This window comes from Triticum urartu, chromosome 5A (genome assembly GCF_056163025.1).
Source record: "Triticum urartu cultivar PI428250 chromosome 5A, HENAU_Tu73, whole genome shotgun sequence".
Lineage (NCBI taxonomy): Eukaryota > Viridiplantae > Streptophyta > Magnoliopsida > Poales > Poaceae > Triticum > Triticum urartu.
This window is the reverse complement of record NC_141877.1, coordinates 206,080,211-206,368,568: the sequence shown is the minus strand read 5'-3', so window position 1 is coordinate 206,368,568 and position 288,358 is coordinate 206,080,211. Positions and strand designations below refer to the sequence as shown.

The following is a 288,358-nucleotide window of genomic DNA, read 5'->3' as shown; positions in this document are numbered from 1 at the left end:
AAGACATCAAAGGGAAGGAAATCCTTGAATTCATTACACATCCTTACCTTTGGGAACATGTCTATATCCAATGGGGTACTTAGTACTCACTCTCTACATGTCATCCCAGTCTTGGTACTCTTGTGGTTTCTTTTGTTTGCTCTGGCTAGTAGGTGCATCTGTGTTATCTAACCTTATTTACTCAGGTTCATTCCTTCCTAAGCCAACTCAAAACCACAAGATAAGTATATGCATCATAGTCATGTGTATGAGGATTTCTTGCTGATGTACATACTGTTTGCAAGAACGACTCATGAGCATGAAGGTACATTTCCTATATTCACATCATTTTCTCTGATGCATATAGCCAAGATACATGTAACACATTGCTTACTTTGTCATGCTTATGCATTTACATGCTCCTATATTCCATATTTACATGATTGCATACATGTAGGGGGGACCTATGCATGTTACATGTCTTTCCAAAGCTTTACTTATTATTCTCTATATCTTTATCTAAAGCTTTGATGTATGTTGTCATCAATTACCAAAAAGGGGGAGATTGAAAGCACAAGTGCTCCCTAGGTGATTTTGGCAATTAATGTCAACATATCTCTTGTTTGACTAATGCTTCTACCTAGTATGTTTTAGATAAGTTCAACAATGGAGTGGCATGGACTAGAGGATGTGGAACCCCTTAAAGATGCTGAGGACAAAGGATTGGCTCAAGCTCAAAGCTTAGGATTCTACATTTTCTATTTTAGTGATCCAAGATCACATTGAGTCCATAGGAAGCCAATACTATTAAGAGGGGATGAGGTGTTGCTTAATGAGTTTCTTGCTCAAAGTGCTTAGTGATATGCTCCAAAGCCCTCAACCACTTTCTGACATCCACATATGTCCCAAACCAAAAGTCAAACTCAGCCCCACCGAAATTTTATATTCGGTGCCACCAAGTTCTCTTGACATAGCCACTGCCAGAAACCCTAATCAATTCAGTCTCACCTATGGGATCTTGGTCTCACCGAGATGGGCTTGCAAACTCTCTATTGCCTATTGCAATAATTTTGGTCCCACCGAGGTATGCAATCGGTCCCACCGAGTTTGTGTAATCGGTCAAACCGAGTTGAGGCTTTACCCTAACCCTAGCACACCGATCCCACCGAGTTGATCATGTCGGTCCCACCGAAATTCCTAAAAGTCACATTATCAACCAAATCGGTCCGACCGAGTTGTATGATTCGGTCCCACCGAGTTTGGTGATTTGTGTGTAACGGTTAGATTTTGTGTGGAGGCTATATATACCCCTCCACCCACTCTTCATTCGTGGAGAGAGCCATCAGAACTTGCCTACACTTCCAACATACATTTTCTGAGAGAGAACCACCTACACTTGTGTTGAGGTCAAGATACTTCATTCCAACCACATAAATCTTGATCTCTAGCCTTCCCAAGTTGCTTTCCACTCAAATCATCTTTCCACCAAATCCTATCCTATTAGAGAGAGTTGAGTGTTGGGGAGACTATCATTTGAAGCACAAGAGCAAGGAGTTCATCATCAACACACCCGTTTGTTACCTCTTGGAGAGTGGTGTCTCCTAGATTGGTTAGGTGTCACTTGGGTGCCTCCATCAAGATTGTGGAGTTGAACCAAGGAGTTTGTAAGGGCAAGGAGATCGCCTACTTCGTGAAGATCTACCTGAGTGAGGCAAGTCCTTCGTGGGCGATGGCCATGGTGGGATAGACAAGGTTGCTTCTTCGTGGACCCTTCGTGGGTGGAGCCCTCCGTGTACTCGCACAACCGTTACCCTTCGTGGGTTTAAGTCTCCATCAACGTGGATGTATGATACGTCTCCAACGTATCTATAATTTTTGATTGCTCCATGCTATATTATCTACTGTTTTGGACTATATTGGGCTTTATTTTCCACTTTTATATTATTTTTGGGACTAACCTATTAACCGGAGGCCCAGCCCAGAATTGCTGTTTTTTTGCCTATTTCAGTGTTTCGAAGAAACAGAATATCAAACGGAATAAAACCTTCGGGAACGTGATTTTCTCACCGAACGTGATCCAGGAGACTTGGAACCTGCTCCAAGGAACAAAAGAGGCGGTCACGAGGGTGGGGGGCGCCCCCCCATAGGGCGCGCCCCTGCCTCGTGGGCCCCTCGGAGCTCCACCGACGTACTCCTTCCTCCTATATATACCTACGTACCCCAAAACGATCAGAACAGGAGCCAGAAACCTAATTCCACCGCCACAACTTTTTGTATCCACGAGATCCCATCTTGGGTCCTGTTCCGGAGCTCCACCGGAAGAGGGCCGTCATCACGGAGGGCTTCTACATCATCATAGCCTCTCCGATGAAGTGTGAGTAGTTTACCTCAGACCTTCGGGTCCATAGTTAGTAGCTAGATGGCTTCTTCTCTCTCTTTGAATCTCAATACAAAGTTCTCCCCCTCTCTCGTGGAGATCTATTTGATGTAATCTTCTTTTTGCGGTGTGTTTGTTGAGACCGATGAATTGTGGGTTTATGTTCAAGTCTATCTATGAATAATATTTGAATCTTCTCTGAATTCTTTTATGTATGATTGGTTATCTTTGCAAGTCTCTTCGAATTATCCGTTTGGTTTGGCCGACTAGATTGGTAGTTCTTGCCATGGGAGAAGTGCTTAGCTTTGGGTTCGATCTTGCAGTGTCCTTTCCCAGTGACAGAAGGGGCAGCAAGGCACGTATTGCATCGTTGCCATTGAGGATAACAAGATGGGGTTTATTTCATATTGCATGAATTTATCTCTCTACATCATGTCATCTTGCTTAAGGCGTTACTCTGTTTTTAACTTAATACTCTAGATGCATGCTGGATAGTGGTCGATGAGTGGAGTAATAGTAGTAGATGCAGAATCGTTTCGGTCTACTTGTCACGGATGTGATGCCTATATACATGATCATGCCTAGATATTCTCATAACTATGCTCAATTCTGTCAATTTCTCAACAGTAATTTGTTCACCCACCGTAGAATACTTATGCTCTTGAGAGAAGCCACTAGTGAAACCTATGGCCCCCGAGTTTATTCTCATCATATTAATCTCCATCACTTTAATCTTGCTTTGCTTTTTTACTTTGCCTTTACTTTTTACTTTGCATCTTTATACCAAAAATATTATATCTATCAGATCTCACTCTCGTAAGTCACCGTGAAGGGATTGACAACCCCTAATCGTGTTGGTTGCGAGTAGCTATCGTTTTGTGCAGGTACGAGGGACTTGAGCGTGGCCTCCTACTGGATTGATACCTTGGTTCTCAAAAACTGAGGGAAATACTTATGCTACTCTGCTGCATCATCCTTTCCTCTTCGGGGAAATCCAACGCAAGCTCAAGAGGTAGCAAGAAGAATTTCTGGCGCCGTTGCCGGGGAGTCTACACAAAAAGTCAACATACCAAGTACCCATCACAATCCCTATCTCTCGCATTATATTATTTTCCATTTGCCTCTCGTTTTCCTCTCCCTCACTTCACCCTTGCCATTTTATTCGCCCTCTCTCTCTCTATCCTCCCTCTATATTTGCCTCTTTTGCCCGTTTGCCCTTGTTTGCTCGTGTGCTAGTTTGTTTGCTTGTCATCATGGCTAGTCTCTTATCTTCTCCGTTGTCTCCCGAGAATGAAGTTCTAAATTTTAAACAAAGGGAGGGAGAAAATCTAAAAGATGCTTGGTATAGAATTTGCAATGCTCAAAATAGATCTACCAGGAAACAATCTACTTCAGTTCTTCTCTGCAATTTTTATGTAGGTGTTAATCCTTGGTATAGATATACCCTTGATACCATTACCGGAGGAAACTTCTTGGGTAGCCATACTTTTGACTCTTATAAAGCTATGTTAGATTTATTTGGATCACCACCTCTTTTGGTTAATGGAACTATGTTAACTTTGGAGCTTGTTATGCAAAGACTTGAAATTATTGAAAATAAAGTTGCTACTATTGAATTAATTGAAAATCTAGATAAAAAGATCCACAATCAAATTACTCAATATGGATCTAAGGTAGGAATGACTTTGAAAAATATTAAGGAAAAGGAACCCATAGTTAATGAGTCATTACAAACTTGGGAACCGCTTTTTCTTCTGTAAAGAACACTCCAAGTCCTCCTACTAAAATTGCCAAGCTTACATATGTTCCTAAAAATAAGGGTGAATCATCTAGTAAGGAAACTGCGGATCTTAAATCTATAAGTGTTCATCCCAATCTTTTTGCTATCATTAAGGAACCATTTGTTACAAATGATTTTTTTGATCTTGTACCTAGAAGCTTGATAATTAATAAAAAGAAAGAAACTCCTAAAGATGGTAGATGCCTCATTGAAGAATTGCCTACCAAAGATGGCAATACCTAAATCTATCCTCGCTTTTATGCCTAGCTAGGGGCGTTAAACGATAGCGCTTGTTGGGAGGCAACCCATTTTTATTTTTATTCCTTTCTTTTTGCTCCTGTTTAGTAATAAATAAATTATCTAGCCTCTGTTTTGGTTGTGTTTTTTGTGTTTAATTAGTGTTTGTGCCAAGTAGAACCGTTGGGAAGACTTGGGGAAAGTCTTGTTGAACTTGCTGTAAAAAACAGAAACTTTAGCGCTCACGAGAACTGCTGTCATTTTTATTTGGAGAGTTCTATTTAGTTAATTATTTTTTTAGATGATTAATAGATAAATTCCTCACGTCCAGCAATTTATTTTAGAATTTTTGGGGTTCCAGATCTTGCGCTAGCTACAGATTACTACAGACTGTTCTGTTTTGACAGATTCTGTTTTTCGTGTGTTGTTTGCTTATTTTGATGAATCTATGGTTAGTAAAATAGTTTATAATCCATAGAGAAGTTGTAATACAGTAGGTTTAACACCAATATAAATAAAGAATGAGTTCATTACAGTACCTTGAAGTGGTCTTTTGTTTTCTTTCGCTAACGGAGCTCACGAGTTTTCTACTTTAAGTTTTGTGTTGTGAAGTTTTCAAGTTTTGGGTGAATTCTTGTGATGGATTATGGAACAAGGAGTGGCAAGAGCCTAAGCTTGGGGATGCCCATGGCACCCCCAAGATAATCCAAGGACACCAAAAATTTCAAAGCTTGGGGATGCCCCGGAAGGCATCCCCTCTTTCGTCCACTTCCATCGGTAATTTACTTGGAGCTATATTTTTATTCACCAACATGATATGTGTTTTGCTTGGAGCATCTTGTATTATTTGTGTCTTTGGTTGTTAGTATACCACAATTATCCTTGCTTTACACACCTTTTGAGAGAGCCATACATGAATTAGAATTTGATAGAATACTCTATGTGCTTCACTTATATCTTTTGAGCTAAGTAGTTTTGCTCTATGTGCTTCACTTATATCTTTTGAGCGTTATAATTTTGCTCCATGTGCTTCACTTAGATCTTTTCGAGCACGGTGGTGGATTTGTTTTAAAGAAACTATTGATCTCTCATACTTCACTTAAATTATTTTGAGAGTCTTAATAGCATGGTAATTTGCTTAATAATAACATGCTTGGTATTCAAGATTTGTGAAACTTTCTTTTGAGTGTGTTGAATACTAAGAAAAGTTGGATGCTTGATAATTGTTTTGAGATATGGAGGTAGTAATATCAAAGTCATGCTAGTAGAGTAATTGTGAATTTGAGAAGTGCTTGAGTTAAAGTTTGCAAGTCCCGTAGCATGCACGTATGGTAAACGTTATGCAACAAATTTGAAACATGAGGTGTTATTTGATTGTCCTCCTTATGAGTGGCGGTCGGGGACGAGCGATGGTCTTTTCCTACCAATCTATCCCCCTAGGAGCATGCACGTAGTACCGAGATTTTTGATGACTTGTAGATTTTTGCAATAAGTATATGAGTTCTTTATGACTAATGTTGAGTCCATGGATTATACGCACTCTCACCCTTCCATCCTTGCTAGCCTCTTTGGTACCGTGCATTGCCCTTTCTCACATCGAGAGTTGGTGCAAACTTCGCCGGTGCATCCAAACCCCGTGATATGATACACTCTGTCACACATAAACCTCCTTATATCTTCCTCAAAACAGCCACCATACCTACCTATTATGGCATTTCCATAGCCATTCCAAGATATATTGCCATGCAACTTTCCACCATTCCGTTCATCATAACACGCATTCATCATTGTCATATTGCTTTGCATGATCATGTAGTCGACATCGTATTTGTGGCAAAGCCACCGTTCGTAATTTTTCATACATGTCACTCTTGATTCATCGCAATCCCGGTACACCGCCGGAGGCATTCATATAGAGTCATCTTTGTTCTAGTATCGAGTTGTAATCATTGAGTTGTAAATAAATAAAAGTGTGATGATCATCATTAATAGAGCATTGTCCCAAATAAAGAAAGAGAGAAAGGCCAAATAAAAAAATAAAGGCCAAATAAAAAAATAAAAAAGGGAAAGGCCAAAAAAAAGAAGGCCCAAAAAAATAAAGAAAATAAATAAAAAGGGGCAATGCTACTATCCTTTTTCCACACTTGTGCTTCAAAGTAGCACCATGTTCTTCATATAGCGAGTCTCATATATTGTGCTTCAAAGTAGCACCATGTTTTTCATATAGAGAGTCTCATATGTTATCACTTTCATATACTAGTGGGAATTTTCATTATAGAACTTGGCTTGTATATTCCAACAATGGGCCTCCTCAAGTGCCCTAGGTCTTCATGAGCAAGCAAGTTGGATGCACACCCACTAGTTTCTTTTGTTGAGCTTTCATACATTTATAGCTCTAGTGCATCCGTTGCATGGCAATCCCTATTCCTTGCATTAACATCAATCGGTGGGCATCTCCCTAGCCCATGGATTAGCCTCGTTGATGTGAGACTTTCTCCTTTTTGTCTTCTCCACATAACCCCCATCATTATTCTATTCCACCCATAGTGCTATATCCATGGCTCATGCTCATGTATTGCATGAAAGTTTATGAGTTTGAAATTATTAAGGTATGAAACAATTGCTTGGCTTGTCATCGGGGTTGTGCATGATGAGAGCATTCTTGTGTGACGAAAATGGAGCATGACTAAACTATATGATTTTGTAGGGATGAACTTTCTTTGGCCATGTTACTTTAAGAAAACATAATTGCTTTGATGGTTTGCTTGAAGTATTATTATTCTCTATGTCAATATGAACTTTTGTCTTGAATCTCCCTAATCTGAATTTTCATACCACAATTAAGAAGATTTGCATTGAAATTATTCCAAGTAGCACTCCGCATCAAAAATTCTCTTTTTATCATTTACCTACTCGAGGACGAGCAGGAATTAAGCTTGGGGATGCCTGATACGTCTCCAACGTATCTATAATTTTTGATTGCTACATGCTATATTATCTACTGTTTTGGACTATATTGGGCTTTATTTTCCACTTTTATATTATTTTTGGGACTAACCTATTAACCGGAGGCCCAACCCAGAATTGTTGTTTTTTGCCTATTTCAGTGTTTCGAAGAAACGGAATATCAAATGGAGTCCAAACGGAATAAAACCTTCGGGAACGTGAATTTCTCACCAAACGTGATCCAGGAGACTTGGACCCTGCTCCAAGGAACAAAAGAGGCGGTCACGAGGGTGGGGGCGCCCCCCTGCCTAGTGGGCCCCTCGGAGCTCCACCGACGTACTCCTTCCTCCTACATATACCTACGTACCCCCAAATGATCAGAACAGGAGCCAAAAACCTAATTCCACCGCCGCAACTTTCTGTATCCACGAGATCCCATCTTGAGGTCTGTTCCGGAGCTCCGCCGGAAGAGGGCCGTCATCACAGAGGGCTTCTACATCATCATAGCCTCTCCGATCAAGTGTGAGTAGTTTACCTCAGACCTTCGGGTCCATAGTTAGTAGCTAGATGGCTTCTTCTCTCTCTTTGAATCTCAATACAAAGCTCTCCCCCTCTCTCGTGGAGATCTATTCGATGTAATATTCTTTTTGCAGTGTGTTTGTTGAGACCGATGAATTGTGGGTTTATGTTCAAGTCTATCTATGAATAATATTTGAATCTTCTCTGAATTCTTTTATGTATGATTGGTTATCTTTGCAAGTCTCTTCGAATTATTCGTTTGGTTTGGCCGACTAGATTGGTAGTTCTTGCCATGGGAGAAGTGCTTAGTTTTGGGCTTGATCTTGCGGTGTCCTTTCCCAGTGACAGAAGGGGCAGCAAGGCACGTATTGCATCGTTGCCATCGAGGATACCAAGATGGGGTTTATTTCATATTGCATGAATTTATATCTCTACATCATGTCATCTTGCTTAAGGCGTTACTCTGTTTTTAACTTTTTAATCTTGCTTTGCTTTTTTACTTTGCCTTTACTTTTTACTTTGCATCTTTATACCAAAAATACTAAAAATATTATATCTATCAGATCTCACTATCGTAAGTGACCGTGAAGGGATTGACAACCCCTAATCGCGTTGGTTGCGAGTAGCTATCGTTTTGTGCAGGTACGAGGGACTTGAGCGTGGCCTCCTACTGGATTGATACCTTGGTTCTCAAAAACTAAGGGAAATACTCACGCTAATCTGCTGCATCATACTTTCCCCTTCGGGGAAATCCAACGCAAGCTCAAGAGGTAGCAATGTACGATAGCACCACCTATTGGAACCACGCCAAAAATCTCCGTGTCTCCAATTGCGTTTGCACACTCCAATCCCATCCCTTTACATTCTTGCAACTTGCATGCTTTACTTTCCGCTGCTCATATACTCTTGTCATGCTTGCTTGATATGTATTGTGAATGTTTAAACTTGTGCCAAAACTCCACTTCAACTTAAAGAGATTAAAAACTGCAACTTTTCTTGCTAAGAGTCTATTCACCCCCCTCTAGACACCTCTTCTTGATCCTTACAATTGGTATCAGAGCTTTGGTCTCCATTGCTTTGGTTTAATCACCATTGGAGGAAGAAGGATGAGTATTCGTTGGGGAGTCTTAGACATAGAGTGCCTATTCTTGATGAAGAGTTCTTTCATGAGTGGAAAAATGAGATGCTTGAGATTTTCAATGAATATCATTTGAACAAGTACATTACTAGCCCTTGTGCATCTCATGTTGATCCTTTGCATCCTACCCTTGATGAGTCTATTGACATGATCCGCAACCTTAGAAATGTTAATCTTATCACTAGAGGCTTGCTTAGAAACTTGATTGGATGTTTGCCTACTCTTGATTGTGCCTACACTATATGGAGATTTCTTGAGGAAAGATTTCCAAACTATTCCTTGAAAATTCTAGATGAAATTCTTCATAAGTCTATTGCCTTGAGTAAGATGAGTTCTAATGATCCCAAGTTTGGTGATTGCTTATTTGAGCTTACTAATCTTACGAGTGCTAAAGGAGATGTTGGAATTATTAGCAATATCATTTCCGAAGTCATTAGAATCCATAGAGATGAATAGTGTTATGGTCATACTTCTAATGAATTACCCTCTCTAGGAGTTGATCCATCACATGACAATGTTGAACATGGATACTATGATGAGGATGATGATAGTGACTATGAGCTTGATGATGCGATGAGACACTTTGGTCTTATGTGTTGGAGCTGTGTCGAATATAGTGTACAAGGTAGGTTACAGTTGGACTTGTAGTAGTATTGTGTTTAGATAGGATACAAAGTCGTGTCCTAGTAGGGCCTCTCATATATAGCGGGGGTACACACGATGTAACCTATGCCAACATAATAGCACATGCGCGCAAGGGGGAGCCGGCGGCGTGTGCCGGCGCCCGGGTGGCCGGTGTGCAGTATTGTGACGGTGTCACGGGGAGGAGCGCCCGTAGTTAGGCCCCGGGGATATAGCCATATCGGTGAACCTCATTAACAAATCTTGGTGTCGTGCTCGTGTGATTGCTTGGTCCTTGGATGATCAACGGTATGCCTCGGATTTATTCTAACAAGTGGTATCATGAGCAAGGTTACGAGGAGGCTGCGGATTGTTGATCTAGAGGAAGTATTGAGTTTGAGATGCAACCGACTACGACGTGGTTCTCGGCGAGATTGGAAGAAGCAATTGGAAGCGGGCAGAAGTTCTCGGCGGCGGTGCGATGTATGGCACAAGCAGTAGTCAGATTGGATGGATCGATCTGATCGGAACCAGGAGCAGCAACGAGACATGAAGGTCCAGTAGCGTCGAGGCAGGAGCAAGCGCAGGCGGATGGCAGCCGCCCGGACCGAGGCACGGGCTGGCGTGAGACGTGCGGTCGCATGCGCGTGGAGCAGCTGCGTGCGTGGTCGCTAGGGCACAGGCAGTTCGTGACTATGCGCGTGCATTGTGCAAGGTTGTTGCTGTGTTGTGCTATGAGTAGGGAGCCGAAGGAATCAGGACCGAGAGATTTGTTTGGACAAAAAAAGGACACGTGCGTTCAGGCAAGAGGCAAATCAATCAAGCGAAGATAAAATCAGCATGATACGTGATCATCGAGGAGAGAGCAGGGCAAAGCAAAGCTAGCATTGGTTCGTGCCTAACAGGTAGAATATCGAACCGGCAGTCCAAAAAAGTTTTTTGGTGAAGCATAAGTACTAGTACAGGAGCTCTCGTGAGTAGAAAAATTCAGTCAGTCTTTGATTTGGTGTTTCTGCTGCTTGCACACGAGAAGTGTACCAAGGAAGTTTGTGCTTTGCTAAGTGCACCCGGATTGCAGGGCATCGTGTCTGGAAGCTTGTATATATTTTCTTTCGCAGGGTCAGTCATACAAAGAACCATGAAGCCAACGGGTACTAGGTTTGAGATGGAGAAGTTCGATGGAACTGAACACCTTGGGTTATGATAGACAAGGGTGAAAATTTTGTTGGCACAACATGGATGCTTGAAGGCGTTGCGGGAAGTCATGTCAGCTATGATGGAATTATCATGTGATGGATGGAAATTCGCGGAAGATGATTTGAGAGCCTGGAGCTTGTCGTGCAGTCGAACAAGTTCGGCTTGGTCGGACTAGGTAGTCTGACAGATCGACGCAAGTCGGTTGGTACAGAAGATGGTGGTGGGGTCGGCAACGACAACATAAGGAGCATGATGCTGATGGTGACCGACTTCTGGGGCGTGGAAACACGTGGCATAGGCCCGAGGGTTTGTGTGGCTTTGACAAGACTATGGCGCGTGGTTGATTCAAGGTGGTGTACACACGGAGCTTGAAGACGACGGGGCGCGAGGGTGGACTGATCATCTACCATGGAGTCATGTTGAAGGTGGAGCTGGATTGAGGGGCTACGGCGTAAGTGCACAGAGAGTCGAAGCCTATTCAGCTGGGAAAAAGCAAGGGACACGTAGTTCGGACTAGAGCCCAGTGGTCTGATGGAAGCATGAAACTCGTCATCGGTCGGTGATGATCGGTGGTACTCTGCAGTGGGGGTTGAGTGGTGTTGGTTCACGACCCTTGAGACTCAACCGGGACAGCAGAGGCTCGACGCGGTAATAGCAGCGAGGCGTGCGGTACGCACGGGGCATGGAGACGGGTCAGGGCTCTGGTGGTCATACATGTGGTGAGACAGCTGCGAATTTGACTCGAGATGACTAAAAGCAACGGTGAAATTCCTTCAAGTTTCACACAGACGGTCAAGAAAGGAGCGGTGATGTTGAGTTCAGGTAACTCTTATGTGCGACACCCAATATGTGAGTTGTTCATTTTCATGCACGTCAGTGATTAGTGTGTGATGCGTTGAACGAAGCTCTGGAAGTTGGGAGCATACACTAGAGTATAGAGGAACTTAATTTTGCTCGAGTGTTGATTGTGGTCAAGAAAAGAAGGGATTACAAATTGCAGGTGGAGACACATGGAGTCTTTGAAGTAGCAGCGGTACTCATGGGATAAGTTCAAGTCCAATGTACATGGAAGTTTGACACATGGACAAATCCAGAGTGACGGAGTATATTCGCCAAGGTGGAGTTTGTTGGAGTTGTGTCGAATATAGTGTACAAGGTAGGTTACAGTTGGACTTGTAGTAGTATTGTGTTTAGATAGGATACTGAGTCGTGTCCTAGTAGGGCCTCTCATATATAGCGGGGGCACACACGATGTAACCTATGCCAACATAATAGCACAGGCGCGCAAGGGGGAGGAGGCGGCGTGTGCCGACGCCCGGGTGGCCGGTGTGCAGTATTGTGACGGTGTCACGGGGAGGAGCGCCCGTAGTCAGGCCCCAGGGATGTAGCCATATCGGTGAACCTCGTTAACAAATCTTAATGTCGTGCTCGTGTGATTGCTTGGTCCTCGGATGATCAACGGTATGCCTCGGATTTATTCTAACATTATGGCTAATCTTCGCGGCTACAGGGCTGTAGGAAAGGAATGGGTCCTTGATAGTGGATGTACTGATCATATGACCGGAGACAAAGATATGTTCCGTGAGCTTGCTGAAAACTACGGCCCTCGAAAATATGTCACTTTCGGTGATAACTCAAAGGGTAAGGTAGTTGGCCTCGGTAAGGTGGCCATCTCACATGATAGCTCAATACAAAATGTCATGCTCGTTGAACCTCTTGGGTACAATTTACTTTCAGTATCTAGACTTGCTGATTTCGGTTTCAGTGTCCTATTTACCGAAGTAGATTGCCAAGTGTTTCGAAGAGACAATCATAAAATGGTCTTTACCGGTATACGTAGAGGTGATCTCTACATTGTTGATTTCACTAAAAAGGATCAACCTAGAACTTTCTTAATTGCTAAATCTTCTAAAGGCTGGTTGTGGCATAGAAGGCTAGGTCATGTGGGCATGCGAAATCTTGATAAGATTATTAAAGGTGATCATATCCTTGGAGCAAAAGATGTTATATTTGACAAGGATAGACTTTGTAGTGCTTGTCAAGCAGGAAAACAAGTTGGAGGGAGTCACCCCGTGAAGAACATCATGACCACGGGAAGACCACTCGAGCTACTTCACATGGATCTCTCTGGTCCCAATGCCTACAAGAGTCTCGGTGGTAACTCATTTGGTCTAGTCATAGTCGATGATTTTTCAAGATTTACGTGGGTGTTCTTCCTTGATGATAAATCGCAGGTCCAAAAGATCTTCAAAAACTTTGCTAGGAAGGCCCAAAATCAATTTGAAGTGAAGATCAAGAAGGTTCGGAGTGACAACGGAACAGATTTCAAGAACGCAAATGTGGATACCTTTCTTGACGAAGAGGGGATTTCACACGAGTTCTCGGCTACGTACACACCTCAACAAAATGGAGTTGTTGAGAGGAAGAACCAGACTCTTATTGAGATGGCAAGAACGATGCTTGATGAGTACAAGACTCCAAAACACTTTTGGGTGGAAGCGGTTGAGACAGCTTGTCATGCAACAAATCGCTTGTATCTTCACAAGCTACTTGGCAAGACGGCATATGAGCTCCTCACCGGTAACAAACCCCAAGTTGGATACTTTCGAGTATTCGGCTCAAAGTGCTACATTTTGATAAGCATCGTCGTTCTAAATTTGCTCCTAAATCTCATGAAGGTTTCCTACTTGGTTATGGCTCAAACTCTCACACTTACCGTGTCCACAACAATTTCACCCGAAAGGTTGAAGAGACGGTAGATGTGAAGTTTGATGAATCTAACGGCTCGCAAGTAGAGCAATTGCCAATTTATGTAGGAGACAAAGACCCTTCGGAAGCAATCCAAGACTTGTCTATTGGCAAGATTCGTCCAACGGAGGTGAAGGAGAGTACCTCGTCCATCCAAGTGGAAGCTTCCACCTCACGACAGGGTGAACCAAGAGTTGATACGGAAGCATCCACAAGTGGGACACACCAGGACGAAGAAAACGAGGAAGTACACCAAGATGAACATCAACAACATCGTTCTCCACCATGATAAGAGAACGACAACGTAAACAATGAAGAAGGCCAAGAAGAAGAACAAGATGAAATGGATGTTCCACCCCGAGCCAAGCAAAAGCTCCCACGAGTTCGAGCAAGAGTCGCCAAAGACCATTGAGGGAGTCCTGGATTAGGGGGTATCCGGACAGCCGGAAGATTGAAGACTTCGTCCCGTGTCCGGATGGGACTCTCCTTAGCGTGGAAGGCAAGCTTGGCAATACGGATATGTAGATATCCTTCCTTGTAACCGACTCTGTGTAACCCTAGCCCCCTCCAGTGTCTATATAAACCGGAGGGTTTAGTCCGTAGGACCAACAACAACAATCATACCATAGGGTAGCTTCTAGAGTTTAGCCTCTTCGATCTCGTGGTAGATCAACTCTTGTAATACTCATATCATCAAGATCAATCAAGCAGGAGTTGGGTTTTACCTCCATTGAGAGGGCCCGAACCTGGGTAAAAATATCGTGTCCCCCGTCTCTTGTTACAATCCGCCTAGACGCACAGTTCGGGACCCCCTTCCCGAGATCCGCCGGTTTTGACACCGACATTGGTGCTTTCATTGAGAGTTCCTCTGTGTCATCATCGTTGGGCTAGATGGCTCCTTCAATCATCGATAGCGATGCAGTCTGGGGTGAGACTTTTCTCCTCGGCAGATCTTTGTATTCGGCGGCTTCGCACTGCGGGCCAACTCGCTTGGCCATCTGGACCAGATCGAGAGTTACGCCCCTGGCCACCAGGTCAGGTTTGGAAGCTTAAACTTCACGGCCGACATCCACGAAGACTTTATCTTCAATGGAATCTAGCACTTGCCGAGTGCGCCACACGGTCATGATGAGCATGATTTAGCTCTACCATCGGACAGTGTTCGGGAGATTGCATCGGCGACCGCTCCGACCCTCAATTCAGAGCCAGTTGCGCCATCCAAGGATGGTGGATAGACCCCGCCACGGAGGCCGCATCTTCAACGGCGATCGAGCCAAATACCGACCTTACCCTTCACGGGAGCCATGACGCCGAACTGCCGGATTCTTCCCTGGCCACGGACTCCGAACCACCTGCGCCCGTGCCTATCGAATCCGACTGGGCGCCGATCATGGAGTTCACCTCCGCGGATATCTTTCAGCACTCGCCCTTCGGCAACATACTGAACTCATTAAAGTCTCTCTCCTTGTCAGGAGAGTCCTGGCTGAACTATGTCCGGCAGGATTGGGATGCGGATGACGAAGAAATTCGCCGCCCACCCACCACCCACTTAGTAGCCACTGTTGACGATTTGACCGACATGATCAACTTTGACTCTGAAGACATCGACAGTATGGACAACGATGCAGGAGACGAACAGGAGCCACTGCCCACAGGGCACTGGACGCCCACTTCATCATATGATGTATACATGGTGGACACACCCAAAGAAAATGACGACAAGGAATAGAAGGACGCAGCGAAGGATCGTTCCCTCGAGAAGCAGTCAAAGCTACGGCATAAGCGCCGCTCCAAATCCCGCCTCGGCGGAAACATCGATCATATAGACCCAGCGATAGAGCAGGGTGAGCCAGCGGACGATAAACACGGCATTGAACCAGCGTCCAACCACGGCAACACGGAGAATCAAACCGAAAAACCTGACTCCAGCAAAGATAACAATCCGGATGACATCACACCGGACAGACACCCGGAGCAACAGAATACCCATCAAAGGCTTGTTGCCACTGCAAGGAGTCTGAAAAAGCAGAAGTAAAGGCTCAGGGCTGCAGAGGACACACTCAGAATTATATGGAATGAAGTACTCAACACTGCAGCAAAGTACGGCGGCAGTCGCCACACAAAGAGCTACCCGAAGCGAAAGCTGCTACCTGAATTCGATGAGGAGGCCTTAGATCCTCCGCAATCAAAAAACGAAACAGCCATCCGGCCGGATAGACGACCTCATGGCTAACCTAGAGCAGCAAACGATGCCGCACACAAGCCAGTACGCGATCCACGTGAGGGCTCGCATCAACAGGACGGCGCAACCAGATCCATCTACGGGCCAAGCAAGCGCGGTCCAGCATGCAATGCAACACAACAAAAATCCGAACACCACGGTACACCCAAATACAGGGGTGCCGCACACCCCCTATGTTTCACCGATGAGGTGCTGGACCATGAATTTCTAGAGGGATTCAAACCCGTAAACATAGAGGCGTACGACGGAACGACAGACCCTGGGGTCTGGATTGAGGACTACATCCTCCATATCCACATGGCTCGAGGAGACGATCTCCATGCCATCAAGTACTTACCCCTCAAGCTCAAAGGGCCAGCCCGGCACTGGCTTAAAAGCCTCCCTGAAAACTCCATTGGAAGCTGGGAAGAGCTCGAGGACGCTTTTCGAGCAAATTTTCAAGGGACCTATGTCCGACCACCGGATGCAGACGATTTAAGTCATATAACTCAACAGCCCGGAGAGTCAGCCCGAAAGCTTTGGAACAGGTTTCTCACTAAAAAGAACCAAATAGTAGACTGTCCGGACACCGAAGCCTTAGCAGCTTTCAAGCACAGCGTTCGAGACGAATGGCTTGCCAGACACCTCGGCCAAGAAAAGCCGAGAACAATGGCAGAATTAACAAGCCTCATGACCCGCTTTTGCGCGGGCGAGGACAGCTGGTTAGCCCGATGCAGCACCAGTGACCCAAGTACATCCGAAGTCAGGGACGGAAACGGGAAGTCGCGACGCAGTAAAAACAAGCGCCAAAATAAAGAAGATAGCCCGAAGAGCACGGCGGTAAATGCCGGATTCAGAAGCTCTCGGCCAGGTCAGCATAAGTTGCCCTCCAAAGGCGACAGAGACGAACTGTCCAGCCTGAACAAGATTCTGGACAAACTATGTCAGATCCACAACACCCCCGATCAACCTGCAAATCATACCCATAGAGAATGTTGGGTCTTCAAGCAGTCCGGCAAACTCAACGCCGAGCACAAGGGGCTGGAAACACCAAGCGAAGCTGAGGACGAGCCTCGCAAGCAAAGCACTGGGGAACAGAATAAATTCCCACCAGAAGTCAAAACAGTAAACGTGTTACACGTGAACACGTGATGAAGGGGAGAAACAAAGCGGCACTCCTAGAGACACATGCCCTAGGGCCTATCACCGCGGAGTTTTGCCACTGGTCGTCCAAACCGATCACCTTTGACCATCGGGATTACTCGGCAAGTATCCGGCATGCAGGATGGGCTGCCTTGGTGTTAGACCCGATAATTGACGGATACCACTTCACACGAGTCCTGATGTACGGCGGCAGTAGTTTAAACCTGATATATCAGGACACAGTCCGCAAAATGGGGATAGACCCAACAAAAATCAGCCATAGCAATACTACCTTTAAAGGAGTAACGCCAGGCCCAGAAGCCCATTGCACGGGCTCCCTACTACTAGAGGTTATATTCGGCTTTCCCGATAACTTCCGCAGCTAAAAGTTAACCTTCCACATGGCTCCGTTCCAAAGTGGCTATCAAGCACTACTCGGACGCGAAGCTTTCGCTCGCTTTAACGCAATACCACACTACGCTTCTCTCATGCTTAAGATGCCCGGTCCACGTGGCATCATTACAGTAAATTGAAATATTGAGCGCTCCTTGCGCGCCGAAGACCGTGCGGCTACCTTGGCGGCCGCACACTAAACGACCTCACCAACTAGAGCATCTGACATGTCGTTAAGACCACGGACACGGTTAGACGAATCCGGTGCAGCTATATATAATTGATACAGGTTTGATGTCTATACCCCTATAACAATACAAGGGGCTCAACGCGTGTAAACAAGTGACAATTAGGCCCAACTTTACTCATCTTGAACTGTATATGGTTTATTTAGTATAACCTACCTTTTGCGCGACAACTTTTCAACTAAGTTCCTCTCTTTTACAGATGACCATCGTGCTACACCCATCCAGGATACGGCACAATGGAGACACAGGCGCAGACGTGCAGCAGGGACCCGTTCCAAGGATTCCTTTTAGATTAAGACCCTGCGTAAACCTTTTTTACTGTCTCTTGTTGATACACATCCTCCGGATTCTTCGTACAATTGAGAAGGATGCTGACGTATTGGCATGTGGCCACGTCAGAATATTGCACATACCTGGACACCAGGAGCTTATTACAAAGGGCACTATTTAGCCCAGTTTATATCATAAAGACCGAATACCTTAGGGAGTGTTCGGCGTCGCAAGTTTGGCCTTATATGCATCAGCTCCGAATCATGTCTTTGGTCAAATGTTGGATTTGCCCGGCTCCTGTGTTTTGCTGCCTTACGTTCTGCTCTATCAGCTAAGGCGGCACCAGGAGAACTACTGCGATTGTGCCCTGGTTCATCCGGAAGAGCACCTCAGTAGAGAAAGCCAAAAACTGACTGTCATGATATAGCGTGAGACTGGTCAACCACTCGATGACCTAGCGGAATCTTTGGGATTCCTCCGCCTTGACAAAGGGCCGTTTCCCGGCCAGGCATGTACACGCCCCGAATTCGGATGAGCGCGGAGCCACCAGGGACTATATAGTAGCCCCACTGTCAAACTCCTCTAGCTAAGTTTAAGTGTTAAAGCATTATAGTCCGATTGCCTAGTTCGCTGCGCTATCACCTCCTTAATGGACCAAGACGTTGGATCAAGTGTGAACATACGTCTTCTGCGAACACCCCCGCATTATATGCGTGGGGGATGAAGCCGACGACTGCCATCTTTTAGGTTATATACATATATACATACACAGCCGCACAGGAGGCATCATAGTACTTTCGGGCAAAAGTATAAATACAGCCCTGATAAACTCAATAAAACATTGTTTTTACAATGGGAATACATGTCACTCAAACATAATATTCTTTGAGCACTGAGCCTCTATCGAACGAGCGCCTTCAAGAACTTCTTCAAAGTAGTGCTCAGCAGCCACTCGGCCTATGGGCGAACCCTGTGCCGCAACAGTGGTGGCATCCATCTCCGCCCAGTATGTTTTGACACGGGCAAGGGCCATCCGCGAGCATTCTATGCACGCCAACCTCTTTACAGCTTGATGTGTGGCACAACACCAAGGAATTGTTGCACTAAGCTAAAGTAGCTATTCGGCCTTGGCCCTCTCGGCCATAGATGATCCACAACATACCTCATGGCAAGTACGGATAATCTATGGAGCTCGGCCCATTCGGCCATTTGCTCATTCAACAGCAGCGGACGGGCTGGAGCATGAAACTGTGACCAAAACAGTTTTTCCACTTCGCGATCTTTTTGATCTCGGAAGTATTCAGCCGCATCGGCAGCACTCACCGCTAAGTCCAGATATGCGTCCGAAGAACTCCATAGCCGGTCCAGAGGTGCATACTTCGGATCCCCGAACTTAGTCCGCAACAAGAAGGGCTTCCCAGATACAATATCCGCAGCTTGATGCAGCTCCTCCTTCGTTGCTCTAATTTTGGAGTGGGCTTCCTTGGCAGCCACCCGGGCCTTCTCCAGGTCCGTCGCCTTCGCCCGGTTTTCTTCCTCAAGAAGCTGGTAACAGTCAGCAGCATCTTTTAACTCTATAGCCATCTTGGCTATCTTTTCTTTGTTCTCGCAATGTGCGGCCTGTTCGGCCCTTAACTCTTCGTCCGGCTTTAAAGCGGCCGCATTTCTACTCCTTGCTTGCTCCTTGGCCCGGGCAAGCTCCGCCCGAAGGGTCTCCACGGTGGCAGCTCCATCTGCAGTCACAAAATATTAAAGATACTGACATCATGCTTCTCTTATTATGTGACAATCACCAGAAAAATCACTTACCCTGTGCCTCGTCAAGCCGCTTGTTAACAAGTACGATGTCGGCATCTGCTGCATCCAGTTGCCGCCTTAGTTCGGAAAACCCATCAGTCTGGCTAGCCACCGGAGCTTCAACCACCTGCACATAAAGGTGGTCCGGTTACTACCTGGGACTATGATCCTCTGTTTGCCACTGTTTTCGATGACAACCAGAGTCTCAGGGGCTACTATCTACACAGGGCACATCTAAAAATGTGCGGTAGTGTCAAATATGTACATCATTTTGCGTACCTCAAAACCCGTCAGTAGACTCATAAAGGCTTCATGCAACCCGCTTTCGGCGGATGAAATCCTTTCAATCATCGTACCCATCAACGTGCGGTGCTCTTCTGAGATAGCCGCTTGCTCTAGCAGATCCCTCAGTATGTCCGACCGCACACCAGACGGTGCCGGACTCTTTCGATTGCTCTCTTCAAGAGCCGGATACTGAGGACTTCGGGTGGCCATAGGATTACCTTCTGGCCTTGCCGGATCAGGAGAAACCCTCCGCGACGACACCTCGGGGTCGCCCGCCTCATGAGGTGGTGTGGTAGGGGGAGGCGTTTCGCTCTCCATCATCTCTGGAAGAAGATCCCCTGAAGACGAGCTCTGCTAAGAAGGGCTAAGATCCGAACTACAGGACAAATGCTTCAGTTATTTTCCTCAGAAGTAAGACGAGATATTTTCATTATTAAGTACCCTTTTACTTACATCTCGGTGGAGGGCTGATCCCCTTGAGGGCGTAGTGAGGCCGGGGTAGCCCCCAGGGCAGGACCCTCCAACGAAGATTTCTTCCTCTGTTTGGAGACCATTGTCTCCGGGTCGTCGGAGGCGGTCCTCTTCCTTCCCTGGGGAGAGGAAGTTTCAGTCCCTCCTCCCCGGCTAACCTCCTTCGCGGAGGCGCTAGCCTCCTTGTTCCCCCTTTATCTTCTCCCGAGGGCGCTTGATAAGGCGCGATCTCCAGCATCCTGGTTAGCACGGGACTTCGTGATGTCTCAGGGAGGGGGACCGGACACCTGATCAACTTTGCCTTCGCTATCCAATCCTGGTCAAAGAGCGGCTTTTTAGGGCAACGTTGTGATAAATAAACGGACAGTGTGTTCGGATGCGGGGCTACTTACTTGGGTATCCAGGCGATTGCAGCTCAGACCTGCATCCTCAGTGATGTCCGGACACATTATTTGTGGTCCGGGGAACAATTTGTACATCTCTTTGTGCGTCATGCCGAGGAAATGTTGAATAGCTTGCGGTCCTTCCGGGTTGAATTCCCACATGCGAAGGGGCCGGCGTTTGCAAGGCTGGATTCAACGAACTAGCATAACTTGCACTACCATAACCAGACTAAAATCTCTCTCAAAGAGATCTTGGATACGGCTTTGCAGTATTGGCACGTCCTTGGCTGGACCCCGGCTCAGCCCCCTGCTGACCCATGACATCAGTTGTGGTGGGGGCCCTGAGCGAAAGGTGGGGGCAGCTACCCACTTGGCACTTCGGGGAGCCGTGATGTAGAACCACTCCCGCTGCCACAATTCGGACACCTCTGGGAAGTTACCCTCAGGCCATGGAGCGTCGGCAATTTTTCTTATTAAGCCTCCGCACGCTGCGTGCTGCCCCTTGATCATCTTCGGCTTCATATCGAAGGTCTTGAGCCACAGGCCTAAGTGAGGGGTAATGCGGAGGAAGGCCTCACATACGACAATAAATGACGAAATGTGAAGAAGGGAATCTGGGGCCAGATCATGAAAATCTAGCCCGTAATAGAACATAAGACCCCTAACAAAGGGATCCAGAGCGAGGCCTAGTCCTCGGAGGAAGTGGGAGACGAACACGACGCTCTCGTTGGGTTCGGGAGTAGGGACGACCTGCCCTTGGGCGGGCAGCCTATGCGAAATTTCGGCGGTCAGATATTTGGCCTCCCTCAACTTCTTGATGTCCTCCTCTGTAATGGAGGAAGGCATCCACCGGCCTTGAAGACTAGATCCGGACATGATTGAAGGTCCGAAGCGCCTGACCTGAGCTTTGTGTATTAGAACTCGAGGCGGGGGAAGGATTTGATTGAGCACGAGAGGGAAAAAAGAAAAAGTCTTGTCCCCTTTATAAAGAGGGTGAATATCAAGCATCCTCCGCGTGGCCGTTTGGGACTTGCCTAAGATCTAGGAGTCCTACCAATAGGCACGGTTGGGTTACCCACGTCCGTATTGATGAGAATCTTGTAATAAAGGGGACACGATCTCTGCTTTGACAAGACGTGCCAAGGAAACCGCCTCGCGAAATACGCTGAGATGGGTTATGAAAAACGATTCGAATAAAGGCCTGGCTGTGGTGTGATGTCACACTACGAGGTACGTCAGCAAATTAGATTTGTGGAAATATTATTCTCTCTACGGTTGTATGTGGAACTTGTTTTGCACAGCCAGACATGATCCTCGTGTTCAAAATCTTCTATGAAGTATTCGGAGGAGGAACCCGCCTTGCAATGCCGAAGACAATCTGCGCGCCGGACTCATTATCATTGAAGCCTGGTTCAGGGGCTACTGAGGTAGTCCTGGATTAGGGGGTATCCGGACAGCCGGACTATATCCTTTGGCCGGACTGTTGGACTATGAAGATACAAGATTGAAGACTTCGTCCCGTGTCCGGATGGGACTCTCCTTGGCGTGGAAGGCAAGCTTGGCAATACGAATATGTAGATCTCCTTCCTTGTAACCGACTCTGTGTAACCCTAGCCCCCTCCGGTGTCTATATAAACCGGAGGGTTTAGTCCGTAGGACCAACAACAACAATCATACCATAGGCTAGCTTCTAGGGTTTAGCCTCTTCGATCTCGTGGTAGATCAACTCTTGTAATACTCATATCATCAAGATCAATCAAGCAGGAGTAGGGTTTTACCTCCATCGAGAGGGCACGAACCTGGGTAAAAACATCGTGTCCCCCGTCTCCTGTTACCATCCGCCTAGACGCACAGTTCGGGACCCCCTACCCGAGATCCGCCAGTTTTGACACCGACAACCATCCCGTCGAGCAAATCTACAATGATATCCAAACCGGGAGAATCACTCGCTCTAAAACTCGTTTGGCTAACTTTTGTGAACATTATTCATTCATCTCTAGCATTGAACCTATGAAGGTTGAAGAAGCATTGGAAGATCCAGATTGGATAAACGCCATGCATGAAGAGCTACACAACTTTGAGAGAAATCAAGTGTGGACATTGGTTCAGAAGCCTGACAACAACCACAACATCATCGGTACCAAATGGGTGTTTCACAACAAGCAAGATGAAGATGGACAAGTTGTTCACAACAAAGCACGTCCATTCACCCAAGGCTACACTCAAGTCGAAGGTATGGACTATGATGAGACATATGCCCCCGTTGCTAGACTTGAGTCCATCCGCATCTTACTTTCTTATCCTAATCACCACGATATCACCTTGTACCGAATGGACATTAAAAGTGCTTTTCTAAACGGTGAAATTGAGGAGGAAGTTTATGTTAAGCAACCTCCTGGCTTTGTCAATCCTAAGAAACCTAATCATGTTTACAAACTTCACAAAGCTCTTTATGGTCTTAAACAAGCTCCTAGAGTGTGGCATAAATGCTTGACCAAGCTCCTTATTGAAAAGGCTTTGAAATTGGAAACATAGATTCTACTCTTTTTACTAAAAGGGTTAATGGTGAGTTATTTGTATGCCAAATTTATGTTGATGACATCATATTTGTCTCACCTAACCCTCATTTTAGTGAGAAGTTTGGAAAGCTAATGTCGGAGAAGTTTGAGATGTCTATGATGAGTGAACTCAAGTTCTTTCTTGGTTTGCAAATCAAGCAAACTAAGGAAGGCACCTTTGTTTCTCAAACAAAGTACACCAAGGACTTATTCAAGAAGTTCAACATGCAACAAAGCAAAGGTATGAAAACTCCCATGCCTACTAGTGGACATCTTGACTTGACTAAGGACGGTGAACCGGTTGATCAAAAAGCTTACCGCTCTATGATCAGTTCATTGTTATATCTATGTGCCTCTCATCCCGATATTATGCTAAGTGTGTGCATGTGTGCACGATATCAAGAGGCCCCCAAAGAATGTCATCTTAAGGCTGTGAAAAGGATAGTGAGATACTTAATAAATACACCAAATTTTGGCATTTGGTATCCTAAGAGGTCATCTTTTGATCTTGTTGGCTATTCCGACTCAGACTATGCCGGAGAGAAGGTTGATAGAAAGTCCACTTCGGGTACTTGTCAATTTCTTGGTAGATCTCTTGTGTCTTGGTCTTCCAAGAAAAAAAACTCGGTATCCTTATCCACCGCCGAAGAGGAATACATTGCCGCTGGTTCATGTTGTGCTCAATTACTTTGGACGACCCAAACTCTTAAAGATTATGGGATCAATGTGAAACATGTTCCATTGCTTTGTGACAATGAGAGTGCTATTAAGATTGCTCACAATCCCGTGCAACATTCTCGAACTAAGCATATTGAAGTTCATCATCATTTCATTCAAGATCATGTTGTTAAAGGGGACATTGATCTTAAGCATGTTCGTACCGATAAGTAATTGGCGGATATATTCACCAAACCGCTTGATGAGAAAGTCTTTTGCCGTTTGAGAGGTGAATTGAACATCATTGATGCTTCAAACTTGGAGTAGAAACTCCATATGGATACATGCAAGGCATGAATCTATGACAAATCCTTGATATTTCTCTTATGATGATATTCATATGTCTTGGATATATTTGCACCCTTGCATGCTATCTAACCCTTGTAGGTACTTGGATGAATCTAAATCTATCAGAATGCAACCCACTCACATCATGAGCAATTTCTACATCACCAAGTCGCTACACAATGGTGGTTGAAGACAAGGAAGCACGAAACCCTTCAAACATATCCTTTGACAAATTCTATATTAAGTTTTATGATTGTCATTTTGGATACACAAGTGCACTTCCTTGCAAGACTAACCCATGTAGATAGATGAACTCAAATTCCAAGTGGTGCTCCCAACTCTTGATGAGCTACATCAACCTTGAGCAACCCACACAAGTCCAACTACATGATCAAGATCAACACCACCACCCAAGGTATGTCAGTCCATCTTAGAGAAGTTTTACTCCAAGTCATGGGTCAAAGCAATTCAACAAGATGTTAATACATCAAGATGCTTAAACGAAAAATGGTAACCCCATTTTGAGCTTAAAACTATGAGTATGACCTATGATCAAGTGATCTCACTTGACTCCTAAGTCAATATACTTGTGACGCCCCGAGACCGATGCTCTAGTTACCTTCCTTTTATTTCGTCGAGGTTGGGTGTTCCAATTGTTTGTTGCCGTGATCTTGATGGTGCCTTTGTCATATTTTGTTTTCTTGCATCATGGTCATCTTTGGTTATATTGCATTGACATGCTCACCATTGTCACATTGCATTTGTGCCTCTTGTCATTTTGCATTCATCATGTGCATTGTGGTATCCATCTCGTTGTGCTTGCATTATGTTTGTAATGTTGTTTGGCTATGCATTTGACCCATGCATCATCACCTCCCCATTACTTCTTATTCCTTCCTTGATGCAAGTGCCATTTCTCCCTTCTCCTTTAATGTTCAATCTTTGTCAATGAATCATGCACCATGCCTTATACCTCTCAGTCAAGATTCAGCCTTTTGGGAGTTGTTTTGGTTAGGTTCAAAAATGCCTCAAGTTTGAATTTTATTCAAACTTGTTTTATTTTTCTACCTCTAAAAATGGCCAAACCAATTTTATAAAATGGTGCTTAATTCCAGGAGTCCATATGTATCCTTACTTCTTTCTATTTCTTACCCAATATCCCTGGCCTTTCCCTTTTGTTGGCTGTTTATTTAATAGGCAGAGAGATATATAAAAGGAAATAAGGGAGCCCAGCAGGCCATGTAGGCCCAGCTGCACCTAAACCTAGCCGGCTCTAAGGCCCATCATTCCTCCAAGGCCCACCTTACCCTTCTAAACCTAGCCCGTTCGATCCCCTCCTCCTCCCGTCAGCGCCGCCAGGGAGAGCTTTGGCTCGATCCCATCTCCCTCTCCATCTCGTCCTCATCCACCGCCGCCAGCACCAGCACGCACGCAGTTCCCAGGAACCGCTCGATCTCCTCTCCCTCCTCTCGCTATTTTTCCTCACGCCCGATCCCCTCATCCCCTTCCTAGCACCGCCGCCAGATCACCACACCCGCCCTTGCCTTCGTCCCCGGCCGGCCTCTCTTTCTCCTGTTCCCACGCCTGTGCCTCCCTCTCCTGCGAGGTCGCCCACCGCAGCGCCCTCCTGGCGCCGCCCGCCGACGCCAAGCTCCGCTGCCGCGACTTCTGGCTCCAGCCTCCGCCGGCCGCTCCTTCCCCGGCCTCGGCCTTGTCCCCAACTACCCAGGCCGGAGTTCCCACCGCTGCGCCCTAGGACAGGAGGTCCCTCACGGCCGCCCGTCGCCATCCTTGTCCGTGCCCAGAGGAGCGTGCCCGCCGAGCTCCGTCACGCCCCTCGTCGGCCCTCCTCCGCGCCGTCGCCTCGCCAGGACGCTGCGCCCGCGTCTCTCGCGAAGCCACCAGAGGTAAACTCCGGCGACCCCGCACCTGCATCTTCGCCGACGCCGTCCATTTCCGTCGCGCCCTTCTTCCTCTACCTCGACCATAATGCCCGGAGGCCGCCCCTCACTGCGGCTGCACCCTGCAGGAGCTCCCGCTGGACCCTGCTAGCTTATACCGCATGGTTGCCGGAGCTCCTCTGCTCCGTTCGTCCTCTGCCAACAACCAGCAGCTATTGCCGCTTCCCTGCTTGCCTTGTCCGCCGTAGTGGACGACCGCGACGCCCCACTGTCATCTTGTACATCCACTTGTTGTCGAGGTTGACGCCAAGTTCGACCACCGAACATGGATTAGCGCCAAGTACCACGGCGGCCCTCCAAGAATTTGGATTCGACAAGTTCGACGATGCTCTTGTACAACTACATTACCGAGACCGGCAGGACCGACTACACGAAACCCCCAAGTACCTCTACGCACGGATGCGTCAAGGTCGCCTTGGATATCGCCAAGTACACCACCAAAAAGATCACACGGATGCTCGAACGAGTACTGAACGAAACGCCGAGTACCATGACACGACCATCGACATGTACCCCACCACTGCACCGAAATGCCGAGTTTGACTACCACCAACATGTTCAACTACCGTCGTGAGAAACACCTACTTCCCTCTACGAACTCGTTTCGCCCGAAATGCATGCTTCAAAGGTATACCATCGAGACGACGACCGCGGATGAATGCTTGCGATGTATGAGTTGGACTGTGTGTTGCTCCGTGTCCGAGTTGTTCATTGCATGAAGCCCCTCTTTTGCCTTGCCACCGTCATGTGGGAACCCGGAACCCGGGAGCACCCCATCTTGTTGCATGACACAGTCGCACCCACTTCCTTTTGCACCGGTATCCCCGTGAGCTACCGGATCATTGGAATGTTGCCGCGGCATCATTTCCGTTTCGTCGCCGTGGCACTCCTTTCTTTCTACCACGGTGACACAAATGCTCTCATCATGCTCATGCCAACTTTTAATAAAACTTGCATAAAACTTGAACATGTCATCCGCATCATGTTAACAACTTTAAGATGTTCAAAATTGGTGTTTGCATTAAATTGCTAATGCACATGAGGATTTACCGGAATTGTTGTTTGTTATTTCCGGCCTCATTTAACCTTGCCTAAATGTTTAGTTTACTTATGCTCCACCTCTTGCCATGTTAAGAACATTTAATTATTGTTGGGTACATAAATGAGAGGACTAAATAATTGACGTGGTGTTTCGTCAATATGCAATTCGTTGCATATTGAGCTCCACTTAACTTGTAGTATTTGTTTGTGCTCTTTGCCATGCCATGCCTCATTAAACCGACATGCATCATACTTGATTGTGCATCATGCCATGTTTTTGTGAGGGTTGTTTAATGTTGCTTGCTTCTTTCCGGGTCACTTCTCTCGTTAGCTTCGGTTTCGTTCCGGAGTTGTGAGGATTTATTCGACTACATCTGTTTGTCTTCTTCATGGACTCATTCTTCTTCCTTGCGGGATTTCAGGCAAGATGACCATACCCTCGAAATCACTTCTATCTTTGCTTGCTAGTTGCTCGCTCTATTGCTATGCCGCGATACCTACCACTTGCATTATCATGCCTCCCATATTGCCATGTAAATCCTCTAACCCACCTTGTCCTAGCAAACCATTGTTTGGCTATGTTACCGCTTTGCTCAGCCCCCCTCTTATAGCGTTGCTAGTTGTAGGTGAAGATGAAGTTTGTTCCTTGTTGAAACATGATTTTTGTTGGGATATCACTATATATATTGTTTACTTTAATGCACCTATATATTGGTAAAGGGTGGAAGGCTCGGCCTTATGCCTGGTGTTTTGTTCCACTCTTGCCGCCCTAGTTTCCGTCATACGGGTGTTATGCTCCTTGATTTTGCGTTCCTTATACGGTTGGGTTATAATGGGAACCCCTTGACAGTTCGCTTTGAATAAAACTCCTCCAGCAAGGCCCAACCTTGGTTTTACCATGGCCACCTAGCCTTTTTTCCCTTGGGTTTTCGGAGACCGAGGGTCATCTTTTTTTTAAACCCCCCGGGCCAGTGCTCCTCTGAGTGTTGGTCCAAACTAGAGCACCGTGCAGGGCCATCCCTTGGCAACTTGGTTTACGTCGGCTCCTGTACTCTTAGCTTATCAGGTGTGCCCTGAGAACGAGATATGTGCAGCTCCTATCGGGATTTGTCGGCACAGCGGGTGGTCTTGCTGGTCTTGTTTACCATTGTCGAAATGTCTTGTAACCGGGATTCCGAGTCTGATCAGGTCTTCCTGGGAGAAGGAATATCCTTCGTTGACCGTGAGAGCTTGTGATGGGCTAAGTTGGGACACCCCTGCAGGGTTTTGAACTTTTGAAAGCCGTGCCCGTGGTTATGGATAGATGGGAATTTGTTAATATCCGGTTGTAGAGAACCTGACACTTAACGTAATTAAGATACATCAACCGCGTGTGTAGCCATGATGGTCTCTTTCGGCGGAGTCCGGGAAGTGAACACGGTTCTTGTGTTATGCTTGAACGTAAGTAGTTTTAGGATCATTTCTTGATCACTTCTAGTTCACGACCGTGCTTTGCTTCTCTTCTCGCTCTTATTTGCGTAAGTTAGCCACCATATATGCTTAGTGCTTGCTGCAGCTCCACCTCACTATCTTTACCTACCTATAAGCTTAAATAGTCTTGATCTTGCGGGTGTGAGATTGCCGAGTCCTCGTGGCTCACAGATACTTCCAAACAGTTGCAGGTGCCGATGATACCAGTGCAGGTGACGCAACCTAGCTCACGTGGGAGCTCGATGAAGATCTGGTTTGTTGTGTTGTTTCGTTTCTAGTTGTTCAGTAGTAGATTCCAGTCGGGGCGATCGGAGATCTATTGCATTAGGGGTTGTCTTTCTTTATTTGGTTCCGTAGTCGGACCTTGATTGTATCTGGATGATGTAATGCTATATTTATGTATTGTGTGAAGTGACGATTGTAAGCCAACTTGTCGGTGTCAAAACCGGCGGATCTCGGGTAGGGGGTCCCAAACTATGCGTCTAGGCCGGATGGTAACAGGAGGCAGGGGACACAATGTTCCCAGGTTCGGGCCCTCTCGATGGAGGTAAAACCCTACGTCTTGCTTGATTAATATTGATGATATGGGTAGTACAAGAGTAGATCTACCACGAGATCAGAGAGGCCAAACCCTAGAAGCTAGCCTATGGTATGATTGTATATTGTGATTGTTGTTCTACGGACTAAAACCCTTCGGTTTATATAGACACCGGAGAGGGTTAGTGTTACACAAGGTCGGTTACAAAGGAGGAGATATCCATATCCGTATTTCCTAGCTTGCCTTCCACGCCAAGTAGAGTCCCATCCGGACATGAGACGAAGTCTTCAATCTTGTATCTTCATAGTCCAACAGTTCAGCCAAAGGATATAGTCCGGCTGTCCGGAGACCCCCTCCAGGACTCCCTTAGTAGCCCCTGAACCAGGCTTCAATGACGATGAGTCCGGCGCGCAGTATTGTCTTCGGCATTGCAAGGCGGGTTCCTTCTCGGAATACATCACAGAAGAATTTGAATACGAGGATAGTGTCCGACCCTGCAAAATAAGTTCCACATACCAACTTAGAGAGAATAATATTTCCGCAAATCCAATTTGCTGACTTGTTTTGGTAGCATGACATTATGTCATGACCCGGTGATTATTCGAACCGTTTTTCTTTAACTAACTCCACACATAACGCGAGGCGGTTTCTTGACATGTCTTGTCAAGCAGAGATCGTGTTCCCCCAATTACGGGATTCTCATTAATGCGGTCGTGGGTAACCCAACCGTGTCTAGGACTCCTAGATTATAGGCAAGCCTAAACGGCTACGGAGAGGACGCTTGATATTCACCCTCTTTATAAAGGGACAAGGTTTTCGCTTTTCCCCTCTCATGCTCAATCAAACCCTTCCCCCGCCTCGAGTTCCAACACCCAAAGCCCAGGTTAGGTGCTTCGGATCTTCAATCATGTCCGGATCCAGCCTTCAAGGCTGATGGATGCCCTCCTCCATGACGGAAGAGGACATCAAGAAGTTAAGGGAGGCCAGATACCTGATCACCGAGGTTTTGCATCGGCTTCCTGCTCGAGGGCAGGTCGTCCCTACTCCCAAACCCAACGAGAACTTCGTGTTCGTCTCCCACTTCCTCCGAGGCCTAGGCCTCACTCTGGATCCCTTCGTCAGGGGTTTGATGTTTTATTACGGGCTAGATTTCCACGATCTATCTCCAGACTCCTTTCTCCACATCTCGACATTTATTGTTGTGTGTGAGGCCTTCCTCCGCATTACCCCTCACTTCGGCCTGTGGCTCAAGACCTTTGAAGTGAAGCCGAAGATGATCGAGGGGCAACATGTAGCGTGCGGGGGTGCATCAATAGGCAAGATGGCAGGAGCTCCATGGCCGAAAGGTTCTTTTCCAGAGGTGTCTGAATTATGGCAACGGGAGTGGTTTTACGTTACAGCTCCCAGAAGTGCCAAGTGGGCGGCTGCCCCCGCTTTCCGCTTGGGCCCCCCACCACGACTAATGTCATGGATTAACAGAGGTCTGAGCTGGGGTCCAGCCAAGGACGTGCCTATACTGCAAAGCCGCATTCGAGATCTCTTCGAGGGAGATTTTAATTTGGTTGTGGTAATACAAGTTATGCTGGTTCGTCAAGTCTAGCCTTGCAAACGCCGGCCCCTTCGCTTGTGGGAGTTCAACCCAGAAGGACCGCGTGCCATTCAAAGTTTCCTCGGCCTGACCCACGAGGAGATGTACAAGTCATTCTTCGGACCTCAAATAGAGTGTCCGGATTCTACTGAGGACGTGGGCCTAAGCAGTAACCGCGCTGCCGAACAAGTAAGAAATCCTCTAGCCGAACACACTGTCCTTTATTCATCATGAAGTTATTTCTGAGAGTTTGCTCATTGACCAGGACTGGCTAACAAAGGCGAAGATGATTCGGTGTTCGGCCCCCCTCCCTGAGGGTCTGGAAAATCCGGTATTGGAAAAGATGCTCGAGCTCGCACCTTGCCCAGAGCCCTCGAAGGAAGATACAGGGGAAATAATATGGGCGGAAGCGGGCCCCCATCGCTGACAGTTCCAACCGAGGGAATGAGCGCCTCCTTAAAGGAGGATAACCGGGGGAGGAAGAGGACTGCTTCCGAGGATCCGGAAGCCGAGGCCTCCAAATGAGAGAAGAAGTCTCCGACAGAGGGTCCTGCCTCAGGGGGTGCTCTTACCGCACAAAGTCCGCGGGGGGATCAGCCCTCCAACGAGTCGTAAGTGATCCAAAAAATACTTTAATAGTGAAGGTATACTATCTTTCTTCTGAGAAAATAACCGCCGCATATATCTTGCAGTTCGGGTCTTAGCCCTTCTCAGCTCAGCTTGTCTTCGGGGGATCTTCTTCCGGAGATGATGGAGAGCGAAACGCCTCCCCCGGACTCCTCCGCTCAAGAAGCGGGCGACCCCGAAGTGTCGTCATGGAGGGCCTCTCTGGATCCGGTGAGGCCAGAAGATAATCCCATAGATCCCCGAAGTCCCCAGCGTCCGGCGCCCGAAGAGAGCAAACAAAAGAGTCCCGCACCGTCTGGTATGCGGTCGGACGTTCTGAGGGAGCTGTTGGGGCGAGCGGCCATCTCAGAAGAACACCGTACGCTGATGGGTACGGTGATGGAAAGAATTTCGTCCGCCGAAAGCGGATTACATGAAGCCTTTATGAGTCTACTAACAGGCTTTGAGGTACGTTAAATAATATGTGATAGTACCGCACATGTTAGGTGTGCCCTGTGTAGATAGTAGCCCCTGAGACTCTGGTTGTCGTCGAGAACGGCGGCGAACAGAGGATCATAGTCCCAGGCAATAACCAGACTGCCTTTATGTGCAGGTGGTGGAAGCTCCGGTGGCTAGCCGGACTAGTGAGTTTGCCGAATTAAAACGACAACTGGATGCGGCGGACGCCGACATCGAGCTTGTTAACAAGCGGCTTGACGAATCACAGGGTAAGTAATGTTTTCTGGTGAATGTCACACAATAAGAGCAACATGATGCCAGTATCTTTAATATGTTGTGACTGCAGACGGTGCTGCCACCATGGAGACCCTTCGGGCGGAACTCGCCCGAGCCAAGGAACAAGCGAGGGTTAGTAATGCGGCTTCTTTGAAGGCGGCCGAAGAGTTAAGAGCCGAGAAGGCCGCCCATTGCGAAAGCAAAGAAAAGATGGCCAAGATGGCCGTAGAATTAAAAGGCACTGCCGACCGTTGCCAGTTCCTTGAAGAAGAGAACCGAGTGAAGGCAGCGGACCTTGAGAAGGCCACTATGGCGACCAAAGACAGTCGCTCTGCTATGAGGGCGAAGAAGGAGGAGCTGCACGAAGCCGGGGATATTGCGGCCGAGAAGCCCTTTCTGCTGCGGAGGAAGTTCGGAGATCCGCGGTATGTCCCTCTGGATCGGCTGTGGAGTTCGGCAGACACATATATGGACTTGGCGGCGAGCGCCGTCGATGCTGTCGAATACTTCCAAGATCAATCAGATCATGAATTGGACAAGCTATTCTGGTCGCAATTCAACGTTCCAGAGCGTCCGCTTCCCTTGACTGATTAGCTAGCCGAATGGGCCGAACTTAATAGGTTGTCCGGACTTGCCATGAGGTCTGTTGTAGATCATTTGTAGCCGGAGAAGCCGAAGCCGAACAGCTATTTCAACTTAGTGCAGCAGTTCCTTGGTGCGGTGCCGCGCATCAACGCGATGAAGAGGTCGGCGTGCATAGAAGGCTCGTGGATGGCCTTTGCCCGTGTCAAGGCATACTGGGCGGAGATGGATGCTACCACTGTTGCGGCGCAAGGTTCGGCCATAGGCCGAGTAGCTGCCGAGCACTATTTTGAAGAGGTTCTTGAGGGTGCTCGTTTGATAGAGTCCCAGTGCTCGAAGAATATTATGTTTGAATGACATGTATTCCCATTGTAAACACAATTTTTTTATGAAATATAGTAAGGCTGCATTTATACTTTTGCCGGAAAGTAATGTGATGCCTCCTATGCGGCCGTTTGTGTATATATGTATATAACCTGAAAGACTGCAGTCGTCGGCTTCGACCCCCACGCATATAATGCGGAGGTGCTCGCAAAAAATGCATGTTCACACTTAACCCAATGTCTTGGTCCTATTAAGGAGGTGATAGCACAGCGAACGAGGCAACCGGACTATAATGTTTTAACACTTTCACTTAGCCATAGGAGTTTGACAGTGGGGCTACTAGATAGCCCCTGGTGGCTCCGCACTCTCCCGATCTCGGGGTGCGTACATGCCTGGCTGGAAAATGGCCCTTCGTTAAGGCGGAGGAGTTCTAACATTCCGATTGGTCATCGAGTGGTTGACCAGTCTCACGCTATATCATGACAGTCAGTTTTCGGCTTTCTCTACTGAGGTGCTCGTCCGGATGAACCAGGGCACAATCGCAGTAGTTCTCCTGGTGCTGCCTTAGCCGATAAAGCGGAACGTAAGGCACCAAAACACAGGAGCCGGGCAAACCCAACATTTGACCAAAGACAATGATTCGGAGCTGATGCATATAAGGCCAAACTCACGACGCCGAACACTCCCTAAGGTATTCGGTCTTTATGGTATAAATCTTGCCTAAATAGTGCCCTTTGTAAGAAGCCCCTTGTGTCCAGGTACGTGCATTATTCTGACATGGCCACATGCCAAAACGTCAGCATCCTTCTCAATTGTACTGAGAATTCGAGGGATGTGTATCAACAAGAGACAATAAAAAAGGTTTACGCAGGGTCTTAATCTAAAAAGAATCCTTGGAGCGGGTCCCTGCTGCACGTCTGTGCCTGTGTCCCCGTTGTGCCGTATCCTGGATGGGTGTAGCACGATTATCATCTGTAAAAGAGAGGAACTTAGGTGAAAAAGTTGTCGTGCAAGAAGATAGTTTTTAAAGAAACCATGTATAACTAAAAATGAGTAGAAATTGCCACTTGTCTGCGCGCGTTGAGCCCCTTGTATTTGTAATAGGGGTGTGGCCATCAATTCGGTACAAGTTACATATAGCAGCGCCAGACTCGTCTAACCGCGTCCGTGGTCTTGACGACCTATCAAATGCTTTAGTTGGTGAGGCCATTTTTAGTGTGCGGCTACCAAGGCCGTCGCATTCTCTTCGGCGCGCAAAGATCGCTTAATACTTCCGTTCACTGTAATGATGCCGCATGGACCAGGCATCTTGAGCGTCAGGGAAGCGTAATGTGGTATTGCATTAAAGCGAGCAAAAGCTTCGCGTCCAAGTAGTGCTTGATAGCCACTTTGGAACGGAGCGATGTGGAAGGTTAAATGTTCGCTATGGAAGTTATCGGGGAAGCCGAATATAACCTTTAGTAGCAGGGAGCCCGTGCAATGAGCCCCTGGGCCTGGCGTTACTCCTTCAAAGGTAGTATTGCTATGGCAAATTTTCGTTGGGTCTATCCCCATTTCGCGGATTGTATCCTGGTATATCAGGTAGATACTGCTGCCACCGTCCATCAGGACTCGTGTGAAGTGGTATCCGTCAATTATTGGGTCTAATACCAGGGCAGCCCATCCTGCACGCCGGATACTTGCTGAGTAATCACGATGGTCGAAAGTGATCGGTTGAGACGACCAGTGGCAGGACTCCGCGGTGATATGCCTTTGGGCATATTTTTCTGGGAGTGCCGTTTTGTTTCTTCCCTTGATCACGTGTAACACGTTTACTGTTTTGACTTCTGGTGGAAATTTCTTTTGTTCCCCAGTGTCTTGCTTGAGAGGCTCATCCTCGTCTTCGCTTGGTGTATCCTCCCCCTTGTGTACGGCGTTGAGCTTGCCGTACTGCTTGAAGACCCAACATTCTCTGTGGGTATGATTAGCGGGTTTACCAGGGGTGCTATGGATCTGACATATTTGGTCCAGAATTTTGTTTAGGCTGGACGGTTCGTCTCTGGCGCCTTTAGAGGGCGGCTTTTGCTGACCTGGCCGAGAGCTGTTGAATCCGGCGTTTACTGCCGTGCTCTTCGTGCTGTCTTCTTTATTCCGGCGTTTGTTATTGCTGTTGCGCCGTGATTTCCCGTTTCCATCTCTAACTTCAGATGTACTGGGGTCGCTGGTGCTACATCTGGCTAGCCAGCTGTCCTCACCCGCGCAAAAGCGGGTCATGAGGCTTGTTAATGCTGCCATTGTTCTCGGCTTTTCTTGGCCGAGGTGTCTGGCAAGCCATTCGTCACGGGCGCTATGCTTAAAAGCTGCCAAGGCTTCGGCGTCCGGACAGTTGACAATTTGGTTCTTTTTAGTAAGAAACCTGTTCCAAAGCTTTCGGGCTGACTCTCCGGGCTATTGAGTTATATGACTCAAATCATCCGTGTCCGGAGGTCGGACATAAGTCTCTTGAAAATTTGCCCGAAAAGCGTCTTCGAGCTCTTCCCAGCTTCCAATGGAGTTTTCGGGGAGGCTTTTAAGCCAGTGACGAGCTGGCCGTTTGAGCTTGAGGGGTAGGTATTTGATGGCGTGGAGATCATCTCCTCGAGCCATATGGATATGGAGGATATAGTCCTCAATCCAGACCCCAGGGTCTGTTGTTCCGTCGTATGCCTCTATGTTCATGGGTTTGAATCCCTCTGGAAATTCATGGTCCAGCACCTCATCGGTGAAACATAGGGGGTGTGTGGCACCCCTGTATCTGGGTGTACCGCGTTGTTCAGATGTTTGTTGTGTTACATCGTATGCTGGGGCGCGCTTGCGTGGTCCATAGATGGATCTGGTTGCGCCGTCCTTTTGGTGCGAGCCTTCGCGTGGATCGCGTATTGACTTGTGAGTGGCGTTTTTTGCCGCTCTATGTTGGCCGTGAGGTAGTCTATCCGGCCAGGTGGCCGTTTTGATTTTTGGTTGTGGGGGGACTGAAGCCTCCTCATCGAATTCAGGTAGCAACTTCCGCTTTGGGTAGCTCTTGGTGGGGCGATTGCCGTCGTACTTCGCTGCTATGTTGAGTACTTTACTCCATCTGATTTGGAGTGTGTCCTGCGCAGCCTTGAGCCTTTGCTTCTGCTTTTTCAGACTCCTCGCGGTGGCAACAAGCCTTTGACGGGCATTCTGCTGCTCCGGGTGCCTGTCCGGCGTTATGTCATCCGGACTATTATCTTTGACAGAATTGGTTTGTTCGGTTTGATTCTCCGTATTGCCGTGGTCCGGCAGTGGTTCGCCCTGCTCCAACGCTGGGTCTATATGATCGTTATTTTTGCCGAGGCGGGATTTGGGGCGGCGCTTGCACCGCCGCTTTGACCGCTTCTCGAGGGAACAAGCCTTCGGTGTGTCCTTCCGTTCCTCGTCGTCGTCTTCTTTTGGTGTGTCCACCATGTATACGTCATATGATGAGGTGGATGTCCAGCGCTCTGTGGGTGGTGGTTCCTCTTCGCCTCCCGCATCGTCGTCCATACCGTCGATGTCTTCGGAGTTGAAGTCGAGCATGTCGGTTGAGTCATCGATAGTGGCTATTAAGTGGGTGGTGGGTGGGCATCAAATTTCTTCGTCATCCGCATCCCAATCCTATTGGCCATAATCCGGCCAGGGATCTCCTGACAAAGAGAAAGACCTTAGTGAATTCAGAATGTCGCCGAAGGGCGAGTGCTGAAAGATATCCGCGGCGGTGAATTCCATGATCGGCGCCCAATCGGATTCGATCGGCAGGGGCGCGGGCGGTTCGGTGTCAGAAAGAGAGTCCGGCACCTTGGAGTCATGGGCTGCGCAAAGGATTATGCTGGTGTTCGGCTCGATCGCCGTTGAGACTGCAGCCCTTGAGGCGGTGTCTAACCACCCGTCCTCGATTGGCGTAGTTGGCTCCGAGCTAAGGGTCGGAGCTGACGCGGGCGCGGCCTCTGGGGTACTGTTCGGCGGTAGAGCTAGGTCATACCCATCGTGACAGTGTGGCGCGCCCGGCTGTGGCTCGAATCCGTCGAAGATCAAGTTTCCACAGATGTCGGCCGTGTAGTTCAAACTTCCAAATCTGACCTGACGGCCAGGGGTGTAGCTTTCAATCTGCTCCAGGTGGCCAAGCGAATTAGCCCGCAGTGCAAAGCCGCCGAATATGAAGATCTGTCCGGGGAGAAAAGTCTCACCCCGGACCGCATCGCTATCGATGATAGTAGGAGCCATCAAGCCTAACGGCGACGACACAGAGGAACTCTCAATGAAAGCACCAATGTCGGTGTCAAAACCGGCGAATCTCGGGTAGGGGGTCCCGAACTGTGCGTCTAGGCCGGATGGTAACAGGAGGCAGGGGACACGGTGTTTTACCCAGGTTTGGGCCCTCTCGATGGAGGTAAAACCCTACGTCCTGCTTGATTAATATTGATGATATGGGTAGTACAAGAGTAGATCTACCACGAGATCAGAGAGGCCAAACCCTAGAAGCTAGCCTATGGTATGATTGTATGTTTTGATTGTTGTTCTACGGACTAAAACCCTTCGGTTTATATAGACACCGGAGAGGGTTAGGGTTACACAAGGTCGGTTACAAAGGAGGAGATATCCATATCCGTATTTCCTAGCTTGCCTTCCACGCCAAGTAGAGTCCCATCTGGACACGAGACGAAGTCTTCAATCTTGTATCTTCATAGTCCAACAGTCCGGCCAAAGGATATAGTCCGGCTGTCCGGAGACCCCCTAATCCAGGACTCCCTCACAACTCTTTATCCCTTTCTTATTCAGTACATGGGATGTGTAAAGATTACCCCTCTTGCGACATGCCTACTATGCTGCTATGCCTCTAAGTCATGCTCCGACACGTGGGAGATATAGTCGCATCGTGGGTGTTACAAGTTGGTAATCAGAGCCTTCCCCGACTTAGGAACCCCCTACTTGATCGAATCGCTGGCGTTGTTGAGTCTAGAAAAAAGTTTTGAGTCTTATAGGATTATATATATCGGAGAGTAGGATTCTTTTTACTCCTCAGTCCCTTCGTCGCTCTGGTGAGGCTTCCTGACGTAGAGTTTTGACTCTTCTCTTCTCAAATTTCACTAATTTTTTTTTTACTTTTTTAGGATCACGCGGGTATCTTGGAATCATTTTGATGGTTTTGTGACGAGAACATTGTTCTTGGTGCCTCCTGACATTTAGGGGTTGTGGCAGTGTCCCGGGGAGTTGAGCTCCGAGGTGTTGTCGTCACAATTTTATCGTTGCAGTTCTGGAATAACTGAGTTCGCCGACACCAAAAATCTCCTTTATGCAGTTGTTGGTGAGATAACCTCGACGCCACCCAGTACTGGGGCCGGAGTTTGGGAGTATTGCCATAACTCGTATAACAGATGCTTTTCGAAGGTTGAGGTAAACAATTTCCGAAGGTTTCTTGGTTATGTGTTGAAGGATGGTTACAACTAGATGTAGGATTTGCTAGTTTTGGGTGAGATATTATGCTTCCCCTGTATCCCCAACACCCGATTGCATAACCGGAAAGTTTTGGGAGTTTATAAGTGGGAATTCAACTAGCTCCTAGGATATCTTTCCGACAGATGCATGATACGAGATTGGGGTTCGACGTCTAGTGGTCCGCCTATCGATGATTGGTTTTACGGTGGTCTCGTTGTGTCTTAAAGAGTCCTTGGCTATGCTGACTCGGGGACGCTTCGTATGTCATGTGCACTGCCTTGTACATGATGGTGCTGTATGATCGAGCCCGTGTGGGCCCCACCATGAAAACTTCGGACGAAATCTCTATCATATGTTTGTTCCGGCTTATTTTGCAAGCCAATCCTTTGTTTTTGTTTCCAGTTGTGGTATTCGAGTTGCTTCAATGTCAAATGTTGATTCCATAACTTCCCTAAGTGGTGTTATCATACTCCTATGTGAATACCAATCCTTCATGATAATCGAGATTGTCATGTCAATCCTTTTCAACCGGCGTGTCTCTCTTCAAGTGGATCCGTTCATTTTCAACATCCGCAAGATTCAATCTCAGTTTTCTCAACGGTGTTCGTTTCATCAATCCCAAGTTGTCTTTGTTGTCCCTCCCTCCCACCCTTGTTTCTTCAAGGACTCAGATTTCTTAATCGAGTATCCATCTTATTGATGTGAAGTCTCTCCATTCTTTTCCGTCAATATTCTTATCCGGTGATTATCAGGAAGATACTAGCGAAGTTTCAAGTTATCATTCTTTGTTCTCTTATCTTCTCCGGTGGATTCAAGGCAATATTTCGGTGATGACCATATCCTTTTTCTTGTTTCAAATGTCTTATCTTGCCGATGCACCTCTTAATCATTTCCCCTTTTGCTATTCATTTGTTCCGGAGTGCTAAAGATATCTCAAAAGGCTCGTATTCTCATCCAAGATCCGTTCAACCTATTTTGAGGTTATTACCTCATTCAAGCCATTTAAATCAACCGGTGTAATCTCTCTTCAAGATTGTTCAACGGTGTTTCTTTTGAGTGGGCCCTAACCCACAGGTCTTTTCCCAGGATCTTACCTGACTCTTCTAATTTTTCCCGGAGTTACTCCCAAATTCTTTTCCAAGTTTGACATAAGAATGTGTTATCATCAGTCAATTGCCTTTCTCCAAGATCCTTCAAATTCTTTTCATCGTCGGTTCAACCTTTCTAATATTCATCTCGGAGTATCTCAACGATTCACAGTGGTGTTTCTCATCGTCATTCTCAACATTTGAAGACCGAAGAAGAGTTTCTCTTAAATCTTGCTCCATTCTCTTCAAGATTCATGGTTCTAGCTTGATGCCATCCTCTCATAATTGTTTTTGATTGTGAGAATTCTATTCACCCATCCGGAGCAATTCAAGATTATTTTCAATTTGTTTCTCCGGAGCCCATCATTTTAGAAGACTTATTCATTCTCAGCCTTCAGCTATCATTCTCCAAATCTTACCGGTGCATCATTCGAGTATTCTCTTATCAGCTCTTGATCTCTTCGTTCTTTTGTATCTAAATTTCCCCAAGTATCTTTGTTCATTTTCAAATTCTTACCGATGATTCATCTCTTTTCTTCGTTCATTTTCAATTCTTATGGTGGTTCATTCAAGATTTCTCTTCCTTCATTATCTTATTAATTCGTTGTTTCAATCCTACCGGTGGATCGTTGAAGACCGTCTTAAGTTTGCTCCATATCTATCTTAATCCTTTCTATGAGAATAAGTAGTATGCCAAATCCATTGCTTGTCATCAATCTAAATTGGTGAAGGATACGCATAACATAATTCTTATTCTTGTTTCATCCAAGCATTCTAATTTCTTCTTTTTGGAGTGGTTCATCATATCACATTCTCGGTTTGAGATGCTTTATCTTTTGTTTTCCAAGAGTTCCAAGCTCTCGGAACTATATCACCATGGAGATTCATCTAAATCATTGCAAGGATTCATGTTGTGTTTTCAAATTCTCTTTCCTTTCATTTGATCATTCTTTTATTACCGGGGTTCTTCATGGAGGCTCTACATGAGGGTTCATCAAGGATTTAATTCCTTCTCAAAGTGTTCATCAAGATTCCTTTCAGAGGAGCTCAAGCATTCTTCATCTTGCATTTCGTAGTGCAATTCTTTTTACCGTATCATTTGAGGTGGTATTATGTCATTCTTGATAATTTGTGTCCATGTTTCATGATTCACATGTTGTTAAGAACGAGGAATTTTAAGTCCATCAATCTCTTCATTGGAATTATCTTGGGTTATATTTCACCTAAAGCCTTCCCTAAGGATTGTTGCTATTTATGGTGCTTATAAATGACCCAAGTTCTTCATTTATTCTCCCGGTGAAATAAGTTTTCTTGTCTCCTTGTTGATTTCAATCCAATCTATTTTTTTCCGTTAGTGGCAGAATTTCACCTCAAGATATCGACGTGTCTTCCATGAGTCCACTTCAAGCTTATCCTTTCGTTGTTGGTGTTCCAACAACTCCGTTTGACCCTTCTCCTAAAGATGCTTTTCAAGCGCATTTGAGGTAGAAGATGTTGTTTTCTCCTCCGTTCTTTTGAATCCATTCTTACTCTTGTTCCAGAGGCATTGTGATGTTGCTCTCTTCAACCCATCATCTTGTTTGTCAAGATCATGTTCTTTTCGTGCTTATCCACTTAACCGGAGTGTTGTGTCCTCTGCTCAAGTTCTTTCATCTTATCAAGTCTTGCATCTCTTTCCAACCGCAGTGCTGCCCGAATTGGTTCTTCCTTGCTCCTCTTTTCTAAAGGAGAGTTATCAACTTTGTTCATCTTTGTTGTACTCTTTCTTTCAATTTGTTCAACCTCGCAAGGTTCTTTGGTTTCACTCATTGGTAGTACTATCGACTACAAGATGAACCATAAGAAATACTAGTGAGTATGTACTAGAGAGTTAAAGAAACGAGAAAGAACATAACATAGTTCTGTTGGGGGCTCAGCACAACACACCCCTGAAATAAAACTAAGCACCCTGAAATTAAACTAAGCAACTTATCCGGTAGACACTGCATTAGAACCACCATGAGAAATGACACTGCCACCTTACTCGGACTCCTAATCCACGTCCTCGACTTCGTCCTTCTCCCTCTTCCTCTTCGCCGATACTTCTTTGCTTGAACCGCACACTAGGCTCTCGCTCTTCATCCAACCCTTGTAGATATTGAAACAAAGGTAGGCATCCATTGCAGCGTACTAGATGTGATCTTTATCTATTTCATTCCACTTCCATGCATGATGAAACCTGTGGTGAGTTTTAGTCAGTTTATCATACGAAGGATCAACCATGGCTCCTATCAGGGTCAGCATTGAACACTGATGGGAGGACACCAGCCTATTCTTCTGGAGGTTGAAGGGCTGGCCTACAACGAGGCCTATCCAACCCAGGACTTCCTTGTCGTTATTAAAGTCTACAATAATGAATTTGACTCTATCGTTTGCGAGGAAGTTCTTAAAATCCTCGCACTTAACGTCGGCATGGCATATGCGATAGACCAAGCACAATTTATGCATGCAAACCTGGATCACGGTAGGCTTCTTCTTCTCTTCCTCCTTTAGATTCTTCTCTTCTCCTAGGATTGTGGTGTACTCAACATCTAGCCCAACAACCCACTCATCACCATTTGACTTTTCGAACATGCGTTTGAAGCGAGCAAGGCATCCTTTCGCCATCGCAGAAGAACGACTGTAGATGACGTCGAACTCATCGCCAGTGATGGTTCTAATCGTGTACTCACCGGCGATCATGGAGATTTGGGATGCCATGGATTTTGGAGGAGGGTTAGGATTACTGGAACTGCTATAATGTGAAAGGACGGGACGACTAGGAGCGAACTGTCGTAATGTTAAAGGACAACCAGGGACGAGTAGGAGCGAACTGCGAGCGGTTTTTCGATCATAAAAATGTTGAGTGGGGCATGCGAACGACATTGTAGTGGCTTGCACGGTCGATAAATGGCTTCATGCATAGTACTATGGGGGCCCAATTAGATGTCATGTCTACTAGACCCACTTTGCAGGCCTGCCAGTATAGCATCTGCGTGTTCACACGTCAAGCGTCGGGAAAATTTAAGGTGATACGAAGCTTTCCATTCTCCCATGATACGGGCTTCCGAGAGCCCTTGGATCTGAGATCGAATGGTTGCATGGCGTGATTATTGACCTATGCGTGAATATCCTATCCTGGAGGGTTTTCTGCAAATTTTTAGCAACTTAGCATGCGACCGTTCGATCTCAGATCCAAGGGCTCTCGGCAGCCTGTATCATGGTCGCGGCTACCACGACCATTGCCTCGCTCGCGTGGTCGCGCCATTGGAGATTTTAAACGGCTATAAATGAGTAGTTTTTTTGCCTACTTCGCATGCATGAAACTACTTCCTCCGTCTAGGTGCGTTAGGCTATGTGATGTTGGCATGTCATACATAGTCATCACTTATACTCACTCATACAACAAGGTTAGCTATTAGGTTGGATGTGAGAGTATTTTTTCACTTCTCTTTATCTCTTTATTTGTAGAAAAGTATTTATTGCATTTGCCAAGGAGTAAGTAGCTAGGGTCTTGCACGAGAGCCCATTTGCACCATTTTTCCATGCCTCTCTCCTCCAGATATAAGCAAAAGTTCCATGTAAGCGGTCTATAAGCCCATTATTGTAGAGTACTTGTTCTTAGCACCTGTATGCCATGGAGGGGATCAGGGGAGACTCACCCCGGTCATAGCAGCGCATAATAATGATAATGGATAGTCAAATCACATGGCCCCACCTGTCCAGTAGTAACGAGTAGTCGAATCACACAGCCCTACCTCTCCAGCAGTAAGTTGAATTCGCTACCCCCTCATTTTCTCGCCTCCCTGTCGAACCGACTAGGCGGAATTGCCTCACCTACCGCGCGGGAAAATCCCCGCCCTCACTTTTAAATATAATTTTGTATCCATGGATTGCTCCATTGAGCAAAGCGAGAAGAAAACAATGGTACACATGTATACAACATGCCCGTCACGTTCGCATCGCACCCCAGACGGTCGGTAGGTCTGGCACACCGCTCACCAAATGGAACGCGCGTCATATTGCGTTTGCACACACATGTGGGACCGCAATTGAGAACCGACCATAGGCACACTCCCCCGTCCCTGCAAGTCGGCTGAGTTAACAGGAGAGAGAGACGAGGATAGTACTGAAGCAGTGCTATATACATGTCGTTGCCTGGACGATCCCTGCACGACACGGGAGATCAGTTCGTCCATGCATGTGACCAGACTCCAGCAGACGGCCGTATTGGCTATCGTCTACATATCGTGCAGGCTGTGTAGTACAGGGCTGTAGTTCTGATGAGAAATCTAAAAAAAGAGTACCAGGTATATTACATTAGCAATAAAATTCGAATCCATTTTTGGTATAAATACAAATCTACTCCAGTCACCATAGGCGGCTAGGGCAATCTCTCCCCTCCGTGCTTCACCGGTGAGCTCGTGGATTCGCCCCTCCCCTCTTCCCACCGCTCCGTCGGCCGGTGGGGGGGAGGGGAATCCTGGTCCTTCCGCTCGGGTAATTAGTTTATGTTAGGGTTTTTAGTCCTGGCATGCGCAGAGCTCACGCAGATGTCGGTGGTTCTTGATACAGCTTGAAGCTACGTCGGTATTTCCCCAAAGAGTAAGGGATGATGCAGCACAACGATGGTAGGTATTTTCCTCAGTGATGAGACCAAGGTTATCGAACTAGTAGGAGAACCAAGCAACAATACGTAAATGACACCTACACACAAATAACAAATACTCGCAACCCGACGTATTAAAGGGGTTGTCAATCCCTTTCGGGTAACGGCGCCAAAAATGGGCAAACATACGTGAATAAATTGTAGTAGATTGATAGATCGAACACTAAATAAAATAAAGTGCAGCAAATTATTTTTGTATTTTTGGTTTAATAGATCTGAAAATAAAAGGCAAATAAAATAGATCGTAAAGGCAAATAATATGAGAAAGAGGCCCGGGGGCCTTAGGTTTCACTAGTGTCTTCTCTCGAGAGAAATAGTAAATGGTGGGTAAAGAAATTACTGTTGGACAATTGATAGAACTTCAAATAATCATGACAATATCCAGGCAATGATCATTATATAGGCATCACGTCAAAGATTAGTAGACCGACTCCTGCCTGCATCTACTACTATTACTCCACACATCGGCTGCTATTCAGCATGCATCTAGTGTATTAAGTTCATGGAGAAACAGAGTAATGCAATAAGAACGATGACATGATGTAGACAAGATCTATCTATGTAGAGATAGACCCCATCGTTTTATCCTTAGTAGCAATGATACATACATGTCGGTCCCCCTTCTCTCACTAGGATGAAGCACCATAAGATCGAACCCACTACAAAGCACCCCTTCCATTGCAAGATAAATAGATCAAGTTGGCCAAACAAAACCCAAATATCGGAGAAGAAATACGAAGCTATAAGCAATCATGCATATAAGAGATCAAAGAAGATTCAAATAACTTTCATGGATAAAAAGATAGATCTAATCATAAACTCAAAGTTCACCTGATCCCAACAAACACACCTCAAAAAGAGTTACATCATATGGATCTCCAAGAGACCATTATGTTGAGAATCAAACAAGAGAGAAGAAGCCATCTAGCTACTAACTACGGACCCGAAGGTCTACAAAGAACTACTCACGCATCATCGGAGAGGCACCAATGGAAGTGGTGAACCCCTTCGTGATGGTGTCTAGATTGGATTTGGTGGTTCTGGACTCTGCGGCGGCTGGAATTATTTTTCGTCGACTCCCCTAGGGTTTCTAAAATATTGGGGTATTTATAGAGCAAAGAGCCAGTTCAGTGGGCACCCGATGTGGGCACAACCCACCGGGGCGCGCCTAGGCCTCCTGGCGCGCCCTGGTGGGTTGTGCTCCCCTCGGAGCACCCCCAGGTGCTTCTTCGGCCCATTGGTTGTATTCTGATCTGAACAAATCCACAAAAAGTTTCGCTGCGATTGGACTCCGTTTGGTATTGATTTCCTGCGATGTAAAAAACATGAAAAAAACAACAACTGGCACTTGGCGCTATGTCAATAGGTTAGTACCAAAAAATTATATAAAATGACTATAAAATGATTATAAAACATCCAAGAATGATAATATAACAACATGGAACAATAAAAAATTATAGATACGTTGGAGACGTATCAGCATCCCCAAGCTTAATTCCTGCTCGTCCTCGAGTAGGTAAATAATAAAAACAGAATTTTTGATGTGGAATGCTGCCTAACATGTCATCTCATATTCTTTTCTTTATAGCATGAACATTTGGACTTTTGTATTGTTCAAAGCAATAGTCTAGTTTTGACATGATAACTTAAATACTCAAGCATATCAACAAGCAACCAAGTGTTTCAAAATATCAATGCCAAAATAAACTATCCCTAGCTTATCATGCTCAATCATTGATCCATTCATGAAACACACTCGCATATTAGCTACACCGAATTCTCAAGTACGATCATAGTGCCCCCTAGTTGGTGCTTTATAAGAGAAGATGGAGACTCACATTCAAAAATAAAAATTGCATAAAGTAAAAGAAAGGCCCTTCACGAAGGGAGGTAGGGATTTGTAGAGGTGCCATAGCTCAAAGCAAAAAATTAGAGATAAAAACATTTTGAGAGGCATACTTTTCCCACCAACGAAAATGACTTAGAGTTCTCAACACTTTCCAAGATAGATATATCATAAGCGGTTCCCAAACAGAAATTAAAGTTTATTCCTTTTTCCACCATACTTTCACTTTCCATGGCTAACCATATCCACGGGTGCCTTCCATACCAACACTTCCCAAGGAATTTATTATTTGACAACATAAAGTAAATTCATTGTTCATTTAGGGACTAGGCATCCCTAATACCTTTGCCTTACTCTCGTGCAATGACAAGTGAATAAACACTCATCATGAGAATAACACATCTAGCATGGACAATATTAGCCACCTCTCACCGCCTCACGAGCGGTACGAGCACACAAAAGAGAAATTTATTTTGAATATTAGAGATGGCACATACAAATTTTCTTAGAACGACAAAAGAATACCGCATATAGGTAGATATAGTGGACTCATGTGACAAAACTGGTTTAAAGGGGTTTGGATGCACAAGTAGTGATCATACTTAGTGCAAAATGAAGGCTAGCAAAAGATTGAGAAGTGACCAACCAAGAAACGAGTAATCTCATAAGCGAGCATTAAGCATAATTAACACCGAATAATGCACCACAAGTAGGATATAATTTCATTGCATAATTATTGACTTTCGTGCTTGCATAGGGAATCACAAACCTTAACACCAATATTCTTACTAAAGCATAATTACTCATCAAGATGACTCACATATCACATCATCATATCTCAAAACTATTACTAAGAATCAAGTTTATTTTTTCCAATGATCTTCATGAAAGTTTTTATTATATCCTTCTAGGATATATCTATCACTTTGGAACTAATTTGCATGTGTTGCTTTTGACAAGCTCAAACAAATATAAGTGAAGATCATGAGCATAAAACTTCTTTCTCTCAAATTAATTTAAGTGAAGCAAGAGAGATTTTCTTGAAAATTTTAATAACTCTCAAATAAATCTAAGTTAAGTAAGAGAGCATTTCTTCAAAAATAATAAAGCACACCATGCTCAAAAACATATAAGTGAAGCACTAGAGCATATCCATAACTCATAAAAAATTTAAGTGAAGCATAGAGAGCAATTCTAACAAGTCATGGCATAATTTTGGCTCTCTCAAATAGGTGTGTCCAGCAAGGAATCAAGACTTAACACACAAAATAAAACAAGGAAAGAATCATATCATACAAGACGCTCCAAGAAAAACACATAGTATGTGACGAATAAAAATATAGCTTCGAGTAAAATACCGATGGTCGTTAGAAGAAAGAGGGGATGCCACTCGGGGAATCCCCAAGCTTAGTTGCTTGCTATATTTGGATAATAGCTTGGGATGCCAGGGCATCCCCAAGCTTAGGCTCTTCTCACTCCTTATTCCTTCATCCGTCGTAAGATAACCCTAAACTTGAAAACTTCAATCACACAAAAATCAACAAAACATTCGTGAGATCAGTTAGTATAAGAAAACAAATCACTACTATAAGTACTGTAGCAAACCAATTCATATTTTATTCTTGCATTATATCTACTGTATTCCAACTTTTGTATGGAAAAAACTCATCAAAGAAAACCATAGAATCATCAAAGCAAAGCACACAATGCAAAGAAATAAAATCTATCAAAAATACAACAGTCTGTAGTAATCTGGAAATTTCGAATACTTCTGTAACTCCAAAAAATCTAAAAAATTAAGAAGACCTGGGAAATTTGTATATTAATCTTTTTAAAAAATAATTGGTATTTTATCGTACTCTGGTTAGAACTGAGAATTGTTTTCGTGAGCGCGAAAGTTTCTGTTTTTCAGCAAGATCAAACAACTATCACCCAAGAAGATCCTAAAGGCATTACTTGGCACAAACACTAATTAAAACATAAAAGACACAATCATAACAATAGCATAATTATGCTAACACTCAAGAACAAAAAGCAAAAAGCAAAATAAATTTAATTCATTGGGTTGCCTCACAACAAGCGCTATTGTTTATGTAAGTGCATCTAGTGCCACCCTTAGTTGGTTTTGGAGTATTGACGACAAACTTGGTTGAGGGACTAATATGTTTGTGAGAATTGCAGGATAACACAGGTAGTAGTCCCATATTGATTTGGTTTACCTACCAGAGATGACCCCTAAAAATGTGTGAAGACATTGAAGATAATGGTGGTCTGTGAAGATATTCACATTGAAGACTATGACATGAGAAGACATCGAATGAAGAATATGGAGTGCGAAGACATAGTTGTTTCGTAGTTTCCTTTTATTATTTGTTGAGTCATAGGAACCACCGCACTATTAAGTGGGGTCTAAGTGAACAAGGTCAGAGTGACTGATGTGATGATCAACCAAATCCTATGTCTTCGAGCGAAGACAATGAGAGCAAATCTTATCCAGAGCTGGATGAGTCAGCTTTACATGTAGCCCAAGTCAAGCTGCCGCATGTGTTTGAAATCTGACCGTTGGACACGTGTCAATTCCTTAGTGAGCCAGGGTCATTTCGGACATATCAGGTCGGGTTGCCTCTTGGCTATAAATAGCCCACCCCCTACACCATAAAAATTGGTGGCTGCTTAGAGTTAGTGCACGACTTTTGTCATTTGAGAGCAACCCACCTCTGAAGCATTTGATAGAGAGATCCTTGTGAGGACAAAGCCCAAAACACCCAGAGCCAAAGAGTGTTAGGCATCACTGAAGTCTTTCTGTCCGTGTGATCTGAAGACTTGTTACACTTGAGGACTATGAATCCTCCTGCCGGTTAGGTGTCGCGTTGTGAGCGTCCAAGAGTCATTATGGATCGCCGGTGAACGAAGTCATTGAAGGTTTGGACGTCTACCTTGAAGACTTACCAGAGTGATTGGGCGAGGACTGTGTGTCCTTAGCTCAAGGGGAATAAGGTGAAGATGCGGTCTTCTGAGTTAAATCTCAGCCTCCCTAACCAGACGTACAGTTGTCACAACAACTGGAACTGGTCTACCAAATCCTTGTCTTCACCAAGCTACCGGTTCTATCCTTCACTTCCCTTTACTTTACAGTTTGTCTTCGTTAAGTCATTGCCTGCCTGTATGATCTGATTGACTTCACTGAGTGAAGACTGTTTGCTGTTTGGCTTCGTATTGTCTTCCATCCTGATCCTGACTACCTAGCTGCTGGTAGTCTTCGTGCTTTCACTTCACTGCTTACTTGACTACGGCTTGTCTAGTGTAGTCTACTATAACATCCCAAATTTTCAATTTGGAATGTTATACATACATCATTCATGCATATCATATTTTATTGCATTTTCGTTTCGCGATCCCCGAAATCCTAAGCAACTCAAGGACCCTTGGAGAGAGTTGGGGATTTCCCAGTTTTCGTATTTGTGTTTTATCAAATAGTGAAACGAGGATTTTGGTTTTAATTATTTTCTCTCTCCTAAAATATTTCATATTAAAATATATGAGAGGAGATAATATGACTTCTCCAAAATAAATGAAATATTGGAGGAATAATATTAAAATCAAATATTTGATTTTATTTGGATTTTATTGCAATTTTATTTGCATTAGAAAAATTGCACGTTTTCAAAGTTGCATTTTAGGGCCAAGAAAATGTTCATCTCGTTCTAAATATTTTATTTAGACGGTGAAAATTTGTTTTGGCATTTTTAGAATTTTATTTTATTTTCTAGGATTTTTTTAGTTTCAGTGGAATCTTTAAAAAAAAGTGCGCAGTGGCTAACTAGGCCGAAGCCCAGCCGCCGGCCCACCTTCCCCGCGCGCCGTCTCCCACCAGGAGACCGAGACTCCCCTTGCCGCCGCCTTGGCCCCTCCTCCGAGCCGCCGCCCCCCTCTTAAATACCCCCGAGCCCCGCCACCACCACCCACCCCGCCACCCGCAGCCCCACCACCGCAGCCGCGCCGTCGCCTCTCGCCGCGCCGCGCCGCAGTCCGCCGCCCCGCCACCGCAGCCCCGCCTCGCCGGAGCTTCGCCGGAGGTACCACTGCCGTTTGTCACTGCAGGTTTTTTTAAAAAACCGCTTTGGTTTTTTTAAAGAAAAACCCTAGTTCATTTTTTAGATCGGTTCGCCGGTTTTTTTCCCGGTTCATCTTCTTGGTGGACGTTCGTCCGTACGTTCGTTTTAACGAACGTTTTTCGTTCAATAGTTACAAACAACGAACGTTCATTCGTTTGCTTGTTCGTCAGTTTTCTTTTCCTCGGATTTTTCCGCGATTATTTTCAATCACGATTTTTGATCCGATTTTCGTTTTAGTTTATCTTTTCGCTCATTTGTCGAAATCGGGCGATTCAAGCGCCTAGATCTTCGTCTCGAAACCCTCTTTCCGTTTAACCAACTTGATCAAGCTTTTGCTACTGTAAAAATTTGACTTCAGTTCATATTAGTTAACGGATCTTGTTTCTTTCGCCGTTTGAGTTTCGTTGCTCCGTTTGATTTGATTCTTTTTGCAAACCGGAGTTCTTAAGTTGAGCTTTCTGGTTAGATCTTCTTATTTGAGATTTACCCGTGTTTCTTTGCTTTATTGCTTATGTATGCTATTGTTTGTTTGTGATAGAACACCCGGAGTGCGAAGCGTGCTACTATGAATCCCTAGGTTTTGCAGATCATCAGCAAGGCAAGTAACACTTTGATCATACCCCTTTATCACCCAGTTTTTATGCATTAGTTCCAAGCCTCAAACATTGCATGGTTAGGACTTGATAACATGTGGGTATTGGGAACTAGTTGATGAGGTAGAACCTATTGCCCTGTTATATTCAAACCCCTGGGAGTTACTTCTACGTGTTGCTTATATTGCTATGCTCGTAGACGTGGTTTGGGTGAGTGAAATCCATGACAGATGTGAGATTGTTAATTAATGGTTTAACTTAAGGTGGCAAATTGAATACACATCTGGGTGGATTGTTTGTTGGGCACCTGGAGAATCCAGTGTTGTCCTAGGATATCCCGGAGTACCCATGTGATAATCCTATGGTCTGCCACCCAGGCTTAAAGGGATCATAAGATTATTCATGCTAGAAACTTCCGTGTGCAGCCACAAGCCATTATGGGCTCTGGCATAGTTGAGTAAGTTGCGTGAAGCTCTTGAAGAGGTGGATCAGCAGGTAGAGGGATGTAGGTTGGTATGGTCTGCCCGGAGTAAAGAGTTAATGTTTCTGAAAGACTGTGTCTCGGTCATCCGTTTATCAAACACCATGTAGTGCAAGAAATCCAACGGAGGAGATCGAGTCTTGTGGGGAAAAGTTCGCAAACCTCTGCAGAGTGTATAAACTAATCATGGTTAGCTGTGTCCCCGGTTATGGACAATCTTGAGTCTCTGGTACTTGGATTATCATATTGATCTCATCATGTTACTTAAATAATTTGCTGGGTTATTGATGTTAATTTGGGATTGAGTTGGAGGAACCTTCTCAATATTTTCAACCAACTTTGTAGTTAAATAAAATATATTCCTTTGGAGTAGGGAAAAATTGGCTTTTCGCAAAAACATTATGACCGTAGAGCTTTCCACCAGCCATATATGCATGTAGTGATAGTTATCTTTCTTCATTAACCTATGGTGTGAATTTGCCAGTACATTCAATGTACTGACCCTTTGTGGCCGCAACGTCTCATGTTGCAGGACTTCTTACAACGAGTAAGTGATACATTAGGGTTACGATTTCTACACTCAACTTTGCCGTTGGTGTTGATGGGAATCCACAACCTTGTTGTTACTTCCGCTATTTGGATTGAGGTAATAGTATTTACGTCATTTATACATGTGATTTACCTCTGTTATAAATCCTCGAGTACTCTGTTTGTCAGCATACCGACCCAGGGATGACACTTAAGCACATAGACTTGACCGTCTGAGGTCGGGTCGCTACATCTACCTTCCGCTGCATATCAATAGGTTCATTTCTATCGTTTGTCTTCAAAGCCCCGTGTTTTGAAGACTTTCATAAAAATCGCCTATTCACCCCCCTCTAGTCGATAACTAGCACTTTCAATTGGTATCAGAGCAAGGTACTCCCTTGTTTTGTGTGATTCGGTTTAACCACCTGGAGTTTTAGCTATGTCGACTGCAGGGATAATCAAAGTCTTCGCTGCGTGCCCTGTCTTCGATGGAACAGATTACCCCTACTGGAAGAATAAGATGCGCATGCATCTTGAAGCCATTGACGTCGATCTCTAGTATGCCATCAAGAACGGCGTTCCCAAGGTCAGTGAAGGTGTCACCGCTGCCGATGTCAAGAGGTTCATTCAACTGGACTCAACCGCCAAGAACATCATCTGTGGTCACCTGACCAAAGGACAGTACGGCCGTGTGAGTGCACTGGAAACTGCAAAGCTAGTATGGGACTGGCTCTCCAAGGTCAACGAAGGCGTCTCAACCCAAAGAGACTCAAGGATCAGTGTTCTTCATAACCTCTTAAACCGCTTCAAGAGAAATGACAATGAGAATGTCCAGCTCACATTTGATCGCCTGACTGATATCACAAATGAGCTTCATGCACTCGGCGCCACTGAGATCACCATGCACGAAATCGTCAAGACACTTCTGAGATCGCTTGATAGCTCATTCGACACCTTGGCCCTGATGATTGAAGAATGCCCTGACTTCAAAACTTTCGATCCGTTTGACATACTTGAGAGTCTCAACACACATTCACTTATAGCTATGTAGTTGGTAGTCCTCTACAGCATTCACTTATAGCTATGTCTTCTCATTTAAATCTTTTGATCTAAGTGAATGTGATCAAACCCTAACCTCTCTATGCTTCCTTCTCAAATCCATCTATCCAAATCATATGCATTGTATTGAAACCGTCGAATGTATTCTCTGCGTCCTTGTCAGCAGAAGATACAGAGAAAAACATTAAATCTGTTTTAAATGCTCAATCCTTATTGCCTGAAACCCGGAGAAGCTAGAACGACCACCCGACAGTCCAGGCGTGGGTGGGAACATGGAACAACTTCCAATGTGTTGCATGTTCGCCATGTGTCCCTCAGATGTGAACCGCCAGGGGCACCTACGTAATTGCGTTGTGCTGTCCCTCTCCCTATAAATGCACATCACATCGCATTCAAAATCTTTCTTCCACCTCTCCACCTCATACAAACCCTAGCGCCACCGCTATCTCTCGACAAAGCCGGCGACGAAGTGCTTAGCTGCCCCGACCTCACCAACGCCGTCCTCACGCCGGCTGCGGACATCGTCTTCTCCGCCGCCGCCGTAGGTGTCCTTTGTCGCCAAGTTAGGGCACGGAAGATCGAACTGCTCGGCCTCATCTTCTACTCCGTCTAGCAGTTCATCATGTGGTAAATTAAAACTCTCTTTTTACTGTCTTTTTGATCCGATGGATTCATATTTCCTTACCAAAAGTAGTTCCTGCCTCCACAAATTTGGATCTATCCTGTTCTGCATCTCATAATATGCCTAGTATATTCACTTATGCTTCACACGTAGTTATATTCCTCACTTGTACCAATTCTTGGATTCGTACAAATTTGGAATCAACTCTCAACATATAAGTGAATGTCTTCACGCTATGAGGTCAATGTCTTCTAAACTGATTTATCTTCAAAATCTTCTGAGAATGCATATGACCTCTTCCCCTTCCCTCGCATCTCTAATGCTGTCACAGGTACATGTCCGTGGGAGAATCCCTTGGTTCTCATAGTCTGCATTCATTTGCAGAATTCTTACAGCATCATACCAATTCTCCCGAAGCTAGTTCCTGTCTAACCAGCAGACGGAAGCCTTTGACAGTTTTGAAGCCATTCAGTCTGAACTACATGGCCGCAGATAAGTCAGCAAGGAAGGGAGGCAGGAAGCGCCATGGGGATACATCAAAGGAATTGCTCGAAGATCTCTATGAGCTGTACAAGACTGATCCCGAAGAGGATTACAATCAGCGCAAAACACGAATCCAATGGATTCGAAGATATTGGGCCGAACAATGGTTCAAATACAAGTTCGTGACCAAGGAGTATGCTGAGAAGAATGCCATCAAGTGTCCTTGGGGTGATATTCTCTTTCAAAATCTTCAACCCAAGAATAGACCTGAAGCTATTGCTCAGGGTTTCTACCCTTGTATGGTTCGTGGACCACAACCTGCAAATGCCGACCCATCATAACTGCTATGGTGTCGCGATGACAATCTGTTCAAGAGCAACCTTCAGTTTGCCAAAGCATCTGCCAAAGAGAACAAGAAATCTCTTGGATTAGACTTCAACCCAGGTCCATCTGCTCCTCGGGATGATGGCACCCGTGATGCTGAACCCAATATTATCGGGCCCTTCTACAACCTCGAAGGTCTCATCACACACATTGCTGTTCAGGGGGCAGCCGTGGAGCACTCTGTAGATGACGCTGATTCTGATGAAGCACCTACTCCTCCCAAGCCACAGAAGCAGAAGAAACCAAAGGCTTCAAAGCCCTCGGTTGCATCCAAAGCTTCGCATCTAAAGCCACTGGCCACTGCACCACCTGAAGCAAGTGTGTAGTCTGAAGATCTTTCTCGCATCTCCAAGAAGACTAAAAAGTCTTCAAAGCAGATGAAGCCTATCCAGCGCTCCGGACAAGAACTGACCCCAGCTGATATCTTGCAAAATGAAGAAGCCACCATTGATCTGTCCAGCGATGATGATCTTGATGATGATGCTCTTGAGATGCTCATAAAGAGCAAGGAAGAGGCGGAGATCTTCAATGATCTACCCCTTTTGACGTGGATATCTTGAACAACTTCATTGATGAATGGTTTGAGAACCCTAGCATCAACCTCGATGACCTTGAGCTTCCAATTCACATCATTGTCTCTTTCCACAGTGACATTGCTACTCAGTTGGCTTTGGCTCAGAATCTAGTTGAACTGAAGAATAAGATTGATCATGAGAAAACTCAGTTCAAGAGAAACATGGCAAATCTCGGCGTGGCGGATGTTCAAAGCTTCAAGCAGATGCTGCATGAGCTCAAGGAGCAGTTTCACCAGAAACGCCAGGAAGCTAAAGGTTCAAGAGAGAGAATGAAATATTTTGCTGAGAAAAGTGTGCAAGCACACAATGAGGCTGAGAAGCGTAAGGCACTGGGGTGCCCTGGCATCGACCCCAGAATGGCTGCCAAGAAGAAGAAGCCTACTGTGGCCCAAGCTGAAGCATCAAGGCAGGAAGCGCCAAGCATTGTCTTCCCTGCCAGCATGATAGGCTCGAAGCCTAAGGTCCCCACAACTGCTTCAGAACTAAAGAAGACAAGGGCAGTTGAGGCTGAAGCCAGAAAACGCAATAGCGAGAATGCCACTGACGATGTTCCTCAGGCCAAGAAGAGGAAAACAAAGAAGAAAGGTCGGGCTGCTACCATAGAGCCCCTTGTCGTTGAGCCAATCTATGTTGCTCATCCTACATCCGAACACCAAGAGCGTCAGTTAATTGTTCACGAGCCTGCTACCACAGAGGCTCCTGAAGCTGAAGAAGATCCAGCTATCGACCCCACCGCAGCTGAAGACATTGGTCCCCAAGACAATGTAGAAGATGATGAAGTCCTTCCTCAGATTGAGCACAACATGGTATCATCGCCTGTTCTCACGAACAGCGAGCTCATCAGCATTAGTCGTCCTTTGACGCCAATCGCTCAGGATGATTCCTGGGCTGATCACCCTCAAGTCTTCCCCCGTCAAGAAGAATCACCACGTACTCCCCCAACTCAAGTCACCACTCCGGTGCTTGATGATGAAGACTTTGTGGTCCAAACAACTCCATCTCCACAAGCGTCGCCAGCATTTCGCATGCTTCGCAAAGGACCAAGGCCACAAGTCACTCTTTCATGTGTTCCAGAAGGAGAAGAGCACCATCACTCAGTCTCACGACAAGTGTTTCCTAAAGCCTCTCCAACTGCGAACATCTCAGAGTCTGAAGCCAATACCGCTGAAGACATTCCGGCTGCATCAGCTGATGAACAAGAAGAACGAAGAGAAGAAGAAGAACGTGTTGCTACACCCCCGTCCAACCCTGAAGTTGTTCTCAAGGAGAACGTGTCCGACCCTCCAACTACTCAAGTGGAGGCTGACAATATTGAGGCGGCCACAAACAGCTAAACTGAAGCCAATGACATTGTCATGGCCGAAGCTAATGTGGCGCCTGAAGCTAATGTGGTGCCAGAAGTGAATGCACCTGAAGCCAATGCTGCACCTGATGCAAATCTGCAGCCTGAAGTTAATGCCACTGCCACTGCCACTGCTCCTGTACTGCCTCCAAGGCCAAACACCATCGAGCAAGCATTTGATCGTGGTCAGTTGGTTACTGTCAGATGGCCCATTCTGGTTCCTCCACCTGCTGCCGGTCCGCAATTTGACTATCATGTAGAGCACATGCCCCAGGTCCAGAAGCCGAAGCCAAGGCTGCCAAGGTTTCCAGGTACTGCAACTTCACCAGGATCTTTCAATGCAAATGGCTTAATTGCACACTGAAAGTGCTACTGATCGACTAGAGGGGGGGGGGGTGAATAGGCGATTTTTATGGAAGTCTTCAAAACAAGGAAGTTTCAAAGACAAATGATAGAAATGAACCTATTACCACGCAGCGGAAGGTAGACTACACTAAGCAAGCCATAGTCTAGTATTCAATGAAGTGAAAGCACAATGACTAATAGCAGCTAGGCAGTATAGATCAGGTAGGAAGATAGTGTGAAGCCAATCAGAACAATCAGTTACTTAGTGAAGACAAAAGATAATGCAATCATACAATGACTTCACGAGGGCCAACAGTAAGTAAAGGAATGGGAAGGACGAAAATAGTGACTCGTTGAAGACAATGATTTGTTGGACCAGTTCCAGTTGCTGTGAAAACTGTACGTCTGGTTAGGGAGGCTGAGATTCAACTTAGAAGACCACATCTTCACCTTATTCCCCTTGAGCTAAGGACACCCAGTCCTCGCCCAATCACTCTGGTAAGTCTTCAAGGTAGACTCCCAAACCTTCACAGACTTCGTTCACCGGCGATCCACAATGACTCTTGGATGCTCAGAACACGATGCCTAACCGGCTGGAGGATTCACAGTCCTCAAGTGTAATAAGTCTTCAGATCACACAGACAGGAAGACTTCAGTGATGCCTAACACTCTTTGGCTCTGGGTGGTTAGGGCTTTATCCTCGCAAGGAATTCTCTCTCAAAGGCTTCGAGGTGGGTTGCTCTCAAACGACAAAAGCCGTACACTAACTCTGAGCAGCCAACCGTTTATGGTTGTAGGGGGTGGGCTATTTATAGCCACTAGGCAACCCGACCTGATTTGTCCGAAATGACCCTGGGTCACTAAGGAACTGACACATGTTCCAACGGTCAGATTTCAAACACACACGACAACTTTACTTGGGCTACAAGCAAAGCTGACTTACCCAGCTCTGGATAAGATTTTCTCTCATTGTCTTCACTCGAAGACATAGGATTTTGGTTAAGCATCACTTCAGTCATTCTGACTGGTTCACTTGGACCCCACTTAACAGTACGATGGTTCCTATGACTCAACACAGAAGAAAAAGAACGATGAAACAACTAAGTCTTCGCGCTCCATAGTCTCCACGCGATGTCTTCTCTTGTCATAGTCTTCAATGTGAATGTCTTCACATCCCACCTTTGACTTCAATGTCTTCATACATTTTTAGGGGTCATCTCTGATAGGAAAACCGAATCAATGAGGGACTTCTACCTGTGTTATCTTGCAATTCTCACGAACACATTAGTCCCACAACCAGGTTTGTCGTCAATACTCCAAAACCAACTAGGGTTGGCACTAGATGCACTTACAATCTCCCCCTTTTTGGTGATTGATGACAAACTGGTTGAAGTTTTCAACGGGGAATAAAGTATGTGAAATTGTAAAGGATAGGGTATTGTCTTCATAAGTTGCAAGGGCTCCCCCTGAAGATGTGCATATAAGTAATTTGCTTTTGGAATGCAAATGCACATGGAAGGTTGTACTTGTGGAGATCCTTTTCAACCTGTGACGACAATTCATCATGCATGATATGATATAACGAAGATAATGACATGCATAATGGAAAATGGGCGTCTGCAAAATGATCTAAGTGCGGAATTTATCATCGCACATGCGGAATTTATCATTGCATCACAGAATAGAAAATGAGTAGCAGAAGACCATCGAGTTTAAGTGTTACAACTCAAAGAACCAAATGTATCAAAAAGCGAGAGTTGTAAGCACTTGGCAAAAGTAGCAAAAAGTAAGCAACCACCCATATTGACCCACTTGAAGACTATCAACTCATATGCTTCTCCCCCTTTTGTCAGTGAGGACCGAAAAGGTTTGAAGACATAGAGCGCCTACTCGTTCCCATGCGGTGCAAGCTAGGCAGCAGGGTCGTCATTGAGATCCGGTGGTGCAGAAGAACTTGGTGCAGTGTCGACACACGCTGAAGTTGGAGGAGGTGAAGTTGCATCATCTTGGTCATCGATGACTCTGGCATTTACGGTCGCAGCGGAGGACGAGTAGTCAGAGTCTTCAAGTGAGGGATTCCGACGCAAGTGAGCATTTCTGGGAGGAGTTGAGTCAAACTTGAAGCGTTCGGTGAAGCCATCGTCGTGCAGATCAGCTTCAGCACTAAGTAGGGTCAAACTCTTCCACGACCTCCGACAGGTTTCATGAGTGACAAAGGCATTCTTGGTGGCAAGATTGCGAATGCGGTTGACATCCACCAAGAGGCTTTGCATCTGACGCTTAAGCCAGTCGTGATGTTTGTCCTGTTTCTGATGCAGCGCAACGAGAAGCTCCCGGTCATTTAGGACACGAGATCGTCTTTGAGACATTTGCGCAATGGTGCTGCCAGTGGCGTCAGTTTGAGCGCGAGGGACACGTGTGTTTCCAGCAAGGGGATAAACACGAGAAACTACTGGAATCCCTTCAATGGGCTGGGTGAAGCTTTGGTGATTAACATTGTGAAGATAAATGGGATCCTTAGCAGGCTCTAGTTAAATGGCTTCAACTGACAGATCAACCTCGGGCAAGAATATAAGATGATTGCGCGCAGACGGCTGATAGTTGAAGGCTGAGTGACGCTTGATCAGACGCATGACCCATGGAGCATAGAATTTCAATCGAAAGATGTCGGAGCCAGACGCAGCCAACTGCCTGATGAAGAAGTCTTGGGCATTGAAGCTGATGCCATTGAAAATATAGAAAACCAAAGTCTTCATTGCTCCTTCAAGCTTCGCTGCAGATGAGTGTCCTTTGACAGGCCATAGTGTCTTCCTGATGATATGGTAAATGGTGCGAGGCAGGTACTCTAGGTCTTCAACAAAGAACTCAGATGGGTATTCAGTGTCGTGAGGCAGAGGCTTCATCATGCTCAGCATTTGGCTCATGTTGGGTTCTGGCTTCTGAAAGATGCTTTCCAAGGCATTTTGGTGTTTGTTGACAACCTGGTTCATAGTATTCACCAGGAGTGGGCAGGCCTGTGAGCTCAATGATATCAAGAGCTTTAGCTTCATGATGGACATTGCCTGTCATCCACTCAAGGACCCAAGTCTGTGGATCCCTGTTGTAGCCTCGAATGTGGAGAGTTGCATAGAAATGGAGCAGAAGCTCTTCATTCCAGTCCTCATTGTCAGTGACAAACTGCAATATTCCAGCATCTCTAAAACAATCCAATGCTTCTTCAAGGCAGGGCAGTCCAGCTATAGCTTCAGAGTCGAGGCGCATATGTGGAAATATGCGCCCTTGATTGTATAGGACACAGGAATAGTAGCTGCGCTGCTGATAGCTCCAGAACCGATCTGAGGAAATGCGTGGTCTTGTATAAGGGTTCTTGGAGTTGTTGAAGAAGGTATTATGTGCCACGAAGCCATTTGCATTGAAGACCCCAGGTGAAGTGGCAGTGCCTGGGAATCATGGAAGTCTTGGCTTGGGCTTTTGGACTTGAGGCATGTGCTCGGCATGGTACTCAAATTGTGGACCAGCAGCAGGTGGAGGAGTCAGAATGGGCCATCGGACCATAACATGCTGACCACGATCAAATGCCAGCTCCATTGTGTGAGGTCTTGGAGGGGGGACAGGGGCATTGGCATTGTCTTCATGGGCTTCAGGGGCCACATTTGCTTCAGGTGCTTGGACCTCAGGTGCTTCAGCATTGACTTCTGGTGTTGCATTGACTTCTGGTGCCTCATTGCCTTCTGGCGCCTCATTGGCTTCGGGCGCCGCATTGGCTTCAGCCATGACAACGTCATTGGCGTCAGCGGTGATGTTGGTGGCTGCCTCAGGGTTGTTAACCTCCACTTCAGAAGCTGGAGGGTCAGTCACGTTCTCCTCGAGAACAACATATTGGTGGGACGGGGGTGTAGCAACTCTTTCAACTCTTGGGGATTCTTCTTCATCGGCTGATGCAACCGGAATATCTTCAGCCATTTTGGCTTCGGATTCAGACACGTGCATTATGGGAGTGACTTGGGGCCTTGGTCCTTTGCGAAGCCTGCGTAATGCGGGCGACTCTTGTGGATATGGAGTGCACTGGGCCTCGAAGTCATCGTCATCTTGCACTGATGGGGTAGCTTGCGGTTGGGGAGAGCTTGGAGTGTCTTGTCTCTGTGGGTGATCAGCCCACGATGCATCCTGAGCAGTTGGCGTCAGAGGACGACCAATGCTGATGAGTTCGTTGTGCATGAGCACACGCGATGATACCAATTGGTGCTCGATCTGAGGAAGGACTTCATCATCTTCAACATTGTCGTGAGGACCAATGTCTTCAGCTGCGGTGGGGTCAACAGCTGGATCAACTTCAGGATTTTCTTCAGCTTCAGGAGCCTTTGTGGAAGCAGGCTCATGAACTATCAATTGGCGCTCTCGATGTTTAGACGCAGGAAGAGCCACTGAGATTGGCTCGACATTAAGGGGCTCTGAGGGAGCAGCCCGATCTCTCTTCTTGGTTTTGCGTTTCTTGGTTGGAAGAGCATCATCAGTAGTGCCCTTGGTTTTGCGCTTTCTGGCTTCAGCTTCAGCAGCCCTTGTTTTCTTCAGTTTTGAAGCCACTGTGGGGACCTTAGGCTTCTTTGGTGCTTCGGGTTCTGCCACAGCTGGCTTCTTCTTCTTGGCCTCCATTCTGGGGTCGATTCCTGGTCGCCCCAAGGCCTTGCGCTTTTTAGCCTCATTGTATCCTTGGACACATTTAGCAGCAAGATCCTTCATGCGCTCATGAGAACCTTTGGCTTCTTCGCGCTTGGTTCGGAATGCTTCCTTTAGCTCATGCATCATGGTCTGGAAGTTCTGAATGTCTTCAACATTTAGCTTGGCCATGTGCTTCTTGAACTGAGCCTTTTCATAATCTATCTTATGCTTCAGTTCAACAATCTTCTGAGCTAGAGCCAACTCAGCAGCAATGGCTCCATGGAAGGCGACGCTGAGGCCAATCGGAAGCTGAAGATCATCAAAACTGACATTTGGGCTGTCAAACCACTCATCAATGAATGTGTTGATGATTTCAACATCAAAGAGAGGAAGGTCATTGAAGATTTCTGCCTCTTGCTTGCTCTTGATCAACTGCTCAAGAGCGTCATCGCTAAGATCGTCGTCGCTGGACAGGTCAATGGCGTCATTACGCAGAATAGCAGCAACAGTCAGTGCTTGGCTAGTGGGTTGCAAGGGCATCTTCACTTTGGAAGGCTTGGAGATGCGTGACAAATCTTCAGACTTCACACTGTGTTCAGGAGGTGCAGTGTCCAGAGGCTTCGCCCGTAAGACCTTTGGTGCTGGGGCAGGCTTTGAAGCTTTAGGCTTCTTCAGCTTCTTTGGCTTCGGTGGTGCATGTGCTTCGTCAGATTCAACATCATCTGCATGTTGATCCATGACTGCCCCTTGAACCATAATATGAGTGATGAGACCTTCCAGGTTGTAGAAGGGCCCAGCAAGATTGGGTTCAGCTTCGCGTGAGCCATCGGCACGAGGAGCAGAGGGACCTGGGTTGAAGTCTAATCCCCGCGACTTCTTGCTTTCTTTGGCCGAATTCTTGGCAAACTGGAAGTTGCGCTTGAACAGATTGTCATCACGACACCATAGCAATGAAGATGGGTCTGCATCTGCAGGCTGTGGTCCACGGACCATGCAGGGATAGAAGCCTTGTTCAATGGCTTCAGCTCTGGACCTGGGTTGAAGATTTCTGTATAGGATGTCTCCCCATGGTCGTTTGATGGCATTCTTCTCAGCATACTCCTGGGTCACGAACCTGTACTTGAACCATTGTTCTGCCCAATATCTTCGAATCCATTGGATTCAAGTTTTCCGCTGATTGTAGTCCTCCTCCGGATCTGTCTTGTACAGCTCATAGAGGTCAGGAGGCAAATCTCTTGAGGTGTTTCCACGATGCTGTCTTCCACCCTTCCTTGTAGATTTCTCTGGTGCCATGAAGTTTAAACTGAAAGGCTTCAAAACTGACAAAGTTTTCAAAGGCTTCCGCTTGCTGGTCAAACAGGAACTAGCTTCGGGAGAGTTAATGTGATGTTGTAAGAATTCTGCAAACGAATGTAGACTATGAGAACCAAGGGATTCTCCCACGGACATGTACCCGTGACATCATTAAGGTGCGAGGGAAGGGGAAGAGGTCATATGCATTCTCAGAAGATTTTGAAGATAAATCAGTTTAGAAGACATTGACCTCATAGTGCGAAGACATTCACTCATAGATAGAGAGTTGGTTCCAGATTTGTATGAATCCACGAATAAGTACAAGTGAGGAATCTAACTACTTTGTGAAGCATAAGTGAACATACTAGGCATATTATGAGATGCGGTATGAAATAGATCTAACTTGTGTGAACAGAAACTGCTTGTGGTAGAAAGTGATGAATCTATAAGATCAAAGGGGCCATAAAAAGGAAGTTTTATTTACCACACGAAGAACTGCTAGACGGAGTGGGAGAGGAGGCCGAGCAGTTCGATCGTCCGTGCCCTAACTTGGCGATGGAGGACACCTACGGCGACGGTAGAGAAGACGATGTCCGCAGCCGGCGTGAAGACGGCGTCGGTGAGGTCGCGGCAGCTAAGCGCTTCGTCGCCGGCGTCGTCGAGGGCTAGCGGTGGCGCTAGGGTTTGTGCGAGAGTGGAAGAAGGGATAATGACTGTGGTGAGGCGTGTATTTGTAGGGATAGGGACGGCACAGTGTTATTACACAAGTGCCCCTGGCGATTCACATCCGAAGGACACGTGGCTATCATGCAACACATCGGAGGTTGTTCCACGTTCCCACGCACGCCTGGATTGTCGGGTGGTCGTTCCCACTTCTCTAGGTTTTAGGTGAAAGGATTTAGCATTGAAAACAGATTAATGTTTGTCTCTGTGTCTTCTGATGACATGGATGCTGAGAAGACATTTTGACAGTGTCAATAGAATGCATATAATTTGGATAGATAGACTTAGGAAAGAAGCATAGAGGGGTTAGGGTCCGATCACATTCACTTAGTTAAAAAAATTCATCAAGAAGCCATAGCTATAAGTGAATGCTGTAGAGGACAGAAACCAAATCAGTAAGTTGAAGATAAACAGGAGAACATTTTAATCACTGAAGACAAACAAAATGCGAAGACTTTGCAAATGTAACGCCATGAGATAGACACTTCAAAGGAAGAATTTTGGTGGTGGCGTTACCCACCGTATAGGAAATATTATACCCATACACGGCGCACAATTATCATGGCGCTCCGAAGTCAAATTCCACATTAATACATTCACACTCAGAATGTAAGTCTTCATTGATTGAAGATATACTTTACTTCGTGTGTTGCACATCTATGTCATAAAACATGCTTAAGCGTTAGGATGTGTGCCTGATCATAGGACATTTGAGGATTCCAAGATATTTAGCTCACACCATAACTTGCAAAACCTCTTCTCATCCAAGGGCTTGGTGAAGATATCTGCCAATTGCTCTTCAGTGTTGACATGTATGATATCAATATCTTCCTTCATGACATGATCTCTGAGAAAGTGATGACGAATTTCAATGTGCTTTGTCTTCGAGTGCTGAACTGGGTTGTTGGCAATCTTGATGGTGCTTTCGTTGTCGCAGTAGAGTGGCACTTGCTTCAGATGAATGCCATAGTCTTTGAGTGTTTGCTTCATCCATAGAAGCTGAGCACAGCAAGATCCAGCAGCAATGTATTCAGATTCAGCAGTGGAGAGAGATACACAGTTCTGCTTCTTTAAAGACCAACATACAAGTGACCGTCCCAGAAAATGACATGTGCCTGACATCCACCTTGTCACCAGCATAATCAGCATCCAAGAATCCAACTAGATCAAACTCTGAGCCCTTTGGATACCATAATCCTAGTGTTGGGGTGTGAGCCAAATATCTGAGAATTCGCTTCACAGCTAAGTGATGCGATTCCTTTGGTGCCTCTTGGAACCGGGCACACATGCAAACACTAAACATGATATCTGGCCAAGATGCACATAAATAAAGCAAGGAACCAATCATGGAGCAGTATACCTTTTGATCGAACTCTTTACCATTGTCGTCGGGACCCAGATGATGTTTGGCTGGCATTGGCGTAGTGAAGCCTTTGCAGTCTTGCATCCCAAATTTCTTCAGGCAATCTTTGAGGTATTTCTCTTGATATATAAAGATGTCGTTGCGTTGCTGACATATTTGAAGACCAAGGAAGAACTTCAGCTCACCCATCATGGACATCTAATATTGCTCTTGCATCATATATCCAAACTCTTCACTGTATTTCTGATTGGTGCAGCCGAAGATAATGTCATCCACATATATTTGGCACACAAATAGTTCACCATCATAAGTCTTTGTGAAGAGAGTGGGGTCAAGGGAACCAGGTTTGAAGCCTTTGCTCTTCAGGAAGTCTTTGAGTGTGTCATACCAAGCCCGAGGGGCTTGTTTGAGGCTATACAGTGCCTTGTTGAGCTTGTACACCATGTCAGGATGTTTTGGATCTTCAAAGCCAGGCGGTTGTGCAACATACACTTCTTCTTCAATCTTGCCATTGAGAAAAGCGCTCTTCACATCCATTTGATACAGAAGAATGTTATGATGATTTGCATAGGCCAATAGTATGCGTATGGCTTCAAGCCCAGCCACAGGAGCAAATGTTTCATCGAAGTCAATCCCTTCAACTTGAGTGTATCCTTGAGCAACAAGACGAGCTTTGTTTCTGACAACTTGACCATGCTCATCTTGCTTGTTGCGATATATCCATTTAGTTCCTATTATATTGTGCTTACGAGGATCCGGACGCTTAACCAGTTCCCAAACATTATTCAGCTCAAACTGTTGAAGCTCTTCTTGCATAGCTTGAATCCATTCAGGTTCCATGAAGGCTTCATCAACTTTCTTGGGTTCAGATATTGAGACAAATGCGAAGTGCCCACAGAAATTTGCTAGCTGTGTTGCCCTTGAACGAGTGAGTGGACCTGGTGCATTGATGCTATCAATTATTCTCTCAATCTGTACTTCATTTGCAACACGAGGATGTATAGTACGAAGATTTTGCTCTTGCTGATCATTGTCATCGTTAGAAGGATTGTCTTCAGGCTGAGCATTGTCTTCAGGTTGATCAGGTGCGGAGATGATAAGTTCCTCTTCAGGCTGAGCTTCAGATGGTATGATTTCTCTAGTTCCCATAAGTTTGATTGATTCACTGGATGGAACTTCATCTAGCACATTTGGCAGGTGCTCTCTTTGCGAGCTGTTAGTCTCATCGAACCGCACATCCACAGTTTCAACCACTTTATAGTGAAAGAGGTTGAAGACTCTGTAGGAGTGCGAATCCTTTCCATATCCAAGCATAAAACCTTCATGTGCTTTCGGTGCAAATTTTGAAGTGTGATGTGGATCCTTTATCCAGCACCTGGCACCAAATACTCTGAAGTAACTGACATTTGGCTTCTTGCCAGTAAGGAGCTCATAGGATGTCTTGTTCAGAAGCTTGTGAAGATAAAGACGGTTGATGATATGGCATGCAGTATCAATGGCTTCAGGCCAGAACTTTCTTGGAGTCTTGTATTCATCAAGCATCATCCGGGCCATCTTAATAAGTGTTCTGTTCTTGCGTTCCACGACGCCATTCTGCTATGGCGTGTACGGAGCTGAGAATTCATGTGTGATGCCCAAAGTATCAAGATACGTATCTAGGCCAGTGTTCTTGAATTCAGTGCCATTGTCACTTCTGATGTGCTTTATCTTGATGCCATAGTTGTTCATGGCTCGATTGGCGAAGCGTCTGAAGACATCCTGCACTTTAGTCTTGTAGAGGATTATATGCACCCAAGTATATCTTGAATAATCATCAACAATGACAAAGCCATAGAGACAAGCAGTAGTAGTAAGAGTTGAGTAATGAGTGGGACCGAAAAGGTCCATGTGGAGCAGTTCAAAGGGTTGAGTTGTTGTCATGATTGTCTTCGAGGGATGCTTGGCCCTCGTCATCTTTCCTGCTTCACAGGCACCACATAAGTGATCCTTCTTGAACTTGACGCCATCGATGCCTATGACATGCTTCTTTCTTGCAAGAGTGTGCAAGTTCCTCATGCCAGCATGCCCTAGCCTCCGATGCCAGAGCCAGCATTCTGAAGCTTTTGCTAGAAGACATACGACAAGTTGTGGTCTTGCTGAGAAATCTACCACGTACAAATCATCTTTCTGATACCCTTCAAACACTAGAGACTTGTCAGATTCCATTAAAACAAGACAACGATATTTTCCAAACATCACAATCATGTTTAAATAGCAAAGCATTGAGACAGACATTAAGTTGAAACCAAGGGATTCAACAAGCATGACTTTATCCATGTGTTGATCCTTTGAGATTGCAACTCTACCTAGACCCAATACCTTGCTTTTACCAGTGTCAGCAAATATGATGTGAATTTTGTCAGATGGACGTAAGGTTGAGTCCATAAGAAGGCTTCGCTTGCCAGTTATGTGATTAGTACACCCACTATCAATGATCCATTCTGAAGCAGCTGGTGTCGTACCCTATAGTGCAGTTAGGGGGGTAGGCTTCATGAAGAGAATTGTGAAGCATAAACATTTGACGAGCAAGTGGATTATGAAAGCTTGGATCGAGGTTAGGACTGATAGGGCAAGTAGCAAGCGACTAAGGAACAAAATACATAATAAGACCATTTGGGCATTTGATCTTGCGCCCTACAAGATGTTTAAGGTCCCCAGCAATAGCTTCAGACGATTTTGGTTTTCGGCTGGAGACCTTTCTCTGCAAAAGAGAGTTAAGCTTTCTTAGCCACCCACATCTTCAAGGGTGGTTTCGAAGCAATGAGTCTAAGTGCAGCATCTGAGAACTTTGGCTTTGGAGCCCTAGCAAAAAGTCTTGCAGGTGGACAATAGTACTCATAAGAATAAGCAGAATAGTTCTTGGTCTTATGAACATGGCGGTTTGATGAAACACGCTCATATTCATAGGCCTGAGTAAGGTTTCCCTGCAAAACATTTGCGTTAGTGTGACTCAGGTGAGTCCTCTATCTATATGAAGCCTTTGGACCATATGAAGCCTATGGTCTGGGGTTTGTCTTCTTCACTTGTGGCGTCATGACAACATTCACAAGAAGATTCTCCAAACACCTTTTCGGCACACAGACTTTCTTCATAGGCGGCCCATTCCTGCAGTTAGTACCAATATACCTGGCAAACATTTCACCATTCTGATTCTTAAACAGTTTATAGTTTGCATCAAAGGATTCATCATTAACAATGGGATTAGCACAAGTGAAGCCAGATAGGGTGGATGGATCCACTGAAGGTCCCTTTGCAACAACCCATGTGGTTTTGGGGTACTTCTCAGGTTTCCAGTAAGAGCCATCATCATTCATTTTCCTTTTGAACCCAACACCCTCTTTCCTAGGGTTTCGGTTCAGGATCTGCCTTTTGAGGACATCACATAGTGTCTGATGCCCTTTGAGACTTTTGAACATCCCTGTTAGCAATGTCTTCAACCTAGCATTCTCATCAGCAATAGCAGTGGAATCCTTAGCAGAGGGGTTAGTTACCACATCAGCAGTTGAAGATATTGCAATAGTAGCAGCAGTAGAACACCCAGCAACAGAAGTAGCATTGTCACGCTCAATGCATTTAAGACATGGTGGTTCAAATCCTTCCTGAGCAGAACTGATCTATTTGGCGCGAAGTGACTCGTTTTCCTTTTGAAGATCTTCATGAGCCGCTCTCAATTTCTCAAGATCTTGCTTGCTTTGAAGATAATCATAGGAAAGCTTTTCATGAGTTGTTGAGAGCGTTTCATGACGACTTTCAAGTTCCTCATACTTAACATGAAGATTTTTTATGTCTTCAATTAAGGACTGAGATCGAGTCATTTCAGTGTCTAACAGGTCATCGCTTTTGTCTAACAGTTTTTGAATATGTTCCATAGCTTTCTGTTGTTCAGTTGCAATTTTATCAAGTGTTTTTGTGACACCCTGAGAGCGAGGCTTCAGACGTCTTCCATGTTTTCCGTTGTCGCCGGGTGTTTTATTTGTTTGTTGCATTTCGTCATGTCATCATTGTTTGCATTGCATCATGCCTCTTGCCATTTTGCATTTCATCATAATCACCATGTGCATTGCATTCTTCATGATGTTGTCTTGCTCTATTCTTGTCATTTGTGTCAACCCCTTCCCATCTCTCTCAAATCTACCCATGTGTCGTCACCGCCTTCTTCCTTCTTTTTCCTTTCATTTTTTTGCGAGTGCCATTTTCTGTAATCCATAAATGTTCATTCTTTTCCTATAAACCAGACACCTTTCCTTCAACCTCTCTGCCAAATTTCATCTCATTTGGCGTTGTTTTGGTCAGGTTCAAAAATGATTGAAGTTTGAGAATAATTCAAACTCTAATTATTTTTCTACCTTCTAAAAAAAGCCAGAGCAATTTATTCAAACCCTACATAAATCCAGGGTTCCAGATATATAATTATATATCTCATATCCCTAACCAAAAACCCCTGGATTTTCCCCTTTGTTGATTGTTCATTTATATAAACAAAATTTAAAAAAAGGAAATAAGGGAGAGAGAGCCCAGCCAGGCCTCTGGCCACCTGGGCCTCCCAACCTCTTCCTCTGGCCCATTTGTTACTTTAGGCCCAGCCGGCCCCTGCCTTCTCAACCCTAGCCGCCCTGTCCCGATCCCCTCCTCATCTCCCTTTCCCTGCTAGCGCCGTCAGGGAGGAGCCCGATCCCATCCCGTGCGCTCGAACCCCCCTCCCCCCATCTCTCGATCTCCCTCTCGTTCCTACCGTGCGCCGCCTCCCTTCGTTCTCCTCCTAGCGCCGCCACTTGCAGGGAGAGAGAGAGAGAGAGCTGCACCACACCCTCGTCTCGTTCCCCTTTGCCCCCTCCTCGTCGCCGGAGTCTAGCCACCGGACCAGCCAGAAGCCGCCGTCGCCATGGACGCCCGTAGGAGTGCGAACACCGTCTTGCACCGTCCCGCGCTCAAGCTCCTCCGCGCCCTGCTTCTCCTCCGGTGCGCCCCAGCTCCCTTCTCCTCCTCGCTGCTAGCTCAGCCTGCGCTGGAGCACGCGAGCAGTAGTATCCTGATATGCTCCCTGCTTGCACCGCGTCATGGCCCTCCCGAGGCCATCATCGTGCAAACATCTCGTCGACCTCCTGTTCCGCCGTTCTGCCTCCCCACGCCGGCAGCGAGCCCCGCTGCTGCTGCTCTTCGCCAAGCCCCCATGACGAGCACCGCCGTCTTGCGCCATCCCTCTCATTTTGTCTCCTTCATCTTCAGCGCCTCGACGCCCCTCTGCTCGCCCGGCCATGGAGGCCACCACGCAGGCCTGCAGCTTTGCGTGCGCTGTCGTGCCATGCTGCTGCTACTTCGTCCGACCACGGACGACCTATGTCAAGCTCCCCCGGCCACCTTCGACCTCGGCGTGGCCCTGCCTCTACTAGCAGCCTCCTGCTGCCGGCCGTTTCCGTGGGTTCGGGAAGCCCCAAGTCTTGTCCGTGGCCTTGTGTCTGTTCATGCTCCGTTGTTTGCTATCTCCATCGTCTCCCTAGGCTTGTCAAATCTGGAACCCGAAGCCCAAGTCGGAAGACTACGTGGATGTGCATCTCACTTGTGGCATTTTGGATTGTCAAGAACGTTTCGGGATTCGCCAAGTACCACTACGTCGGAGTCCTCAGATCCGTCAAGTTCCACTATGAGATGTACAACTACCGTCAACCTCGAAGACCTCGGATTCACCAAGTTCCCACGACGACAAGTGTAACCCGTCGGAATGCCAAGTTCTTCTCTGATACGTGTACGACAATACGCGGGAGATCGACTTCATGGACCGACAAGTCACACGACGATCGTTGTCCGCCAAGTACCCCTTCGGAGCGTCAAGTTTGACTGCCATCACCGAGATCGCGAGAACCTCTACTTCCCCTTCAAAACATGTACCACGACCGTCGCTGAAGACCCCGTGGACGTCAATTTCCGTATCGTGACCCCGAACATCTACGGACATGAACGACTACTTCCTCTTCGACTCTTGAACCACTACTTCCACTACGGCTTGAGTACAACTACTACCTTTACGAACATGGCAAGAACGCCTACTTCCTCTACAAACTTGATCCGTTCCGAAAAGGCATGCTTTGAAGGTATAACCCCGAGACGACCACTCGTGGACCGTATGCATGAGTTGTATGAGTTGCATGTTGGTTGTTGTAATCCACCCGTGAACATTAGTTGTTCCCTCGTTTCACACCGTCATCGACTCATGGGACACCCGGTATCCGGGAGCACCCCACCATCTTTTGCACGCATCCGCACACTTCTCCTTTGCATCAGTATCTCAATCGAGTTACCAGAACCGGAACGTTGCTGTGGCACCATTGTCGTTATCGTTGCTGTGGCACCCCTTTCCTTTCCACCACAATGACAAATGCTTCACAATGCTCTTGTCAACTTTTAATAAAAAATTGCTTAAAACTTGCACATGTCATCCGCATCATGATAACAACAATTAAAATGTTTAAATTGTTGTTGCTTTAAATTACTAAGGCATATGGGGTTTTACCGGGTTTGTTGTTTATTGTACCCGACCCCATTTAAATTGTTTAGATGGTATAGTTTTGTTATGTATCATCTCTTGACTTGCTTAACAACATTTAATATTAGTGAGTACATAACCGAGAGAGAACTAAATAATTGATGTGGTGTTCCGTCAATATGCAACCCGTTGCATATTGAGCTCCACTTAATTTGTAGTGTTGTTTGTTGCACTTTGACATGCCATGCTTCTTTAAACCGGACATGCATCATACTTGTTGTGCATCATGCGATGATTATGTGATGGTTGTTTACTATGTTGTTTGCTCCCTTCCGGGTTACTTCTCGCGTTATCTTCGGTTTTTGTTTCAGAGTTGTGAGGATCCGCTCATCTACGTCCGTCTGCCTTCTTCATGGACTCGTTCTTCTTCTTTGCGGGATTTCAGGCAAGATGACCATACCCTCGAAATCACTTCTATCTTTGCTTGCTAGTTGCTCGCTCTTTTGCTATGCCTATGCTGCGATACCTACCACTTGCTTATCATGCCTCCCATATTGTTGAACCAAGCCTCTAACCCACCTTGTCCTAGCAAACCGTTGTTTGGCTATGTTACCACTTTGCTCAGCCCCTCTTATAGCATTGTTAGTTGCAGGTGAAGATTGAAGTTTGTTCCTTGTTGGAACATGGAGATGTTGTTCCTTGTTGGAACATGTTTACTTGTTGGGATATCACAATATCTCTTATTTAATTAATGCATCTATATACTTGGTAAAGGGTGGAAGGCTTGGCCTTATGCCTCGTGTTTTGTTCCACTCTTGCAGCCCTAGTTTCCGTCATATCGGTGTTATGTTCCCGGATTTTGCGTTCCTTACGCGGTTGGGTTATAATGGGAACCCCTTGATAGTTTGCCTTGAATAAAACTCCTCCAGCAAGGCCCAACATTGGTTTTACCATTCGCCACCTAGCCTTTTTCCCTTGGGTTAGGCCAGCCCAAGGGTCATCTTTATTTTAACCCCCCCGGGCCAGTGCTTGTCTAAGTGTTGGTCCGAAACAGAGCCACTTGCGGCGCCACCTCGGGGAAAATTGAGGGCTGGTTTTAGCTATACATAGTGTTCATCCGGTGTTGCCCTAAGAACGAGATATGTGCAGCTCCCATCAGGATGTCGGCGCATCGGGCGATCTTGCTGGACTTGTTTTACCATTGTCGAGGATGTCTTGTAACCTGGATGCCGAGCCTGATCGGATTATCTTGGGAGAAGGAATATCCTTCGTTGACCGTGAGAGCTTGTGATGGGCTAAGTTGGGAAACCCTTGCAGGGTTATGAACTTTAGAAAGCCGTGCCCGCGGTTATGGGCAGATGGGAATTGTTAATGTCTAGTTGTAGAAAACCTGAAGTTGACCTTAATTAAAATACATCAACCGCGTGTGTAACCGTGATGGTCTCTTCTCGACGGAGTTCGGGAAGTGAACACGGTGTTGGAGTTATGCTTGACGTAGGTTGTTCTAGGATCACTTCTTGATCATAGTTTTATCGAACGCGCCTTGCCTTCTCTTCTCGCTCTCATTTGCGTATGTTTAGTCACCATATATGATAGTCGCTTGCTGCAGCTCCACCTCATACCTTTTACCCTTCCTATAAGCTTAAATAGTCTTGATCGCGAGGGTGTGAGATTGCTGAGTCCCCGTGACTCACAGTTACTTCCAAAACCAGTTTGCAGGTGCTCGTCGATACCGTTCAGGTGACGCAACCAAGCTCAAGGAGGAGCTCGATGAACATCTTGTCCTTTGTGTTGTTTCGTTCTAGTTGATCAGTAGTGGAGCCCAGTTGGGACGATCGGGGATCTGTGTAGCATTTGGGGTAGTCTTCTTTTATTTTTGGTTCCATAGTTGGACCTTGAGTGTATTTGGATGATGTAGTGCTTTATTCATGTAATTGTGTGAAGTGGCGATTGTAAGCCAACTATGTATCTCTTTCCCTTATGTATTACATGGGTTGTGTGAAGATTACCTCACTTGCGACATTGCTTTCAATGCGGTTATGCCTCTAAGTCGTGCTTCGACACGTGGGTGATATAGCCGCATCGAGGGTGTTACAGTTTTGTAGCTGGGTTTGGAACCACAATCAGAGTCATCTTCACTGGATGTTTGATACCAATTTGCCATCAATCACCAAAAAGGGGGAGATTGTAAGTGCATCTAGTGCCATCCCTAGTTGGTTTTGGAGTATTAACGAAAAACCTGGTTGAGGGACTAATGTGTTTGTGATAATTGCAGGATAACAAAGGTAGTAGTCCCTCATTGATTCGGTTTACCTACCGGAGATGACCCCTAAAAATGTGTGAAGACATTGAAGATAATAGTGGTATGTGAAGATATTCACATTGAAGACTATGACATGAGAAGACATCGCATGAAGTCTTTGGAGCGCGAAGACATAGTTGTTTCGCAGTTTCATTTTCTTCTTTGTTGAGTCATAAGAACCACTGTACTGTTAAGTGGGGTCCAAGTGAACAAAGTCAGAGTGACTAAAGTGATGCTCAACTAAATCCTATGTCTTCAAGCGAAGACAATGAGAGCAAATATTATCCAGAGCTGGATCAGTCAGCTTTACTTGTAGCCCAAGTCAAGCTGCCGCGTGTGTTTGAAATCTGACTGTTGGAACATGTGTTAGTTCCTTAGTGACCCAGGGTCATTTAGGACAAATCAGGTCGGGTTGCCTAGTGGCTATAAATAGCCCACCCCTACACCATAAATTGGTGGCTTCTCAGAGTTAGTGCACGGCTTCTGTCGTTTGAGAGCAACCCACCTCCGAAGCATTTGAGAGAGAGATCCTTGCGAGGACAAAGCCCAAAACACCCAGAGCCCAAAGAGTGTTTGGCATCACTGAAGTCTTTCTGTCCGTGTGATCTGAAGACTTGTTACACTTGAGGACTGTGAATCCTCCAGCCGGTTAGGCGTCACGTTCTGAGCATCCAGGAGTCATTGTGGATTTCCGGTGAAGGAAGTCTGTGAAGGTTTGGAAGTCTACCTTGAAGACTTACCAGAGTGATTGGGCGGGACTAAGTGTCCTTAGCTCAAGGGGAACAAGGTGAAGACGTGGTCTTCTAAGTTGAATCTCAGCGTCCCTAACCAGACGTACAGTTGTCACAGCAATTGGAACTGGTCCAACAAATCCTTTGTCTTCACCAAGCAACTGGTTCTATCTCTTCCTTCTCTTTACTTATAGTTTGTCTTCGTGAAGTCATTGCCTGCTTGCATTATCTGTTTGACTTCACTGTGTGACCACTTGTTCTGATTGGCTTCATACTATCTTCCATCCTGATCCATACTGCCTAGCTGCTAATAGTCTTCGTGCTTTCACTTCATTAAATACTTGACTATGGCTTGCCTAGTGTAGTCTACCTTCCGCTGCATGTTAATAGGTTCATCTCTATCATTTGTCTTCGAAACTTCCATGTTTTGAAGACTTTCATAAAAATCGCCTATTCACCCCCCTCTAGTCGATAACTAGCACTTTCAGTCATTGTTGATGATTACTCAAGATGCACATGGGTACACATAATTCTCTATAAGAATGAAGTGCAGGATGTCTTCAGACGATTCGCCAATCGTGCCATGACGAATTATGGCATCAAGATCAAGCACATCAGAAGTGACAACGGCATAGAATTCAAGAACACCGGCCTCGACACTTATCTTGATACATTGGGCATCATTCATGAGTTCTCAACTCCATACACACCTCAGCAGAATGGCATCATGGAGCGCAGGAACAGAACCCTCACTGAGATGGCACGGACGATGCTTGATGGGTACAAGAGACCAAGGAAGTTCTAGCCCGAAGCCATTGGCACTGCATGTCATGTCATCAACCGTGTTTATCTTCACAAGCTTCTAAAGAAGACGTCATACGAGCTACTAACTAGTAAGAAGCCAAACATCAGTTACTTCAGAGTATTTGGTGCTAGGTGCTAGATCAAGGATCCACATCATACCGAAAGCACATGAAGGTTTTATGCTTGGTTACAGAAAGGATTCGCACTCCTACAGAGTCTTCAACCTCTTTCACTATAAAGTGGTTGAAACTGTGGATGTGTGGTTCGATGAAACTAACGGCTCGCAAAGAGAGCACCTGCCAAATGTGCTAGATGAAGTCGCACCAAGTGAATCCATCAAGCTCATGGGTACTGGAGAAATCATACCTTCAGAGGCTCAGGCTGAAGAACTCATCATATCTGCACCTAATCAACCCGAAGACAATGCTCAGCCTGAAGTCAATGCCAATAATGAAGAAAATGATCAGCAAGACCAAAGTCTTCGTCCAGTCCATCCTCGTGTTGCAAATGAAGTGCAGATTGAGAAGATAGTCGATAGCCTGGTCCACTCACTCGTTCAAGAGCAACACATCTAGCAAATTTCTGTGGGCACTTTGCATTTGTCTCTCTATCTGAACCCAAGAAAGTTGCTGAATCCTTCATGGAACCTGAATGGATTCAAGCGATGCAAGAAGAGCTTCAACAATTTTAGCTGAACAATGTGTGGGAACTGGTTAAGCGCCCTAATCCTCGCAAGCACAATATCATTGGCACCAAATGGATCTACCACAACAAACAAGATGAGCATGGTCAAGTTGTCAGAAACAAGGCTCGTCTTGTTGCTCAAGGTTACACTCAAGTAGAAGGAATTGACTTCGATGAAACCTTTGCTCCTGTGGCTAGGCTTGAAGCCATTCACATACTGCTAGCCTATGCCAACCATCATGACATCCTTCCGTACCAAATGGATGTGAAGAGTGCCTTCCTGAATGGCAAGATTGAAGAAGTAGTGCATGTTGCACAACCACCTGGCTTTGAAGACCCAAAACATCCTGCATGGTATACAAGCTCAACAAGGCACTGTATGGCCTCAAACAAGCCCCTCGCGCTTGGTATGACACACTTAAAGACTTCCTGAAGAACAAAGGCTTCAAACCTGGTTCCCTGTACCCCACTCTCTTCATGAAGACATACGATGGTGAACTGTTTGTATGCTAGATCTATGTGGATGACATTATCTTCGACTGCACTGACAAGAAATACAGTGATGAGTTTGGACACATGATGCAAGAGCAATATCAGATGTCCATGATGGGTGAGCTGAAATTCTTCCTAGGTCTTCAAATCCGTCAGCAGAGCAACGAAATCTTCATATCTCAAGAGAAATACCTCCAAGATTGCCTGAAGAAGTTTGGAATGCAAGACTGCAAAGGATACACGACGCCAATGCCAACCAAAAGTCATCTGGGCCCCGACGACAATGGTAAAGAGTTCGATCAAAAGGTATACCGCTCCATGATTGGTTATTTACTCTATTTATGTGCATCTAGGCCATATTATAATGCTTAGCTTTGCATGTGTGCCCGATTTCAAGCGGCACCAAAGGAGTCACATCACTTAGCTGTGAAGCGAATTCTTCGATATTTGGCTTACACCCCAACACTAGGATTATGGTATCCAAATGGCTCAGAGTTTTATCTAGTTGGATTCTCAGATGCTGATTATGCTGGTGATAAGGTTGATCGCAAGTCCACATCAGGCACATGTCACTTTCTTGGATGATCTCTTGTCTGTTGGTCTTTAAAGAAGCAGAACTGTGTATCCCTCTCCACGGCTGAATCTTTATACATTGCTGTTGGATCTTGTTGCGCTCAACTTCTATGGATGAAGCAAACTCTCAAGGACTATGGCATCCACCTGAAGCAAGTGACACTTTACTGCGACAATGAAAGCGCTATCAAGATTGCCAACAACCCAGTCTAGCACTCGAAGCAAAGCACATTCAGATCCGTCATCACTTTCTCAGAGATCATGTCATGAAGGAGGATATTGATATCATTAACGTCAACACTGAAGAGCAATTGGCAGATATCTTCACAAAGCCCTTGGATGAAAAAAGGTTTTGCAAGCTGCGGTGTGAGCTAAATATCTTAGAATCCTCAAATGTCATGTAATTGGACACACATCCTAACGCTTATGCATGTTGATGACTTAGATGTGCAACACACAAAGTAACGTATATATTCAATCAATGAAGACATACACTCTAAGTGTGAATACATTAATGTGGAATTTGACTTTGGGGCGCCACGATAATTGTGCGCCGTGTCTGGGTCTAATACTTCCTGTACGGTGGGTAACGCCACCACCAAAATCCTTTTGAAGTGTTTCATGTGGCATCATAATCACATAGTCTTCGCATTTGGTTTGTCTTCAACATTGATTTGACTTCAAGGTTTATCTTCGCAATGTTGAGTTGGTCTGACACACACACACACACACACACACACACATATATATATATATTTGTGTTCTTTCCTCTACATCATTCACTTATAGCTATGTCTTCATGCTTGAATATTTTCTTGATCTAAGTGAATTTGATCGGGCCCTAACCCCTTCTGTGCTTCCTCCTCAAACTCTATCTGTCCAAATCATATGCACTCTATTGAAACCTATCAATTGTCTTCTCTTAGTCCTTGTAAGTAGAAGACAATGAGACAAACATTTAAATCTACTTTTAATGCCATATCCTTTTTGCCTGAAAACCAGAGAAGCTGGAACGACCACCCGACAATCCAGGCGTGCATGGGAACATGGAACAGCTTCCAATATGTTGCATGCATGCGACGTGTCCTTCAGATGTGAACCGCCAGGGGCACCTGCGTAATTACGCTATGCTGTCACTATCCCTATAAATACACACTCACCACAGTCATTATCTCTTCTTCCACCTCCCCACTTCGCACAAACCCTAGCGCCACCGCTAGCTCGCATCGACGCCGGAGATGAAGCGCTTAGCTGCCGCGACTTTTTCGACGCCGCCCTCACGCCGGCTGCAGACCTCGTCTTCTCCACCACCACCGTAGGTGTCTTCCATCGCCAAGTTAGGGCACGGTAGATTGAACTGCTCGGCCTCCAACTCTACCTCGTTTAGCAGTTCGTCTGTGGTAATTAAATCTTACTTTTTACTACCTTTTCGACCCGTCAGATCCATCCACTTCAACCAAAAGTGGTTTCTTCACTTCCAAATATGGATCCATCCTTATCTAAATCTCATATCATGCCAAGTATATTCACTTATGCTTCATAACTAGTTAGATTCCTCACTTGTACTTATTCATGGATTCATACAAATCTGGAATCGACTCTCTTCAAATAAGTGAATGTATTCGCGCTATGAGGTCAATGTCTTCAAACTGATTTATCTTCAAAATCTTCTGAGAATGCATATGACCTCTTCCCCTTCCCTCGCATCTCTAATGCTGTCACAGGTACATGTCCGTGGGAGAATCCCTTGGTTCTCATAGTCTGCATTCATTTGCAGAGTTCTTAGAGCATCATATTCGCTCACCTGAAGCCAGTTCCTGTCTGACCAGCAAAAGGAAGCCATTCAATGTGTTGAAGCCTTTCAATCTGAATACAATGGCAACAGAGAAATCAGCTAGAAAGGGCGGCAGGCAGCGCCATGGAGACACAGCTAAGGATTTACTTCCAGATCTGTTTGAGCTGTACAAGTCAAATCCCGAGGAAAGCTACAACCAGCGCAAGACCTGAATCTAATGGATTCGAAGATATTGGGTAGAAGAATGGTTCAAATACAGATTTGTGACTTCTGAATATGCTGAAAAGAATGCTATCAAGCGCCCATGGGGAGATATTCTGTATAGAAATCTTCAGCCCAAGTCCAAGTCTGAAGCCATTGCTCAAGGTTTCTACCCATGCATGGTCCATGGACCGATGCTAGAGAATGCCGACCCATCATTTGTGTTATGGTGTCGCGAAGACAATCTATTCAAGCGCAACTATCAATTTGCCAAGGAGTCAGCTGTTAAGAACAAGAAGGAGTTTGGCCTCAACTTCAACCCTGGCCCATCTGCTCCAAGGGCTGATGGCACACGCAATGCCAATCCAAATGTCATCGGCCCCTTCTACAACTTCGATGGCCTTCTCTCTCATATAGCTGTATAGAGGGTTACGGTGGAGCAGTCTGGTGATGACACAGACTCTAAAGATGCGCCCGCACCACCAAAGCCGAAGCCTAAGAAGTCAAAGGCTTCAAAGCCCTCTGCCTCACCAAAAGCTTCGCGTGTGAAGCCATTGGCCACTACACCTCCTAAACCCAGTGTGAAAATCTGAAGATTTATCTCGTGTCTCCAAGAAGACCGAGAAGACGAAGAAAACCAAGAAGCCCACGAAGATTTCTAGGCATGAACTGACTCCAGCTGCTGTTCTCGGGAACGAAGAAGACACCATTGATCTGTCCAGTGACAAAGATCTTGGTGATGATGCCCTTGAGTAGCTGATAAAGAGCAAGCAAGAGGCGGAGATCTTCAACGATCTTCCCCTCTTTGATGTGGATATTCTGAACAACTTCATTGATGAGTGGTTTGACGAACAGAGCATAAGCATCGATGATCTTCAGCTTCCTCTGGATATCAGCGTCACCTTCCACGAAGCCATTGCTAATGAGTTGGCCTTGGCTCAGAAGATTGTTGAGCTCAAGAACAAAATTGATTATGAGAAGGCTCACTTCAAGAAGAACATGGCCAAGCTCGGTGTGGCAGATGTTTAGATCTTCAAGAAGATGTTGCATGAGCTAAAGGAAGAGTTTCACAAGAAGCGTGAAGAAGCTAAAGGTTCAAGAGAGCACATGAAGTACTTTGCGCAGAAATGTGTTCAAGCACACAATGAGGCTGAGAAGCGCAAGGCTCTTGGGCGTCCTGGCATCGACCCAAGAATGGCTGCCAAGCCAACAAAGAAGCCTGTTGTGGCCCAAAATGAAGCATCAAGGAGAGAAGAACCTCGCATTTTCTTCCCTACCAGCATGACAGGCTCGAAGCCTAAGGTCCCCTCAGCAGCTTCAGAACTGAAGAAGACAAGGGCAGCTGAAGCTGATGCTAGGAAGCGCAAGCACAAGAATTCTTCTAATGAGGCCCCATCCAAGAAGAAATTGAAGACGAAGTCTTCCAAGAAAGAGTGTGCTGCGGCCTCTGAGCCCCTTGTTGTTGAGCCCATTTCTTTTGCCCGTGCAGCCTCGACCAACCAAGAACATCGCCTTGTGATCCACAAGCCTGCTTTCACAGAGGCTCCTGAACGTGAAGAAGTTCCAGCTATTGACCCCACCATAGCTGAAGACATTGGTCATGAAGACAATGTAGAAGATGATGAAGTCCTTCCTCAACTTGAGAACCAATTGGTATCATCGCCTATTCTTAGAACATCGAACTCATCAACATTGGTCGTCCCTTGATGCCAATTGCTCAGGATGATTCATGGGCCGATCACCCTCAACAAGACACCCCATTCATGATGAGACACCCAGAACTCCACCACCTCAAGTCACCACTCCGGTACTTGACGATGACAACTACATGGTGTAGACCACTCCATCACCAAAGGCGTTGCCCGCATATCGCCGGCTTTGCAAAGGCCCCAGGCCATAGGTCACCATGTCGAGCATTCTAGAACGGGAAGTGCACCAAAGCTCAGCAGCACGTCAAGTGTTTCCTGAAGCCAACCCTACTGTGAATGTCTCTGAGTCTGAAGCCCAAGCTGCTGAAGACATTCCGACTGCATTAGCCGATGAAGATGAAGGAGAAAGAGAAGAAGAAAGAGTTACCACACCCCCTACTAAAGAACCAGTCATTCTCGAGGAGAATGTGATTGTGCCCGACCCTCCTGTTATTGAGCAAATAGAGGTTGAAAACACTGAGGCTGCCACCAACAATGATGCTGAAGCTAATGACGTTATCATGACCGAAGACAATGTGGAGCCTGAAGCTAATGTGGTGCCTGAAGCTAATGTGGTGCCTGAAGCTCATGTGCAATCTGAAGCCAATGTGCATGTTGAAGCCACTGTTCCACCTCCTAGGCCTCACACCATTGAACGGGCCTTTGATCGTGGACAGCTGGTCACTGTGAAATGGCCTATCTTGGATCCTGCAACTGCTCTCGGACCACAGTATGACTACCATGTCGAGCAGAGGCCTCAGGATCAGAAGCCGAAGCCAAGGCCGCCAAGGCTTCCAGGCACTGCTACATTGCCAGGATCTTTTAGCCTCGCCAGCTTCAGAGCACACAACACCTTCTTCGACATTGCCAAGAACCCTTACTCAAAGCAAAAGATCTCTTCTGATCGATTTTGGAGCCATCAGCAGTGCAACTATTAGTCGTACATCTTATACAATCAAGGGCGAATCTTTCGAAGCTATTGCTGGGCCGCCCTGTCTGGAAGAAGCTCTTGACTGCTTCAGAGAGGTTGGTCTTCTACCGTTCGTCATGGACAAAGAGCACTGGAATGAAGAGCTTCTGCTGTAGTTCTATGCCACTCTTCACATTAATGGCTACAACAGGGATCCGAAGACATGGGTCCTTGAGTGGATGGCAGGAGATGTGCATCATGAAGCCAAAGCTCAAGACATCATCGATCTTACATCCATGCCCACTCTAGGCGACTTCTTTGAGCCTGGTTGTCAGCGTCATCGCGATGAACTACAGAATGTCTTCCAAAGGCCTGAACCCAATATGAGCGAGATGCTCAGCATGATGAAGCCACTGCTCCAAGATACTGAATACCCCAAAGAGTTCTTCGTCAAAGACCTCAAGTACTTGCCCCGCATGGTATATCATATTCTAAGGCGTACTCTATGACCAATCAAGGGATATACTTCTGAAGCCAACCTTGAAGGCGCCATGAAGACTTTGGTGTTTTACATCATCAATGGGATCAGATTCAACACCCAGGATTTCTTCATTAGACAATTGGCTGCATCTAGGATTGATCTGTTTGGCCTGAAGTTTTATGCTCCATGGGTGATGTGCCTAATCAAGCTCCACTCTACTGTTGACTATCAGCCCTTAGCACACAACCATCTTGTCTTCCTGCCTGAGGTTGATCTGTCCGTCGAAGCCATCTACCCAGAGCCTGCCAAGGAGCCTCTATACCTTCATAATGTTGATCATCAAAGCTTCATGCAACCAATAGAAGGAATTCATGTCCCCAATGCTGCAACTCCTGCTTATCCCCTGGCTAGCAATATGCGTGTGTCCCATCGTGCAAACACCGAAGCCACTGATAGTACAATTGCACAAAGGCCTCAGAAGCGTTCTTGTGTATTCAATGACTGAGATCTTCTTGTGGCCTTACATCAGAAGCAGGATAAGCATCATGACTGGCTCAAGCATCAGATGCAGAGTATCTTGGTGGATGTCAATCACATTCGAAACTTGGCCACCAAGAACTCATTCGTAGCCCATGAAGCCTGTTAGCGGTCCTGGAGGAGTCTCACACTCCTATGCCCTGAAGAAGATCTTCACGAAGATGGCTTCGCTGAGGGTTTCGAATTTGATTCCAGGCCTCCACGCAATGCAAGCTAGCACCGCACTCCATCAATAGAAGATTCTGAGTAATCATCTTCGGCTGCAACTGTTGTTGCGAGAGTCGGTGATGAAGAAGAGGACACCACTTCACCAACCATTGCTTCACTACATCTCGACACTGCAGCAGACCCTTCTGCACCACCGAACTCCGACGTCGACCCTGCACCTTCATTCTACTCCTAATGGGGACAAGTAGATACTCTATGTCTTCAAACCTTTTTGGTCATTACTGACAAAAGGGGGATAAGCATATGAGTTGATAATCTTCAAGCGGGTCCTTATGGGTGCTTGCACTATTTTGCCAAGTGTTTACAACTCTTGTCTTTTGATACATTTGGTTCTTTGGGTTGTAACACTTAAACTCATTGGTCGTCTGCTACCTTTTCTGCTACTCTGTGATGCGATGATAAATTCCGCATGAAGTCATATCGCAGACATCCATTTTTCATTATGCATGTCATTATCTTCGTTATATCTTTATACGCATGATGAATTGTCTTCTTAAGTTGAAGAAGATCTCCACAAAGTAAATCCTGCCATGTGCATTTGCATTCAAAAGCGAACTACCTATATGCACATCTTCAGGGGGAGCCTTTTGCTATTTATGAAGACAATACCTTAATCCTTAAACTTTCACATACTTTTATCCCCGTTGAAAACTTCAACCGGTTTGTCATCAATCACCAAAAAGGGGGAGATTGTAAGTGCACCTAGTGCCACCCTTAGTTGGTTTTGGAGTATTGACGACAAACTTGGTTGAGGGACTAATGTGTTTGTGAGAATTGCAGGATAACATAGGTAGTAGTCCCATATTGATTCGGTTTACCTACCAGAGATGACCCCTAAAAATGTGTGAAGACATTGAAGATAATGGTGGTCTGCGAAGATATTCACATTGAAGACTATGACATGAGAAGATATCGAATGAAGACTATGGAGTGCGAAGACATAGTTGTTTCATAGTTTCCCTTTCTTCTTTGTAAAGTAATAGGATCCACCGCACTGTTAAGTGGGTTCCAAGTGAACAAGGTCAGAGTGAATGATGTGATGCTCAACCAAATCCTTTGTCTTCAAGCGAAGACAATGAGAGCAAATCTTATCCAGAGTTGGATGAGTCAGCTTTACTTGTAGCCCAAGTCAAGCTACCGCGTGTGTTTGAAATCTGACCGTTGGACACGTGTCAGTTTCTTAGTGACCTAGGGTCATTTCAGACATATCAGGTCGGGTTGCCTCCTGGCTATAAATAGCCCACCCCCTACACCATAAATTGGTGGCTTCTCAGAGTTAGTGCACGACTTTTGTCGTTTGAGAGCAAACCACCTCTAAAGCATTTTAGATAGAGATCCTTGCGAGGACAATGCCCAAAACACCCAGAGCCAAAAGAGTGTTAGGCATCACTAAAGCCTTTCTGTCCGCGTGATCTGAAGACTTGTTACACTTGAGGACTGTGAATCCTCCAGACCGTTAGGCGTCGCGTTCTGAGCGTCCAAGAGTCATTGTGGATCGCCGGTGAACGAAGTTTGTGAAGGTTTGGAAGTCTACCTTGAAGACTTACCAGAGTGATTGGGCGAGGACTGTGTGTCCTTAGCTCAAGGGTAATAAGGTGAAGTCGTGGTCTTCTGAGTTAAATCTCAGCCTCCCTAACCAGACGTACAGTTGTCACAGCAACTGGAACTGGTCTACCAAATCCTTGTCTTCACCAAGCTACTAGTTCTATCCTTCACTTCCCTTTACTTTACAGTTTGTCTTCGTGAAGTCACTGCCTGCCTGTGTGATCTGATTGACTTCACTGAGTGAAGACTGTTTACTATTTGGCTTCGTATTGTCTTCCATCCTGATCCTTACTACCTAGCGGTTGATAGTCTTCGTGCTTTCACTTCACTGCTTCCTTGACTATGGCTTGTCTAGTGTAGTCTACCTTCCGCTGCATATCAATAGGTTCATTTCTATTGTCGTCTTCAAAGCCCCCGTGTTTTGAAGACTTTTCATAAAAATCGCCTATTCACGCCCCCTCTAGTCGATAACTAGCACTTTCAGTTTAACGCCCCTAGCTAGGCATAAAACAAGGATCTAAGTTTTGTCATCTTTGGTTCGAGATCCATAAGATGCCCTCATGATTGATTCATATGGTGGCCTAATTCTTATTCTAGGGAAGTGTTCCATACCCTTCCTTAGTGGAAACTGAAACTTAATATTACCTTCCTTCATATAAATCACGACACCGATAGTGCATAAAACGGTCTACCAAGAATAATTGGACAAGACGGATTGCAATCAATATCAAGAATGATAAAATCTATGGGCACATAATTCCTATTTGCAAGAATAAGAACATCATTAATTCTTCCCATAGGCTTTTTAATAGTAGAATCCGCCAAGTGCGAATTCAAAGAGCATGATTCAATATCGGTAAGACCAAGCACATCACATAAAGATTTCGGAATTGTAGAAACACTAGCACCCAAATCACACAAAGCAAAACACTCATAATTTTTAATCTTGACCTTGATAGTAGGTTCCCATTCATCATGCAATTTTCTAGGAATTGAAACTTCTAATTCCAACTTTTCTTCTAAATCTTTCATCATAGCATCAACGAAATGTTTAGTAAAAGCTTTATTTTGTTCATAAGCATGGGGTGAATTTATCATGGATTGCAACAAAGAGATACAGTCAATCAAAGGGCAACTATCATAATCAAAGTCTTTGTAATCCAAAAGAGTGCGCACATCACTAGTTAAAGTTTTGACCTCTTCAAACCGACTTTCATCAATTTTCTCAACAAGATTTTCACCCTCCGAAATATCATGACGCCTTCGAGCTAAAGTTGACTCTTCTCCAGTCCCTTTTTCATTAATATTAATTTTACTAAACAAGGAGTTAATAGAAGAAACACCAATCATTTTAAGATCTTCGTCACTTTTACAAAAGTAATCACTAGAATATGCTTTTTCTAAAAATTCTCTTTTAGCTTTAAGCATAGAGGTTCTTTTCTTACTTTCATCCATAGAAACATAGAGAGCTTTAATTGATTCCTCAACCTTAGGCACAAAAATTTTCATCTTGAGATTTTCCACATCATGAGAAATTCTATCAACACTTCTAGACAAATCATCAATCTTATTCAACTTTCCTTCTATGGTAGTGTTGAAAACTTTTTGCGTGTTGATAAATTCTTTAATATTATTCTCCAGATCAGAGGTATTCCTATTATTATTATAAGAAGGATTTCCATAGGAATTGCCATAATTATTAGAGGAATTTCTAGGAAAAAGCCTAGGATTAAAATTACCTCTGTAAGAATTATTGTTGAAATTATTTCGAGAGATAAAATTCACATCTACGACATCACTATTTTGCTCAATAAAAGTAGACAAAGGCTTATCATTGAAATCAATAGGAGCACTCTTACTAGCAGATGATTTCATAAGAGCATCAACTTTTTCACTCAAAGAGGAAATTTCTTCAACCGAATTAACTTTTTTACGAGTAGGAGCTCTTTTGGTATGCCATTGTGAATAATTTGCCATGATATTATCAAGAAATTTTGTGGCTTCACCCAAAGTAATTTCCATAAAAGTACCACCCGCGGAAGAATCTAAAAGATTACAAGAAACAATATTCAATCCCGCATAAATTTTTTGTATGATCATCCGAAGATTTAACCCATGAGTTGGGAAATTCCTTAGCACCATTTTCATCCTTTCCCATGATTGTGCAACAAGCTCATGTTCAATTTGCTTGAAATTCATGATCTGGGTTCTAAGGGAAATAATTTTTGTGGCGGAAAATACTTAGTGATAAAAGCATCTTTGCACTTATTGCAAGAATCGATACTATTGCGAGGCAAAGAAGAGAACCAAATTTTTGCGGAATCACGCAAAGAAAACGGAAATAATTTCATCTTCGCAACATCATTGTCCACATCTTTTTTCTTTTGCATATCACATAATTCCACGAAGGAATTAAGATGGTTCGCGGCATCCACATTAGGAGTACAGAAAATTGATCTTTCATAACAAGATTCAGCAAAGCAGTATTAATATCACAAGAATCCCCACTAGTGGCGGGAGCAATCGGAGTGCAAATAAAATCATTGTTGTTGGTATTTGAGAAATCACACAACTTGCTATTATCTTGAGCCATGATGACTACGCAACAAGATTGCACTAAAAAATAGAACCAATAAGAAAACGACGGACGAAAAAGAGGGCGAATAAAACGGCAAATTTTTATGAAGTGGGGGAGGGGAAAACGAGAGGAAAATGGCAAATAATGTAAATTGCAAGGAGATGAGATTTGTAATTAGGAACCTGGTAGATGTAGATGATCCTCCCCGGCAACGGCGCCAGAAATTCCTTTTGATGCAGCTTGAAGCTACGTCGGTATTTCCCCAAAGAGCAAGGGATGATGCAGCACAACGATGGTAGGTATTTCCCTCAGTGATGAGACCAAGGTTATCGAACCAGTAGGAGAACCAAGCAACAATACGTAAATGGCATCTGCACACAAATAACAAATACTCGCAACCTGGCGTATTAAAGGGGTTGTCAATCCCTTTTGGGTAACGGTGCCAGAAATTTGAAGGAAATATGCCCCAGAGGCAATAATAAAGTTGTTATTTATATTTCCTTATATCATGATAAATTTTTAATATTCATGCTAGAATTGTATTAACCAGAAACTTGATGCATGTGTGAATACATAGACAAAACAAAGTGTCCTAATATGCCTCTACTTGACTAGCTCGTTAATCAAAGATGGTTAAGTTTCCTAACAGTAGACACGTGTTGTCATTTGATGAACGAGATCACATCATTAGGAGAATGATGTGATGGACAAGACCCATCCGTTAGGTTAGCAGAATGATCATTAAGTTTTATTGCTATTGCTTTCTTCATGACTTATACATATTCCTTTGACTATGAGATTATGCAACTCCCGAATACCGGAGGAACACCTTGTGTGCTATCAAATGTCACAACCGTAACTGGGTGATTATAAAGATGCTCTACAGGTGTCTCCGAAGGTATTTGTTGGGTTGGCATAGATCGAGATTAGGATTTTTCACTCCGAGTATCGGAGAGGTATCTCCAGGCCCTCTCGATAATGCACATCACTATGAGCCTTGCAAGCAATGTGACTAATGAGTTAGTGACAGTATGATGCATTACGGAACGAGTAAAGATACTTGCCGGTAACGAGATTGAACTAGGGATTATTATACCGACGATCGAATCTCGGGCAAGTAACATACCGATGACAAAGGGAATAACGTATGTTGTTATGCAGTTTGACCGATAAAGATCTTCGTAGAATATGTAGGAGCTAATATGAGCATGCAGGTTCCGTTATTGTTTATTGACTGGAGATGTGTCTCAGTCATGTCTACATAGTTCTTGAACCCATAGGGTCCGCACGCTTAACGTTCGATGACGATTTATATTATGAGTTATGTGATTTGATGACCGAAGTTTGTTCGGAGTCCCGGATGTGATCACTGACATGACAAGGAGTCTCGAAATGGTCGAGAGGTAAAGATTGATATATTGGAAGGTTATATTCGGACATCAGAATGGTTCTGAGTGATTCAGATATTTTATCGGAGTACCGAGGGGGTTACCGAAACCCCCCGAGGGAAGTATTGGGACTATTGAGCCATATTGGAGGAGAGGAGAAAGGCCACGTGAGGAGGCGCCCCCCTTGCCCAAACGGAATTGGACTAGGGGAGGGGGGCGGTCCCCCTCTTTCCTTCTCTCTCTCTCTCTCGCTCTCTCTCTCCCTTCCCCTTTCCCTCTCCGGTGGAAGGAAGGAGGGGGGCCGAATCATTCTTGGACTAGGAGTCCAAGTAGGACTCCCCCCTATGACGCGCCCCCTTGGCCGGCCACCTCCTCCTCCCCCCTTTATATACGGAGGCGGGGGGCACCCCAAAGGCACAACAGACAATCTCTTAGACGTCTGCGGTGCCCCCCTCCATAGTTCAACACCTCGGTCATATCGTCGTAGTTCTTAGGTGAAGCCATGCACCAGTAACTTCATCATCACCGTCGTCACGCCATCGTGCTGACGGAACTCTCCCTTGTCCTCAACTAGATCAAGAGCTCGAGGGACATCATCATGCTGAACATGTGCTGAACACGGAGGTGCCGTACGTTCGGTACTTGGATCGGTTGGATTATGAAGACGTTCGACTACATCAACCGCGTTACTAAACGCTTCTGTTATCGGTATACGAGGGTATGTGGACACACTCTCCACTCTCGTTGCTATGCATCTCCTAGTTAGATCTTGTGTGATCGTAGGAATGTTTTTGAATTACTACGTTCCCCAACAGTGGCATCCGAGCCAGGTCTATGCATAGATGATATATGCACGAGTAGAACACAAAGAGTTGTGGGCGATAATAGTCATACTGCTTACCACCAACATCTTACTTTGATTCGGCAGTATTGTTGGATGAAGCGGCCCGGACCGACATTACATGACCGCGTTCATGAGACTGGTTCTACCAACGTGCTTCGCACACAGGTGGCTGGCAGGTGTCCGTTTCTCCAACTTTAGTTGAATTGAGTTTGACTATGGCCGGTCCTTGTTGAAGGTTAAAACAACACACTTGACGAAAAATCGTTATGGTTTTGATGCGTAGGTAAGAACGGCTCTTGCTAGAAGCCCGTAGTAGCCACGTAAAACTTGCAACAACAAAGTAGAGGACGTCTAACTTGTTTTTGCAGGGCATGTTGTGATGTGATATGGTCAAGACGTGATGAGATATAAATTGTTGTATGAGATGATCATGTTTTGTAAAAGTTATCGTCAACTGGCAGGAGCCTTATGGTTGTCGCCTTATTGTATGAAATGCAATCACCATGTAATTGCTTTACTTTATCACTAAGCGGTAGCGATAGTCATAGAAGCAATAGTTGGCAAGCCGACAACGATGCTACGATGGATATCAAGGTGTCAAGCCGGTGACGATGGATATCATGATGGTGCTTTGGAGATGGAGATCAAAGGCACAAGATGATGATGGCCATATCATATCACATATTTTGATTGCATGTGATGCTTATGCTTTATGCATCTTATTTTGCTTCGTACCGCGGTAGCATTATAAGATGATCCCTCACTAAATCTCAAGGTATAAGTGTTCTCCCTGAGTATGCACTATTGCTACAGTTCGTCGTGCCGAGACACCACGTGATGATCGGGTGTGATAAGCTCTACGTTCACATACAACAGGTGCAAACCAGTTTTGCACGTGTAGAATACTCAGGTTAAACTTGACAAGCCTAGCATATGCAGATATGGCCTCGGAACACTGAGACCGAAAGGTCAAATGTGAATCATATAATAGATATGATCAACATAGTGATGTTCACCATTGAAAACTACTACATCTCACATGATGATCATACATGATTTAGTTGATATGGATCACGTGATCATTTAGATGACTAGAGGGGTGTCTATCTAAGTGGGAGTTCTTAAGTAATATGATTAATTGAACTTTAATTTATCATGAACTTAGTCCTGATAGTATTTGCAAATTATGTTGTAGATTAATAGCTCGCTTTATAGCTCCCCATTTGTTTTTGATATGTTCCTAGAGAAAATAAGTTGAAAGATGATAGTAGCATTGATGCGGACTGGATCCGTGATCTGAGGATTATCCTCATTCCTGCACAGAAGAATTATGTCCTTGGTGCACCGCTAGGTGACAGACCTTTTGCAGGAGTAGATGCAGATGTTATGAACGTTTGGCAAGCTCGGTATGATGACTACTTCATACTTTAGTGCGCCATGCTTTATGGCTTAGAACCGGGACTTCGAAAATGTTTCGAATGCCATGGAGCATATAAGATGTTCCAAGAGCTGAAATTGGTATTTCAGATTCATGCCCAAGTCGAGAGGTATGAGACCTCTGACAAGTACTTTGCCTACAAGATGGAGGAGAATAGTTCAACCAGTGAGCATGTGCTCAAAATGTTTGAGTACTACAATCGCTTGAATCAAGTGGGAGTTAATCTTCCAGATAAGATAGTGATTGACAAAGTTCTCTAGTCACTATCACCAAGTTACTGGAACTTCGTGATGAACTATAATATGCAAGGGATGATGAAAACAATTCCTGAGCTCTTCGCGATGCTAAAAGTGGCGAAGGTAGAAATCAAGAAAGAACATCAAGTGTTGATGGTTAACAAGACCACTAGCTTCAAGAAAAGGGGCAAAGGAAAAGAAATGGAACTTCAAATAATGGCAAGCAAGGTGCCACTCCCATGAAGAAACCCAAAGCTAGATCTAAGCCTGAAACTAAGTGCTTCTACTGCAAAGGGAATGGTCACTTGAAGCTGAACTACCCCAAGTACTTGGCGGATAAGAAGGATGGCAAAGTGAAAGGTATATTTGATATACATGTTATTGATGTGTACTTTACTAGTGTTCATAATAACCCCATGGTATTTGATACCGGTTTAGTTTCTAAGATTAGTAGCTCGAAACTTGCGTTACAAAATGAACAGAGACTAGTTGAGGGAGAGGCAATGATGTGTGTTTGAAGTGATTCCAAGGTTGATAAGATCACCATCATATACTCCCTTTACCTTCGGGATTAGTGTTGAACCTAAATAAATTTGGTGTTTGCGTTGAGCATGAATATGATTGGATCATGTTTATTGCAATACCGTTATTCATTTAAGTCAGATAATAATTGTTGTTCTGTTTACATGAATAAAACCTTCAATGGTCATACACCCAATGTGAATGGTTTGTTGAATTTCGATCATAGTGATATACATATTCATAATATTGAAGCCAAAAGATGCAAAGTTAATAATTATAGTGCAACTTATTTGTGGCACGGCCATTTAGGTCATATTGGTGTAAAGCGCATGAAGAAACTCCATGCTGATGGGCTTTTGGAATCACTTGATACTTGCGAACCATGCCTCATGGGCAAGATGACTAAGACTCCGTTCTCCGAAACAATGGAGCGATCCACTGACATATTATAAATAATACATACCGATGTATGTGGTCCGATGAGTGTTGAGGCTCGTGGTAGGTATCATTATTTTCTAACCTTCACAGATGATTTGAGCACATATGGGTATATCTACTTAATGAAACACAAGTCTGAAACATTTGAAAAGTTCAAAGAATTTCAGAGTGAAGTGGAGAATCATCATAGCAAGAAAATAAAGTTTCTACGATCTGATCGCAGAGGCGAATATTTGAGTTACGAGTTTGGCCTTCATTTAAAACAATGTGGAATAGTTTCACAACTCACGCCACTTGGAACACAACAACATAATGGTGTGTCCGAACGTCATAACCATAATTTATTGGATATGGTGTGGCCTATGATGTCTCCTACCGTTTTACCACTATGGTTTTGGGGTTATGCATTAGAGATAGCTACATCCACGTTAAATAGGGCACTGTCTAAATCCGTTGAGACGACACCGTATGAACTATGGTTTGGAAAGAAACCAAAGATGTCGTTTCTTAAAATTTGGGGTTGCGATGCTTATGTGAAAAGGTTTTCAAACTAATAAGCTCGAACCCAAATCGGAGAAGTGTGTCTTCATAGGATACCCAAAGAAACTGTTGGGTACACCTTCTATCACAGATCCGAAGGCAAGATATTCGTTGCTAAGAATGGATCCTTTCTAGGGAAGGCGTTTCTCTCGAAAGAAGTGAGTCAGAGGAAAGTAGAACTTGATGAGGTAATTGTACCTTCTCCCGAATTGGAAAGTAGTTCATCACAGAAATCAGTTCCAGTGATTCCTACACCAATTAGTGAGGAAGCTAATGATGATGATCATGAAACTTCAGATCAAGTTTCTACCGTACCTCGTAGGTCAACCAGAGTACGGTCCGCACCAGAGTGGTACGGTAACCCTGTCCTGGAAGTCATGTTACTAGACCATGACGAACCTACGAACTATGATGAAGTGATGATGAGCCCAGATCCCGGGAAATGGCTTGAGGCCATGAAATCTGAGATGGGATCCATGCATGAGAACAAAGTATGGACTTTGATTGACTTGCCCGATGATCGGCGAATGGATCTTCAAGAGGAAGACGGACGCTGATAGTAGTGTTACTATCTACAAAGCTCGAATTGTCGCAAAAGGGTTTTGACAAGTTCAAGGTGTTGACTACGATGAGATTTGCTCACTTATATTGATGCTTAAAGTATGTCCGAATCATGTTAGCAATTGCCGCATTTTATGAAATCTGGCAAATGGATGTCAAAACTGTATTCCTTAACGGATTTATTAAAGAATTGTATATGATGCAACCAGAAGGTTTTCCCATTTCTAAAGGTGCTAACAAAGTGTGCAAGCTCCAGCGATCCATCTATGGACTGGTTCAAGTATCTCGGAGTTGGAATATACGCTTTGATAGTGTGATCAAAGCATATTGTTTTATACAAACTTTTGGAAAAGCCTGTATTTGCAAGAAAGTGAGTGGAAACACTACAGCCCTTCTGATAAGTATATGTGAATGATATATTATTGATCAGAAATGATGTAGAATTTTCTGGAAAGCAAAAAGGAGTGTTTCAAAGGAGTTTTTCAAAGAAAGACCTCGGTGAAGCTGCTTACATATTGAGCATCAAGATCAATAGAGATAGATTAAGACGCTTGATAATATTTTTCAATGAGAACATACCTTGACAAGATTTTGAAATAGTTCAAAATGGAACAGTCAATGAAGGAGTTCTTGCCTGTGTTGCAAGATGTGAAGTTGAGTAAGACTTAAAACCCAACCACGACTGAAAATAGAAAGAGAATGAAAGTCATTCACTATGCCTCAGTCATAGGTTCTATAAAGTATGCTATGCTGTGTACCAGACCTATTGTGTACCTCACCATGAGTTTGGCAAGAGGGTAAAATAGTGATCCAGGAGTGGATCACTAGACAGCAGTCAAAATTATCCTTAGTGGAATAAGAATATGTTTCTTGGTTATGGAGGTGACAAAAAATTCATCGTAAACGGTTATGTCGATGCATGCTTTGACACTGATCCGGATGGCTCTAAGTCTCAATCTAGATACATATTGAAAGTGGGAGCAATTAGCTAGAGTAGCTCCATGCAGAGCATTGTAGACATAGAAATTGGAAAAATACATACGGATCTAAGTGTGGTAGACCCGTTGACTAAACTTCTCTCACAAGCAAAACATGATAACACCTTATTACTCTTTGGGTGTTAATCACATCGCGATGTGAACTAGATTATTGACTCTAGTAAACCCTTTGGGTATTGGTCACATGGCGATGTGAACTATTGGTGTTAAATCACATGGCGATGTGAACTAGATTATTGACTCTAGTGCAAGTGGGAGACTGAAGGAAATATGCCCTAGAGGCAATAGTAAAGTTGTATATTTCCTTATATCATGATGAATGTTTATTATTCATGCTAGAATTATATTAACAGGAAACTTGATACATGTGTGAATACATAAGAAAACAAAGTGTCCCTAGTATGCCTCTACTTGACTAGCTCGTTAATCAAAGATGGTTAATTTTCCTAACCGTAGACATGTGTTGTCATTTGATGAACGGGATCACATCATTAGGAGAATGATGTGATGGACAAGACCCATCCGTTAGCTTAGCATAATGATCGTTAAGTTTTATTGCTATTGCTTTCTTCATGACTTATACATATTCCTTTGACTATGAGATTATGCAACTCCCGAATACCAGAGGAACACCTTGTGTGATATCAAACGTCACAACGTAACTGGGTGATTATAAAGATGCTCTACAGGTGTCTCCGAAGGTATTTGTTGGGTTGGCATAGATCGAGATTAGGATTTGTCACTCCAAGTATCGGAGAGGTATCTCCGGGCCCTCTCGGTAATGCACATCACTATGAGCCTTGCAAGCAATGTGACTAATGAGTTAATTACGGGATGATGCATTACAGAACGAGTAAAGAGACTTGCTGGTAACGAGATTGAACTAGGTATGATGATACTGAGGATCGTATCTTGGGCAAGTAACATACCGATGACAAAGAGAATAACGTATGTTGTTATGCGGTTTGACCGATAAAGATCTTCGTAGAATATGTAGGAGCCAATATGAGCATCCAGGTTCCGATATTGGTTATTGACCGGAGATGTGTGTTGGTCATGTCTACATAGTTCTCGAACCCGTAGGGTCCGTATGCTTAACGTTCGATGACGATTTGTATTATGAGTTATGTGATTTGATGACCAAAGTTTGTTCGGAGTCCCGGATGATATCACGGACATGACAAGGAGTCTCGCAATGGTCGAGAGGTAAAGATTCATATATTTGAAGGTTATACTCGGACATCGGAATGGTTCCGAGTGATTCTGATATTTTAGCGGAGTACCGAGGGGTTACCGGAACCCCCCGGGGAAGTATTGGGCCTATTGGGCCATATTGGAGGAGAGGAGAAAGGCAAGTGACGAGGCGCCCCCCTTGCCCAAACTGAATTGGACTAGGGGAGGGGGGCGGCCCCCCTCTTTCCTTCTCCCTCTCTCTCCCTTCCCCTTTCCCTCTCCGGTGGAAGGAAGGAGGGGGGCCGAATCCTACTTGGACTAGGAGTCCAAGTAGGACTCCCCCCTTGGCCCACCACCTCCTCCCCCCTATATATACGGAGGCGGGGTGGGGGGTGGCACCCCAAAGGCACAATAGACAATCTCTTAGCCGTGTGCGGTGCCGCCCTCCACAGTTCAACACCTCAGTCATATCGTTGTAGTGCTTAGGTGAAGCCATGCGCTGGTAGCTTCATCATCACCGTCACCACGCCATTGTGCTGATAGAACTCTCCCTCGTCCTCAACTGGATCAAGGGCTCGAGGGACATCATCGTGCTAAACGTGTGCTGAACATGGAGGTGACATACGTTCGGTACTTGGATCGGTTGGATCGTGAAGATGTTCGACTACATCAACTGCGTTACAAAACGCTTCCGCTATTGGTCTACGAGGATACGTGGACACACTCTGCCCTCTCGTTGCTATGCATCTCCTAGTTAGATCTTGCGTGATCGTAGGAATTTTTTTGAATTACTACGTTCCCAACAAAATTGGGAAATATACGTGAATAAATTGTAGTAGATTGATAGATGGAACGCCAAACAAAATAAAGTGCAAAAAGGTATTTTTGTATTTTTGGTTTAATAGATCTGAAAATAAAAGGCAAATAAAATAGATCACAAAGGCAAATAATATGGGAAAGAGACCCGGGGTCGTAGGTTTCACTAGTTGCTTCTCTCGAGAAAAATAGCAAACTGTGAGTAAACAAATTACTATTGGTCAATTTATAGAACTTCAAATAATCATGACGATATCCAGGCAATGATCATTATATAGGCATCACGTCCAAGATTCGTAGACCGACTCCTGCCTGCATCTACTACTATTACGCCACACATCGACCGCTATCCAGCATGCATCTAGTGTATTAAGTTGATGGAGAAATGGAGTAATGCAATAAGAACGATGACATGATGTAGACGAGATCTATTTATGTAGAAATAGACCCCATCGTTTTATCCTTAGTAGCAACGATACATATGTGTCGGTTCCCCTTCTATCATTGGGATCAAGCACCATAAGATCGAATCCACTACAAAGCACCTCTTCCCATTGCAAGATAAATAGATCAAGTTGGCCAAAAAACCCAAATATTGGAGAAGAAATACGAGGCTATAAGCAATCATGCATATAAGAGATCAAAGAAGATTCAAATAACTTTCATGGATAAAAAGATAGATCTAATCATAAACTCAAAGTTCATCTGATCCCAACAAACACACCGCAAAAAGAGTTACATCATATGGATCTACAAGAGACCATTGTATTGAGAATCAAACGAGAGAGAAGAAGCCATCTAGCTTCTAACTACGGACCCGAAGGTCTACAAGGAACTACTCACGCATCATCGGAGAGGCACCAATGGAAGTGGTGAACCCCTCCGTGATGGTGTCTAGATTGGATCTGGTGGTTCTGGACTCTGCGGCGGCTGGAATTGATTTTTGTCGACTCCCCTAGGGTTTCTGGAATATTGGGGTATTTATAGAGCAAAGAGCCGTCTCAGGGGGCACTTGAGGTGGGCACAACCCACCGGGGCGCGCCTGGGCCTCCTGGCGCGCCCTAGTGGGTTGTGCTCCCCTCAGATCACCCCTAGGTGCTCCTTCAGCCCATTGGTTGTCTTCTAATCCAAAAAATCCACAAAAAGTTTCGTCGCGTTTGGACTCCGTTTGGTATTGATTTCCTGCGATGTAAAAAACATGCAAAAAACAACAACTCGCAGTTGGCACTATGTCAATAGGTTAGTACCAAAAAATGATATAAAATGACTATAAAATGATTATAAAACATCCAAGAATAATAGTATAAGAGCATGGAACAATAAAAAATTATAGATACGTTGGAGACGTATCACTTCTTCCCCGAGTTTGTCTTTCGGGCTCCGATCCTCCTTGAGCTCGTTCATCTACACATAGTCGATCGAACTCCGGCATAGATTCTTGCCGTCTCCTTTGGGGCAGTTAGGTTAAGGTTTCTTGTCGTCTCACAAGATTAGGTGTCATATGCTTTGGATCATTGCGAGGGCTAAACAGCGACAAATGCATTCCTCCAGGGCGCTGGTCATTGGGGGCACATGCACGAAGACTACTCGACTGCCATCTAGGTCAAGCCAGCTATGTTAAGACATCGATTGACGCCTTTTCTACGAGTTTGTCTTTAATTTGAGCTTCAATCCTCTTCTAGTTTGTCTGTCGAGACATAGTCCACAGAGCTCCAGCGTAGGTTGTCTCCTTGGGGCAGTGAGGTTAGGGTTTCTTGTCATGTGGCATTTTTGGTGTTATGTTAATCCGGTGCTTCAGATCAAAACAACGACAATTGTGCCTTCGGGGCGGTGCTTCTTAGGGGCACATGCATGAAAACTTATCGACAATCATTGACTAGTGTCAAGCCGGCTTTGGTAGAATAGCATTGATAGCAACGTGTCGACAACTCATTCTGACTGCAGTTGGTCGTTTGGTGGTCTTTGAATCTCGATGTATTTTTCATCAAAGGCGCTTTGTACCACTGGCGGACACTCATAATAGACCCGTTCATTAAAAAAGGTTGCATATAGTTATGTCCAAAATCAGAACAAAGATTGACGTCCCTTTATATTTTTTTGCAAACGCCAAGATCATGAATTTTCTAAATTTTGATTTCACTTTATGTTGAAAACAAATACATTTCAAGCTGTGGCTAGCTATTTGAAATGTAAATTATGCATGTTTCACATGTATAACGTGGTAATAAAACAAAATATATGGTGTGCCTCCATTTAGATGTGAATTGCAAAAGCCACACATTACCTCAAATTCAAACCACTTTGTCAATGGATGTAATGTGTTCAAATGCTGCCATCCACATAGCAATTTCAAATGAGTTAGGGCTTGTTCATTCTATATTTTCACCCATGATAATTTGACCTGTGTGGTTGTTCGATTAATCAAGGGCCGGTGACCAGAAGCGAACAATACAAAGTGTGACCTGACACGTATGCCATTTGAAACGATTGTTTTTATATAGAGAAAAAAGAAAACTACTCCATTGTAGGCAGGAGCCTCCGCACTTGCTTCCTAGTGTTGCTTTCTTCACACACTATCATCCTCTACAGATCTAAACACGAAAACGGTGGCCACTCTCTCTCTACTCACCGCGGGTCACAGATCCGGCTGGATACCCTGCACCGGGGAAGGTGAGAAGGTGCAACATTCACGCGGTCGTCATCAGTGATGGCTCTGACCCACTGTTGGCGTGTCCCGATCAGTGTGCCTTGTTGTTCTCTCCCATGCAGCACCGGTCAGGAAGGGCCTCCGACCCGTTCTTCCTCACAGTCGTAGTGTTGGTAGATCCGGCCTCCCGCAGCCCACCGCCCACCTAGCCAATCCCGGCGACCCTCAGGTATAACTTCATTCGAAACCGACGTTGTTGTACTACCACAGCTCCTCGCTGCATGTGTATAATTTTATACTTCCCAGCCTCGCTCGTAAATAAGATCGATCAACTATTCGAAAGCCACCTAAATTTTTACTATTAAGAGGTAAAGTTACATTCAGTCGAATCTAGTACCTGGTTCAAATAGGGGAGAAAGGGTTGGGGTGGGTGGGGGTGGGGGAGTTGTATCCTGAATCTAGGACTTAGTTGTAAGAGGAAAGAATGGGGGTGAAAAGTAGTAGAGACTGGCTATCCAACTGGTCTCTTGGCCTAAGAGGGAAATAAAGGGAAACACAGTACAAACTCGATATAGAACCGATCTATTGGTTGAAAGGAAGACTACATCATCATCGACGACACCGACTCTAACCTGAGCGATGATGACTTTGAATAAGAAGTTGTAGAAGATATCATGGAGTCTGCAACCGAGGAGTATTTTTAGTAGACCACCATATCAGTAGTAGAATTCCACCATGTAAATAGAGTAGTCCGAGCACTTTGCGATAGTTAGACCGATTGTATGACTTGATTGATTAATTGATTGAGTGAAATGATTGTGTTTGTCTCATGTGCATATGGGTAGTGCTTTCTCATTAGACCTCATTCTATTCTAATCTCTCCCCTCTAAACCCCATCAGATTCCTCCGAGACGTGACCCCGGTTTTGCTTTCCCACCAGAGCTCACTCAGTTGATCCAGCAGCAGAATACCCTGATGCAGTTGTTAGTTCAGAACCAAGGAAACAACAACAACAACAATCCACCACCACCACCAGTTGACAACTTAGCCCGATTTTTTAGGTTGCAGCCGCCGGTGCTTTCCAGTAGCACCAAGCCTATAGTAGTAGATGATTGGCTCCGTAGGATTGGAAGGGAGTTAACCACTGCAGGATGTACTGATGCTAAGAAGGTGCGTTTTGCCGCACATCAGTTGGATGGACCAGCAGCATCATGGTGGGAGAATTACACTGTCACCTACCCTATAGCCACAATGACATGCGACCAATTTCAGCAAGCTTTCCGCACAGCCCATGTCTCAACTGGAGCTATGAGTATGAAGAAGCGTGAGTTTCGCAACTTACGCCAGGGGAACCGTACTATGGCTCAGTACGTGGATGAGTTTAGCAAGTTATCTCGCTATGCCCCTGATGATGTGGCCACAGATGCCGCAAAGCAGGAGAAGTTTATGGAAGGGCTGAATGATGAGATGAGTATGTAGTTGATGGTGGCAACATTCACCAACTACTAGGAGTTGGTAGATAAGGCTCTTATGATTAAAGGGAAGCAGCAGCAGATTGAGAGCCGTAAGAGGAAGTATGGACAAGGGAGGTATAACTCAGGAGCTCAGCAGAAGCCTCGCCTAACCCCGAACTCGGGAGGACTTGTTCATCACCATGGAGGTCATAACCACACCGGAGGAGGATCGCGTAAACACAATGTGTAACACCCTCGATGCGACTATAGCTCCCACGTGTCGAGGCACGACTTAGAGACATAATCGCATTGAAGGCATATGTCGCAAGTTAGGCAATCTTCACAACATCCCATGTAATATGATAATAAAAGGGGAGATAACATAGTTGGCTTACACTCGCCACGTCAATCAAGTACATAAATAACATTACATCATCCAAAACACTCATGGCCCGACTACGGTGCCAAAATAAAGAGAACCCAACATGCGACAACGGTCCCAATCACCCCCAACTGGGCACCACTACTGATCATCGGGAAAGGAAATGTAGTATCATTGAGAGTCTTCGTCGAACTCCCACTTGAGCTCATACGCGTCTCCTGGAGCGGAATCATCGGGCCCTGCATCTGGTGTAATAGTAATCTGTGAGCCACAGGGACTCAGCAATCTCGCACCCTCACGATCAAGACTATTCAAGCTTATAGGTAAGGCAAGGTAAAATATGAGTGGAGCTGCAGCAAGCGACTAGCAAGTATGGTGGCTAACTTATTCGCAAAAGAGAGCGAGAAGAGGGGGCAAAGCACGAGCGAGAAACTAGAGAATAACCTGCGCAAACATTACTCCAACACCGTGTCCACTTCCTGGACTCCGCCGAGAAGAGGCCATCACAGTAACACACTCAGTTGATTCATTTTAATTAATTAAGGTTCAAGTTATCTACAACCGGACATTAACAAATTCCCATCTGCCCATAACCGCGGGCACGGCTTTCGAAAGTTCAATCCCTGCAGGGGAGTCCCAACTTAGCCCATCACAAGCTCTCACGGTCAACAAAGGAATAGACCTCCTCCCAAGATGTTCCGATCAGACTCGGTATCTTGGTAACTCAAGACACTTCGACAGGTTAAAACAAGACCAGCAACACCGCCCGAATGTGCCGAAAAATCCCGATAGGAGCTGCACATATCTCGTTCTCAGGGCACACTCAGATGAGACTAGCTACGAGTAAAACCAACCCTCAAGTTTCCCCGAGGTGGCCCCACAGGCAGCTCAGCTCGGACCAACACTCAGAGGGAGCACTGGCCCGGGGGGGTTAAAATAAGATGACCCTTGGGCTCCGGTAACCCAAGGGAAAAAGAGGCTAGGTGGCGAATGGTAAAACCAAGGTTGGGCATTGCTGGAAAAGCCTTAATCAAGGCGAACTATCTAGGGGTTCCCATTATAACCCAACCGCGTAAGGAACGCAAAATCCGGGAACATAACACCGATATGACGGAAACTAGGGCGGCAAGAGTGGAACAAAACACTAGGCGAGAGGCCGAGCCTTCCACCCTTTACCAAGTATATAGATGCATTAAGATAACATAGCAATACAATGATATCCCAACAATTAAATAAAAGATGTTCCCAGAAGGAACGGCCTCCAATCTTCACCTGCAACTAGCAACGCTATAAGAGGGGCTGAGCAAAGCGGTAACATAGCCAATCAACGGTTTGCTAGGACAATGGTGGGTTAGAGGTTTGACATGGCAATTGGGAGGCTGACAAGCAAAAGGTAGGCATCATAGCATTGGCATAGCAAAGAGCGAGCAAACTAGCATAGCAAAGATAGTAGTGATTTCGAGGGTATGATCATCTTGCCTGCAAAGCTGTCAGAGTTGACTGGACCCTCAAAAGCAAACTCAACGGGCTCCTCGTTAGCGAACTCGTCTCCCGGCTCTACCCAAACAAGACAAACAAGCAACAAGGATACAATCAACCACGTGCAAGACCAAGCAATATGATGAAATGATGATATGCCATGCAGGATGCGATGCGGGTTGCAAAATGCAAGATATGACAGGAAATGCATGAAGCTGGCCTCAACTTGGAATTCCAAGTGTTCCACTGGAAAGATGAGATGAAATCGCTTGAAAACGATATAAAGAACGCCGGAATCGGAGTTACGGTTTGGAAATGGCAAGCGATTCAAATATGACACCGGTCTGCGATTACAGCAAGTAGGCATCTAAATGAAATGAAATGAACATGCTACAGCACCCAAACATGACAACAAAATACATGGCAGGGATTCACACAAGATGCGTAACAAAAGTCTGGCACTGAGCTACGGCCAAATCATCCATTAACAGGTTCAAACAAGCATGGCAAAAACTCAAATGGTAAAACAGATTTCAGACTTAGTGAAATTGACGCTTGTCTGGAATTTCAGATCATATAGCCCTCTTCAGAGCAGCAAAACAACATGCTACAGGACCTTATTAAGACAAAGAAGAACATGGCATGGAGCTACTCAACAATCTTAACAAAAGTCCCTTAGTGACCTTGAGCCAAAAGGGATCACAAAATATACTAACAAGCACACGAACATAGCAAAAACATAATCAGTTTTCAGACTTAGTGAAAACTGGGACATGCTGAAACATATCTCATGAAGGCATGTTTACGAGCTCGATGCACTCACCACGGTGCAAGTCATGGCACGACAAGCATAAATCCCTCAAGAAGGCACAAAATTCAAGCTAGACATGGCAAGAACAACGGCATAGCATGTACGGATCAACTACAATAGCATCGGCAAAATCGCAAACAAGTTGACGATCTGCCCAGATTCACAACGAAGCAAAAGTAGAGCTCGATTGACTCAAGCTAGGTTGCTCCAAAATTGCAAACAAAGACATGGATGCCTAGAGCACAACAATATTAACAAAACTCCTTTACTGATCCTCCTCAAAAAAGGCACGGATCACTAGGAAACAACAAGAACATATGGCATCATGAACTAAATAAACCCAGACTTAGTGAAAACTACTAAGTCCCTGAAAACAGATTTACCGGGTGCCTCACTTTGCAAGCTTGCACAAGTCACCACACACATCCTAAAAATGCATGGGTTGCACCTCTGGAAAGATAACAAAATCCTTAACAAAACATATGAAGAACTCACGGGCATAGCATGCACACAATAATCATGGCAAAAATGACAAAAGTCTAAGATGAACTAGCAGATCTGACAATTAACTCAAGTAGCCCTCTTCTAACAGCATTTCGGGCATCAAGATGAACTCAAATAAAAATGATGCAATGGAATGAAATGATTTACTCGTCGAGACGAACATTTTGATATGCTATATGCCCAAATCGGAGCTACGGATGCGGAGATATCACAGGTGAAAGTATGCATAAAAATTAGGAGGAGAGGGGAAAAAGTCAACCGCCAGATCTAGGGTTCCTCGCGGGCTCGCCGGGCCGCGCGGAGGAGAGGTGGCGAAGTGCCACGTGTCAGGCGCTGGTTGGCTGGGGCGCAGCGGCGGACGTGTCCGGTCAGGCGGCGGACATGTCCATCGGTGGCGGGGCGATTTAGGGTTTCGGAGAGGGAGAGAGATCCGAATTTCGTGGGGCCTTTATATAGGCATAGAGGGAGCAAGGAGAGTCCAAATGAGGTGCGATTTTCGGCCACGCGATCGTGATCGAACGCTCTAGGACATGGAGCAGAGTTTGGTGGGTTTTGGGCCAAATTGGAGGGGTGTTGGGCTGCAACACACACGGGGCCTTTTCGGTCCCTCGGTTAACCGTTGGAGTATCAAACGAAGTCCAAATGGTACGGAACTTGACAGGCGGTCTACCGGTAGTAAACCAAGGCCGCTTGGCAAGTCTCGGTCCAATATGGAAATGTTTAATCCCCACACACGAAAGAAAGCTAGAATGACCACCGGAGGAGAACGAAGCACCGGAATGCAAAACGGACAACGGGGAAAATGCTCGAATGCATGAGACGAACACATATGCAAATGCAATGCACATGATGACATGATATGAGATGCATGACAAAGACAACAACACACGGAGACAAAACTCGAACCCGAGGAAATAAATATAACTTATCGCCGGAAACGGCAAGAGTTGGAGTACAAATTGGGAAAGTTACATCCGGGGTGTTACACAATGGTTCTAAGAATGGGAATGGGAACGGAGCCAACAACAATCAGAACCGCCCCAATCCAGCCACACCCGCCAAAATAGACCTAAGTCACGTTACTTGCTTTAAGTGCGGGAAGACTGGACACTATGCCACGGAGTGCCCTGAAGGAAAGAATGGAAACGGAAATGGGAGCGCTGGGAAGAAGCCCAATCCATTCAACAAAGGACAAGTGAAACACATTAACGTGGAGGAGGTTGAAGAGCAGCCAGACGCGGTTATAGGTAAGTTTTTGGTTAAGTCATTTACCGCTCTTGTTCTTTTTGATATTGGTGCATCGCATTCATACATGTCAAGGGAATTCGTGGATAAGTTTAAACTACCGACCCAAACCCTTAGGACCCCTCTGTTAGTAAGTTCACCCAGAGCAGAGTATATGGCTAGTCGATGGTGCAACCAGATACCCCTAACCATTGGCACACATGTTTTTCCGTCCGACCTAATTATCTTGGAGTCACAAGGATTGGATGTGATATTAGGCATGGACTGGATGTTAAAGTATGGAGGAAGTATTGACTGTGCTAGTAAGTCGATTTATCTCACCACCCCGGAGGGAAAAAGGATTAAGTATGTATCTAGGCATGTGCCTAGGAGGAGCCAAGTGAATACCCTCATGGGAGTTGTTCAGGAGGAAGTTCCCGCAGTGAAGGATTACCCGGATGTTTTTCCAAAGGAGTTACCAGGCATGCCATCGGATCGAGACATTGAGTTTTTGATAGAGCTATTGCCAGGTATAGGGACAATATCCAAGAGACCCTATCGGATGCCCGCGAATGATCTGGAGGAGATTAAGAAACAGATCAAGGAGTTATTGGAGAAAGTTACATTCGAAGGAGTTCATCACCTTGGGGAGCCCCAATGCTTTTGGTTGAGAAGAAGGATAAATCCCTAAGAATGGTTGTTGATTATCGGGCCTTGAATGAAGTGACGATTAAGAACAAGTACCCACTGCCGATGATCAATGATCTGTTTGACCAGCTACAAGGAGCTAAGGTGTTTTTGAAGATTGATTTGCGATCGGGATACCATCAGTTGAAGATTCGAGAGAAGGATATACCAAAGATAGCATTCACCACACGGTACAGATTATATGAGTATACGGTCATGTCGTTTGGACTGACTAACGCCCCTGCCTATTTCATGAGCATGATGAACAAGGTATTCATGGAGTATTTGGACAAGTTTGTTGTGGTGTTTATTGATGATATAGTGGTATATTCGAAGAATGAAGAGGAGCACAAGGAGCATTTGCGATTAGTTCTCGAGAAACTCAGGGAACACCAGCTGTATGCCAAGTTCAGCAAATGCGAGTTTTGGATGAAGGAAGTCAGATTCCTTGGACATGTTATATCAGGAGAGGGTATAGCAGTAGACCCCAGCAAGGTTCAGTCAGTCACTGAATGGTTGGCACCCACTTTAGTTAGCGAGATCCACAATTTTCTTGGGCTCGCAGGATACTATCGGAGATTCATCGAGAATTTTTCCAAGATTGCAAAGCCAATGACTGAACTATTGAAGAAGGATAGTAAGTTTAAATGGACGGAAGATTGCGAGGCAAGTTTCCAGGAGTTGAAGAAACGTTTGACTACAGCCCCAGTACTGACATTGCCAGATATACATAAGGAATTCCAAGTGTATTGCGACGCCTCTCGCTTAGGACTTGGAAGCGTGCTTATGCAGGACGGGAGAGTTGGTTCGTACGCCTCGCGACAGCTAAAACACCACGAGTTGAATTATGCCACACATGATTTGGAGCTAGCAGCCGTAGTGCATGCATTGAAGACTTGGAGGCATTACCTTATTGCAAATCATTGTGATGTGTACACGGATCATAAGAGTTTGAAGTACATTTTCACGCAGAAGGAGCTGAACCTTAGGCAGAGAAGATGGTTGGAGCTTATAAAGGATTATGACATGAAGCTTCATTATCATCCAGGAAAGGCCAATGTCGTAGCAGACGCCTTGAGCCGGAAGAGCTGTGCTAATACCCTAATAAGCACGGGATTGCCGAAGGAGTTAGCAGAGGATCTCCGGGAACTACATTTGGAAATTGTTCCTAGAGGTTTTGTTGCAACAATGGAGGTACAGTCTACATTGTTGGGAAAGATTCGAGATGCTCAGAAGGATGACAAGGAGATTGCCGGGATAAAGGAGAAAATGAGCAAAGGAAAGGCCAAAGGTTTTCGTGAGCATGAGCACGTTACCTTATGGTTTGAGGACCGAATATACATGCCCAATGACCCAGAGATCAGGAAGTTAATACTTCAGGAGGCTCATGACTCACCCTACTCGATACACCCCGGAAACACCAAGATGTATTTGGATTTGAAGGAACGTTTCTGGTGGACTGGTATGAAGAAGGATATCGCCGAGTATGTAGCCGTATGTGATGTATGTCAGAGAGTGAAGGCAGAGCATCAAAAGCCAGCAGGATTGTTACAGCCTATGCTGATACCCGAATTGAAGTGGGACAAACTTGGCATGGATTTTATCACCGGTTTGCCCAGGACCAAATCAGGATATGATTCTATATGGGTAGTAGTTGATCGCTTGACCAAAGTGGCTCACTTTATCCCATTGAAAACCACATATACAAGTGCGAAGTTGGCCAAGATATATATGTCCAGGATCATATGTCTGCATGGAGTTTCGAGGACCATCGTATCAGGCGGAGGAACACAATTTACCTCAAAGTTTTGGCATCAGCTACACCAGACTTTGGGAACGAGATTGGAGTTCAGTACAGCGTTTCACCCGCAGACGGATGGACAGACCGAGAGAGTCAACCAGATTCTGGAGGACATGTTAAGAGCCTGTGCGCTATATTATGGATCTAGTTGGGATGACAATCTGCCTTACGCAGAGTTCTCATACAACAATAGCTACCAAGCCAGTTTGAAGATGGCACCGTTCGAAGCCCTGTATGGAAGAAGGTGCAGAACACAGTTAATGTGGGATGAAGTTGGAGACCGACAGTTTTTTGGACCAGACTTGATCAAAGAGTCCGAGGAGAAGGTTAAACTGATTCGGGATAGACTGAAGATAGCTCAGTCCAGACAGAAGAGTTATGCAGATTTGAAACGCAAGGAAGTAACCTATGAAATTGTAGATAGAGCATATCTGCGAGTATCACCCTTATGAGGAGTGAAACGTTTTGGAGTTAAGGGAAAGTTAGCCCTGAGATTTGTAGGACCGTATCATGTTTTGGAATGAATGGGAGAAGTTGCCTACAAGTAGGAGTTACCTGAAGGACTGTCAGGAGTTCATGATGTGTTCCACGTTTCACAGTTGAAGAAGTGTCATGCTGAGATGGCCGATATACCGTTAAGAGATACAGTACCCTTGGAGGCAATTCAGTTGGACAGTGATTTGACTTATGAGGAAAAGCCAGTTAAAATTCTTGAGTTTGCCAGCCGAGTCACCCGCGACAAGGTTATCAAGTTTTGCAAAGTTCAGTGGAGTCACCATACCGAGGACGAAGCCACCTGGGAACGAGAGGATGATCTCCGCAAAGACCACCCACACGTATTTTCTAGCCAACCCGAATCTCGAGGGCGAGATTCATCTTAAGGGGGGTACGTTTGTAACATCCCAAATTTTCAATTTGGAATGTTATACATAGATCATCCATGCATATCATATTTTACTGCATTTAGTTTCGTGATCCTTGAAATCCTAAGCAACTCAAGGACCCTCGAGAGAGTTAGGGATTTCCCTGTTTTCATATTTGGGTTTTACCAAATATCAAAACGAGGATATTTGGTTTCAATTATTTTTCTATCCGAAAATATTTCATGTTAAAATATATGAGAGGAGATAATATGACTTCTCCAAAATAAAAGAAATATTGGAGGAGAAATATTAAAATCATTTATTTGATTTTATTTGATTTTTATTTGGATTTTACTTGCATTAGAAAAATTGCACGTTTTCAAAATTGCATTTTAGGGCCAAGAAAATGTTCATCTTGTTCTAAATATTTTATTTAGACGGTGAAAATTTATTTTGGCATTTTTAGATTTTTATTTTATTTTCTAGGATTTATTTTCTGTTCGATGGAATTATTATTTAAAGAAATGTAACGCCCACGATGCGGCTATATCTCCCACGTGTCGGAGCACGACTTAGAGGCATAACCGCATTGTAAGCAATGTCGCAAGTGGGGTAATCTTTACATATCCCATGTACTGAATAAGGAAAGAGGTACAAAGTTGGCTTACAATCGCCACGTCACACAATAGGATAAATATATCATTACAATCATCCAGATACAATCAAGGTCCGACTACGGAACCAAAATAAAGACAACCCCAAATGCATAATGTCCCTGATCGCCCCAACTGGGCACCACTACTGATCGTCTGGAAAAGAAATGTAGTATCATCCTAAATCCTCATCGAACTGCCACTTGAGCTTAGTCGAATCTCCTGGAGCGGTATCATCGGTCCCTGCATCTGGTTTTGGAAGTAATCTATGAGTCACGGGGACTCATCAATCTCACACCCTCGCGATCAAGACTATTTAAGCTTATAGGTAGGGAAAAGGTATGAGGTGGAGCTGCAGCAAGCACTAGCATATATGGTGGCTAACATACGCAAAATAGAGCGAGAAGAGAAGGCAAGGCACGGTCGAGAAACTATGATCAAGAAGTGATCCTAGAACAACCTACGTTCAAGCATAACTCGAGACCGTCTTCTCTTGCCGGACTCCGCCGAAAAGAGACCATCACGGCCACACACTCTGTTGATTCATTTTAATTAAGTTAAGGTTCAGGTTTTCTACAACTGGATATTAACAAATTCCCATCTGGCCATAACCGCGGGCACGGCTTTCGAAAGTTCAAATCCCTGCACGGGTGTCCCAACTTAGCCCATCACAGGCTCTCACGGTCAACAAAGGATATTCCTTCTCCCAAGATAACCCGATCAGACTCGGAATCCTGGTTACAAGACATCTCGACAATGGTAAAACAAGTCCAGCAAAGCCACCCGAATGTGCCGACAAATCCCGATAGGAATTGCACATATCTCATTCTCAGGGCACACCGGATAAGCAATCCGTACAACTATAACCAACCCTCGAGTTTCTCCGAGGTGGCGCTGCAAGGGGCTCTAGTTTGGACCAACACTTAGAGGAGCACTGGCCCGGGGGTTTTAAATAAAGATGACCCTTGAGTCCGCGGAACCCAAGGGAAAAGAGGCTAGGTGGCAAATGGTTAAAACAATGTTGGGCATTGCTGGAAGAGTTTTTAATTCAAGGTGAACTGTCAAGGGGATCCCATTATAACCCAACCGTGTAAGGAACGCAAAATCGAGGAACATAACACCGGTATGACGGAAACTAGGGCGGCAAGAGTGGAACAAAACACTAGGAATAAGGTCGATCCTTCCACAACAATAATAATAAACATGTTCCAACAAGGAATAAACTCCAATCTTCACCTGCAGCTAAGAACGCTATAAGAGGGGCTGAGCAAAGTGGTAACATAGCCAAACAACGGTTTGCTAGGACAAGGTGGGTTAGAGGTTTGACATGGCAATATGAGAGGCATGATAATAAAGTGGTAGGTATCGTAGCATAGGCATAGCAATAGAGCGAGCATCTAGCAAGCAAAGATAGAAGTGATTTTGAGGGTATGGTCGTCTTGCCTGCAAAGTTCTCCGAGTTGACGTTAGATTGATCCTCGTAAGCATACTCAACGGGTTCCTCGATCACGTACTCATCTCCCGTCTCTACCCAAAGCAAGAACACAAGCAAAGGGAGACACAATCAACCACAGTGCAATGCGCAAGCACCATGATGCAAAACATGGCATGATATGCGGGATGTGATATGCGATGCATATGCATGTCTTGGAAAGGAAAGATTGAACCTGGCCTCAACTTGGAAAACCAAGAGTACCTCTGGAAAGATGAGTTGATTTCGGTCGAAATCGATATAAAGATCACCGGAATCGTATGCACGGTTTGCAAATGACAAGAAAAACAAATATGGCACCGATCTGCGATTAACAGCACGAGGCCATCTAAATGCATCAAGAACAACAAGCTACTACGCTCTAACATAACAACAAAGCACATGGAACTGATCCACACAAGATGTTTGACAAAAGATGAACACTGAGCTACGGCTAATTCACTCAATAGTAGGTTCAAACAAGCATGGAAAAAGTGCAAAAGATATCAGGTTACAGACTTGGTGAAAATAACATGTCAGGAATTTAACATCAGGAAGCAATGTTTAGAGCAAGATAACAACATGCTACAGGAACACAACATGGCAAAGCAAGGCATGGCATGAAGCTACTGAAAGAATACAACAAAAGTCCCTTACTGACCATAAGCCAAAAGGGATCAGAAAATACAATGGCATCCATGTGAACATAGCAAGTTTCGTTAACAGATTCAGAACATGGCAAAACAGATTCACGTAGGCATGTTTACGAGCTCGATGCACTCAACACAAGGCATTGCTTGACAAACTAAGCACACACCCAGAAAGTATACATGGCATATAAGCTAAATATGGCAAGAATAACCTCATAGCATGCAAGGATAAACTACAACAACCTCGGCAAAAATGCTTAACACGTAAACATTCAGCCAGGAACATTTTATAGCAAAAGTAGAGCTCGATTGAGTCAAGCTAGGGTGCTCCATAATTGCAAACAAAGATATGGATGGATATATCACAACAATATCTCCAAAACATCCTTATTGAACATGCTCAAAAGAGGCATGGATCACTCTGTAGCAACAAGAATACATGGCATAAAAATATAATCAGGAAAATGACTTAGAAGATTTCTAAGTCCCTGAAATCAGCAACATTACGAGAGCTACTTTGCATGCTTGTGCTAGTCACCACAAAGATCACAAAAATACATGGCATACACCCCTGTAAACACGGCATGGCATACTTCAAAACACATGAAGGGCTCAAGTTCATAGGAGGCACACATTAAACATGGCAAAAATGACAAATGTCCAAACTCTGCTAAGAATCTGGAACTAACATTGCATAGCACTCTTGCAACAGCATTTAGGGGATCAAGATGAACACAAATGAACATGATGCAATGGAATGAACTGAAGTACACATCGAGACGAACAATTTGATATGCTACACTCCCAAAACGGAGCCACGGGTGCAGAGTTATGGCATGATGAAAAACGCTAAAAATGCTGGGGACTTAGTAGAAAAATTAGGTCAACCTCCCAGATCTGGATCTAGGGTTCGTGCACGCTTTACGAGGTTCATTGGATCCTCTCATCGGAATAGTACTTGGGGGCGCCGGGGTTGGAGTCGTCGGCCGGAGAGGTCGAGGGCGTCGCCGGAGTTGGCCGGATCCGGGGTCGGGGCAGCGCGGCGGCGAGGTAGAGGACCGCGGCGCGGCTAGGCGAGGAGGAGCGGCGACCGGGCGGCAGCGGCGGCGTTCGCCGGCGTCGAGGCGGGCGAGGCGAGGCGGCACCAGCGCGGGCGAGGGAGAGCGGGGCGGCGCTGGGCGGCGCTGTGAGCCGGGCTCAGGGAGGCGGCAACTGGACCCGGGGGCCCGCTACGGGCCTTGGCGGGCCGGCGGCGGAGAGGACGGCGGCGGGACACATGGCGGCGGGGGATTCATCGGGCGGAGCCGGGCGAACGCGGCCTGGCGGTTTGTGTCCGGCGGCGCGAGGAGAGGGAAAGGGTTAGGGTTAGGGTGGAAATGATCCGAGAATTTCGGTGGAGGTGCCTTTTTATAGGTAGAGGGAGCTAGGAGGCTCCAAATTGAGCACGGTTTGCGGCCACACGATCGTGATCGAATGACCGAGATGATGGAGGGGGTTTAGGTGGGTTTTGGGCCACTTTGGAGGGGTGTTGGGCTGCAACACACACGAGGCCTTTACGGTTCCTCGGTTAACCGTTGGAGTATCAAACAAAGTCCAAATGGCACGAAAGTTGACAGGCGGTCTACCGGTAGTAAACCAAGGCTGCTTGGCAAGTCTCGGTCCAATCCGAGAACGTTTAATACCCGCACACGAAAAGAGGTAAAAGGGGATACCGGAGGACAAAGGAGCGTCGAAACGCAAAACAGACAATGGGGAAAATGCTCGGATGCATGAGACGAACACGTACGCAAATGCGATGCACATGATGACATGATATGAGATGCATGACAAAGACATAAGCACACGAGGACGAAACCCGACAACGAGGAAATATCGTAACTTAGTGCCGGAAATGGCAAGAGTTGGAATACAAGTATGGCAGGTTACATACGGGGTGTTACAACACTCCACCACTACGAAAGGATCTCGTCCTGAGATCTAGGACTGGAAAAACTCCGGGTACTCAGAACAGAGGTAGTCCTCGCATTCAAAGATGGCTTCACGGTCGGAATGATGTGACCACTTCACTTTCAGGAATTTGATAGACTTGTTGCGAGTCTTGCGCTCAGTTTCTTCAAGAATAGCAACGGGGCGCTCATGATAAGACATGTCTTCTTGGAGATCAATCTCTTAAAAGTTGATGGTGCGGTCAGGAGTCTTGAAACACTTGCGAAGCTGAGACACATGAAACACGTCGTGCACATTTGCAAAGTTGGACGGAAGCTGAAAGGATCGAGAAGAGGTGTCTAGAGGGGGGGGTGATTAGACACTAAGTGCTAAAAGTTACAGTTTTTAACTTCTTTAAGTTGAAGTGGAGTTTTGGCACAAGTTTAACAAACACAATACATATCAAGCAAGCATGCAAAGAGTATATGAGCAGCGGAAAGTAAAGCATGCAACTTGCAAGAATGTAAGGGGAAGGGTTTGGAAAATTCAAACGCAATTGGAGAAACGGATGTTTTTGTCGTGGTTCCGATAGGCGGTGCTATCGTACATCCACGTTGATGGAGACTTCAACCCATGAAGGGTAACGGTTGCACGAGTCCACGGAGGGCTCCACCCACGAAGGGTCCACGAAGAAGCAACCTTGTCTATCCCATCATGGCCATCGCCCACGAAGGACTTGCCTCACTAGCGGTAGATCTTCACGAAGTAGGCGATCTCCTTGCCCTTACAAACTCCTTGGTTCAACTCCACAATCTTTGTCGGAGGCTCCCAAGTGACACCTAGCCAATCTAGGAGACACCACTCTCCAAGAAGTAACAAATGGTGTGTTGATGATGAACTGCTTGCTCTTGTGCTTCAAATGATAGTCTCCCCAACACTCAATTCTCTCTCACAGGATATGAATTTGGTGGAAAGAGGATTTGAGTGGAAAACAACTTGGGGAAGGCGAGAGATCAAGATTCATATGGTGGGAATGGAATATCTTGGCCTCAACACATGAGTAGGTCGTTCTCTCTCAGAAAATGTGTATTGGAAGTGTAGGTATGTTCTGATGGCTCTCCCAACGAATGAAGAGTGGGTGGAGGGGTATATATAGCCTCCACACAAAATCTAACCGTTACACACAATTTACCAATCTCGGTGAGACCGAGTTGAGAAACTCGGTCGGACCGATTTAGCAAACCTAGTGACCGTTAGGGTTTTCGGTTGGACCGACTAGATCAACTCGGTGGAACCGATGTGCTAGGGTTAGGGTAAAACCAAAACTCAGTTTGACCGATTACTCAAACTCAGTGGGACCGATTTGGGTAATAAGCGAAACAGAGAGTTGGCCAAGCAAACTCGGTGGGGCCGATTGCATATCTTGGTGGGACCGAAAATATTGCAACAGGTAACAAAGAGTTTGCAAGCCCATCTCGGTGAGACCGAGATCCCATCGGTGAGACCTAACTGATTAGGGTTTCTGGCAGTGGCTATGTCAACTGAACTCGGTGGCTCCGGATAGAAAGAATTGGTGGGGCCGAGTTTGACTTTTGGTTCAGGACATATTTGGAAGTGAGAAAGTGGTTGAGGGCTTTCGAGCATATCACTAAGCACTTTGAGCAAGCAAGTCATTAAGCAACACCTCATCCCTTCTTAATAGTATTGGCTTTTCTATAGACTCAATGTGATCTTGGATCACTAAAATAGAAAATGTGGAGTCTTGAGCTTGGAGCTTGAGCCAATCCTTTGTCCTTAGCATTTTGAAGGGGTTCCACATCCTCTAGTCCATGCCACTTCATTGTTGAACTTATCTGAAACATACTAGGTAAAAGTGTTAGTCCAACAAGAGATATGTTGTCATTAATTACCAAAACCACCTAGGGAGCACTTGTTCTTTCAATCTCCCCCTTTTTGGTAATTGATGGCAACATACATCAAAGCTTTAGATAAAGATATAGAGAGTAGCAAGTAAAGCTTTGGAAAGACATGTAACAATCATAGGCTCCCCCTACATGTATGCAATCATGTGAATATGGTATATAGAAGCATGTGAGAGCATAACCATGACAGGATAGCAATGTGTTACATGTATCTTGGCTATATGCATCAGAGCAAGTGATGAAAATATGAGAAATGTACCTTCATGCCCATGAGTCCTTCTTGCAAATAGTATGTACATCAGCAAGAATTTCTCATACACATGACCATGATGCATATACTTACCTTGTGGTCTTGAGTTGCCTAGGATGGGATGAACCTGCGTAAACAAGGTTAGATAACACAGATGCCCCTACTAGCTAGAGCAAACAAAAGAAACCACAAGAGTACCAAGACTAGGATGACATGTAGAGTGACTACAGAGTACCACGATAGATATTGACATGTCCCCAAAGAGAAAGATATGCAATGAATTTAATGAATTTCTTTCCCTTGGATGTCTTGCTCCCCCTGAATCTAGCATGGAATGCTGGGAGAAGATAGGGAACAGAAAAACAGAGCTCAAGGAAACAAATGAACAGAGTTAATGCAAATAAGCACATATGAACATGTCTTTCCCCCAAGAAGACATGTGGCATCTCTCCTCTTGAACATCAAGCATCTGGGATCCTTGCAGATTACTCTTTCCTGGAGTATTCCCTCCCCTAGAGATCTCTCCCGCTAGAGATATGATTAAGCTTTTATGTGATCTCTCTCCCCCTTTGACATCAATTTACAAGAAGGGTCTTCTGGAATTTGTTGTGAATGGGTTCAGTCCTTGAATCACAGTACAAAGAATTAAGGTAAATGTGATGCTTGCAAAGGACAAGATTCATTGAGTGGAGCTGGGTCAAGAATAAAGCAGGAATAAGTGGCAAAATGTTTTTCCTGTAGTGAAATCGGTGTCACCAGCTGGATGCTTCGGTTGCCCCGAAAACCTTCAGCTAGACCAGAATCATGAAACCGGTGGAACCGAGTTCATCACAGAGAAAAACACTTGTCACCTCAGCTCGCTAGACAAATAAGATCTCACAAATATTTGCAATGAATTTGATGCAGAAAATGCAGAGCAAAAAACAAAGAAAAGAAACTAAAAGGTCTAGATGAAGTTTGAAAGAGGAAACAAATATGCACGAAACAAGTGCTAGAACACAGAAAAGAACACAAGAGAACTTCATCTAGAGTTGGTCGGTGACAAAGTCACCTATGTTAGAGTACATTGACTTAGGAGTCAAGTGAGATCACTTGATCATAGGTCGTACTCATCGTTTAGGCTCAAAATGGGTTTACCATTTTTCGTTTAAGTATCTTGATGTATTCACATCTTGTCGAGTTTGCTTTGACTCATGACTTGTAGTAAAGCTACTGTAAGATGGAATAACATACCTTGGGTGGCAGTGTTGATCTTGATCATGTAGTTGAACTTGTGTGGGTTTCTCAAGGTTGATGTAGCCCATCAAGAGTTGGGAGCACCCTTTGGATTTTGAGTTCATCTACCTACATGGGTTAGTTTTCACAAGGAAGAGCACTTGTGTATCCAACATGACAATCATGAAACTCAACATAGAATTTGTCAAAGGATATGTTTGAAAGGTTTCGTGCTTCCTTGTCATCAACCACCATTGTGTAGAGACTTGGTGATGTAGAGATTGCTCAAGATGTGAGTGAGTTGCAATCTAATAGAATTAGATACGTCCAAGTACCTACAAGGGTTAGATAACATGCAAGATGCAAATATTCAAGACATAATATAATCATCGAAATATCAAGTGATTAGTCATGAGCTCAAGTCTTGCATGTATCCAATGGAGTTCCTACTACAAGTTTGAAGCATCAATGATGTTCAATTCACCTCTTAACCTGCAAAACACTTTCTCATCAAGTGGTTTAGTGAATATATCCGCTAATTGCTTATCAGTGCGAACATGCTTAAGGTTTATGTCACCCTTAGCAACGTGATCTTGAATGAAATGATGACGAACTTCAATATGCTTAGTTTGAGAGTGTTGCACGGGATTGTGAGCAATCTTGATAGCACTTTCATTGTCACAAAGTAATGGAACATGTTTCACATATATCCCATAATCTTTAAGAGTCTGGGTCATCTAGAGTAATTGAGCACAACATGAACTAGCGGCAATGTATTCCGCTTCAGGGGTGGATAAGGATACCGAGTTTTGTTTCTTGGAAGATCAAGACACAAGAGATCTACCAAGGAATTGACAAGTACCCGAAGTGGACTTCCTATCAACCTTGTCACTGGCATAGTCCAAGTCGGAGTAGCCAACAAGATCAAAGGAAGCTCTCTTTGGATACCAAATGCCAAAATTTGGTGTATGTATTAAGTATCTCACTATCCTCTTCACGGCCTTAAGATGACATTCCTTAGGAGCAGCTTGATATCGTGCACACATGCACACACTTAACATGATATCGGGACATGAACCACATAGATATAATAATGAACCAATCATAGAGCGATAAACTTTTTGATGAACCGGTTCACTATCTTTGGTCAAATCAAGATGTCCACTAGTAGGCATGGGTGTAGTCATACCTTTGCATTCTTGGATATTGAACTTCTTGAATAAGTCCTTGGTGTACTTCGTTTGAGATAAAAATGTGCCTTCCTTAGTTTGCTTGATTTGCAAACCAAGAAAGAATTTGAGTTCACTCATCATAGACATCTCAAACTTCTCTGACATTAGCTTCCCAAACTTTTCACTAAAATGAGGGTTAGTTGATCCAAATATAATATCATCAACATAAATTTGGCATACAAATAGTTCTCCATTAACCCTTTTAATAAAAAGAGTAGAATCTATTTTTCCAATTTCAAAGCCTTTTTCAGTAAGGAACTTGGTCAAGCATTTATACCATGCTCTAGGAGCTTGTTTAAGACCATAAAGGGATTTGTGAAGTTTGTAGACATGATTAGGTTTCTTAGGATTGACAAAGCCGGGAAGTTGCTTAACACAAACTTCCTCCTCAATTTCACCATTTAGAAAAGCACTTTTAATGTCCATTTGGTACAAAGTGATATCATGGTGATTAGCATAAGCAAGTAATATGCGAATGGACTCAAGTCTAGCAAAGGGAGCATATGTCTCACCATAGTCCATAACTTCGACTTGTGTGTAGCCTTGGGCGACGAGACGTGATTTTTTGCGAACCACTTGTCCATCTTCATCTTGCTTGTTGCGAAATACCCATTTGGTACCAATGATGTTGTGGTTGTTGTCGGGCTTCTCGACCAATGTTCACACTTGATTTCTCTCAAATTTGTGTAGCTCTTCATGCATAGCGTTTATCCAATCCGGATCTTCCAATGCTTCTTCAACCTTCATAGGTTCAATGCGAGAGATGAATGAATAGTGTTCACAAAAGTTAGCTAAATGAGTTTTTGAGCGAGTGATTCTCCCGGTTTGGATATCATTGTAGATTTGCTCCACGGGATGATATTTAGCAATTCTTGCTCGAACTCGTGAAAGCTTTTGCTTAGGTCTTTGTTGAACATCTTCTTCATCTTGTTCTTCTTCTTGGCCTTCTTCATTGTTAGCGTTGTCGTTCTCTTGTCGTGGTGGAGAAGTAGGTTGTTGACGTTCGTCTTGGTGCACTTCCCCGTTTTCTTCATCTTGGTATGTCCCACTCGTGGATGCTTCCGTATCAATTCTTGGTTCAGCTTGTCGTGAGGTAGAAGCTTCCACTTGGATGGATGAGGTACTCTCCTTTATCTCCATTGGAAGAATCTTGCCAATAGAAAAGTCTTGGATTGCTTCCGAGGGTTCTTTGTCTCCTACATCAATTGGCAATTGCTCTACTTGCGAGCCGTTAGATTCATCAAACTTCACATCTACCATTTCTTCAACCTTTTGGGTGAAATTGTTGTAGACACGGTATGTGTGAGAGTTTGAGCCATAACCAAGTAGGAAACATTCATGAGACTTAGGAGCAAATTTGGAACGAAGATGCTTATCAAGAATGTAGCACTTTGAGGCGAAAACTCGAAAGTATCCAACTTGGGGTTTGTTACCGGTGAGGAGCTCGTATGACGTCTTGCCGAGTAGATTGTGAAGATACAAGCGATTTGTTGCATGACAAGCTGTCTCTACCGCTTCCGCCCAAAAGTGTTTTGGCATCTTGTACTCATCAAGCATCGTTCTTGCCATCTCGATAAGAGTCCGGTTCTTCCTCTCAACAACTCCATTTTGTTGAGGTGTGTACGTAGCCGAGAACTCATGTGCGATCCCTTCTTCATCAAGAGAGGTGTCCACATTTGCGTTCTTGAACTCCGTTCCATTGTCGCTCCGAACCTTCTTGATCTTCATGTCAAATTGATTTTGGGCCTTCCTAGCAAAGTTTTTGAAGATCTTTTGGACCTGCGATTTGTCATCAAGAAAGAACACCCACGTAAATCTTGAAAAATCATCAACTATGACTAGACCAAATGAGTTACCACCGAGACTCTTGTAGGCATTTGGACCAAAAATATCCATGTGAAGTAGCTCGAGTGGTCTTCTTGTGGTCATGATGTTCTTAGTGCGATGAATTCCTCCAACTTGTTTCCCTGCTTGACAAGCACTACAAAGTCTATCCTTGTCAAATATGACATCATTAACGCCAAGGATATGATTTCCTTTAATGAGTTTGTCAAGGTTTCACATGCCCACATGGCCTAGCCTTCTATGCCACAACCAGCCTTTAGAAGATTTAGCAATTAAGCAAGATTTAGGTTGAGCCTTTTTAGTGAAATCAACAATGTAAAGATCTCCTATACGTATACCGGTAAAAACCATTTTATTATTATCTCTACGAAACACTTGGCAGTCTACTTCAGTAAATAGGACATTGAAACCGAAATCAGCAAGTCTAGATACTGAAAGTAAGTTGTAGCCAAGAGATTAAACGAGCATGACATTTTGTATGGAGCTATCATGTGAGATGGCCATCTTACCAAGGCCAACCACCTTACCCTCTGAATTATCACCAAAAGTGACATACTTTCGAGGGCCGTCATTTTCAGCAAGCTCACGGAACATGTCTTTATCTCCGGTCATATGATCAGTACATCCACTATCAAGGACCCATTCCTTTCCTCCAGCCATGTAGCCGCGAAGATTTGCCATAAGACCAAAGTGTCGCATTGCATCACCGAGATCATAGTCACTATCATCATCATCCTCATCAGAGTATCCATGTTCAACATCATCTTGTGGTTGATCAATTCCTAGAGAGGGTAATTCATTAGATAAATGATCATTTCTATAGTTATCTTTATGAATTCTAATAGCTCTGGAAATGATATTGCTAATGATTCCAACGTCTCCTTTGGCACTCGTAAGATTAGTAAGCTCAAATAAGTAGTCACCAAATTTGGGATCATTGGAACTCATCTTAATCAAGGCAATAGACTTATGGAGAATTTCATCTAGATCTTTCAAGGAATAATTTGGAAAGAGTTCCTCAAGAAATTTCCATATGGTGTAGGCACACTTAAGAGTCGGCAAATATCCAATCAAGTTTCTAGGCAAGCCTCTAGTGATAAGATTAACAGTTCTAAGATTGTGAATCATGCCAATTGACTCATCAAGGGTAGGATGCATGGGATCAACATGAGGTGCACAAGGGCTAGCAATATACTTGTTCAAGTGATATTCATTGAAAATCTCAAGCATTTCATTTTTCCACTCATGAAAATAATCTCCATCAAGAATAGGCACTCTACGTCTAAGACTCCCCAAAGTAGACTCATCCATCTTCCTCCAATGGTGTTTAAACCAAGGCAATAGAGACCAAAGCTCTGATACCAATTGAAAGGATCGAGAAGAGGTGTCTAGAGGGGGGGGTGATTAGACACTAAGTACTAAAAGTTGTAGTTTTTAACTTCTTTAAGTTGAAGTGGAGTTTTGGCACAAGTTTAACAAACACAATACATATCAAGCAAGCATGCAAAGAGTATATGAGCAGCGGAAAGTAAAGCATGCAACTTGCAAGAATGTAAGGGGAAGGGTTTGGAAAATTCAAACGCAATTGGAGACACGGATGTTTTTGTCGTGGTTCCGATAGGCGGTGCTATCGTACATCCACGTTGATGGAGACTTCAACCCATGAAGGGTAACGGTTGCACGAGTCCACGGAGGGCTCCACCCACGAAGGGTCCACGAAGAAGCAACCTTGTCTATCCCATCATGTCCATCGCCCACGAAGGACTTGCCTCACTAGCGGTAGATCTTCACGAAGTAGGCGATCTCCTTGCCCTTACAAACTCCTTGGTTCAACTCCACAATCTTTGTCGGAGGCTCCCAAGTGACACCTAGCCAATCTAGGAGACACCACTCTCCAAGAAGTAACAAATGGTGTGTTGATGATGAACTGCTTGCTCTTGTGCTTCAAATGATAGTCTCCCCAACACTCAATTCTCTCTCACAGGATATGAATTTGGTGGAAAGAGGATTTGAGTGGAAAACAACTTGGGGAAGGCGAGAGATCAAGATTCATATGGTGGGAATGGAATATCTTGGCCTCAACACATGAGTAGGTAGTTCTCTCTCAGAAAATGTGTATTGGAAGTGTAGGTATGTTCTGATGGCTCTCCCAACGAATGAAGAGTGGGTGGAGGGGTATATATAGCCTCCACACAAAATCTAACCGTTACACACAATTTACCAATCTCGGTGAGACCGAGTTGAGAAACTCGGTCGGACCGATTTAGCAAACCTAGTGACCGTTAGGGTTTTCGGTTGGACCGACTAGATCAACTCGGTGGAACCGATGTGCTAGGGTTAGGGTAAAACCAAAACTCAGTTTGACCGATTACTCAAACTCAGTGGGACCGATTTGGGTAATAAGCGAAACAGAGAGTTGGCCAAGCAAACTCGGTGGGGCCGATTGCATATCTTGGTGGGACCGAAAATATTGCAACAGGTAACAAAGAGTTTGCAAGCCCATCTCGGTGAGACCGAGATCCCATCGGTGAGACCTAACTGATTAGGGTTTCTGGCAGTGGCTATGTCAACTGAACTCGGTGGCTCCGGATAGAAAGAATTGGTGGGGCCGAGTTTGACTTTTGGTTCAGGACATATTTGGAAGTGAGAAAGTGGTTGAGGGCTTTCGAGCATATCACTAAGCACTTTGAGCAAGCAAGTCATTAAGCAACACCTCATCCCTTCTTAATAGTATTGGCTTTTCTATAGACTCAATGTGATCTTGGATCACTAAAATAGAAAATGTGGAGTCTTGAGCTTGGAGCTTGAGCCAATCCTTTGTCCTTAGCATTTTGAAGGGGTTCCACATCCTCTAGTCCATGCCACTTCATTGTTGAACTTATCTAAAACATACTAGGTAAAAGTGTTAGTCCAACAAGAGATATGTTGTCATTAATTACCAAAACCACCTAGGGAGCACTTGTGCTTTCAGAAGCTCAAGTTGATAGGCGAGGTCGCCTCTTTTGCCAATTATCTTGAAAGGACCCACGTATCTAGGGGAAAGCTTCCCTTTGATACCAAAGCGACGAGTACCTTTCATTGGAGAGACGCGGAGGTAGACATGGTCTCCGATCTCGAAAGCCAAGTCACGATGCTTGCTATCATAGTAACTCTTCTGGCGCGATTGCGCGGCTTTGAGATTTTCACGAATGACTTTGCACATTTCTTCAGCCTCTGTGATCAAGTCATTGCCAAGAAGTTGACGTTCAACAGTCTCTGACCAGCTAAGAGGAGTACGACACTTCCTCCCATAGAGAATCTCGAAAGGGGCCTTGCTCAAACTCGCTTGGAAGCTGTTGTTGTAGGAGAACTCGGTATATGGAAGACAATCTTCCCACTTCATACCGAAAGAAATGACACAAGCCCTGAGCATATCTTCAAGAATTTGATTGACTCGCTAGACTTGGCCACTGGTTTGAGGATGAAAGACTGTACTGAAACGAATGTTGGTGCCCATGGCATTCTGAAAAGAATCCCAGAACTTAGAGGTGAAGATGCTCCCACGATCTGAAGATATCAATTGCGGAATGCCGTGCAGAGAGACAATCCTGGAGGTATATAGCTCTGCCAACTGAGCTGCTGTGAAAGATTCTTTGATAGGAAGAAAATGAGCCACTTTAGTGAGCTTGTCGATGACAACGAAGATAGCATCATTGCCAAGCTTGGACTTGGGAAATCCAGTCACGAAGTCCATCTCAATATGGTCAAACTTCCATTCTGGAATGGCTAGAGGTTGGAGGAGACTAGCTGGTCGTTGGTGTTCTGCTTTCACTCTTCTGTAGACATCACATTCATTCACGAACAGAGCAATCTCGCGCTTCATTCGAGTCCACCAATACGACTGCTTGAGGTCCTGGTACATCTCTGTACTTCCAGGGTGAATAGAGAGGAGTGAATTGTGAGCCTCGTTCATAATGACTTTATGAAGGTCACCCTTAGGAACAACAATGTGACCCTCGAAAAATAGAGTATCCTTGTCATCAAGACGATAGCACTTGTACTTGGGTTGACTCTTGGCAATCCCAATCTTCACCTTCTTCACCATAGCATCAAGAAGTTGAGCCTCACAAATCTGATCTTCCAAAGTAGGAGAGACTTGGAGGTTGGCAAGGAATCCTTGAGGAACAACTTGGAGATTGAGTTTGCGGAAAGCTTCACAAAGCTCCGGTTGGTAGGGCTTGAGAATCAAACTGTTGCAGTAAGCCTTCCTGCTCAATGCATCAGCAATTACATTGGCCTTGCCTGGAGTATATTCAATACTCGGATTATACTCTTGAATTATTTTGACCCAACGAGTCTGCCTGAGGTTGAGGTTTGGCTGAGTGAAGATGTACTTGAGACTCTTGTGATCAGTGAAGATGTCCACTTTCCTTCCCAACAAGAGATGTCTCCATGTTAAAAGAGCACGGACATCTACCGCCAACTCGAGGTCATGAGTTGGGTAGTTCCTTTCATTGGGCTTCAACTAGCAAGAGGTATAGGCCACAACTTTCTTCTCTTGCATCAATACTACACCGAGACCTTGAAGGGGAGCATCATAGAAGACCTCGAACGGTTTGGATTCATCAGGAGGAGTCAGAACTGGAGGAGTGACTAACTTCTCTTTGAGGGTGTTGAAAGCAATGTCACATTCAGGAGACCAAACGTACTTCACATGCTTCTGGAGAAGGTTGGAAAGAGGCTTCGCGATCTTAGAGAAGTTCTCAACGAACCTTCGACAATAGCTTGCAAGCCCAAGGAAGGTGCAGAGTTGCTTCACATTCTGAGGTGGTTCCCAATTCACAATTGCAGACACCTTCTCAGGATTAACAGCTATGCCCTTGGCGGAGATGATATGCCCAAGGTAGAGAACCTCATCGAGCCAAAACTCGCACTTTGAAAACTTCGCATACAACTGATGTTCTCTAAGTTTATCCAGCACCAATCTCAAGTGCTTGGCATGATCCTCTTTGTTCTTGGAAAAGACCAAAATGTCATCGAGGTAGACCAAGATGAAGTCATTTGTATAAGCGTTGAAGATGAAGTTCATCATGCGAGAGAATGTTGGAGGAGCACTGACAAGGCCGAAACACATGACAGTGTATTCATATGAACCATAGCTTGTTCTGAATGCTGTCTTGCGGATATCTTCTTCACGAATGCGAATCTGATGATAGCCCATACAGAGGTCAAGCTTGGAGAATACTTGAGCACCTTTGAGTTGTAACACGCATGATGCGGCTATATCTCCCATGTGTCGAAGCACGAGTTAGAGGCATAACCGCATTGTAAGCAATGTCGCAAGTGGGGTAATCTTTACACATCCCATGTACTGAATAAGGAAAGAGGTACATAGTTGGCTTACAATCGCCACGTCACACAATAACATAAATATATCATTATAATCATCTAGATACAATCAAGGTTCGACTACGGAACCAAAATAAAGACAACCCCAAATGCATAATGTCCCCAATCGCCCCAACTGGGCACCACTACTGATCGTCTGGAAATGAAACGTAGTATCGTCCTGAGTCCTCATCGAACTCCCACTTGAGCTCAGTTGAATCTCCTGAAGCGGTATCATCGGTCCCTGCATCTGGTTTTGGAAGTAATCTGTGAGTCACGGGGACTCAGCAATCTCACACCCTCGCGATCAAGATTATTTATGCTTATAGGTAGGGAAAAGGTATGAGGTGGACCTGCAGCAAGCACTAACATATATGGTGGCTAACATACGCAAAAGAGATTGAGAAGAGAAGGAAAGGCACGGTCGAGAAACTATGATCAAGAAGTGATCCTAGAACAACCTACGTTCAAGAATAACTCGAGACCATGTTCTCTTCTCGCACTCCGCCGAAAAGAAACCATAACGGCCACACACTCTGTTGATTCATTTTAATTAAGTTAAGGTTCAGGTTTTCTACAACCGGACATTAACAAATTCCCATATGCCCATAATCGCGGGCACGGCTTTCGAAATTTCAAATCCCTGCAGGGGTGTCCCAACTTAGCCCAGCACAAGCTCTCATGGTCAACGAAGGATATTCCTTCTCCCAAGACAACCCGATCAGACTCGGAATCCCGGTTACAAGACATCTCGACAATGGTAAAACAAGTCCAGCAAAGCCACCCGAATGTGCCAACAAATCCCAATAGGAGCTGCTCATATCTCGTTCTCAGGGCACACCAGATAAGCAATCCGTACAACTATAACCAACCCTCGAGTTTCCCTGAGGTGGCGCTGCAAGGGGCTCTAGTTTGGACCAACACTCATAGGAGCACTGGCCCGGGGGTTTAAAATAAATATGACCCTTGAGTCCGCGGAACCCAAGGGAAAAGAGGCTAGGTGGCAAATGGTAAAACCAATGTTGGGCATTGCTGGAAGAGTTTTATTCAAGGCGAACTGTCAAGGGGTTCCCATTATAACCCAACCGTGTAAGGAACGCCAAATCAAGGAACATAACACCGGTACGATGGAAACTAGGGCGGCAAGAGTGGAACAAAACACCAGGCATAAGGCCAAGCCTTCCAACCTTTACCAAGTATATAGATGCATTAAAATAGATAAGATATAATAATGAAATCCCAACAATAAACATGTTCCAACAAGGAACAAACTCCAATCTTCACCTGCAGCTAACAACTCTATAAGAGGGGCTGAGCAAAGCGGTAACATAGCCAAACAATGGTTTGCTAGAACAAGGTGGGTTAGAGGTTTGACATGGCAATATGAGAGGCATGATAAGCAAGTGGTAGGTATCATAGCATAGACATAGCAATAGAGCGAGCATCTAGCAAGCAAAGATAGAAGTGATTTCGAGGGTATGGTCATCTTGCCTGCAAAGTTCTCCGAGTTGACGTTAGCTTGATAATCGTAAGCGTACTCAACGGGTTCCTCGATCACGTACTCGTCTCCCGGCTCTACCCAAAGCAAGAACACAAGCAAAGGGAGACACAATCAACCACTGTGCAATGCGCAAGCAACATGATGCAAAACATGTCATGATATGTGGGATGTGATATGCCATGCATATGCATGTATTGGAAAGGAAAGATTGAACCTGGCCTCAACTTGGAAAACCAAGAGTTCCACTGGAAAGATGAGTTTATTTCGGTCGAAATCGATATAAAGATCACCGGAATCGGATGCACGGTTTGCAAATGACAAGCAAAACAAATATGGCTTGATCTGCGATTAACAGCACGAGGCCATCTAAATGCATCAAGAACAACAAGCTACTGCACTCTAACATAACAACAAAGCACATAGCAGTGATCCACACAAGATGTTGACAAAATGTGAACACTGAGCTACGACTAATTCACTCAATAGCAAGTTCAAACAAGCATGGCAAAAGTGCAAAAGATATCAGGTTACAGACTTAGTGAAAATAACAACATGCTAGGGATTTAACATCAGGAAGCAATGTTTAGAGCAAGATAACAACATGCTACAGGAACATAACATGGCAAAGCAAGGAATGAGATGAAGCTACTCAAAGCATACAACAAAAGTCCCTTACTGACCATAAGCCAAAAGGGATCATAAAATATAATGGCATCTATGTGAACATAGCAAGTTTCGTTAACAGATTCAGACTTAGTAGAAAACTAGAACATGGCAAAACAGATTCACGTAGGCATGTTTACGAGCTCGATGCACTCAACACAAGGCATTGCATGACAAACTAAGCACACACCCAGAAAGTATACATGGCATATAAGCTAAATATGGCAAGAATAACCTCATAGCATGCAAGGATAAACTACAACAACCTCGGCAAAAATGCTTAACACGTAAACATTCTGCCAGGAACATTTTATAGCAAAAGTAGAGCTCGATTGAGTCAAGCTAGGGTGCTCCATAATTGCAAACAAAGATATGGATGGATATATCACAACAATATCTCCAAAACATCCTTACTGAACATGCTCAAAAGAGGCATGGATCACTCTGTAGCAACAAGAATACATGGCATAAAAATATAATCAGGAAAATGACTTATAAGATTTCTAAGTCCCTGAAATCAGCAACATTACGAGAGCTACTTTGCATGCTTGTGCTAGTCACCACAAAGATCACAAAAATACATGGCATACACCCCTGTAAAGATGGCATGACATACTTCAAAACACATGAAGGGCTCAAGTTCATAGGAGGCACACATTAAACATGGCAAAAATGACAAATGTCCAAACTCTGCTAAGAATCTGAAACTAACATTGCATATCACTCTTGCAACAGGATTTTGGGCATCAAGATGAACTCAAATGAACATGATGCAATGGAATGAAATGAAGTACACATCGAGACAAACAATTTGATATGCTACAAGCCCAAAACGGAGCCACGGGTGCAGAGTTATGGCATGATGAAAAACGCTAAAAATGCTGGGGACTTAGTAGAAAAATTAGGTCAACCTCCCAGATCTGGATCTAGGGTTCGTGCATGCTTTACGAGGTTCGTCGGATCCTCTCGCCGGAACAGTACTTGGGGGCACCGGAGTTGGAGTCGCCGGCCGGAGAGGTCGATGGCATCGCCGGAGTTAGCCGAATCCGGGGTCGGGGCGGCGCGGCGACGAGGTAGAGGACCGCGGCGCGGCGAGGCGAGGAGGAGCGGTGACCGGGCAGCAGCGGCGGCGTTCCCCGGCGTCGAGGTGGGGGAGACGAGGCGGCACCGGCGTGGGTGAGGGAGAGCGGCGCTAGGTGGCACTGCGAGCCGGGCGCGGGGAGGCGGCGACTGGGCCCGGGGGCCCGCTACGGGCCTCGGCGGGCCGGCGGCAGAGAGGACGCCGGTGGGACACGTGGTGGCGCGGGATTCGTCGGGCGGAGCCGGGCGGACACGTCCGGCCTGGCGGTTTGTGTCCGGCGGCGCGAGGAAAGGGAGAGGGTTAGGGTTAGGGTGGAAATGATCCGAGAATTTTGGTGGAGGTGCCTTTTTATAGGTAGAGGGAGCTAGGAGGCTCCAAATTGAGCACGGTTTGCGGCCACGCGATCGTGATCGAACGACCGAGATGATGGAGGGGGTTTATGTGGGTTTTGGGCCACTTTGGAGGGGTGTTGGGCTGCAACACACACGAGGCCTTTACGGTTCCTCGGTTAACCGTTGGAGTATCAAACGAAGTCCAAATGGCATGAAACTTGACAGGTGGTCTACCGGTAGTAAACCAAGTCCGCTTGGCAAGTATCGGTCCAATCCGAGAACATTTTATACCCACACACGAAAAGAGGTAAAAGGGGACACCGGAGGACATAGGAGTGCTGGAATGCAAAACGGACAACGGGGAAAATGCTCAGATGCATGAGATGAACACGTATGCAAATGCGATGCACATGATGACATGATATGAGATGCATGACAAAGACAAAAGCACACGAAGACAACACCCGACAATGAGGAAATATCGTAACTTAGTGCCGGAAATGGCAAGAGTTGGAATACAAATATGGCAGGTTACATACGGGGTGTTACAACACTCCACCACTACGAAAGGATCTCGTCCCGAGATCTTGGACTGGAAAAACTCTGGGTACTCAGAACGGAGGTGGTCCTCGCGTTCCCAGGTGGCTTCACGGTCAGAATGATGTGACCACTTCACTTTCAGGAATTTGATAACTTGTTGCGAGTCTTGCACTCAGTTTCTTCAAGAATAGCAACGGGGCGCTCACAATAAGACAGGTCTTCTTGGAGATCAATCTCTTCGAAGTTGACGGTGCAGTCAGGAGTCTTGAAACACTTGCGAAGCTGAGACACATGAAACACGTCGTGCACATTTGCAAAGTTGGATGGAAGCTCAAGTTGATAGGCGAGGTCGCCTCTTTTGCCAATTATCTTGAAAGGACCCACGTATCTATGGGCAAGCTTCCCTTTGATACCGAAGCGACGAGTACCTTTCATTGGAGAGACGCGGAGGTAGACATGGTCTCCGATCTCGAAAGCCAAGTCACGATGCTTGCTATCATAGTAACTTTTCTGGCGCGATTGCACGGCTTTGAGATTTTCACGAATGACTTTGCACATTTCTTCAGCCTCTATGATCAAGTCATTGCCAAGAAGTTGACGTTCACCAGTCTCTGACGAGTTAAGAGGAGTACGACACTTCCTGCCATAGAGAATCTCGAATGGGGCCTTGCCCGAACTCGCTTCGAAGCTTTTGTTGTAGGAGAACTCGGCATATGGAAGACAATCTTCCAACTTCATACCGAAAGAAATGACACAAGCCCGGAGCATATCTTCAAGAATTTGATTGACTCGCTCGACTTGGCCACTGGTTTGAGTATGAAAGGTTGTGCTGAAATGAATGTTGGTGCCCATCGCCTTTTGAAAAGAATCCCAGAACTTAGAGGTGAAGATGCTCCCACGATCTGAAGATATCAATTGTGGAATGCCGTGCAGAGAGACAATCCTTGAGGTATATAGCTCTGCCAACTGAACTGCTATGAAAGATTCTTTGATAGGAAGAAAATGAGCCACTTTAGTGAGCTTGTCGATGACAACGAAGATATCATCATTGCCACGCTTGGACTTGGGAAATCCAGTCACGAAGTCCATTTCAATATGGTCAAACTTCCATTCTGGAACGGCAAGAGGTTGGAGGAGACCAGCTGGTCGTTGGTGTTCTGCTTTCACTCTTCTGCAGACATCACATTCATTCACGAACTGAGCAATCTCGCGCTACATTCGAGTCCACCAATACGACTACTTGAGGTCCTGGTACATCGTTGTACTTCCAGGGTGAATAGAGAGGATTTAATTGTGAGCCTCATTCATAATGACTTTACGAAGGTCACCCTTAGGAACAACAATGCGATCCTCGAAAAATAGAGTATCCTTGTCATCAAGATGATAGCCCTTGTACTTGGGTTGACTCTTGGCAATCCCAATCTTCACCTTCTTCACCATAGCATCAAGAAGTTGAGCCCCACGAATCTGATCTTCCAAAGTAGGAGAGACTTGGAGGTTGGCAAGGAATCCTTGAGGAACAAATTGGAGATTGAGTTTGCGGAAAGCTTCACAAAGCTCCGGTTGGTAGGGCTTGAGAATCAAACTGTTGCAATAAGCCTTCCTGCTCAATGCGTCAGCAATTACATTGGCCTTGCCTGGAGTATATTTAATACTCGGATTATACTCTTGAATCATTTCGACCCAACGAGTCTGCCTGAGGTTGAGGTTTGGCTGAGTAAAGATGTACTTGAGACTCTTGTAATCAGTGAAGATGTCCACTTTCCTTCCCAACAAGAGATGTCTCCATGTTAAAAGAGCATGGACAACTGCCGCCAACTCGAGGTCATGAGTGGGGTAGTTCTTTTCGTTGGGCTTCAATGAGCGAGAGGTATAGGCCACAACTTTCTTCTCTTGCATCAACACTGCACCGAGACCTTGAAGGTTAGCATCACAGAAGACCTCGAATGGTTTGGATTCATCAGGAAGAGTCAGAACTGGAGCAATGACTAACTTCTTTGAGGGTGTTGAAAGCGATGTCACATTCAGGCCACCAGATGTACTTCACATGCTCCTGGAGAAGGTTGGAAATAGGCTTCGCGATCTTAGAGAAGTTCTCAATGAACCTTCGACAATAGCTTGCAAGCCCAAGGAAGCTGCGGAGTTGCTTCACATTCTGAGGTGGTTCCCAATTCACAATTGCAGACACCTTCTCAGGATTAACAGCTATGCCCTTGGGGGAGATGATATGCCCAAGGTAGAGAACCTCATCGAGCCAAAACTCGCACTTTGAAAACTTCGCATACAACTGATGTTCTCTCAGTTTATCCAGCACCAATCTTAAGTGCTTGGCATGATCCTATTTGTTCTTGGAAAAGACCAAAATGTCATTGAGGTAGACCAAGACGAAGTCATTTGTATAGGCGTTGAAGATGAAGTTCATCATGTGATAGAATGTTGGAGGAGCATTGACAAGGCCAAAACACATGACAGTGTATTCATAAGAACCATAGCTTGTTCTGAATGTTGTCTTGGGGATATCTTCTTCACGAATGCGAATCTGATGATAGCCCATACAGAGGTCAAGCTTGGAGAATACTTGAGCACCTTTGAGTTGTAACGCCCACGATGCGGCTATATCTCCCACGTGTTGGCGCACGACTTAGAGGCATAACCGCATTGTAAGCAATGTCGCAAGTGGGGTAATATTTACACATCCCATGTACTGAATAAGGAAAGAGGTACATTATTGGCTTACAATCGCCACGTCACACAATAGCATAAATATATAATTACAATCATCCAGATACAATCAAGGTCCTACTATGGAACCAAAATAAAGGCAACCCCAAATGCATAATGTCCCAGATCGCCCCAACTGGGCACCACTACTGATCGTCTGGAAAAGAAACGTAGTATCGTCCTGAGTCCTCATCGAACTCCCACTTGAGCTCAGTTAAATCTCCTAGAGCGGTATCATCGGTCCCTGCATCTGGTTTTGGAAGTAATCTTTGAGTCACGGGGACTCAGTAATCTCACACCCTCGCGAACAAGACTATTTAAGCTTATAGGTAGGGAAAAGGTATGAGGTGGACCTGCAGCACGCACTAGCATATATGGTGGCTAACATACACAAAAGAGAGCGAGAAGAGAAGGCAAGGCACAGTCAAGAAACTATGACCAAGAAGTGATCCTAGAACAACCTACGTTCAAGCATACCTCGAGACCGTGTTCTCTTCCCAGACTCCATCGAAAAGAGATCATCACGGCCACACACTCTGTTGATTCATTTTAATTAAGTTAAGGTTCAGGTTTTCTACAACCGGACATTAACAAATTCCCATCTGCCCATAACCGTGGGCACGACTTTCGAAAGTTCAAATCCCTGCAGGGGTGTCCCAACATAGCCCATCACAAGCTCTGACGGTCAACGAAGGATATTCCTTCTCTCAAGACAACCCGATCAGACTCAGAATCCCAGTTACAAGACATCTCGACAATGGTAAAACAAGTCCAGCAAATCCACCCGAATGTGCCGACAAATCCCGATAGGAGGTGCACATATCTCGTTCTCAGGGCACACCAACTAAGGAATCCGTACAACTATAACCAACCCTCGAGTTTCCCCGAGGTGGCGCTGCAAGGGGCTCTAGTTTGGACCAACACTCAGAGGAGCACTGTCCCGGGGGTTTAAAATAAAGATGACCCTTGAGTCCGCAGAACCCAAGGGAAAAGAGGCTAGGTGGAAAATGGTAAAACCAATGTTGGGCATTGCTGGAAGAGTTTTATTCAAGGGGAACTGTCAAGGGATTCCCATTATAACCCAACCGTGTGAGGAACACAAAATCAAGGAACATAACACCGGTATGACGGAAACTAGGGCGGCAAGAGTGGAACAAAACACCAGGAATAAGGCCGAGCCTTCCACCCTTTACCAAGTATATAGATGCATTAAAATATAAAAGATATAATAATGATATCCCAACAATAAACATGTTCCAACAAGGAACAAACTCCAATCTTCACCTGCAGCTAACAACGCTATAAGAGGGGCTGAGCAAAGCGGTAACATAGCCAAACAATGGTTTGCTAGGACAAGGTGGTTTAGAGGTTTGACATGGAAATATGGGAGGCATGATAATCAAGTGGTAGGGATCGTAGCATAGGCATAGCAATAGAGCGAGCATCTAGCAAGCAAAGATAGAAGTGATTTCGAGGGTATGGTCATCTTGCCTGCAAAGTTCTCCGAGTTGACGTTAGCTTGATCCTTGTAAGCGTACTCAATGGGTTCCTCGATCACGTACTCGTCTCCCGGCTGTACCCAAAGCAAGAACACAAGCAAAGGGAGACACCATCAACCACGGTGCAATGCGCAAGCAACATGATGCAAAACATGGCATGATATGCGGGATGTGATATGCGATGCATATGCATGTCTTGGAAAGGAAAGATTGAACCTGGCCTCAACTTGGAAAACCAAGAGTGCCACTGGAAAGATGAGTTGATTTCAGTCAAAATCGATATAAAGATCAGCGGAATCGGATGCAAGGTTTGCAAATGACAAGCAAAACAAATATGGCACCGATCTGCGATTAACAGCACGAGACCATCTAAATGCATTAAGAACAACAAGCTACTGCACTCCAACATAACAACAAAGCACATGGCAGTGATCCACACAAGATGCTTGACAAAATATGAACACTTAGCTACGGCTAATTCACTCAATAGCAGGTTCAAACAAGCATGGCAAAAGTGCAAAAGATATCAGGTTACAAACTTGGTGAAAATAACATGTCAGGAATTTAACATCAGGAAGCAATGTTTAGAGCAAGATAACAACATGCTACAGGAACATAACATGGAAAAGCAAGGCATGGCATGAAGCTACTCTAAGCATACAACAAAAGTACCTTAATGACCATAAGCCAAAAGGGATCTGAAAATACGATAGCATCCATGTGAACATAGCAAGTTTCATTAACAGATTCAGACTTAGCAGAAAAACTGGAACATGGCAAAAGAGATTCACGTAGGCATGTTTACGAGCTCGATGCACTCAACACAAGGCATTGCACAAACTAAGCATACACCCACCAAGTAGACATGGCATAGAAGCTAAACATGGCAAGAACATCCTCATAGCATGCAAGGATAAACTACAACAACCTCGGCAAAAATTCTTAACATGTAAACATTCTGCCAGGAACATTTTATTGCAAAAGTAGAGCTTGATTGAGTCAGGCTAGGGTGCTCCATAATTTCAAAATATGAACACTGAGCTATTGCAAAAGACATGGATGGATAGAGCACAACAATATCTCCAAAACATCCTTACTGAACATGCTCAAAAGAGGCATGGATCACTCTGTAGCAACAAGAATACATGGCATAAAAATATAATCAGGAAAATGACTTAGAAGATTTCTAAGTCCCTGAAATTAGCAACATTACGAGAGCTACTTTGCATGCTTGTTCTAGTCACCACAAAGATCACAATAATACATGGCATACACCCCTGTAAACATGGCATGGCATACTTCAAAACACATGAAGGGCTCAAGTTCATAGGAGGCACACATTAAACATGGCAAAAATGACAAATGTCCAAACTCTGCTATGAATCTGAAACTAACATTGCATAGCACTCTTGCAACAGCATTTAGGGCATCAAGATGAACTCAAATGAACATGATGCAATGGAATGAAATGAATTACACATCGATACGAACAATTTGATATGCTACACGCCCAAAACGGAGCCACGGGTGCAGAGTTATGGCATGATGAAAAACGCTAAAAATGCTAGGGACTTTGTAGAAAAATTAGGTCAACCTCCCAGATCTGGATCTAGGGCTCATGCGCGCTTTATGAGGTTCGTCGGATCCTCTCACCGGAATAGTACTTGGGGGCGCCGGAGTTGGAGTCGTCGGCCGAAGAGGTCGAGGGCGTCGCCGGAGTTGGCCGGATCCGGGGTCGGGGCGGCGCGGCGGCGAGGTAGAGGACCGCGGCGCGGCGAGGCGAGGAAGAGCGGCGACCGGGCGGCAGCGGCGACGTTCGCCGGTGTCGAGGCGGGCGAGGTGAGGCGGCACCAGCGCGGGCGAGGGAGAGCGCGGCGGCGCTGGGCGGAGCTGCGAGCCGGGCGTGGGGAGGCGGCGACTGGGCCCGGGGGCCTGCTACAGGCCTCGGCAGGCCGGCGGCGGAGAGGACGGCGGCGGGACACGTGGTGGCACGGGATTCGTCGGGCGGAGCCGGGCGGACACATCCGGCCTGGCGGTTTGTGTCCAGCAGCGCGAGGAGAGGGAGAGGGTTAGGGTTAGGGTGGAAATGATCCGAGAATTTCGGTGGAGGTGCCTTTTTATAGGTAGAGGGAGCTAGGAGGCTCAAAATTGAGCATGGTTTGCGGCCACGCGATCGTGATCGAACGACCGAGATGATGGAGGGGGTTTTGGTGGGTTTTGGGCCACTTTGTAGGGGTGTTGGGCTACAACACACACGAGGCCTTTACGGTTTCCTCGGTTAACCGTTGGAGTATCAAACGAAGTCCAAATGGCACGAAACTTGACAGGCGGTCTACCGGTAGTAAACCAAGGCCGCTTGGAAAGTCTCGTTCCAATCCGAGAACGTTTAATACCCACACACAAAAAGAGGTAAAAGGGGACACCGGAGGACATAGCAGCGCCGGAATGTAAAACGAACAACGGGGAAAATGCTCGGATGCATGAGACGAACACGTATGCAAATGCGATGCACATGATATGAGATGCATGACAAAGACAAAAGCACACGAAGACAAAACCCGACAACGAGGAAATATCATAACTTAGTGCCGAAAATGGCAAGAGTTGGAATACAAATATGGCGGGCTACATACGGGGTGTTACAACAAAAAAACTTCCAGCGCCCGACCGGGCCGAAGCCCAGCCGAGCCAGGACGGCCTAGCCCCGTGCCACCGCCTTCCCTGTCCCATGCCGCCGCTGGACTCGGAGGAGTCCGAGCTGCCGCCGCCGCCTCGACCCCCTCCCCAAGTCGGAGCCGCCGCCGCCTCCCCCCTTTAAAAACCCACCCGGGGCCCCCCTGGAGCCCCGACTCGCCGTCGTCGTAGCCCTCGCCGGCCCCGCCGCCGTAGCCCCGCACCGCCGCCTGCTGCCGCCCGCGCCGCCAAGCCGCCCCGCCGCCTCGCACGCCCGCCGCCGAGCCCTGCCTCGCCAGAGAGGTAACGCGCCGATCCGCCGCCGTATGGTTTTTTTCAAAGAAAACCGATTCGGGTTTTTTAAACCCTAGTCGTTTTTTTCGGTTCGCCGGTTTTTCTTTTCGGTTTTCTTTTTAGCGAATGGACGTTCGTTTTAACGAACGGTTTTTGCCCGTTAGTTACAGATAATGAACGCTCGTTCGTTAGGCTGTTCGTCAGTTTTCTTTTATCAGATTAATCCACGATTATTTCTGATCGCGATTTCTGATCCAATTTTCGTTCTAGTTTATCTTTTCGCTCGTTAGTCGGAATCAGGCGATTCAAGCGCCTAGATCTTTGTCTCGAGACCCTCTTTTCGTTTAACCAACTTGCACAAGTTTTTGCTACTGTAAAATTTGACCTAGGTCCAGATTAGTAAACGGATCTTGTTTCTTTCGCAGTTTGAGTTTCGTTGCTCCGTTTGATTTGATTCTTTTTGCAAACCGGAGTTCTTAAGTTGAACTTTCCGGTTAGATCTTCTTATTTGAGGTTTACCCGTGTTTTCTTTGCTTGATTGCTTATGTATGCTATTGTTTGTTTGTGATAGAATTCACGGAGTGCGTAGCGTGTTATTTGGAGTCTCTAGGTTACGCGGATCGTCAGCAAGGCAAGTAACACTTTGATCATACTTTCCATACCCAGTTTTATGCATTAGTTTCAATCCTCAAACATTGCATGATTAGGATGTCATTAACTTGTAGGTTGGGAAGTAGTTGCTGAGGTAGGAACCTATTGCAATGTTACTATCAAACCCTTGGGAGTTACTTCTACGTATTGCTTATATTGCTACGCTATGCTCGTAGACGTGGTTTGGGTGAGTGAAATACATGATAGATGTGAGATTGATAATTAATGGTTCAACTTAAGGTGGCAACTTAAATACACATCTGGGTGGATTGAGGCACCTGGAGTATCTAGTGTTGCCTGTATTTTTGGAAATCCCGGAGTACCCGTGTGATCTTCCTATGGACTGCCGCCCAGGCTCAAAGGGAACTAAAATTATTCATGCTAGAAACTTTCGTGTGTAGCCACAAGCTATTATGGGCTCTATCATAGTTGAGTAAGTTACGTGAAGCTCTTGAAGAGGTGGATCCGCAAGTAGTGGGTTTGTAGGTTTGGTATGGTCTGCCCGGAGTAGAGAGTTAATGTTTCTGAAAGACTGTGTCTCGGTCATCCGTTTCTCAAACATCTTGTAGTGCGAGAAAACCTACGGAGGAGATCAAGTCTTGTGGGGAAAAGTGTGTAAACCTCTGCAGAGTGTATAAACTAATCATGGTTAGCCATGTCCCCGGTTATGAAAAATCTTGAGTATCTAGTACTTGGAGTATCTTAAGTATCTCATCACTCTAAATTAATATTGTTGGGTTGTTAATTACTTTAATTGGGATTGAGTTGGAGGAACCTTCTCAATGATGTTTTAACTACCATGATAGTTAAATTAAAATCTATTCCTTCGTTGTAGGGAAAAATTGGCTTTTCGCAAAAACCATAACCATAGAGCTTTCCACCAGCCAAATATGCATGTAGTGATAGCATTATTCTATTCTTGCTCTACTGTGTTATATTGCCAGCATATTCCATGTGCTGACCCGTTTTTGGGCTACAACGTATTATGTTACAGACTTTTCAGACGAGGAGTAAGGTTCGTTAGGTCGTTGCCATGCAGCTCAGCTATGTCGTTGGAGTTGATGGACACACTTTATCTTCCAAGCCTTCCGCTGTTATCGTGTTAGATGGCATTAAGCCATATTACTGTAATAAGTTCTCTTTGGAGACATTCGATGTAATAAGTGTGTGATTGCTACTCTGTTATAAATCCTTGAGTACTGTGTGTGTCGGCATTACCAATCCAGGGATGACAAAGAAGCACAGAGACTTGACCGTTTGAGGTCGGGTCGCTACACAAATTTCTTAGGCTTTCCTAATTTTTCAGAATTTCTGGAGTTATAGAAGTATTCGAGAGTTATAGATTACTACAGATTGTTCTGTTTTTGATAGATTCTGTTTCCTTTGTATTGTTTTCTTATTTTGATGATTCTATGGGTAGTATCGGGGGGTATGAACCATGGAAAATTTGGAATACAGTAGATATTACACCAATATAAATAAATAATGAGTTCACAACAATACCAAAAGTGGCAATTTGTTTTGTTATACTAACGGAGCTTATGAGATTTTCTGTTGAGTTTTGTGTTGTGAAGTTTTCTAGTTTTGGGTAAGGATTTGATGGACTATGGAATAAGGAGTGGGAAGAGCCTAAGCTTGGGGATTCCCAAGGCAACCCAAGGTAATATTCAAGGAAAACCAAGAGCCTAAGCTTGGGGATGCCCCGAAAGGCATTCCCACTTTCATCTTCATCTAACGGTAACTTTACTTGAGGCTATATTTTTATTCACCACATGATATGTGTTTTTCTTGGAGCATCTTGTATGATATGAGTCTTAGCTTTTTAGTTTGCCACCGAGGGAGTCCTGGACTAAGGGGTCCTCGGGCGTTCGGCCTGTTAGCCATGGTCCGGACTGATGGGCTATGAAGATACGAAGACCGAAGACTGCATCCTTGTCTAGATGGGACTCTCCTTGGCGTGGAAGGCAAGCTTGGCGACCAAATATGTAGATTCCCTTCATTGTAACCGATCTTGTGTAACCCTAGATTCTTCCGGTGTCTATATAAACCGGAGGACTTAGTTCGGATAGGGAAGATTCATTATCATAGCCATACCAGCTAGACCTCTAGGGTTTAGCCATTACGATCTCGAGGTAGATCAACTCTTCTAATACTCATATTCATCAATATCAATCAAGCAGGACGTAGGGTATTACCTCCATAGAGAGGGCCCGAACCTGGGTAAACATCGTGTCGCTTGTCTCCTATTACCATCGACCTTAGACGCACAGTTTGGGACCCCCTACCCAAGATCCGCCGGTTTTGACACCGACATTGGTGCATTCATTGAGAGTTCCACTGTGCCATCGTCAAGAGGTTCGATGGCTCCTTCAATCATCTACAACGATGTTGTCCAAGGGGGAGCCCTCCTCCTCGGACAGGTCTTCATGTTCGGCTTCGCGCTGCGGGCCAACTCGCTTGGCCATCTAGAGCAGATCGAAAGCTACGCCCCCGGCCATCAAGTCAGATTTGGGAGCTTGAACTATGTTGCGGACATCCCTGGAGACTTGATCTTCGCTGGATTCGAGACCGCGGCTGTCACCTCGATGATCATGACCTAAATCTGTCGTCACACCGCATCCAGGAGATCGCTCCTATAACCGCTCTGGCCTTAGAGCCGGGGCAAACTGCGCCATCCGAGGACGGGAGGATCAACCCCACCATGGAGGCCACAGATTCCACGGCGTTGGAGCCGTACATAGACTTAACCTCTCACGACGTCTTTGTCACTGGAACTCCGGACTCGTCTCCGGCCATAAGTTCCGAACCACGTGAGCCCCGGACACCGAACTTGATCGCTTATCGATCTTCGAGTTCAGCGACGCAGACATCTTCCAGCACTCGCCTTTGGGCGACATGCTAAACTCACTAAAAACATGTCCTTAGCAAAGGACCCGCAATCGAACTATATCCGGTTCGAACTAGGGGCTGATGATGGGGAATTTCGCTCCCCACCCGCCACCCACTTCATAGCCACTGTCGACGACTTAACCAACATGCTCGATTACAGCTCCGAAGACATCGACGGTATGGACTATGATGCGGAGGAGGAACATGGCTAAAACCCACCGCTTATCGGATGCCGGACGACCACTTTTTCGTACAACGGATACATGGTGGACACACCTAGAGAACCTCACGACGATGACAAAGAAGATCCAGTTGAGGATAAACCTACGGGGACATAGCCTAGACACCGGTGTCAGCGGCTCCGCCCTAAGTCACGCCACGCAAAAGACAGCAACACCGGCACCGGAGAAATAATACTCCGGACGACACCGAAGACAATAAAGACCTCGTTGGGGCAATGTCCGAATAGAATGAATGGGAAGATGGGCATGATAGCCCTGATGAACAGGCTATACATGAAGACTCGGAGGATAGTAATTGTCTTCTGCTCTCCGAGGATGAGGAGAGCCTCGGCGACGAGGATTTCATCGTGCCCAAGGAACCTCTCAAGCAGGAGCGCTTCAAGCGCCAGCTAATAGCCACTTCAAGAAGCCTGAAAAAGAAGCAGCTGCAACTTCAAGCTGATCAAGATCTGCTAAATGATAGATGGACTGATGTCCTAGAAGCCGAAGAATATGGCCTTAAGCACCCAGCTAAAAGTTACCTGAAGCGCAAATTACTACCTCAGGTCGACGATGAGGCGCTAGAGCTCATACCATCATCACGCAATGGGGCTGACAGAATACCACGTGGCTGGGATAAAGCTGCAACTCAAGCCGAGCACCATCCCGCCCCACTTATTATAAAGGCAAAGATAAAACAGCTCTCCATCACAAAAATGACCTCTGGCAGGACCGGAATAACAAAGCGGGGTATACTAGATCGATCTATGAATCAAGAGGACGTGCCTCGACACGCGGCGACGGATACCTATTCGGACGTGACAAACCTAGCCACACCCGGGCCGAAGACCGAAAACGGACTCCATCGAAGGTACGTCGCAGTGTGGCCCAACATAGAGGTGTCGCATACCCGCTTTGCTTCACAGACCAAGTAATGGATCATGAATTCCCAGACGGGTTCAAACCCATGAATATTGAATCATACGACGGAACAACGGATCCCGTGGTATGGATTGAGGGCTTCCTCCTCCATTTTCACATGGCCCGCGGAGATAACCTTCATGCCTTCAAATACCTACCACTAAAACTCAAAGGACTAGCTCGACACTGGTTAAACAGTCTGCCGGAAAATTCTATTGGCAGCTGGGAAGATTTGGAGGACGCCTTTCGCGACAACTTCCAAGAAACATATGTCCGGCCACCGGATGCCGATGACTTAAGCCACATTGTCCAGCAGCCCGGAGAGTCAGCTAGGAAGCTCTGGACTAGGTTCTTAGTTAAAAAGAACCAAATCGTTGACTGTCCAGACGCGGAAGCCCTTGCGGCCTTCAAACACAGTGTCCGGGATGAATGGCTTGCACGCCACCTCGGTCAAGAAGGACCTAAATCCATGACAGCCCTTACCGCTCTAATGACTCGCTTTTGCACGGGAGAAGATAGTTGGCTCGCTCGTAGAAGCAGCAGCGCCAGCGACTCGGGCACCTCCGAAATCCGAGACGGCAATGGCAAACCAAGACGAATCAAACACAACAGTCGCAATGATAATGACAGGTCATGCGACACAGCGGTCAACGCCGGATTCAGCAATCCCAAACCCGGTTAATGGAAAAAGCCATTCAAGGCGAACTGAGACAGACCATCCAACCTAGACAGGATATTGGACCGACCATGCCAGATTCACGGACACCCCGATAAACCAGCTAATCATACCAACAGAAGTTGTTGGGTCTTCAAGCAGGCCGGCAAGCTCAATGCCGAACACAAGGGGAGGGGCCGCCAGGCGATAGGGACGACGGAAGGGTTCACCAACCAAATACCGGGGGTCAGAAGCAATTTCCCCTGCGGATCGATCAATCACGGAGCGGAAATAGCAGTTCGGCTTCCGCCGCCCACTTCATATACCCGCAAAATTTGTTCCGTGCATACGTCACTACGCATTCAAGATACCATGAGAATTGGCAGAAGCACAATACGGACAAGCCTGCAAGCATTCCAGTAACATTTTTTATCTACTTTCCTTTTTCTTTATTTTCTCTTAAAAACAGGTGATGCAAAAGGACAAATATATAAACTGACCCCGTCGGAGTTTGGATATGTACACTCACCTAAGGGGCTATTCCCGTCAAGGAGTCCCTTTAACAAGGACACGCGGCGCAGACGTGCGACATGAGGTCCAAAATTACTTTTTGTGGACCGCACTCTCTATTTCGAGCCTGTAAAATGCCTTTTTCCTCCGCCTTCGACCCCTGGCATATTAAATAGCCGGGGTTGCGGCTTTGTTATCTATATACAAGAATGGCACATCACTCGGATCCCAGTAAAATAATCCATTCTTTTTCTATAGGACCGAGTTTTGCCCCTGCGGTTATTTCAAACATACACCTTAGCATAACTTGCCAGGGGCTTGGTATGGGAACAAGCGAGTTGCCAACAAATCCGAATAGCTCTATAGCGTACTTCGGCGTCGTGAATTTTTCCTTATATGCACCAGCTCTGAATCATCTGTTGGGTCAATAGTTGGGTTGCCCGGCTCCTGTGCTTTCTATCCTAAGTTCCGCTCTATCGGCTAGGGTAGTAAAGGGAGAACTACTGCGATTGTGCTTCCGGTTCACCTAGTTAAGCACCTCAGTAGAGAAAGCCGAAAACTGACTGTCATGATGTGGCGAGAGCTGGTCAACCACTCGATGACTTATCGGAATCTTTAGCAATTCCTCTGTGTTACATGAAGGACCTCTTTCCGGTCAAATATGTAAACGCATTGTACGAGTAAGCCACATACATACCAGGGGCTATGTCATAGTCCCACCATAAAACTCCTATGGCTAAGTGAAAGTGTTAACGCCCTATAGTCTGGTTGCCTGGTTCACCGCATTGACACCTCCTTCACGGACCAAGACGTTGGGTCAAGAGTGATCAGATTCTTTTTTCGAACACCCCCGTACTTCCTACGAGGGGGCTGAAGCCGACGACTGGAAAACTTTCAGATCATATACAAACGGCCGTACAGGAGGAACAAAAGCCTTTAGGCAAAATAAAAAATATAGACTGATTACAACAATTGTCTTTTACAATTCATAAAGAATTCACTCGAATATTATGCCTTTCGAACATTGACCCTCTATCAAGCGGGCAACATCTAAGACGTCCTCAAAATAATGCTCTGGTGCGTGATGGTCCTTGCCCTTGGGTGGACCCTGCGCTGCAACATCGACGGCCCTCATCTTCCCCCGATATGTCTTGACTCGGGCAAAGGCCATCCGTGCACCTTCAATGCACGCCGACCGCTTTACGGCGTCTATACATGGCACTGCACCAGCAAGCCGCCGCACCAAGCCAAAATAGCTATTCGGAATCGGCTCAGTCGACCATAGTTGAAGTATGACATTCTTCATGCCAGCCCTGGATATCCTATGAAGCTCGGCCCATTGGGACATCTGTTCATTCAGTAGCAGAGGGTGTTTTGATACGCCGAACTGTGACCAGAAAAGCTTCTGTATTGCATACCCCTCTTGCGCTTGGTAAAACTGCGCCGCATCGGATGAACTCTTTGGCAGGTCCAAAAACACGTCTGGAGAACTCCACACTTGGTTAAGCTGAGCATAATTTGGATCTTCGAACTTAGTCTGTAATAAAAAGGGCTTACCAGCCGCAATCTATCGGCGTTCTGGGAACGGGGGTCCCTAGACTTGCCTGCCTGCGGCCTGCGGCGTGGCTCGAGGAGGGGCCCAGCATGGCCCATCTTCATCAACACAGACCCAAGACCCTCGTGAGGGGTCAAGCCTTGCGGGGCAGACGACACGGAGCTTCCTCAGGCACGGCCTCATCAGGCTGGCTCGCGAGGAGGCGGAGAGATCAAGGCGGGGTACCTCACGCGGTGCCCGTGATGCAAGCCATGACTACCAAGGGTGCCAGGCGGGCGCCAGCCCGCGCAGTGTCCTCCTTTCCTCTTTGGTGCAAAGGGAGCAAGCGCAGGCGAGAGCATCAAGCAAAGGCACCCGTTTCGGTGCAACGAGACCAAGACCAGTCCAACGGCAGGGAGGAAGTCATTGTGGAGCCCAAGCCAGCGTCACCACCAGAGCCTTTGGCAGGCGAGGACCAACTTTAGTCAGGATAAGTGTACTAGATGTTCCCCTTCAAAATGGCCAATTGTTGGCGCCCTTCCCGCTCAATATTTGGGGAAGAGGCCCAGGGCCTTTGCCTATAAATAGGACTAGCCACCCCCAGGGTAGAGGGATTAGGATCGTAATCAAAAGATCGGAGAGACCGGATCGAAATCGGAGAGAGAATCGAGAAGAGAGAGAGAGAGAAGGGTGACTGAACTCCTCCTAGCAGTTCATCCCCTCAGCCAAGAACAGACCCTCGCGAGGCTGTTCTTCCTTGTATCGCTCATCATCATCAGCCCAAGAGGCAATCCACCACACCACACACTGGAGTAGGGTATTACACCACAACGGTGGCCCGAACCAGTATAAACCCTATGTCTCTTGTGCTGTTCTTTCCATAGCTTAGATCTTAGCAAGGCGGAGGGGTGCAGTTAGGTAGAAGGCGAAATCTCCTCGCGCACCCCAGTGTTCGAACCTCAAGGGTCTGTCGGAACCCGAAATCCGACATTTGGCGCGCCAGGTAGGGGTGCACCAGAGTTTTCCCTTCCGCCACCGCCACGACCTGCCTCGCGATGAGTAGCACGTCGCCCGCTCCGGCCATCGGCGCCAGCACGGGGGCCAGGGGGCTCCGAGCCCTGGCCCCAGCCCTGCATCGGGTACGGTGGCCGAACAAGTTCAAGCCAATGACGCCGCCGCGCTACGGCGGCGCGACTGATCCGCTGGCCTTCTTGCTGGCGTACGAGGAGGCCATCCTCGAAGCTGGAGGTGACGATAGGGTCATGGCCAACTGGCTCCCCATGGCCCTCACCGGCGCTCCGCGCGCATGGCTGCTCCACCTACTGGCAGCCTCCGTGGCCTCTTGGGAAGAGCTCCGCAGCCTCTTCCCCTCCCACCATGCTACACCAACACCCCCGGTCGTCGCGGCCCTCCTGGGCGGCTCGCAGGCGCCGCCTACAAGTCACCACGTCAAGCCGTTCATCCGTCGGGTCAGCGCTGCTTCCACGCGGCAGGGGGCTCTCCCGGACCGGGCGGCGCCCAAGGCCGGCCTGACCTTCTCAGGCGTTGGGGGCGGATCATCCAGCTCCTTGGGACAAATACGGCTCCTAGTAACCTTCGTCACCTACAACAACTTCTGCACGGAGCTGGTCGACTTCGACATCGCCCCCATCGGCCTCCCCTACAATGCCATCCTCGGCTACCCAGCACTGGCCCAGTTCACGGCCGCGACGCACCCGGCGTACAACCTAATGAAGATGCCTGGGAGCAGCGGTGTCCTCACTATGCACGGGGACACCAGAGACGCACTGCGAGTTCTCAAGCTCGCCTTCAAGACGGCGGCGTCGGCACAGCCCGACGACTCGGAGACCCCCGAGCCCAAGGGGGCTGCACCCGCCAAGAAGAAACAGTTGTTCACCCAAGACAAGGCAGAAACCAAGCAGATACCCGTCGATGAGGACGGGTCCACCAACGCCACTTTCACCATGGCGCCAACCTCGAACCCGAGCAGGAGGAGGCCCTGGTCAGGTTCCTGTGCACAAACAATAAGGTATTCGCTTGGGAGCCTGACCAGTTGGCGGGGATCCCTAGGAGCGTAATCGAGCATCACCTCAACGTGTGCCCCAACGTGCGCCCTGTGAAGCAGAAGGCAAGGCGGCAGTCCACAGAAAAGCAGGCCTTCATCGTCCAAGAGACCCGCAAACTAGAAGCCGATGGGGTCATTCGCGAGGTCCGATACCCAGATTTGTTGGCCAACCCTGTTGTTGTGCCGAAGAAGGGAGGGAAGGAGCGCATGTGTGTCGACTTCACCAACCTCAACAAGGCATGCCCGCAAGATCCGTTCCCGCTCCCCCGCATCGACCAGATTGTCGATTCCACCGCAGAATGCGACCTGCTATGCTTCTTGGATGCCTTCTCTGGGTATCACCAGATCAAGATGGCGGTAGAAGACGTCGAAAAGACAGCCTTCCTAACCCCGTGTGGGGTGTACTGCTACACATGCATGCCATTCGGGCTGCGTAATGCAGGGGCGACCTTTCAGCGGCTGATGCACATCACCTTGGGCCCGCAGCTCGGGAAGAATGTTGAGGCTTACGTCGATGACATTGTTGTGAAGTCTCGGGAGGCCAGGACCCTGATACAAGACCTGGAGGAAACCTTCGCGAGCCTCAACGCAGTGAACCTACGGCTCAACCCAGAGAAGTGTGTGTTTGGAGTCCCCTCGGGCAAGCTCTTGGGTTTCCTCGTGTCCCACCGAGGCATCGAGGCTAACCTGGAAAAGGTCAAGGCGGTCGAGGACATGAGCCCGCCAAAGACCCTCAGAGAAATGCAGAAGCTCACTGGGCGCGTGACCGCGCTAGGGCGCTGCATCTCCAAGTTGGGGGAGCGAGCGCTGCCTTTCTTCCAGCTAATGAAGAAAAAGGGGCCCTTTGAATGGACTGAAGAAGCCGACAAGGCGTTCTAGGATCTCAAGAGATACCTGACCAGCCCTCCGGTCATGGTGGCTCCGCGCCCTCAAGAGCCCCTGGTGCTTTACCTCGCCGCCACTCCCTACTCCGCCAGCGCAACCCTGGTGGCGGTTAGGGAGGAGCGTCAAATCAAAACCACAGCAGCAGACCGGGACAAGGCAAAACAAGAACAAGCAAGGCCCACAGAAACCGCCACCGCGGCTGAGGAGGATCAGCCGCCGTAGAGGAGTGCACCAGAGGCGGAAGAGTCCCCTTTCCCAGATGGCCAGCCTCAGGAGGCCTCATCACCTCAGGAGGCGCCATGGTCTCTGGAGGGCGCCCCCAGCACTGACGCACCCAACCTCGTTGAGCACCCAGTGTTCTTCATCAGCACGGTGTTGCAGGACGCGAGGGCACGGTACCCCATGCCTCAGAAGCTCCTCCTCGCGCTACTGGTGGCCTCACGTAAGCTGCGGCACTATTTTCAGGGTCACCCCATCAAGGTCGTCTCGTCATACCCCCTGGAGAGAGTGCTCAGGAGCCCTAACTCAGCTGGAAGGGTCGCTGAGTGGAACATAGAACTGCAAGCGTTTCAGCTCGAATTCAGCACGAGCAGAGTCATCAAGGGAGCAGCATTAGCAGATTTTGTGGCAGAATGGACGGAGGCACCAGGCCTCAAGGCCGACGAGGATCGGTCCCTCTCCCCGGGAAGCGAGGCGCCAAAAGCCCGGGTCATGTACTTCGATGGGGCGTTCTCCAGACATGGCGCTGGGGCTGGGGCAGTGCTTATATCGCCCACTCAGGACTAGCTCTACTACGCTGTACAGCTCTGTTTCCAGCAAGGTGAAAAGGTCTCCAACAACATAGCGTAGTATGAAGGTTTAATAGCAGGCTTGAAGGCCGCAGCTGCCCTGGGGGTGAAACGCCTCACCATCAAGGGCGATTCGCAACTCCTTGTCAATTTCTCCAACAAGGTGTACGAGCCGAAAGATGAGCACATGGAAGCCTACCTTGCGGAGGTCCGCAGGATTGAGAAGCAGTTCTGGGGGTTGGAGTTGCAGCATGTGCCCCGTGGCACCAATCAAGAGGCCGACGACATCGCCAAACATGCGTCCAGGCGGTTACCTTAGGAACCTGGCGTCTTTGAGGAGCGGCTCTTCAAGCCCTCAGCCCTGCCGTCATTGTCAAACACGGCTCAGCCTCGGGAGGAGCTCCCCCAGCCACCTGCCTTGGGAGCCCCGGTCTGTGGCCCGGCCTCAGGAGCACGCCTGCTCCTGACGATGGAACCGTAGGAGGGGTACTGGATCACGGAGCTCCGGAGTTACTTAACACAAGGGACCCTGCCGGAGAAGGAGGAGGAAGCGGAGCGTGTGGCACGGTAGGCCACGGCATACTGCATCAAGGATGGAGAGCTCTACCGGAAGCGACCAAACGATGTATCCCTGCGCTGCATCTCCAGGGAGCAAGGAAAGGAACTGCTGGAAGATATACACGGCGGAGATTGTGGACATCATTCATCATCACGGACCCTCGTCGGCAAGGCGTTCCACAGTGGGTTTTATTGGCCCACCGCACTCAATGACGCCGTCGAACTGGTGAAAGCTTGTGAGGCCTTCCAGTTCCACGCCAAGCAGATCCATCAGCCGGCAGGAGGCCTGCAGACTATACCCCTTTCGTGGCCATTCGCAGTCTGGGGGCTGGACATCCTGGACCCGTTTCCTCGGGCGCCAGGGGGCTACCGCTACCTCTACGTCGCCATGGACAAGTTCACCAAGTGGGCTGAAGTAGAGGCCGTCCGCACCATCCCCGCGGGTTCCGCGGTCAAGTTCATCAGGGGCATCGTGAGCCGGTTCGGGGTGCCGAACCGCATCATCACAGACAACGGTTCGCAGTTCACCAGTAACCTCTTCAAAACATATTGTGCTAACCTTGGAACGCAGATATGCTACGCTTCGGTGGCGCACCCCCGAAGCAACGGCCAGGCCGAGCGAGCCAACGCAGAGGTCCTGAGGGGCCTCAAGACCAGGACGTTCAAGAAGAAGTTGGAGGCCTGCGGCAGAGGTTGGTACGACGAGCTTCAGTCCGTGTTGTGGTCCATCCGCACAACCGCGACCAAGCCGACTGGAGAGACCCCGTTCTTCCTGGTCTACGGAGCCGAAGCGGTCCTCCCTCATGAGGTCAGACGTCGCTCCACGCGGGTCCTGGCGTTCGACGAGGTGCAGCAGGACGCCATGCGGGGGATGGACCTCGTGCTGGGGGAGGAACGTCGCGGAGAAGCCGCGCTGCGAGCAGCGAGGTACCAACAAGCACTGCGACGATATCACTGCCGCAACATCCGCCCCAGAACTCTCGAGGTAGGAGACCTCGTGCTCAGGCGGGTTCTCTGCAGGGAGGGACTGCGCAAGCTCTCTCCCATGTGGGAGGGCCCGTTCAAGGTTGTTCATGTTTCCAGGCCCGGCTCCGCATGCTTGGAGACTCAGGAGGGGGTGCCGGTCCAGAACGCATGGAACATCCAGCACCTCCGAAGGGTCTACCCCTAAAAAGGCCCAGAGCCTGTGAAGAAGGCGAATGCCTGTGAAGATGTCGCGTTTTGGAAAAGGCCCAGAGCCTGTGAAGCTATCGCGTTTTGGAAAAGGCCCAGAGCATGTGAAGAAGGCGAATGCCTCTGTAGCTGTCGCGTTTTGGAAAAGGCCCAGAGCCTGTGAAGAAGGCGAATGCCTGTGAAGCTGTCGCGTTTTGGAAAAGGCCCAGAGCCTGTGAAGAAGGCGAATGCCTGTGAAGCTGTCGCGTTTTGGAAAAGGCCCGGAGCCTGTGAAGAAGGCCAACGCCTGTGAAGCTCGCCGCCCGTGACACTCTCACGTAATAATGAGTTGGGGCTATACACGCCCCGAAGTCTCAGGAGCGCCGGCCTCAGGCCCTGGCGCTCCCTCCCACGCCCAGTGGCAGCACTTAGCTCCGCGCTGGTGAGAAGACGTCGAAGACTAGATTAGGTGCCGGACGCGGCTTTTTCATTTGCTTTCGGTAGTTGGCTTGTTCATTCTCATTCAAAGTTTTATTGAAGCTGTTGCCATCTTTGGATTGTGGTTCTTCGACTTTTCACTCTCCTGCCTCGATTTCTCTTATGCAAGGCCTCACGAGGGGGGTGGCCGAGCGCCCTCGCGAGTGTTCCTGTCCTAGTCGTTCAAAGGTTTCGCGACCTGGGTCCATTACAGGAGCACCCCTCCAGTACGTGCCCCACGGGCACCGCGACACGAACACAGGGCCTGGGTCGGTCGCCCCCCCATGGCTGGGGCCGGGAACTATCCACGCGCGGGCACGTAGCCGGAAGGCATGATAATGGAAGCAAAGCGATGATTAACAGCAATAACCCAAACACGCCCCCGCGGGGCTCCATGCTACTGTCTTTTTTACGCAGGAAAAAGGAAAAGAAATAACAAATCAGGCGCAGCTCGCCTCACACCGGCCTGCAGGGAAGACTTGAGCTGCCTCCGGGGCTCAGGCAGACTCCCTCTCGTGCTTCACCGAGGCGCGACGGCGGGCAGACACGCTACCACCTCCCAAGCAGGTACGACGGCGTGGAGGCTGACTGCGGCCACCGCTAGAAGAGTCGCCGCCTGAAGAAGAACCGGTGAAGCTTGGGGAACCCTGAGCGCCGCCAATCACGCGAGCACTGTCCTCTCCATCATCGCCGAGGCTGGGTTCCCGACCGCGGTCGTCGTCCTCAGGGCAGCACCCTGCGCGGCGACCATCTTCCCCAAACACCCTCACGTAGAGGGTTGCATCGCCGTCAAACTTGAAGTGCATGGTGCACCGACGGCTCAGGCCATGCACGCGGGCAAACGTCTGCCAACCACGGGTCAAGGCCAGGCTCCCGGCAGCGGAGACCTCCAGTGAAGCCCATGAGGCCCGGCTGCAGCATCCGTCTGCCTGAAGCTAGAGGCCGCTCGGGTCGCCGGCTGGGAGCTCGCCGAGGAGGAAGTGGGGAAGTTGAAGCCGGGTGCTAGTCGGCTCCGCCGACCACACAACAAACTCCGGCAGCACCTCTGCAGCGCGAAAGCGCGGCCTAGGGGAACGCCCGACCGAAGCACGCCCCCCGGCCGCAGCAGTCCGCCCATCACCGTGCTGGAAATCGTCTCCACGGCCGCGGGGAGCTGCCGTGGTGGCCACAGGATATTTGCGAGGGCACCCTCGGCCGCGCTTGGGCGGGGGAGAGGCAGGCTCAATCTGGCGAGCCTTCCCCTTCTCTGCGGCCGAGAACCTCCTCGACGGGGCCATGAAGAAGAAGGAGAAGCAAGGGGGGATGAACTAGAAGGGCGCGCGCCGATCCGTACTTATAGCCGGCGAGGACCAACCATCGGCCCCCACGACCGCAGGTAATCATGACCCGCTTTGCATGCAGGGACTTGTCCAATCCGTGTAGTTGCCGAGGCGCCATGGGGAAGCGGAGACGCCCACGTCCAATCAACCGCCACGCGGCGCCCAAGGCTGCAGGCTATTAGGGCCCGCGCGCGGCGCTTCGCTCTTGCCCTTTCGCCTCCCTGCATGGCCGAGTCCGGGTGCGCCTTGGGCCCGGGGGCTACTGTCGGTGTTCTGGGAACGGGGGTCCCCAGACTTGCCTGCCTGCGGCCTACGGCGTGGCTCGAGGAGGGGCCCAGCACGGCCCATCTTCATCAACACAGACCCAAGACCCTCGCGAGGGGTCAAGCCTCGCGGGGCGGATTACACGGAGCTTCCTCAGGCACGGCCTCATCAGGCTGGCTCGCGAGGAGGCGGAGAGATCAAGGAGGGGTACCTCACGCGGTGCCCGTGACGCAAGCCATTCATCCGCCGGGTCAGCGCTGCTTCCACGCGGCAGGGGGCTCTCCCGGACCGGGCGGCGCCCAAGGCCGGCCTGACCTTCAACTCGGAGGACCACCCCTCCAACTCGGCCTGCTCGGGTGCGCTCCCAATGCTCTGCACCCCACCATCTGCCAGGTGGCCGTCACCAGAACTCTCATCGATGGCGGTGCGGGCCTCAGCGTGCTCTCGGTTGAGGCCTTCAACCTCCTCTGCATACCCCTGGAATGGCTGCAACCCAGCCGGCCCTTCTCAGGCGTTGGGGCGGATCATCCAGCTCCTTGGGACAGATCCGGCTCCCAGTAACCTTCGTCACCTACAACAACTTCCGCATGGAGCTGGTCGACTTCGACATCGCCCCCATCGGCCTCCCCTACAATGCCATCCTCGGCTACCCAGCGCTGGCCCAGTTCACGGCCGCGACGCACCCGGCGTACAACCTAATGAAGATGCCCGGGAGCAGCGGTGTCCTCACTGTGCACGGGGACACCGGAGACGCGCTGCGAGTTCTCAAGCTCGCCTTCAAGATGGCGGCGTCGGCAAAGCCCGCCGACTCGGAGACCCCCGAGCCCAAGGGGGCTGCACCCGCCAAGAATAAACAGTTGTTCACCCAAGACAAGGCAGAAACCAAGCAGATACCCGTTGATGAGGACGAGTCCACCAACGCCACTTTCACCATAGGCGCCAACCACGAACCCGGGCAGGAGGAGGCCCTGGTTAGGTTCCTGCGCACAAACAAGAAGGTATTCACTTCGGAGCCTGACCAGTTGACGGGGATCCCTAGGAGCGTAATCGAGCATCACCTCAACGTGTGCCCCAATGTGCGCCCTGTGAAGCAGAAGGCAAGGCGGCAGTCCACAGAAAAGCAGGCCTTCATCGTCCAAGAGACCCGCAAACTAGAAGCCGCTGGGGTCATTCGCGAGGTCCGATACCTGGATTTGTTGGCCAACCCTTTTGTTGTGCCGAAGAAGGGAGGGAAGGAGCGCATGTGTGTCGACTTCACCAACCTCAACAAGGCATGCCCGCAAGATCCGTTCCCGCTCCCCTGCATCGACCAGATTGTCGATTCCACCGCAGAATGCGACCTGCTATGCTTCTTGGATGCCTTCTCTGGGTATCACCAGATCAAGATGGCGGTAGAAGACGTCGAAAAGACAGCCTTCCTAACCCCGTGTGGGGTGTACTGCTACACATGCATGCCATTCGGGCTGCGTAATGCAGGGGCGACCTTTCAGCGGCTGATGCACATCACCTTGGGCCCGCAGCTCGAGAAGAATGTTGAGGCTTACGTCGATGACATTGTGGTGAAGTTTCGGGAGGCCAGGACCCTGATACAAGACCTGGAGGAAACCTTCGCGAGCCTCAACACAGTGAACCTGCGGCTCAACCCATAGAAGTGTGTGTTCGGAGTCCCCTCGGGCAAGCTCTTGGGTTTCCTCGTGTCCCACCGAGGCATCGAGGCTAACCCGGAAAAGGTCAAGGCGGTCGAGGACATGAGCCCGCCAAAGACCCTCAGAGAAATGCAGAAGCTCACTTGGCGTGTGACCGCGCTAGGGTGCTGCATCTCCAAGTTGGGGGAGCGAGTGCTGCCTTTCTTCCAGCTAATGAAGAAAAAGGGGCCCTTTGAATGGACTGTAGAGGCCGACAAGGCGTTCCAGGATCTCAAGAGATACCTGACCAGCCCTCCGGTCATGGTGGCTCTGCGCCCTCAAGAGCCCCTGGTGCTTTACCTCGCCGCCACTCCCTACTCCGCCAGCGCAGCCCTGGTGGCGGTTAGGGAGGAGCGTCGAATTAAAACCATAGCAGCAGCCTGGGACAAGGCAAACAGGAACAAGGAAGGCCCACAGAAACCGCCACCACGGCTGAGGAGGATCAGCCGCCGCAGAGGAGTGCACCGGAGGCGGAAGAGTCCCCTCTCCCAGATGGCCAGCCTCAGGAGGCCTCATCACCTCAGGAGGCGCCATGGTCTCTGGAGGGCGCCACTAGCACTGACGCACCCAACCTTGTTGAGCACCCAGTGTTCTTCATCAGCACAGTGTTGCGGGACGCGAGGGCACGGTACCCCATGCCTCAGAAGCTCCTCCTCGCGCTACTGGTGGCCTCGCGTAAGCTGTGGCACTATTTTCAGGGTCACCCCATCAAGGTCGTCTCGTCATACCCCCTGGAGAGAGTGCTCAGGAGCCCTAACTCAGCTGGAAGGGTCGCTGAGTGGAACATAGAACTACAAGCGTTTCAGCTTGAATTCAGCACGACCAGAGTCATCAAGGGAGCAGCATTAGCAGATTTTGTGGCAGAATGGACGGAGGCACCAGGCCTCAAGGCCGACAAGGATCGGTCCCTCTCCCCGGGAAGCGAGGCGCCAGAAGGCTGGGTCATGTACTTCGATGGGGCGTTCTCCAGGCATGGCCCTGGGGCTGGGGCAGTGCTTATATCGCCCACTCAGGACAAGCTCTACTACGCTGTATAGCTCTGTTTCCAGCAAGGTGAAAAGGTCTCCAACAACATAGCATAGTATGAAGGTTTAATAGCGGGCTTGAAGGCCGCAGCTGCCCTGGGGGTGAAACGCCTCACCATCGAGGGCGATTCGTAGCTCCTTGTCAATTTCTCCAACAAGGTGTACGAGCCAAAAGATGAGCACATGGAAGCCTACCTTGCGGAGGTTCGCAGGATTGAGAAGCAGTTCTAGGGGTTGGAGTTGCAGCATGTGCCCTGTGGCACCAATCAGGAGGCCGACGACATCGCCAAACGGGCGTCCAGGTGGTTACCTCAGGACCTTGGCATCTTCGAGGAGCGGCTCTTCAAGCCCTCATCCCTGCCGTCATTGTCAAACACGGCTCAGCCTCGGGAGGAGCTCCCCCAGCCACCTGCCTCGGGAGCCTCGGTCTGTGGCCCGGCCTCAGGAGCACGCCTGCTCCTGACGATGGAACCTCAGGAGGGGTGCTGGATCATGGAGCTCCGGAGTTACTTAACACAAGGGACCCTGCCGGAGAAGGAGGAGGAAGCGGAGCGTGTGGCATGGTAGGCCACGGCATACTGCATCAAGGATGGAGAGCTCTACCGAAAGCGACCAAATGATGTACCCTGTGCTGCATCTCCAGGGAGCAAGGAAAGGAACTGCTGGAAGATATACACGGCGGAGACTGTGGACATCATTCATCATCACGGACCCTCGTCGGCAAGGGGTTCCGTAGTGGGTTTTATTGGCCCACCGCACTCAATGACGCCGTCGAACTAGTGAAAGCTTGTGAGGCCTGCCAGTTCCACGCCAAGCAGATCCATCAGCCGGCAGGAGGCCTGCAGACTATACCCCTTTCGTGGCCATTCGCAGTCTGGGGGCTAGACATCCTGGGCCCGTTTCCTCGATCGCCAGGGGGCTACCGCTACCTCTACGTCGCCGTGGACAAGTTCACCAAGTGGGCTGAAGTAGAGGCCGTCTGCACCATCTCCGCGGGTTCCGCGGTCAAGTTCATCAGGGGCATCGTGAGCCGGTTCGGGGTGCCGAACCGCATCATCACAGACAATGGTTCGTAGTTCACCAGTAACCTCTTTAAAACATATTGTGCTAACCTTGGAACGCAGATATGCTACGCTTCGGTGGCGCACCCCCGAAGCAACAGCCAGGCCGAGCGAGCCAACGCAGAGGTCCTGAGGGGCCTCGAGACCAGGATGTTCAAGAAGAAGCTGGAGGCCTGCGGCAGAGGTTGGTACGACGAGCTTCAGTCCATGTTGTGGTCCATCCGCACAACCGCGACCAAGCCGACTGGAGAGACCCCGTTCTTCCTGGTCTACGGAGCCAAAGCGGTCCTCCCTCACGAGGTCAGACGTCGCTCCACGCGGGTCCTGGCGTTCGACGAGGCGTAGCAGGACGCCATGCGGGGGATGGACCTCGTGCTGGGGGAGGAACGTCGCCGAGAAGCCGCGCTGCGAGCGGCGAGGTACCAACAAGCACTGCGACGATATCACTACCGCAACATCCGCCCCAGAACTCTCGAGGTAGGAGACCTCGTGCTCAGGCGGGTTCTCTCCAGGGAGGGACTGCACAAGCTCTCTCCCATGTGGGAGGGCCCGTTCAAGGTTGTTCATGTTTCCAGGACCGGCTCCGCGCGCTTGGAGACTCAGGAGGGGGTGCCGGTCCAAAACGCATGGAACATCCAGCACCTCCGAAGGTTCTACCCCTAAAAAGGCCCAGAGCCTGTGAAGAAGGCGAACGCCTGTGAAGCTGTCGCGTTTTGGAAAAGGCCCAGAGCCTGTGAAGAAGGCGAATGCCTGTGAAGCTGTCGCGTTTTGGAAAAGGCCCAGAGCATGTGAAGAAGGCGAATGCCTCTGAAGCTGTCGCGTTTTGGAAAAGGCCCAGAGCCTGTGAAGAAGGCGAATGCCTGTGAAGCTGTCGCATTTTGGAAAAGGCCCAGAGCCTGTGAAGAAGGCGAATGTGTAACGCCCCAGAGATACTTTCCATATTTGTATCCAACTCTTGCCGTTTCCGGCGTTAACTTATATTTATTTCTCGGGTTCGGGTCTCCGTCTCCATGTGTTGTTTTCGTTTTTTCGTGCATCGCATATCATGTCATCTCGTGCATTGCATTTGCATACATGTTCATCTCATGCATTTGAGCATTTTCTCCGTTGTCCGTTTTGCATTCCGGCGCTTCGTTCTCCTCCGGTGGCCATTTCGAGCTTTCTTTCGTGTGTGGGGATTAAACATTTCCGGATTGGACCGAGACTTGCCATGCGGCCTTGGTTTACTACCGGTAGACCGCCTGTCAAGTTTCGTGTCATTTGGACTTCGTTTGATGCTCCAACGGTTAACCGAGGGACCGAAAAGGCCTCGTGTGTGTTGCAGCCCAACACCCCCCAAATTTGGCCCAAAACCAACCAAACTCTGCTCCATGTCCTAGAGCGTTCGATCACGATCGCGTGGCCGAAAACCGCACCTCATTTGGACTCTCCTAGCTCCACTTATGCCTATTTAAACACCCCCCATTTCGGATCTCGTCTTCCTCCCCGTCCTCCTCCTAAAAAAAACAGATCTCCTTCCCCGCGCCGGGCCGGACGTGTCCGCCCGCGCCGGACGTTGTCCGCCCCGCCGCCGCAGTAAATCGCGCGCCGCCACGTGGGCCGCGCCCACATCGCCGCCGCCGGGCCGCCAGGCCCGCGGGGAGCCCCCCGGCCCGAGCGCCCCGCGCCCCTGTGCCTCCACCAGCGCCGCCGCCTTCCCCGGCTCAGGCGGGCGCCGCCCCCGCGGGCCGCCACCGCCGCCGAGCCGGACCTCGCCGCCCGCCGCCCGGCCGCTCCCCGCCACCGTCCGCCGCCCCGGGCGCCGCCGCCCGCGGTCGCCGCCCCCTCCTCCGGCGCCGCCCGGCCTCGCCCCGGCTTCTTCTTCCTCCATCCCGACCGGCGACCCCCGCGTTCTCCGGCGAGCTACAGTAACTCCGGCGCCGCCTCGGGAAGCGTGCCGATCCAGATCTGGATCTGGGCATCGATTGACTTTTTCCCCAAACCCTAGCTCATGATGCATTCTTTGACTGCTCGTATCTCCGCAACCGTAGCTCCGTTTTGGGCATATGATATATCAAAATCTTCGTCTCGACATGTACATCATTTCATGCCATTGCATCGTTTGCATTTGAGGTCATATTGTTGCCCAAAATGCTGTTAGAAGGAGGCTTCGTGAGTTAAATTGCAGATCCGTTAGTTCATCATGCACTTTTGTCATTTTTGCCATGTTTAATCCGTGCATGATATGCCTGTGCCCCTTTGGGATGAATTGTTAAGCATTTTGTCTTATTTCCAGAGGTGCCACCCATGCATTTTTAGGATGTGTGTATTGTCTTGTGCAAGCTTGCGAAGAGAGGTACCTGAGATTGCTGATTTCAGGGACTTAGTGATTTTCACTAAGTCTAGGATATTTTAGTTCGTGATGCCATATGTCCAGCTTGTTTCCTAGTGATCCGTGCCTCTTTTGAGGATTATCAGTAAGGGAGTTTTGATATTTATGTTATGCTCTATCCATCCATGTCTTTGTTTGCATATGTGGAGTGCTCTAGGTTGACTCAATCGAGCTCAACTTTTGCTTCGTTGGTAATCTGGGCAGATCGTCAACTTGTTTGCGATTTTGCCGATGCTACCGTTAGTGTTCCATGCAGGCTATGCCTTTGTTCTTGCCATGCGTAGCTAGCATATTGTGCCTTCTTGCTGGTTATATGCTTGTCTTGCTATGACTTGTACCTTAGTGAGTGCATCGAGCTCGTTTACATGCCTTCGTGAGTTAAATTTCTGCATGTCTCAGTTTTCACTGTCTGAAAACTGATTGTGTTCGAGCTATGTTCGTGAGCTCGGTAGAGTATTTTGTGAACCCTTTTTGGCCCCAGGTCACTTTGGGTGTTTTGTTAAGCTTGTTGAGTAGCTCCATGCCATGTTCTTACTTGTCATGTTCAGGTCATTTATCATGTTGTTTTGCTGCTCCAAAGAGAGCATCGTGATCTGAAATTTCAGGCTAGTGTTAATTTCACTAAGTCTGGAATCTGTTTTGCATATTCATTTTTGCCATGCTTGTTTGAACCTCTTAATGGATGAATTTGCCTATGGCTCAGTGCTAGTGTTTTGTTAACCATCTTGCGAACATCACTGCCATGTATTTTGTTTTCATGTTTGGTGGCTGTAGCATGTTTATTTCGTTGCATTTAGATGCCTACTTGCTGTAAATCGCAGACCGGTGTCATATCTTAAAACGCTTGCCATTTCCAAACCGTAACTCCGATTCCAATGATCTTTATATCGTTTTCAAGCCATTTCATCCCCTCTATCCAGTGGCACCCTTGGAATTCCAAGTTGAGGCCAGGTTCATGCATTTCCTGTCATATCTTGCATTTTGCATCCCGCATCGCATCCCGCATAGCATGTCATCATTTCATCATATTGCTTGGTCTTGCACGTGGTTGATTGTATCCTTGTTGCTTGTTTGTCTTGTTGGGTAGATCCGGGAGACGAGTTCGCTACCGAGGAGCCCGTTGAGTTTGCTTGTGAGGATCCAGTCAACTCTGACAACTGTGCAGGCAAGATGATCATACCCTCGAAATCACTACTATCTTTGCTATGCTAGTTTGCTCGCTCTTGCTATGCCAATGCTACGATGCCTGCCTTTTGCTTGTCAGCCTCCCAATTGCCATGTTGAACCTCTAACCCACCATTGTCCTAGCAAACCGTTGATTGGCTATGTTACCGCTTTGCTCAGCCCCTCTTATAGCGTTGCTAGTTGCAGGTGAAGATTGGAGTCGTTCCTTGTTGGAACCTTTATTTACTTGTTGGGATATCATTATATTGCTATGTTATCTTAGTGCATCTATATACTTGGTAAAGGGTGGAAGGCTCGGCCTCTCGCCTAGTGTTTTGTTCCACTCTTGCCGCCCTAGTTTCCGTCATATCGGTGTTATGTTCCCGGATTTTACGTTCCTTACGCGGTTGGGTTATTATGGGAACCCCTTGATATTTCGCCTTGATTAAAGCTTTTCCAGCAATGCCCAACCTTGGTTTTACCATTTGCCACCTAGCCTTTTCTTTCCCTTGGGTTCTGCAGACTCAAGGGTCATCTTATTTTAACCCCCCCCCCGGGCCAGTGCTCCTCTGAGTGTTGGTCCACCTGTCAGCTACCGGTGGCCACCAGGGGCAACTCTGGGCTGGCCTACCCGTACCTAGGACAATCTGAGTGTGCCCTGAGAAAGAGATATGTGCAGCTCCTATCGGGATTTGTCGGCACATTCGGGCGGTGTTGCTGGTCTTGTTTTAACCTGTCGAAGTGTCTTGAGTTACCGAGATACCGAGTCTGATCGGAACGTCTTGGGAGGAGGTCTTTTCCTTCGTTGACCGTGAGAGCTTGTCATGGGCTAAGTTGGGACTCCCCTGCAGGGATTGAACTTTCGAAAGCCGTGCCCGCGGTTATAGGCAGATGGGAATTTGTTAATGTCCGGTTGTAGATAACTTAAACCTTAATTAATTAAAACGAATCAACTGCGTGTGTTGCCGTGATGGCCTCTTCTCGGCGGAGTCCGGGAAGTGGACACGGTGTTGGAGTAATGCTTGCGCAGGTTGTTCCTTCAGTTTCTCGCTCGCGCTTTGCCTCCTCTTCTCGCTCTCTTTAGCGGATAAGTTAGCCACCACATATGCTAGTCGCTTGCTGCAGCTCCACATACTTGCCTTATCCTTCCTATAAGCTTAAATAGTTTTGATCGCGAGGGTGCGAGATTGCTGAGTCCCTGTGGCTCACAGATACTATAATTCCAGATGCAGGTCCAGGTGATTCCGCTCCAGGTGACGAGTACGAGCTCAAGTGGGAGTTCGACGAGGACTCTCAGCGTTATTATGTTTCCTTTCCCGATGATCAGTAGTGGTGCCTAGTTGGGGTTCGATTCAGGGCCTTGTCGCATGTTGGGGGTCTTTTCTATTTGGCATCGTAGTCGGGCCATGAGTGATTTGTATGATGGATGTTATTTATGTACTTTGATGTGACGTGGCGAGTGTAAGCCAACTATGTACCTCCCCTTTATATCATTTATGTACATGGGATGTGTGATGATTTCCTGACTTGCGACATTGCTTTCAATGCCGTTATGCCTCTAAGTCGTGCCTCGACACGTGGGAGATATAGCCGCATCGAGGGCGTTACAGAATGACTGTGAAGCTGTCGCATTTTGGAAAAGTCCCGGAGCCTGTGAAGAAGGCCAACGCCTGTGAAGCTCGCCGCCCATGACACTCTCACGTAATAATGAGTTGGGGCTGTACACGCCCCTACGGAGGGCCCGAACCTGGGTAAACATCGTGTCCCTTGTCTCATGTTAACATCGACCTTAGATGCACAGTTCGGGACCCCCTACCCGAGATTCGCCGGTTTTGACACTGACAGCCACGATCATCCTTCCTGTACACACCTTTTGAGAGGGACACGCATGAATCGTGATTTATTAGAATACTCTATGTGCTTCACTTATATCTTTTTAGAGCATGTCGGTGGTTTTATTTAATAGAAATTAATGAACTCTCATGCTTCACTTATGTTATTTTGAGAGTCTTTAATTAGCATGTTAATTTTCTTTGATTATAAATTTAGTCCTAATAAGATAGACATCTAAAGGGGGTATAATAAAAACTTTCATATAAAGTGCATTGAATACTACGAGAAGTTTGATTCCTTATGATTGTGTTGAGATATAAAGATGGTGATATTAGAGTCATGCTAGTGAGTAATTGTGAATTTGAGTAATACTTGTGTTAAAGTTTGTGATTCCCGTAGCATGCATGTATGGTGAACCGTTATGCGATTAAGTCGGAGCATGATTTATTTATTGATTGTCTTCCTTATGAGTGGCGGTCGGGGATGGGCGATGGTCTTTTCCTACCAATCTATCCCCTAGGAGCATGCGCATAGTACTTCGTTCCGATAACTAATAGATTTTTGCAATAAGTATGTGAGTTCTTTATGACTAATGTTGAGTCCATGGATTATTAGCACTCTCACTCTTCCACCATTCCTAGCCTCTCTAGTACCGCGCAACTTTCGCTGGTACCTACACCCACCATATACCTTCCTCAAAACAGGCACTATACCTAACCTATTATGGCATTTCCATAGCCATTCCTCGATATATTGCAATGCAACTTTCCACCGTTCTGTTTATTATGACACACATCATCATTGTCATATTGCTTTGCATGATCATGTAGTTGACATCGTATTTGTGGCAAAGCCACTGTTCATAATTCTTTCATACATGTCACTCTTCACTCATTGCACATCCTGGTACACCGCTGGAGGCATTCATATAGAGTCATATTTTGTTCTAAGTATCAAGTTGTAATTCTTGAGTTGTAAGTAAATAAAAGTGTGATGATCATCATTATTAGAGCATTGTCCTATGTGAGGAAAGGATCATGGAGACTATGATTCCCCCCACAAGTCGAGATGAGACTCTGGATGAAAAAAAGAGGCCAAAAAAATGAGAGAAGGCCCAAATAAAAAAATGAGAGAAAAGAGAGAAGGGACAATGTTAATATCCTTTTACCACAGTTGTGCTTCAAAGTAGCACCATGATCTTCATGATAGAGAGTCTCCTATGTTGTCACTTTCATATACTAGTGGGAACTTTTCATTATAGAACTTGGCTTGTATATTCCAACGATGGGCTTCCTCAAATTGACCTAGGTCTTCGTGAGCAAGCGAGTTGGATGCACACCCACTTAGTTTCTTTTTGAGCTTTCATAAACTTATAGCTCTAGTGCAACCGTTGCATGGCAATCCCTACTCACTCACATTGATATCTATTGATGGGCATCTCCATAGCCCTTTGATACGCCTAGTTGATGTGAGACTATCTCCTTCTTTTTGTCTTCTCCACAACCACCATATTCTATTCCACCTATAGTGCTATGTCCATGGCTCACGCTTATGTATTGCGTGAAACTTGAAAAAGTTTGAGAACATCAAAAGTATGAAACAATTGCTTGGCTTGTCATCGGGGTTGTGCATGATTTAAATATTTTGTGTGATGAAGATGGAGCATAGCCAGACTATATGGTTTTGTAGGGATAAGATTTCTTTGGCCGTGTTATTTTGAGAAGACATAATTGTCTTGTTAGTATGCTTGAAGTATTATTGTTTTTATGTCAATATTAAACTTTTGCTTTGAATCTTATGGATATGAACATTCATGCCACAATAAAGGAAATTACATGGATAAATATGTTAGGTAGCATTCCACATCAAAAACTCTGTTTTTATCATTTACCTACTCAAGGACGAGCAGGAATTAAGCTTGAGGATGCTTGATACGTCTCCAACATATCTATAATTTTTTATTGTTCCATGCTATTATATTATCTGTTTTGGGTATGCATTAATATGCTATTTTATATTATTTTTGGGACTAACCTATTAACCTAGAGCCCAGTGCCAGTTCCTGTTTTTTCCTTGTTTTAGAGTTTCGCAGAAAAGGAATACCAGACGGAATGAAACCTTCGCGGTGATTTTTCTTAGAACAGAAGACAACTAGGAGACTTGGAGATGAAGTCGGAGGAGCAATGAGGCGTCCACAAGGACGGAGGCGTGCCCAGGGGGTAGGGCGGGCCTCCTAACCTAAATCTTTCACCTGTATATTCCCAAATATCCCCAAACCACCAGATGCATCCATGAAAACACTTATCCACCGCCGCAACCTTCTGTACCCATGAGATCCCATCTAGGGACCTTTTCCAACACCCTGTCGGAGGGGGATTCCATCACGGAGGGCTTCTACATCAACTCTATTGCCCTTCTGATGAAGCGTGGGCAGTTTACCACAGACCTATGGGTCCATAGCTAGTAGCTAGGTGGCTTCTTCTCTCTCTTTGATTCTCAATACCATGTTCTCCTCGATCTTCTTGGAGATCTATTCGATGTAATAATTTTCTGCGGTGTGTTTTCCGAGATCCGATGAATTGTGGATTTGTGATCAGCTTATCTATGAATATTATTTGAATGTTTTCTGAATTCTTTTATGCATGATTTGATACCTTTGTAATTCTCTTCAAACTATCGATTTAGTTTGGCCAACTAGATTGGTTTTTCTTGCAATGGGAGAAGTGCTTAGCTTTGGGTTTAATCTTGCGGTGTCCTTTCCCAATGACAGTAGGGGCAGCAAGGCATATATTGTATTGTTGCCATCGAGGATAAAAAGATGGGGTTTTCATCATATTGCTTGAGTTAATTCCTCTACATCATGTCATCTTACTTAATGCGTTACTCTGTTCTTTATGAACTTAATACTCTAGATGCATGCTGGATAGTGGTCGATGTGTGGAGTAATAGTAGTAGATGCAAAATCGTTTCGGACTACTTGACATGGACGTGATGCCTATATTCATGATCATTGCCTTAGATATCGTCATAACTTTGCACTTTTCTATCAATTGCTCGGTAGTAATTTGTTCACCCACCGTATTATCTGCGTTCTTGAGAGAAGCCTCTAGTGAAACCTATGGCCCCGGGTCTATTTTCCATCATATAAGTTTCTATTTTCCATCATATAAGTTTCTGATCTACTATTTTGTAATCTTTTACTTTCCGATCTATTAACCAAAAATACCAAAAATATTTACTTTACTGTTTATCTATCTCTATCAGATCTCACTTTTGCAAGTAACCGTGAAGGATTGACAACCCCTTGATCGTGTTGTGTGCAAGTTGTTTGATTGTTTGTGCAGGTATTCGGTGATTTGTGCATTGTCTCCTACTGGATTGATACCTCGGTTCTCAAACTGAGGGAAATACTTATCTCTACTTTGTTGCATCACCCTTTCCTCTTCAAGGGAAAAACCAACGCAAGCTCAAGAAGTAGCAACAACCATTAAATACGACATTACTATAATGGTGCCATTGCTTCATTTAACCAGAAACATTAGATTAGCATCTCCTAAAGAGTAGCTATAAGGGCACGGGAGAGTAGCTAGACCAGCACAGTTGCATTTCAAATGAAAAGAAGAAACTTACTTATCTTAATGGGAAATATAGCAGGACATGAAAAATAGTGCCATTGATTCTTATTACTGGAGGCATTACATTCAAAACAACATTGGTTTAGCGTGTCCTTACTTTAACAGTGGGATTGCTACATTTTACCAGTGGCATTAGATAAGACGGGCTCAGGGCAACAAACATCCAAACGGGATATCTGGGTTGGTCCCATTTTTTCCAGTATAGCCACCTTTTACTGTGTGAGGGAAGCAAATCTTGTGTTGGACATACTCTATTGACTTGTCCCCCAGTCCCCACTTTCTTTCCTTTGGGCGAATCTCCTTGGGTTCTTCATCTTCTTCCACTAGTGTGGGGTCTCCCATGAATATTATGATCTTCTTAATCAGGTCGTCATTCTTCTCCACTAGTACGACAATTTCTTCCTCATAATCTTCACGTGTAGCCTTGAGTTCTTCCTCCAGTTCCGCGATCCTAGTCATTGCCTTCTTCAGATCTATCATGCCTGCGCACATCTGGTTCTCCTAGCGTCGAATGTGCTGGTTTAGTTCCTGGATGAAAGCTGCAATTGATCTATCATTTATGGTGCTGATCTTTTCCCATTGTTCATCTTGGCGCCCACAAACCTCGTAGATAGTATCCTTAAGCTCCTTTTGGTAAACTTCTCCAATGCGTCCCATGGTGATGTGAGCTGCCATACTCTTTCCTAAACTCCAGGTTGGTGCGTCGAAGGAAAACTCGATGGGTTTGATGACTGGCGTGAAGGTCCTTCCTGGAACTTGTACTTGAATCATCCAGTGTTCCTCTTCTGGTAAAGTGGCATTGTAGGTCCCGGTGAATCTTGGTATTCCTATGTTCAGGTACCTAGTGACTTCCTTCAAGTGTCGTCCAAAATGTGCTTCTTCATCCGGTTGTGCAAACTTGTTCCTTGCATCCGCCATCCTAAAGAGTAGAAAATGGAGAGGAGTTAGAAGTGAGGAGAGAATAGTGATCTATGGCTTTAGCTTAGTGGTCGTGTCCTACACTCAGCGTGTGCTCTGAAACCATCTTTGTAGCGACCCGACCTCTAACGGTCAAGTCTCTGCGCTTCCGTGTCATCCCTGGATCGGTAATGCTGACACACACAGTACTCGAGGATTTATAACAGAGTAGCAATCACACACTTATTACATCGAATGTCTCCAAAGAGAACTTATTACAATAATATGGCTTAAGGCCATCTAACACGATAACAGCGGAAGGCTTGGAAGATAAAGTGAGTCCATCAACTCCAACGGCATAGCTGAGCTGCATGGCAACGACCTAACGAACCTTACTCCTCATCTGAAAAGTCTGCAACATAATACGTTGCAGCCCGAAAATGGGTCAGCACATGGAATATGCTGGCAATATAACACAGTAGATCAAGAATAGAATAATGCTATCACTCATGCATATTTGGCTGGTGGAAAGCTCTATGGTTATGGTTTTTGCAAAAAGGCCAATTTTTTCCTACAACAAAGGAATAGATTTTAATTTAACTATCATGGTAGTTGAAACATCATTGAGAAGGTTCCTCCAACTCAATCCCAATTAAAGTAATTAACAACCCAACAATATTAATTTAGAGTGATGAGATACTTAAGATACTCCAAGTACTAGATACTCAAGATTGTCCATAACCAGGGACACGGCTAACCATGATTAGTTTATACACTCTGCATAGGTTTGCGCACTTTTCCCCACAAGACTCGATCTCCTCCATAGGTTTTCTCGCACTACAGGATGTTTGAGAAACGGATGACCGAGACACAGTCTTTCAGAAACATTAACTCTCTACTCCGGGCAGACCATACCAAACCTACAAACCCACTACCTGCTGATCCACCTCTTCAAGAGCTTCACGTAACTTACTCAACTATGCTAGAGCCCATAATAGCTTGTGGCTGCACATGGAAGTTTCTAGCTTGAATAATCTTAGTTCCCTTTGAGCCTGGGTGGCGATCCATAGGAAGATCACACGGGTACTTCGGGATTTCCAAAAATACAGGAAACACTGGGTACTCCAGGTGCCTCAATCCACCCAGATGTGTATTTAAGTTGCCACCTTAAGTTGAACCATTAATTATCAATCTCACATCTGTCATGGATTTCACTCACCCAAACCACGTCTACGAGCATAGCATAGCAACATAAGCAATACGTGGAAGTAACTCCCAAGGGTTTGATAGTAACAGGGCAATAGGTTCCTACCTCAACAACTACTCCCCAACCCACAAGTTAATGACATCCTAATCATGCAATGTTTGAGGATTGCAACTAATGCATAAAAACTGGGTATGGAAAGTATGATCAAAGTGTTACTTGCCTTGCTGATGATCCGCGTAACCTAGAGACTCCAAATAACACGCTTCGCACTCCGGGAATTCTATCGCAAACAAACAATACCATACATAAGCAATCAAGCAAAGAAACATGGGTAAACCTCAAATAAGAATATCTAACCAGAAAGTTCAACTTAAGAACTCCGGTTTGCAAAAAGAATCAAATCAAACGGAGCAACGAAACTCAAACGGCGAAAGAAACAAGATCCATTTACTAATCTGGACCTAGGTCAAATTTTACAGTAGCAAAAACTTGTGCAAGTTGGTTAAACGAAAAGAGGGTCTCGAGGCAAAGATCTAGGCACTTGAATCGCCTGATTCTGACTAACGAGTGAAAAGATAAACTAGAATGAAAATCGGATAAGAAATCGCGATCAGAAATAATCGCGGATTAATCCGATAAAAGAAAACTGACGAACAGCCTAATGAACGAGCGTTCATTATCTGTAACTAACAGGCGAAAACCGTTCGTCAAAACGAGCGTCCGTCCGCTAAAAAGAAAACCGAAAAGAAAAACCGGCAAACCGAAAAAAATGACTAGGGTTTTAAAAAAAACCAAATCGGTTTTCTTTGAAAAAAAAGGGGCGGCGGCGGATCGGCGCGTTACCTTTCCGGCGAGGCAACTCCTGCAAGGCGGGGCTCGGCGGTGGGCTTGCGAGGCGGAGGGGCGGCTCGGCGGCGCGGGCGGCGGCAGGCGGCGGCACGGGCTGGCGAGGGCTGCGGCGGCGGCGACTCGGGGCTCCAGGGGGGCCCCGGGGTGGGTTTTAAAAGGGGGGAGGCGGCGGCGGCTACGACTTGGGGAGGGGGTCGAGGCGGCGGCAGCGGCTCGGACTCCTCCGAGTCCGGCGGCGGCGGCTCCGACTTGGGGAGGGGGTCGAGGCGGCGGCGGCTCGGACTCCTCCGAGTCCGGCGGCAGCACGGGATGGGGAAGGCGGTGGCGCGGGGTTGGGCCGGCCTGGCTCGGCTGGGCTTCGGCCCGGTCGGGCGCTGGAAGTTTTTTTAATAATAATTCCACGGAAGAGAAAATAAATCCTACAAAATAAAATAAAAATCTAAAACTGCCAAAAAAAATTTCACTGTCTAAATAAAATATTTAGAACAAGATGAACATTTTCTTGGCCCTAAAATGCAATTTTGAAAACGTACAATTTTTCTAATGGAAATAAAATCTAAATGAAAATCAAATAAAATCAAATACATGATTTTAATATTTTTCCTCCAATATTTCATTTATTTTGGAGAAGTCATATTATCTCCTCTCATATATTTTAACATGAAATATTTTCGGAGAGAAAAATAATTAAAACCAAAAATCCTCATTTCGATATTTGGTAAAACCCAAATATGAAAACAGGGAAATCCCCAACTCTCTCCGAGGGTACTTGAGTTGCTTAGGATTTTGAGGATCACGAAACGAAATGCAGTAAAATATGATATGCATGGATGATCTATGTATAACATTCCAAATTGAAAATTTGGGATGTTACAATTTGTTTATTATTCTTCTGCAAAAATAATCAAATCAAAATCACGCTTATGCAAAAAAAAATTATCTTCCTGGGCGCAAAAGTTTCTATTTGTTAGCAAGATCAAATCAACTTAGCACAAACACTAAATAAAACAAAAAACCACATCTAACTAGAGGCTAGATGAATTATTTAATGCAAAATATAACCTAAAAAGCAAAAACAAAAATAAAATTGGGTTGCCTCCCAACAAGCGCTTTTTAAAGCCTTTTAGCTAGGCATTGAGATTTCAATGATGTGCACATGAAAGATAGCAATTGAAACATGAAGAGAGCATCATATAACATGTGAAAAAAAGTTTAAGTCTAACATAATTCCTATGCATATGCATTTTATAAGCAAACAAATTATCAAGACAAGCAAAAACTAGCATATGCAAGGAAGAAGAAAGAAAGAATAGCAATCTCAACATAACGGGAGGTAATTTAGTAGCATGAAAATTTCTACAACCATATTTTCCTCTCTCATAATAATTACATGTAGGATCATATTCAAATTCAACAATATAGGTATCACATAAATTTTTCTCTTCATGATCCACATGCACGCAAAGTTGACACTCTTCTGAAATAGTGGGATTATCATAAAATAAAGTCATGACCTCTCTGAATCCACTTTTATCAAAAATTCATAAGATTGAATATTCTCCAAATATGTGGGATCTAAATCGACACTCTTCCAAACCCACTTTCAATATTATTGCAAACATTATTATCAATCTCATATTCATCAAGGGGCTTAAATAAATTTTCAAGATCATAAGAAGAATCACCCCAATCATGATCATTGCAACAAGTAGTACACATAGCAAAATTAGCATCCCCAAGCTTAGGGTTTTGCATATTATTAGCACAATTGACATTAATAGAATTTATAGTAACATCATTGCAATCATGCTTTTTATTCAAAGATCTATCATGAATCACTTTATAAAGCACTTCATCACAATTTTCAGATTCACAGATTTCATGCAAAACTCCATAAAGATAATCTAGTGCACTCAACTCACTAGCAATTGGTTCATCAAAATTGGATCTACTAAAAAGATTATCCAGTGGATGAGGATCCATAAACTTTTATCTAGCAAGGATGCAAGCCAAAATAAGGCACATGGTAACACATGCAAAGATAGCAAACGAGCAAGTGAACGAAAGAAAGGCGAATAAAAAGGCAAATCTTTTCGAAAATCATTTTAGAAGTGGGGGAGAGGAAAATGAGAGGCGAATGGCGAATAATCTAAATGAAAGAGATGAGAGTTTATGATGGCTACTTAGTATGTCTTGACTTGGCGTAGATTTCCCCAGCAACGACACCAGAAATTGGCAAGTTGATGGGAGACGAGTCTTGATTTGGCGTAAATCTCCCTCGCAACGGCTCCAGAAATTATTCCTGCTACTTCTTGAGCTTGCGTTTGTTTTTACATTGAAGAGGAAAGGGTGATGCAACAATGTAGAGATAGGTATTTCTCTTTGTTTGAGAACCAAGGTATCAATCCAGTAGGAGACAATGCACAAATCACCGAATACCTACACAAACAATCAAACAACTTGCACCTAAGGCGATAAAGGGGTTGTCAATCCCTTCATGGTTATTTGCAAAAGTGAGGTCTGATAGAGATAGATAAATAGTAAAGTACATATTTTTGGTATTTTTGGTTTATAGATCGGAAAGTAAAAGATTGCAAAATAGTAGATCGAAAACTTATATGATGGAAAATAGAAACTTATATGATGGAAAGTAGACCCGAGGGCATAGGTTTCACTAGAGGCTTCTCTCAAGAAAGCAAATAATATGGTGGCTAAACAAATAACTGCCGAGAAATTGATAGAAAAGCACAAAGTTATGATGATATCTAAGGCAACGATCATGAATATAGGCATCACGTCCGTGTCAAGTAGACCGAAACGATTCTGCATCTACTACTATTACTCCACACATCGACCGCTATCCAGCATGCTTCTAGAGTATTAAGTTCATAATGAACGGAGCAACGCATTAAGTAAGATGACATGATGTAGAGGAATTAACTCAAGCAATATGATGAAAACCCCATCTTTTTATCCTCAATGACAACAATAAAATATGTGCCTTGCTACCACTACTGTTACTGGGAAAGGAAACCGCAAGATTGAACCCAAAGCTAAGAACTTCTCCCATTGCAAGAAAAACCAATCTAGTTGGCCAAACCAAAATGTTTGTTCGAAGATAATTACAGAGATATCAAATCATGAAAAAAGAATTCAGAAAAGATTCAAATAATATTCGTAGATAAGCTGATCATAAATCCACAATTCATCGAATCTCAGCAAACACACCGCAAAAAGTATTACATCCAATAGATCTCCAAGAACATCCGGGAGAACATGGTATTGAGAATCAAAGAGAGAGAAGAAGCCATCTAGCTACTAGCTATGGACCCGTAGGTCTGTGGTAAACTACTCACGCTTTAACGGAAGGGCAATAGAGTTGATGTAGAAGCCCTCCATGATCGAATCCCCCTCCAGCAGGGTGCCGGAAAAGGTCCCTAGATGGCATCTCACGGGTACAGAAGGTTGCGACAGTGGAAAAGTGTTTTCGTGGATGCTTCTGGTGGTTTGGGGATATTTGGGAATATATAGGCGAAAGAATTAAGTTAGGAGGCTCACTGGGGCCCCACAAGGGTGGGGGCACGCCCTACCCCCTGAGTGCGCCTTCTGTCCTTGTGGCCGCCTCCTTGCTCCTCCGACTTCATCTCGAAGTCTCCTGGTTGTCTTCTGTTCCAAGAAAAATCATCGCGAAAGTTTCATTCCATTTGGACTCTGTTTGGTATTCCTTTTCTGCGAAACTCTAAAACAAGGAAAAAATAGGAACTGGCACTGGGCTCTAGGTTAATAGGTTAGTCCCAAAATAATATAAATAGCATATTAATGCATATAAAACAACCAGAACAGATAATATAATAGTAGGGAACAATCAAAAATTATAGATACGTTGGAGACGTATCAGTTGTCATAGTTAATTTTAATGCCCACACTAATATCTAACAATGTTTAAATTGCTACTGTCCTTGTATGATTGCCATTCAGGTAAGGAACATGGTTATTTTCATTTGATGTATGTTTCATCACTTGCTAGTCACCCTCCTTTCCACCTTTTTGTGCAAACGGAGATATACATTTCACCTAGTGGAACTCTGCGAGTAATCTCCTCCAATAGTTAATTAGCCATCACTGTCACCACAATGGCACTTTCCACAAAAGACGGGGCTTCCCTCCGATTTCATTAAAGAAACCAAACCATAGAGAACAATCATCCGACATCATCTCAGTCTAAAAAGATAATATGCAACTACTACTAGAAAGGACTTACTACTAGGATGAGACATGTTCACCACATAAGCAAGGTAGGTAGGGGGACGCAGCCCCAGCTCGACCAAGTTTGGATTACAACCCAAAAGCTACAGTAGAAACATTAGGGGAGGAAGATAAGGACTGAAAGAGCCAGCTTCAGCATCCCTGTCTAAGCACCCCCGGCCTCCATCCTTGTGACACACGACACACCTCACTTGCCGCATGCTCGACCCTAATACAATTGATAAAATTAAGTAATAATATAGTTAAAATAGAGCTACTGTCCTCCCTACTATTTCATTTCCAATGTAGATAATGAAAGTGCTTCTCTTTGTTAGTATATATTTCATCAACTAGTCCCATTGTTAATGTAATGACATGTTTAAGTATTTCTACAAAATGGGATGCTTAATTTTAGTTGAACTACACAAAAATAGAGGTTGGAATGGCTCAACAGCCCTCTTGTAGTACCGTTGTACGCTGATGTTCATCACTTGCAGAAGGTGTATCGAGAAGAAGTTGGTCGATTTCCAGTATCTGGCCTACCGTATGAGGCGTCGTAGTGCCCCCCCCCCTCACAGCATGGCATACTATGATACTGTTGTATTTTTCTAATAAAGGTATTGTATCACAATCGTTTCCAATTAAGAAAATGAAGTTTCTTCTATTTATTAGTGTATGATTTATCAACTAGTGCCACTATAATGTAATCATGCTTTTTCATTATCTGTGCTAACATGGTTATTCAGCTACATTTTAGTGGAACTGCACAAATGTTTGGATGGAACCAATATATATGCAGAGTGCGAGGTGCCAATATCTAACATAAACGTGTCTTGGAACAGCACAGATGCTCGGATGGTTCCTCAAGTTCTTGCTGACCCTACAAAACATTTTTAATCTACCAGTGTTTGACATGCACTTTAATTGTTTCAGTGTTGCAGCAAATCCTCTAATCAAATAGCTTATATTGGCACTTTTCTAGGGAGTACATTTTTCTGAAAGGACCATCAATTTTTCTTTATTTGTACACATTATCACAACTTTGTTTTAGTTCCAAAGCTCTTTTAGGGTGACTGGCATAGTACTCGGAGTACTACCCGTATGATTTTTATTAGCCATCACAGTGATTGTAAGCATAGCAGATGGAAGATTAGGTCTAATGTGAAGCTTACCTTAAACCCTACTACAATACTCTCGTAGCTCCGGCTGGCACGACACCCTCCCGAATGGCACACCGTACTTTATCGATTCGTCATCCTCTGGATCCTCGACCTTCAATTTGTACGCCCACCACCTCTGCCTGACTTTTGCCTCGGGCAAATCTGTTTGCTCCGTCGCCTAGAGGAGATACTCGATGAACTCGAAGGACTATGATGTGACTGCCGCCGGGGAGTACATCGCCGTCATCTCGCTCTTTCTCATACATTGCCACATGGCCCTCATCATCCTCGAAATCTCCCACCCCTTTTCAAACAAGTCAGGATCTCCTTCAAGATGGCTAACTTCACCTGGTCGCCGCTGGCGATCTGCACTATTTGCTTCTGCGTCCTCTCCATAAATGTGCTTCTGAGAGGTGCGGTTCTGGCTTTGGAAGATGAGAGGAGATACAGTGGTGTTGCAATGGAAAAGAAGTAGAGGCAAGATGGTGGTTTGCAATGGAGAAGATGGAGAGGAGAGGGGGTGGTTTTGCAATGGAGAAGAGGGATAGGAGAGACGGTGGTTTTAGAATGGAGAAGATGGAGAGGAGAGGTGGTGGTTTTGCAATGGAGAAGAGAGGGAGGAGCATGCGACGACGGTTTATGATTGGACGAGAGGGGCGGCGCGCTACGACTGGATTTAAATCAAAATCAATTTACCCTTCAATTAATAAGCGACCCCACACTAACTAACCTCCCTTGTATTCTGGCTCATATTTTGACCATGTTTTAACAAACAAAATATATGTTATACATTGCAAAAATAATATAATTGGAAAGTACATTCAGATATGAATCCAATGATATGATTTTCGATGACATGCATTCACATTTTGCTTGTCAAATACAGTACATAGTCAAACTTTGATCTAAAATATGATGGGGCTAGTAAACCAGCACAGAGGTAGTAGGAGGGACCCACTCACAGCACGCCGCCGCTCTCATCCAATCCAAAACCAATGCCCGCCACTCCTCTTGCTTTTTGACGTCAAAGACCATCACCTCAGAACAAAATTTAATACTTCCAAGACCATCGCCGGTCCTCTCCTCTTCCATTTCAAAACCATCGCCACTCCTCTCCTATTCCAATCCAAAACCAGCTCTGCTCCTCTTTCATTCCAAAACCATCGCCGGCGAGTGAAGGTGCTGTGGAGAAGTAGATCGATGGAGGAGTACAACCGATACATGAGGATCGCATACAGCGACCCTGTGAAGCTAGCAAGGATGATGGAGATACAGCCTTGGTTTGACAACCCACGACAATTAGCAGCCATGGCGACGATGATGGTCAAATATCTTTAACAGAGCGAAAAGGCGGCAATACTCCTGGAGGGAGTCATGCGGCAGTACATAGAGCTGATCCTCTAGGCCATGGAGCGGACAGATTCACTGAATCCGATCATGAGGCAGCGGTGTTGGGAGTATCGATCCATGATGGAGCATCCAGAGGTTGAAGGATCGAGTATCTACACAGTGCCGTTTGTGAGGGTGTCGTGGCAGAGCGGGCCTGTGGAGTCTTCATTGACTGTATGCAACTCCAAGAGGAGGAAAGCAGTTGGCGCCATGACGCATCCCAACCATCCTCTCCCTCACCGCTCACCTCGTCTCACGGGGCAACTGTCTATCACCGAGGAATAGGAGGGGAGTCCCCCCCAAAATAATCAGAGGATGAGCTTAGGGTTATCAGTATTTGCAGGTTGTGAGTTGTGTTTTGTGTTGTGTATTTTGAGTACTTTCAGATATGAATGTCTTTTGAATTTTAGATTTGCAGTATTGAGATTATGAAGTATTTTCTAAATTCTAGAGATGTTTTTTAGTACTTCGAAAAATGTAGTTTCATATAAAAGTGCAGACAATGTGATTTTCAGAGAAGAAACTGCAAGTTTTAGTTTTAGATAAGAAACTGCAAGTTTCAGAGGCAAAACATTTATATTAACACACCCTTTTCAAATAGGGATAACAACATGCTGGAAGTTTTATTCATGGTCGAAAATGGAACTGCCAGCTAGTTAACATCATGTTGATCAACATTCATGCATAACATATCTTCATATGATGCATATTAAAAAAGATATGTTATTTTCAAAATGGCCACACAATGTGAAAAACAGAGAAAATTAGGGACAAAGTTTTGTAAAGTGTTGGAGATGGTTTTTGTAGATGACAAGGCCGACCCACATGTCAGTAATGGAAGAGGCAAAATGTTGGGGATATTTGCACTGCATCAGGTGGAATCGAACCCGAGCGGAGCAACGGTTGGGGAATGGGACCTAGTGACTGGGCTACTTTGATACTTTAGGTATATATCAGGCACAACTCCTACCACTATTGTAGCGTGTTTCCCCCGGCTCCGGTGCATTCTCGTTTGACGACTCGATGTCATCCTCCGACACTGTTCGACTTTGTGTGCTCGCCACGGCGCTGCCGTTTGCCTTTGTGAACATGCTCAACAAACGAGAAGTATCTGGAGAGGAGTGTACTTGGAGAGGTGTACAGTGGGGACCCACTAGGTCCATAGTCGTACGCAAGCAAGTGCCTCATTGAAAAATGCTTCTCCTAATGGTATGCTGATGTTGGGGCCCATGGGTTTGTCAACGTATAGTTAATAAAGTTGATAAATTTACAATGAAGCCGGTCATCGGGGAGCTGGCAGGTATCATTTTTTATCAGAGGGCCAGCCAGTATCAGCTGGGTTGTGGCCTGTCCAATCTACATTTTCTTTTTTAACAAGTGCAGCCCATGACATGCCGACACAGTGGTTTGAACTTACTTTTATGAGGGCCATCATATATCGACCGGCCTATGGGCCTCCCAGCCTAGGTTTTATTTTCGCTTAAACAGTCGTAGCCCAACTTATGCATTTTTTTGAAGAAAACGCGGAGGTCTTTAAGAAAAAATATCCCACGTCTTATTAACTTATAAAAAATAAATGTTCAACAATAAAATCCTGAATTTTTTACTCTAAGGCAATAAAAATCTTGGTGATTGCGTATAAAAGGTTGGTAAGATTTAATGACCAATGTAATAATAATGCGCTTATTATCTAATTTTATTTATAATAAAATGCCCATCCCCAGTTTATTTTTTGATAACATTGCTCCGCCCAGCCCAACATTATATTTACAACTGGTCCAGCAAAATCGTGTATTTCGAGAAAGTGCAAATTGGCTATAATTTCTTAGAAAACATAAATGGGCCTCATGGACGCTGCATTATTTGTCCACCCAGTCCAGCAAATAGACTGTAAATTCTAAAAAATAGGTTGAGTATGTTCCACGGTTTTGTTGGCTGAAATGTGGGCCAATAGGACGAACCCTACGCAAGGCATTGTCAACTTAGTCAACAAATGATTCTTACATCTGTAGTCGTTGGATTTACATCCAACGGCCGTCATCCATCTTCAATCTCTCGTCTTCTTCCTTCAGCGCCACCAGGACCAACTGCTCCCGCCTCCGACGGCTAGCAGCACACCTCGCTGTGAAGCGCTACTCCACCACCGGCCAGGCTATCCCTCCACCCCTCCACACCTCCTATTATTCTCCGTCGGCTGCAAAACCACGCCGCACGAGAACTAGTTAACCCTCGAATACCTCTCCGTCGGCGACTCCACTACCACGTGTTCCCAACTCTGGCTCGTTCCATCCGAGGCCTTGCCGTTGTCCATCGTCTTGGTGCGCTCGATGCAGCATGGTCAGCGTGGTCAACAAATGAGAGTCATCGGAGGAGGACTATACATGGAGAGGCTGACAGTGGGGACACACCAGTTCCGTGGACGCACGAATGCAACCGCCTCCTTATTACGTGAAAATAAAATTATTCGTCCCCCTAAAAGCTGGGACCCACCAGCTATATCTTTGCACAGAAGGAGGTGCCTCCTTATCCCCCCCGCTGACAGCTAGGACCCACAAGCTACATCTTCACACAAGGAAGTGCCTCCTTATTACGGGCAAAAAAATGATTCTTCCCCTGACAGCTGGGACCCACCAGTTATATCTTCACATGCAAGGAAGTGCCTCCTTATCCTCCCTAACAGTTTGGACCCACCCGATCAAAGCATACATAGCGTTGTTTGTCTGGTCGCGAACGTGTACGTACATACTAGTTGATCAGTGTCTCTGCAAGGTTGAACCGTGGCCGAGTAAGTAGTGGCACATGTCATAGTTGAGCCCCCGACATAGGAGTTCATGCAGTCCCTCTAAGTGGTGTACACGTATGTACAGCCACTGGGCAAAAAATACGGCCACATACATACATACGGGCGGGGACTCGAATGTGTACTCGTGCATACGTGTGGGTATAGCCGAAATGGGGTCTGGGGTACCGCTGAACGGTGGAAACGCCCTTCTATTTGACCAGGTATAGTTGAAACAAACCCCTGCTCATCGGGAAGGGTCTGGTGTACCGCAACATAGAAGCAACAGACTTATGTTCGAGTGCCTACTGTCGAAACGGGGTCCTGTTGATCGAGAGGGGTCTGGTGTACCACAAAACAGATGAAACAGACTTCTGTTGGAGCACCTACGGTTGAAACAGGGTCCTGTTCATCGGGAGGGGTGTGGCGTTGGTACGAGAAGCCTCGGAAACAATCTTTCACAGTGCCAAAGAACTCATTAGGAGCAGCAACTATCTCTCTCAAATGGCAAGGAACAAGAGGAAACACTCTCGAATATATTGCAGCTAATAACTAGCTTAGTTTACAAGGATGCAACCTAAACCATGAAACTTGTGAACCTATGTAGAATCACAAGATGAAACCACAAGGATCCTATATGAATTGAGAACTGGCCCTCCAATGCACACACACATGAGCTAACACTCAACGATACTAGTGCTCACAGCACAATACAACCTCACCGGCTGTCTACAAACATAAACTCGGAAATCTCACCCCCCCTTCACATGGAACAATTGGGGAGTACTTATACTAGAAGCACCTACTAGTTAGGTGTGAAAGCAAGTCAAAATCAAGGGTAAATTCATGAGCCCCATGTTGTAGAAGGAGCAAACTTGTTGAGCCTCATGCTGTAATTAATTCCTAGACAACTTGCATGGAAACTTGCGCAACTTCTGACTCAAGACCAAATGATGCACCTTTTTTGAATGAAAGCTGACTTCAAAGATCATCTTTTCCAACCTCTGAAACATACTAGACCCTTCTATAATTAATTAGGTTTAGGTGGGAAGTTGCAGCTGGAAATCTGATGTGTCATTTCTCCCAACATAGGCACCGGAAGCTTCCCCACTAAGATAATGGTTTTTCCCATGTCTTCCTTTGGCTTCTCTATTGGTTTAAAATTTGTGCTAGCATGAACCTCACTCTTTGTTGCCTTGGTCATGATCTGGTCCACAGCATCCTCCCTTCCTCCAAACAAAACAGTCCTTGGTTTCAAGGTATTCTTTTTGGGCTTCTTCATGTGTGGGAATTGCTTAACCTTGAGTTCTTGATCCACCATAGGTTCCAAGACATGGTTCACTCCTTGATGCATGAAGTAATACTTGTTAGACCTCGCATGGTGAGTAGCATTGTGATCAAACTGCCACGGCCTCCCCAAAAGAAGATGACAAGCTTGCATTGGCACCACATCACATACCACCTTGTCCACATAACTTCCCACTAAACATTGCACCCTAGCACGATGTGAAATCTTCAAATTACCAACACCATTCAGCCACTTAACATAATATGGCTGGGGCTGCCTTCATGTTGATATCCCAATAGCATGCACAAGATCACTACTAATGATGTTGTTGTAGCTAGCTCCATCGATGACCACCTTGCAGTTTTTGTCCTTGATCTTTCAAATGGATAGGAACACATTTTGTCGCTGGCCCTTCTGCGAACCATGAGATTAACACCATCCCCTCCATCTGAACTCAGAGGTGTGCTGGTATCAAAAGTACAATATTTTGCATCTTTCTTCTCAGATTCAGATTTATCACTTGAGTCATCGGTAACATATCCATCATTTGTGAGCAAAAACTTGTTCAAATTAGAACAATCCTTCTTGAAGTGACCTCTACTCTTGCATGTGTGGCACTGAATATTACTAATGCGAGTGACAGGAGTATTGGAAGATTCAACCTTTGATGCATTTGCTTCTTTTGCAGTCAACTTGTTGTGTGAGCGAAAATCTGCAGGAACACTTCCATCTACTTCTTGCTGAACTGAACCACTCCAAGTGCTTGATATATAGGTTTGGCTACGATTTTGGCGACGCTTCGGTTGCTGCTCTACACGAATAACTTGATGCACAAGTTCTTCAAAATATTGATATGTAGCCATCTTTATCCTTTCTTGCACATCTTCATTCAGCCCATGAAAGATCTTGACATTGTGGCCTCCTCTGGCTCCTTCACCATTGTCCTATTCATAAAAATCTCCATCTCTTTATAGTACTCATCAACACTACTGCTACCTTGTCACAACCGTTGTAGTCCATTGTACAAGGCTATTGTGAAATGTTCAGGAACAAAACGCCTCCGTAAAAGATTTTCCATTTGCATCCATGTCTCTGGATGATCTCCAGCACGACACAATTGGTTCCACCAAATCAAAGAATATCTAGTAAACTCAATGGATGCATATCATACCTTCTTCTCCTCTTTATAGCAGTGGCTATCAAAATCTGATCCACGCGCATCTCCCACTCCAAATAATCATCGTGCTCGATTTTCCCATTGAACAATGGTATGGTAAGTTTGAATCTACCAATCTCGTCATCTTCATGGTCACGATGAGCACACCCATGGCCTCTTCCTCCCATGACAAAGCCTTCTTGGCCTTCTCCGCGACGATCATGATGAGCACGTCATGGTCGAGGCTCGTAGTAGTTTCGAACATCATAAGAGTGGTCGCTCCAATGCTCTCCATTGTGTTCCTGCTATATGGGGAGTTGTCGATGTCGACCCTGTGCAGCAAGCCCATCTCGTGGTGGAGACAGTGGTGCCCAAGTAGCACCTTGCTGGTCGTGGCAAGCACACCGAGGTGGTGCAGCATAGTAGCTATGAGCATCGCCTGAGTAGGCGTGGATGTGCTTTCCATGCCCCTCCTCAAGGTGGCATTGGCCCTGCTGTTCAACGAGTTTTCGATGTTGATCCCATTCAGAAAGCCTATCTCGACGGAGTTCCTTGGTGAGGAAGTTGATTCCTCGGCCAAGGTTGATCTCCACTGCCGAGCCTCTCCACCTTGTTCAACACATACTCTCATGTATCCTCCAATGCCAACACATAGGCAGGCTGCAAGCTTGGATCATTCTCGGCGTGGAAGCATGATCACCCATGGGGCATGGGTGCCCCTTTGTGGTTTGGCATGGGGACGACCATGTTGCACAAAGAGCAGAAGTAGTTGGGGACAACACGACGATGGACTCTCTCTTTTTACCCAGGTTCGGGCCGCTTTGCAGCGTAAAACCCTACTCCTGCTATGGTGGATTGATCTGGAGGAACACGAAGGCTCCACATGCTCTAGCCCAGGAAGGTTGCCTCGGGGAGAGTAACGTGAGCATACAAGTGTTGTGGGATCAAATGTCGAACCCTTTGCTAGGTTTCCTCGGGCCTCCTTTTATAGGTTAAGGGGTGAACACAGTGGAAAAACAGTCATTCGAGTGTGATTGCATAGCTAACAGTGCTATCATACCTAACTCTAGTAGTTAGGACAAAGTGCATTAAATGCACTGCTAGGTGTCGTGCTGAGGGTGAAGCCCGGCAAGCCTGCCACGGCGCTTATCTGCCTCTTCTTATCAGCTTGACAGGCCTCCTGGACGACAGCAAATAAAGCTAATATCTTCTCCTCTATCCTGACACGTGCTTGATAGGATCCACCTGGCTTCTTAGTACCTTGACACCGCATTGATCAGCGACACGGGTGCGATGAGGTGGAGCGGTGGCATCTTGGTGAATGTTCCTCAACAAAGGAGCTTGGTGGGGTTTGGTCTTGGCGGCCCCGGTGACCCTGTCAGGGCGAATCTAGACCTGCCCTCGGGTGTGGCCTTGACTTGGCCTGGCTCTCTTGCCTGGCAAGGGAGGCCTTCCCAAGATGGCCTTATGCTAGCTTTGGTCTTCTTAATGCTCTCCTTGAGGTCACGAAGAGCGGCTTCTCTGGCTTAACTTTATGTCATGCATTGGTGCTAGATGTATGACCGTCAGCATGCATGTGCATGAGTCCGGTCAGCAAACATGAATGTTTGTTGCACTGAGAGGAGCCCCCTAGCCTGGCCCATACGTGTTGCGGGCATCATTGGGGTAGGCCCTAGCAATGCACAGGCTGGCACCCGGACCTTGCCGCGGTGGAATCCATGTCTTTGAGATCTTCTTTGCTTCTTCATTAACTTGAAATTGAATCAATTTCTAGGCTCCCTGTGAGTCGTGCAACGTCAAATGACGTGTGTCTACCCATATAATGGTCTAGAGGATGCCCACGTTCATGGGAAGTTGATTTGAAGTGCCCGCACATGATCCATGGGTAACTGCCATTTTACCCTTCCCACCATGCCCGTCGTCTCCGCCACACGCGCTGCATGCATTGTGCATGGTTGGTGGTGGACGCGCATGGCACAGGAATGAGTGCCATGGCAGAAAACATGGCGCCATGGATTGGCGTTGAGGGGCGGCTGGCTAATCTAGAAATCATCAATGACGGAGATAACTGGATTGGAGGAGTGGGGTGGTTGCCACATGATCATGGCGAGCCTGCCCCCTGCCATGCCCCGCTATAAAAGGGAGTGCGGGGGGATGGAAATGCTCACCCACACACATTATTCTCCTTCTTCTCGCGCTCTTCTCCCACCATGGCCAGGGGAAGAGGACGCGCTCGAGCTCCGGCGGTGGCAACGAGGGCCTCCTCTCGGCACCGCATCCCCGCCCCCACTGGGGATGCAGGGGCAGGATCCAGCGCGTAAGGCTGAGCTGCATGACACTGTCGTGGCCGGCGGAGTGCTCGGGGCTGAGGTGGACATGGTGGTGCTCCGACTGTGCCTCCCATAGCCGCTCCGACTCCAATGGAAGGCCATGTTGGATATACGGCGCTGGAATTCATCGTCAGGTTGCGCGAGCCCCCGCGCAGCCATCTTTAGCTTCCTGGCCCCCTCGCAAGGGAGATGGAGGTTGAACAGCTGCATGGGCTGAAGTTGCACATGAGGGGTTGCTGCAATGGCACCATGCGGGTGGACATTGAGTTCCCCAAACCTCATGTCATGCTTCTCCGGCGTGGCTGGAAAACTTTTGCACGTGCCCATAGCCTGGCGGAAGGGCACGTCCTCCATTTTAAGTTAACGGATGCTACTCTTCTCTCCATCAAGGTCTTCGGGTGCTCGGGTGTTTTGTTAGGGTGCTGCGTGGAAAGCTCGACCAACGATGAAAGCTCCTCCTCGAGCAACAACAATGAAGAGGACACTGACGGCGATGTCGATCCCCAAGTCGTCAAGCATGAAGACGATGACTCAGACTCGGCTGAGCACCGGACGCACCATCATCATCAGCTAGGCGCCAGCAACACCATCATCTGCATCTGGACCTCGATAGAGCAATTTGCTGGGGGTTCTTGGCTCGGTTGACTCCGCTACAATGAGCTGGACCACCACAGGCTTCCTCGTGGACTCTGGCTTCGTCTTCCTTGTCGGTATCCCTCTTGTCGCGTTCCTTTGGTCCTGGCGGGGATGACCAGGGCATAGCCTAGCCGCTCTCCCCGTCCCGGCCTCTTCTTCCTTGCCGGGAGGGTGCCCTCCCGATCTTGTCAGGCTGCGTCCTGCGGGCCCTGACAGGGTCAGGCTGGGCTTCTACCCAGGTGCTCCTTTTGCCCTCTTTCCTTCTTGATGCAACTCCTAGGAGGAGAGGGACAAGAAAGGCATTACGGGGCACTTATCATTTTTCAATTTAAAAGATGTGGGCACCAACTATGTTTAAATTCAAATTATGTAATCCTCTACCCATGTTTGTATTTTGTATGATATGTACTTGTTTATCCATGTATTAACGGAAAAAGAATGCTTGCCGGGTACTTTACTTGTGCATGTATCATATCTGTGCTGAGGATGATCCCTCAATACTCTCTAGTAAACAAAGTTCTCCGGCAGGACATCTTGTTGGCCCTTACCACAGTTGCTACCAAACCCCATCTAATGGGTTAGGAGTGTGGATGGAGGTCGTCCCCTTGTCAGTCCCCCCCCCCCCAAATTTCACTAGAACCAACATGACCAAAAAAGACTTCGAATTGAAAGGTGGGAGCAAAGAAGTTGGGAGCGACAAGGTTTCCCTATGGACAAGTTCTTCATATACGAATACATCATGCATGGCAAGGAGAACTTATCTATATTTGATGTCCTTCTTATCATTCCTGATAAGAAATAGCTATCGGGGACCAATATACTGGCTTGTCCTCGCTCTTCTTCTTCCTGGAAAGTTCGTTCGCGACAGAACCCTGCTACCAATTGAGCACTGTGTTGGTTTTCCCTTGAAGAGGAAAGGGTGATGCAGTAAAGTAGCGTAAGTATTTCTGTCAGTTTTTGAGAACCAAGGTATCAATCCAGTAGGAGAATACACGCAAGTCCCTCGTACCTGCACAAACAAATAAGGACCTCGCAACCAAAAGGATAAAGGGGTTGTCAATCCCTTCACGGTCACTTACGGGAGTGAGATCTGATAGAGATAATAAATATTTTTGGTATTTTTATGATATAGAATGAAAGTAAAGATTGCAAAGTAAAATAGATAGGAAACTTTATATGATAAAAGATAGACCCGGGGGCCATAGGTTTCACTAGTGGCTTCTCTCAAGATAGCATAAGTATTACGGTGGGTGAACGAATTACTGTCGAGAAATTGATAGAAAAGTGCATAATTATGAGAATATCTAGGCATGATCATGTATATAGGCATCACGTCCGCGACAAATAGACCGAAACAATTCTGCATCTACTACTATTACTCCAGACATCGACCACTATCCAGCATGCATCTAGAGTATTAAGTTCATAAGAACAGAGTAACGCATTAGGCAAGATGACATGATGTAGAGGGATAAAATCAAGCAATATGATATAAACCCCATCTTTTTATCCTCGATGGCAACAATACAATATGTGCCTTGCTGCCCCTGCTGTCACTGGGAAAGGACACCACAAGATTGAACCCAAAGCTATGCACTTCTCCCATTGCAAGAAAGATCAATCTAGTAGGCCAAACCAAACTGATAATTTGAAGAGACTTGCAAAGATAACCAATCCTACATATAATAATTCAGAGAAGAACCAAATATTGTTCATAGATAAACTTGATCATAAACCCACAATTCATCAGATCTCGACAAACACATCGCAAAAAGAGTTACATTGAATAGATCTCCAAGAAGATCGAGGAGAACTTTGTATTGAGATCCAAAGAGAGAGAAGAAGCCATCTAGCTAATAACTATGGACCCGAAGGTCTGAGGTAAACTACTCACACATCATCGGAGAGGCTATGGTGTTGATGTAGAAGCCCTCCGTGATTGATGCCCCCTCCAGCGGAGCTCCGGAAAAGGCCCCAAGATGGGATCTCTTTCGTACAGAAGGTTGTGGCAGTGGAAATAGGGTTTCGTGGTGCTCTTGGATGTTTTTGGGGTATATGGGTATATATAGGAGGAAGAAGTAGGTTTGTGGATCTACGAGGGGCCCACGAGGGTGGGGGCATGCCCAGGGGGGCAAGCGCGCCTCCTTGCCTCGTGGCCTCCTCGTTGATTTGTTGACGTCCACTCCAAGTCCCCTGGATCACGTTTGTTCCAAAAATAACTCTCCATAATGTCCGGACCTAACCCTCCATAACAGGGGACATGATGTTTACCCAGGTTCAGGCCCTCTCTATGGAGGTAATACCCTACGTCCTGCTTGATTGATAGTGATGAATACGAGTATTACAAGAGTTGATCTACCACGAGATTGTAATGGCTAAACCCTAGAAGTATAGCATGTATGACTATGGTAATGAGTGTCTCCCTCTTCGGACTAAGTCCTCTAGTTTATATAGACACCAGGAGGATCTAGGGTTACATAAGGTTGGTTACAAAGAAAGGAATCTACATATTTGATCGCCAAGCTTGCCCTCCACGCCAAGGAGAGTCCCATCCGGACACGGGTGCAGTCTTCGGTCTTTGTATCTTCACAGCCCATCAGTCCGGCCCATGGCTAATAGGCCGGACGCCCGAGGATCCCTTAGTCCAGGACTCCCTCAATAGCCCCTGAACCTGGCTTCAATGACAAGGTATTCGGTGGGTAGATCTGTCTTCGGCATTGCAAGGCGGGTTCCTCCTTCCGAACTCCAAGATAGTCTTCGAATGAAACAATCGTGTCCGGATCTGCATCACACAGCCGTAGAGAGTATAGTATTTCACGAATCCAATCAGCTGACTACTTTAGAAATCTGATGTCATGCTTTCCCGGTCAATATTTCGAACCGTTTCCCGTCCCTCCGTTCCATGTTTCGGGGCATAGTTTTTATTGGCACGTCTTGTCGAAGCAGAGATCGGGTCCCATTATTGCGGGATTTTCTTCAATACGAGCGTGGGTAACCCAACCGTCCTGCGGGAAATATTCCTTAGGAATAGGCAGGTTCTTAGGCTTAGGAGGTGGCTTTCAATACCCGCTGCCCTTATAAGCGAACCAAGGGCCATCTTTTTACGCCAAACTTCTCCTCGGCCTTCCCAACCTCGAGTTCTAGCACCCAAGGTTCGACTTCATTGCTTCAAGCCTCCCCATAATGTCCATACCTAACCCTCAGGGCCGATGGGAGGCTTCCCCTATTACAGAGTAGGATATTGCAAAGCTCCGAGCGGCCAGATACCTGACCGCAGAGATCCACCACAGGCTTCCTGCTCAAGGGCAGGTTATTCCGACCCCCATATCTGCTGAGAGGGTTGTATTTATCTCACACTTCCTTCGAGGGCTAGGGTTCTCTCTTCACCCCTTTGTTCGAGGGCTAATGTTTAATTACAGACTAGATTTTCACGATCTAGCCCCAGAGTCTTTCCTCCATGTCTCGGCGTTTATCATTACGTGCGAGGCCTTCCTCCGAATCCCCCCATACTTCGGCTTATGGCTCAAGACCTTCAGTGTGAAACCAAAGGTAGTCGACGGGGAACAGGTGGAGTGCGGCGGTGCTATAGTCAGCCAGCTTACCAACACTCCTTGGCCAAAAGGCTCTTTTACCGAAACTTCCAATCAATGGCAGCGACAGTGGTTTTACGTAACGGAGCCCCGCAGCACTGTTGATGGGAACAACACCTATTGGATTACTGGGACCCCTTCTACGGTCGGCGGGCATGGGGTCGTGAGAAGAGCAGGTTTAGAGCAAGCACACAGATCATTTACCCAGGTTCGGGCCGCGAGGATGCGTAAAACCCTAGTCCTGCTTTGGTGGATGTATTGAGTGTTCTTGGGCTTTCTGAACTAGCTACGGTGGTTGTGCCATTACAAAAAGCCAAATCCCTCTCCTGGTTGGCTCGCGCCTCCTTTTATAGGAAAAAGGGGTTGCCACAGTGGCACATAGGAGGTGGAAAGGCCTACAGTGTGCGAGCTTATCGCACGGCATTACGGGACAAAGCGCATTAAAAGCGCTACGTGGGTGTCCATTACCTTTATCGGGGATGGGAACTAGGCCCATCCTGTTCGTCGCCGCTCCGCCTCGCTTCGACACGCGCCAGGCTAGCGATGCATGTAGCGCCATGTAGGCAGGCAAGCAGCTGAGGTGGCACGGTGGTAGGGCCTTCATGAAGATCTGCATGCGCCACACAGGTGCTTGCTGATTCGACCTGGAAGCTGCATGTTTCCACGCAGGTGCTTGCCCAGCTGGTTGGGCCGGAAGCTGCATGCGAACGACGGCGGAATCTTGGCTCGAGCAGGCCTGGCAGTGGCCCTGCTAATGCCCTCGGCAAGGGTCTTGCCGTAGCATTGCTGTCATCCCCGGCCAGAGTCTTGCCGGGGGTCTTGTGGATTTCCTCGGCTAGGATCCTGCCGAGGGTCACCGTCTTCTGGTCCTCATCTGATCTCATATGTTAATGATCTTGACGAAGATTTGCATGCCACCACAGTGGCGCCTCCAGAGCCTTGGTTCCAACGCAGTTGATTGGGTCGGAGCCTGTGGGCTCAAGGGTGGCTCGCTCTGCTGGTGTTGGGAAAGTTGCCCCGGCAAGGCTCTTGCCGGGGCTGTGGGGGGCCGCCTCAGCAAGGATCTTGTTGAGGGAGTCCACCTCGCCCTCTTGCCCTCCTACGCTTCTGGTCTTGGCGTCCCCTTGGTTGTCTTGTGCTTCGGTTCTCTCCGGCTTCCCTCCTCTGCCCTGCTAAGTGTGGCCGCGGCGCGTGGCTCTGACTGCCCGTGCACAAGTAAAGGGGTCAAAAGGAGAGCCCCTAATTTTGTACACCGACAGGAGCCCCTGGGCCTGGGCCACACATAAGCGCGACGCGTTGTTGGGCCAGGCCCAAAACGGTGCGCGGGCAGTCGGGGAAGGATTTTACCATAGTAACTTCTGGTCCGCTGAGCTTCCCCATGACCCGTGTCGAACACGCGATGTGGAGGGTCGTGCGTGACATGGGGGTCATGCGTGGGGCAGTTCCCGCACGCATGCGTCACATCATGGTAAAGAGGTGGCTCGCGCCTTCCCCATAAAAGGAGGAAGGCGTAGAGGCATGACCCATTTACTTGGGTGGACTCGGGTCATGGTCTTCAAGGCGCCCGCGCCCCATGATCACATTATGGGGAGCGGCCGCTTCGCTCGTCCCTTTAATGATGCTCGCTCGCCATGTGTCCCTCATGCAGGTGCCAGGAGGTGGAGCCGGGAAACCGGGCCGTCGCTGATTGGGGCAGCAGGCCGGTCCTGACCTCCTGCGCCCCCGATGACCGGATTGGTCGAGTGGGGTGGCTGAGCCCCAACTCCGCCCCTTTATAAGAAGGAGAGGGGGCGGCATTCTACATTCTTCCATCATTCGTCTCCTTCCACCTCCGCTTCTTCCTTCCATCTGCCAGGGCGAGAGGAAGCGCTGGTCCTTCGACGGTGGCGGTGAGGGTTGCTCCTCGTCAGCGCGTTCCTCCTCCCCAACTGGCCACGAGAGGAAGGGGGAGGGGGCAAGGACGAGGTCGTCGTGGCGCTCGGGGGAGAGGAGGACGGGGCGGCGTATCGGCCTGGCCTCCACCAGCGACTCCTCCCCCGACGGAGCGCCACGTCAGGGACCAGCCCCGCGAGTTCCTCATCAGGCTGCGTCGGCCACCGCGTTGCCGCCTCCGTCTCCCTACTGCATTTGCTCGGGAGATGGAGCTTGATCCACCCCAGACCCTCTGGTTGCACATGAAGGGCTGCGGGAATGGCGGCACGTGGTTCGATGTTGACTTCCCCACTCCTCACGTCATGTACCTCCACCGCGGATCGAAGACGTTCGCACGCAACCACAGCTTGATAGCGGGGCTTGTCCTCTACTTCAAGTTAATGGAGAGCACCCTGCTTTCCGTCAAGGTCTTTGGAGATCTCGGAACTCGCTTGAAGTGCTGCATGGAGAGCTCCTCCGACGATGAAGATTCCTCCTCAAGAGGGAGTGACGAGGAGGACAGCGACAGCGATGATGAGGGAGTCAAGCGGTAGGATGCCGACTCCGACTTCGAATGACCGCGCCGCCCCTCTCTCGGCCATGCGCCTTGCCGAGGGCCATCCTCGCCAAGCTCTCCATTGGGGTGCTCCCCGTCGTCTCCTTGGGCGGCTGGCGTAGGAGGGTCGGTGAAGTCTAAAAAGGTGGGTGGCGGCCGTCAAAATAGAGTACGCGGGCACCGACGCCTTCGTCCCGTATTGCCGGCCCACTGCCTCGTCTTCCAACTCCTTTCCTGGCACCATGATGTTCTCTTGGTGCCTTCTACTCCTCGTACCTTGCCTAGGCGCTCTTTTCACCCTCCCGCTGCCTTGTTCCTCCTTCTGTGGAGAGGGACAAGAAAGGGATTACATGCAGCTTATCTCTTTTTAGTTTGTAAGCCTGCAGGCACTTGTTAATTCTAAGACTTGTAATCCCCTTGCTCATGTTTTTAATTCCATATGAACTGTACATGTATGGGATGTTTTTAATGAAAAGGGGTGCTTGCCGGGTTCTTTGTGCGTGAGCGAGGCCCATGCCAAGGATGAATCCTTGTTATTTTTAAGATAAACATTGTCGCCCGGCAACATGCCTTGTCGTGTCCCCACTTCAGTCGACCATTCTCGTGCTCTTGGCAGAGGCAGGGGCGAATTTGAGTTAGACCCCTCGTTCATCTCCTCGTCACCGCAACTACTACCAAATTCTGACCCAGGAGGTAGCTCTTGGGTACAGGAAAGGGGGAGCACAGTTGTTTTAAGAACATAAACGAGGTTTCACATGTCCCAGATCTATATGGAAACGCATAACAGGGGGATGAAGGACTTATCTGAATTCGCAGCCCCCGGCAACCTTGGCTTGCCGTGGTTGGATCCTTGTATCTTCAGCCCCCGGCAGTCTTGGCCTGCCGGGGCTGGAGCGCCGGTTTGTCTTGTTTTTCCCAAGCGGCTCAGCAGAAGTGTCTGCGTGCCCTATGAACCAAAGAGAACAGAAAGACGCACACCCGACCTCTAGGCTAGGGGTTAGTCGCCGCTAAGCACTATCAACCCTAACCGAGGGAGGGACTTAACCTAGCGTGCATGCTATAACTTAGGGCGCCAGCGCTTTATTTATTTATGCTCAGGGTCTGCGCCTGGCTTTGTACAGAAGGCTTGCTGGTAGTGTGCTGCTCTCACAGCCGCCCGAAGACGATCTTCCTCAAGGAGCGTTGCGTCATCTTGCCGCAATTTCTCTTCCTCAAGCTCGTCATAAGTGAGCACTCGAGGTGACCCGTATATGAATTCCATGGGGAGAACTGCTTCTGCCCCGTATACCAGGGCAAAGGGTGTCTAGCCGGTGGCTCGATTTGGTGTCGTTCTGATCGACCAAAGAACCGCCGACAACTCACCAATCCAGTGCCTTCCGCTTTTATGCAGCTTGTCAAAAGTCTTTGTTCTCAGGCCTCGCAGTACTTTAGCATTTGCCCTCTCCGCCTTGCCGTTACTCCATGGGTGTGCCACGGAAGCGAAATAGACCTTGCTATTGAGGTCTTGGGTGTACTGCATGAAGGCGTGGCTTGTGAACTATGTGCTGTTGTTGGTGATGACTCTGTTTGGCACACCAAAACAACAGACTAGTCCCTTGAAGAACTTGACGTCTGACTGTGCTGTCACCTTCCTCACTGCCACCACCTCCGACCACTTTGTGAACTTGTAGATTGCAATGTACAAGTACTCAAAGCCCCCGACAACGCGAGGGAAAGGGCCCAGTATGTCGAGCCCCCAGATCAAAACCTGGTTACTAGTGCCGTCGCATCCTGGAGGGCGGTGGGCCAGAAGAAGCCTTGCCGGAATGCCTTGCCGGCAAGGGCCCTTGACCCTATGTGGGAGCCACATATGCCTCCATGTATCTCTTCCAACAGCTCCAGACCTTCCTCCCAGGGGATGCACTTCAATTTCACACCGTTCGGTCTTTTTCTGTACAGGACGTCATCGACAAACTGGTACAAGGCAGTCCGACGGGCTACTTTTTCTGCTTCTTCCTGCTCCCCAGGAAGTTCCCCTATCTAGAGGAAACGGACGGTATGATGTGCCCATGCCGGAGCCTGGGGCTCGACGGCAAGGACCAAAGGCATCTCTTCTGCCATGGGGGTAGCCGTCTCTATGGCTAGGGCTCGGTGCCCTGCCGGAGCCAGCTGCCCCTTGGCGGGCTCGGAATCCGCGGCAACACCCTTCCCGGCGGCCCCTGGGGGCTCGGTGGGGAAGTACTTGTCGGGGCCCGATTTCCTCCACTTGTTCTGCTCCATTGATGGTTCGACGGATGGTTGAGTTAACCGAAGCAAAAAGGTACCTGGTTCCACAGGTAGCTTGAATGCTGCGTGCTTTGACAGGTAGTCAGCGATGTCGTTCTATGCTCGGGGAACGTGCTCCGCTTGTATACCGTCGAAGCGCTCCTCCAGCTTCCTCACCTCATCTACGTAGGCCTCCATCAATGGGCTATGATAATCTTTGTTAACTTTTCTGACGACAAGCTACGAATCACCCCTGACGATGAGCTTCTTCACCCCGAGGTCTGCCGCGATCCTGAGACCGGCAAGCAGCCCCTCGTACTCAGCAGTGTTGTTTGTGGACATCTCCCTGGGAAAGTGCATCTGGATCACATACTTAAGGTGCTCTCCAGTGGGTGCGACAAGCAGCACACCGGCACCAGCGCCTTGCAGCGAGAAAGCCCCATCAAAGTACATGATCCAGTCGCGACTTGGTTATTTGCCGGGGAGAGGGGTCTCCTGGACTTCTTCGTCGGGTGTTGAGGTCCATTCCGCAATGAGCTCCGCCAAGACTCCGCTCTGGATTGTCGAAGTACTTTCAAACTTCAACACAAAGCTTGACAACTCCAAGGCCCACTACACAATCCTTCCGGTTGCATCTGGGTTGTGCAATATCCGTTGCAATGGGAGGCGGGTGACGACAGTGATCTCGTGGGGTTGGAAGTAATGACGCGGCTTCCCCGAGGCCATAAGGAGGCCGAAGAGTAATTTCTGCACACCGGAGTACCTTGACCTGGCTCCCTACAAGAGGGAGCTGACTAAGTAAACCGGGTGCTGCATCATCTTGTTCTTCTGCACCACTTCACTTGGCTGCGCGGGCCCTGTCCCGATGGCGTCAGACTCTGCCGGGGGCCTTGCCTTGCCAGATAAGGAGGCTGAAGAGTAATTTCTGCACACCGGAGTACCTTGACCTGGCTCCCTACAACAGGGAGCTGACTAAGTAAACTGGGTGCTGCATCATCTTGTTCTTCTGCACCACTTCACTTGGCTGCGCGGGCCCTGTCCCGATGGCGTCAGACTCTGCCGAGGGCCTTGCCTTTCCAGCACCAGGCCCTGTCGGGGGAATCCCTTACTTGCCATCCGCCGGTCCTGCCGTTGCCACTGCCTCTTCGTCGACCTCCCTCTGCGCCATTAGTGCGGCGCTGACCACTTGATTTGTTGCCACCAGATACAACAGCAACGGCTCTTGTGGTTTAGGCACAACCAATATTGGCGTAGAGGAAAGGTATTTCTTCAGATCCTGCAACGCCGCCTCGGCCTTTGGGGTCCACTTCATTGGGCATGCCTTCTTCAGGATTTTTAAAAAGGGAAGGGCATGCTCAGCAGACTTGGAGATGAATCTGCTCATGGCGGCAACGCTGCCAGTGAGCCGATGCACATCCTTGATCCGCTTGGGTGCCTCAATCTGCTCAATAGCCTTGATCTTGTCTGGGTTTGCCTCGATCCGACGCTGCGACACAAAGAACTCGAGAAGTTTTCCTAACGGGACGCCAAAGACACACTTCTCATGGTTCAGCTTGAGGTTGATCTTGCGTAGGTTGGCAAACGTCTCTTCTAAATCTTGTACAAGGGTCACCTTGTCCTTGGTTTTGACCACTATGTCATCCATATAAGCTTCCATATTTCTATGTAGCTGGGGCTCAAAACCAATCTAGACCGCCCTTGCGAATGTCGAGCCAGCACTCTTCAACCCGAAAGGCAACTGTAAAAAGCAATACGTGCCGCATGGGGTGATAAATAATGTCTTCTCTTCATCTTCTCTTGTCATGTAGATCTGGTGGTAGCCTGAGTAGGTGTCGAGGAATGACAACAGATCACACCCGGCCGTGGAGTCGACAATCTGGTCGATGCGCGGCAACGGGAAGGGGTCCTTAGGACAAGCCTTATTGACATCTGTGTAGTCAATACACAGCCTCCACTTCCCATTTGCCTTGCGCACCACCACCGGATAGGCCAACCACGTCGGATGGAGAACTCCTCTCATCAAACCTGCCGCTTCCAATTTCCTGATCTCCTCTGTGATGAACTCATGGCGTTCCAAAGCTTGCTTCCTGACCTTGTGCTTGACGGGTCGCGCATGGGGACAGACAGCAAGGTGGTGCACAATCACTTCCCTGGGAACGCCGGGGATGTCAGATGCTTGCCACGCAAACACATCGACATTCGCCCGCACCAGAGTGATGAGCGCACTTTCCTATTTGCTGTCGAGGGTGGAGCTTATGGTGAAAGCCCCTCCCGTGCCATCCTCTTTGACGGACACCCTCTTGGTCTCTAGTGGTGCAGCTCTGGATTTCTTGCTCTTGCCGATAGAGCTCTCGGGCACGTCCTCGACGGTAGCACAGCACTCCGAAGAGGTGCGCTTGCCGGAGTGGGTGTGAGAGGTCTTGCCGGTCTTCTTCTTCCCTCCCAGGGCTTTAACGGCAGGAGCAAGTGCCTTGGCGGGAGCTGCTGCAACTGCTTCTCGATAGAGTTGGTCCGCGCAGATCAGCGCGTCGTTCTTTTCGGAGGGGACAGTGATGATGGTCATCGGCCCAGGCATCTTCAGCATGTTGTAGGCATAGTGCGATGCCGCCATGAAGTTGGATAGTGCCGGGCGGCCGAGGATCCCGTTGTAGGGCAAGGGGATCTCGGCCACATCAAAGACGATCCTTCTCGTCCTGTAGTTCAACTCACCTCCAAACGTCACGGGCAATGTGACCTTCCCCTTCGGCTGGTTCCTTCCCGGATTGACCCCTTGAAATGTACCTGTTTCCTTGAGGTCTCCATCAGGAATTTGCAGCCTTTTGATCACGATGGGCAAGGTCAAGTTCAGGCCAGCCCCGCCATCAACCAACATATTGTTCACCTTGAGGTTGCGTATCGTTGGCGATACCAACAACGGCAAACACCCGACCGGAGTTGTGCGGTCAGGGTGGTACTCGGCGTCAAAGATGAGGGGCGTGCTGGACCACTTCAGTGGCCTTTGAGCATCGAACGATGGCTCTGCTGCTGTAATCTCATGCGCCAACTGCTTGAGTTGGTGGTGAGAAGTGTGCAGCGAGGTGCCACCATCGATGCACATGGCCTCAGTAGCCTTCTAAAACTCTTGCTCGCCGGACTCATCATCCTCGTCATGATCATCGTCTTCCTGCTTCTTGTCGCGGCCCCGAGCTGGCCTCTCTCACTGGTTATCCTTGTCGCGTTAGCCTCCTTGCCCGCCACGCTTCTTGCCGGATCCTTCGGCACCATCTTGACCCTTCTCCTTGTCCCGCCTCTCATACTCGGCCTTTTGCTTTTCGGCAAGCAGCTCGACCTACCGGCAGTTCTGGAGGTCGTGGCCCTTGGTGTGGTGGATCTTGCAATACTGCATGTTGGAGCCTCCTGGCTTGTCGGAGGCTGCCAAGGCCTGGCAGGCGGTGCACCCGGCAATCTCCTTGCCGTGGTCGTCTGCCTTGGCCCTCTTGGCGGCGCTGGTGTTGCCGGATCCCTCGACGGCAAGCACGGTCTTGTCCTTGTGTTTCCTATTGCGACGCTGGCCCTTCTTCGTCGGGGCGGCGGTGTCTTCGTCAGTAGAATCGGTTTCCGCACTGGCCTCTTCGCCGGGGTACTTCCTTCCCTCTTCAGCCCTGTCGGCATTCTGGGAACAGGGGTCCCCAGACTTGCCTGCCAGCGGCCTGTGGCGTGGCTCAAAGGGGGGCCCAGCACGGCCCATCTTCATCAACACAGACCCAAGACCCTCGCGAGGGGCCAAGCCTCGTGGGGCGGACAACACAGAGCTTCCTCAGGCACAGCCTCATCAGGCTGGCTCGCGAGGAGGCTGAGAGATCAAGGCGGGGTACCTCACGAGGTGCCCGTGACGCAAGCCATGACGACCAAGGGCGCCAGGCGGGTGCCAGCCCGCGCAGTGTCCTCCTTTCCTCTTTGGTGCAAAGAGGGCAAGCGCAGCCGTGGAGTACCGAGGCATCAGGCAAGGTTGCCATTTCGGTGCAACAAGACCAAGACCAGGAGGACTGCAAGACGGAGGTCATCGTGGAGCCCAAGACGGCGTCACCACCAGAGCTTTGTGCAGGCGAAGACTACTTTTGTCAGGATAGCTGGTGCTAGCTACCCCCCTTCAAATTAGCCCGCCATTGTTGGCTCCCTTCCCGCTCGATATTTGGGAAGAGGACCAGGGCCTCTATAAATAGGACCAGCCACCCATAGGGTTGGAGAGAGCAGAGAGGTTTAGGGAGATCGAGATAAACAATCGAGAAGAGAGAGAGAGAGAGAAGGGTGACTGAACTCCTCCCAGCAGTTCATCGCCCCAGCCAAGAACAGACCCTCGCGAGGCTGTTCTTCCTTGTATTGTTCATCATCATCAGCCCAAGAGGCAATCCACCACACCACACACTGGAGTAGGGTATTACACCACAACGGTGGCCCGAACCAGTATAAACCGTGTGTCTCTTGTGTTGTTCTTCCCATAGCTTAGATCTTAGCGAGGCGGAAGGGTGCAGGTAGGTAGGAGGCGAAATCTCCGCGCGCACCCCAGTGTTCGAACCTCAAGGGTCTGCCGGAACCCGAAATCCGACATTTGGCGCACCAGGTAGGGGTGCACCGGAATTCGTCTTCCACCACCCCGTTCTCCTCCGACCATCGCGCCCATGTCTGACGCTCGTCGGGCCCGCGCCAAGCGCCGGGCCGCTCTCGCTTCCCGCGTCGCCCAGACGGCTCCTGTCAGCGGGCGTCCTCGCCGTTCCCCGTCACCTGCCGTCAACGCCACCACCGGCCCGGCGGGGGACGAGCAGCAAGCATCGTCTCAGCATCCGTCCGTGCGGCAAGACGGCCGCACCGCTACTCCCTCGCTCACCCCAGCTGGTTCTTCATCCCGCGCGCTCCGCGCACCCATGGAGGCTCGAGCTGCGCTCATCGCGGCAAACGAGCTCCTGCGCTACCATCCCATCGACGACGTCTACGAAGAATGGCTCGACCGCGACGCCGAGCTCGTCCGCGCCGCAGGGGGCTCTCCTGCGCCGTCCGTTTCGCTGCACCGCACCCCGCCCCGCGCGGGCGACGAGGCTCCGGCGGCGCCCCGGCCGCCTCCTCCTCAAGAAGGCGCCATGGCTCCAAGGTGCGTGGCCCCTAGGCGGAACCCGCTCCGTCAGGTGCCAGCGCGGCAAGAGCAGAGCTGCCAAGAAGTCCCTCGCCCGCAAGAAGCTGCCCGGGCGCTCCCTGCTCCAGCACGTCACAACCATGCTCCTGCTCCCGCACGTCAAGACCCCGCTCTGCTCCCGGCTGCAGCGCGTGGGGACATGCAAGACCAAGCTCTCCGTCACCCAAGGCCTCCCGTGGCCACAGCAGGCTGCCGTGCCTTCACCACCGAGCTACGCAGGGTCGCGTGGCCCGGCAAGTTCAAGCCAGACCTGCCTCCTCGTTACGACGGCACGGCTGACCCTGCGGAGTTCCTCCAGCTCTATGAGCTGGGCATGAAGCTGCCAACGGAGACGAGAAGGTCATGGCGAACTGGTTTCCTATGGCGCTCAAGGACGGGGCCCACACCTGGCTCCTGAACCTGGCTCCAGGCACGATCTCGTCCTGGGACGAGATGCGCACCCGCTTCATCGCCAAGTTCCAAGGTACTCGCGACCGGCCACCCACCGTGAGCGACATGCGCCGCATCAAGCAACAACCCGGGGAGACCCTGCAGAAGTACATCCAGCGCTTCAACAACGCACGCCTCAAGATTCCCAAGGTGACTGAGGAGGCCATCATCTCAGCCTTCTCCGACGGCGTGCGCGATGTCAAGATGAAGGAGGAGCTGGCGATGCATGAAGACCTGTGCACTTCCTTGGAGCTGTTCAACTTGGCAACCAAGTGCGCCAGGGCTGAGGAAGGGCGTCTCTCCCTCCTCGAGCTGCCTGCCGCAGACCCAAAACAGAAGAAGCCCAAGGCCAAGGATGTGAAGCGCAAGGGGGCTGCCGTGCTCGCGGCAAAACCAGACACCAAGAGGGGCAGAGATCAGCTCGAACCTCCCAAGGGCAGTCGGTACTGTGTGTACCACGACCTCCACACCCACAACACCAACGAATGTCAAGAGCTCCGAGCCATGCGAGAAGGAAGGATCGGCCGTTGCCCCGACCATGGTGATCGGGGCTACAGTCGAGGAGGAGGAAGGAACGCAGGACGCTGGGAAGACCGTGGCCCGCGCCAAGGGTGGCACGATCAACCTCACGAGGATCGCTGGCAAGACCCGCCTCGCGAGGGAGACTGGAGGGATCATCCTCGCGAGGATCGCCCGCAAGGCAACGCAGGCCTCCCTCCGCTGCCGCTGCAGCCAAGGAGAAATGAGGACCGCCACCAGGACGAGGGGGCTAGGGGCTTCCAGGAGCCGCGCACGATCGCCTGCATCCTGGGCGGGGCTCAAGCCCTAGCCTCTCAACGCATCTTTAAGCAGTTCGCCCGCAAAGTGAATGCAGCCCTCCCCAGGCTCGAGGCCACGCGCCCTCTCAGGTGGTCGCCGTGCGCCATCACGTTCAGCTCAGCAGATCAGCTCAAGTGTGCGGCTACAGCCGGAGTCCTCCTGATGCTTTGTTCCCCAATCATCAGCAACGTGGTGGTCACCAGGACCCTCATCGATGGCGGGGCAGGGCTCAACATCCTGTCCGTGGAAACATTCAACAATCTCCAAGTGCCCTACAGCCAGCTTCAGCCAACCAAGCCTTTCTCCGAAATCACCGACGGCTCCACGGTCCCGATTGGGCAGGTCCGCCTCCCTGTCACCTTCGGGGCACGAGACAACTACCGCACCGAGCTAATCGACTTCGACGTCGCTCACATTCGCCTGCCGTACAACACCATCCTTGGGTACCCAGCGCTGGCCAAGTTCATGGCCATAACTCACCACGGCTACAACGTCCTCAAGATGCCAGGAAGTGGCGGAGTCATCACGGTGCCCTGTGAAGAGAAGGACGCGGTGTGTTCCCTGGAACGATCCTTTCAGGCCGCGTCACTGGAAGACCTGGATCGCGGAAGCAGGAGGCTTCCCGAGACCGCCCCCAAGAAAAACAAGACATCGTCCGGCCCAGCCCCTCAGGCGGCAGGCCCCTCTAGGCCCGTGCCTGCCCAGGGGGAACCTCCTTCCATCGCATAGGAAAGCGCGCCCGGCGCCCTCCTCAGGCAGGGCTCGGGGGCTCTCCCCTGGAGGGACACCGACCTAGCTAGGGTCACGAGGGAGGCGCTTGGGCACCACATGGAGGCGTGTTTCAAAGCACGTTTCCCTCAAGAAGGGGCAAGGCAAGGAGAGCCAAACCCTCAGGAGTTCATCAGAAAGGCCATTCAGGAGCTACAGGAGTCAAGAGTCATGAAAGGCGGCCGCCGCCTACCAGCAGTGGCTCCCCATCCAGGCGAGGATGGTGGGCTGCGCGTCTGCATCGACATACCAGGGCTCAACCAAGTCGCCTCTCTGGAGCGCCTCTGGCCCTCGCGAGTGGGGCGCTGCGGAGGTCCACCCCACAGCTACGTTCGCATGCCTTACGGCTTGCCGAACGCGGCTGCCACGTACCAGCGCCTCATGAGGGGTATCACGGAGGCACAAGAGGCCAGGCGTTCCGCAGCCCTGGCGGAGATGGAGATGGTCCGCGAGGAGCCGCCAGCGCCTCCGGAGCCTCCCGAGGCCCCTGGGCCTGGGGGCTCGTGAGGATCGGCTTCCGCAGCCCACCGAGTCTGCTACACCAACACCCTTCGTCCTCAACGTCATCAGGTGACATCTTTCTAGTTTCACTTCCAGCTGGGAGTGCCCCCCAGGGCTGCATTATTCCCAGGCCGCGTGGGTCCGTCCCTGCGGCGTGTATCCCTTTTATTTCATGTTGTTAGCTTACCTTGTTGGGGGCGCCCCTCGGGCTGCATGATCCCCAAGTCGCTCGGGCCAGACCCAGCGGCATGTATCCCATTTGCGTTTATTTACGGTTATGCATTCGATCCACCATGCTTGATTATTTGATGCCAGTCCACGGCACCTCTTCTTCTCCATGCCGACCACTTGCACATTAAAGGGGGGGTACCTGAGCATCGCGACTCAGGGCTCTTACTGGCTCTCCAGCCCTCACCCTCTGGCCTTGTCCACGACATCGCAACCTGGCATACCAGCGATGGCTGAGACCAGCTCGAGGGCCGGGACCCAAGGACGTAGAGTGCCGGCATCTAACCAAATTTGCAGGGACACATCACAAGATAAGGCCCAGTGCCAGGCGCAACCCGCCTAGAGGTAGGGCCCCGTGAGTCCCGCGCTGGCTCACGGGTGCCCAGATACACCTCGCCAGGCCCTACCGTGCCAGCCACGTGTCAGGGCGGGGCTGTACACGCCCCGGGGGCTCCTCTCGGAGGGGGGCCCCCTCCCACGTACCAGTGTGAAGCACCATGCTCCGCGCTGGCTGACGACACTGCCGAGGAGAGGCTATGCCCATACACATACGGAAGCGCTATGCTCCACGCTGGTGATAAACAACTAAGGGTGGCCCCTGGGCCGCATCAACCTCAGGGAGCCCAGAGCTCAGTGTCTAGCCTCATCGTAACGCCTCCCCTCGGAAGTGCCGCGCGAGGGGGCTGGGCACGGGGGCTGCGCCTGGGTCACACCCAGACGCACGCCGCCCAGCCAGGTCCCCCCGGGCCTGGTTCGTCGCGCGTCTCTCCCCGAGCGGAGCCAAGGTACGAAGGCCATTTGAGCGTCAAGGGGGACTCCTGAGCATCGTGACTCAGGAGCCTAACTGGTCATGTAGCCCCTCACTCCTTAGTTCCGAAAGGCTAACGGCGGTTGAGGTATGCGCTCGGCCGGGCTCTACAGACGTAGAACGGTAGATCCACCCACATCAGACCTCCCTACTTGCTGTTCGTGCGCCAAGGGGGACTCCTGAGCATCGCGACTCAGGAGCCTAACTTGTCACGTAGCCCCTCACTCCTTGGCCCCGTCCTGGTTTTCGGTCGGGACCAACGCTGGGTGAGGCATGCGCGGGGCCGGGCTCTGCCGACGTAGAACATAAGCAAGTAGGAAGGAAAAGCGCAAATTTCAAGGAATTCAAAAGCAAATATTACAGTCCACATTGTTATCTCAATGCCAAACGCAAGTTTAAACGCCTCCCCGAGGCATGATACATGTGCAGGAATTAAAGGCAGGACAGGAGCCACAACGGAGTCACTTGTCGGCGGTGGAGCAGCGCGGAGTGGGTTCGCCTCATGGAGCAGTGGGGTCGGCAGCGCCTTGCTTCGGCTTGGTGCTGAAGGCCTGGAACTTCCCATCAGAGCCTCCGCGCGACCCTTCACAGCCTCGGCAGTGGCAGCGGCACGCTCGCCGCTTATTGGCTCCAGCAGGCTGTCGAGGTCGACGCTGGGATCGCGAAGGTAGATGTGGGTGAGGACCCGCGTCAGTGCTGCAGAAGACAGGACACGCACCTCGGTCTCGGCCGTGGGTCCAAGGCCAAGGGAGACATCTTCAAGAGCGTGAACCAGGAAGGGAAGAAGCTTGGCGGGGCCATCCTCGGCGCCAGCCAGCGGGCTCTCCAGGCCGCTGTCGTAAAGCGTCCTCAGCAATGAGCGAGCATTCGCCTCCATCTCCATGAAGGCCACGCGGTCCTCGGCAAGAACTAGGGCCTTGTCGTCCAGCTCGGCCTTCCTCGCCCCCAACTCCTGCTCCAGCGCGCCTAGGCGGTCACCGTGCTTCCTGAGCTTGACCTCCCTCTCCTTGACGGCCGCCTCGCGAGCCTTCATGCCTTCTTCCTGCTCTTGGCGAAGGCGGACCTGTTTCACGAGCTGGTCCCGCAGGCCTTGCAGCTCGTCCTCCAGCGCCTTGCAGCGACCACGGACGTCGACCACCTCCCCCAGGGCTGCATCAGGAGCAGACTTCGCCTCAAGGACGGCCTGCTTATCCTCATCGCAAGTCGTCGAGGCCTGGACCAGCGCCGCCCGAATCGAAGCGTCGGAGCGAACCCATCCTGAAGCCAGCTCCAAGCGCCCGGCCACCAAGCGAGGGTTGGCGCCAAGAAGATCCTGCCGCAGTCGGTCCAGCTCAGTAACAGCACGATCCAGAATGGCAGAAGGAGTCGGAGAGACAGCAGCCGGTGGAGTAGGAGGAGAAGGCGGCAGCGCGGCCACATCATCCTGAGGCGGAGTCTGCCGCACCCCAACGGCTGTAGTGGCGGCGGCGGGCAAGGACACCTCGGGAGTCACTTGGGCCGTGGGGGCTGAGCTCGCCCCAGCCGGCTCAGCCAGGCCTCACGAGGACGAACGGGCAGGAGAAGCCTGTGCGTCGCGGTCACCCTCCTTCATGAGCAGAGGCGCTGCCACGGATGGAACCTCGGGAGCCCCCTTCGACTTCTTTGCTGCGGGCGCCAGCCTATCCAACAGATGCGGACGTCAAGCCTCAGAAGCAGAGCAAGAAATAAAGACAAGAATCAAATGCTTACGGGTCGTTGCCAATGAGCTCACGCGGCCTTCGGCCAAATTTGAAGCCTGAAAGCCGGCTGGAAGGGTCAACCCCGGGAAGCTTGGAAGCGGAAGTTGCGTCTGCGGTCTGCCTCGGGGCCGGGGCAGACCCGCGGCAGATCAGCCCGGTCCTGTCCTTCTTCGGGATCGGGGGCAAGCTCCCGCCGTCCTACTCGTCGTCATCCTCGTCGTCATCGCTTAGAGAGAGGCGGAGAACGCGGGACCTACGCCGGAGGAGGGGAGCCCTCGACTCTCCGTCAGCCGCCTTGGAGTCAGGCCCGTTTTCCCGCTCCCCTCCTTCCTACTCTTCGCTGGAGTCGTCGGAGGACACGTCCACCGATTCCCCGGGAGTTTCCATGGGCACGGTCCCATCCCCGTTGAAGACGGGCATGGACTCCACTACCTGCTCCCAGTCGTCACGGAGGAACAAGGGCGTAGGAGCGCCCTCCAACCTCGCCACATCGCCCCCGACCAGAGATTGGAGGACCGCAGCCAGATCTCCGTCAGCCAAGGCCGCGGGGCTCGGATGGGTCCTCCACATCGGAAGTGAGTACTACCGAAGCGGAGCCAGCTGGTGCTCCAGGAACTCCCTCAGCAGCGACACGCCGGTCAGCTTCGCCGCCGCCATGTTGGCCGGCCTCAGATCCGCGTCCATCTTCTCCAACACTAGCTTCGCGCGGGGGTCCGCGAGCTCCGCTCGACCCCAATCGCTGGAGCTCGTGGGCTGCTCCGTGGGCAAGATCAGCCGAGGGTGGATGCGCCCAGCATCCGCCAAGACCCACTTGCTCCTGAAGCCCTCAATCCTTTTCCCGGGGTTCGAGATGGCAATGGCGCCACCGTACGCGATGAAGCTCGTGCACGCGGAAGCAGGACCACGAGAGGTCCGGAGGTAGAAGTAGTGGCGCAGCAAGGCCACTGAGGGCTGCACCCCTACGTGAGCCTTGTAGTAATAGGCGAAGATTGCCAGGAGAAGGACGGAGTTGGGGTGGAGATGCAGAGCCTGTAGCTTATAATGGCGGAGGACACAGAAGAAGAACTCGGAGAAGGGAGGCACCAGGCCAGCAGCAATGGCACTTACGAAGAACGGATAGAAGGTGCTCCCTTGACCCTCAGGGGTGGCGGAGCCGGCCTTGAACACCTTCGCCCCGTCGATGCCCCGCGCCGCCGCCATCCGGCGCAACCGGGCGAGGCTCGCCTCCGACACGTTCGGCAAGTCCAGGGCAGACGAGTACCAAGCTACGGCCGGGGGCTGGTCGGAGTAGATCTGGAAATTTTGGAGGAAGGAAGGAGAGGCGCAAGAAAGGGGATCTAAGCAGCAACCGGGGAAAGCAAAAAAGCAAAGCCTAGGCGGATGCCGCTCCTTTATCAAATCGCGCGGTTGCTAAGGCGCCCACGTCCAATCAACCGCCACGCGGCGCCCAAGGCCGCAGGCTGTTAGGGCCCACGGCGCTTCGCTCTTGCCCTTCCGCCTCCCTGCACGGCCAAGTCCGGGTGCGCCTTGGGCCCGGGGGCTACTGTCTCCGTTCTGGGAACGGGGGTCCCCAGACTTGCCTGCCTGCAGCCTGCGGCGTGGCTCAAAGGGGGCCCAGCATGGCCCATCTTCATCAACACAGACCCAAGACCCTCGCGAGGGGCCAAGCCTCGCGGGGCGGACGACGCGGAGCTTCCTCAGGCACGGCCTCATCAGGCTGGCTTGCGACGAGGCGGAGAGATCAAGGCGGGGTACCTCACGAGGTGCCCGTGATGCAAGCCATGACGACCAAGGGCGCCAGGCGGGTGCCAGCCCGCGCAGTGTCCTCCTTTCCTCTTCGGTGCAAAGAGGGCAAGCGCAGCCGCGGAGTACCGAGGCATCAGGCAAAGGTTTCCATTTCGGTGCAACAAGACCAAGACCAGGAGGACTGCAAGATGGAGGTCATCGTGGAGCCCAAGACGGCGTCACCACCAGAGGTTTGTGCAGGAGAAGACTACTTTTGTCAGGATAGTTGGTACTAGCTATCCCCCTTCAAATGAGCCCGCCATTGTTGGCTCCCTTCCCACTCAATATTTGGGAAGAGGACCAGGGCCTCTATAAATAGGACCAGCCACCCACAGGGTTGGAGAGAGCAGAGAGGTTTAGAGAGATCGAGATAAACAATCAAGAAGAGAGAGAGAGAGAGAGAGAGAAGGGTGACTGAACTCCTCCCAGCAGTTCATCGCCCCAGCCAAGAACAGACCCTCGCGAGGCTGTTCTTCCTTGTATTGTTCATCATCATCAGCCCAAGAGACAATCCACCACACCACACACTGGAGTAGGGTATTACACCACAACGGTGGCCCGAACCAGTATAAACCTTGTGTCTCTTGTGTTGTTGTTCCCATAGCTTAGATCTTAGCCAGGCGGAGGGGTGCAGGTAGGTAGGAGGCGAAATCCCCGCACGCACCCCAGTGTACGAACCTCAAGGGTCTACCGGAACCTGAAATCCGACAAGCCCGGGCGCATCTATCGGCCAGAACGTAAAGTTCGGCCACGTCCTTGACCTTGTTCATTGCCAGCTCTTCACGCATCTTACGGTTACGCACATTCTGATGGAATGCGCTGATCACGGCGGCATGATGAACATCTCGGATGTTGTATTGCACTCGGCTGAACCTCTGTATGTACTTGCGCAGGTTTTCACATTCCTTCTAGGGTATGATATGCAATTCACTCACCTGGCCATGAGCTTGGTGGCCTCCAGTGAAGGCACCAACGAACTCATGGCATAGATCTGACCAAGAAGAAATGGAATCCGTCGGCAAGTGCATCAACCAAGACATGACATTGGGTTTCAGGGCCAACGAGAAGTAATTGGCAAGCACCTTGTCGTCACGAGCTCCAGCGGCTTGCATTGCGATGGTGTAGAAGCTGAGGAACTCTGATGGGTGGGTCTTGCTGTTGTACTTCTCGTCAACGTCGGGCTTGAACGTGCGATGGGATGACCACTAGAACTGCCGCAGCCCACGGGTAAAGGCTGGGCAACCCACCTCGTAAGGTAGGCCGCCGGAGCCTCCCGGTGCTGGGTGGTCCATAGCAGGTCCCGCTCGCTTATCCGACTGGTGGCGTGTATCGCGCCGGCACTCGATAGTGGTTTCAGCGTCTTCATGGGCTCGCTCCCGAAGGACTTGGCGTTGATCGCAGTGGGTCCATGGGTCGGACGATGCTATGGAAATGTCATCACAAGTGTCATCACGACGGACCGACATCCGCGTGGCGTGGAGGAGGAGAGTGCACCGTGGCCGCGGCGGCTCCGGCCCCTCCACCGTCGGCATGCAGTGGCTCGATGGAGCGCCGGTCTGAGGGCCCCGCCGGCCGTGGCTCGTCTTTGTTGGCGACGCCGACGAGGCTCCGGATAGTGGCTCTCCACTCGTCGAGATTCTCTGCGGCGGGAGGGAAGTCGAGGAGCAACTGCGCGCGCGCCAAGGCTTCTGCTGGCGTGGGTGGCGGCGAAAGCTGCATGGACCGTGGCGCGCTTCGACTTCTAACCACGTTTGAACGAGCTCTGTCACGGCCCAGCGGATGTGCTCCATCTTTGCCAGCACTTCAGCGGGCATGCTGGCCTCCTTCGTCCCACGGATGATGCACAGAACTCGTCGCGCACAACCTGGGAAGAGCATGCTATGGGCGCCGGAGTGGGCGTCTTGGAGGTCTCCGCGCAGCCCGTGGGTGGTATGGCGACGCCGCCGGAGGGTCCCGCGCCGTCTGCGGGGGCCCCAACTCCATCTCTGGATTTCACGGCGTGTGGCTCGTCACCTTGCGCATGAACGATGCCGCTCGCCAGGCTCTAACTGCCAGAGCGATGTTGGTGCTCGCGGGTCGTGCCTCGGGTTCTGTCCGTGATCGGCCCGCTGCTAGCCCGCACTGGTACGGGCCGTCCGGCTCCCGACGAATCGACCGCCGTGGCCGCCTTCTTCTTGGGAGCCATGGCGATGAAGAACCGCTAGGCTAACTGCTAGACCAGATTCTCACAATTGTGCCGCCAACGTGGCGCGCCAAAGATGTCGGTGGGAACGACACCTATGGGATCACTGGGAACCCTTCTACGGTTGGTGGGCGCGGGGTCATGAGAAGAGCAGGTTTAGGAGCAAGCACACAGATCATTTACCCAGGTTTGGGCTGCGAGGTAGTCCTGCTTTGGTGGATGTATTGAGTGTTCTTGGGCTTTCTGAACTAGCTGCGGTGGCAGTGCCGTTCCAAAATGTCGAATCCCTCTCCTGGTCGCCTCAGGCCTACTTTTATAGGAAAAAGTGGTTGCCACAGTGGCACACAGGAGGTGGAAAGGCCTATAGTGCACGAGCTTATCGCACGGCATTACGGGACAAAGCGCATTAAATGCGCTTCGTAGGTGTCCATTAGCTTTATCGGGGACGGGAATGAGGCCCGTCCCGTCCGTCGCTGCTCCGCCTCGCTTCGACATGCACCCAGGCTAGCGATGCATGCAGCGCCATGTAGGTAGGCAAGCAGCTAAGGCGGCGCAGTGGTAGGGCCTTCATGAAGATCTGCATGCCGCCACATAGGTGCTTGCTGATTCGCCCTGGAAGTTGCATGTTGCCACGCAGGTGCCTACCCTGCTGGTTGGGCTGGCAGCTGGATGCGAATGGCGCCGGAATCTTTGCTGGAGCGGGCCTCGCAGTGGCCCTGCTGATGCCCTTGGCAAGGGTCTTGCCGGGCCACTGCCAGGCCCCCCGGCAAGAGTCTTGTTGGGGATCTTGTGGATTTCCTTGGCTAGGATCCTGCAGAGGGTCGTCTTCTTCTGGTCCTCATCTGACCTCATATGTTAATGATCTTGACGAAGATTTGCATGCCACCACAGAGGCTCCTCCCGAGCCTTGTTTCCAACGCATTTGACTAGGTCGGAGCCTATGGGCTCAAGGGTGGCTCGCTCTGCTGGTGTTGGGCAAGTTACCACGGCAATGCTCTTGCTGGGGCTGCGGGGGGCCGCCTTGGCAAGGATCTTGCCAAGGGAGTCCACCTCGCCCTCTTGCCCTCCTGCACTTCTTGTCTTGGTGTCCCCTTGGTTGTCTTGTGCTTCGGCTTATCTTCGGCTTCCCTCCTCTGCCCTGCTAAGTGTGGCCACAGCGCGTGGCTCTAACTTCCCGTGCACAAGTAAAGGGGTCAAAAGGAGAGCCCGTACTTTTGTACACCGACAAGCACCAAGTGGGTAGCTGCACCCATGTTCCGTCCTGGCCCACCGTTACATCTTGCATCATGGGCCAACAAGGGGCTAGATTGGGGATCAGTTGATGAAGTGCGAACTCTACAAAGCCGCATCCGAACCCTCCTCGAGAGGGACATCGATCTTGTCAATGTGATTCAAGTAATGTTGATTCACCGAATCCTGCCATGACAGCGTTGACCTCTCCGCATGTGGGAGTTTAATCCAGAAGGACCACGAACCCTCCAACACTTCTTCGACATTACGCACAAAGGGATGTGGAAGTTGTTTTTCGGGAAATGAAAACATTGTCCGGACACCACTGAGGACACAGGCCTCGACTGCAACCGTCCGAATACCCTGGTAAGCACTGTGCTTCCGAACACTTTCTTTTTAAGTATGCCACAATACATTACTGAGCAGACTATCTCCTTCCAGGGCTGGATAAAGAAAGCGGAGCTAATTAGGTGTTCGGCCCCCCTTCCCGAAGGTTCATCGGATCCTGTATTAACAAGGATGCTGGCCCCAGCACCATACCAAATGCCTATGAAGGAGGGCAAGGCAGAGAGGACCAAAGATGGCCTCCATCCTGAAGGTGTATCAAAAATTGTGTCCGGAGGAATCAAGATTCCCTCGTCTGAGGAAAAAAAATGAAGGAGAAGTCAATGTCTCTTCCCCTCATGGAAAGAAAAGGGAAGCCTCCGAAGATTGGGAGGAAAAGGCTCCTAAGTGAGGCAAGATGCCTCTGACGGGCGGCCCGGACTTGGTGGACGACATCGTCGCGCAGTCCAGTGACGAGGATAAGCTTCCAGCTGAACCATAAGTGAAAAAGAGTGTTTTAAACATGTCCCATTCCTTTCTTGTAACATATAGACTATATGTTTTTTGCAGTTCGGCATGCAGTCAACAATCCTCTTCCTCGGGGGATCTTCTCCCGGAGATGATGGAAAGCGAGATGCCTCCACCGGTCTCCTCGCCCAACAGGGCGGACGACTTCGAGGTGTCGTCGCGGAGGGTCTCCCCTGATCAACAGGCGGTGAGAGGGACGACGAAGATACTACCCGAAGGTGATACATCGGTAGCCCAGGGTCCGGGGACCAATAATGAAGGCCCTGAGTAGTCCGATCTACAGACGGATTCGAATAAACGGATCCCTTTAAAGGGAGGTTGTACTCCTAAGGCAGCCTCCGGAGACCCAGAGGCGTCGGATATATTGACGAACATGTTGCAGCAGGCGTCCGTCTCAGAGTAACATCGTACCTTGATGTGCACGGTGGTTAAAAAGGTCCTGTCCATGAGGAGCGGATTGAATGAGGCCTTTGCGAGCCTACTAAGAGGCTTTGAGGTTTGTACTATAATATGTGCAATTGTGTTTTCTTCACAAAATACACCTGTGTATAGATAGTAGCCCCTGAGACTCTGACTGTCTTCCCGAGGGAGGCGATCATAGGATCAAAATAAATGCCTAGGGACTGACCAGATTAATTGGAACATAGGCGTGACTTCTCCGGTGACAGCCCAAACTATAGAAGTTGCAGATTTGCAACGTAAGATTGATGAGGCGGATAATGATATCGCGCTTATCAATAGGTCACTTGACGACGCGCAAGGTATGTATTCGGGGCAGTCCCTTCACATACATTTTTGTGATATAAGCATGATGCTGAAAGTTATATACTGGAATATGCATGGCCGCAGATGGTGCTGCCGTTGTTGAAATTCTTCGGGCAGAGCTGGCCCGGGCCAAGGAGCAGGCCCGGTTTAGTAATGCGGTTGCCGAAAAGGCATCAGCTGAGTTAAAAGCCGAACAAGCTGCTCGGCGCCAAGACGAGGAGAAGATATCCACGATGGCGCTCGAACTAAAAAATGCTGCTAGCTGCTATGAACTTCTTGAGAAGGAGAATGAAGCCAAGACGACTGAACTTGACAAGGCCTTACGAGAGGCGAGAGAAGCGCGTTCTGAATCAAGAGCAGCCCGTGAGGAGATCTGGCAAGCTGGGGAGATTGCGGCTGGTAAGCCCTTTTTGCTACAGACTAAGTTCGGTGATCCGAACTATGCTCAACCTAACCAAGTGTGGAGTTCTCTAGATGAGTTTTTAGACTTGCCGAAGAGTTGTTCCGATGCGGCGCAGTTTTACCAGGCGCGAGAGGGGTATGCAACGGAGAAGCTTTTCTGGTCACAATTTGGCGCGTCAGAGCGCCCTTTGTTGCTGAATGAACAGATATCCCAATGGGCCGAGCTTCATAGGATATCCGACGCTGCCATGAAGAACGTCATAATCCGGTTTTGGCCAACTGAGACTATTCCGAATAGCTACTTCGGCTTGGTGCAGCGGCTTGTTGATGTGGTGCCACGTATCGACGCTGTGAAGCGGTCGGTGTGCATTGAGAGTGCATGGATGGCCTTTGCCCGAGTAAAGACATTCTGGGGGAAGATGAAGGCCATCGATGTTACGGCGAAGAGTCCATCCAAGGGCAAGGACCGTTACGAACCGGAGCATTATTTTAAAGATGTCCTAGAGGCCGCCCGCTTGATAGAGGGTCAATGCTCGAAAGACATAATGTTCGAGTGGGGTGTATGAGAATTGTAAAAGACAATTTTATAGTTAATCTATTTTATATTTTGCTCGAAAGCTTGTGTTCCTCCTATGCGGACGTTTTAATATAATCTGAAAGTTTTCTAGTCGTCGGCTTCAGCCCCCTCGTAGGAAGTACGGGGGTGTTCGGAAAAGTATTTGATCACTCTTGACCCAACGTCTTGGTCCATGAAGGACGTGATAATGTGGCGAACCAGGCAATGAGACTATAGGGCATTAACACTTTCACTTAGGCACAGGAGTTTTATAGGGGGGGCTACGATGCCCCTGGTATGCGTACGGATTATTCCATTGTGGTGTTACATATATGACTTGAAAAAAGGGTCCTTCATGTAATATGGAGGGAATCGCGACAGATTGAAAGCACAAGTGCTCCCTAGGTGGTTTTGATAATTGATGACAACATATCTCTTGTTGGACTAACATTTCTATCTAGCATGTTTCAGGTAAGTTCAACAATGGAGTGGCATGGACTAAAGGTTGTGGGAACTCCTTCAAAATGCCAAGGACAAAGGATTGGCTAAAGCTTCAAGCTCAAGACTCTTCATTTTACATTTTAGTGATCCAAGATCACATTGAGTCCATAGGAAAAGCCAATACTATCAAGGAGGGATGAGGTGTTGCTTAATGAGCCTCTTGCTTCATGTGCTTAATGATATGCTCCAAAATCCTCAGCTACTTTCCCACTTCCACATATGACCTAAACCCTAAGCCAAACTCGGTCCTACCGATTCTTCCTATCCGGCGCCACCGAGTTTCACTTGTCATAAGCCACTGCCAAACCCTAATCATTTCGGTCTCACCGATGGGATCTCGGTCTCACCGAGATGGGCTTGCAAATTCTCTGTTACCCATTGCAATATTCTCGGTCCCACCGAGATATGCAATCGGTTCCACCGAGTTTGCTTGGCCAAATCTCAGTTTCACTTATTACCCAAATCGGTCCCACCGAGTTTGAGTAATCGGTCAAACCGAGTTTTGGATTTACCCTAACCCTAGCACATCGGTCCCACCGAGTTGATCCAGTCGGTCCCACCGAAATCTCTAACGGTCACTAGGTTTACATTTTCGGTCCGACCGAGTTTATTGATTCGGTCCCATCGAGATTGGAAAACTGTGTAACGGTTGGATTTTGTGTGGAGGCTATATATACCCCTCCACCTCCTTCTCATTCGTTGAGAGAGCCATCAGAACACACACATCATTCCAACTCATATGTTCTGAGAGAGAACCACCTACTCATGTGTTGAGACCAAGATATTCCATTCCTACCATATGAATCTTGATCTCTAGCCTTCCCAAGTTGCTTTCCACTCAGATCTTCTTTCACCAAATCCAAATCCTATGAGAGAGAGTTGAGTGTTGGGGAGACTATCATTTGAAGCACAAGAGCAAGGAGTTCATTACCTACACACCATTTGTTACTTCTTGGAGAGTGGTGTCTCCTAGATTGGCTAGGTGTCACTTGGGAGCCTCCGACAAGATTGTGGAGTTGAACCAAGGAGTTTGTAAGGGCAAGGAGATTGCCTACTTCGTGAAGATCTACCGCTAGTGAGGCAAGTCCTGTGTGGGCGATGGCCATGGTGGGATAGACAAGGTTGCTTCTTCATGGACCCTTTGTGGGTGGTTGCTTCTTCATGGACCCTTCGTGGGTTGAGCCCTGTGTGGACTCGCACAACCGTTACCCTTGGGTGGATCCCTGTGTGGACTCGCGCAACCGTTACCCTTCGTGGGTTGAAGTCTCCATCAACGTGGATGTAGGATAGCACCACCTATCCGAACCACGGCAAAACATCTGTGTCTCCAATTCCGTTTGATCTCTCCAAACCCTTCCCTTTACATTCTTGCAAGTTGCATGCTTTACATTCCGCTGCTCATATACTCTTTGCATGCTTGCTTGATATGTATTGTGTGTGTTGAAATTGTGCCTAAACTCCACTTAAACCGAAAAAGCTTAAAAATTGCAACTTGAGCATTATGTGTCTAATCACCCCCCTCTAGACACACCTACTTCTAGATCCTACAAGTGGTATCAGAGCTTTGGTCTCCATTGCCTTGGTTTAATCACCATTGGAGGAAGATGGATGTGTCTACATTAGGGAGTCTTAGACATAGAGTACCTATTCTTGAGGGAGAGTATTTTCATGAGTGGAAAAATGAGATGCTTGTAATCTTCAATCAATATCATTTGAACAAGTATATTGCTAGTCCTTGTGCACCCCATATTGATCCCTTGCATCCTACCCTAGATGAAGATATTGACATGATTCGCAATCTTAGAACTATTGAGCTCATCATTAGAGGTTTGCCAAAAAATTTGATTGCTAGTTTGCCTACTCACAATTGTGCCTATACCATATGGAAATTTCTTGAGGAACGATTTCCCGATTATTCCTTGAAAACTTTGGATGAAATTCTCCATAAATCTATTGCCTTGAGTAAGATGAACTCTAGTGATCCTAGTTTTGGTAAATGTCTTTTTGAACTTGCCAATCTTAAGCATGCTAAAGGAGATGTTGGAATCATTAATGATATCATATTCAAAGCTATAAGAATTCATAAAAGTAACCACTTTGATCATTTATCTAATGAATTACCCTCTCTAGGAAATGATGAGTCACAAGATCATGATGAACATGAATATTATGATGATGATGATGATGATAGTGACTTCGATCTTGATGATGCAATGAGACATTTTGGTCTTATGGCAAATCTTCGGGGATATGAATCAGGAGGAAAGGAATGGGTTCTTGATAGTGGATGTACTGATCATATGACCGGAGATGAAGAGATGTTTCGTGAGCTTACTGAAAACAACGGCCCTCAAAAATATGTCACCTTTGGTGATAATTCAAAGGGTAAAGTGGTTGGCCTTGGTAAGGTGGCCATCTCACATGATAGTTCCATTCAAAATGTCATGCTCGTTGAATCTCTTGGCTACAACTTACTTTCAGTATCTAGACTTGCTGATTTCGGTTTGAATGTCCTATTCACTGAGGTAGATTGCCAAGTATTTCGTCGAGACAATCATAAAATGGTCTTTACGGGTATGCGTAGAGGTGATCTTTACATTGTCGATTTCTCTAAAAAGGCACAACCTAAAACTTGCCTTGTTGCTAAATCCTCAAAAGGTTGGTTGTGGCATAGACGACTAGGTCACGTTGGCATGAGAAACCTTGACAAGCTTATTAAAGGAAATCATATCCTTGGAGTCAACGATGTCATATTTGATAAGGATAGACTTTGCAGTGCTTGTCAAGCAGGTAAACAGGTTGGAGGAAGACATCCCGTGAAGAGCATCATGACCACAAGGAGGCCACTCGAGCTACTTCACATGGATCTTTTTGGTCCCAACGCCTACAAGAGTCTCGGTGGAAATTCTTTTGGTCTAGTTATAGTTGATGACTTTTCAAGATTTACGTGGGTGTTCTTTCTTAATGACAAATCGCAGGTCCAGAAGATCTTCAGAAACTTCGCTAGGAAGGCCCAAAATCAGTTTGATGTGAAGATCAAGAAGGTTCGGAGTGACAATGGAACGGAGTTCAAGAACGCAAATGTGGACACCTTTCTTGACGAAGAAGGGATTTCACACGAGTTCTCGGCTACGTACACACCTCAACAAAATGGAGTTGTTGAGAGGAAAAACCGGACGCTCATCGAAATGGCAAGAACGATGCTTGATGAATACAAGACGCCAAAGCATTTTTGGGCAGAAGCGGTTGAGACAGCTTGTCACACAACAAATCGCTTATATCTTCACAAGCTACTCGGCAAGACGGCATACGAGCTTCTCACCGGTAACAAACCCCAAGTTGGATACTTTCGAGTATTCGGCTCAAAGTGCTACATTCTTGATAAGCATCGTCGTTCAAAGTTTGCTCCTAAAACTCATGAAGGTTTTCTACTTGGTTATGGCTCAAACTCTCACACTTACCGTGTCTACAACAATTTCACCTGAAAGGTTGAAGAGACGGTAGATGTGAATTTTGATGAATCTAATGGCTCGCAAGTAGAGCAATTGCCAATTGATGTAGGAGACAAAGGCTCTTTAGAAGAAATTCAAGACTTGTCCATCGGCAAAATTCGTCCAACGGAGGTGAAGGAGAGTACTTCATCCGTCCAAGTGGAAGCTTCTACTTCACGACAAGGTGAACCAAGAATCGACACGGAAGCATCCACAAGTGGGACACACCAAGATGAAGAAAACGAGGAAGTACGTCAAGATGAACATCAACAACCTCCTTCTCCACCACGACAAGAGAACGACAACGTCAACAATGAAGAAGGCCAAGAAGAAGAACAAGATGAAGAAGATGTTCAACGAAGACCCAAGCAAAAGCTCTCACGAGTTCGAGCAAGAATTGCCAAAGATCATCCCGTCGAGCAAATCCTCAATGATATACAAACCGGGAGAATCACTCGCTCAAAAACTCGTTTAGCTAACTTTTGTGAAAACTATTCATTCATCTCTAGCATTGAACCAATGAAGGTTGAAGAAGCATTGGAAGATCCGGATTGGATAAACGCTATGCATGAAGAGCTACATAATTTTGAGAGAAACCAAGTTTGGACATTGGTTGAGAAGCCCGACAACAACCACAACATAATTGGTACCAAATGGGTGTTTTGCAACAAGCAAGATGAAGATGGACAAGTGGTTCGCAACAAAGCACGTCTCGTCGCCCAAGGGTACACACAAGTCGAAGGTATGGACTATGGTGAGACGTATGCCCCCGTTGCTAGACTTGAGTCCATTCGCATCTTACTTGCTTATGCTAATCACCATGATATCACCTTGTACCAAATGGACATTAAAAGTGCTTTTTCTAAATGGTGAAATAGAGGAGGAAGTTTATGTCAAACAACCTCCCGGCTTTGTCAATCCTAAGAAACCAAATCATGTTTACAAACTTCACAAAGCTCTTTATGGTCTTAAACAAGCTCCTAGAGCATGGTATAAATGCTTGACCAAGTTCCTTACTACAAGTGGTTTTGAAATTGGTAAAATTGATTCTACTCTTTTTTACTAAAAGGGTTAATGGAGAACTATTTGTATGCCAAATTTATGTTGATGATATCATATTTGGTTCAACTAACCCTCTCTTTAGTGAAAAGTTTGGAAAGCTAATGTCAGAGAAGTTTTAGATGTCTATGATGAGTGAACTCAAATTCTTTCTCGAGTTGCAAATCAAGCAAACTAAGGAAGGTACATTTGTCTCTCAAACAAAGTACACCAAGGACTTATTCAAGAAGTTCAATATGCAAGAATGCAAAGGTATGTCTACACCCATGCCTACTAGTGGACATAATGATTTGACCAAAGATGGTGAACCTGTTGATCAAAAGGTTTATCGCTCTATGATTGGTTCATTGTTATACCTATGTGCTTCACGTCCAGATATTATGCTAAGTGTCTGCATGTGTGCACGATATCAAGCTGCTCCTAAAGATTGTCATCTTAAGGCTGTGAAAAGGATAGTGAGATATTTAATCCATACACCAAATTTTGGCATTTGGTATCCCAAGAGGTCTTCTTTTGATCTTGTTGGCTATTCTGACTCGGATTATGCCGGAGACAAGGTTGATAGAAAGTCCACTTCGGGTACTTGTCAATTTCTTGGCAGATCTCTTGTGTCTTGGTCTTCCAAGAAACAAAACTCGGTATCCTTATCCACTTCCGAAGTGGAATACATTACCGCTGGTTCATGTTGCGCTCAATTACTTTGGATGACCCAAACTCTTAAAGATTATGGGATTTATGTGAAACATGTTCCACTGCTTTGTGACAATGAAAGTGCTATCAAAATTGGTCATAATCCTGTACAACATTCTCGAACTAAGCATATTGAAGTTCGTCATCATTTCATTCGAGATCATGTTGCTAAGGGTGACATCAATCTTAAGCATGTTCGCACCGACAAGCAATTAGCGGATATATTTACTAAACCACTTGATGAGAAAGTGTTTTGCAGGTTGAGAGGAGAATTGAACATCATTTATGCTTCGAACTTGGAGTAGAAACTCCATTGGATACATGCAAGACATGAGCTTATGACTAATCCATGATATATCTCTTATGATAACTATCTTATGTCTTGGATATATTTGCACCTTGCATGTTGTCTAACCCATGTAGGTGCTTGGTTGAATCTAATTCCATGAGATTGCGACTCACTCATATCTTGAGCAATCTCTACATCACCAAGACTCTACACAATAGTGGTTGAAGACAGGGAAGCACAAAACCACTCAAACATATCCTTTGACAAATTCTATGTTAAGCTTCATGATTGTCATTTTTGGATACACAAGTGCTCTTCCTTGCAAGAACTAACCCATGTAGGTAGATGAACTCAAACTCCAAGTGGTGCTCCCAACTCTTGATGAACTACATCAACCTTGAGCACCCACACAAGTTCAACTACATGAGCAAGAACCACACCACCACCCAAGGTATGTTATTCCATCTTAGAGAAGCTTTACTCCAAGACATGAGTCAAAGAAACTCAACAAGATGTGAATACATCAAGATGCTTAAACGAAAAATGGTAACCCCATTTTGAGCTTAAACGATGAGTATGACCTATGATCAAGTGTTCTCACTTGACTCCTAAGTCAATATACTCTAACATAGGTGACTATGTCACCGCCCAATTCTAGATGAAGTTCTCTTGTGTTCTTTTCTGAGTCATTGCATTTGTCCCTTGCATATTTGTTTCCTTCTTTTTCAAACAAAAACAAAAACTTCATCTAGAAACTTTCACTCTTTTCTTTTTTGGTTCTTGTTCTGCATATTTCTGCATCAAAATCATTGCAAATCTTTGTGAGATCTTCCTTGACTAGTGAGCTGAGGTGAAAAGTGTTTTTCTCTGTGATGAACTCGGTTTCACCGAATTGCCATTTTCGGTCCAACCAAATCCCTTCGGTACTACCAAAACATGCCACTCGGTGCCACCGATTTCGCAACAGGAAAAACAGTTTGCCACATATTCTATATTTCTTCTGATCCAGCTCCACTCAATGAATCTTGTCCTCTACAAGCATCGCAGTTTTATTCCCTGCTTTGTACTGAATCTCAAGGACCAAACCTATTCGACGGATTCCAGGAAAAACCTTCTTGGAAATTGATGTCAAAGGGGGAGAGAGAGATCACATCAAAGCTTATCATCAGGGAGAGAGAGATCACATCAAAAGCTTATCACCTACAAAGGAGAAAGTACTAAGGGGGAGAGAATACTCAAGGATCCCATATGCTTGATGTTCAAGAGGAGAGATGCCACATGTCTTTTTGGGGGAAAGACATGTTCATATGAACTCATTTGAATTAAGTTCTATTCATATCTTTCAGCTCTTATTTTCTGTTTCCTATCTTCTCCCAATATCCCATGTATGATTCAGGGGGAGCAAGACACCTAAGGAAAAGAAATCAGTCAAATTCATTGCATATCTTTATTCTTGGGGACATGTTGAATTCTATGTGGTACCTTGTACTCACTCTCTACATGTCATCCCAGTCTTGGTATTCTTGTGGCTTCTTTTGTTTGCTCTAGCTAGTGGATGTACCTGTGTTACCTAACCTTGTTTGTGCAGGTTCATTCCATCCTAAGCCAACTCAAGACCACAAGGTAAGTATATGCATCAAAATCATGAGTATGAGGAGTTCTTGCTTATGTACATACTGTTTGCAAGAAGGACTCATGAGCATGAAGGTATTTTCCTTGATAATCTTTTGCTCTGATGCATATGGCCAAGATGCATGTAACACATTGCCTACTCTGTCATGGTTATGCTCTCACATGCCTCTATATTTCATATTTACATGAGTGCATACATGTAGCGGGAGCCTATGCTCGTTACATGTCCTTCCAAAGCTTTACTTGTTGTTCTTTATATCTTTATCTAAAGCTTTGATGTATGTTGCCATCAATTACCAAAAAGGGGGAGATTGAAAGCACAAGTGCTCCCTAGGTGGTTTTGATAATTGATGACAACATATCTCTTGTTGGACTAACATTTCTATCTAGCATGTTTCAGGTAAGTTCAACAATGGAGTGGCATGGACTAAAGGTTGTGGGAACTCCTTCAAAATGCCAAGGATAAAGGATTGGCTAAAGCTTCAAGCTCAAGACTCTTCATTTTACATTTTAGTGATCCAAGATCACATTGAGTCCATAGGAAAAGCCAATACTATCAAGGAGAGATGAGGTGTTGCTTAATGAGCCTCTTGCTTCATGTGCTTAATGATATGCTCCAAAATCCTCAGCTACTTTCCCACTTCCACATATGACCTAAACCCTAAGCCAAACTCGGTCCTACCGATTCTTCCTATCCGGCGCCACCGAGTTTCACTTGTCATAAGCCACTGCCAAACCCTAATCATTTCGGTCTCACCGATGGGATCTCGGTCTCACCGAGATGGGCTTGTAAATTCTCTGTTACCCATTGCAATATTCTCGGTCCCACCGAGATATGCAATCGGTTCCACCGAGTTTGCTTGGCCAAATCTCAGTTTCACTTATTACCCAAATCGGTCCCACCGAGTTTGAGTAATCGGTCAAACCGAGTTTTGGATTTACCCTAACCCTAGCACATCGGTCCCACCGAGTTGATCCAGTCGGTCCCACCAAAATCTCTAACGGTCACTAGGTTTACATTTTCGGTCCGACCGAGTTTATTGATTCGGTCCCATCGAGATTGGAAAACTGTGTAACGGTTGGATTTTGTGTGGAGGCTATATATACCCCTCCACCTCCTTCTCATTCGTTGAGAGAGCCATCAGAACACACACGTCATTCCAACTCATATGTTCTGAGAGAGAACCACCTACTCATGTGTTGAGACCAAGATATTCCATTCCTACCATATGAATCTTGATCTCTAGCCTTCCCAAGTTGCTTTCCACTCAGATCTTCTTTCACCAAATCCAAATCCTATGAGAGAGAGTTGAGTGTTGGGGAGACTATCATTTGAAGCACATGAGCAAGGAGTTCGTTACCTACACACCATTTGTTACTTCTTGGAGAGTGGTGTCTCCTAGATTGGCTAGGTGTCACTTGGGAGCCTCCGACAAGATTGTGGAGTTGAACCAAGGAGTTTGTAAGGGCAAGGAGATCGCCTACTTCGTGAAGATCTACCACTAGTGAGGCAAGTCCTGTGTGGGCGATGGCCATGGTGGGATAGACAAGGTTGCTTCCTCGTGGACCCTTTGTGGGTGGTTGCTTCTTCGTGGACCGTTCATGGGTGGAGCCCTGTGTGGACTCGCGCAACCGTTACCCTTGGGTGGAGCCCTGTGTGGACTCGTGCAACCGTTACCCTTCGTGGGTTGAAGTCTCCATCAACGTGGATGTAGGATAGCACCACCTATCCGAACCACGGGAAAAACATCTGTGTCTCCAATTGCGTTTGATCTCTCCAAACCCTTCCCTTTACATTCTTGCAAGTTGCATGCTTTACATTCCGCTGCTCATATACTCTTTGCATGCTTGCTTGATATGTATTGTGTGTGTTGAAATTGTGCCTAAACTCCACTTAAACTGAAAAAGCTTAAAAATTGCAACTTGAGCATTATGTGTCTAATCACCCCCCTCTAGACACACCTACTTCTAGATCCTACAAGTGGTATCAGAGCTTTGGTCTCCATTGCCTTGGTTTAATCACCATTGGAGGAAGATGGATGTGTCTACATTAGGGAGTCTTAGACATAGAGTACCTATTCTTGAGGGAGAGTATTTTCATGAGTGGAAAAATGAGATGCTTGTAATCTTCAATCAATATCATTTGAACAAGTATATTGCTAGTCCTTGTGCACCCCATATTGATCCCTTGCATTCTACCCTAGATGAAGATATTGACATGATTCGCAATCTTAGAACTATTGAGCTCATCATTAGAGGATTGCCAAAAAAATTGATTGCTAGTTTGCCTACTCACAATTGTGCCTATACCATATGGAAATTTCTTGAGGAACGATTTCCCGATTATTCCTTGAAAACTTTGGATGAAATTCTCCATAAATCTATTGCCTTGAGTAAGATGAACTCTAGTGATCCTAGTTTTGGTAAATGTCTTTTTGAACTTGCCAATCTTAAGCATGCTAAAGGAGATGTTGGAATCATTAATGATATCATATTCAAAGATATAAGAATTCATAAAAGTAACCACTTTGATCATTTATCTAATGAATTACCCTCTCTAGGAAATGATGAGTCACAAGATCATGATGAACATGAATATTATGATGATGATGATAGTGACTTCGATCTTGATGATGCAATGAGACATTTTGGTCTTATGGCAAATCTTCGGGGATATGAATCAGGAGGAAAGGAATGGGTTCTTGATAGTGGATGTACTGATCATATGACCGGAGATGAAGAGATGTTTCGTGAGCTTACTGAAAACAACGGCCCTCGAAAATATGTCACCTTTGGTGATAATTCAAAGGGTAAAGTGGTTGGCCTTGGTAAGGTGGCCATCTCACATGATAGTTCCATTCAAAATGTCATGCTCGTTGAATCTCTTGGCTACAACTTACTTTCAGTATCTAGACTTGCTGATTTCGGTTTGAATGTCCTATTCACTGAGGTAGATTGCCAAGTATTTCGTCGAGACAATCATAAAATGGTCTTTACGGGTATGCGTAGAGGTGATCTTTACATTGTCGATTTCTCTAAAAAGGCACAACCTAAAACTTGCCTTGTTGCTAAATCCTCAAAAGGTTGGTTGTGGCATAGACGACTAGGTCACGTTGGCATGAGAAACCTTGACAAGCTTATTAAAGGAAATCATATCCTTGGAGTCAACGATGTCATATTTGATAAGGATAGACTTTGCAGTGCTTGTCAAGCAGGTAAACAGGTTGGAGGAAGACATCCCGTGAAGAGCATCATGACCACAAGGAGGCCACTCGAGCTACTTCACATGGATATTTTTGGTCCCAACGCCTACAAGAGTCTCGGTGGAAATTCTTTTGGTCTAGTTATAGTTGATGACTTTTCAAGATTTACGTGGGTGTTCTTTCTTAATGACAAATCGCAGGTCCAGAAGATCTTCAGAAACTTCGCTAGGAAGGCCCAAAATCAGTTTGATGTGAAGATCAAGAAGGTTCGGAGTGACAACGGAACGGAGTTCAAGAACGCAAATGTGGACACCTTTCTTGACGAAGAAGGGATTTCACACGAGTTCTCGGCTACGTACACACCTCAACAAAATGGAGTTGTTGAGAGGAAAAACCGGACGCTCATCGAAATGGCAAGAACGATGCTTGATGAATACAAGACGCCAAAGCATTTTTGGGCAGAAGCGGTTGAGACAGCTTGTCACACAACAAATCGCTTATATCTTCACAAGCTACTCGGCAAGACGGCATACGAGCTTCTCACCGGTAACAAACCCCAAGTTGGATACTTTCGAGTATTCGGCTCAAAGTGCTACATTCTTGATAAGCATCGCCGTTCAAAGTTTGCTCCTAAAACTCATGAAGGTTTTCTACTTGGTTATGGCTCAAACTCTCACACTTACCGTGTCTACAACAATTTCACCTGAAAGGTTGAAGAGACGGTAGATGTGAATTTTGATGAATCTAATGGCTCGCAAGTAGAGCAATTGCCAATTGATGTAGGAGACAAAGGCTCTTTAGAAGAAATTCAAGACTTGTCCATCGGCAAAATTCGTCCAACGGAGGTGAAGGAGAGTACTTCATCCGTCCAAGTGGAAGCTTCTACTTCACGACAAGGTGAACCAAGAATCGACACGGAAGCATCCACAAGTGGGACACACCAAGATGAAGAAAACGAGGAAGTACGTCAAGATGAACATCAACAACCTCCTTCTCCACCACGACAAGAGAACGACAACGTCAACAATGAAGAAGGCCAAGAAGAAGAACAAGATGAAGAAGATGTTCAACGAAGACCCAAGCAAAAGCTCTCACGAGTTCGAGCAAGAATTGCCAAAGATCATCCCGTCGAGCAAATCCTCAATGATATACAAACCGGGAGAATCACTCGCTCAAAAACTCGTTTAGCTAACTTTTGTGAAAACTATTCATTCATCTCTAGCATTGAACCAATGAAGGTTGAAGAAGCATTGGAAGATCCGGATTGGATAAACGCTATGCATGAAGAGCTACATAATTTTGAGAGAAACCAAGTTTGGACATTGGTTGAGAAGCCCGACAACAACCACAACATCATTGGTACCAAATGGGTGTTTCGCAACAAGCAAGATGAAGATGGACAAGTGGTTCGCAACAAAGCACGTCTCGTCGCCCAAGGGTACACACAAGTCGAAGGTATGGACTATGGTGAGACGTATGCCCCCGTTGCTAGACTTGAGTCCATTCGCATCTTACTTGCTTATGCTAATCACCATGATATCACCTTGTACCAAATGGACATTAAAAGTGCTTTTTCTAAATGGTGAAATAGAGGAGGAAGTTTATGTCAAACAATCTCCCGGCTTTGTCAATCCTAAGAAACCAAATCATGTTTACAAACTTCACAAAGCTCTTTATGGTCTTAAACAAGCTCCTAGAGCATGGTATAAATGCTTGACCAAGTTCCTTACTACAAGTGGTTTTGAAATTGGTAAAATTGATTCTACTCTTTTTTACTAAAAGGGTTAATGGAGAACTATTTGTATGCCAAATTTATGTTGATGATATCATATTTGGTTCAACTAACCCTCTCTTTAGTGAAAAGTTTGGAAAGCTAATGTCAGAGAAGTTTTAGATGTCTATGATGAGTGAACTCAAATTCTTTCTCGAGTTGCAAATCAAGCAAACTAAGGAAGGTACATTTGTCTCTCAAACAAAGTACACCAAGGACTTATTCAAGAAGTTCAATATGCAAGAATGCAAAGGTATGTCTACACCCATGCCTACTAGTGGACATAATGATTTGACCAAAGATGGTGAACCTGTTGATCAAAAGGTTTATCGCTCTATGATTGGTTCATTGTTATACCTATGTGCTTCACGTCCAGATATTATGCTAAGTGTCTGCATGTGTGCACGATATCAAGCTGCTCCTAAAGATTGTCATCTTAAGGCTGTGAAAAGGATAGTGAGATATTTAATCCATACACCAAATTTTGGCATTTGGTATCCCAAGAGGTCTTCTTTTGATCTTGTTGGCTATTCTGACTCGGATTATGCCGGAGACAAGGTTGATAGAAAGTCCACTTCGGGTACTTGTCAATTTCTTGGCAGATCTCTTGTGTCTTGGTCTTCCAAGAAACAAAACTCGGTATCCTTATCCACTTCCGAAGTGGAATACATTACCGCTGGTTCATGTTGCGCTCAATTACTTTGGATGACCCAAACTCTTAAAGATTATGGGATTTATGTGAAACATGTTCCACTGCTTTGTGACAATGAAAGTGCTATCAAAATTGGTCATAATCCTGTACAACATTCTCGAACTAAGCATATTGAAGTTCGTCATCATTTCATTCGAGATCATGTTGCTAAGGGTGACATCAATCTTAAGCATGTTCGCACCGACAAGCAATTAGCGGATATATTTACTAAACCACTTGATGAGAAAGTGTTTTGCAGGTTGAGAGGAGAATTGAACATCATTTATGCTTCGAACTTGGAGTAGAAACTCCATTGGATACATGCAAGACATGAGCTTATGACTAATCCATGATATATCTCTTATGATAACTATCTTATGTCTTGGATATATTTGCACCTTGCATGTTGTCTAACCCATGTAGGTGCTTGGTTGAATCTAATTCCATGAGATTGCGACTCACTCATATCTTGAGCAATCTCTACATCACCAAGACTCTACGCAATAGTGGTTGAAGACAGGGAAGCACAAAACCACTCAAACATATCCTTTGACAAATTCTATGTTAAGCTTCATGATTGTCATTTTTGGATACACAAGTGCTCTTCCTTGCAAGAACTAACCCATGTAGGTAGATGAACTCAAACTCCAAGTGGTGCTCCCAACTCTTGATGAACCCTAGAAGTCTAGCCTGTATGACTATGGTAATGAGTATCTCCCTCTCTGGACTAAGCCCTCTGGTTTATATAGACACCAGGAGGATCTAGGGTTACATAAGGTCGGTTACAAAGAAAGGAATCCACATATTTGATTGCCAAGCTTTCCCTCCACGCCAAGGAGAGTCTCATCCAGACACGGGTGCAGTCTTCGGTCTTCGTATCTTCACAACCCATTAGTTCGGCCCATGGCTAACAGGCCGGACGCCCGAGGACCCCTTAGTCCAGGACTCCCTCAGCCTCCTCGTTGATTTCTTGACGTCCACTCCAAGTCCCATGGATCATGTTTGTTTCAAAAATAACTCTCTCGAAGGTTTCATTCCGTTTGGATTCCATTTGATATTCATTTTCTACGAAACACTGAAATAGGCAAAAAAAATAGCAATTTGCACTCGGCCTTGGGTTAGTAGGTTAGTCCCAAAAATAATATAAGAGTGTATAAATAAGCCCATTAAACATCCAAAATGGATAATATAATAGCATGGAACAATCAAATATTATAGATACGTTGGAGACGTATCAAGCATCCCCAAGCTTAATTCCTGCTCGTCCCGGAGTAGGTAAATGATAAAAATAGAATTTTTGTTGTGGAATGCTACCTAGCATAATTCTCAGTGTAATTTTCTTTATTGTGGCATGAATGTTCAGATCCGAGAGATTCAAGACAAAAGTTTAATATTGACATAAAAATAATAATACTTCAAGCATACTAACTAAGCAATCATGTCTTCTCAAAATAACATGGCAAAAGAAAGTTCATCCCTACAAAATCATATAGTTTGATCATGCTCCATTTTCGTCACACAAGAATGCTATCATCATGCACAACACCGATGACAAGCCAAGCAATTGTTTCATACTTCGGTAATCTCAAACTTTTTTCAACTTTCACGCAATACATGAGCGTGAGCCATGGATATAGCACTATGGGTGGAATAGAACAATGATAGGGGGTTATGTGGAGAAGACAAAAAAGGAGAAAGTCTCACATCGACGCGGCTAATCAACGGGCTAGGGAGATGCCCATCAATTGATGTCAATGCAAGGAGTAGGGATTGCCATGCGATGGATGCACTAGAGCTATAAATGTATGAAAGCTCAACAAAAGAAACTAGGTGTGCATCCAACTTGCTTGCTCATGAAGACCTAGGGAATTTGAGGAAGCCCATTGTTGGAATATACAAGCCAAGTTCTATAATGAAAAATTCCCACTAATATATGAAAGTGACAAAACAAGAAACTCTCTATCATAAAGATCACGGTTTACTTTGAAGAACAAGTGTGGAAAAAAAGGATAGTAGCATTCCCCTTTTTTCTTTTTTTCTTTTTTTCTTTTTTTGGGCCCCTTTTTTTATTTGGCCTTTCTCTTTTTTATTTGGGACAATTCTCTATTAATGATGATGATCACACTTCTATTTATTTACAACTCAATGATTACAACTCGATACTAGAACAAAATATGACTCTATATGAATGCCTCCGGCGGTGTACCGGGAAGTGCAATGAATCAAGAGTGACATGTATGATAAATTATGCATGGTGGCTTTGCCACAAATACGATGTCTACTACATGATCATACAAGGTGTGGGGACCCCGACTCATAAGTCGTGATCATCGAATGCACGTGTACAGTGATCCCAGAGATCAATGCTCACTGAACACACAGAAGCTGAATAACAAGAGTCTTACATCCATACATACAGTCTTACATAAATTATGACCGTTATGGTCGAGCCTCGAGTATAACTTCGCAGCGGAAATCTTCGTCGATAACTTGGACCCATGCCATCTGCCTTAACCCTACAGGCATTCTGACTGGGAAGCGTCCTAGCTCGCATGTTCGTCACCGAAGTATTCTTCATCATATCTTGTTTTTCCTGCCTGGCCAATAAAATAACTAGTGGCAAGCCAATGAGTACTTTGAATGAACTCGCAAGCAACCCATGTTTTGGCTCAAGATACATCAATGCATGATATAGGTAGATTTTTGCAGAAAGCTAGTTTTGAGTGCAATGCCATGTTCAACAACTTGTAAGACATGCATCAGGAGAATTCAAGTAACCATAGGGACGGTTACAGATATCAACATAAATAGAGTGGGCACCAACCCAATTCAATCATGTCAAGTCCTTTGACTTGACCCAAGTAGTTCTTCCCACTTATCCAAACACATACACTGGTTTGTGAACATGTGGGCGTAGTTTAAGCAGCACCTCCCAACTGTCCTTGACCGTGGACATGGCTATTCGAATAGTTTTACACTCTGCAGAGGTTGCACACTTTACCCACAAGATCCTGGGGAGCTTCCGTGTCATCCACGACCCGCGGTACCTCAAGTACCCGGGGTAAGCACCCGATCACTATCTTTCCCTAGACGACACTAACATGGAGTCCACTCGATTGGTAGTAACCCCCGTGCCCAACATTTCACAACTTTAAAAAAAATGGTGGAGCCTTGCTCCCATATTCATCACATACCACTGGCACGGGGTACCAACGGTGTGTCCGGTGCCCCATAAAAATGTTCTTGGCCGCCCTACCTGGCTCGACCCCGTCCCGAGAGAGCGCACCAACAACTCTCCCGTCACTAGTAATGCGGGCTCCAGGCTAGTATCGGCCTAGGTAATCAATAATGCCCTTTCCCATACAAGGGTAGAGTGGTTGCGCATGTAAGGTTGGGACAGTCGACAAATCTTAAATCTAATCCATTTTTTGAAAACAACACACACACTTGCCTCGGTATACCACTTCGTCATCAAGTGGTTACCCATCTCATTATCTCCCTCAGGCATAAGTGGCACCCGACGGGTTTTTTGAAAACTCTTTTGAAAATACCTTGTCTCCATCACCATGCACATTCCCGTCTTTTTTTGCGTAGCAACTACTTTAGCATCCTATCTACTCCCACCGGCATAACCCTCATAAGAAGGCAGGGTCATGCGCAATGCAAGTATCAACAAGGAGGAAATGGAGGCAACCCACCAAAGTGGCTACCATCTCATCATGATTCCGATGCAACAATAATAAAGTGCTATATGAAATGCATAAAAAGGGTTTCATAGACATGGTCAAAGGGCTGCTTGCCTGTTTTAACAAAGTCTTCGAGGTCTTCAAATATCTCTGGTCCAACTCCAAGCATTTCGTCTACTTCGTCAACTATCGTCGAAAGCATCCATAATAAGCAACACCACAAGGCAGGAAATGAAAGTGCTCTAAAAATATTGATTTCACTTTTCTAGGGCATCTCTGGTTATATGAAAATTAACCAGAGTGGTTTCATTGGAATTTGGTTAGTGGATATTTCTAAACATTTTGATATGACAGAATACAGGGGTTTATGGATTTGCAAGAAGTGTACAGAAACATATTTTTGAAAAATGAGCAAAGGCACCCATTTAACAAAGGATGATTTTAGAAGAATCTATGAGTTGGTTTCACTGGATGTGGAGTTCAATTGAATTTCCTATGAATTTGCAAAGTTGACAAATATGAAGAAATGGCTCATTATTTTATGTGGTGCAGAAAGTATTAACAAAAATGTTCATAAACTAAGTTATGAACTTAGAAACATCTAGGAATTTGAATCATGGCATTTGGATCAAATTTGAGATCTCTATGATTTTCTAAAGTTCATCACAGAAATAGAAAATGGGTTTTTAATAAATATTTCTGAAGAGAAACTTTTTGGAAAAATGTGCAAATAGCACCATGTTATAGATCATGATTTGTGGATCCCCTAGAAATTTGAATCATCAAATTTGGACTTTATTTGATTTGTTTGTGGATTTTAGAAGCTTGCCAGAAAAAGAAAAAGAAAAAGGGCTTAACCTTATAATATGCATCGGGCGAGGCTTAGCACCAGAACCCACTGGGCCGGCCCAGCTGCTCGGCTGCACACACGCAGGCTGCCACGTCAAAGGCGGTTTTCGGAAGTACGCCAACGCGCGGGGCAGGCGGAAACAAGTGAAGCCGCTTCCACTTAAACGGGCGGGCCCGCCCACAGGGTCGCTGATGCGCGGGACCCGGCGGCAGGTCGCCCTCCACCTCTGCGCGGCGTGACGAGAAACAGAGGAGGCGAGGCTAAACGGCGCTGGCGCTCTCCCCGGCGGCACCGACCATCTCCGTGGGCGCCCGACACACCGGCGTGCTCGGGAGAGTGTGACGTATTCTCCGAGGTACTCCACGGGCGCGGGGGGCGGTCTAAGGTGAGCGCCCCGTCGTCCATGGCAGAGGAGGCCGATGGCGAGATTCAGCATGGCAAGGCAGACGCGGGGAGGAGGAGCTGGAGCTAGGGGTGAGTCAGTGGTGGTGATGATAGGGCGCTGGAGTGGCTAGGTGGGAGAGAGAGTGGCTGAGGCTCCCGGATTTTGGCAGAGGCCGACGGCTTGGCTCCGGCCTTGGAGAAGGATGGAGGGCACAAGGAGGAGGGGATGGAGCACGGGGGAAGTTGGCGGTGGTGATGAGAGGGTGCGGGTGTGTTCATGGGGACGAGAGAGGGGTCGAGGCCCATGAATTTAAGCGGTGGCCGGCGGCTCGGCTCCGGCCGTGGACGGGGTTGGAAGGCGCGAGGAGGGGAGTGGGTTGGTCCAAGGGATGCACGGGAGGGTGAGAGGGCCAAAGGAGTAGAGAGGGGGCTCGGGGGTGGCCTTAAGTAGCTGACCAGCGGCTCACCGTGGATGCGGCGCACGGGTGGCCGCGGCAACGGCTCGAGAGGCCAAGAGAGATGGCGAGGGGCTGTCTACGGCGTCTGTGGGAGTTGAGTGGGGCGCCAGGAAGAGAGAGGAGGAGCGGGGCAAGGCTCTGGTGCTCGCGCGTGCGAGGCCATGCATTGGCCGACCCGGGCGGCTCTGGGCACGTGCCGCAGGAGGTGAGAGAGAGGGAGAGACGAGGGGGCCTGCACGGTGGCGTGTTGCGGACGTCGAGGCACCTCAACTGGCGCAAGGGGGAGGCTCGAGGTGGTCGGGGGACGCGGCATCAACAGTCGCCTGCTCTGCCTCGCGCTCCAGCACGCGTCTTTGGCTGACATCCGCGGCTTTTCCGCACGCACTCGCGTGTCCACTTGTGTCTGGAAGCCGCAGGGGAGAGTAAACAATGGGAAAGTGGCATTAGATGCTCTGGAACTTGCTAGGAGTGGGAGAGAGATGAGAAAGGGAGGGGAAAGTGGCTGTCCAGAGAGGAAAATTGGGTCTCTGCCCCCCTTAATCATTAATCCTTGGGCAGCCAAGCATGAAGGAGGTAGAGGAGGAGAAGATGAGGCTGTGGGAAAAAGTTGAGCTCATGGAGATTCGTGGAAATTGCCAAAACATGCATTTTAAATTTCTGCCAGAAGGTGTTTGATGGTGTTTTGGGAAAGCAGATGATTTCCATTTGCCATGAGACTCCACAGGGTGAAATGTGACATATAATTAGGGCCTTCCACCAATTTTGAGCTCATTTGGGCAAAGTTGCCAATGCAAGTTTTGTAAACCCTAGAAATTAGCAGAAATGGACTTTTCAAGATTTAGTCATGCAAATCTATTCTCCTTGATGCACCACTTAGTGTAGTGTCATCATTTGAGGCTCTGAACATGTCCACAAAAGTTGAGATCAAAAGGACACACTTGGCAATGTAGAGTTGTTCAAACTTGGATCTGGACAGAGAGGGTTTTGGGGCACTTTTGTGAACCATAGTTATTTTGATTGATATGAAACTTTGCAAGATCATCACATTATGAATATGTGACTTGCTAGAATTTTCCTGGATTTATTTGAAAATATTTCTTATAGAAATATTTCAAATATTTGAAATGAGCTGAAATGGTTCTGGAGGGTTTTGTCCAATATTTTGATCATGACCATGTGTTTAAACTCATATATATGGACAATATATGTCCACTAAGCTTCCCTGATTTTTCTCAAATATTTTTGAAGCGTTAAAATAATTTTAACCTATTAAAGACCATTTCTGGCCTAAAGAAAAAGCCTTTAAATAAAATAGGAAAACAACTTTCAAAATTATATTTTTTGTGGTTTCTGGGTGTCCTATATCTAATAGGAGTCAAATATATTTTTGGAAAGATTTTTACTTCCCTTAATTAAGTACTTGCAGTGCAAACCTCAATTCAGGGGTTTTTGGAAAACTATTTTTTGAAAATACTATTTGGCCAAATTATATTTGTAAGAAAATACTATATTGTTCTATACACATGGTATGATCATTGGGAAAAGGTTTTGGATCAAGGAGAAGGAGTATAAGAGTTGGAGGATTTATTTGATTTTTAGAGCACTTGCAAACAACAGTCAAACATTCGATCAAAGCTAAGACCAAACACTCAAAAGTTTTTGTCAAACCACATTTTATCATGATTTATTAGCTTAAGTGTTGTGGCATGAAAATCAGGGTGTGACAGGCCTACCCCCCTTACAAGAATCTCGTCCCCGAGATTCCCAGACTAGGCGCGGGAAGGAATACGGAAACTTGGATTTGGGGTAGTCTGCACGTCCTCATACTGCTTCTGCTTCCGTTTGGTGCTCCATTGAACCTTGAAGTACTCGATGGCGTGGCTTCGTGTTTGTCGTCCTGCTTGATCCAGATTGCAATTGGGGTCTCTCGCGTAGGTCATATTGGGCTAGAGGTCAATGGCTCGGTGATCGATGTCCTTGTTAGTGATCGGGCTAGCTAGGAAGTCGAAAACACTTCCGGAGTTGTGTCATGTGGACACATTATGCACAGTGGGTAACTCAGGTGGTAACTCCATCTAGTAACTGTCTTCTCTTCATCTTGTGACGATCTCGGTGGGGGTTGTTAAATCTTGGAGTGAGCTTCTGCTTGACATGGAAATTCTTGGTTCTTCTGAGAGGAGTGACCCGTTGGTGCACATGGTCTTCGACGCTGGAGTTTACTTCTTCACGATGGCGTTTGGTTTAGTTCTTCCCCCTTGACATGGCGGTCTTTAGATGTTCCTTAACCAACTGAACGACTCTTCTTCCGTCTTCGGGTAGACAAGTAGGTTACCAAATAATGATGACAACTATCTTGTCTAAGTACTCCATGGAGACTTGTTCACGGGGTACATAAAGTAGGCTGGGGAGTGGTGGTGATCACGGTTGAGTGTTGGTCAAGGTCTACTTGACCTACAGCCCAAGCTCATGGTCATAATCCGACCATGTGGTGGCTTGGTAGGGCTTAAGGGTTTCAAGGATTCTAGTGTGTGGGTGAACATTTATTATCTTATCCTTAAGCACGGTTTCTGAGATGCCAATAGTCTATCTAGTCCTTCAAATAAATAACCATATACCACTGAAAGCATCATCTCGTATAGGCTAAATCCAATCATCACTCCTGTGATCCATATGCTCGTGACTCCCGAGGGGAGGTCTAACAAAATCATATATCTCTACGATCCCCAAACTCATATGTATGGCTACCCCTAGAAATCCATGGGTAGAGCATATAAGCCGCTAAGCTTGAACGTGACAATCGAAGTGCTCAGCCTATTCTTCCAAGGTCTAAGATAAAGCACCTCTATCCTAAGGAAACACGTCACATGCCACTCCAAAATCTTGTTTCCTTCCTATGAATCAACTCCAACAACCCGTTAACTACCATTAATCACTACATAATCCTTTAATTCTACAAATCCAGTGTCTATGGTGTTCCACATGATCTCCTAAAGTCCTATAATCCCAAAATACTTGTAAAGGCTATCTCTACTATAGTCAGTCCACCAATTTCCATTACCATGGTCAAGTAAACTCCAAGGTCAAGCTTATATCAACTCTGAAAATTAATCCAATCTCCTAGTTTATCACCCATCGAGAAACATGGTATCGCGATCGAGATCATCGGTCTAAATCCAATTTACTCCAAACCATGTAGACTTCCTCAGCATCTATATTCAACTAGAATCATCTGCTTAAATCCAAATCTCATGTCCAACGAGAATTCCTACATGTTTCCCTCAAGTTATCATCGTAATGCCAACTATATCCTATCAATACCCCTTGGCTAAGTCTAATCCTCATGCGTCCATGAATTTCAGCTTGCGACCTTAATTGTCCTACTAAATCCAATTTACTCAGGGGTAATGAATGCTATGCTGCCATATTAACATGATCCCACCGAGTTCACCTACCAACATGAAAGCCTCACAATCCACCAAATAGTCTCAGATAAATCCCTCTAGGTCACTGATATAAACTCATCAAGTCATTTGCCCTCTATTCCTATATCCTCAATTTGTCTTCCCTATGGCATCGTCAGTTATTGTGCGATATTAGGATGACAACGTACTCATTCACTATGTCTACTAGTTCCATAATGAACCCAGTGATAAGCAAGGTTACGGAGGCTTAACAGGTTCTCTTGCAATTCTGTGGGTTAAGCACATGGTTAAGGATTCGAGCTGGGGTATCTTGTGAAGTCTCGAAGGGTCTAGGAATGGGTTTCTAGTCTAGAGGGTTAAACATAATTCTTCGGGGTTGCACTTGGTCGTGGAGATTGTAGCAGAAGTCTTCATTGCTAGTTGGTTGCTGAGGTGGAATCCTTGGGGCATCTTGTCATGCTAGCCTTCAGTTTATGAGAGAGATGAGAGGGAGAAGAAGCATAGAGGAGGGGGAATGCCTAAAGGGGGTTCTATAGTGCAGGTGCAAACAAACGGGTGCCAAAAGGGCCAAACAACAAAAACATGGTAAGGAAGGTGATATAGTCGCATACTTGTTGCCTAGGGCAAAATTGCGACCTATATCAAAACACAAACAAATAAAAACAAGCAACACACAATCATGGTTCTACACGAACCATCATACAGACTCGACTGCGCATAGGGGGTACACGACTCATCCTACCCTAGGGGTTCTCGGTTTCAGTAGTCATGCCTTGTGCCTCATGCAGTCTTCTGAGATTTCCTCAGGTGTTGCTATGTCTCTTGTAGTTGTTTGATGAAATGATCTAGGTTGAGCCTGAAGAGTCTTCAACAACTTCTCGCCTGTTGAAGTGATGGGGTGAAGGTGGCTCTTCGTAGCTGGCATTGACTTGGTCTTCTCTTGTCTTCTTAATCATGATGATCCCTTTTGCCTTCTAAGGCGTTGATGGTACCAGGCGGGCAATCCTTTATGCAATGATATTGGAAAGGCATGGTAGAGGTCCAACATGTCGGTTACGTTGATGAAAACATCAACACCAAGAGCGGGGGATGAAGATAACCGTTTTCCTGCTCACTATAGTGAAGCAGACCAAATGGTGAGGTTCTCATCCACCGGTGGTTGCCGATGCATCAACGATAAGGACATGGTTGCTCTATTAGCGATGTATATCATGATCTTGCATTTCCCATGCCCTAATCATCATAGGCTAAGGTCACATCATCTTGGGGCAAATTCAAAGGTGTCACCATCTTCCGAGTCTTGGTTTCCTCAATCATTGAGAAGGTATTTTTCCATCTTGTCGTGGTGTTGCCAAGCTCGTGTTCAGAAGGTGTGGGTGAATGTCTGACAAGGCATCTTCCTGCTAGATTATCCACGAGGATTACAAGGAATCCACTGGTCAGGGGCATAAGGGTTCTAGCGACCAAAAGTTTTGAAGGGGAAGAGATCAATAAGGAAAGTATACCTTAGTTTTTGAAAAACTGAGAAGGGAAGAGAAGTATAGATAGTTTTGAAAACTGGTAATAGTTTTGAAAATAGTCTTAACCCTAACTAACAACAATGCTATCTAAGGCTTCCTACAGTCAACCTGGCTCTGATACCAGCTCTGTGGGGACCCTGATCACCGAATGCATGTGTACAGTGCTCCCAGAGATCAATGCTCACTGAACACACAGAAGCTGAATAATAAGAGTCTTACATCCATACATACCGTCTTACATAAATTATGACCGTTATGGTCGAGCCTCGAGTACAACTTCACAGCGGAAATCTTCGTCGATAACTTGGACCCATGCCATCTGCCTTAACCCTACAGGCATTCTGACTGGGAAGCGTCCTAGCTCGCATTTTCGTCACCGAAGTATTCTTCATCATATCCTGTTTTTCCTGCCTGGCCAATAAAATAACCAGTGGCAAGCCAATGAGTACTTTTAATGTACTCGCAAGCAACCCATGTTTTGGCTCAAGATACATCAATGCATGATATAGGTAGATTTTTGCAGAAAGCTAGTTTTGAGTGCAATGCCATGTTCAACAACTTGTAAGACATGCATCAGGAGAATTCAAGTAACCATAAGGGCGGTTACAGATATCAACATAAATAGAGTGGGCACCAACCCAATTCAATCATGTCAAGTCCTTTGACTTGACCCAAGTAGTTCTTCCCACTTATCCAAACACATACACTGGTTTGTGAACATGTGGACGTAGTTTAAGCAGCACCGCCCAACTGTCCTTGACCGTGGACATGGCTATTCGAATAGTTTTACACTCTGCAGAGGTTGCACACTTTACCCACAAGATCCGGGGAGCTTCCGTGTCATCCACGACCCGCGGTACCTCAAGTACCCGGGGTAAGCACCCGATCACTATCTTTCCCTAGACAACACTAACATGGAGTCCACTCGATTGGTAGTAACACCCGTGCCCAACATTTCACAACTTTAAAAAAATGGTGGAGCCTTGCTCCCATATTCATCACATACCACTGGCACGGGGTACCAACGGTGTGTCCGGTGCCCCATAAAAATGTTCTTGGCCGCCCTACCTGGCTCGACCCCGTCCCGAGAGAGCGCACCAACAACACTCCCTTCACTAGTAATGCGGGCTCCAAGCTAGTATCGGCCTAGGTAATCAATAATGCCCTTTCCCATACAAGGGTAGAGTGGTTGCGCATGTAAGGTTGGGACAGTCGACAAATCTTAAATCTAATCCATTTTTGAAAACAACACACACACTTGCCTCGGTATACCACTTCGTCATCAAGTGGTTACCCATCTCATTATCTCCCTCGGGCATAAGTGGCACCCAACGGGGTTTTTGAAAAGTCTTTTGAAAATACCTTGTCTCCATCACCATGCACATTCCCGTCTTTTTTTGCGTAGCAACTACTTTAGAATCCTATCCACTCCCACCGGCATAACCCTCATAAGAAGGTAGGGTCATGCACAATGCAAGTATCAACAAGGAGGAAATGGAGGCAACCCACCAAAGTGGCTACCATCTCATCATGATTCCGATGCAACAATAATAAAGTGCTATATGAAATGCATAAAAAGGGTTTCATAGACATGGTCAAAGGGCTGCTTGCCTGTTTTAACAAAGTCTTCGAGGTCTTCAAATATCTCTGGTCCAACTCCAAGCATTTCTTCTACTTCATCAACTATCGTCGAAAGCATCCATAATAAGCAACACCACAAGGCAGGAAATGAAAGTGCTCTAAAAATATTTATTTGACTTTTCTAGGGCATCTCTGGTTATATGAAAATTAACCAGAGTGGTTTCATTGGAATTTGGTTAGTGGATATTTCTAAACATTTTGATATGACAGAATACAGGGGTTTATGGATTTGCAAGAAGTGTACAGAAACATATTTTTGAAAAATGAGCAAAGGCACCCATTTAACAAAGGATGATTTTAGAAGAATCTAGGAGTTGGTTTCACTGGATTTGGAGTTCAACTGAATTTCCTATGAATTTGCAAAATTGACAAATATGAAGAAATGTCTCATTATTTTATGTGGTGGAGAAAGTATTAACAAAAATGTTCATAAACTAAGTTATGAACTTAGAAACATCTAGGAATTTGAATCATGGCATTTGGATCAAATTTGAGATCTCTATGATTTTCTAAAGTTCATCACAGAAATGGAAAATAGGGTTTTAATAAATATTTCTGAAGAGAATTTTCTGGAAAAATGTGCAAATAGCACCATGTGATAGATCATGATTTGTGGATCCCCTAGAAATTTGAATCATCAAATTTGGACTTTATTTGATTTGTTTGTGGATTTTAGAAGCTTGCTGGAAAAAGAAAAAGAAAAAGAAAAAGGGCTTAACCTTATAATATGCGCCGGGCGAGGCTTAGCGCCAGAACCCACTGGGCCGGCCCAGCTGCTCGGCTGCACGCACGCAGGATGCCATGTCGAAGGCGGTTTTCGGAAGTACGCCAACACGCGGGGCAGGCGGAAACAAGTGAAGCCGCTTCCACTTAAACGGGCGGGCCCGCCAACTAGGTCGCTGACGCACAGGACCCAGCGGCAGGTCGCCCTCAACCTCCCATGCGGCGTGACGGGAAACAGAGGAGGCGAGGCTGAACGGCGCTAGCGCTCTCCCCGGCGGCACCGACCATCTCTGTGGGCGCCCGGCACACCGGCGTGCCCGGGAGAGTGTGACGTATCCTCCGAGGTACTCCACGGGTGCGGGGGGCGGTCTGAGGTGAGCGCCCCATCGTCCATGGCGGAGGAGGCCGACAGCGAGATTCAGCACGGCGAGGCAGACGCGGGGAGGAGGAGCTGGAGCTAGGGGTGAGTCAGTGGTGGTGATGATAGGGCGATGGAGTGGCTAGGTGGGAGAGAGAGTGGCTGAGGCGCCCGGATTTTGGCGGAGGCCGACGCCTTGGCTCCGGCCTTGGAGAAGGATGGAAGGCACGAGGAGGAGGGGATGGAGCATGGGGGAAGTTGGCGGTGGTGATGAGAGGGTGCGGGTGTGTTCATGGGGACGAGAGAGGGGTCGAGGCCCATGAATTTAAGCGGTGGCCGGCGGCTCGGCTCCGGCCATGGACGGGGTTGGAAGGCGCGAAGAGGGGAGTGGGTTGGTCCAAGGGATGCACGGGAGGGTGAGAGGGCGAAATGAGTAGAGAGGGGGCTCGGGGTGGCCTTAAGTAGCTGACCAGTGGCTCACCGTGGACGCGGCGCACGGGTGGCCGCGGCAACGGCTCGAGAGGCCAGGAGAGATGGCGAGGGGCTGTCTACGGCGTCTGTGGGAGTTGAGTGGGGTGCCAGTAAGAGAGAGGAGGAGCGGGGCAAGGCTCTGGTGCTCGCGCGTGCGAGGCCATGCATTGGCCGAGCCGGGCGGCTCTGGGCACGTGCCGCAGGAGGTGAGAGAGAGGGAGAGATGAGGGGGCCTGCACGGTGGCGTGTTGCGGACGTCGAGGCACCTCGACTGGCGCAAGGGGGAGGCTCGAGGTGGTCGGGGGACGCGGCGTCAACGGTCGCCTGCTCTGTCTCGTGCTCCAGCGCGCGTCTTTGGCCGGCATCTGCGGCTTTTCCGCACGCACTCGCGCGTCCACTTGTGTCTGGAAGCTGCAGGGGAGAGTAAACAATGGGAAAGTGGCATTGGATGCTCTGGAACTTGCCATGAGTGGGAGAGAGATGAGAAAGGGAGGGGAAAGTGGCTGTCCAGAGAGGAAAATTGGGTCTCTACCCCCCTTAATCATTGATCCTTGGGCAGCCAAGCATGAAGGAGTTATAGGAGGAGCAGATGAGGCTGTGGGAAAAAGTTGAGCTCATGGAGATTCGTGGAAATTGCCCAAACATGCATTTTAAATTTCTGCCAGAAGGTGTTTGATGGTGTTTTGGGAAAGCAGATGATTTCCATTTGCCATGAGACTCCACAGGGTGAAATGTCACATATAATTAGGGCCTTCCACCAATTTTGAGCTCATTTGGGCAAAGTTTCCAATGCAACTTTTGTAAACCCTAGAAATTAGCAGAAATGGACTTTTCAAGATTTAGTCATGCAAAACTATTCTCCTTGATGCACCACTTAGTGTAGTGTCATCATTTGAGGCTCTGAACATGTCCACAAAAGTTGAGATCAAAAGGACACACTTGGCAATGTAGAGTTGTTCAAACTTGGATCTGGACAGAGAGGGTTTTGGGGCACTTTTGTGAACCATAGTTATTTTGAATTATATGAAACTTTGCAAGATCATCACATTATGAATATGTGACTTGCTAGAATTTTCCTGGATTTATTTGGAAATATTTCTTATAGAAATATTTCAAATATTTGAAATGAGCTGAAATGGTTCTGGAGGGTTTTGTCCAATATTTTGATCATGACCATGTGTTTAAACTCATATATATGGACAATATATGTCCACTGAGCTTCCCTGATTTTTCTCAAATATTTTTGAAGCTTTAAAATAATTTTAACCTATTAAAGACCATTTCTGGCCTAAAGAAAAAGCCTTTAAATAAAATAGGAAAATAACTTTCAAAATTATATTTTTTGTGGTTTCTGGGTGTCCTATATCTAATAGGAGTCAAATATATTTTTGGAAAGATTTTTACTGCCCTTAATTAAGTACTTGCAGTGCAAACCTCAATTCAGGGGTTTTTGGAAAACTAATTTTTGAAAATACTATTTGGCCAAATTATTTTTGTAAGAAATACTATATTGTTCTATACACATGGTATGATCATTGGGAAAAGGTTTTGGATCAAGGAGAAGGAGTAGAAGAGTTGGAGGATTTATTTGATTTTTAGAGCACTTGCAAACAACAGTCAAACATTCAATCAAAGCTAAGACCAAACACTCAAAAGTTTTTGTCAAACCACATTTTATCATGATTTATTAGCTTAAGTGTTGTGGCATGAAAATCAGGGTGTGACACAAGGCAATATGACAATGATGAAACGTGTCAAATGAAACGGTGGAAAGTTGCATGGCAATATATCTCGGAATGGCTATGGAAATGTCATAATAGGTAGGTATGGTGGCTGTTTTGTGGAAGATATAAGGAGGTTTATGTGTGACAGAGCGTATCATATCACGGGGTTTGGATGCACCGACGAAGTTTGCACCAACTCTCAAGGTGAGAAAGGGCAATGCACGGTACCGAAGAGGCTAGCAATGATGGAAAGGTGAGAGTGCGTATGATCCATGGACTCGGCATTAGTCATAAGAACTCACATACTTATTGAAAAAATATACAAGTCATCAAAAACCAAGCATTACTCGCTAGTTCCTAGGGGGATAGATTGGTAGGAAAAGACCATCGCTTGTCCCCGACTGCCACTCATAAGGAAGATAATCAAAGAACACCTCATGTTTCAAATTTGTTCCACAACGGTTACCATACGTGCATGCTACGGGACTTGCAAACTTCAACACAAGTATTTCTCAAATTCACAACTACTCAACCAGCACAACTCTAATATCACCATCTTTATATCTCAAAACAATTATCAAGTATCAAACTTCTCCTAGTACTCAATCCACTTTTTATGATAGTTTTTATTATACCCATCTTGGATGCCTATCATATTAGGACTAATTTCATAACCAAAGCAAATTACCATGCTGTTATAAAGGACTCTCAAAATAATATAAGTTAAGCATGAGAGATCAATAATTTCTATAAAATAAAACCACCACCGTGCTCTAAAAAGATATAAGTGAAGCACTAGAGCAAAATTATCTAGCTCAAAAGATATAAGTGAAGCACATAGAGTATTCTAATAAATTCCAATTCATGTGTGTCTATCCCAAAAGGTGTGTACAACAAGGATGATTGTGTCAAACTAAAAAGCAAAGACTCAAATCATAAAACGCGCTCCAAGCAAAACACATATCATGTGGTGAATAAAAATATAGCCTCAAGTAAGGTTACCGATAGATGAAGACGAAAGAGGGGATGCCTTCCGGGGCATCCCCAAGCTTAGGATTTTGGTTGTCCTTGAATTTTACCTTGGGGTGCCTTGGGCATCCCCAAGCTTAGGCTCTTTCCACTCCTTATTCCATAATCCATCAAATCTTTACCCAAAACTTGAAAACTTCACAACACAAAACTTGAACAGAAATTCTCATGAGCTCCATTAGTATAAGAAAACAAACCACCACTTAAGGTACTGTCATGAAATCATTATTTATTTATTTTGGTGTTAAAACTACTGTATTCCAACTTCTCTATGGTTCATACCCTCTGATACTAACCATAGATGCATCAAAATAAGCAAACAACACACGAAAAACAGAATCTGTCAAAAACAGAACAGTCTGTAGTAATATGTAGGTTTTGAATACTTATGTAACCACGAAAATTCTGAAATAAACTTCTGGACGTTAGGAATTTATCTATTAATCATCTGAAAAAAGAATCAACCTAATCGCACTCTCCAGTAAAAAATGGAAGCAAATCTCGTGAGCGCTAAGGTTTCTGTTTTTTACAGCTAGATCGCAAAGACTTTCCCCAAGTCTTCCCAAAGGTTCTACTTTCCACAAACACTAATTAAAAGCATAAAACCACATCTAAACAGAGAATAGATGAATTATTCATTACTAAACATAACCAAAGAGCAATAAACAAAAATAAAGTTGGGTTGCCTCCCAACAAGCGCTATCGTTTGACGCCCCTAGCTAGACATTGATAATTTCAATGATCCTCACATGAAAGATAGCAATTGAAACACGAAGGGAGCATCATGGAACATATGAAAATCACATCTAAGTCTAGAATACTTCCTATGCATAGGCATTATATAAGCAAACAAATTATCAAGACAAGCAAAAACTAGCATATGCAAGGAAGCATAAAGAAACAATAGTAATCTCAACATAAAAGATGTAATTTAGTAACATGAAAATTTCTACAATCATATTTTCCTCTCTCATAATAATTACATGTGGGATCATAAGAAAATTCAACAAAATACCTATCACAAAAAATATTTTCAACATGATCCACGTGCATGCAAAGTTGACACTCTTCCAAAATAGTGGGATTAACATTAACTAAAGTCATGACCTCTTCAAACCCACTTTTATCAAAAAATTCATAAGATTGAACATTCTCCAAATATGTGGGATCTAAAGTTGACACTCTTCCAAACCCACTTTCAATAATATTTCAAACACTATTATCAATCTCATATTCATCATGGGGCTTAAATAAATTTTCAAGATCAAAAGAAGAATCACCCCAATCATGATCATTGCAACAAATAGTAGTCATAGCAAAACTAGCATCCCCAAGCTTAGGGTTTTGCATATCATCAACACAACTGACATTAATAGAATTTATAATAACATCATTGCAATCACGCTTTTCATCGAAGGAACTATCAAGTATGGGTGCAATAGCAACGATCTCATGTTTAACATAAGGAACTATAGCAAATTCATCTTCATAAATATTGGCATCATGGTCACAAGAATAGCAAGCATCATGTTCATCAAGGGATGTTTCAATCAAATCATCAGAATCATAATTATCTATAGATTCATGCATATCATTATTTTCTTCCAAAGCAACGGACATTCTTTCAATAAATTCTTTGACATAGACATTATGAGCATAGTTTTCATAGCAATATTTAAGTATGCCAAAATTTCCAGATTCGTAAAGAGTAGTATCATACTTTTCAGTCAAAGAAGCAACTTCATAAGGACCCTTAAAAGCAACAAATTCTTCAATTTGATCGATATCGTAGTAACTATAAACACCCTTTGCATAAGAAGATAAGATTTCATTATCATTAAACTCACATAGGTAGGGGGGGTGCTTTTTAGGGTTCTTAGAGCAACAAGTAAAATCATAAATTTCACAAAGATTCCAAGCATAACACAACAATCTGTTTATTTGATCCCATAAGAGTCTCCCTTTTTCAGACAAATGGTGATGCACAAAATGATCATGGTCATCTAAAGATTTCCCATCAACTAGGCTAGTTGGGGTTTCAGCACGAGCACATAAGGATCGAAGATGATCCAAGTAGAACACTTTAAGTGGATCCATATCAATTGATTTTTAGCAAGCAAAGATGCAAGCAAATGGAAGGCACAAGGAAACACAAACAAAGATACATACGGGAAAAGGCAAAGAAAAGGCAAAGGTGAAGTGGGGGAGAGGAAAACAAGAGGCAAATGGCAAATAATGTAATGCGAGGGATAAGAGTTTGTGATGGGTACTTGGTATGTCTTGACTTGTGCGTAGATCTCCCCGGCAACGGCACCAGAAATGGCTTGTTTACGGGAGATCAAATCTTGACTTGACTTGGTGCAACCTCCCCGGCAACGGCGCCAGAAATACTTCTTGCTACCTCTTGAGCACTGTGTTGGTTTTCCTCCCCGGACAGATCTTTGTATTCGGTGGCTTCGCACTACGGGCCAATTTTCTTGGACATCTGGAGCAGATTGAGAGCTACGCGCCTGGCCATCAGGTCAGGTTCAGAAACTTAAACTACACTGCCGACATCCACGGAGACTTGATCTTCGATGGATTCGAGCCCATGTTAGGTGCGCCGCACAATCACGACGAGCATGACGTAACTCTGCCGTCGGACAGTGTTCGGGAGATCGCATCTGCAACTACTCCAGCCCTCAATCCGGAGCAAATTGCCCATCCGAGGATGAGTGGATAGACCCCGCCATGGAGGCCGCACTCTCAGTGGCGATAGAGCCGAATACTGACTTCACCCCTTGCGAGAGCTGTGTCGCCGAACAATTGGATTCGCCCCCAGCCATAGGCTCCGAACCGCCTGCGTTCGTGCCTATCGAATCCGATTGGGCACCGATCATGGAGTTTACTTCCGCGGATATATTTCATCACTCGCCTTGCGGCGATGTGCTAAATTCATTAAGGTCTCTCTCCTTGTCAGGGGAACCTTGGCCAAACTATGTCCGGATGGAAGGGGATACGGACGACGAAGAAATTCGCTCCCCACCCACCACCCACTTAGTAGCCACTATCGACGATCTAACCGACATGCTCGATTTCGACTCTGAAGACATCGACGGCATGGACGACGATGCAGGAAAGGATCAGGAACTAGTGCCCACAGGGCACTGGACAGCCACTTCATCACATGACATATACATGGTGGATACACCCAAAGAAAACGATGACGAGGAATGGGAGGAGACAGTGGAGGATGACCCCTCCAAGAAGCAAACAAAGCGTCGGCATAGGCGCCGCTCCAAATCCTGCCTCGGCAAAAACAGCGATAACAGTGCAAGAGAAAATAACACTCCGGTCGACTCCAAACGAAACGATGACCACATTGCCTCGGCGGCAGCGCACGATGAAGCTGCAAATGGTGAACATAGTACGGATTCGACGTCCGAACACGGCGACGCCACGGACAAACCTCATCAACCCCCTCTGGGGAGGAAAATAGTCTGGACGAAGATGCACACATCATCCCGGAAAGGCACTTGGAACAAGAGAACCTCCGCAGTAGGCTTATTGCCACAGTGAGGAGTCTGAAGAAGCAGAAGCAAAGGCTTAAGGCCGCACAAAATACGCTCAACAGCAGGTGGAACAAAGTGCTCGACAACAAAGAAAAGTATGGTGGAAGTTACCACACAAAAAGCTATCCAAAGCGCAAGCTATTACCCGAATTCGATGATGAGGCCTTAGAGCCCACACAGCGGAAAAATAAAATGGCCAACCGGCCGGATAAACCACCTTGTGACCGCGATAGAGCGACTAACAAGGTCGCACATAAGTCAACACACGATCTACGTGAGGACTTGCGCCAAAAATCCAGCATGACCAGATCCATTTATGGATCTAGGAAATGCGCTCCGGCACAAAATCAAAACCGAATACTACAACCGTCTGAACGCCATGATACATCCAAATACAGGGGTGCCGCACACCCCCTATGTTTCACCGATGAGGTGCTGGACCACGAATTCCCAGAAGGATTCAAACTAGTGAACATAGAGGCGTACGACGGGACCACAGACCCTGGGGTCTAGATTGAGGACTTTATCCTCCATATCCATATGGCTCGCGGAGACGATCTCCATGCCATCAAGTACTTGCCCCTCAAGCTTAAAGGACCGGTTCGGCACTGGCTGAAAAGCCTCCCCGAAAACTCAATTGGAAGTTGGGAGGAGCTCGAGGATGCTTTTCGGGCTAATTTTCATGGGACCTATGTCCGACCTCCGGATGCAAACGATTTAAGTCATATAATTCAACAGCCCGGAGAGTCAGCCCGAAAGCTTTGGAACATGTTTCTCACTAAGAAGAACCAAATCATCGACTGTCCGGACACTGAAGCCTTAGCAGCTTTCAAACACAACGTCTGAGACGAATGGCTCGCCAGACACCTCGGCCAAGAAAAACCGAGAACAATGGAAGCCCTAACAAGCCTCACGACCCGCTTTTTGTGCGGGCGAAGATAGCTGGTTAGCCCGCAGTAGCAGCAGCGACCCAAGCACATCCGAAGTCAGGGATGGCAATGGAAAACCACGATGCAGTAAAAGCAAGCGTCGCATTAAAGAAGACAGCCCAGATAACACGGCGGTAAATGCCGGATTCAGGGGCTCTCAACCAGGTCAGTGGAAAAGCCTTTCAAAGGCAGCAGAGATGGACCGTCTAGCCTAAACAAGATTCTAGACAAACTATGTCAGATTCATGCCACCCCCGATAAACCTGCAAATCACACCCACAGAGAATGCTGGGTCTTCAAGCAGGCCGGTAAGCTAAACTCCGAACACAAGGGGGGGAGACACCAAGTGAAGACGAGGACGAACCTCGCCAGCAAAGCACTGGAGAACAGAAAAAATTCCCACCAGAGGTTAAAACAGTAAACATGATCCATGTGATGAAGAGGAGAAGCAAACATGCACTCCGAGACATACGTGCCGTAGAGCCCGTCACCCCCAAGTACACCCCCTGGTTGGCCTACCCGATCACTTTCGATCGCAGGGATCACCCGACAAGCATCCAGCATGAAGGATTGGCTGCCTTGGTGTTAGACCCAATAATAAACGGATACCATCTCACACGAGTCCTTATGGACGGCGGCAGTGGTCTAAATCTGATATATCAGGACACAGTCCGCAAAATGGGGATAGACCCGACAAAAATCATCCGTAGTAATACTACCTTCAAGGGAGTAATACTAGAGGTTGTATTCGGTTCTTCTGACAACTTCCGAAGCGCAAAGTTAACTTTCTACATCGCTCCATTCTGAAGTGGCTATGAAGCACTACCCGGAAGAGTGGCTTTCGCTCATTTTAATGCAGTACCACATTACGCTTCTCTCAAGCTTAAGATGCCCGGTCCACGTGGCACCATCACAGTTAGTGGAAATATTGAGCATTCCATATGCGCGGAAGAACATGCGGCGGCTTTAATAGCCGAGCACTAGACGGCCTCACCAACCAGAATAAGTGACATGTCGTCAAGACCGCAAACACGGTTAGACGAGTCCGGCGCATCACTAGATATACCTGGGATTGGTTTGACGGTTAAACCCTCATAGACAGTACAAGGGGCTTCACGCGTATAATCAGGGCTAGTTCGGCTCAACTTGACTTATCTTGAATTTTAATGGTTTATCTAGAATAACCAACTTTTTTGGCACGACAACTTTCACCTAAGTTCTTCTCTTTTACAGATAACAATCGTGCTACACCCGTCCAGGACACAGCACAACGGAGACACAGGCACAGACATGCAGCAGGGACCCGGTCAAAGGTTTCTTTTCAGATTAAGACCATGCGTACACCTTTTTTACTATCTCTTGTTGATTCACATCCTCCGGATACTCAATACAACCGAGAAGGATGCTGACGTGGCATATGGCCACGTCAGGATATTGCACGTACCTGGACACTCGGGGTTTATTATTAAGGGCATTGTTCAGCCCAGCATATGTTATAAAGACCGAATACCTTAGGGAATATTCGGCGTCGCGAGTTTGGCCTTATATGCATCAGGTCCGAATCATGTCTTTGGTCAAATGTTGGGTTTGCCTGGCTCCCGCATTTTGCTACCTTACGTTCCGCTCTATTGGCTAAGGCGGCCCCGAGAGAACTACTGCGATTGTGCCCTGGTTCATCCGGATGAGCACCTCAGTAGAGAAAGTCGAAAACTGACTGTCATGATAAAGCGCGAGACTGGTCAACCACTCAATGACTTAGCAGAATCTTCGGGATTCCTCCGCATTAAGGAAGGGCCGTTTCCCGGTCATGTACGTACGTGCCACGTATTCGAACGAGCGCGGAAGTACCAGGGGCTATATAGTAGTCCCACCGTCAAACTCCTATGGCTAAGTGAAAGTGTTAAAGCAATATAGTCCGATTGCCTCGTTCGCTGTGCTACCACCTCCTTCATGGACCAAGACGTTGGATTAAGTGTGAATATGCGTTTTTTGCGAACACCCCCACATTATATGCATGGGGGCTGAAGACGACGTCTGCAAACTTTCATGTTATATACATAAACGGCCGCATAGGAGGCATCATAATACTTTCAGGAAAAAGTATAAACACAACCTTCATAATTCAATAAAACATTGTTTTTACAATGGGAATAGATGTCACTCAAACATTATATTCTTCGAGCACTGAGCCTCCATCGAACGAGCGCCTTAAAGGACTTATTCAAAGTAGTGCTTGGCAGCTACTGGGCCTACGGCCGAACCCTGTGTTGCAATAGTGGTGGCCTCCATCTCTGCCCAGTATGCCTTGACACAGGCAAGTGCCATCCGCGCACCCTCTATGCACGCCGACCTCTTCATAGAGTCGATGTGCGGCACAGCACCAAGGAATTGTTGCACTAAACTAAAGTAACTATTCGGCCTTGGCCCTTCCGGCCACAGATGATCCACAACAGACCTCATGGCAAGTCCGGACAACCTATGGAGCTCGTCCCACTCGGCCATTCGCTCATTCAATAGCAGCAGACTCCCTGGAGCATGGAACCGTGACCAGAACAGCTTTTCCACTTCATGATCTTTTTGATCCTTGAAGTACTCGGCCGGATCAGCAGCACTTGCTGCCAAATCCACGTATGCGTCTGCAGAACTCCATAGTTGATCAAGAGGGGCATACTTCGGATCTCTGAACTTAGTCCGCAACAAAAAGGGCTTGCCAACCATGATATCCCCAGCTTGACGCAGCTCCTCCTTCGCCGCTCTGATTTTGGAGCGGGCTTCCTTGGCTGCTACCATGGCCTTCTCCAGGTCTGTCGCCTTCGCCCGGCTTTCTTTTTCAAGAAGCTGGTAAGGGTCGGCGACATCTTTCAACTCAACAACCATTTTGGCTATTTTTTCCTAGTTTTGGCAATGCACAGCCTGTTCGGCCCTCAGCTCTTCGACCGCCTTTAGAGCGGCCACATCACTATTCCTGGCTTGTTCCTTGGCTCGGGCAAGTTCCGCCCGAAGGGTCTCCACGGCGGCAGCTCCATCTGCAGTCACAAGATATTAAGATACTGGCATCATGCTCCTCTTACTACGTATCACCGGAGAAATCACATACCCTGTGCCTCGTCGAGCCGCTTGTTGACAAGCACGATGTCGGCATCTTCCGCATCAAATTGCCGCTTCAACTCGGCAAACTCATCAGTCCGGCTAGCCACCGGACCTTCAGCCACCTGCACATGAATGCGGCTTGATTATTACCTGGGACTATGATCCTCTGTTTGCCGACGTTCTCGACGGCAACCAGAGTCTCAGGGGCTACTATCTGCATAGGGTACACCTAACGTGTGCGGTACTGTCAAAAACATACACTATTTCACGTACCTCAAAGCCTTTCAGCAGACTCATATAAGCTTCATGCAACCCGCATTCAGCGGATGAAATCCTCTCAATCACCGTACCCATTAGCGTACGATGCGCTTCTGAGATGGCCGCTTGCTCCAGAAAATTCTTCAGTGCGTCTGATCGCACACCGGATGGTTCCGGACTATTTCAGCTGCTCTCTTTAGGAGCCGAATACTGAGGACTTTGGGTGGCCAAAGGATTACCCCCTGGTCTTGGCAGATCAGGAGAAACCCTCCGCGACGACACTTCTGGGTCGCCCGCCTCATGAGGCGGGGTGGCAGGGGGGTGTTTCGCTCTCCATCATCTCCGGAAGAAGATCCCCCGAAGACAAACTCTGTTGAGAAGGGCTATGACCCGAACTACAAGACATATGCTTCAGTTATTGTCTTCAGAAGTAATGTAGGATATTTTTACTATTAAGTACTTTTTGTTTACTTACAGCTCGGTAGAGGGCTGATCCCCTTGCGGGCACTGTGCGGCAAGAGTACCCTCCGAGGTAGGACCCTCTGGCGAAGATTTCTTCCCCCGTTTGGAAACCTTTGTTTCCGGGTCTTCAGAGGTGGTCCTCTTCCTTCCTTGGGGAGAGGGAATTTCAGATTCTTCTCCCTGGTTATCCTCCTTCGCGGAGGTGCTAATTCCCCCGGTTTGGATGAATAATGAGTGAGGCCGGCTCTCAGCCTCTTTACTCCCCCCTTTATCTTCCCCTGAGGGCGCCTGATAAGGCGCCGGCTCGAGCATTCTAGCTAGTACTGGATTTGCTGAGCCTTCGGGAAGGGGGCCGAACACCTGATCATCTTCGCCTTTGTTACCCAATCCTTGTCAAGGAGCAACTTTTCAGAATAATGTTATAATAAATAAAAAGACAGCATGTTCGGCCACGGGATTACTTACCTGGGTATCTGGGCGATTATAGCTCAGACCCGCATCCTCGGTGGTGTCCGGACACTTTATTTGTGGTCCGAAGAACAATTTGTACATCTCTTCGAGCGTCATGCCGAGGAAGTGCTGAATAGTTCGCGGTCCTTCCGGGTTGAATTCCCACATACGGAGGGGTCAACGTTTGCAAGGCAGGACTCGACGAACTAGCATGATTTGCATTACCATGACCAGGCTGACATCTCTCTCAAGGAGATCTCGGATGCAACTCTGCAATATCGGCACATCATTTACTGGCCCCAGTTCAGCCCCTTGTTGATCCTTGACGTCAGTTGTGGTGGGGGGCCCGAGCGAAAGGCAGGGGCGGCTACCCACTTGGCACTTCGGGGAGTTGTGATATAAAACCACTCCCGTTGCCATAAAACCGGACACCTTTGGGAAGGAACCCTCTGGCCATGGAACATCAACACTTTTGCTTATCATGACACCTCCGCACTCTGCGTGTCGCCCCTCGATCATCTTCAGCTTCACATTGAAAGTCTTGAGCCACAGGCCGAAGTGTGGGGTAATGCGAAGGAAGGACTCACACACGACGATGAACGACGAGATGTGAAGGAGGGAATCCGGGGCCAGGTCATGGAAATCCATCCCATAATAGAATATGAGCCCCCTAACAAAGGGATCCAGAGCGAGGCCTAGCCCTCGGAGGAAGTGAGAGATGAATGCAACGCTCTCGCTGGGTTCGGGAGTGGGAATGACCTGCCCTCGAGCAGGCAGCCTGTGCGAGATTTTGAGGGTCAAATACCTGGCCTCTCTTAGCTTCTTGATGTCTTCCTCTGTGACAGAGGAAGGCATCCACCGACCTTGGAGGCTGGATCCGGACATGGTTGAAGGTCCGAAGCGCCTGACTTGAGCCTTGGGTGTTGGAACTCGAGGCAGGCGAAGGATTCGATTGAGCACGAGAGGGAAAAAGGACAAGCCTTGGCCTCTTTATAAAGAGGGTGAATATCAAGCGTCCTCCTCGTGGCCATTTGGGACTTGCCTAAAATCGAGGAGTCATACCAACGGGCATGATTGGATTACCCATGTCCGTATTGATGAGAATCCTGTAATAAGGGGACATGATCTCTGCTTTGACAAGACGTGTCAAGGAAATCGCCTCGCGATATGTGCAGTGCTGGTTGAGAAAAAACGGTTCGAATAAAAACCGGACCATGACATAATGTCATGTTGCTAAACGTGTCAGCAGATTTGATTTGTGGAAATATTATTCTCTCTACAGTGGTATGTGGAACTTATTTTGCAGAGCCGGACACTATTATTTTGTTCAAAATCTTCTATGGAGTATTCGGAAGAAGAACCCACCTTGCAATGCCGAAGACAAATTTGTGCGCCGGACTCATCGTCATTGAAGCCTGGTTCAGGGGCTACTGAGGGAGTCCTGGATTAGGGGGTCTCCAGACAGCCGGACTATATCCTTTGGCCGCACTGTTGGACTATGAAGATACAAAATTGAAGACTTCGTCCCATGTCCGGATGGGATTTTCCTTGGCGTGGAAGGCAAGCTTGGAAATACGGATATGTAGATCTCCTCCCTTGTAACCGACTCTGTGTAACTCTAGCCCCCTCCGGTGTCTATATAAACCGGAGGGTTTAGTCCATAGGACGGGAACAATCATACCATAGGCTAGCTTCTAGGGTTTAGCCTCTACGATCTCGTGGTAGATCAACTCTTGTAATACTCATATAATCAAGATCAATCAAGAAGGACGTAGGGTATTACCTCCAACAAGAGGGACTGAACCTGGGTAAACATTGTGTCCACTGCCTCCTATTACCATCCGCCTTAGACACATAGTTCAGGACCCCCTACCCGAGATCCGCCGGTTTTGACACCGACAGGTTTCCCTCGAAGAGGAAAGGGTGATGCAGTAAAGTAGCGTAAGTATTTCCCTCGGTTTTTGAGAACCAAGGTATCAATCCAGTAGGAGACTACACGCAAGTCCCTCGTACCTGTACAAACAAATAAGAACCTCACAACCAACACGATAAAGGGGTTGTCAATCCCTTCATGGTCACTTACGAGAGTGAGATCTGATAGAGATAATAAATATTTTTGGTATTTTTATGATATAGATTGAAAGTAAAGATTGCAAAGTAAAATAGATAGGAAACTTGATATGATAAAAGATAGACTCGGGGGCCATAGGTTTCACTAGTGGCTTCTCTCAACATAGCATAAGTATTACGGTGGGTAAACGAATTACTGTTGAGCAATTGATAGAAAAGTGCATAATTATGAGAATATCTAGGCATGATCATGTATATAGGCATCACGTCCGCGACAAGTAGACCTAAACGATTCTGCATCTACTACTATTACTCCACACATCGACCGCTATCCAGCATGCATCTAGAGTACTACGTTCATAAGAACAGAGTAATGCATTAGGCAAGATGACATGATGTAGAGGGATAAACTCAAGCAATATGATATAAATCCCATCTTTTTATCCTCGATGGCAAAAATACAATACGTGCCTTGCTGCCCCTGCTGTCACTGGGAAAGGACACTACAAGATTGAACCCAAAGCTAAGCACTTCTCCCATTGCAAGAAAGATCAATCTAGTAGGCCAAACCAAACTGATAATTCGAAGAGACTTGCAAAGATAACCAATCATACATATAAGAATTCAGAGAAGAACCAAATATTGTTCATAGATAAACTTGATCATAAACCCACAATTCATCGGATCTCGACAAACACGTCGCAAAAAGAGTTACATTGAATAGATCTCCAAGAAGATCAAGGAGAAATTTGTATTGAGATCCAAAGAGAGAGAAGAAGCCATCTAGCTAATAACTATGGTCCCGAAGGTCTGAGGTAAACTACTCACACATCATTGGAGAGGGTATGGTGTAGATGTAGAAGACCTCCATGATTGATTCCCCTCCGACGAAGCTCCAGAAAAGGTACCGAGATGGGATCTCTTGGGTACAGAAGGTTGCGGCGGTGGAAACAGGGTTTCGTGGTGCTCCTGGATGTTTTCGGGGTATATGGGTATATATAGGAGGAAGAAGTAGGTTGGTGGATCTACGAGGGGCCCATGAGGGTGGGGGCGCGCCCAGGGGGGCAGGCGCGCCTCCCTGCCTCGTGGCCTCCTCGTTGATTTCTTGACGTCCACTCCAAGTCCCCTGGATCACGTTTGTTCCAAAAATAACTCTCCCGAAGGTTTCATTCCGTTTGGATTCCGTTTGATATTCCTTTTCTGCGGAACACTGAAATAGGCAAAACACAGCAATTTGCACTTGGCCTTGGGTTAGTAGGTTAGTCCCAAAAATAATATGAAAGTTTATAAATAAGCCCATTAATCATCCAAAACAGATAATATAATAGCATGGAACAATCAAAAAAATTAGATACGTTGGAGATGTATCAAACCCTGTTGTTAATCTTCAAGAAAGAAGGGCAGGGGAGAAATAGCTGCATACGATCCTTTGGAAAGGAGTAGTCATCTTATACTAGCGTTATTGTAATCACAATAAATCCATACTTAAATAAACATGCATGCAAGTTTTGTGCCAGCACTTTGTGTTGTTATGTTTGCACAGGGTCTGCGCCTGGATTTGTACAAAGGGCTAAAAGTCTGGGGGACGATGCTTGTACAAAGCAGGCTACCGGGGCAAGGCCCGACAACCGCGCCTTACATGTAGAACTTGCGAAGATGCTCAATGTTCCATGAGTTTTGCATTGGGATGCCATCTTCGGTCTCCAGATGGACTGCGCCACGTCTGGTGACACGTACTACCCGGTAATGGCCTTCCCACTTCGGTGTCAACTTGTTTGAACCCTTGGCGGACTGAACACTCCTAAGGACAAGGTCACCTTCCTCAAGGTTCTAGGAGTGGACCCTACAGCTATGATAGCGGCGCAGGGCTTGCTAGTATCGTGCAACATGTATAGCTGCCTAGAGACGGTCCTCCTCGAGGAGCATGGCATCGCAATGCCGCAGATGCTCTTGAGCTACTTCATCGTAGGCAAGTACCCGAGGCGACCCGTATATGGGTTCCATGGGGAGCACTGCTTCTGCCCCATAGATCAGGGTGAAGGGAGTCTGGCCAGTGGCTCGATTTGGTGTCGTCCTGATTGACCAAAGAACCATCGGCAACTCATCAATCCAGTGTTTGCCGCATTTTCACAATCTATCAAAAGTTCTCGTTTTTAGCCCTCACAGCACTTCTGCATTCATCCTTTCCGTATGTCCATTGCTCCTTGGATGAGCAACAATGGCGAAATAGATCTTACTTCCAAGGCCCTGGATGTACTGCGTGAAGGCGTGGCTTGTGAACTGGGTGCTGTTGTCGGTGATACCCTGTTGGGTACTCCAAAACGACACACCAGTCCCTTGAATAACTTGATAGCTGGCTGCGCCATCACCTTTCTCACTAGTTCCATTTCAGGCCAATTTGTAAACTTATCGATTGCCACGTACAAGAATTCAAAGCCCCCGGTAGCACGGGGAAGAGGCCCAAGATGTCAAGCCCCTAGACTGCGAAGGGACATGATAAAGGGATGGTCTGCAAGGCTTGAGCTGGTTGATGGATATTCTTGGAATGGAACTGGCATACTTCACACTTGGTGACGAGCTCGGTAGCATCCCGGAGGGCGGTGGGCCAATAGAATCCTTGCCAGAAAGCTTTCCCGACAAGTGCTCTTGATCCCAGTTGTGAGCCACACACGCCTCCACGTATCTCTTCCAACAACACTAGTCCATTCTCTTGACTGATACACTTCAGCTTCATGCCGTTGGGCCTCTTTCTGTAGAGAATGTTGTCCACAAACTGATACATACTTAACTGTCGGGCCACTTTCTCAGATTCCTCTAGATCACCAGGAAGTTCTCCAGCTTGCAAGAATTGAACTATGTGTTGTGCCCATGTCGGAACCTGAGGCTCGACGACAAGGACTAAAGGAATTTCTTTAGCTGTGGGAGCACCTTCTTCAACAGCAAGAATTTGGAATTCTACTTGAAAGCGTGGCTCACCAACCAGCGCGGGATCTACCCTGTCAACCTTCTCACCAGCGGCTCCAGGGAGCTCTTGCCAGAAAATGTTTTCCGATGTTGAGTTTCCCTCTTTTTCTGGCCAGGGTTGACAGAGAAACTGTCGGTTGGGTGAGGTGGAGCACAAAGTGCCTAGTCCATAGGAAGCTTCTGTGCAGCGCACTTCGACAGGTGATCAGCAATGCTATTTTACGCATGGGGTATGTGCTCTGTTTGCAGCCCGTCGAAGTGTTCCTCCTTCTTCCTCACCTCTTCCACGTAAGCTTCCCTCAGCGGGCTTTGATAATATTTGTTCACCTACTTCACAACAAGCTGGGAGTCGCTGCATATGATTAACTTCTTGATTCCCAATTCGACAGCAGCCCGGAGCTTGGCAAGGAGCCCTTCATATTCTGTTGTGTTGTTGGTGGCATCTTCCCTGGGGAAATGCATTTGCACAACATACTTGAGGTGTTCTTCGGTGGGCGCAACGAGTAATACTCCCGCGCCAGCACCTTGGAGCAAGAAAACACCGTTAGAGTAAATGATCCATTCCTTAGGGGCCTCCTTGCTGGGGAGGGCAGTTTCCACAGTCTCTTCATCAGGCGTCGGCGTCCACTCCACTATGAATTCTGCCAGTGCTCTACTTTGGATAGTTGTTGTGCTCTCAAATTTGAAGGGAAAACTTGATAGCTCTAGAGCCCATTTTACTATCCTGCCGATGGCTTCAAGGTTCCTCAAGATTCGCTGTAGTGGGAGGCGAGTCATAACGGTGATCTCGTGGGCTTGAAAGTAATGTCACAACTTCCTCGGGGCCATGAGGAGTCCGAAGATCAATTTTTAGACACCAAAGTACCTTGATCTCGCCCCCTGCAAGAGGGAGCTCACAAAGTAAACTGTTCACTGCACCATTTTCTTTCTTGCCACCCCTTCCCGCTTGTCAGTGCCGACCTATGGTCCCCCTTCATCGCCGCCGGTAGGCTTTGCCAAGGAGAAAGCTGGTTCAACACGGGGTAGTTCCGCCATAGTAGCTTCTTCGCTGTCCACTTCCCTCTGTGCTACCAAGGCTGCACTACCACTTGATTCATTGCTGCTAGATACAACAGCAATGGCTCTTGTGGTTTGGGTGCGGCCAAGGTTGGGGCAGGGGAAAGGTAAGCTTTCAAATCCCGCAGCACAGCCTCGGCCTCTAGAGTACATTTTACTACACCAGCCTTCTTCAAAATTTTGAAGAACGGCAAGGCGCGCTCTGCAGATTTAGAAATGAACCTGCTCAGTGTGGCCACACAGCCAGTCAGGCGTCTCGCATCCTTGACGGTCCTTGGGGCTTGGATCTGCTCTATCGCCTTGATCTTGTCAGGGTTGGCTTCTATCCCTCGCTGAGACACAAAGAACCCAAGAAGCTTGTCGGACGGAATGCCAAACACACATTTCTCTGGATTAAGCTTCAAGTTGATCTTCCGCAAATTTGCAAAGGTTTGCTCTAAATCCTCAACGAGTGAAGATTTGTACTTGGTTTTGACCACTATATCATCGATGTATGCTTCAATGTTCCTATGCAGCTATGGCTCGAAACCAATTTGGACGGTCCTGGCGAATGTAGAACCAGCACTTTTTAACACAAAAGGCCTACGCACAAAGCAGTACATGCCACATGGGGTGATAAAGGTGGTTTTTTCTTCATCCTCCTTGGCCATGAAGATCTGGTGATACCCAGAGTAAGCATCCAGGAAGGAAAGAAAGTCACATCCAAAGGTGGAATCAACAATATGATCAATGCACGGCAAGGGGAAGGGATCCTTTGGACAAGCTTTGTTCAAGTCACTATACAAAGTCTCCACTTCCCTTTAGCCTTGCGCACCACCATCGGAGTTTCTAACCAAGTTGGATGCAGTACCCCTCGGACCAAACCCGCTGCTTCCATCTTCTTAATTTCCTTAGCAATGAAATGTTGCCGCTCCAAGGCTTGCTTCCTGACTTTTTGCTTGACGGGGCGGGCGTGAGCACAGACAGCGAGGTGGTGCTCGATTATCTCCCTGGGAATACCAGGGATGTCAGATGGTTTCTAGGCAAACACATCGATATTCGCCCACAGGAAGGTGATGAGCGCACTTTCCTATTTGTCGTCAACGGTAGCACTAATGCTGAAGGTACCATTAGTGCCATCCTGCCGCGTCGGAACTTTCTTGGTTGCAGGGGGAGCTGATACATCCATTTTTGTATCAAGTTTTCGAGTGTTATTTATGATGTTTTTATGCATAATAATGCTTTATGGAGTAATTCAAGTGCATTTTCTCTCAGAATATGCAAGATTTACACAAAGAGAGAGACTGCCGGCAGCTGGAATTCTGGACCTGAAAAAGCTACATCAGAGTTGCCTATTATAGTGCCCAAGATGTGATTCTATCCCAATCACGTGATGAATTCATGATTGGGGCACAACCGCATTTTGAGCGCCTAGCAAGGTGGATATCATTACAACACACCATGTACTGAGCAGATGAGAATACAAGATAAAGGCTTACACTCACCACGAGCTACAACATCCATACAACAGTTCATCAATACATAGAAACCATCATACAGAAGAGCGGGATCCGACTACGGATGAAATAAAATGAAAAAGAAGAATGACGTCCACCCTACTAATCCAGGCTCCCCGACCCGGAACCTATCCCTTGATCAAAGAAGAAGAAGAAGAAGAACCCCAAACAAGCAGCAAGCATCGCACTCGCAACCGACCATCGCATTACCTGTACCTGCAACTGTTGTTGTAGTAATCTGTGAGCCACGAGGACTCAGCAATCCCATTACCATGGGTATCAAGACTAGCAAAGCTTAATGGGTATGAAATGGATAAGTGGTGAGGTTGCAGCAGCACTAAGCATTGTATGGTGGCTAACTTACGAGTATAAAAATAAGATGAGAAACTACGCAAATGGTCGCAAACTAGTAATGATCAAGAAGTGATCCTGAACTACTTACGAGTCCAACATAACCCCACTGTGTTCTCTTCTCGAACTCACTCGAATAGAGATGGTCACGGTTACACATGCGGTTGGTGTATTTTACTTCGAATCTGGTGTCAACTTCTCTACAACCGGATATTAAAAATTCCCATCTGCCACATAACCGCGGGCACGGCTCTCGAAAGATTAAACCCTATAGGGGTGTCCCAACTTAGCCCATGACAAGCTCATGATCCGCGGAGACAATCCTCCATCGTGGGACATCCGATCAAACTCGGGATCCCGGTGCACAAGACATTTTGACAATGGTAAAACAAATCCAGCAAGACCTCCCGACGTGCCGACACCCTGATAGTAGCTACGCGTATCTCGTCTCAGGCCACGACGGATGAGCTACGCGTATAGGTGCCAAAAATAACCCAGGTTGCCCTGGGGCGGCCCCGCACAGTGCTCTAGTGTGGACCAACACTCGTGAGGAGCACTGGCCCGGGGGTTGATTAAGTCCTCGAGGTCCGGAAAGTCCCTAAGCAAGTTTTAGTTGTTATTAGGCAAATGGTAAAACCAATGTTGGGCCTTGCTGGAAGAGTTTTATTCAAAGCAAACTATCAAGAGGGGCCCATAAACCCTCATCATGTTAGGGACGCAAAATCAAGGAACATAACACCGGTATGAAGGAAACTAAGGCGACTAGAGTGGAACAAAACACTAGGCAAAAGGCTGTGCCTTCCACCCTTTACCAAGTATATAGATGCATTAATTAAATAAGATATATTGTGATATCCCAAGATATCCATGATATCCATGTCCCAACATGGAACAAACTACAACTGCACCTGCAACTAGCAACGCTATAAGAGGGGCTGAGCAAAGCGGTAACATAGCCAAACAACAGTTTGCTAGGATGGTGGAAAAGGGTTAGAGGCTATCATGGCAATTTGGGGAGGCTTGATAAACAAGTGGTAGGTAGCACGACATAGCAATAGCATCAAGACAACTAGCATAGCAAATATAGTAGTGGTATCCAAGGTGACGGTCATCTTGCCTGAAATCCCGCTAGGAAGAACAACGAGTCCATGAAGTAGACGAACCAACATAGTCGAACGAATCCTCACAATCGCAACATAACCGGAACTATCGAGAAGAAGCACAACCGGAAAGAAGCAAACAACATGGTAAACAAGCTAGCATAGACATGGCATGATGCACAATCAAGTATGATGCATGTCCTTAATGAGTCATGGCATGGCAAAGTGCAACAAACAATACTACAAATTAAGTGGAGCTCAATATGCAACGAGTTGCATATTGATGAAACACCACAACCAAATTATTTAGTTCACTCTCGTTTAGGCTACTCATCAATATTAAATGTTGGTTAACATGGCAAGAGGTGAAGCATATGTAATCTACCTATTTAGGAAAGTTTAAATGAGACTGGAGCAACAAACAAAAATTCCAAAAAATCCCCATGTGCATATTTTGGATTTGGTACTGTTCTGCCCTAAACCATATTTTAGAGTTGTTAAACATGCAAAGTAAGTGCACCATATTAATCTATGCATTTTCACCCTATTTACATATAAAGTTTATTTAATTCGGAGCTGCGGTTATTTAGTTATGAAATAAATCATTTTAGCATGATATTTAAGCAAATTAAATGCAAACATCAATTTAAACATTTCAACCATGGATGAAAGTTGCATAATATGAAACTAGACAAAATCCTAAGCATTTTACATATATGAAGTTTTTACATATGATGCATAGTTTGTGAGATATTAAATGCATGAGCATGAGGGACTTTTCTGTAAATCTGCAGTTCCTGGACAATAGAGAAATTCGCCAGATGGGAAAAACCACATGGGCCAAATCTGAGGCGGATTGGGCCTCACCAGAGGGGCTCAGCCCATGCAGTGGAGAGGAAGGCCGGTAGGGGGCGCGTTGGGCCGAAGTCGTGGTCGCGTTCCATGTAGGCGAGGAAGGCGCAATCAACGCAGCGAGCAGATGCGCGCCGTCCTCCCTGCTCGAACAAAGCACAGCCAGGGCTAGGAACCTCGAGTGGGCGCATGCAGGTGGAACTTGGCGGCGGCGGTGCAGGAACGGCAGGGACGAGCAGATCCGGTCGGTCCCGTCCGGATCCGACGAAAGAACTGGCGGGGGAACTTGAAACTTGGCGCGACATGGCTCGAAGAAGGCCTTGCGGTGAAGAACTCTAGGAAGCAGGGAACGGGGCGACGACGAGCTCCTCGGGAGGCGTGGGAAAGGTGTCGGTTGAGGAGGCTGGTTCCCGTCTGAATAGAGCGACGGCAGGATCCTTGGGGCCGTCCATGGCCAACTCTGCTGCGAGGGAACAAGCGAGGCTTGCGTGAGCGAGAGACAGAGAGAGAGAGAGAGAGAGAGAGAGAGAGAGAGAGAGAGACTAGAGAAGAAAGGGAGACGGGAAGAAAAAATACAGGAACGACAGGGAACGACTTGGTGGTCGAGGTCGCTAGCGGTGACTAGCGCAGGGCGGTGCTGCTCCCGATCCTTCCTGGATGGAGGCACGGGAGGAGGGGACGAGGCGCTTGGGCCTTGCGGCGCTGCGCGGGGCTGCTGGATCTAGAGCCTCTTCGCGATGAACTGGGACGATGGGGGCCGTTCGATCCGGATCTGACATTCCAGATCGACAGTGGGGAGCTGCACTGGTTAGTTGGTTGTGGTGTGGTGGATCTGGTGGTGCGAGGTGGCGGCTGTGGGCTGGCCAGGCGTGGAAAACAAGGAGCGGCGGCGGCTGCACGGGAATGGAGGGGTAGGGATAGTGCTAGGTTTAGTCCAAATTAGGTACGAGGTTAGTCTGTATATAGGGAAATGAAATGAATTTGGATCATCCGATTGAGATCTGACGGCCGAGAAATAATATACTAGGAGAGTCCAATAAATAAAACGAAGATATCTTAGGGATGTTTAGGGATAATCTGGACTCATCGATAGCGACTGCCCGGGTCGGGTCAGGGGGAGTTTCGGACAGGTAGCCACTCGGTTTGTGGGCAGGCAAAGAGGTTGCTTAGGCGGTCAAATAAGAGGGGAACGAAATCCCGTTGGTCTCAAAACGGACAACGAAGAAAAGGAGGAGAAGCGACAACTACGAATGGATGCAAGTTTTATGAAAACATGCGAATGCAATGCACATGATGACATGATGAATGCAACACACAAATTATCACATGGTGACAATGAAATGACTGGAAGGCTTCTAGAGGGTCGGTCTCGAGTCATCACACCTATTCTTCACATCTCCAAATGAGCTAAAAATTTGCGGAGAATTGTTTTGGAATATACATAAAATACTAGAGAAAATAACTACCATAGGGGGGCCACCTGGTGAGCACAAGGCACTAGGGCGCGCATGGGCCCCCAGGCGCGCCGTGGTGGGTTGTGCCCAGCACGGCCCACCTTTGGTGCCCATCTTCTGGTATATAGGTCATTTTGACCTAGAAAAATCAGGAGGGGACTTTCAGGACGAAGCGCTGCCATCTCGAGGCTAAACTTGGGCAGGAGCCCTTTTTCCCTCTGACGAAGTGATTCCGCCGGGGGAACTTCCCTCCCGAAGGGGGATATCGAAGCCATCGTCATCACCAACAACCCTCTCATCTTTAGGAGGCCAATCTCCATCAACATCTTCAACAGCACCATCTCCTCTCAAACCCTAGTTCATCTCTTGTGTTTAATCTTTGTACCGAAACCTCAAATTGGTACCTGTGGGTGACTAGTAGTGTTGATTACATATTGTAGTTGATTACTATATGGTTTATTTGGTTGAAGATTATATGTTTAGATCCATTATGCTATTCAATACCCCTATGATCTTGAGCATGATTATTATTTGTGAGTAGTTACTTCTGTTCTTGAGGTTACGGGAGAAGTCATGTTGCAAGTAATCATGTGAACTTGATATGTGTTCGATATTTTGATGATATGTATGTTGTGATTCCCTTAGTGGTGTCATGTGAACGTCGACTACATGGCACTTCACCATATTTCAGCCTAAGGGAATGCATTGTGGAGTAGTTATTATATGATGGGTTGCTAGAGTGACAGAAGCTTAAACCCTAGTTTATGCGCTACTTCATAAGGGACCGATTTGGATCCAAAAGTTTAATGCTATGGTTAGATCCTATCTTAATACTTTTCTCATAGTTGCAGATGCTTGCGAGGGGGTTAATCATAAGTAGGAGGTTTGTCCAAGTAAGAACAACAATTAAGCACCAGTCCACCCACATATCAAATTATCAAAGTACCGAACACGAATCAAACCAACATGATAAAAGTGACATGGTGAAATTCTCGTGTACCCTCAAGAACGCTTTGCTTATCATATGAGACCATTTTGGCCTGTCCTTTGCCACAAAAGGATTGGGCTACCTTACTGCACTTTATTTACCGTTGTCGTTACTTGTCTGTTACAAATTATACTTGTCTGTTACAAATTATCTTGCTATCAAACTACCTGTTACCGACTATTTCAGTGCTTGCAGAAAATATCTTGCTGAAAACCACTTGTAATTTCCTTTTGCTCCTCGTTGGGTTCGACACTCTTACTTATTGAAAGACTACGATTGATCCCCTATACTTGTGGGTCATCAAGACTCTTTTCTAGTGCAGTTGCCGGAGAGTGAAGCGCTCTTGGTAAGGAAAAATTATTACTACGTGCTGAAATTTATTGTCACTTGTTACTATGGGGAAACCTCCTTTGAGGGCTTTGTTCGGGATATATTCACCTCAATTGGAAGCACAATTAGTTGCCCCTCAACCTACTACACCTACTGAAAATATTGGTTATGAAATTCCTTCGGGTATGATAGAATAACTGCTAGCTAATCCTTATGCAGGAGATGGAACTAAACATCCAAATATGCACTTGATATATGTGGACAAAATTTGTGGGTTATTTAAGCTTGTAGGTTTCTCCGGAGATGAAGCTAAGAAGAAGGTTTTCCATTTATCTTTCAAGGGAAAAGTATTGACATGGTATATGCTATGCGATGATATTGAATCTTGGAACTAGAATCGATTGAAATTGGAATTTCACCAAAAAAATATCCTACACATCTAGTTCATCATGATCAGAATTATATATATATATATATATATATTGGCCTCGTGAAGGAGAAAGTATCGCTCTAGCTTGGGGCAGGCTTAAGTCAATGTTATATTCATGCCCCAATCATGAGCTCTCTAGAGAAATTATTATTCATAATTTTTATGCTCGGCTTTTTCATGATGATTGATCCATGCTTGATACTTCTTGTACTGGTTCATTTATGAAGAAGACTATTGAATTCAGGTGGGATCTTTTAGAAAGAATTAAATGCAACTCTGAAAAATGGGAACTCGATGAAGGTAAAGAGTCGGGTATTAAGCTTGAATTTGATTGTGTTAAATCTTTTATGAATATTGATGCTTTTCACAAGTTTAGCACTAAATATGGACTTGACTCTGATATAGTAGCCTCTTTTTGTGAATTTTTTTCTACTCATGTTGATCTCCCTAAGGATAAGTGGTTTAAATACCACCCCCTATTAAAGAAGGAATTAAAGAACCAGTCGTTGCTAAAGATCAAACTATTATTTGCAATGTTGATCTAGTTGTGCCTACTACTTATATTGAAAACCCACCTTTCCCTGTTAGGATAAAGGAACATGCTAAGGTTTCAACTGTGGTTCACAAAAGTAATATTAAAGCAGCTAAACCTGCTGAAAAAATTAAAGTAGAACCTAGTGTTGCTATGGTTAAAGATCTCCTGGTAGAAAATATTGATGGGCACGTTATTTACTTCTGTGATGAAGCTGCTAGAATTGATAAACCTGATGAAATAGATAAACATAGATCTGTTGTTGGCATGCTTGTTGTCTCACTTAAAATAGGAGATCATTATTATCATGGTTTATGTGACTTAGGTGCTAGTGTGAGTACTATTCCTTTTACTTTATACCAAGAAATTATAAATGACATAGCACCTGCTGAAATAGAAGACCTAGATGTTAGTATTAAACTTGCTAATAGAGACACCATCACACCACTTGGGATTGTAGAGATGTTGAAGTCTTGTGTGGGAAAGTAAAATATCCTACTAATTTTCTAGTTCTTGGTTCCCCACAAGATGATTTTTGTCCCATAATCTTTGGTAGACCTTTCTTGAACACCATGCCTCCTACTGATCCACTAGAACAATATTTGCTAGACCATGAAAATGATATGCATATGCATAAAAGAAATGAAATAGATAAAAAATCTTTGAACAACGACCTCTGCTCAAACACAATTTTCCTATTGAAACTCTAGGAGGTCCTCCTCAACCTAAAGGTGATCCCATGTTTGAATTAAAACAATTGCCTAACACTTTGAAATATGCTTATCTTGATGAGAAAAAGATATATCATGTTATTATTAGTGCTAACCTTTCAGAACATGAAGAAGAAAGATTATTGAAAAATCTGAAGAAGCACCGGGCTGCTATTGGATATACTCTTGATGATCTTAAGGGCATTAGTCCCACTCTCTGTTAGCACAAGATTAATATGGAACCTGATGCTAAATCCGTTGTTGACCATCAACAACGTCTGAATCCTAAGATGAAAAAAGTGGTAGGAACTGAAATTCTAAAACTTCTAGAAGCAGCTATAATCTATCCCAAGCTGATAGTAGATGGGTAAGTCTCGTTCATTGTGTCCCTAAGAAGGGAGGTATTACTGTTGTTCCTAATGATAAAAATGAACTTATTCCACAAAGAATTGTTACTAGTTATAGAATGGTAATTGATTTTATAAAATTGAATAAAGCAACTAGAAAATATCATTATCCTCTGCCTATTATTGATCAAATGTTGGAAAGATTATCTAAGCACACACACTTTTGTTTTCTTGATGGATATTCTGGTTTTTTCTCAAATACCTATTTCACAACCCGATCAAGAGAAAACCACCTTTACTTGCCCTTTTGGAACTTATGCTTATAGACGTATGCCTTTTGGTTTATGCAATCCACCTGCTACCTTTCAAAGATGTATGACTGCTACTTCTTGAGCTTGTGTTGGTTTTTCCCTTAAAGAGGGAAGGGTGATGCAGTAGAGTAGAGATAAGTATTTCCCTTAGTTAGAGAACCAAGGTATTAATCCAGTAGGAGACAATGCAAAAATCACCAATACATGCACAAACAATCAAACACTTGCTCCCTACGCGATAAAGGGCTATGCTCCATCTTCATCACACAAAATTTTCGAATCATGCACAACCCCGATGACAAGCCAAGCAACTGTTTCATACTTTTGGTGTTCTCAAACCTTTTCAACATTCACGGAATAGATGAGCGTGAGCCATGGACATAGCACTATAGGTGGAATAGAATATGGTGGTTGTGGAGAATACAAAAAAGAGGAAGATAGTCTCACATCAACTAGGTGTATTAACGGGCTATGGAGATGCCCATCAATAGATATCGATGTGAGTGAGTAGGGATTGCCATGCAACAAATGCACTAGAGCTATAGGATTATGAAAGCTCAACAGAAAACTAAGTGGGTGTGCATCCAACTTGCTTGCTCATGAAGACCTAGCGCATTTTGAGGAAGCCCATCGTTGGAATATACAAGCCAAGTTCTATAATGAAAAATTCCCACTAGTATCTGAAAGTGACAACATAGGAGACTCTCTATCATGAATATAATGGTGCTACTTTGAAGCACAAATGTGGAAGAAAGGATACTAACATTGCCCCTTCTCTCTTTTTCTTTCATTTTTTCTTTTTTTGTTTGGCTTCTTTGGCCTCCCATTTATTTTTTCCTCACATGGGATGATGCTCTAATAATGAAGATCATCACACTTTTATTTACTTACAACTCAAAAATTACAACTCGATACTTAGAACAAAATATGACTCTATATGAATGCCTCCGACGGTGTATAACGGGATGTGCAATGACTCAAGAGTGACATGTATGAAAGAATTGTGAAAGGTGGCTTTGCCACAAATACGATGTCAACTACATGATCATGCAAAGCAATATGACAATGATGAAGTGTGTCATAATAATCGGAATGGTGGAAACTTGCATGGGAATATATCTTGGAATGGCTATGGAAATGCCATAATAGGTAGGTAGGGTGGAAGTTTTGAGGAAGGTATAGGGTGGGTGTATGGTACCGACAAAGGTTGCGTGGCACTAGAGAGGCTAGCAATGGTGGAAGGGTGAGAGTGCGTATAATCCATGGACTCAACATTAGTCATAAAGAACTCACATACTTATTGCAATAACTATTAGTCATCGACACAAATTACTACATGCATGCTCCTAGGGGGGATACATTGGTAGGAAAAGACCATCTCTCATCCCCAACCGCCATTCTTAAGGAAGACAATCAAAAAATACCTCATGCTCCAACTTCATTAATAAAGGTTCACCATATGTGCATGCTATGGGAATCACAAACCTTAACACAAGTATTCCTCCAATTCACAATTACTCACTAGCATGAATCTAATATCACCATCTCTATATCTCAAAACAATCATAAGGGATCAAACTTCTCAAAGTATTCAATGCACTTTATATGAAAGTTTTTGTTATATCCCTCTTAGATGCCTATCATATTAGGACTAAATTCATAACCAAAGCAAATTACCATGCTGTTTAAACTGACTCTCAAAATAATATAAGTGAAGCATGAGAGTTCAATAATTTCTACAAAATAAAACCATCGCCATGCTCTAAAAGGATATAGGTGAATCACTAGAGCAAAATTGCCTAGGTCGAAAGATATAAGCGAAGCACATAGAGTATTCTAATAAATCACGATTCATGCATGTCCCTCCTGAAAGGTGTGTACAGAAAGGATGATTGTGGCAAACTAAAAAGTAAATAGATATCATTCAAGACTCTCCAACCAACACACATATCATGTGGTGAATAAAAATATAGCCTCAAGTAAAGTTACCGATAGACGAAGACGAAAGAGGGGATGCCTTCTGGGGCATCCCCATGCTTAGGCTCTTGGTTGTCCTTGAATATTACCTTGGGGTTCCATGGCAATCCCAAAGCTTATGCTCTTGCCACTCCTTATTCCCCATCAAATCCTTACCCAAAAATTGAAAACTTGACAACACAAAACTCTACAGAAAATCTCATAAGCTCTGTTAGTATAAGAAAATAAATCACCACTTTTGGTACTGTTGTGAACTCATTTTCTATTTATATTGGTGTAATATCTACTGTATTCCAACTTTTTCATGGTTCATACCCCCCGATACTACCCATAGATTCATCAAAATAAGCAAACAACACATAGAAAACAGAATTTGTCAAAAACAGAACAGTCTGTAGTAATATGTAACTCTCGAATACTTATGTAACTCCAGAACTTCTGAAAAATTAAGAAATCCTGGGAAATTTGTGTACCAATCTTGTGCAAAAGAATCAGATCAAAAGCACGCTTCTATAGAAAACGAAAATTATGTTCCTGGGCGCAAAAGTTTCTGTTTTTCAGCAAGATCAAAACAACTATCAGCGTAAGCCATCCCAATGGTCTTACTTGGCACACACACAAACTATAACACAAAACACATCTAACTAGAGGCTAGATGAATTATTTATTGAAAAACAGAACCAAAAATCAAAGAATAAAAATAAAATTGGGTTGCCTCCCAACAAGCTCTATTGTTTACCGCCCTTAGCTAGGCATAAAAACACATATATAGATCTAGGTATTGTCATGTTTGGTATTTATACTTCTAATGGAGTTATGTTCAAATCCAGGAGGTTCTTTGAGTTTCTCCTCATATTTAGAAATCTTTATATGTAGAGTATCTAACCGCTTATTGCAAAGTGTGATCAACATATTCATGTGGTGGAGGTTTCCACTAAAACTTTTGAGGGGTTCAAGAGATTTTTGCAAAAAAAATTGTTACTTCACATAGTTTCTCAAAAACTTGTGTTCCCTCTTGAGTGTGATGTAATCCCTTTTGTGGGGGTAATGTTCCTACTACTCCTTCTATTATCTCATAAGCAATGTTGGGATCAATTTCAAAAAAATTCCCTTTAGCAGCAAAATCCAAAAGTTGCCTATGGGACATGGTTAACTGATACGTCTCCAATGTATCTATAATTTTTGATTGCTCCATGCTATATTATCTACAATTTTGGATGTTTATGGGCTTTATTATACACTTTTATATCATTTTTGGGACTAACCTATTAACCCAGAGCCCAGTGCCAGTTTCTGTTTTTTCCTTGTTTTAGAGTATCGCAGAAAAGGAAAATCAAACGGAGTCCAGTTGACCTGAAACTTCATGGAATTTATTTTTGGAAGGAAAGCAACCCGGGAGACTTGGAGTCCACGTAAGGGAAGCAACAAGGAAGCCACGAGGCAGGGGGCGCGCCCACCCCCCCTGGGCGCGCCCTCCACCCTCGTGGGCCCCTTGTGGCCCCCCTGACGTACTTCTTCCGCCTATATATCTCCATATACCCTAAAATGATCGGGGAACACAATAGATCGAGAGTTCCGCCGCCAGAAGCCTCCGTAGCCATCGAAAGCCAATCTAGACCCGTTTTGGCACCCTGCCAGAGGGGGAATCCCTCTCCGGTGGCCATCTTCATCATCCCGGTGCTCTCCATGACGAGGAGGGAGTAGTTCTCCCTCGGGGCTAAGGGTATGTACCAGTAGCTATGTGTTTGATCTCTCTCTCTCTCTCCCTCTCGTGTTCTTGAGGTGATACGATCTTGATATATCGCGAGCTTTGCTATTATAGTTGGATCTTATGATGTTTTCTCTCCCCTCTACTCTCTTGTAATGGATTGAGTTTCCCCTTTGAAGTTATCTTATCGGATTGAGTCTTTAAAGATTTGAGAACAATTGATGTATGTGATACCACGTGATTCACTTGATGTATGTTTTGGTGATCAACTTGCGGGTTCCGCCCATGAACCTATGCATAGGGGTTCGCACACGTATTCGTCGTGATTCTCCAGTAGAAACTTTGGGGCACTCTTTGAGGTTCTATGTGTTGGTTGAATAGATGAATCTGAGATTGTGTGATGCATATCGTATAATCATACCCACGGATACTTGAGGTGACATTGGAGTATCTAGGTGACATTAGGGTTTTGGTTGATTTGTGTCTTAAGGTGTTATTCTAGTACGAACTATAGGGTGGTTTGTGACACTTATAGGAATAGCCCAACGGATTGATTGGAAAGAATAACTTTGAGGTGGTTTCGTACCCTACCATAATCTCTTCGTTTGTTCTCCGCTATTAGTGACTTTGGAGCGACTCTTTGTTGCATGTTGAGGGATAGTTATGTGATCCAATTATGTTATTATTGTGGAGAGGACTTGCACTAGTGAAAGTATGAACCCTAGGCCTTGTTTCAACGCATTGCAATACCATTTGTGCTCACTTTTATCATTAGTTACCTTGCTGTTTTTATATTTTCAGATTACAAAAACCTTTATCTTTCATCCATATTGCACTTGTATCACCATCTCTTCGCTGAACTAGTGCACCTATACAATTTACCATTGTATTGGGTGTGTTGGGGACACAAGAGACTCTTTGTTATTTGGTTGCAGGGTTGCTTGAGAGAGACCATCTTCATCCTACGCCTCCTATGGATTGATTAACCTTAGGTCATCCACTTGAGGGAAATTTGCTACTATCCTACAAACCTCTGCACTTGGAGGCCCAACAACGTCTACAAGAAGAAGGTTGTGTAGTAGACATCAAGCTCTTTTCTGGCGCCGTTGCCGGGGAGGTGAGTGCTTGAAGGTATATCTTTAGATCTTGCAATCGAGTCTTTTAGTTTCTTGTTTTATCACTAGTTTAGTTTATAAAAGAAAACTACAAAAATATGGAATTGAGTTTGCCTCATACGCTTCATCTTTTTAGTATCTTTCGTGAGTATGATGGAAAGGAAAATTGTGCCAAAGTGTTAGAAGAAGAATGCATTAAAATGTTTGGTACTAAATCTTTGAATGATGAGCATGATTGCAATATTGTTAGTATGAACTCCTTGAATATCCATGGTACTAATGATGATTGCACCAGTTATGATGAAAATGTCTCCTATAAACATGTCAATTTTTGTGGAGTGCATTGGGTTTGTAAGTACACACCAAATAGGGAAGATAGATATTGCAAGAGGCATAAGTATTTAGAAACTAAATTGTTGCAAGAAAGTCTTGATGTTTGTGCTGAAAAATTCAATATTTTTCGTGCCCCTTGTGAACTTTGCAATGAACATGGTCATTTAAATCTCCAATGCAAATTGTTTCATGACTGAATCGTATCCAAAAATTGTGATAATTTGATTACCCTTGAGCATCATAAAGAGCTTAGTCTTCTTTTGGGGTATGAGGAAATGAAACGTATAACTGAGGGTATTCCAAAGTTTAATCTTGATAGATTCCTTGATTTTTATCTAGAGAAAATTTATATGTATTGTGCGGTGAATTGTATTGAAAATCCTTATATTGCCAACTACATAAAGAAAAGAAAACAAATAGAAGATGAAGAGAATACTAATGAAAGGGAAGAGACTTCCCAATATCCTCCTATTATTTCTTATGATGAATCAGGTAACGAGGAAGAGCCTCCTATTCAACCAATCTCATTAATAAGGAGCTCCAAAAAGAGGATTGAACCCACATATGATGTGGTGAAGAAGAAGAAAAGAAAAAGGAAGAGAGGTAAAAAGATATCTCCCCCAAATAATGTTGCTCCTATTACTATTGTTCCTCATGAAAATATAATTGTGGAAGATAATGATGCTTCTTATGATCTTGAAAATCTTTTTGGCACTTGCTTGGAAGAATATGATAATTGCTATACTATTGGTGCTATCCATACTATTAATTATGAGAGTGATTATGCTTATGATATGAAAAGGCCCAAGCTTGGGGATGCTATGTTTGATGAATATGATGTTTTTGAGAATATATTTGCTGCAATTAATGTTTGTCCCAAGCTTGGGGATGCTATGTTTAATGAAGATGATATTTTTAGTCTCCCAACTTTTGATATGCAAATTTATAATGATGATAGCATGCCTCCTACTTATGATGATTATTGTGATGATACTTATTCTATAAAAAGTAGTGATTATATTTATAAAACTTGTCATGATTATGGTTACCCCTTTTCTGAACATTACTCTTTTAATGTGGAAACAATTTATAGTATTCGAGTTTCTTATGATACTCCCACTATTCCGAATGAGAAGAATTTTGCTTATGTGGAGAGTAATAAAATTTCTATGCTTGTAGATCATGAAAAGAATGCTTTAGGTGCTGGTTATATTTCTGAATTCATTCATGATGCTACTGAAAATTATTATGAGGGAGGAATATATGCTTGTAGGAATTGCAATAATATCAAGTTTCCCCTCTATGTGCTTAAAGTTTTGAAGTTCTACTTGTTTTACCTTCCTATGCAAGTTGATTTTTGTTCCCACAAGTTGTTTGCTCACAAAATCCCTATGCATAGGAAGTGGGTTAGACTTAAATGTGCTAGTCATATTCTTCATGATGCTCTCTTTATGTTTCAATTATTATCTTTTATGCGAGCATCATTGAAATCATCATGCCTAGCTAGGGGCGTTAAACGATAGCGCTTGTTGGGAGGCAACCCAATTTTATTTTTGTTACTTGCTTTTTGCTCCTGTTTAGTAATACATTATTTATCACGCCTCTGTTATTATTGGTTTTTTATGTTTTAATTAGTGTTTGTGCCAAGTAGAACCGTTGGGAAGACTTGGGGAAAGTCTTGTTGATCTTGCTGTAAAAAACAGAAACTTTAGCGCTCGCGAGAATTGCTGCCATTTTTATTTGGAAAGTGCTATTTAGTTAATTCTTTTTTGCAGATGATTAATAGATAAATTCCTCACGTACAGAAATTTATTTTAGAATTTTTGGGGTTCCATAAGTTGGAATTAGTTACAGATTACTATAGACTGTTCTGTTTTTGACAGATTCTGTTTTTCATGTGTTGTTTACTTATTTTGATGAATCTATGGCTAGTAAAAGAGTTCATAAACCATAGAGAAGTTGGAATAAAGTAGGTTTGACACCAATATAAATAAAGAATGAGTTCATTACAATTCCTTGAAGTAATGTTTTGTTTTCTTTCGCTAACGGAGCTTACGAGTTTTCTGTTAAGTTTTGTGTTGTGAAGTTTTCAAGTTTTGGGTAAAGATTCGATGGACTATGGAATAAGGAGTGGCAAGAGCCTAAGATTGGGGATGCCCAAGGCACCCCAAGGTAATATTCAAGGAAAACCAAAAGCCTAAGCTTGGGGATGCCCGGAAGGCATCCCCTCTTTCGTCTTCGTTCATCGGTAACTTTACTTGGAGCTATATTTTTATTCGCCACATGATATGTGTTTTGCTTGGAGCGTCATTTTAATTTATTTAGTTTTTATTGATGTTTGGATAAAATACTAAGATCTGAAATTATTAAATGTTAGCGAGTCTTCACATAGTTGCATAATTATTCGACTACTCATTGATCTTCGCTTATATCTTTTGGAGTAGTTTGTCTTTTGCTCTAGTGCTTCACTTATATCTTTTTAGAGCACGGTGGTGGTTTTATTTGTAGAAATAGATGAACTCTCATGCTTCAATTATATTATTTTTAGAAATGATTGGTAATTTGCTTAAATAATCCTAATATGCTAGGTATTCAAGACCAGTAAAAACTTTCTTATGAGTGTGTTGAATACTAAGAGAAGTTTGATGCTTGATGATTGCTTTGAGATATGGAGGTAATAATATCAAAGTCATGATAGTTGAGTAGTTGTGAATTTGAGAAATGCTTGTGTTGAAGTTTGCAAGTCCCGTAGCATGCACGTATGGTAAACATTATGTAACAAATTTGAAACATGAGGTGTTATTTGATTGTCTTCCTTATGAGTGGCGGTCGGAGACGAGCGATGGTCTTTTCCTACCAATCTATCCCCCTAGGAGCATGCACGTAATGCTTGGTTTTTGATGACTTGTAGATTTTTGCAATAAGTATGTGAGTTCTTTATGACTAATGTTGAGTCCATGGATTATACACACTCTCACCCTTCCATCATTGCTAGCCATTTCGGTACCGTGCATTGCCCTTTCTCACATTGAGAGTTGGTGCAAACTTCGCCGGTGCATCCAAACCCCGTGATATGATACGCTCTTTCAAACATAAACCTCCTTATATCTTCCTCAAAACAGCCACCATACCTACCTATTATGGCATTTCCATAGCCATTCTGAGATATATTGCCATGCAACTTTCCACCGTTCCGTTTATTATGACACGCATCATCATTGTCATATTGCTTTGCATGATCATGTAGTTGACATCGTATTTGTGGCAAAGCCACCGTTCATAATTTTTCATACATGTCGCTCTTGATTCATCACAATCCCGGTACACCGCCGGAGGCATTCATATAGAGTCATATCTTGTTCTAGTATCGAGTCGTAATCTTTGAGTTGTAAATAAATAGAAGTGTGATGGTTATCATTAATAGAGCATTGTCCCAAAAAAAGGCCAAAAAAATAAAGAAAGGCCAAATAAAAAGAGGCCAAAAGAGAGAAAATAAAAAGGGGCAATGCTACTATCCTTTTACCACACTTGTGCTTCAAAGTAGCACCATGATCTTTATGATAGAGAGTCTCTTGTTTTGTCACTTTCATATACTAGTGGGAATTTTAATTATAGAACTTGGATTGTATATTCCAACAATGGGCCTCCTCAAGTGCCCTAGGTCTTCGTGAGCAAGCAAGTTGGATGCACACCCACTTAGTTTCTTTTGTTGAGCTTTCATACATTTATAGCTCTAGTGCATCTGTTGCATGGCAATCCCTACTCCTTGCATTAACATCAATCGATGGGCATCTCCATAGCCCATTGATTAGCCTCGTTGATGTGAGACTTTCTCCTTTTTTGTCTTCTCCACAAAACCCCCATCATCATATTCTATTCCACCCATAGTGCTATGTCCATGGCTCGCGCTCATATATTGCGTGAAAGTTTATAGGTTTGAGATTACTAAAGTATGAAACAATTGCTTGGCTTGTCATCGGGGTTGTGCATGATGAGAGCATTCTTGTGTGACGAAAATGGAACATGACTAAACTATATGATTTTGTAGGGATGAACTTTCTTTGGCCATGTTATTTTGAGAGGACATAATTGCTTAGTTAGTATGCTTGAAATATTATTATTTTTATGTCAATATGAACTTTTATCTTGAATCTTTCAGATCTGAATATTCATACCACAATTAAGAAGAATTATATTGAAATTATGCCAAGTAGCATTCCACATCAAAAATTCTATTTTTATCATTTACCTACTCGAGGATGAGCAGGAATTAAGCTTGGGGATGCTTGATACGTCTCCAACGTATCTATATTTTTTGATTGCTCCATGCTATATTATCTACTGTTTTGGATGTTTATGGGCTTTATTATACACTTTTATATCATTTTTGGGACTAACCTATTAACCCAGAGCCCAGTGCCAGTTTCTGTTTTTTCCTTGTTTTAGAGTATCGCAGAAAAGGAAAATCAAACGGAATCCAATTGACCTGAAACTTCACGGAACTTATTTTTGGAAGGAAAGCAACCCAGGAGACTTGGAGTCCACGTAAGGGAAGCAACGAGGAAGCCACGAGGCAGGGGGCGCGCCCACCCCCCTGGGCGCTCCCTCCACCCTCGTGGGCCCCTCGTGGCCCCCCTGACGTACTTCTTCTGCCTATATGTCTCCATATACCCTAAAACGATCGGGGAACACAATAGATCGGGAGTTCCGCCGCCAGAAACCTTCGTAGCCACCGAAAGCCAATCTAGACCCATTCCGGCACCCTGCTCTCCATGATGGTGCTCTCCATGACCATCTCCGGAATCCCTCTCCGGTGGCCATCTTCATCATCACGGTGCTCTCCATGACGAGGAGGGAGTAGTTCTCCCTGGGGGCTGAGGGTATGTACCAGTAGCTATGTGTTTGATCTCTCTCTCTCATGTTCTTGAGGTGATACGATCTTGATGTATCGCGAGCTTTGCTATTATAGTTGGATCTTATGATGTTTTCTCCCCCCTCTACTCTCTTGTAATGGATTGAGTTTCCCCTTTGAAGTTATTTTATCGGATTGAGTCTTTAAAGATTTGAGAACACTTAATGTATGTCTTGTCGTGCATATCTGTGATGACAATGGGATACCACGTGATTCACTTGATGTATGTTTTGGTGATCAACTTGCGGGTTCCTCCAATGAACCTATGCATAGGGGTTGGCACACGTTTTCGTCATGATTCTCCGGTAGAAACTTTGGGGCACTCTTTGAGGTTCTATGTGTTGGTTGAATAGATGAATCTGAGATTGTGTGATGCATATCGTATAATCATACCCACCGATACTTGAGGTGACACTGGAGTATCTAGGTGACATTAGGGTTTTGGTTGATTTGTGTCTTAAGCTGTTATTCTAGTACGAACTCTAGGGCTTTTTGTGACACTTATAGGAATAGCCCAACAGATTGATTGGAAAGAATAACTTTGAGGTGGTTTCGTACCCTACCATAATCTCTTCGTTTGTTCTCTTCTATTAGTAACTTTGGAGTGACTCTTTGTTGCATGTTGAGGGATAGTTATGTGATCCAATTATGTTATTATTGTTGAGAGGACTTGCACTAGTGAAAGTATGAACCCTAGGCCTTGTTTCAACGCATTGCAATACCATTTGTGCTCACTTTTATCATTAGTTACCTTGCTGTTTTTATATTTTCAGATTACAAAAACCTTTATCTTTCATCCATATTGCACTTGTATCATCATCTCTTCGCCGAACTAGTGCACCTATACAATTTACCATTGTATTGGGTGTGTTGGGGACACAAGAGACTCTTTGTTATTTGGTTGCAGGGTTGCTTGAGAGAGACCATCTTCATCCTATGCCTCCTACGGATTGATAAACCTTAGGTCATCCACTTGAGGGAAATTTTCTACTGTCCTACAAACCTCTGCACTTGGAGGCCCAACAATGTCTACAAGAAGAAGGTTGTGTAGTAGACATCATTAACCCAACATAAAAATTACGAAGTAAAATCTTAAAATCCCCTCTATAGTGCAATTGCGGTAGGATTCTATCATCCTATACCAAGCATCCTTTAAATTTTCTCCTTGTTTCTATTTGAAGTGAAGAACTTGAAAGTCTGGAGATAAAGGAGGGGTTAAAGCGCTAGTCATAGTGAAGAAGTGAAGAACATGTAAAAAAACGAAGAGACGAACAGAAGAAGGGAAAAGAAAAGGGCAAATATTTTCGAAAATCGTTTTAGAAGTGGGGGAGAAGAAAATGAGAAGAAATGGTGAATAATGTAATGCAAGAGATGAGATTTTATGATGGGTACTTGGTATGTCTTGACTTGGCGTAGATCTCCCCGACAACGGCGCCAGAAATTCTTCCTGCTACTTCTTGAGCTTGCATTGGTTTTCCCCTTGAAGAGGAAAGGGTGATGCAGCAAAGTAGAGATAATTATTTCCCTCAGTTAGAGAACCAAGGTATCAATCTAGTAGGATACAACTCACAAATCACCAATACCTGCACAAACAATCAAACACTTGCACCCAACGCGATAAAGGGGTTGTCAATCGCTTTACGGTCACTTGCAAAAGTGAGATCTGATAGAGATAGATAAAACTAAACAAAAGATAAAGTAAATATTTTTGGGTTTTTGGTTTATAGATCTGAAAGTAAAAGATTGCCAAATAGTAGATCAGAAACTTATATGATGGAAAATAGACCCGGGGGCCATAGGTTTCACTAGAGGCTTCTCTCAAGATAGCAAATAATATGGTGGGTGAACAAATTACTGTCGAGCAATTGATAGAAAAGCGCAAAGTTATGATGATATCTAAGGCAATGATTATGAAATATAGGCATCACGTCTATGTCAAGTAGACCGACTCCTGCCTGCATCTACTACTATTACTCCACACATCGACTGACTCCTGCCTGCATCTAGAGTATTAAGTTCATGAAGAACAGAGTAACACTTTAAGTAAGATGACATGATGTAGAGGAATAAAGTCAAGCAATATGATGCAAACCCCATCTTTTTATCCTCGATGGCAATAATACAATACATGCCTCGTGTCGGATTCAGGGCTCCGCAGACCCAAGAAAGGTTCAAACTCTGGGGTGTGTGCAAAGAACTCGATCTCCCCAGCCTACCAACTTGTTGCTGTCACGGCCTAGCTCAACAAATGGGAAAGGAAAGGGACATGGATGTTTACCTAGGTTTGGGCCACCTTGTGGAGTAAGACGCTACTCCTGCTCTGGTGTGGATTAGCCTTGCGAGGGGCTGAGGATGAACTAGTACAAAGGAAGAACAACCTCGTGAGGTCAGTTCTAGTGTTGGTGTCAGCTAGTGAGGGTTCTGGTTGGTCTCCCCTTCTATGGTGGTGGCTAACCTATATATAGACGCCTTAGTCCTCTTCCCCCAAAATGTAGGTGGGAAGGGGACAAGAGGTACATCCTATCCTGACAAAAGGTGGTCTTCGCCTGCAAAGCTTCTGCTCGTGGTGCCATGGTGGGCTCGGCGATGACCTCCGTCCTGCCGCCCTGACGGTGTTGGTGTTGTAGCATGGGAATGGAAACCTTTGGCTGATTCCTTGGGACTCCGCGTCTGCGCTTGCCTCCTTAGCACCGAAGAGGAAAGTTGCCGCTTTGTGCCCGCTGGCGCCCGCCTGGCCTTGGTCGTCATGGCTTACGTCACCTCAACCTCATGAGGTGAGGGCCTCCATAGGAATCTCTGCTTGTCGCGGGAAACCATGGTCACCTATGGGACTAGGAGGTCCCTTGCTGGTTTGGCACAGGGGCGACGCGTTGCACAAAGAGCAGACCAGCATGGGGCAGCGTGACAGAGATCACATGGGAAATTTACCCAGGTTCGGGCCGCCATGAGGCGTAAAACCCTACTCCTGCTTTGGTGGATTGATGGTGGAAAAGGTGCGGGTGGTGCGCAGTACACTTGCCTGGCAGGGGTTGCCTCAGGCAGCAGCGACTACACGTGTATGGGAGTGTGAGTTATCCAATCTTCTAACCCTTTCTATGGTTACCATGGGCCTGCTTTTATAGATCAAGGGGCAACCACAGTGGCAAAGTAGTCATTATGCACTGATAAGATAGCAAACAGTGCTATCATACCTAACTCTGCGGGCTGACAGGGCGCATTTAATGCATCGCCTAATGTCACATCGTTGGTTGCCCGGCAAGGCTTGCCAGGCTATCTCGCCAACTCTGCGCCTCTTCTCTTGACACGTTGCAGGACGGGTGTCATCTCTGGGTTCACTGGTACGTGTCGGTTCTATACAAACGGTTTTTAACCCCTTTTTGCGACGGCATTTGGAACCATCGCCAAGTGAGTGTGGGCGATAGGGCGGTCCTTCCCACACGACCCAAAAATCGTCGGGGATAGGCCCTCCTAGGACACAGGCTGGTGCCGTGTGCGATTGGGTGAGGCATCGAAACCCAATCATTTCTGTAGGTATGTACATCCCACACGGTAATCCTAGAAAAACATTTTCATAGGTATGTACATCCCACACGGTGAATCCCAGAAAAACATTTCCGTTCGTATGTATATCACACATAGTCAATCCAAGGAATACGTTTTCGTTCTTATGTACACCCCACATAGTCAATCCAGGGAAAATGTTTTCGGTCGTATGTAAATCCCACACAATTTTATGTATACGCTCGTGTGTGAAAGGTGTAACTATCACACACGCTCTGCCTTGGTTAACTGTTTGCTTTCATTAACTAAATCACACACTTTTTGATGTAGAAAACTGTGTGGCATTGGGCTATCCATCACAAGCGAGTTTACTGCCAGAACCGTTTGCAAAGTTCCCTGTAATTTATTATTCAAATTGGAAATTTTGAAATATGAAACGTGCAATTCAAATTCTCAGCACAATGGTTCAACAATGAATCCATAAATAAAATTGCCAGTACAATATGTTCAGTAATTACAGGATTAGGCAGCAATTAACTATGAGGAACCACAATATTTAAAGGCGGTAAAGGTGAAGGGACAAGTGTAAATCATTTTGAGTGCCGACGATGTTGAAGAAGCGGAATGCCCATAATGTGCCTTCCTGCATGCCACAGGCACGAACCAATTTGGTCCAACCCCTTGTGACGATCGCCCACACATCCTTCACCGCCTTCAGGAAGACTTCTAGAGCATTATCATGGTAGCATGAATTATATACTTTAACCTTAGTTGCCTCCACTCCGGTCATGTAGTTTGCAAGGTAATCATCAGTAAATAGCTCCGGAAACCACTGAAAAGAGAAAAATATCAGATACTAAGGTCTAATAAAGTAACTTTTTGTGGGCAGGGGGAAAAGGCAACACATTACATACCATCCTAAAGTTCACTGTTGTCTTCGACAAAGTGTAAATAAAGAGCTTAATTCCAATTGCCCGTTTCTTTCGCCTAACAATCTTTCTTAGTTTCATCACTTGATGCTTGTTCATGAATATCTCATTGCCCCATCCGCAAAAGGGATCAAAGCATGGATCAGTACTGCTCATATATGTACCTACAAGCAACCAATAAATGTTAGAAACTAAACTGAGATTGCACAAATGATGTAAAATACAACTACCTATGTTCCTAAGTACAAGTATTTTTTGAGATTTCAATATGAACTACATATGGATGTATATAGAATTATAGATATAGTTTAGATTAGAATCTAGATTCACTCATTTTTCTCCTTATGTAGTCTATATTGGAATCTCTAAAAATACTTATATTTAGGAATAGATGGTGTATAAGACATGGGATGCAGCTAACCTCGACGGCAAACAACAGCATCGCCCATTGTAGCCCTGTGTAAGTACATGGAAAGCCAATGTTAACTACTACAGGGTTAACATCCACCAAAAACAGCAAGTGGTAATAAAACGGCAGCATCTGTAGTGACATCTTCATTTCGAAAGAGTAGCACAGTAGCAAAGGGACGGATTAAAAAATGGATACAACTGTTAATTGCAATAGGCTTAACAACATCTTAATTCATGTTTTGTAAGTTTGTAGCCACTGAAATACAACTCTTTAAAAATGGTTACAACTGTTAATTGCAACAGGCTTAATGGCCATTGAAACCGGTACTGATAAAAATGCAATTGGCAGAGTTAAACATCACAGGGCAGGTGCTGCAAGAGCAGATAATGGCCTAGTTGACTATAAAAATGTAGGGAAAATAGCTAAAACGTGTTAGGAATGTTTACTACAACATGCTTAATACATCGACCATACAAAACATAACCATTAATTGCAACTAGTATTGGTAAGATTGAACTGGTGAGTACATACTTGGTAAGTCCTGAGAGGTAGTTGCTGGGGCACTTCATCTTGGCCAGAGCCCGCCTAGAGTCAACGGCGCCGGAGGCGAGCTATTCCTCCGGCTCGAAGAGTGGATCAGTGCCACTGACATGTGTACCTACAGGCAACCAGTAAATGGTAGAAGTTAAACTGCAATTGCACAAATGATATGAAATACTGTAAGACATGGCATGCAGCTAACCTCGACAGCAAACAACAGCATCGGCCTTTATGACCCTGCGTAAGTACATGGACAAGCATGTTAAGTAGAACAGGGTTAGCATCCACCAAAATAGCAAATGGGCAACATCTCTAGTATATCTTCATTGCAGAGACTAGCATGGTCGTGAATGGACAGATTAAAAATGGATACAACTGTTAATTGCAACAGTCTTAACAGCATCCTAAGTCATGTTTTGTAAGTTTGTAGCCATTGAAATACAATTGTTTAAAACAACTATTAATTCCAACAGGCTTAATAGACATTAAAACCGGTAATGATAAAAATGCAATTGGCATAGTTAAACATCACAAGGCAGGTGCTGCCAGAGCAGAGAATGGCCCAGATGTCTATAGAAAGGTAGGGAAAATAGAAAAAATGTGTTAGGCATGTTTACTAGAACATGCTTAATACATCGACCATATAGAACATAGTCATTAATTGCAACTGGTGATACGTCTCCGCTGTATCTACTTTTCCAAACATGTTTGCCCTTGTTCTGGACTCTAACTTGTATGATTTGAATGGAACTAACCCGGACTGATGTTGTTTTCAGCAGAATTACCATGGTGTTGTTTTATGTACAGAAAACAAATATTCTCGGAATGACCTGAAACTCCACAGAACATCTTAGAAAAACAATAAAAAATCCTCGCCAAAGATGAAGACAAGGGGGCCCACACCCTTCTCATGAGGGTGGGGGGCGCGCCCCCCCCTAGGGCGCGCCCCCTACCTCGTGGGCCCCCTGGAAACCCTCCGACGCCAACTCCAACTCTATATATTCGCATTCGGAGAGAAAAAAATAAGAGAGAAGAAATCATCGTGTTTTACGCTACAGAGCCGCCGCCAAGCCCTAAAACCTCTCGGGAGGGCTGATCTGGAGTCCGTTCGGGGCTCCGGAGAGGGGGATTCGTCGCCATCATCATCATCAACCATCCTCCATCACCAATTTCATGATGCTCACCGCCGTGCGTGAGTAATTCCATCGTAGGCTTGTTGGACGGTGATGGGTTGGATGAGATTTATCATGTAATCGAGTTAGTTTTGTTAGGGTTTGATCCCTAGTATCCATTATGTTATGAGATTGATGTTGCTATGACTTTGCTATGCTTAATGCTTGTCACTAGGGCCCGAGTGCCATGATTTCAGATCTGAACCTATTTTGTTTTCATGAATATATGTGAGTTCTTGATCCTATCTTGCAAGTCTATAGTCATCTACTATGTGTTATGATCCGGCAACCCCGAAGTGACAATAATCGGGACCACTCCCGGTGATGACCGTGGTTTGAGGAGTTCATGTATTCACTATGTGCTAATGCTTTGTTCCGGTTCTCTATTAAAAGGAGGCCTTAATATCCCTATGTTTCCAATAGGACCCTGCTGCCACGGGAGGGTAGGACAAAAGATGTCATGCAAGTTCTTTTCCATAAGCACGTATGACTATATACGGAATACATGCCTACATTACATTGATGAATTGGAGCTAGTTCTGTGTCACCCTATGTTATGACTGTTACATGATGAACCGCATCCGGCATAATTATCCATCACTGATCCAGTGCCTACGAGTTTTCCATATACTGGTTTATGCTTATTAACTTTCCCGCTACTACTGTTACAATCACTACAAAATACCAAAAACATTACTTTTGCTGTCTTTACTTTTGTTGCCGCTACCACCACTATCATATTACTTTGCTACTAAACACTTTGCTGCAGATACTAAGTTTCCAGGTGTGGTTGAATTGACAACTCAGCTACTAATACTTGAGAATATTCTTTGGCTCCCCTTGTGTCGAATCAATAAATTTGGGTTGAATACTTTACCCTCAAAAGCTGTTGCGATCCCCTATACTTGTGGGTTATCAAGACTAATTTCTGGCGCCGTTGCCGGGGAGCATAGCTCTATTCTTTGAGTCACTTGGGATTTATATCTGCTTATCATTATGAAGAACTTGAGAGATCCAAAAACCAAGATCCATCCCTCAACTACGAGGGGGGGTAAGGAACTTCCATCTAGCTCTGCACTTGATTCACCTTCTGTTATGAGTAAGTTTGCGAAACCTACACCTACTTCTGCTATTCGTTCTGATATGTCGCATTTTATTAATGATGCCACTTCTGCTATGCATGATACTTATGATGAAACTGCTCCTATGTGTGATACTACTGTGCCCCTTGGTGAATTTCTTGATGAACAAATTTCTAGGGCTAGATAAAAAGAAATTATTGAATCTGAATACGATGATGATAGTGATGATGAAAATATGCCTATTATTCCTGAGGGCTATCTTTTTGATATGGAATCTTATGCCGCTATTTTAGCTTGCAAAGATAGATATGAGCTTAAGAGGTTATTAATTAAATGGAACAAAGAATCACTTAGAGATAAAATGAGACCCGACCCTGCTTTTGCTACTTCACCTATATGTGTTCCTGATAAGGATTATGAATTCTGTATTGATCCTGATATAGTTACTTTGATTGAATCTGATCCGTCTTATGGCTATGAATCTGAAACTGTCGTGGCACATCTTAGTAAGTTAAATGATATAGCTGCCCTATTTACTAATGATGAGAGATCGCGTTACTTTTATATACTCAAAATATTTCCATTCTCATTAAAGGGTGATGCTAAGATATGGTTTAATTCTCTTGATCCTGGTTGTGTGCGTAGTCCCCAGGATATGATTTATTACTTCTCTACTAAATATTTCCCTGCTCATAAGAAACAAGTTGCTTTGAGGGAAATATACAACTTTGTGCAAATTAAAGAAGAGAGTCTCCCACAAGCTTGGGGGAGGCTTCTCAAGTTACTTAGTGCTTTGCCTGATCATCCTCTTAAGAAACCTTAAATACTTGATATCTTTTATAATGGACTAACCGATGCTTCCAGAGATTACCTGGATGTTGTGCCGGTTCTCTTTTCAGGGAAAGAACACCGGATGAAGCTGAAATTCTATTGAATAATATGTTGAAAAATGAAAATAATTGGGCACCTTCTGAGCCAGCTCCTGAGCCAGCTCCTGCTCCAATTACTGAGCCTATTCCTAAACCAACTCCGAAGAAGAGAGGTGTTCTATTTCTCAGTCCCGAAGATATGCAAGAGGCAAAGAAATCTATGAAAGAGAAAGGTATTAAAGCTGAAGACGTTAAGAATTTACCTCCTATTGAAGAAATACATGGTCTTAATATACCGCCTGTTGAAGAAACATATGATCTCAATTCTTTATTTATTGAAGAACCTCCTGACCATGATATCCCGACACAGGTAGTAAAGGTAAATTTTCTCTGTAGATATGATAAAGCTGAAGTTCCTCCTACTAAAATTGCTAGTCAGTACTTGGATGAGTTTGATAACTTTATGATTAAGCAAGACGACTTCAATGCTTATTTTGGTAGACAATTAAAAGAAAATGCTTATATGATTAGATGCTTGGGTGATTATATGGCTGATATTAAAGGTGAACTTAAACTTGTTAGCAAACATGCTTCTATGGTTACCACTCAAGTAGAACAAGTACTTAAGGCTCAAAAAGAAGTGCTTGATGAAATTAATAGAAAGAAAAATGATTATGCTGTTAGAGTGGCTACTAGAACTGGTAGAATGACTCAGGAACCTTTGTATCCTGAAGGCCACCCTAAGAGAATCGAGCAAGATTCTCAGAGAAATAATATTGATGTTCCTAGTTCTTCTAAAAAGAAGAAAAAGAAAAATGATAGAACTGTGCAAACTTCTAGTGAACCTATTGCTGAACCACCTGATAATCCAAATGATATCTCTATGTCTGATGCTGAAACACAATCTGGTAATGAACATGAACCTAATGAAAATATTAATGATGATGTTCATGATGATGCTCAACCTAGTAATGATAATGATGTAGAAATTGAACATGCTATTGATCTTGATAACCCACAATCAAAGAATCAACGTTATGATAAAAGAGACTTTGTTGCTAGGAAACATGGTAAAGAAAGGGAACCTTGGGTTCAGAAACCCATGCCTTTTCCTCCTAAACCATCCAAGAAAAAGGATGATGAGGATTTTGAGCGCTTTGCTGAAATGATTAGGCCTATCTTTTTGCGTATGCGATTAACTGATGTGCTCAAAACAAATCCTTATGCTAAATATATGAAAGATATCATTACTAATAAAAGAAAGATACCGAAAGCTGAGATTTCCACCATGCTTGCTAATTATAATTTTAAGGGTGGAATACCAAAGAAACTTGGAGATCCCGGAGTACCTACTATACCTTGCTCCATTAAAAGAAATTATATTAAAACTGCTTTATGTGATCTTGGAGCCAGTGTTAGTGTTATGCCTCTCTCTTTATATCGTAGACTTGACTTGAATAAGCTGACACCTACCTAAATATCTTTGCAAATGGCTGATAAATCAACTTCTATACCTGTCGGTATTTGTGAGGATGTTCCTGTTGTGGTTGCAAATGTTACTATTTTAACGGACTTTGTTATTCTTGATATTCCCGAGTACGATGGTATGTCTATTATTCTTGGAAGACCTTTTCTTAATACTATAGGGGCTGTTATTGATTGCAACAAAGGCAATGTCACTTTTCATGTTAATGGTAATGAGCATACGGTACACTTTTCGAGGAAACAACCTCAAGTTCATAGTATCAACTCCACTGGAAAATTTCCATCGATTATAATTGGAGGTTTTGAATTTCCCCCTCCTACTGTCAAAAAGAAATATGATATACTTATTATAGGGGATGTGCATATCCCCGTTGAGGTAACATAGTGTTATTCGAAATTTCTACGGTTCCATGATTATCGGAAGGAGTTTGTTAACAAGACTTGATCAACCTTGTTAGTGGATTCTTTTTGATGAGCATGAGATGGATGAAACTAGAAGCACCAACTTCTGTACCCTCTCTATACTTTCTGTTATTTAGTAGAAATAAAGTAAAAATAGTATTTTTTTTGTTTTTTCCTGACTTATCCGTGCAATATAAAAATATATAGTAAATAAAAGTCCTCAGAATGACATGCCAATTTAATATGATTTTTTCGGGAATATTTGAGGATTTATTGTGCAAAAATTACCGCGGGAGGAGCTGCCACCTGGCCACGAGGGTGGTGGGCGCGCCCCCTGCCTCGTGGGCCCATGGTGACCCTCCTCCACTTATCCCAGCACCCATCTTCTTCCTCTATCTCACACAAACCCGAAAAACCAACTCAAGCATGAGTTCCAGCCACTTTTGCTGTGATTTTCGATCTCCTTGCTCAAAGCACCTCTCGCAAAATTGCTTGGGGAGATTGTTCCTTGGTATGTGACTCCTCCATTGGTCCAATTAGTTTTTGTTCTAGTGCTTTGTTCTTTGCAAATTTGTGCTGCATAGGTGACCATGTTCTTGAGCTTGCATGTCAAATTTATATGGTTCCAAGTAGTTTTGATGCATGATATAGGCTCTAGGCACTTGTAGGAGTAGTTGCTATCAGTTTTATTGAGTTTGGTTTACTTTTATTTTGAAGTTGCTAAAAATTTCAGAATTTTTCAGAGAAAAAAAATATGCTTAGGAAGATGTTCCAAGGTGGTTCCTCTAAGAAGCAAGGACCCAGGATTGCTATGCGCGATGCTGACGAGGATCCACCAAGAGACGCTCCAGTATGGCCTTGCGAATGGCCGTCGGAAAATTTTATGGACCGTGTGGGAATTAAAGAAGAATTCAAAGCATATTTGCGCAATGCCAGTCTTGAGGATTTTGAGGTTAACAAATGCCCCCAGTATCATGATCTCACAAGTTCATTTGTGAGGAGGTTTGAGTATTCATCTTCGCGTAATTCTCCTTCAGTCATGTTTAATCTTTATGACAACTTATACCATGGACTTAGAGGATTTCACTTCTATTTGCAAACTTCCATCATGGGGTAGTGTTAGGGATCCCCCTAAATCTGAATTTAGAAACTTTCTTGCTAGTATAACTATGGGGGAATCTAGAGATATAACGCAGGCTACCATAGGGAGCATTCACTTTCCTTCTATACATTATTTTGCTCTGTTCATCGGTAGATGCATAAATGCTAATGATGAAGCATGTCACATGTGTGTCCCTGATCTTAGTATTCTTAGGAGTGTTGTGTTAGGAGACCAATCTTATCATATGGGAGCCATTGTAGCTCATAGGTTGCATCATAATAGACATAATGGAGATTTCTTTGGAGGAATTTATGCAACCAGCTTAGCTCATTTTCTTGAAATAGACATTCATGAGGGTGATACGGAGTTGCCTCCTGCATATTTAGATTATAACTCTATGGCTTCACACCAGTTTGTCGAGAGGCCTGAATCACCTCTCTTATATCGTTTAATTTTTGATAAATGACGTGTTTTCCGTATTACTCTCCCTGCTCCTGCCTTATTTGATTCACAGACAAAAAGAAGATATGTTATTACCAGAGAGGAGGCAGAAGAGTACGAGAGGAGAGCGGAGGCAGCTCGACTCCACGCTGCAGCTCAGCAGGCGATAAGCGCTGCACATCAGTATGATCCCAACTATTCTTCCTCATCACAGTACGACCCCAACAACTATTATTATGGATATCCACCAGGCCAGCCGTGGCCATAAACCAACTTAGGCCAAAATCCTAAGCTTGGGGGAGTACGTATTTCCCATCGACATTACATTTATGTTCACACACACTCATTGCTAGATGTCGGTGCTCATACTTTTTCACTGTAATATCCATGCTAGTTTATTTTCCTTTTCCTGCTTTCTTCTTGTGTGTTTGTTAAACCTTAAGAAAAACTAAAAAAATTAGTAGTAGTTTATTTTTCTGCTGTAGTAGTAATAACTAAAAAGAAAACCCAAAAATATTTCCTGTTCTTCTTTTGCTTGTTGGGAGCTTTCCCGTGTAAATAGTTTTATTTCTTTTCTTTTCTTTGGGGGTCAGTAGGAGAAGACCATAATTAAATTGTTGAAGTGGCTCTTATATGCATTATTGTTGAATTAACCAAAGAGCCCATATTGCCTTGTCTTCTCATGTTTTATTGAATGCTCGCAGATTCCAGCTTAGTGCAATGCACGTACACTCTTATTATTATTCACACCATTCAGTCGTGCAAGTGAAAGGCAATTATGATGATATATGATGGACTGATCGAGATGAGAAAAGCTGGTATGAACTCGACCTCTTTTGTTTTTGTAAATATGATGAGTCCCTCGTTCTTGATTCAGCTTATTATGAATAAACATGTTTGCAATGACAATTAGAGATCGTAGTTGCTTGTGCCATGCTTGATTAGCTATGAGTTATAATGATTTACCTGGTGTGCCAACATGCTATTGAGATGGTTATGATGTGGTATGATGGGGTGGTATCCTCCTTTGAATGATTTAAGTGACTTGACTTGGCACATGTTCACGCATGTAGTTGAAACAAATCAACATAGCCTTCACGATATTTATGTTCATGGTGGATTATATCCTACTCATGCTTGCATTCAATGTTTATTAATTTTAATGCATGTACATGGCTGTTGTCGTTCTCTAGTTGGTCGCTTCCCAGTCTTTTGCTGGCCTTCACTTGTACTAAGCGGGAATACTGCTTGTGCATCCAATCCCTTAAACCCCAAAGTTATTCTAGATGAGTCCACTATACCTTCCTATATGTGGTATCTACCAGCCGTTCCAAGTAAATTTGTATGTGCCAAACTCTAAACCTTCAAATAAACATTCTGTTTTGTATGCTCGAATAGCTCATGTATCAACCAAGGTTGTCCTTATCTTCCGTGTTAGGCGGGTTATTCTCAAGAGGAGTGGACTCCGCTCCTCACTCATGAGAAAATGGCTGGTCACGGGGATGCCCAGTCCCATGCTTTATGCAAACTAAATCAAAATTAATTGCAAACAAAACTCCCCATGGGACCTGGTGTATGTTGGAGGCACTCGTTGTTTCGAGCAAGCCATGAATTGATGTTTGTTGGTGGAGGGGGAGTATAAACTTTACCATTCTGTTTGGGAACCACCTATAATGTGTTTAGCATGGAAGATATCGCCATCTCTTAGTTGTTACGTTGACAAGGAAAGTATACCGCTCAAAATACAATTTATCTCTATTGCAAAATCGAGCTCTGGCACCTCTACAAATCCCTGCTTCCCTCTGCGATGGGCCTATCCATTTACTTTTATGTTGATTCATCACCCTCTTATTAAAAAGCACTAGCTGGAGAGCACAGCTGTCATTTGCATTCATCACTATTAATCTATGTTGGGTGTGACTATGATTGGATCTCTCTTACCATGAATTACAATGTCTAGTCAGTCCTTGATCTTTAAAGGTGCTCTGCATTTATGTTTTGCAGTCTCAGAAAGGGCTAGCGAGATACCATCTTCTTATATCATATTATGATTGTTTTGAGAAAGTGTTTTCATCCAAGATTTATTATTATGAATTGCTAGTTGATTATGCTATTGATATGAGTAATTATGAGACCTGAGAATTATTGCAAATGTGGTTAGTTATGATCTATGCTGAAAACTTGAATGCTGGCTTGACATAGTTACAACAACAAGAGCAAATAGAGTTTGTAAAAGTTTTTCTTTCTTTCAGTTTGTCAACTGAATTGCTTGAGGACAAGCAAGGGTTTAAGCTTGGGGGAGTTGATACATCTCCATCGTATCTACTTTTCCAAACACTTTTGCCCTTGTTTTGGACTCTAACTTGTATGATTTGAATGGAACTAACCCGGACTGACGCTGTTTTCAGCAGAATTACCATGGTGTTGTTTTATGTGCAGAAAACAAATATTCTCGGAATGACCTAAAACTCCACGGAACATCTTAGAAAAAACAATAAAAAATCGTCGCCAAAGATGAAGACCAGGGGGCCCACACCCTTCTCACGAGGGTGGGGGGCGCTCCCCCCCTAGGGCGCGCCCCCTACCTCGTGGGCCCCTGGAAACCCTCCGACGCCAACTCCAACTCTAGATATTCGCTTTCGGAGAGAAAAAATAAGAGAGAAGAAATCATCGCGTTTTACGATACGGTGCCGCCGCCAAGCCCTAAAACCTCTCGGGAGGGCTGATCTGGAGTCCGTTCGGGGCTCCGGAGAGGGGGATTCGTTGTCGTCGTCATCGTCAAACATCCTCCATCACCAATTTCATGATGCTCACCGCCGTGCATGAGTAATTCCATCGTAGGCTTGCTGGACGGTCATGGGTTGGATGAGATTTATCATGTAATCGAGTTAGTTTTGTTAGGGTTTGATCCCTAGTATCCATTATGTTCTGAGATTGATGTTGCTATGACTTTGCTATGCTTAGTGCTTGTCACTAGGGCCCGAGTGCCATGATTTCAGATCTGAACCTATTATGTTTTCATGAATATATGTGAGTTCTTGATCCTATCTTGCAAGTCTATAGTCACCTACTGTGTGTTATGATCCAGCTACCCCGAAGTGACAATAATCGGGACCACTCCCGGTGATGACCGTGGTTTGAGGAGTTCATGTATTCACTATGTGCTAATGCTTTGTTTCGGTTCTCTATTAAATGGAGGCCTTAATATCCCTAAGTTTCCAATAGGACCCCGCTGCCACGGGAGGGTAGGACAAAAGATGTCATGCAAGTTCTTTTCCATAAGCACGTATGACTATATACGGAATACATGCCTACATTACATTGATGAATTGGAGCTAGTTCTGTGTCACCCTATGTTATGACTGTTACATGATGAACCGCATCCGGCATAATTATCCATCACTCATCCGGTGCCTACGACTTTTCCATATACTGGTTTACGCTTATTTACTTTCCCGCTGCTACTATTACAATCACTACAAAATACCAAAAACATTACTTTTGCTGTCTTTAGTTTTGTTGCTGCTACCACCACTATCATATTACTTTGCTACTAAACACTTTGCTACAGATACTAAGTTTCCAGGTGTGATTGAATTGACAACTCAGCTGCTAATACTTGAGAATATTCTTTGGCTCCCCTTGTGTCGAATCAATAAATTTGGGTTGAATACTTTACCCTCGAAAGCTGTTGCGATCCCCTATACTTGTGGGTTATCAACTTGTATTGGTAAGATTGAACTGGTGAGTACATACTTGGTAAGTCCTGAGAGGTAGTTGCCGGGGCACTTCATCTTGGCCAGAGCCCGCCCAAAGTCAGTGACGGCGGAGGCGAGTTGTTCCTCTGGGTCGAAGCATGGATCAGTGCCACTGACATGTGTACCTACAGGCAACCAGTAAATGGTAGAAGTTAAACTACAATTGCACAAGTGATGTGAAATACTGTAAGACATGGGATGCAGCTCACCTTGACAGCAAACAAAAGCATCGGCCGTTATGACCCTGTGTAAGTACATGGACAGGCATGTTAAGTACAACAGGGTTAGCATCCACTAAAAATAGCAAATGGGCAACATCTCTAGTGATATCCTGAGTCATGTATTATAAGTTTGTTGCTGGTATTGGTGAAATTGAGCTGGACACGGTAATATTTGAACATCACACAGTGTGCAGTACTGAAATAAACAAGGCACAAACATGCTTAATACATCAACCGTACAATTAATAGCCATTGCAAGTGGTATTGGTAAGATTTAGCTGGTCAGATCTTACCTGTTAAGTCCTGGGGGTAGTAGCTGGGGGACTTCATCTGGGCCAAAGCCTGCACCATGTCGGCAGCGGTGGCGGAGGCAAGGTGTTTTTCTGGGTCAACACGCACAGCGGCCATCGCACCATGGACCGCCATCAGCTCCTGGCAGTGGGGATTTGGAGGCATGAGGATATTTTGCAGGCGCCATTTAAGCAATCAGGCCGGGGCCGTGATAGAGATCGGTGGGTTACCTGACTGGATCTGAGCAGAACGTAGATGTGGTTGAAGTTGTGCTTGCGGCGGCGGCTGTTTGAGATGCCGGTAGGGGGAGGCGCGAGGGGGATACTGAGGGTGGGGATGTGGTTGGAGGAATAAATTCTAAAATCACGCGCCTAATGAAAATTTTGCTGCGAAACTTAAAACTTGGGCAGGGGAAACACACAACGTAAACGAAGTGTGTAAAATACTCATGTGCGAGAATAAAGAAAGTTGGCAGATCCCATCTCCAAAAAAAGTACACGTGTACTTGATTTTTTTTGGTCAATGGTACGCCTAGTTTATTAGGAAACATCGCACAGGTAACTGACTTATGGGTCATTAACACAAAAAAACTCAGACGGGTACGGCATACAAACCGTGTGTTTTGTGATCTTCTAGTGATTAACGCAAAAGAACGCACACGGGCACACATGCTAATCAACGCTCAAAGCCCTCAAAGGATGCTCTTACCGACATTCTACGTTAATACTAAAAACTTAAACTACTACTTGTAATTTGTCTAATACTACAAACTTAAACTACTTCTCACATGCTGCCATCGGGGCATGTTGGCCAAACGCCGGTGTTCTCCTTCCCGTCCTTGTAGGCGGTAGCCCACCGTGCTTCGATCTCCGCCAAGATCTCCTCACCACGGTGTGCGGCCTCTTTTTTCTTGCGGCGGCGGGACTCTCTTTTCTTGACTACTTTCTGCCTTTTTTGCTCCTTCTGTGCGGCTTTGGCCGCCTCTAGAATCACCACCCATTAGGCCATGGCAGCCTCAAAGTTCGCCCATGTAACTGTCTGGCCGCCGCCGGCGATGAACTCGGCGCGGCGAGATGCCATCGCTTCCTTACCATGTGTGCGGTCACGGGCGGCGAGGAACGCGGCGCGGCGGGATGCCATCGCTTCCTTACTAGTTATTGTGC

The 288,358-nt window shown here is 46.2% G+C and overlaps 1 pseudogene; it reads right to left on the bottom strand.

The window, feature by feature from the left end:
• Positions 1 to 225,952: 225,952 nt before the first annotated feature.
• LOC147970801 (uncharacterized) lies at positions 225,953 to 226,745 on the bottom strand (annotated as a pseudogene).
• Between the last annotated feature and the right edge of the window lie 61,613 nt (positions 226,746 to 288,358).